The sequence below is a fragment of the Drosophila melanogaster genome, chromosome 3R, assembly GCF_000001215.4.
Source record: "Drosophila melanogaster chromosome 3R".
Taxonomy (NCBI): Eukaryota; Metazoa; Arthropoda; class Insecta; order Diptera; family Drosophilidae; genus Drosophila; species Drosophila melanogaster.
Genome location: NT_033777.3, coordinates 21,557,397 through 21,838,610, shown reverse-complemented (window position 1 = coordinate 21,838,610; position 281,214 = coordinate 21,557,397). Strand labels below are relative to the sequence as shown.

The 281,214-nt window shown below is 41.4% G+C and overlaps 23 protein-coding genes, 7 long non-coding RNA genes, 5 other non-coding genes and 2 pseudogenes across 58 annotated transcripts, besides 4 other annotated features; 22 read left to right on the top strand and 15 right to left on the bottom strand.

Moving 5' to 3' along the window:
- Positions 1-4,597: 4,597 nt before the first annotated feature.
- On the bottom strand, positions 4,598-6,108 carry Gr93a (Gustatory receptor 93a; the record flags this gene model as incomplete). The annotated part of the gene is made up of 2 exons (NM_079718.3): positions 4,848-6,108; positions 4,598-4,786 (listed from the first exon to the last, which is right to left on the bottom strand). Exons 1-2 carry the CDS (start codon positions 5,916-5,918, stop codon positions 4,598-4,600), a joined length of 1,260 nt encoding a protein of 419 aa, NP_524442.2. The 5' UTR covers positions 5,919-6,108.
- Positions 6,109-14,524: 8,416 nt separating this feature from the next.
- On the bottom strand, positions 14,525-14,919 carry lncRNA:CR45632 (long non-coding RNA:CR45632). Its single transcript, NR_125226.1, has one exon. It is a non-coding gene; the product is annotated as a long non-coding RNA:CR45632 (long non-coding RNA).
- A 1,017-nt stretch (positions 14,920-15,936) lies between these two features.
- Positions 15,937-55,211, top strand: CASK. 8 transcript variants are annotated; one of them, NM_001170210.2, is made up of 19 exons: positions 15,937-16,128; positions 17,588-17,964; positions 18,845-18,957; positions 19,488-19,593; positions 19,662-19,739; positions 20,102-20,459; positions 20,526-20,793; positions 21,161-21,510; positions 46,465-46,650; positions 46,718-46,882; positions 47,012-47,080; positions 48,851-48,949; positions 49,024-49,162; positions 49,684-49,737; positions 50,509-50,628; positions 50,703-50,825; positions 51,331-51,438; positions 51,506-51,681; positions 51,749-55,211. In NM_001170210.2, the coding sequence occupies exons 2-19, from the start codon at positions 17,906-17,908 to the stop codon at positions 51,926-51,928; spliced, it is 2,751 nt and encodes a 916-aa protein (NP_001163681.1). In that variant the 5' UTR covers positions 15,937-16,128; positions 17,588-17,905; the 3' UTR covers positions 51,929-55,211. The 8 variants fall into 8 exon arrangements, with proteins under 8 accessions (NP_001163681.1, NP_001262811.1, NP_524441.2 ...); NM_001275882.1 differs by lacking the exon at positions 49,684-49,737 and having other exon boundaries at positions 51,749-52,849; NM_079717.5 differs by lacking the exon at positions 49,684-49,737 and having other exon boundaries at positions 51,749-52,686.
- On the top strand, positions 39,940-40,097 carry mir-4969 (mir-4969 stem loop). Its single transcript, NR_048457.1, has one exon. It is a non-coding gene; the product is annotated as a mir-4969 precursor RNA (primary transcript).
- Positions 40,280-40,384, top strand: mir-999 (mir-999 stem loop). Its single transcript, NR_048455.1, has one exon. It is a non-coding gene; the product is annotated as a mir-999 precursor RNA (primary transcript).
- lncRNA:CRG (CASK regulatory gene) lies at positions 52,403-55,071 on the top strand. Its single transcript, NR_125225.1, has one exon. It is a non-coding gene; the product is annotated as a CASK regulatory gene (long non-coding RNA).
- An 863-nt stretch (positions 55,212-56,074) lies between the features above and the next one.
- Positions 56,075-60,497, top strand: tsl (torso-like). 3 transcript variants are annotated; one of them, NM_001275881.1, is made up of 4 exons: positions 56,075-56,623; positions 56,706-56,893; positions 58,828-59,059; positions 59,408-60,497. In NM_001275881.1, the coding sequence occupies exons 3-4, from the start codon at positions 58,850-58,852 to the stop codon at positions 60,257-60,259; spliced, it is 1,062 nt and encodes a 353-aa protein (NP_001262810.1). In that variant the 5' UTR covers positions 56,075-56,623; positions 56,706-56,893; positions 58,828-58,849; the 3' UTR covers positions 60,260-60,497. The 3 variants fall into 3 exon arrangements, with proteins under 3 accessions (NP_001262810.1, NP_732660.1, NP_524440.2); NM_169969.2 differs by lacking the exon at positions 56,706-56,893 and having other exon boundaries at positions 56,075-56,127; NM_079716.3 differs by lacking the exon at positions 56,706-56,893.
- A 266-nt stretch (positions 60,498-60,763) lies between these two features.
- On the top strand, positions 60,764-61,408 carry Polr1H (RNA polymerase I subunit H). The gene is made up of 3 exons (NM_079715.3): positions 60,764-60,962; positions 61,014-61,233; positions 61,298-61,408. The coding sequence occupies exons 1-3, from the start codon at positions 60,845-60,847 to the stop codon at positions 61,320-61,322; spliced, it is 363 nt and encodes a 120-aa protein (NP_524439.1). The 5' UTR covers positions 60,764-60,844; the 3' UTR covers positions 61,323-61,408.
- On the bottom strand, positions 61,398-62,473 carry CG6800 (uncharacterized protein; the record flags this gene model as incomplete). Its single annotated transcript, NM_142727.1, has 4 exons — positions 61,398-61,569; positions 61,622-61,772; positions 61,835-62,219; positions 62,273-62,473. The coding sequence occupies 4 exons, from the start codon at positions 62,471-62,473 to the stop codon at positions 61,398-61,400; spliced, it is 909 nt and encodes a 302-aa protein (NP_650984.1).
- Positions 62,474-62,770: 297 nt separating this feature from the next.
- Positions 62,771-68,278, top strand: GABA-B-R2 (metabotropic GABA-B receptor subtype 2). 3 transcript variants are annotated; one of them, NM_169968.1, is made up of 13 exons: positions 62,771-62,870; positions 63,264-63,526; positions 63,703-64,184; positions 64,246-64,426; positions 64,482-64,700; positions 64,756-65,051; positions 65,112-65,475; positions 65,538-65,648; positions 65,715-65,939; positions 66,364-66,709; positions 66,775-66,877; positions 66,935-67,401; positions 67,463-68,278. In NM_169968.1, the coding sequence occupies exons 2-13, from the start codon at positions 63,278-63,280 to the stop codon at positions 68,080-68,082; spliced, it is 3,663 nt and encodes a 1,220-aa protein (NP_732658.1). In that variant the 5' UTR covers positions 62,771-62,870; positions 63,264-63,277; the 3' UTR covers positions 68,083-68,278. The 3 variants fall into 3 exon arrangements, with proteins under 3 accessions (NP_732658.1, NP_524438.1, NP_001287456.1); NM_079714.2 differs by having other exon boundaries at positions 66,772-66,877; NM_001300527.1 differs by having other exon boundaries at positions 65,715-65,951.
- Positions 68,279-68,331: 53 nt separating this feature from the next.
- On the bottom strand, positions 68,332-69,093 carry Burs (Bursicon). The gene is made up of 3 exons (NM_142726.2): positions 68,931-69,093; positions 68,742-68,866; positions 68,332-68,683 (listed from the first exon to the last, which is right to left on the bottom strand). Exons 1-3 carry the CDS (start codon positions 69,058-69,060, stop codon positions 68,417-68,419), a joined length of 522 nt encoding a protein of 173 aa, NP_650983.1. The 5' UTR covers positions 69,061-69,093; the 3' UTR covers positions 68,332-68,416.
- Positions 69,094-69,309: 216 nt separating this feature from the next.
- Positions 69,310-79,847, bottom strand: CG42335 (uncharacterized protein). The gene is given in 7 exon segments (NM_169967.3): positions 69,310-69,611; positions 69,691-70,094; positions 77,434-78,148; positions 78,272-78,519; positions 78,576-78,762; positions 78,851-79,147; positions 79,215-79,847. Coding segments are annotated over 7 exon segments (2,776 nt in total). The 5' UTR covers positions 79,838-79,847.
- Positions 70,100-77,434: a mobile genetic element.
- Positions 79,848-80,852: 1,005 nt separating the features above from the next.
- Positions 80,853-84,287, bottom strand: CG31198 (uncharacterized protein). Its single transcript, NM_169966.2, has 5 exons — positions 84,206-84,287; positions 83,354-84,050; positions 82,493-83,209; positions 81,318-82,433; positions 80,853-81,259 (listed from the first exon to the last, which is right to left on the bottom strand). The coding sequence occupies exons 2-5, from the start codon at positions 84,040-84,042 to the stop codon at positions 80,959-80,961; spliced, it is 2,823 nt and encodes a 940-aa protein (NP_732654.1). The 5' UTR covers positions 84,043-84,050; positions 84,206-84,287; the 3' UTR covers positions 80,853-80,958.
- Positions 84,288-85,373: 1,086 nt separating this feature from the next.
- Positions 85,374-88,758, bottom strand: CG31233 (uncharacterized protein). Of its 2 annotated transcripts, none has more exons than NM_001316609.1 (4): positions 87,927-88,758; positions 87,241-87,718; positions 86,944-87,182; positions 85,374-86,883 (listed from the first exon to the last, which is right to left on the bottom strand). In NM_001316609.1, exons 1-4 carry the CDS (start codon positions 88,619-88,621, stop codon positions 85,437-85,439), a joined length of 2,859 nt encoding a protein of 952 aa, NP_001303538.1. In that variant the 5' UTR covers positions 88,622-88,758; the 3' UTR covers positions 85,374-85,436. The 2 variants fall into 2 exon arrangements, with proteins under 2 accessions (NP_001303538.1, NP_732653.2); NM_169965.2 differs by having other exon boundaries at positions 87,927-88,644.
- An 849-nt stretch (positions 88,759-89,607) lies between these two features.
- Positions 89,608-93,345, bottom strand: CG31343 (uncharacterized protein). The gene is made up of 5 exons (NM_169964.3): positions 92,756-93,345; positions 92,270-92,425; positions 91,424-92,137; positions 89,994-91,221; positions 89,608-89,923 (listed from the first exon to the last, which is right to left on the bottom strand). The coding sequence occupies exons 1-5, from the start codon at positions 93,304-93,306 to the stop codon at positions 89,687-89,689; spliced, it is 2,886 nt and encodes a 961-aa protein (NP_732652.1). The 5' UTR covers positions 93,307-93,345; the 3' UTR covers positions 89,608-89,686.
- An 834-nt stretch (positions 93,346-94,179) lies between these two features.
- Positions 94,180-98,506, bottom strand: CG5849 (uncharacterized protein). Of its 2 annotated transcripts, none has more exons than NM_001170208.2 (6): positions 97,968-98,506; positions 96,786-96,944; positions 96,252-96,726; positions 95,945-96,183; positions 94,624-95,890; positions 94,180-94,563 (listed from the first exon to the last, which is right to left on the bottom strand). In NM_001170208.2, coding segments are annotated over exons 1-5 (1,350 nt in total). In that variant the 5' UTR covers positions 98,444-98,506; the 3' UTR covers positions 94,180-94,563; positions 94,624-95,889. The 2 variants fall into 2 exon arrangements, with proteins under 2 accessions (NP_001163679.1, NP_650979.1); NM_142722.1 differs by having other exon boundaries at positions 94,624-95,869.
- Positions 98,507-99,500: 994 nt separating this feature from the next.
- Positions 99,501-100,266, top strand: CG34034 (uncharacterized protein). The gene is made up of 3 exons (NM_001170207.1): positions 99,501-99,610; positions 99,673-99,915; positions 99,983-100,266. The coding sequence occupies exons 1-3, from the start codon at positions 99,512-99,514 to the stop codon at positions 100,046-100,048; spliced, it is 408 nt and encodes a 135-aa protein (NP_001163678.1). The 5' UTR covers positions 99,501-99,511; the 3' UTR covers positions 100,049-100,266.
- Positions 100,267-100,931: 665 nt separating this feature from the next.
- CR46423 lies at positions 100,932-101,114 on the top strand (annotated as a pseudogene).
- Positions 101,115-101,246: 132 nt separating this feature from the next.
- On the top strand, positions 101,247-101,678 carry CG42870 (uncharacterized protein). Its single transcript, NM_001202336.2, has 2 exons — positions 101,247-101,425; positions 101,490-101,678. Exons 1-2 carry the CDS (start codon positions 101,255-101,257, stop codon positions 101,601-101,603), a joined length of 285 nt encoding a protein of 94 aa, NP_001189265.2. The 5' UTR covers positions 101,247-101,254; the 3' UTR covers positions 101,604-101,678.
- Positions 101,679-101,761: 83 nt separating this feature from the next.
- Positions 101,762-102,098, top strand: CG42869 (uncharacterized protein). Its single transcript, NM_001202335.2, has 2 exons — positions 101,762-101,924; positions 101,979-102,098. The coding sequence occupies exons 1-2, from the start codon at positions 101,787-101,789 to the stop codon at positions 102,039-102,041; spliced, it is 201 nt and encodes a 66-aa protein (NP_001189264.2). The 5' UTR covers positions 101,762-101,786; the 3' UTR covers positions 102,042-102,098.
- Positions 102,099-102,314: 216 nt separating this feature from the next.
- Sfp93F (Seminal fluid protein 93F) lies at positions 102,315-102,702 on the top strand. The gene is made up of 2 exons (NM_001170206.2): positions 102,315-102,421; positions 102,481-102,702. Exons 1-2 carry the CDS (start codon positions 102,344-102,346, stop codon positions 102,562-102,564), a joined length of 162 nt encoding a protein of 53 aa, NP_001163677.1. The 5' UTR covers positions 102,315-102,343; the 3' UTR covers positions 102,565-102,702.
- A 6,013-nt stretch (positions 102,703-108,715) lies between these two features.
- Positions 108,716-109,109, top strand: CR43096 (annotated as a pseudogene).
- A 6,267-nt stretch (positions 109,110-115,376) lies between these two features.
- Positions 115,377-117,644, bottom strand: lncRNA:CR44096 (long non-coding RNA:CR44096). 2 transcript variants are annotated; one of them, NR_074042.1, is made up of 2 exons: positions 117,585-117,644; positions 115,377-115,862 (listed from the first exon to the last, which is right to left on the bottom strand). It is a non-coding gene; the product is annotated as a long non-coding RNA:CR44096 (long non-coding RNA). The 2 variants fall into 2 exon arrangements; NR_125224.1 differs by having other exon boundaries at positions 115,377-115,848.
- A 1,306-nt stretch (positions 117,645-118,950) lies between these two features.
- On the top strand, positions 118,951-166,308 carry CG31176 (uncharacterized protein). The gene is made up of 3 exons (NM_169963.2): positions 118,951-120,292; positions 164,891-165,305; positions 165,555-166,308. Exons 1-2 carry the CDS (start codon positions 119,271-119,273, stop codon positions 165,249-165,251), a joined length of 1,383 nt encoding a protein of 460 aa, NP_732650.1. The 5' UTR covers positions 118,951-119,270; the 3' UTR covers positions 165,252-165,305; positions 165,555-166,308.
- Positions 166,309-166,860: 552 nt separating this feature from the next.
- On the top strand, positions 166,861-172,049 carry PolA1 (DNA polymerase alpha subunit 1). The gene is made up of 6 exons (NM_080488.3): positions 166,861-166,981; positions 167,040-167,234; positions 167,288-168,306; positions 168,372-170,932; positions 170,993-171,471; positions 171,801-172,049. The coding sequence occupies exons 1-6, from the start codon at positions 166,966-166,968 to the stop codon at positions 171,995-171,997; spliced, it is 4,467 nt and encodes a 1,488-aa protein (NP_536736.2). The 5' UTR covers positions 166,861-166,965; the 3' UTR covers positions 171,998-172,049.
- Jhbp16 (Juvenile hormone binding protein 16) lies at positions 171,935-174,222 on the bottom strand. Its single transcript, NM_142719.2, has 4 exons — positions 173,975-174,222; positions 172,823-173,069; positions 172,475-172,772; positions 171,935-172,358 (listed from the first exon to the last, which is right to left on the bottom strand). Exons 2-4 carry the CDS (start codon positions 173,031-173,033, stop codon positions 172,085-172,087), a joined length of 783 nt encoding a protein of 260 aa, NP_650976.1. The 5' UTR covers positions 173,034-173,069; positions 173,975-174,222; the 3' UTR covers positions 171,935-172,084.
- Positions 174,223-175,638: 1,416 nt separating this feature from the next.
- Archease lies at positions 175,639-177,425 on the top strand. The gene is made up of 3 exons (NM_142718.2): positions 175,639-175,801; positions 175,868-175,892; positions 176,392-177,425. The coding sequence occupies exons 1-3, from the start codon at positions 175,747-175,749 to the stop codon at positions 176,780-176,782; spliced, it is 471 nt and encodes a 156-aa protein (NP_650975.1). The 5' UTR covers positions 175,639-175,746; the 3' UTR covers positions 176,783-177,425.
- Positions 177,426-177,739: 314 nt separating this feature from the next.
- E2f1 (E2F transcription factor 1) lies at positions 177,740-218,307 on the top strand. Of its 6 annotated transcripts, none has more exons than NM_001300526.1 (8): positions 177,740-178,395; positions 193,068-193,095; positions 211,761-211,919; positions 211,987-212,587; positions 212,718-213,446; positions 214,526-214,772; positions 214,960-215,799; positions 216,915-218,307. In NM_001300526.1, exons 4-8 carry the CDS (start codon positions 212,114-212,116, stop codon positions 217,040-217,042), a joined length of 2,418 nt encoding a protein of 805 aa, NP_001287455.1. In that variant the 5' UTR covers positions 177,740-178,395; positions 193,068-193,095; positions 211,761-211,919; positions 211,987-212,113; the 3' UTR covers positions 217,043-218,307. The 6 variants fall into 6 exon arrangements, with proteins under 6 accessions (NP_001287455.1, NP_732646.1, NP_732647.1 ...); NM_169961.3 differs by having other exon boundaries at positions 178,179-178,395; positions 216,915-217,243; NM_001300525.1 differs by lacking the exons at positions 177,740-178,395; positions 193,068-193,095 and adding exons at positions 205,538-205,687; positions 214,319-214,366 and having other exon boundaries at positions 211,761-212,587.
- lncRNA:CR46057 (long non-coding RNA:CR46057) lies at positions 192,008-192,310 on the bottom strand. Its single transcript, NR_133433.1, has one exon. It is a non-coding gene; the product is annotated as a long non-coding RNA:CR46057 (long non-coding RNA).
- lncRNA:CR46056 (long non-coding RNA:CR46056) lies at positions 199,523-199,959 on the bottom strand. The gene has a single exon (NR_133432.1). It is a non-coding gene; the product is annotated as a long non-coding RNA:CR46056 (long non-coding RNA).
- asRNA:CR46055 (antisense RNA:CR46055) lies at positions 205,289-205,906 on the bottom strand. Its single transcript, NR_133431.1, has 2 exons — positions 205,769-205,906; positions 205,289-205,682 (listed from the first exon to the last, which is right to left on the bottom strand).
- On the top strand, positions 216,040-216,114 carry mir-11 (mir-11 stem loop). The gene has a single exon (NR_048453.1). It is a non-coding gene; the product is annotated as a mir-11 precursor RNA (primary transcript).
- On the top strand, positions 216,590-216,732 carry mir-998 (mir-998 stem loop). The gene has a single exon (NR_048451.1). It is a non-coding gene; the product is annotated as a mir-998 precursor RNA (primary transcript).
- Positions 218,308-219,289: 982 nt separating the features above from the next.
- Positions 219,290-268,363, top strand: InR (Insulin-like receptor). 4 transcript variants are annotated; one of them, NM_001144621.3, is made up of 13 exons: positions 219,290-219,589; positions 235,038-235,591; positions 250,602-250,658; positions 257,923-259,141; positions 259,239-259,814; positions 259,882-260,051; positions 260,111-260,399; positions 260,465-260,827; positions 260,902-261,326; positions 261,429-261,543; positions 261,607-262,260; positions 262,319-262,623; positions 262,695-268,363. In NM_001144621.3, exons 4-13 carry the CDS (start codon positions 258,130-258,132, stop codon positions 265,218-265,220), a joined length of 6,435 nt encoding a protein of 2,144 aa, NP_001138093.1. In that variant the 5' UTR covers positions 219,290-219,589; positions 235,038-235,591; positions 250,602-250,658; positions 257,923-258,129; the 3' UTR covers positions 265,221-268,363. The 4 variants fall into 4 exon arrangements, with proteins under 4 accessions (NP_001138093.1, NP_524436.2, NP_001138094.1 ...); NM_079712.6 differs by having other exon boundaries at positions 219,575-219,884; NM_001144622.2 differs by lacking the exons at positions 219,290-219,589; positions 235,038-235,591 and adding an exon at positions 246,490-246,644.
- Positions 222,871-223,591, top strand: lncRNA:CR44034 (long non-coding RNA:CR44034). 2 transcript variants are annotated; one of them, NR_074040.1, is made up of 2 exons: positions 222,871-222,944; positions 223,048-223,591. It is a non-coding gene; the product is annotated as a long non-coding RNA:CR44034 (long non-coding RNA). The 2 variants fall into 2 exon arrangements; NR_074041.1 differs by having other exon boundaries at positions 222,871-223,591.
- Positions 226,976-229,547: a mobile genetic element.
- Positions 228,567-228,712: a mobile genetic element.
- On the bottom strand, positions 243,759-246,261 carry lncRNA:Irar (Insulin receptor-associated lncRNA). Its single transcript, NR_074039.1, has 2 exons — positions 246,035-246,261; positions 243,759-244,899 (listed from the first exon to the last, which is right to left on the bottom strand). It is a non-coding gene; the product is annotated as an insulin receptor-associated lncRNA (long non-coding RNA).
- Positions 268,364-269,461: 1,098 nt separating the features above from the next.
- CG15498 (uncharacterized protein) lies at positions 269,462-271,092 on the top strand. The gene is made up of 4 exons (NM_142717.2): positions 269,462-269,639; positions 269,761-270,279; positions 270,338-270,439; positions 270,753-271,092. Exons 1-4 carry the CDS (start codon positions 269,583-269,585, stop codon positions 270,918-270,920), a joined length of 846 nt encoding a protein of 281 aa, NP_650974.1. The 5' UTR covers positions 269,462-269,582; the 3' UTR covers positions 270,921-271,092.
- A 7,097-nt stretch (positions 271,093-278,189) lies between these two features.
- Positions 278,190-278,240: a mobile genetic element.
- Between the last annotated feature and the right edge of the window lie 2,974 nt (positions 278,241-281,214).

The following is a 281,214-nucleotide window of genomic DNA, read 5'->3' as shown; positions in this document are numbered from 1 at the left end:
GTATGTGATTAAAGATTGTCGAGAAATATTTAAGCTCACAACTTGTAAGTTTCGAATGCAACACATTTGGCTATATCGTATCATATCATACTTGTACGAGATTTCTTCGAGTGTAGTGACTTGGACAGACGCACAGATGCCACTGCGCCTGTGCGAGTTGATATGCTGAGCAAATATATCGCCGTCAGCTAAAATAATGGTCATCGACAGCAGCAGCACACAGCAGAAAGAGCCAGCGGAGTTGTTGTCTTGGGCAAGGTTGCGGATGATTTGGAGTTTTGGAATGGGCATGGTTTCTGGATGTATGTAGGTATAGTCGCTGGTGTGGGGCACAGGGGATAGGGGAAGCAGGCCACTCCACACGGTAGTCAAGTTTAGACACCTTAAGTACACAGGAAAGCGTCATTTATGCGCTCGTTTTCCAAAACGACAAGCACTGGGCGTGGCAAAAGGGGCAGCTTGCCGCTGGGCAGGAGGGGGGGGGGGGTGTGTGTGTGCTAGCCGATTAATTACACGGCCAGGAGATCAGTTTAAAACACAGCCAAATTATGGATATCCGCAGCTGCAACGGATTGCTGCCGTTGCACTGCAGCAAGGTCAAATCGGAGCTAGTTGGCTGGACCAAACGGCTAATGCTGCATGTTGCACGCTGCACATGGCATGTTGCATGTTGCCCTGCAACACAGATCGATTTCAATCAACACTCACCACTCCCTGCGCGCAGCCACAACTTACTTTCAAGCCTTGCAAACACAAACAACAAAAAGTACAGTCCACAAAGATCGACAACAACAACAGCAGCAGCAGCAGCAGCTGCAGCAGCAACATCTACAGCAAGCACAGCAGCAACGTCTTGGGGGCAGAGCGAGAGGGGGCGATGTTTCGTTTGGCTTTGGCTAGCTTTTTGATTTGGCCGAGACGTGTGGCAAGCCCAGCGCTCAAGCTCAAAACTGGTTTGTGATTTCAGATTTGGGAGTTGCAAAAAGAAAAAAGCAAAAAGTTCAACAACTGCCAGCCGAGCTGCGCTGCTGCTGATGTTGTTGATCTCGTGCTGCCGCTGCTGTGTTGTTGCTGCTGTTGCTGCTGCTGTGTTGTTGCTGCTCCTGCTGTGTTGTTGTTGCTGCTGCTGCTGTGTTGTTGCTGCTGCTGTGTTGTTGCTCTCGAGTCAATGCAAAGACAAGTAGCCGAGAGACACGACAAACGAGCGAATGTTGCGTAAATTACACGAAAGAATAAGACAAACACGAAGCTTGAAAAAGCACTAAACAACGGACAACAAATGGGAAAGCACACTGAGAAAATTAAACCACCAAAAAGGGTATAATTTTTTGTGAATTTGTGAAAGGTGCTTCTAAGTATATATGATAACATTTGTTAAATAAAAAGCAGTAAATTAAGAAATGACTTATCTTAAACATTAAATACATCTGTTTAATTTGAGAAGTTAAAGGTGTTTCTTTTGTGCAGAAGCTAAAAAAGAGGTAAAGTTGCTAAAAATAAAAATATAATACATTAACTTCCGAAGCCCACAAATCAATATTCTTTTACGATCTACTCCTAGACGACCTCAATTATTAAATGGCCAAGTTTGCCAACAGATCGCTCAACCATTTCAAATATCACCGTCTCTTTCTAATTGGCATCTCCCTCTCTTTCTACCGTCTATGCTCTTTCTAACACTATTGTGTGGATTCCATTTGCCATTAAGTGCGTAAATTGTGAGAAAGTGGGTCAGACACACACCGAATTTCGAATTTCGGTTCATCGAACACACAAATAACGTGATGTCAGAATGTGTGCGTGTTGGAATTGCTACCCCCGATCAAAGCCAACCCCCCCCCCCTCTTCCATCAGAAATGACGCATTCGAATACGCCACCGATCGCGTATAGGGTATTATTTTCGGTACTCCTTGTGGGTCGCTCGCGGGGAAATTATTTTATCTGTATGTTGCAACGTTTGCAACTGTGGTTAATGCAGGCGATAGATAAGATAGCGAAACATCGATTTCGCTTGACCTCGTTCAATGTGCCCACTCTTGAAATATTTAAATTGTTTTCAGAACTAATGATGATGTAGTAACAAAGATAAACAATCGGTCTTTTAGTCGATAGTGCAATCGGTCTTTAAGTCATCAGATTAAACTTAAGTACTTTTGTAAATAAAAAACGGACGCGGAAATATATCTATAAGAATTGTAAAGTTCAAACATTTCTTAACATTTTTGTAATTCTTGTAAGTCAGCAAAGAAACCTCTTGTAATGAGCCAAGAATAAATAAGACCAGTTTTAATTTATGTGACAGTTTATATAACCATCTGCGTAGAGCATTCACGAATTCGGGGAACTTTATTCTCTGCGGTTGAGCAACTTGTTGTTTGTTGGCTTTGTAGGTTTTTAGGCCAAAACGGGTATTTGGCATTTGCTGTTTTCGGTGTGTGTGTGTGTGTGTGTGTGTGTGTGTACGATCTCAAAAGTATAGTACGGGGCCAGTCGTGGTCACTCCCCCGCAACTCTGTCCCGATATATCTCTATCTTCGAGATACAAAAACACAACCTACATATGTTTTTTTCTTCGCGATCGTATTCTTATTATTTTATTTTTTTTTTTTTGGGGCCCCCCTCCTCCTGACAAATGAAGTTGTTATTTTGTGTTTATGTCACGTTTATGAACACACGATCTCTTTCTATTGCCTCCCCCCTTCCCCAACCACTCACGATAACGTTTCGTTTGTTGATTGCGATTGTGGTTTCTATTTTGTTTCTGTCGATTCGTAAGTGAAAGTATGTGGAACATGACGTAGCTGCCGTTCGGCTTCTGCGGCGGCTTCTGTGGATTCTACAAAGGTCAAAGTGTTTGCCGCCGCCGTGTTTGCTCACCAGCCCACTTGATAAGACCCCCAGGCAGCCCAAGGTCTGTCAGTGAGAAGAATGCTAGATGTTATACCCTAATGGCATACCGATTACTTGATTTACTAGGATCTAAACGATAATATAATCTTCTGAAACGAACACAATCAAATATGTATTAGTTAAGATTATTAGTATACTAACCTTGGTTAGATTTGATTTTGAGTATACAAAGAATATGAACATAAAGTACAATCATGTTAGTTTCACATAATTTGATGGGTATCGGTTAGTTCTTACTTACTCTCTGTGTTGACTGTGTTGCTAGTTACATGTGTACAAATGCTCAAAGACAACAAAATGGGTGGCAGAAATGGGGGTAAATTAGGTGGTACATGCAACCGCGACTTATTGGCGGCGGCATCTTTCAACTGGCGGCGGCATCCCGACAATGCCGCAGCTCCCGCTCCCAGCTCCCAGCTACCATCACCCAGCTGGGTCTCCAAGGTGCCAGTCGTTGGTGCACCATTCCAATAGCAATTCTCGACTAAATCGCAGTGGCGGTGCTGTAGCTTTCGAACTAATTACATTGCAAAATACCTGAAATGTTGCGAACGGCAGGAAATCAGCGAAACGGGAACGCTACCTACTCCTCACTTTTCTGGAATATATGGGTGTGTTGTGGGATCCGGTGATCAGATCAGAGCTCCGCTGGCCGGAAATATGCATGGCTTGGCCGGAGCTTTTGGCCAGGTTCGGTTGCCTGGCTCCAAATGCGAACGCGCGAAAAAAAAGCGAAAAATTTGAATGTGCTCTCGTCAGTGTCAGGGATTGAAAGATCCCCTCCTCCAAGCTGGCACATACATATTGTAGCTACCTCACCCCGCGCCCCAAAAAAAAACAACAGAAACCCAGGTCGTGTGCAGCGAAGCAGAGAGCTCGGAAATTAATTCAGTTGCAGGCAAAGGCGCGTACTTCTGCCGTTGGGTTTGCTTTGTTTCCATTTCGCCACCGTCGCACTCACGGGTCAGTTGGGAACGAAATCCCGGGTCAGATGCCTCATCCTATAACCCCTCAGCGCACACATACATATATATTCATATACATATATTTTCCGAGCATATATATAATAGGCGTGACAAGCGCGTTACGCTCCGTTGAGGCCAAAAATAATCAAAGACTTGAGTCGAGACGATTGCGATGACGATCAAGTGATGGAATAAAGATCGGGGGTGGTAGGGGGCGTACACTGATGGGAATGTGATTGTAAAATATATTTCATATTGTATATATTCATATATGATAAGTGCATGTATCGATTCCATTAAAGTTGCTAAGAAAATTTATTCCCAAACTTCAAATTTCTTTATTAAGGATGTCGATTTTTTTCCAGTGTAGTGGGAGTAATAGACGTAAGACTTAAGTAGCGGGAGTACGGGAGTTGGGGAAGTTATGATAATTACACCGTTTCAGTTTTGTTGTTGCTCATTCCCATTTCTTTAATTTTTTGTTGGACGTTTAACAAGTTCATCGCGGAGGCAGTCCGAAAATTGTATCAGAATGTCTTGTGGCATGGGACATAATGAACGATAATGAACTCAGGGCGGTTCAGGTGAACTTCTCTGCTGGAGCTTGAGGTTAAGATACAGATACAGAGTCCATACAGCGAGAGTGTCGAGAAAACTTAGAAAAATACCTAACATATCTATTGACAATTCACATTCAAAGTTAAACAGAACTGTAAGTAGCTTAATCAAAACGATTTTTAATGTCCTCGGACGCCTCAAAGCCACCTGTAATGCCGAACTGAATAAGGATAAACAGGTACGATATTATGGCAGACAGAATGAGAAGAATGAACTCATTATTTAGATGGAAAAATCCCAATACTTTGATCTCCAGTCGTTGGGTTTGCAGCTGACCGAGAAATGTTTCAACCTGGGCAAGTTAATATGATTAAAATGTGTAATTAGCAAATGACAAACAATAGCAAACTCACACTCTTATCCCATCGCTCATCCATATCGCTGCAAACGATATCCAAAGGCAATTTCTTTGGCACTTCTGACTGCCTCACCGTATAATCCGCACACATCATGAGCAATACTAGATTAGCCAACTTAACAAAAGCCATCACAATGGACACAAAGACCACTTCGTCGTCGTTCAGAAAATGCAGAATATATTGATATAGCATTAGGCAAATATTTATAAAGTTTAGGTAGATATAGAAGAGGATCTGCCATTGTAGAATTCGACGGAATGAGTTTGTGACGTGGTAGAGTTCGCTGTAGATAGCGGCACACTCGTCCAACTCATCGGCAAAATCGCACAGGAGTTGCATTCTACGATACTTAGTCATACGATATCTTTCGTCCTGCGACTCTATGGGTTCCATTCGCTTCAGCATGGCAATGATATTGTTGGCCATATGTTCGTACAGTATTCCGGATACCAAAAATCCCAGGAAGCAGGCATCGAGGACACAGAGCGTACCAAGCCACATGTAGATGCCAAAGCCAGTGCCCACCATTTGACTGATATCATCGAAGTGTGAGTTTTCAAAAAGAGGTATTATTTCGTGGAAACAACCGCACAAAGTGAAGAACAACTTTAGCAAAAAGAAAACCACAAATTTCGTTGGGAACAGGTGCCGCAGACGCGTAGTCAAGCATATCCTTTGGTAAAGCGCTAAATATCTATTCAACACCTCTCGGAATTGGTTCTCGCCCCTTGCCTGGATCACAAACGATATGACTGCCAAAATGGACACCGACATGGACTGGGCCAAAGCAAGGACATCAGCATAGCTCTCCAATCGTTTGCCTATTACGGCTGAGGTCAACATTGGCCATAATCCGGCGTATATCATAACCACAATGCAGCGCCACAGGATGTGCAGGAAGCGATTTCTGCTGCCCTGTTTGGTCGCCTTCAGCTGCAGCTTATCCCTGTCCAAGCTGGAGGAGAGCACCAGAAGACCACGGGCACAACGATATAGCCACAAGAGCAACAATCGCGACCAGCTCTCCGCTCGTTTCCCGGTCATAGCCGAGCTGGAACTGAACATGCAGCCTGGCTAATGACATGTCCATGTCCTGGCGTCCAGGGGATTGCGATAAGGAGCTGAAGCTATCGGCCCTGCTGTTGATTTTATTAATTGAATGTGTGGATATCGTGAATATGTGGATATCGGCAATTGCCATTCACGCTCCGCTGAGTGCCTCGCTGACTGATTGGCCCCAAGAACTCGACTCGACTCGACTCTCTGGTCTCGGAACTCGGCAATCGATGATGATAGACAGGCCAGCCCTTGGTCTCATACCCATGTCCATGCCCAGGCCCAGATCCACTTGGGAACTTGGACACTTGGACAGGCCTTCAGGCACACTGGCACCCAGCAGATGGTGCTCGAGAAATAAAACCATCATCGGCACAACAAAAAATGGGCGTAAATTGATATTTATGCCCGTGTCAATAAAGTTGTTTTGGGTTGATGGACTTCTGAAATCGGCCGATATTCTCATTGGACTTTTGTAACGAGGTGAATGGACGAATGAGTGGGAAAACCTATTCCTAGGAAACTACTCAAACCATTTGTGGAAAGAAACTTCCATCGAAATAGAAAACTGCTCAAACCATTTGTGGAAAGAAACTTCCATCGAAATACTTTGAATTATTCCAATGAAAAATATTTCATTTAACAAATGAGGATTTTAATAAACTTTGTCGTTTTTTTGAATGTTGTTATACTTGTATGTTATTGCTTGTATTTATCAACCAAAAATCGAGTGGACAATCGATATCTTAAGTATCTTGTTACTTAGAGCTATTAGTTAATTACTCATTATCATCGAGTGTTAGCACCTAATTACCTGAGTACACAAGTTAAATGTTGATTAGCCAACAAAGTTCTATTTATTCTACAATTAATTTGCAAACATAATAATAATAATCTAAACAGAGCAGCATTATATTACTCAGTTAATATTTAAAAGTATTTTTATGAGTTTGTGTATGTAAACAAGTATCGCCATTAAATTTGTTAAATTTACTTATAATTGAAATTCAGTGATTCGAAATCGCTTCAGTTTGCGAACCATAAGCCTCAATGTGTTCAATGTTCATTTGATTTTTCCGCAATGCTTCAATGCAAACTTCAGTTCAACTTTAATTCACTCATGGGCAATTATTAAGGCGATGACTTCTCGTTGCAAGTTCCTTTGCTGCTTAAATGGAAATTTGATGAGTGGGAGTAGTAGTAGATGGAGCAGTGCTCTCACTCCCATACCCATTCCCATTCCCACTCCCACTGCCATTTTCCATTTTCCATTTTCAGCCCCCTCCACACACCCAATTTGATTGCAAGTTGCCAAACACGTTTGCCGGGCATTAGAATAGCTCCACTCCGAAGTCAACGAACTCGCAGCTGTACGAGTTGGTTTCCAATACCCCAGCCAGTCAGCCAGTTAGCCAGAAGAACCCAAGAAGGAAGTCGTGAGCCTCGGGACCCTCTCTGCTGGCAACTGGCAATAGAAAAACAACGGAGTCAACAGCCTTCGGCAAATCCAGTTGCAAGTTCCGAGTGGAGCTAGATGTTGCATACAGCAAAGCACCGGCAACATCGGCGATCAGCAACCAGCAACTGGCGACTGGCAACAGGTCTAGTCCTGGTCGGATCGACAGCCACCATTAACTTTAACAACCGGCGAGGAGCTGCCGCAGCAACTCTCGGCTCGAAATGGGCGTGCAACAAGCCTGTGCCCCCAATAACTGGTTTTCCTAGATAGATATAGACAGATAACACCGGCTAGAAAGTCGCTGCCCAAGCCGCGGCTCCAAGTCCCCAGGTCGCCAAGCTGCAACAGCAACATCAGCGGGAGCAGCATCCTGCAACCAGTTTACGTACAGTTCGCGTCCGTGTTATTACAGTCCCCAAGTACATGGAGTAATTGCATGGACCATGGAGCAGGCCTGACCCTAGCTTTAGACTCCAGCCCAGTCAGTCTTCAGTCTTCGGTCTTCAGTCGACAGTACCCAGTTCCCGTGATGACCGAGATGGTGATGGGGATCGCTTTTAGGATGGGGCTGCACCGGAACAAATCCAAATTGATTTACTGGCTGTAAAAATGTAAAACTAAAAGCTAAATGAATTAGCCACACCACGTAATAAAAGATCTTGTTAGGTATTTAGGAACCCGAATTTTCAAAAATAATGCATTCGAGGTGTATTTCAGGAAATTGAAGTTGTAATTTATTGTATGTAGAGAGAAAATACTAATGCATATATGTATATTGTATTATTGTGGAATTTATTATAATAATATTATAAATTATATAATATTAGATACACATATATCAAAAGTATCTTCACCTAAGGAGAATACATAGTGGAGAAATGTATCTGGAGCATAATTAAGTCAAAGCTTTCCTTTTTTATATTTATGTTCAATTAAATTTGGTTTTTTTTTCTCAGTGTGGTTTTATAGTATAATGCTAGAGCTGCTGCATCTGTGCATCGGGCAATGAACCGATGGAAAGACAATAGGAGCAGTGCCAAGCCCAGATCTCGGACAGAGGCCAATCTATAGCTTTGGATGCCTATGCTCCAGCTTCAGCTTCAGCTTCCATGCTGCTCCTCTTGTGTTGTTTTGCTAAATTGGAAATAATTGCCCCAAGGCAGGCAGCGGCAGAATTGCACGTGTGCACTTTCCAGGGGCGGTGGCAAATCATAAGGGATTTTGTTTTAAACAATCCATTTATTATAAAGAAATTGAAGTTTGTTATCATATCATATCATATTTATCGTTGGTAAATTCTCAAACCTTAGAATCACTGTAATAAGTAGGCTTGAAGATTTGAAGAGAGCCCTACCCCCACAACACATTGTCTGTCCCCTTTTAACCACTGCCGTCCTTGTCATTTGTTGTTGCTTTCGCTGCTGTTATCATTGTCATCGGTATTTGTAGTTGTTGTTGTCGCTATGCTATGACATAAAGTAATCGAAAAGAGCACAACAAAAAAAAAATCAGGCAGGCGAGCTGAGTCTGCGCAAAAGCAAATACACACGGTACGCGATGAGTAGAAAATAAAGCGGAGAGGAGAGTCGCGAAAAATAATAATAACAATAAAGTCGAGTACTGCAAAATAAAAACGTACAGGGGGGGAAAGGTTCAACGACATTGCGAGATTAGAGAGCATTCACATGCGACTACGCAACAGCAGCAACAATGCCAGCGACAACAACAACCACAGGGCGGAGAGAGTTGATACCATATGCACATTTAAATATTTAAGTGACGGAGAGAGCAAAAGAGAGAAGAACGAATAAATAACGAAACAACGACAACGCATAGAGCACGAAAAAAACAACAAAAAAAAGAGCATCACATGGATTTTTATGTTGATGTTCGATGGGCGGCGGCCGGCGGCTTAGGCTGGGGCAGAGGGTGCGACGGTGAAGCAAGGACAGGGGGGCGGGGGGCAGAAGGGGATGGGGCGAGTCAGGGACAGGAACATCAACAACAACAAAAAGGGACTCCAAAACAGAGACACCGACAGGAAAATGTTTTTCATTGTCTATGCCCGTTGAAGAAAAACTAAATGCAGCCAGATGGAGCCAAAGTTGGATCGTGCAGTGCACTGGAAAAAACTGTACGAGAATCTAGATATTTAAATGTTTAAAACCAACATATAGCATGCATAATTCAATTTAATTATAGCTTAATAAATTTATTGATTAATTCTTTCTTATTCTTATCTTTTAATTAAGGCCCCTTAAAATGTCTAAAAAATGGTTTTATTTAAATGAAGATCGTTGAACTGTGCTTGTTAGTTGGAAATATAAAACCTGGATGATGAGTTGCAGTGCAGGAGTTGGAGTCGCTGCAGTTGCGGGAGACATGCCCCATGCGTTTGCATAAGCAGCAGCAACAAAGACAGAAATAGAAAAGCGCTGAAAGTGAGGGAGGGGTGCATAAATGGTGGCCATGCAGATGCAGTTCCCGCACCCTCCCATCGCAGAACGCCACCCCCTTTGACTTCCACCCATTTTGGCGTGTGTTGCACAAAATGCCTCACTTGGATGCGTCGCTATTTCCAGCTACAAACAGATACAGCTCCACATAAAGATCCCGATCCCGATCCAGATGCAACCCCTGCATAGTTGACAGAAGGAAGGGCTAGAAGTCGGCCGCATTTGCTTACACTCAATTTGGATATTTAATTACGAGTGCGGATGGGGAATCTTTGGGGCCCATCAGTCGCCTGGTGGTCGTCAATAAAAAATGTTGAAAGTCAGATGGGGCACACTCGTAGAACCGACTAATGCATACCTTATATACAGCGAGCATTGATGGAACTAGTTATTTACTTATTTGCATATCAGCTCTATCTTTAAAACCAAATTGACCAAGCAGTAGGATTTTGTTAACATATTTTATTACCTTACAAGCATATTACTACTAGCATAAATTCGCCCAACTATAGCATACCTCTTTCCCAAAACCAAGATACCCTTTTCAATCGAAACGAGAAAGGGTTTGGGGGACAGAGAGGCTGTTCGATTTGATTAGGTTTTCAAAATTCGATTCTCCAGCGGCAACGGAATTTATTTGTTTTGCCGCCTGTGTGAGAAAATAAACATGAAGCATCCCCGGTATCAGACGAGTCTTGGCCATAAACTCCGGAAAAATAGTGGTGATAAGGGGGTGGGCAAAGGGGTTCGATGTGGGGAACCTGATCCCTGGGACTTTCTTTCTTTCCAACCATCCATGCGTTTGTCTCGCCTTTGTTTGTTATCACTTGAAGTTTGAGCAGTTTTTACGAATTGATTAAGGCGGCATTTGTTTACGTGCAACAGGTAAACAGTGAGAGAAATGGGGAAGACAAAGAGAGAATCGGCTAAGAACAGTGGAAGGGGAAAAGAAGGGGTTCCGGAGTTGATCAGACAGGGGAGAGAAGCGGGGCGAGTTTAAATGCTTTTACAGTTGAATTGCAAGCATGTTCGGAACGGCAGTTTTCGTACCTGGTACTTGCACATTTCACGGGGTATATTGTATTTCAGCAGACTGACATCTGGTTTGCTTTTTTTTCTATATGTAAGATCATGTATTTGTATGGTATAGATGCGATTTACCTTGATAAAGTATCTTAAAGTTTGGATAGTATATTACATATATTAAGTATGAGCTGTTACCAACATTTCAGATAGAAACTACCCACTATCTGCAATGAGTATCTTATAGTCTTATATGGGTACAGTTTGGATCTTTCGGATTTTTTTGTGAAATGTTCTGAATGTTACTTGACGATTTCGGAATCGTCTACTTCTCCGCTCCAGCTGGATTCAGATCGTTTGGGTTCTGTGCTGATTAACCAAACCATGACGGATAACTGACGCGGCCAGCACACCTGACAATTTGTTAATGAGAGCAACATCAGCAAGTCTCAAAGGCGGCAGGAAGCCAAGCGATAAAACCAAACCAAACCAAGTCAAAAAAGAAGCGAGAATGATCCAAAAAAAAAAACGAGCAGGAAAGCAAAGCAAGCGCAACGGATGACGGATGTCCTGCAGCGGAGTAATGGCCAAAACGAGTCAGAACAAAACGGAGCTCAGAGCATAACTAACTGCAGTAAAAATGTAAATAATGCAAAACATCTTCTCACCGCGTTTCGCTGTGCCGCACTTTTCAGGCTTCCCCACAATTCCCTATATCTTTTTTCATTCGATTTTTATAACTTGACAAACCCCTCGTTTTCCGCCGGAAGGGAACTTGTTCCATGGGAAATTAAATGCAAGTACTAAGCGGTAGGAACAGCAAAAATAACAAATCATGTGAGAGAGATCAGCAGAGCTTTCTAATTGCGATGACAGTCAGAACGATCAGCAGCAGCAGCTGTGAGATACAAGATACGCGACGATACCAGATACAAAATGTATAGACGGATGGATGGATAGCTGTCCAGGTCGCAACATATGGACGCAGAAACTGAGATGACCTTTTTTCCAATAATAAATGGATATGCATATATATATCCCTCCCTATAGCGTCTGCTGGTGTGTGCACTCCCTCCCCCCGCCCAACCCATTTGTAGTGAAATTTAATCAAGCGTTTAATGCCGAGGTGGAACGTCCAGGGAACATAATACACAGGCCATGAGGAGTGATCGTAAGGGAGGGGTGGATACACTCAGAGAAAGGGTCCTTTTCGATAATGGGGATTTGAATAATATTTATATAATAGTATGTACATACTTTTTAGCCTATCCAAAATTTCTCTATTAATATATGCACTCTATTATAAGCTTATAAAAGTATTCGCTCTTTTGTGGTTGTAACATTTCATTACTAGTTTATTTTAATATTTAATTTTTGTCGTTTGATACCATCTATTAACTATTATTGTAAATATTTAGCCAGTCAATTACGAAGCTGACGTGACTAATATTTGTTTGCTAATAAAGTGTTAACAACTTGGTAACACATATCGAAATTGAAGAGAGATTATCTTGTCATTGTATTTTAAATAACCATCTGTTTTTACTAACGGATTTTAATATATCCATTGAGATAAGACTACATAGTATTTGCACTATTTTTTGCAGTGCATTTAGGGTGGATGAGGGGCTTGGCCCGAGCGAGGGCGTTTTTAGTGATGCTGAACCGGGTTCTACTGGGTCGGGTTTTCTGAGTGCTTGATGTGCCTGTCATATGTCAGTTCGTCTCTTCTTCTTCTTCTTCGTCTTCTTCTTTTTTTTTGTCCTCTCACCTACGACGCTGGTTAATGACATTTTGCAGTTAATTGCTGCCGCTGTTGCCGCTGTTGCCGCTTTTGCTGCCATATGGGCCATGGTCATGGTTTGAGCCCTGCTCGGGATCGAATCCGAGAGATCGGGAGCCCAGCGTTTAGGTCTGGTAAACGAATATGCGTCTGTGCGATGCATTTCCAGGCAATGTAATTTGACTACATTAACTGAATATGCCGTAACATGATCAGGCGAAAAGAGAAAGGCCCAAAGTGGCGGGAATGAGGGAGGGTCTCGACCTCTAATGATGCTGTGTCAGTGCGCAATCCATCCATCCATCAGACCATCAGTGCCAAGTACAGTTTCAGTCGGGTAAACAAGTAATGGAGTGTTTAGATACAAATATCTTAAAAATTTGCTAGAATATATTTAGTTCATGCTTGAACCTATTTTCAATCATTATTACAAACAAATCTTATAGAAGAGAATAATGCAAATGCGTGCTTGTTATCGGGTTATTTATCATTTACGATAATGTGTACATTTACTAAAGGGCTTAGCAATAAATTCCTTCTAAGAAATAAATACATATATGTACCATAGCTTGTCCATAAAGTGTGGCTATCTTTTGATTGTCCCAATATAAATACATACTGTCAATATTTGATCACAATTCCTTGTTTATTTATTTACAAGTCAAATAAAAGATATGCATTAAATAGCGCCGATGACGAAATTAGTCACAATTGAATACAATATAATCGTTGGGAATTTAACATGCTCAAATCTGACATTTTCGATGGGTTCGCCTATCAACTGTCATTATCGGATCATTTGGATGTCACGCTACCATTGTTAAGGATCCGCTTCCCCTGCCTTTCTTATCTTTTTGGCGCGCACCTTTCCCCGTCGGCCAGCAGGTATGTAATATCCTAGAGACAACAGCGAACAGGAATCAGATCCAAGTAGGCAGGTACAACAAGCCTTAGCGGAGCTGGTCGAGAAAGAGGGGTGGGGGGAAAATCCTGGGCGAGGGACGTAGGCGTAGGACGTGGAACGTAGGAGGCAGCAAACCCGTTTTTATAATGTCAATTCGAATCCTACACGTTCATGTCCATCCACACGCATTAAGCGCGACAGTCGCAAGTCCAAATGATGACGATCACCGGCGACAGAGAACGACAGAGAACGAGGATCGGCGACGGGAAAGAGACGGGGCTATCGCCACAGAAAGAGACGGCGAATGGAGCGAGGATATGCGGGGCAAGAAACAAGGAACTGGCAGCAACTGGGAAAGGTAACCGCGATGGGGATGGGGATGAGTCGATCGTTGGCGTTGAATTTGATTTTGATTTCACCTGAGTGGCTGAGCCTTTTTCCCTGCCCTTTTGTTGTTCTCCTTTTATCGAGTCGAGTATTTTTGTTTTCCGATTTTTTCCTTCTGCTCTGCTTACCGTGTTCCTTTTGGTGTTTTTGTTTTTTTTTTTTATTGTCAACCAACGCAGCAAACAAATGCAAAGCAACGACCTACGACTTCTCACCGTGAGTTGTGTATTATATCTCCGCTTTGTGCTTTTTTTTTATTAGGGTACAGTGGTAATTGGATAATATTTTTATATATATATATTTTTCAAGATTCGCGTTTTAAATAAAAAAACAAAATTTTTTTTTCTTTTCTATATATTTTAGCTGGCTGATACAAGTAGGTAAAACCACTTAAGAATGAGGAAGGTGTGTACTTTTTAGTTTATACCCAAACTATTTGATTGATCTCACAAATTATGAAAGAAGTTGTATAAATTAAAAAAAAAATTAATTACTTTTTTATTATTTCTGAATATTTCATAGTGCGTATAATTTAATTGGCTGCTATTTTACAATCGAAAGGTGGACATTAGTGGGTGACCACTGTTGTTATTGCTGATCATTAACACTTGTTGTTTTTGCTGCTCATCTCGAAATGGTTGTTGGTGCTTATCCTTTTCGACTATATCCCCCGTAGTAATATGGCCATATTGAGTTCATTTTCATCAGGTCTTTCTTCATTTGGCTGATGGTTTTGTGTTTGTTGCTCCCTTATTGGCTTGTTGTTTCTCTTGCATCTTATCTGTGTGTTGTTGTCGTTGGGCGTTTGGCGGTGATTGTTGTTGTTGTTGCTGTTCGAGGTTTTGTAATTGATGATGTTTATGTTTGAGTATTGGCCCCCGTCACCAGCCCCTTCCAACTGATTTAAAGATTACGCACCTACGGTTTTTATTTTTTATTTTCGAGGAGTGCGTGTGGGTTTTCCTCGTCTTCGGTTGAGGGACTCCTGTGTGTGTGCCTGGCATATTAATGCCAAGATCTTAATTTATTCTAATGGGTTTATCAAATGCTGTGGGGTAATAATAATAATAATAGATAAAGTTGAATGGCGCGAAAGAGAAGTAATGTAAATAATATGGTAATATTCAATGAGCTGTGAACGAGCCTGGCGATAAAGTAAGTTGATAAAGGTTCTGTAGTGAAAATCCCTGTATTAACACACTGGTGGCTTAGTCCAGTTAAATAAATCGTGAATCATTTTTGAAGGGGAAAATGTTTACTTTCAAGTTGATGAATGGTAATTGGCATCGTATTGCCGATAAAACTGGAAAGTGTTCGAAATTCGTATGTGCAATATTCCACAATAGCTTTATGCACTTGCTTGCGTACCGCATAAATATTTACCTCCATTTGACTTCACTCAAGCGGAAACAATTCAGTGTGCAATGAATTATCTTACTTTCGAGTAAATTTATTAAGCATGCAGTGGGTATTTATCAAAGGAAAACAACTGCCTTTTGCTGATAAGTCAAGCAAATAAAAGCATATGCAAAATGCTACCGAAGAGAAAGGAGCAGGAAAATATAATTTACTTTTTCTTTAACAAAATTAAAGTTTTAATAGTATTTATTTTCAATTTCGATAAAACATCTGTGTCGTTATGAATGACTATATTCTTAACAATATTCCAAAATTATACTTTCTCGTCCCCAAAACTTTTTTTCAAAAACTTCCGCGCAAATTTTAACAGACCAAATAAAGTTAATAACAAAATGACAGAAAAGCTTAGATACCAACGGGTTTCTGGTATTTTTCCAGTATAACCAGTTGCTTGATTCAAACAAACTTTCTTGAATTAAAACTTTGATTAACGAAGTAAGTTGCTGCAGTACCACCCTTAAATTTATTTTAAAAACAATATTTTTAATGAACACAGGTTGGTATCAATTTTCAATGGGAGAGCCGTGAACCGACTCCAAGTTCCGAACCAATCCAGCAATGCACCTGCAGCCCTGGAATTCTAGTTCGCGGCGAACCGGTTCAGTTGCAACCAGTTCTTCGCCAATCAATTCCTCACGGGCCGTGTTTGTTTTAAGTTAAAATTAGTAAATTACCCAATGCAATCAGCTTGCCAGGCGATTCGTGCTGCGCACCTAGACAATCGAGTGCTAATGCGATTCGCTAAAATGCCAAAAACCAGCGGCCGTTGAAGAATCGCTGCCAAATCGGTGGGTTTTCGTACATAAAACTATATGCGAATTGTTCGTGCCAGTGTGTGTTCGTGTGTGTGTGTGTGTGTGTGGTGTGAGTGTGGCCCCCTCTATGTGTGGCCGATAAAGGGGGCGGTGTCGTTGATAAGGGGGCGTGGAACATGAGCAATGCAAATCCTTTAGACAAAGAATCAATTTGCCAATTGTGCGACACTCGAGAGTCTCAAAAAGTCCTAAAAGCAGGGCCAAATGCACACACATAGTCAGTGAGTGAGTGTATGTGGGTGTGGGTGGGTGCGTTAGTGAGGTGGGCGGTAAGGTCGTGTGGAAAGTGTCAAGGCATTTTACAACAGCGGCACACGAGCAAGGTAAAACCCTCGAGCCCGAATACTAAAACCGAGCCAAAAACACCGCGCCCCATGCGCAGCTCTGCATTAAACATGACTACCAGAAAGTCCTTCGCGGGGATTCCCCGCAAATGCTCCGTCCTGCTCTCGCAGTCGCAACTCAGTTCTCCACATTTCGTGTGTGCATCGTAAATTGTTGCACATTTAAATATTCATGCAGCCCGGGCAGAAAGCATAGCTTATATTTTTTACGATTACAATTTTGGTGCTTTACACGAATTTCCCACGGCGCCGGCGCACTTTACATCCATGCTCGCCATCTTTCTCGCACTCCTTCGCTCTCTTTCACACTCTCTCGCTCTCTGGCTTTCTCCTTTCGGATTTTTGGAGTGCCATCAAAGTTTTGAAAAGTATGTTCAAGTGCTGGACCAAAAGGCATAATAATAGTATGGCCAAGACAAAGGTAGCGCCTCCCATCCACCCTCCCCCCCTGCGAACTTTCCCCGCGAACATCCTTGGAACGAGACCCTCGAAAAGGACACATTCTGCAGGTCCTGCTGGCTTGTTTACCTTTTCAGCTGGCCATCATTTCCGTTGCAAAATTCACAACGCCCACTGTGCGGGGATACTTCCTTCCTACCATTGGCACTTTCGACAGCATTTTGTGCATTTGTGGTGTGTGCCGCCTGTAATTGATTGGGGTTTACACCTGATATGAGTGTGATTGACATATCAAACAAGTTTCGGCCAGGCCAGTCTCATTTCCGTTGCGACACCATTAACAGTGGTCCCTCGAAAAGTGTTCCCATCACACAAGTGTCAACACGCCAGCCCAACTTTATAGTGGCATTTTCAATTTGATTGATTCAGATAGCATTATAAACTTAACTTAGTTTGTAAGTAAGATTACAAAATATTTAGGAAATTATTAGCAAATTTTCTTGATTAAAATCTGTGTATAATTTTTCACAAATGTAAACAAATTTGTTTATATTTGCGTCATCTGCTTGACAGAATTCTCGCAAAGCTTCTTGACAGTTTCTTAATTAGACGCCAAATAAATCTGATTAGCGGCCTTCAACTAATGGAAAAACTCACCTTCACCATTTTCACTTGTTATATTTTTCCAGCGCAAAATGCATTCTTAACATCAGCAGCTACGAAAACAGCAACAGCATTAGCGGCAACAACGAATCAACGACACCAATAACAATACCATTAACAACAAATCATCAGAAGAAACCGAAGGAAAACGCTCAAAGTTTTGGAGTTGCTCACTGGCCGCTTAGTTTTTTGTTTATTTTTTATGTTCGTTTTTGGAGGGCAGTAGGCGACGACGGGCAAAGGAAGCGGGAGAAGGAAAAGCGACGGACACGAAAAACAGGACACAACTCATCAATATTCGAAAAAGCAATTGAGTCGAGGCATCAATTCATCAATTATTCAAAATGACCGAAGACGAAATTCTCTTTGACGACGTCTACGAGCTGTGCGAGGTCATTGGCAAGTAAGTTAGCGCCCCACCGGCTATATCTTTAGCCGATTCTGCTGCTGACAGCTGGCATCCATGGCCATTATCTCATTATGTATTATGTATCCGCCCCGTATGCCCATCCCACCCACCCAGAAGCCGTAAATCATGCAACTATTGGCCTGGGACGAAGCCAGCTCCCCTCTATAAAAAACTTTCCCAAACGCCCAACTTTTGCATTATTCAAAAATGTATGACCAAACATTTTCTGTGCTAGTTACTTTTGCTGTGATCATCATAGTTTAGCCAGAAGTTCATTCACAAAGCTGTCAATGTTATTAAGTTGAACTTTGTTTAATTTCGTTGGAAAAATATTTTTCACTGATGTTGAAAATGTTCCATTAACACACTTCTAAAGTTTATTGAAAATGAAGTGTGAGTCACTAAATAGCACGTTTTTTAATTTTTTGCAATTTATAATCTATAAACTATAAGCAAAATGACGACCTTGAATCGCAATAGTTTTCCAAATTCAGCTTGGTGACATAGTTCAATAAAAATTAATCACGCTCATAAAACAAGATGATAGGAAATCGTTGCTTGACTTTAAATGAGTTATTGAATAGGAATTTGTAAGAAAATTAAAATTTATTTGTAAAATAATCATCAGTAATGTTATGGCAAGCTTTTGTATTAAAACCCCACGTTTGTAACTACAAAGAGAATACATAGTTGATTAAATTTCCTCTTTCTCAAGTATCTTGTTTGCTTTTAGACGCTCGGAAAATATAAATATTTTGCTTTTGTCGAAGCAAGATAAAATTTTATTCGCTCCCATTTAGACACAATCAACTTTCAATTGAAGTTTAATCCGAATTTACTTTATTCCCCCCCCATCCGGGATTGTTTCTTACAGAGGACCTTTCTCCATCGTAAGGCGATGCATACACAGGGAGTCCAATCAGCAGTTTGCCGTCAAAATCGTTGATGTGGCCAAGTTCACAGCGAGTCCTGGACTGAGCACAGCGGGTGAGGATTATATACACAATACACCTATATATATATGTATACACTCCGCTTTTATTTTTGACGGCACAATGAGACGACCTTGTTCGATTTGGCCCCGGGCTACCGATTCCTGACTCCTCCAGAGCGCTGTGTGAATAAATTATAATTAAGCTGCTCAATTATTCAAAATTATGCCGCTGCCACACGTGTAGCACGCCCCCAGGGCTGCCCGTTTGCCAGCCCAAGACGCCAATTAAAAAGAAATTGCTCAAGTGCAAGGGCGCCAGGACCTGAGCCTGAATCAGGACATGGACACGAACCCGGACGTGGATGTGAATGTGGACGAGGAGCAGCCATCCGACCATTGACTAAATGATACATGGCAGGCACATAAGTCAGCGCTAAGTCCATTAGTGCCACTGCCAGCTGGTGTAGTGGGTGGTACTCCCCACGTGCCCCATTCCAATGTCAACTAATTGCCGCTGTTGGCCCCAACCTCGTTCAATCTGAACTCACGCCCCCATTCTCTGCATATTTTTTTCTTTTTGCAGATCTGAAGCGCGAGGCCACAATATGTCACATGTTAAAGCATCCGCACATTGTAGAGCTGCTGGAGACGTACAGTTCCGAGGGAATGCTCTACATGGTCTTCGAGTTGTAAGTTGTCAGGTTCGGTGGTGTCCTTGTGCCCATCGCTAATGTCCTTTCGCTTTGCACTCTTGCAGCATGGAGGGCTCCGACTTGTGCTTCGAGGTTGTGCGGCGTGCTGTTGCCGGTTTTGTCTACAGCGAGGCGGTTGCTTGGTGAGAATCGGGCAGAATTGCCACAATGCCACAATCTGCGTTTGTTTTGGCCCAAAAGGGAGTAAATTATTAATTATAATTAATTAAAAGACGTGCCCGGCAGTAATTTGATTTGAGCAAACCCAATTTAGTTGTCTATTCGAGAGATTAACATTCAAGATAATTTATATGAGTAATTAAACGTGTGCTATTTAAACACAAGTAACGAGTAATGGAATAAATCAAATTAAACGATGCTACTTCTATTTTATACTTATATATGGCTTCTGTATATAAGTATTCCCAATTAAGTAGACGCCCAAAACAAGCGCAAATTAAATTAAATGAGAAACACTAAATATTAACCCCTTCCTCTTTTCTAGTCACTATATGCGACAAATCCTGGAGGCACTGCGCTATTGTCACGAGAACGACATCCTGCACAGGGATGTTCGTCCCGCCTGCGCTCTCCTCGCCACCGTCGACAACTCGGCGCCGGTGAAACTTGGCGGCTTCGGATCGGCCATTCAGTTGCCCGGCACCCGGGAAACCATAGAAACACACGGACGGGTAGGATGTCCGCATTATATGGCGCCAGAGGTGGTGACCAGGCGGCTTTACGGCAAAGGCTGCGATGTGTGGGGTGCCGGAGTGATGCTGCACGTCCTGCTCTCGGGCAGATTGCCCTTCCTGGGATCCGGAGTGAGGTTGCAGCAGTCAGTAGCTCGCGGTCGGTTATCGGTAGGTGGATTCACGAATTTCAAGCTTTTAAAGATAATATTTAATTGATAAACAATTTCTTTTTAGTTTGAAGCACCGGAGTGGAAATCAATCTCGGCGAACGCCAAGGACTTAGTCATGAAAATGCTGGCCGCCAATCCACATCACAGACTCTCCATAACCGAGGTGCTGGATCATCCATGGATACGGGATCGGGACAAACTACAGCGCACTCACCTAGCGGACACGGTGGAGGAATTGAAACGCTACAATGCCCGGCGCAAGCTAAAGGGTGCTGTTCAGGCCATCGCAGGAGGCACCAACATGGATCCACTATACGCCACCGATGCGGACAGTTAGTATTTATTTGTAAAGTCCCATATTTGCTTCAAACCAATCGGAATTTACTCATTTTACTTCGGTCACTGAATCGTACAGTTTTTAGTATCTATAGAAATTCTATACTGCATTAAATTCCTTCTCGTTTGCTCTTGGCTCTCGTGAAATTCTATAAATTCGATGTTGCAAATTGTTTTCAATTCTGCCTTATATATTCGAAGTTTAACTGCAAAACAAATAATCACATCAATTTATTTAATGTGTGAAGCTGAATATTCAATTTGGTTATAAAACTGCAGACGTCATCATGCAATAAGCCTATAGATTATACACATTCAATTATGTCGGAATCTGTTCATATGTTTCATTGACTTTCTTTGCAGTGCCCATAACCGGCGCCACGGACGAATGGGCCGACGAGGAGGCGGGCATTGAGGCAGTGCAGCGCATCTTGGACTGTCTGGATGACATATATTCGCTGCAGGACGCACACGTTGACGCCGATGTGCTGCGGGATATGCTGCGCGACAACAGGCTGCACCAGTTTCTGCAGCTGTTCGACAGGATCGCGGCGACAGTGGTGACCAGCAATGGTAGAGCACCGGCTGCCGAGGCCGTAGGCCGATGTCGCGATGTCCTGGAGCAGCTCTCATCGACGTCCGGCGGCAACTCACTGGGCGGCAAGTATGCCAAGGAGGAGCTGATGCGGCTACTGGCCGCCCCCCACATGCAGGTGAGTGGGAAGCTGGGATGACAAGGAGCGCCCTGCGTATCTTGTTTACTCTTACTCTGTTGGGCATTTTGTGGCAAGCTGTATTTTGCAATAATCTGGCAATCACCGGGCTTTCTGGTTCTCTTTGTTCGCCTCTGTGGTCATATCAATCTGTGGTCCACTCGAGCCGCCCAATTCGCTTTGGCTTAAGCTTAAACAAATTTGAAATGTATTTAGTGCGGGCAAACACGGCGGCGATGAAGTAAGAGCCTGGATCTCAGCCATCATTCGCAGGACTCGCTCGCACACAGAGTCACTAATCCTTTGCTTAAACAGAGACTCATGCCAACGGCGTTCAGTGCTGTACATGCACATAAATACACTACGGCAAATAATTGTATATAAATAAAATATATTGAATGCATACAGCAGATCTTATATCAGGCACAGCAAGGGTGGTAAAAACTACGAGTTTAAAGCCTTCAATTCCAAGCTGCTGTAGAGAATGTTTTATTATGAACTTATGTCTGCAGAAGGAATTTTAAGATTGTTATTTTGAAATACATATTTTTTTAAGTGTACACACATATAGCAGCTAATGCAACCAAATACAAACAGTTTAATCAGAATAAACCGAAATGAATTTCGGACGTAGTCAGGCCACAACAACAGCTAAAGAGCAACATCAGCAGCAGAAGGAGAATCAGCATCAGAAACGCCAGCAGCATCAAAAAGGAGCAAGGGAAACAGGAGCTTGGGTAACAACATCCGCACCCTTCTGGCTCCCGGGCTCAGTTCCCATTTTCCCGCCCGAGGGCTTTCTGCGCTGAAAAGTATGCTACGAGTACATGGCTCAAGTGCCATCGTTGTTCCGACTACGTCGGCATATGGCCATCCGCCTTCACTCCTTCAATCCCTCACTGCTCCACTCTCCCACTTCACTGCGGCAGCTGCGAAAGGGGCACAAAAACATTTAACGATAGCGAAACAAAAAATAAATAAGCAAAAAAACGGACAGGGGTTTACTTTTTGTTTCGACGAAACCTTAAATATCCTTACGGCCCGACCATAAAAGATTATTACAAGTTCTGTGGGGACTTTGGAATTCAATTGCTGCATTATTGGATACTAGTAATATGGCTAATGGATGCTGTAATGCCTGACAAACTGGTTGCATAAGCAGAGCTTGGGGAATACTAAGCAACTAAAGATGTGTTTAAACGTAACAAAGCAATATGGAACAAGAGATCCTTGAATTGACTGGGTAACCTGAACTGTTTCAATAGAATTTGCGATCATTTCTTCTCATTGAAAAAGTCCCGTAAGGCAATAAGCTCATTTTACCCCATTTGAGCATGACCATTTTCGTGCAGTTCCCGCACAAACAAGCAGATACAATCTCTAAAAGCAGTGAAATAACAATGATTAGTCAGGCAAACATAACTATGTATTTTCCATTCAAATGCAGGTATTTCCTGGATAAAACCCTTTGTACCAACTTAGTCCGCAGATGAAGTGCAACCATCAAAGTGAGCTTTAATGTGGCCCAGTCAAAGAACTTGAAAAGGACAACTCTGAGTAGTGTTTATGTGCGCAAGGATTCATCCTGCCGAGTATCCAATTATTTGCCAGACTCGGCCTAAGCTCCTCATTGGTTTACCCCCGCCATTTTAGCCGTGTCTTCCTGTTCCACGGTATAAGGACTGCCTCCCATCCAGAAATCGTTGGATGGTCTAGCTGTTTCGTTGGGCGTCTGGGTTTCTGTGGGCGAGCGGCACTGCTTGTGTGTGATACGGACGCAATGCTATAACATAACTCGGTGCGATCCACTGTCGTTAATTGCTCCTTGAAGCAGACTACACTTTTTGTGCCGACTGCTGTGTGCTGCTGCTCCTACTGATTTTCCTCCTTTTATTTATTTTTGCGCCTCTCGTGCTTCGGACTCGGCTATATCCGTCCGTCCGTCCGTCTGTCTGTCCTTCCGCCTGTTTGTCTGTCTTTTTTGTGTGTGACGCAAGCCCAGTCTCATTTTCATAAATCCGAGCAATCTGGAAAAAAAAGAAAAGGAAAAAACGAGCCCAAAGAATGAAAGAATAGTGGGCAAAAAAAAAATATGAACAACTGCAGGAAAACGCAGGCCAACGATGAAAGCAATGAACGAATGTGTTAATGCTATATACACAGCTCAGCGGGCGGCGTCGAAGGGGGTGGCGGGTTGTAGGGGGCTGTAGGGGGTTGTAGGGGTGTGATGCCCCACGGGGATGGGGGATGCTGGAATGCTGTCCAGGGCTGCAGTGCCACCAACGATGCCAATGTCCAAGTGAAAGCTGCAAAAGCTGCGGCTCTCTCTATCATCTCTCCGTCTCTCTCACCATCTGCAAATTGCAGCAAACTGCACTTTTGGTCTCTCTTTCTTCGAATCTCGCCATCTCTTTCGTCTTGACCCAGTGGGTGGTGGCAGTAATGGCAAAGGTACATTCGTTACTTTGACATTTGTAACCATATATCGTTGGGATCAAAGTGCTTTCAAAGGCTTCACTTTGACCTTTTATAGTTGCATATTTGTAATATATATACAATATTTTAAATGAAAAAGTATAGGAAATCAAAAACAAAAGTGATTTAATATAAGCTAAATTGCTTTCTAGCTAAAAACAGAATTAATCATACGATATATGATGCTCATAGATGCTTTATGATTAGAATATATGGTACTTATATGGTATTAGGTTCTATGCTGCGGTACTAAAACTAGCAGGGCCAGTACCTAACCGCAGAGTCAGTTGAAAAATTCCACGGCCATATGCCATCACTGTTGGCCAAGTTGCAACAACGGAGCACTCGTGATTGACTTAAACAAAAAGCGCGCACCCGAGATTTTAGTTTAGTTTGCGGCGCAGTCGCCGCTGGGGAACGTCGGCGGATTTATTCGCCTCGGATTTATTTGCCACTTGCCCGCTGATGTGTGAAAATGGCGCCTAACGAGGCGCCACACCACACACCCCCTCTCCGGAGAATTGTGGCCGAACACCTTCGTCAAGTTGTGCCGCTCAGTTGAGAGTTGGAGTTCTGGCGTTTCGCGGCGATTGAGTTTGAGTTCTAGTTCGAGCCGTGAGTCTATTTCTCAAGAGGATGCACCCCCCGTCATCCCGCTTGACCCAATTAACAGGACGCTTACCCGGACCCGGCTGAAAGCCCCGGAGTGTGTATGTGTCTCTGTGTGTGTGTGTGTGTGTGCGTTCGTGAGTGTGCCAATTACGCGCGCGAGTTTCCGCCGTAACCTCCGTCACGAAAAAAGCCAAATAAACAAAAAAAAAAAAAACCAAGAAAATAATAGAAGGAAAGCAGGCAGGAGCAGCAGGCGACAGCCCACGTGTTTGGCGGCAAAATCCACATGGGAGCAATTGACAAAATGGCAACCGCCAGCCGGATACGGATAGGGATACGGATCCGGGATCCCAGGGACTGGGCTGCTCCCTGGCGCTGGGGACGCGCCGTTGCCCTGCTCATAAATTGGCAGCACAAGAAAATACTGCAGCCCCGCCTGTCAACCGCCCATAACTCAATTTAAATTCAAATGTGTTGTGCCAGCCAGCAGCAACCAGAGAAGCAGAGTACGCACCAAAAAAAAAAAAAAAAAAAAAAAAAAACCACCACCAAAATAGAGAAGAAGAAACTTCAATGTCTTGTCAAGGCACACAAATAATCAAATTATAAATTGATAAAAGCCACCAAGTTTTCGGTGGCGGTCGGTGCCTTTATTATCTGAATGGAGCCGGGCGAGGATGTGTGCTGCTGTTGCCGCTGCTGCGAAAATCTATCCGCGGCAACGGACAACACCACCTGCCTGGAGCACCAGTATCCGTTGCAGCCCAACCAGGAGCACCTCGAGATTATCCAGTGGATCGGTCTGGAGACCGCCGAACTGCTGCCCGCATATATAACGCGCTACTACAACAATCTGCACCATCAGGTAAATCGGCTTGTTAAGCGAAAAGCAATGGCGATATCATCGCAGGGGATTATTAATATATATATATAAGTACATATATTTTTATATATGTATATGTATAGTAATAGTTATGGTTATGCATGCGGCAGGAGTGGGTGGTGGGCAATGCACAGTGGAGTTGGCCTTTCATTTGAGTTGCGGCCAAAGTTTGATTAAATTTTGTTTACTGTTTTTGTGCGGTCTGCAAGTGAAAATGCCCGCTGAAATGGGTGGGGAAAAACTAGGAGAACACCACCCGCATGATGCGTTGGAAAACTGACGATTATGGGGGAGCTGGGCTGCTAGACCACTTAATTACTTTTCAATTTAAATCAAATTAATGTAATGTGGCGATTTGGGCGAATATGTGCAGTTGTGTGCGTTTGGTTACTATTACGCCATCGTTTGACCAATCAACTATTAACTTGAAAAGTCTGCTAGTTAATTTGAACTTAAAAGAAAGCAGACGAAGATAAATTACATATATAAATTGGCAATAGCAAGATGTTTATTAAACTATAAATAATCGCGGCACCTTTGAATATATCGATTTAAATTTATTGGCAATGCTTGCATAACTAAACACCAAACTAATTAAATCCAAGTGCATTAATTAACGTTCAATGATTTATGCCGGATGTTATAATTACATATTTCAAATTACGTTTGGCGTGTGTATGTGTAAACAAATAAATTTTATAACGACAATGACTAATTCCAACAAAACGTTATTTCCGAATACAAAACGGATTCAATAAAAAATTGATTAGAGCTTATTATGAATTCAGATGGAAAATTTTGTTTTCACTTTTATTTTTTTTACGTTTCAATAAACTTATGCGCTTCACTTAAGCGATGAAAGCAACAATGTGAGTGCTGATCCCATTGGGTGCAAAGTTTCTGCTCTAGCAACAGTATTAAACGTGCCACATTGAGATCTAGCAACTCTCATCCTTAAGTAAGACTTCAAGGAACATAAAACGCTTCGTTTCGCCAGCCTTTGTTTATTGTCCTTTCCCCAGTGGACACTCATTGAATATTGGCCAATTGCAGTGGCAAAATCAATTTGCCAAATGGCCAACGAATTTGCATTTTTGTGTGCCACACACACACACACACACATCCTATCCCATTTTGGCTCGATTTCTGGGATGCCATCAGCATTATTACAACGGTCGTTTTACCTTTGACTTGATTCTGATTTGCACGGAATACGGATACGGATATACACAGAAGGCACTATTACGGATGTCTGTCTGTATGTGTGCGGTGTTTGTGCACGTGTTCATCTCTTCCCCCAGTGTGCGATGGTGTGTGTGTGTGTGTGTGGGTTAGTTGACAACTAAACGTGTCAACGAGGCTAAGCAAGCAAACTGTCAGGAGCAATAGTTACAGGACCAGATGTAGGTAGGATGTCCTGCCCTCCACTTTACCTGCCCCACTGACACATTAGGGTTACTCTTTTGGCTGCACAACACACATAAATGTCGCAAGCCACGCCCCCAAGCCCCCCAAACCGTTGGTAGCCCTCAAAATTGCAGCTCTGTAACTGCCATCATCCTTGTTATTGTTATTGCCATTGTTGCTGCTGTGTTGCAGCCAAATTTGTTGCCACTTCGATGAGATGACAAATTCGTGCCAAATTGCTTTCACTCTTTTCATGCACTGAAACAAAAAGTGAGCGAAAGTTAGATCGATTTTTAAAATACATATACTTATTACTTGGTAATTTTCAACTTTCATTCAAAGTGCATTAGATTCCTAAGTAGTATTTCAAATGCTGAATCAGAAGTGTGTTTTGTGTGTGATAAATGCTGCTAGTAGGACTGTCGAGTGCACCTGGTACCCTTTTTGGACGCTTTTAGCCCTCGGCATTTCCATTTTCCATTGGCGTGTTGCTGGCAGCGCAACACAAAACGTTGGCGACAGCAGCAAGTTAATAGTTTATGGCCAGGATGCGATTACACGGGCTCCATTTTTCGAATGGGCCTTGACCTACACTGCCTGTGCTGGAACCTTGGGCCCAAATGAATTTGGACCGAAAATCACTCGACATAACATAACGCTGGGCGATGGATGGGTGGTGGTGGCTTTTCCGAGGTGCAATCTGTCGGATAGTCAGAGATAGTGGGTGGTGCTTTATTTTGCATTAATTAAAATCCCGTTATGCAGCGCGTTAAGCTCGCATGATGATGGCTGCTGTTCGTTCTTGTCCTTGCGAATCAATCGATTGTCTGAATTGCTTTCTTTGCACTGTGAGGCTGAAAAGATACCGCTGCAGCACTCAAATGCCCTGCAAAAAGAATCGTATTGTGATTTTCATCATTAGTTTAGCAGTGCAGACAAAAGCTGACATTATTAATTTTTAAGTACATCTTGTTGCCCTTTCGGTTCCAATGATCCCAGCAGCGTTTAGTTAAGTGGACAAATATTTCAAGGCTATCAAATGTCTTATTAAAATTGAAATGACTTTCGGAAAACATAAGGTAGGCAGAGCTGGCAGTACAGTCAATGTATTTAGCTGCCATGGAAACAATTGTCCTGGCAGGGTATTCCCATTTTCAATCTGCAAGCACAGGTCTCCGTCTCCGTTCTTGTCCCTTCCCCCACATACTGTCCCCCATCTTCGACCCCACACAGTCGGTTGGCCTGCTATTCACAACAAGCGCTCCATAAATATTTGCTGTGCCTCAGCACAGATTCATAACTCATAAAGGGGCTGTCTCTCCGACTGTCTGTCCATTTGTCCCCCCCCCCTGCTACCCCACTCGTCCTGCCATTCTGCGTCCTTTCTCTGTGTTTGCCTGGCCCCAATGGATAGCTGGGGCCTTACCACATGTAATTAGGTTGCGGTTTTCCACCTTCTGCCGCTTCTGCCACTGCTGCGTCTTCCTCTTTTGGCAATGAATCCTTTTGCCACACGCCCGCATCCTCTTTGGCAAGTGTCTGAGTGTCTTGGTGATTGTGTGCCAGGATTCTAGGGTGAGCCGCTATCGGAGGTAATTAGGAACACTGTACACATTGCTCTTCCTATGCGCCACCGAAATATAGTCGAATATTACTCACCATTTTCGTACGCATCACGTTTTAATACACGGTAAAATCTGAATTCACCATGTCATGTCTAAAAACTTTAATTAAAGAAAGCTCGCCAAGTTTTCACACCAACAAAATTCAATTAAAACTTTATATTTTAAAATATCTAGTGACTTTCAGAAGAATTTGCGCAATTTTTATAACCGTCACATTATGCAAAAAAAAAAAAAAAAAAAAACAATTTCGGCATTCTTATATTCATTAAAATCAATTTGAACCTGAAAAAATATTACGAATACGACACATAAGTCAGGTTTTTACATACAAAAAAAGGACAACACTGCGTATGAGTGATAAACTTTGAAAGCAAGTGCTGTTATGAGTTTTTTATGACTTACTTACACCAAAAGTGCTGTTTTTATAACCTTAAATTACACTCGAAAGCCCGGGTCCACCCTGCTGTTCACAATACACCTATTTTGGCCAAGTTTTTTGGCCACCGCTCGCTCACCAATCTGCAGCTGCAGCGTCCTGATGAAACGCTGATGCTGCTGCTGCTGCTGCTGCTGATGATGATGATGATGATGATGATGCAGGAACGGATGATGTTGATGCTGATGATGACGCCAGCGTTGACGTTGGCAATGATTGGGTTAACGACTACGTGGCGCAGACATTGTGCCATAAATTACGAATATTTGCACGCTTGCCACGTTGTGCGTTAGCCGAAAAGGCGGTGGCAGAGCACACTGGCCTAGCTGGCCAATTAGTGTGCTCTAAAACGATGGCAGCCATTTTAGATAGGCTTTTAATTAAGATTTGAAGCATGATTTTAAGCATGAAGCAACTTCGAGGACCCACGTTGCGTATTAGCAATATATTTTAATTTCGTCGGAAATGTTTTTAAAAATGGTTTTAAAAAACAATGTACTATAACTGAAATATTTATACTTAGGGAAATTACCTCTGAATTAGTTTCCATTTTGAATTCCACCAAAATTACAATTATAAACGATACTTAAATGGCTTTAGACCACTGTGCAGCAGCAAAATCGTCTGCGATTGCCAATGAGTGAGGAATGTGGCTGCCAGACAGAGACCACTACTGCGCATGTCCGCAGCTGCAGTTGGCGTCGTCGTCGGCTTCGCTGCCAGCATCCTGCATCCCACAACAGATTCAGCAAGCAGCACAGAAGTCAGGCCACCAAGTCAGCGAACACTAGTTGTCGCGCTCGCACACAGGAAATTGATTGGGGGCAGCGGGCTGCATTCAGCTGAAAGTCAAAAAGAGAGAGGGAGAGCAAGGCCAGGCCAGGAGAGCAAGGACAAGCAGTGCGGAGCAAAAGAGAGCGACAGCAAGGACAGGACAGAGAGCTTCAACTGGATGCTGACAGGATTCGAGGATTCAGTCTATAATTGTGCACCTTGCTGACTGGTTCTGTGCCAGTTTAACGCGAGCCCTTGCCTGGACAGCACGGGTATACAGTAGCAGCAGCATCCGCAGCAGCAGTAGCCGCAGCAGCAGCATCAGCAAGCAGCGCCCGCAGCACCACACACACGCACAACGGCTGCACACGAAAAAAAACGCACACACGCACACACTCCAGTGAGTTGCCATACGGCGCAGCGAAATGCAAAAAACTAGGAAAATCACAAAAGAAAAAGTCGAGAAAAACGGAAGACAGCGAGCAAACTAAAGTTTTGGAAAGCCGAAAAAAAGCGATAGAAACTTTTTAATTGCAAGCAGTGCAAACTTTCGTTATCCAACAAAGTTGCGCGCAAAAAAATGTGGGCAACATAAAAAGTGTAAAGGCAAACGCATTGATTTTCACACGGAAAATTCTCACACAGATTTTCACAAGAGTGGAAAAAATAAGTGTGCGTGGTCGTTTTGGCGACTTTTTTCGCAGCCTCTCTGGTTTCCTGCGAATTTTTTTCATACTGTCCGATCCGGTCAGCTTCTGGCCTTCTTTGGCCCCCCGCTCCCTCTCTGAGCTCTTGGTGTGTATGTGTGGGAGTTTCTGATTTCTCTCTTTCGAGAGAGGCAGGTCCCGCTAACGCTCTCTTGGAGAAGCAACAACCGCAACAAGGATAAGGCAGCGACGCCAGCAGAGAAACCATTTCGACCGCATTGCCAAATCGATTTGCTAGAAACGATTATCAATGATTTCACGAACGCGCCACCAAAATTCATTCCTCAATTGAATTAAATGAATCGCATTTCGCCTACGTTTATCTGTGTGCGTGATTTTCCGTGTCTGTGCGTGTGTGTGTGTGCTGATGTCTGCGGTGTAAATCAAATGAAATCGGTGCTGAACAAAAACTAATCAAAATCAATTTATTCCGAAACAAAACTACAGCCAGTGCAAGCAAAAAAAGCTAAATAAATTAAAACAATAAAGAACAAAAAATATGTACTCCTTAATTCATTAAAGCAGAAAAACCCCTGAAAACACACAACGAGTTAGATACGCACAACAACAACATTTCGTTGCAGTAAGTACTAACATAAAAAAAGAGCGTAGAACACCTTAACGAAAATCCACCCACCACCCACGCACCTGCAAACTTGGAATTCCTCAACAAACTGAAGTTCGCTTCACTTCACTTTGCCACTCAGCACAGCCCCGCCCCCGTTTCACCATCCCCTCGCCATCCTATGCCATTTCCGTTTGCCTTATCAAAAATGTGTATATATACACAAAGACTGGGAAAAGCGGGGAAAAAGGGGAGAAGCCAAAGAGAAGCTGCAAGAGAATTCAAACTACAGTGGTCGCGTTGAAATTAGAATTTTCATTTACTCCATCGCAGTACTTCTGCTCGAGTCGAAGATCCTAGATTTGAATATTTACCTGCGACGGCAGGTTGGTTTATTTTGATTGAAAACCGAGTTTAAGATGGGCCAATATTATCATAGAAAACATATGCTATCAGCTTAATGCTGTTGAGAGGATGAAGCGAAATCGCTGCTTGTTTGCTCTTGAATACTGAAATGACTTCATCCTGTTAAAGACTGTTTTTAGCAACAAATAAACAATGAAATATTTGATACCCCCAGCTAGTTTTCCAATGATTTGCGGTCTTAATTGAATTGATTGGTAAATAAAAATATTCAAGGAGCACTCGAATCACTACCAATTAGAGGTAAACTGATGAAGCGACCACTGTGCTTGAAAATTCGTGAGATTTTTATTTGCCCTGTTTTTCCTTTTCATTTTTTCCGTTTCCACTTGGCACCGCAGCTTTTTGCCAGCGAGTAGCAAGTGCAGCTCAGTAGTTTAGACGAAGTCCTCCATTTCCCCACAGGTCCTTGGTCCTCAGAATCCAGATAGACTGGTAAAACTCACTCAACTTAGTTTTTATTTTGTCTTGTTTTTTTTTTTTTGTTTTTCTGGTCTGCTCGTTTTGCTTTCTTTCATACTTTGCTGCTTTCTCTCTCAGTGTTTCTGCCATACTTTCTTTGTTGGTTTTTGAATCTTTTATGAATTGAATTTGGTTGTTTTGAACGCGTATGTTCCGCTGCAAAGTTCCAGCTTCCACGGCAACGCGGCTTCCACGTCCTTGGCTGACTTCCTGCCCCGCAGGATAAAGAGAAAGCCAAAGCCAAAAGCCAGAAGAAAAGCAGGACGACCAGAAGCCAGGACGAGACTGGCACGTTCCCATTCAATTATGGGCGGCATGTGGCACATTAGCATTCAGCGGAAGCTGCGCCAAAAGCAAACATTTCAACGCCTCCCGGTTCGTGGGTTCCCTCTTTTATTATGCGAATATTATTTAAGCATTCACAATTCCGTTTTAATTTAATTCGATGCCAGCGATGGCAGACTTTCGGCAGTCAGTGTGTTTGGAATTTGTTGAAAACTATTTAGCATAAATAGTCTCCGCCTGCGGTACCGATAGTCGCCTGGGAATTGCCTGGCAATGGAGTCCTTGGGAGTCCTCTTTATCTCCTCAGCCCTCCTCTTCCGTCTTTATTAGCGCATATAATTTCCCGAGTTCCATGTTTTCTCCACTCCTCTCGATTTTTTTTTTTTGTATTTTAGCTTTTTTTTTTTGCTTCACAGTCTTGTTGTCCTCCCCTGCCGCCGTTTTTATTTTTATTTTTAAGGCTTTTTCCCCAAACGATTGCCTTTTGGAACCGTTTAGATAAAACGCCCCGTTCCGCCTTCGCCTGCCAGCCCACCAAGTTCTGTTTCGCTTTCCCCCTGGGACAACACAGGTTTTTATATTGTAAATTTTTATTTTTATCTCTGAGGCATATAAAATACACATTTTCAGTTGCCTAGACAGTGAGTTTAATTAAAACGAGGCGAGGAATAGAAAACTGTCTACACAGAAACAATGCATAGTTATAGGGCCTAAAAACAAAAGGGCACATGGATTAAATCTTGAATATATGTGTATGAAAATAGACAATACCTTTGATATAATCAACTAAACAGATGAATGTAAATGATGCTAAAATCGTAGGAACTTTAGACTTTCCACAAGTATCTGTACATTGGCTATTGCGAAACGATTTTGTAGGCCTTTTCATTTTCAAATCGATTTTCCCCCAGTGCATATTACGCTCCATTTGGTTCCCATCTGTTTCGTTGATTGCTTTCGGGGTTGGAGATTTCGATGGAAGGTGGATGCGAGGTTGCCTATCGTTTCACTAATTTCAATTGTACAGGTGTGTGTCTAAGGGATTAAATATTTAATTTATTTGTATTAAATGCGAAAACAAGCGTTTCTGGAAAGGCTCTCAGCGGCGTGCAACATTAAATTAAAATTCCTTAAGCCCGAAATTCCTTTTCCCGCTGTGCTGAGTTTGTATATAGTTAACACCCCTTGAATCCCCACACACACACACCCACACTTCGCAAGTCGAATAAATTTCGTTAAATTTTGAGCTTTTCAACGATTTTCCTTTGCAGAAATCGCATGCTAGAAAATTTGAAAATATAAAAGCTAAACCAAAAAACCAAAACAAAATCAATTCAAAATTAAATTCAAAAAGTTGCATCAAATTAAAACACACACACATCTATATAGAGAACTCAATAATAAAGCAAGATTAAAACCAAGTTAAACCCCAAATACAACAAATTAATTACAATTGTGATGAACAAGTTAATTGCATCAATTGCAGCACATAAAAACTAAAGCATTAAAAATAGCCTAAATCGAACAAAAGTATATATTTGCTGCCCAGGCAGGCTCAATTAAAAAGGATACAATAATTTATTGCCACATCAACTCAGCGTCGTGGGATGCAGATGCGAATGCACATACAGATGCAGATGCACATTGGATATTGGACGAATCGGACACATTATATTACCAGTGATAGCAACAGAATTTACATAACCATTAATGAATAATAGACAACAGTAATAAGCAAGCCCCAACAAAAACCCCGACAAACCAAATTGTTGTAGACTATAAAGCATCGCCCAGTTTCTTGTTGTTGATTAATCATAATTAAATAGAAGTTGTTGTTGGAAAAGCTGTGATCGCAGAAGGGAGTCTACGCGGATGACACACATGACAAAGCAAAAACCATTGTTAACAAACCGAAACAATACAGAGAGTTAAAACCATAAACCTGTAAGCAATGCTTGTTGGCCCAAACGCTGAACACAGTGAGAACAGCATAAGCCACATCAGCACACTGACACTGGCACTGGCAGCTCCTGGCCTAAACCACATATCAAGAGGCTAGAACGTGCTGCGCAGCGCAGGGGGGAGCAAACCAAGAAATCCCCCAAAGGACACAACATTTACCCGCGCCACTCGTCGTCACCGCCCCCGCATCGCCTGCAATGCTCTGGTAGCCAAGACAGTTTTACGGTGGATCACTACTGCGCCGGCGGCGACCCACAAGCAGCGGCGGCATCTGGACCTGGAGCGGCTGGATCTGGAGCGGGCGGCGGGCCATCGCAGCAGGCGGGTCAATGGTCCAATGCGGCGATCGGCGGCGGCGTGACCTCTTGCGGCGGCGGCGTCGGTGGCGGAATAGTGCCCCAATCCCACCATCCCATTGGCATGTGCCAGCATCATGGGCTGACATCACAGTCGTTGATGTCCGGTGGCTCGCACATATCCCTGCTGGGCAGCAGCGGCAGCAGCGGTATGAGCGGCAGCGGCGTCGGCAGCAGCGGTCAGAGTGTCCCGCAATGTCCCGCCGCTGTGGCAGCCGCGGATGCCGCAATGATGGGCTCCAATGCCGGCGGCCATTGCCGCAGCCTGAGCGGCCTGAGCTCGATCAGCATACCGCCGCCGCCGCCGGCGCTCTTCAATCCGTGCAGCTCGGCGCTGTCGCTGCAGCAGGCGGCGGTAACCAGGTGGGGACCGCGCACCTCCTGCCCGGTCCACAGTCCGTTTCGTGTGCGCGTGCCGAACGGCTCCATCTGCTCCGGACACCAGGTGAGATGAGGCGTCTCTGATCGTGATGTAAATGTACATGTATTTTATCCGAGGGCTGGTCATATATCGGCCATATAAAACCCCCAATCAGTCGCTAAAATCCGTTGACTAATTCAGCTTGCCACAATATGATTATTGCGCTTTTCAGTTTGCCATCTAGAAATTGTACATATTAATTGTATCTGATATGTAGCTTTAGTTGCCCAACTAATCGCATCTTGACTTATGTCTCTTTGTTTCTTCTCTTTTCTCTTCCCAAAATGGCTTGCTCACTCACTTTTCTCGGACCGTCAGGTAAGCAAATCTAAGCGGAAACTCAGCATTTTGGCAGTACTGCGAAATGTGTCAACGACATGTAAGATTATTTTCATTTGGCCAGCCCAAAAAGACCAAAAAAGAAAAAAAAAAACGCACACAAAGATCAGGAAAATACGCATACCGCATATGCACACTTACACGAAACAGACCGCACAGGACAACGTGGGGGGTTTCATGGGTTGTTGACTGTTTGCCTAAACAGAAAACACATTGTGGTCATTGAGAGCTATCGTCTTTGAGATGATGTCTTTTATTTTTGTGAATTGATTTCATAAATAAGTGCCCTGAATCCTCTTAAAATTATTTATCCTGTACACTGCAAGGATACTTTGCACAAATCCTATTAAGTGCAGTAGTTCGCTTTGCTAAAGTAAATACAAGTATTAAATAGATTTCCCTAAATCCTAGAAGACTGACACATATGTATTTAAGTAAATTGAATTTTAAGTCAAAGTGTTGTCAAAGCTATTAGATAAGTTATCAGTATGCATGTATGTATGCCCACGATTTTCTTTGGAGAAAAACAAGTTGCTTGGCTAGCATTATGTATTTTATACAAGGAGCTTTAAGTTGAATGGTGCAGTAAACCCAAAGAAGCTGGCCACTTAAAAGCTTTCTACAGTATCATAAAATGGGCACCTCGCTTTATATTACAATTCTTGGTAAGAGATAATCCGAACACAAAAGGAACATCCATAGCAACTCTCGCTGGGCCCTCGGCTCACATAGTTTCGCAAATTATAAAGAGCTCGATTCACATGATTGCCCAAGCGGTGACCCGGTTACCTTTTTTTTTTCTGCGCCTGGGTTAGGGTCCTTCCAGGTCCTTTTGCGCTGGGCTTGGGGTTTTTGGGCCTTGGTTTTGGCTTTGGCTTTGGGTCGCTTTTCCTAAATCAGCGACAGGCGCAGGTTTTTGCTTGACTGCGCCGGGCATAAAACAGGGCCAGGAATAAACTATGATGTGGCAACAGAAACTAGAACAGCGACAGGGGATCGACTATCAGAAATCCCGGCCTTTTGTGACAATTGCCATTTAACGTTGTTTTCCTTTGGCTTGCTTTTCTTTTGGGCCCTTTCGCTGCTCGCTCTACCTCTACGTTTTCCTTTTCCCGCACCCCCCCGGTATCAAATTGAATGTCACTAATGCAATTAGTTCACACAAAATAATTCTCTTCCACTCGATTATAGAGCATAATATGCTCGTTGTCATTTATTATGAGAAGCCAAGCGAAACACGCACAAGGAGCACAGTTACGGAGCGAATCATATGCAAAGTGGGTTGCCTGAATGAATGTCGAGGGGCGGGCTTTTCCAAAGGTTCCACTGGCTCGGCAGGTTCCGAAGGTCGCTGCGACACAGGACCATTACGCCTTTCAATTTTTGCGCTAGGGCAAAATTTACATAAATATTACACAAGAACAGGCCACTGAATGTGGGTTGGTTGGCTGCCGGAGTAGGGCGGTTTCCAAAAAGGGCATGAGGCATAGCAAATAGGCTCGTTACGCTGCCGGCAGGCTGACGGTTCTGAAAGATCATCCCGCCAAGGGCGACCAGCAAAAGGTGTGGTCACCAACGCCTCAAATTGAGTTCCAACTTTTTTAAAAAGGGAATTTTACAGCGCACTAACTATAAAAGGAACGAACTCAGCACTGCATAAAGCTTAGGCAGAGTCTTAAACTCTGGCAATGGAGTTGGCCAAAAGTTGGGCACTCTTAAAAAGGCAAAGCCTTAAGACCTTCAAAAAGTTTTCCTGCGTGGGTGAAACGAACAAGATTCTTTGATAATTTTGGTCATTTAATATGGGTAGTTCACTTGCCATTGTCCTGACAACCTATCAAAGGTAAATGGGGCTCAACAATACGCAAAGTTTCAAACTTTTTAAAAGATTTCGTCAAAAATTGTGATTAATCAAATTGATTACGAACTTAAGTTTGAGGTCTGTAAAGGAAAACGTGGCTAAAAGAGGAATATATTCTCTTCTTTCCATTTTCAAAACCTTTATAACATAACTAAAATTTCACGACTTATATCTATGGAAATATATCTTTCTCATTAGCCGCCAGAAAGCCCTTAAGTCAAAACCATTTCTTTTGATTAACTCCCTTGAGGTGTGCCCGTAAACATATTGTTGGTATTTTATCTAAAGTATCCGACAAATGATTTCAAAAATGTCTCTCATCGCGAACATTAGCCGCCTAAGTACCTCAAATTTGATGCCACAATGCATGAGAGAATTTGTAATTTTCATGGAGAGGGAGAGAGGGAAGGGGGCTGATTGTGGAGATTCGAGACTAACTAACTTACACCTGCCTGATGGTGGCCGTCACAGTGTGTGGCACATGCCACATGCCGCACATACCCCGACCACCCACAACACGCACACATTCACGAAAGTGTTGTCGTACATTTAGCATTCCCTCTGGCAAGCATACAAAAACTTTTATCTTGATAGAAGGACTTGAGTAACGCTTTTTTTCGGGCTACCGGCCCCAAAAAAAAAACTGCCAAAGAAGAATAGAATGCGAAGACAGGGCAAGGAAATGGAAAGGAAAATGAACGGACGAAAACTGCCTAACTGACAAAGTGACTGGGGGACTGGTGGACCGAAGGACCAGCCAACCCACTGACTGACTGAAGCCTTGACACTCTTCATTTGTGAATGCGTTAATTGCGCCCGAGGATGTTTGTATGCGAGCATTAGAGTGGATCTTAAGTGCGTGTCCAATTTTCGGCACACTTTTCGGCCTTCTATAAGTTGGCTTAAAGTTTTGAACGAAATGTAGGCTAGAACTCCAAATAAAAAAAAAAATTTTATAGACTGACTTATGAGTCGTATTAGTAATTTAGAACAAGAAAGTATACATTTCTTACACGCTTAACCCATATTTTACATAAATTTCAAAATGTTATTTAATTTCAAAAGCCTCATTAAAATTCCATCCAATTTGTTAAATGGATTACGTGTCGTATGAGTAATTTTTTGAAAATTCGTTTTTCAAAGCCCCAAAATTTGAAATTAAATTTGGTTAGAAAATGTTAATTGTATAGGTAATGCGAGTTAAATTGTCAAACTCTGCCATATGTTGGTCCACCCTACAAAGGACGTGTGTGTTTGCCCCTGATGAGCATGCTGCTGGCGATGATGATGATGAACAAGCACAATGGCCTGAAACAAGCAGTTAGAGCCTGTAAGAACAACAACAACGGCGATTACAAGCAGCAAGTGTGTACATTATTTTGCAATTTAACAATCCACACCCCGCGCAGGACTACACACCCCCTGTTTTCAAGGCAAGCATAAAACAACAACTTGAGGAAAAGAAAACAAAGAAAAAGTTATAGGGAATGGTGGCGGGGGTGGGGGGAAAGGGAAAGCAAGGAGAGGGGATAAAGAAAGTATGAAAAAAGTAAAGAAATAATTAGTTTACTTGTTACGAAAGTGAGTTATCGCCCTTTGTGCCGCTGCAGCCGTTGCGGCGTTGTTTGCCTAGTTGAAATTGAATAAACAAATTTTACATGCCGCACACACACGCGCACGCATAAGCGCATGATGTACAAACACGCACACATAGACGATCTGTCGAGTGTGCAAAAATAATAATGTGTGTTCGCACACACTCACACTTACACCCCCACTTACACACTTAGAACAGCTCAGCAAAGAAAGAGGAGACATGGCGGCTATAAAATTACATTTACATATGCAGATCTGCATGTGAGTGTCCTGTTGCGTGGGTGTGCCTGTGTGTGTGTGTATGCGTGCTAAGAAGAAAGTGTTGCCTACCTAACGGCGTCATTAGTCACACGAATACAATGAAAGCGAGTGAGAAATGGCACACTTACAGAAACGTTTTTCCTCAATGGCATAGGTAAATGGAGATGTCTTAAATCGGCATAATTCCATGCTCACAACAAAATGCATTGTCTGATTTACATAGCATATACATATATTTTCCAAAAGCACGCACAAAATGTTTTTGAGTCCAAGGACATTTTCCATTTCGTTCATATCGCCAGTTGTTAAGCTTCTTACTTTGATTGCAAAGTATTATCATTTTTAAAATGTACAAATCAAAGAGTATCTTTAATTTCTTTTCACAAAAAACCAGAAACAAATGAAAATCGAATGCAAACCGTAGCACACGCAGTACCATCTTTTTAAAAGTCATTCAAAGCTTTTGAATTCACTTGGTAATCCAATTTTTCAATTCAATACCATTACATACAGATTTATTAAGGTAGAAAAACCTTTCTGCGAAATTAAAACAGATTGGGGGAAAAATCGAAAGCTGACCCGCTGAAAACATACGGCACTCCGACAGGAAAAAGCCCATATTTAATATGCAGAAGCCATATTTTTTTTTTTTGAGTGTGTGGCAGAAATGATGGAGAAAGACAGATGGGAGGGAAAATTGGGAGGTGGCAAGGTGAAAGCGATGACAATATGTTTCGCCCACGGGAAGGAGACCCCGTTTTCCTTTGCACCGCTGATAGATGCCGACGATAAATGCATAATATGCACGCACACACAGGAAATTTGTGGTTGTTTGCCGCTGCCTCAGTTGCTGCCAGTTGGCAGTTGGCAAAAACCAAAACACGACACCAAAAACCGACAACGAAAAACCTTTTGTTATGAAAATATCAATAAATACATATATATATATATATATATACACACATATATATATGTTTTTGTATGGATTTTTCGGCGTGGCGGTAAATTGAATGATGAGTGGGAGGATGTCGCTGCCATTGTTTGGTTGATAAGGGAGCCTGGCGCACTATTACCTGGCTCTCTGAAACGAGAGCCCACCTGTCAATCAATACCACCCCGCCGATGCGACATCATCATAATAATCATCGCCTTTGCCATCGTCATCGACGCCATCGTCCTCATTATTATCGTCATAGTCATCGTCAAACATCACCGGCTGCTCGGGTAAAGGACATTGTCTGTCAATAATAATGCCAGCTAATAGGCAGGAAGTGTTAGCCGCCGCCGCCGCCGACGCTGTAGCCGATGAACGGAGAAGAAAGGATGCCGCTCAATTACCCCGACATAGTCATACGGTGAATGTTGTGTATTGGAGACCAATGTTAACTGTAAGACTGTGTCTCGGTGGTTGCCAGCCCAGCCACACAGCCCAGTATCAACTATACGGATCGCTTCCCTTCGCATCGCATCGCATCGCTTTGAATCCTATCGCATCGCAGCCAAAACCGGATGTATATGGTATGTGGAAGTGAAGACGGCCGGACCGCAACAATAAGTTCGGCCAGGTGATAAGTTACCGATAGCACAACTCGGCTGGCAAGTTTCATGGACTAACTCCACGGAAAGCTGGGAAACTGCTGCTTATCGTTGAATGCGCGACACGCAACAGACAGGCTAGCCCGCAAATGTGCTGGGTCCTTTGAGATGGAAATTCGGTAGCTCGGGGAATCCTGGGAGCTCTGGGAGCTCACTTGAGCCCCGGGATGTGAGTTGTGAGCCAGACCTGACAGCTTGACAGCCGACTGGTGCACGCAGAAATACAGACACACACACACACACACACACAGCCATCAGCTCCAACTTTAAAAAGCTTTTATTCCGAGCTCTCACCCATACCGAGTGCTCTTCAAGTTCAAGGGTGTATAGGGTTTTGAGTGGAGAACATAATAGGCCCAATTCACTTCATTTTGCCCAAAATCAATGATTTACCTTTGCAAATAGTTGGGTGATTTTTTTTTTTTGTATTTATTAGCAAAGAGCAATTATCTTGCTGATTGGATAGCTTTATTTTCGAAATTCACTGTGACAGCAGGTCGTTTTCATTTTTAAAAAACAAACACGAACACAATGTCACGTGTTTATTTTTTGATTTTCACATTATTCGTTAGGTCACATAGCATTTTTTTTTAGATTTTCGCTTTTGATTTCAATTGTCAAGTATTGCGTTTTATATTATTTTTGGGCAATTAGCTTGATACAAAATTTAATTAATTTTTTTGAGTAAACATTTGGATTTCGTCTTTATTTGTTGGGCACTCACAAAATGGATTTCCAAAGTATTTTTTAAATGGTATCGTTAATTCGAGAAGTGAACGCCCACCTGTTTTAAAGTGGAGAGGTGGCAATGAGCTGGGATTAATTAAGCCAGAGAAGATTCATTTGGCGGTCGGCTCACATATGGGGTGCACTTAATCTTTGCCACGACCTCGGGCGTTGTTGTCGCTGCTCCAAACCCGATAAGGTGCCAAATGTGGTGAACTATCCTAGCGGGCTTCGCCACAAAATGGGATTAACAACTGAAAGCTCGTACGACCTGGGAAACCTGGGAGCTGGGGGCTCGATGCTCGGTAGGTTTGGGTATCTGCCACTGGCGAGTGCCCATGGAACTAATTAAAATTCGGCATTAATCCAGATGATTCAGCTGTCAACGGCTGCTGCCCACCTCTGGCTGCTCCGCGTGCTGTCTGTTTTTTCTGCCCACCTCCAAAATCCCCGAAATGGATGCGGAAGCCATTCGCAGTCGCGCGTACGTGTGTAATTGACGTGTGGCCTGGAATATTAAAGAGAGAAGAATCCTAGAGTATCGCCACCCCTCTTTCGGAAGGGAAAAAAAATTGTTATATATATCCTGCTTTCTCGCATTCCCCAAACCATCCTGGCCATGCTGTGTAATTATTAAAACCAACAAATAACGTTCGTGTGGTCGGTCCTAGGCTCACCCACAATTGGTGGATGGGTGGTTTTCGGTCGGTGGTTGCTGGTCCGTTGGTTAGTGGCTTAGCATAAAGCTGGAAAAATGACCAGCTCCCTGGATGGACTGGCCCACCAACAAACGACCTGACTCAGCTGCAGTTGATGGATAATTGGCGGAAAAATAGCTAAAAGTGTAAAACAAAGCTGAGAAATATGATTACTCAAAGCATTAAGTATTTTTAATATCATACCTTAAGAGCTGCAGCTATTCACTGTTTACCTTTAGATTGTTTGCTTGTTTGTTTGTTTTGAACAGTCACTTGAATGTCTTGTTAATTTTCCTTTAAAATATTAAATAGAAAAGGATATGCCAGAATTGGAGTGTGCTTCGTTATAAATCCTAAGTGTCATGAACATACAATTAGTACGCTGAAGTTGCGAGTCAATTACACGACTTCGCTTAAAATAGCTTCTGTATTAACAACTCGAACCTTTGAGTTTACTTATTCAGAGCTCAAGATTTTGTTTGCCAAAGTTAGTTTTATGTCAAAGACTTGTGCAAAATTTATGGACAACTTTGCCGTTTGAATTATTGAAAAGCCAGTGCTCCGCACTTAGGTTCTTAGTCGAAAATAGCGCAAAGTGAGAGTGAAACCTAGTTGTTTGCGACTAATAAAAGTTGTCGTTGCTTTTGGCTATGGTTGGAGATTTTTTTTATATCCCGGCTGCCGTCCAGTTTCCGGTGGAGTTCACCTCTGATGTGCCTGCTGCCTCAGCAGCAAACAAACAAAGCTCTGGGCTTTTTCCAGCACGGGATGGGGTTATACTGATTGTTTAGGGCAGGACCTCGGAGAAGCGGGCAAGTGGGGAAATGGGGAAACTCGGGACCTCGGCAAAACTTTAACAAGCGCTTAAGTATTAATCATGGAAATCAGAGGCAGCTGTGGGCCACTCCCACTCCCCACTCTCCATGCCACTCCCACTTCTTTGTGGGTGTGTGGTTAGTGTGTGTGGGCCAAAAGTTTGCCACGTTGGCTATCAATGTCACAGAAACGGAGCGCCTAATGAGGCATTAAACTTAACTGCTCAACTTTGCGCCTGTCAAGCGCTTATTAAATTTACCGTTTTATTGGTCCACCAACTTGGTGTTAAATATGGACCAACCAACCTAGCCCCCACCCGCCTGCCTTTTCAGTGGTCAGTGGGCGTGGCCATGGTCGTTGTAGAGGGGAGGGAGGAGGCTATGCTGGCCCTTAAGTGAAATCAGATTACGTTGTTTATCGTTCAGCGCCGACTTGGTTTTTAGCTAACCAGGCGTGTGTCCTTCTCGGGATTTCCTCCATTTCCCAAGGAAACATGCCTCGTCCTTCTGCCAGCTGCCAGCTGCCAGCTGCCGCATTTAAATAGTTGCCAAGTTCAGCAAATTTTATTCGATGTAGTTAATTTTGCTGCTTGGCAAAAGGAAATTGTATTACCCATTCATTTAGTCAAATTCCGTTGCGGCTGCTGATGGTTTGGTAGGCGTGGTTGTCTTCCAGGGTGTTTCTAACTCCCATTAATGGGTAGTTGGAAGTTCTGGCGTAATTGGATTGCAAACTTCTGCCAAAACGAGCAAATACAATAAATTGCAGACAGACAAGTATGGAATGAGATTTGATTCTGCTTGGAAAATAAGATCTGAGCGAATCCTAAAGGGCTTGTTCCATTGAACATTGAGAATTTTACGGCATTTTGCTCGAAGACTTTATGAAAGCAACGATTCTATTTTCATTTTCAAAGATCTTATCTAGTTGTGGGTTTAAATAAAGTGCTCTAAAAATGGGAATTCAACTTTTATTTTCGTAATTTGTTTTGGCATTCGGTAAACATCTTTTAATTTTCCCATTCAAAGATTTGTACAATCCTGTACCTCAACAGCATTCATACCAACCCCATCGAATAGGGTTACTTATACCCATTTGAAACAGTTCGAAATTGAATGAAATCGGTTGGCATGTTTACGGCGGGATCAAAAGACCATCTGAAGGATGCTCGATGGAGGTATTTCCATTTCCCAATCGCAAATCAAGGCGCACTAAATTTGATATCCTACCCCCCGGAAAATGATTCGTTCGAATCCAACACGTCGAAATTATTGAATTGATGTTTCCCGATAAGCCTAAACTCGATTACCACCTGTCAATCCCCGAACCATCAGCCCCAACACTTAACCCGAAAGAGTCCCCCCCACCCCGACGAATCCCCCCAAATCATTCTCGTATCCTTGTTTACACAGCTAACTGAGTTTTTGGGGATTCCCCTGCTGCGCGATGGGTTCCCAAGTATTATGAAATATTTATGCACACGCCATTGCGGATATTCACTCAAAAGTGCTGAGTGCCAAGTCCTCAGTGTAGACTCCTCCAATAGTGCACTACGCTGGTAAAGCGGAAAAGCAACCGAAATAGAGAGAGAAAGAGAGAGTGAGGGAGAGCGATATATGTGTATATTTTCCATGCAGTCTTCGTAACAAGAGCGCGATATCCTTCGCAAGAGAGGAGCTGCTCAGTTAAGTTTTGCGGTCGATGTCGGCAGCGATGTCTGTGGCGGAAATGAAACGTGCTTTCTGTCTAAGTATGTGTATTTGTGTTGGTCTGGGGGCTTAGATGTGTGGGTGAACTGGTGTAGGTATATTCGAATGAATGCGTGTGTATGTGCCTGTGTTTGTGTGCGTGGGTCTGCTACGTGCCCGTGTTTGTGGCATTGAGTAATCATCAGCGTTGAAAATTGCGTTTTTTATGGGGCCAGTGCCAGTTCCAGTGGATTGGGGATGAATGGTTCTAGGGGATGAACCTGATGTGGTAGTTAAAGGGGGGGCTAAGATACGATGGCCAGGTGGTTGGTGGGGTGGCAAGGTGTCGGGGCAGCGGGAAAAAGTGCTGGCGGTGCGTTAGATGTACTTAGCATATATATGTAAATGTACACTCGCATAAAGATGGCAAACATTAACTTAGGGTTTTCTCAGGCTTACCGTTCAGACATAAATATTTCTCAAGCAGCAAGAGTTAATCCCTTTAAGGATTTGAATTAAATTAGTCTAATGGTACCTAATACAAGTCGTAAGTCCCTGATTAAAGAATCCTTTTTTTTAGCGACTTAAACTTTTCAAATGGAAACTCTAAAGATACATAAATGTTACATAAATGGTAGTATTGATACATCGTGTAACCAATTTAAGTTTAAGCGATATCAACTCATAAAATATTAAGCCAATCTGTAATTGAGATCTGGTTTCCAACTTTTACTGCTCACATAATATTCAAATATTTCCTTCGCTGCTGGATGCTGTTTTGATCAGTGTAAATTTGAGTACCGAGCACATCGTTCTTTTCGCTGTGCGTGCGTCCCTGCTGTGCGTCTGTGTGCGTGCGAGTGGCACAAGTGTCACGGCATGGCATCGCAGTAAAATCCTTTTTTATGGCCTAGCCCAATGCCTCAGATTCTGATTCAGCTTCAGCAACAGCAGCATCGCCAGCTTCAGCTTCAGGATCTGGTCTGCTCCTTTTTCTGACATTCCTCCGCCAGGATGTGGGGCAGGATAGAGGGCAAGGGCAAGAAAAATTAATTTCGCAACATATTCAAAGCGTTATTAAACATAATTTATTAAAACCGAAATTGTATCAAGTCGGGCCAAGTCGAGTTGTACGATGGTTGCGGCGGAGGAGCTTGCCATAAATTGTTGAGATTTTTGTCGTTGCCCGGTTATCCCTGGTTATCCATGGGGTCACGGGGTCATGTGCGTGCCCTCGTTTGTGGCTGTCGCCGCTTTTAACGGCTTTTCGGAAATGGGTGTTTCATCCTCTAGATGCCATGGGTTTTTTATCCAGCTCGTTTGTGTTGTTCTCCGTGCTCTTTCCCCCCAAAACTGTGCGGCTGAGCAACAAATGTCGCACAGTTAATGTTGTAAACAAGTTGTGCCGTGCGGTCGGGAGTCCCCCATTTGGGCGTTATGATGTATGTGGCAGGCGTGGCAAATCGGAAATTTAATTTCCCAGCCAAACGAGCCCTTCCACATGGCCAGGACGAAGCTCATAACGGCCAGCTTAATTGCCTGCCATAATTTAGGCTAACCCTAAACCGAAGCTTGCACCACGATGAGCGGGTTTCATATGTCTAGCATGTGTTTAAATCAAAATTATTTCCCTTTCAACCCATTTACCGGGTTCCGGGTCCAAAAAAGGATGAACTCATGCCATAATGCAATATCCATGCAAAAACGTTTGAATTTTCTCATCCTTAATAGTTTTATTATGCCATAAATAATGGCAATAAGAAATAGCTACTTTCCGTCACCACATTATCTAAACAGAGCATAATATAAAACTATTCGTTTAAATGGAAAATGGGTTCGTTTTTAAAGCTTATTAAAAGGCATTTTAATCCCGTCTGCATTAAGAGGAAAAGAGAATAATTTTCCGTCTAGTTGTGCAACTGCACTAACCCAAACTATGAAGTCCCATATAACCTGGTTACCTGTGTTTCCTTTTTGCAGGCTCTGCTCCATAGCCACGATGTGGTGGCCCGGGATGTCTACGGGGAGGAGGCGCTGCGCGTCACCCCGCCCCCGATGGTGCCCTACCTCAATGGCGACGAGCTGGACAACGTCGAGGGCGGCGAACTGCAGCATGTGACCCGGGTGCGACTGGTGCAGTTTCAGAAGAACACGGACGAGCCCATGGTAAGCTGAATGTGCCTACGGGGAGTTGCGCTGGCCATGGGACTAAACGAATCTAATCCCTTTGCAGGGCATCACGCTGAAGATGACCGAGGACGGGCGGTGCATTGTGGCCAGGATTATGCACGGCGGGATGATTCATCGCCAGGCCACGCTGCACGTGGGCGACGAGATACGGGAGATCAACGGCCAGCCGGTGCAGCACCAGTCGGTTGGCCAATTGCAACGAATGCTGGTGAGCCCGCCAATCAATCGTCCACTTTCCACTTTCACTTGCTCTTCCTCATCCCATTACGCCCAAATCCTGTTCTGTCTTTGTTCACGCGCTAATTGAATGTGTCCCATTTTAATCCTTCTATTGCAGCGCGAGGCACGCGGTTCTGTTACCTTCAAGATAGTTCCTTCGTACCGCAGCGCTCCGCCCCCCTGCGAGGTAAGTCATCTAGTTGGAATACTGCCCACTCTTAGTGTATATACATAATTAGTGTAATTTAAGAATTCATCGTACTAATCATACAAGAAACTGTAAACTAGTCATGGCAATACCTTCTCATTGCGTTTCAGTTATGTGTTCCGTTCGTCATTTGTACTTTGTTACTATTTAGACTACAGAAAATATCTTAAAACAATAAAGAGTTATTTAAATTTTAAGCAAAGTAGCGATTTAGCCGCTTAAAATGAATTGCATTGTTCGAAAGGCTTACACTTTTCCCATCGAATAAGAAAGGCTATAGGTGTAGGTTGCGTATTAACTTCGCATAATTAAATCCTTTATGAAAAGCTCCTTCGGCTTGGGCATTTAGTTCTGAGATGCGATGAAGCGGAATGCACGTATTGTTTGTCAATTTGGAGAAATCAAAATATCAAAAGGGATTAATTAGAGAGAATTGCAATGGGCGCCCCGCTTCTCTCCCCAAAAATAAAGCAACGCGGCCCCAGAAACACAACCAATTCGGTCGAGTGCATTATGCACATTATAATGTAAAGAGGTAGTATTGTAAATCGTACGGATGAGCCATATACAATACATTATGTATGAGTTAGCCTGAGTAAACGAACCGTTCGCGGTGCATTTGTAGTTGTAGCTATAATCCATTATGCAATTATTTCGCAGTGCATTAACACAACTCCACACTTCTCTATCTCTCAATCTGCTCCTTTCCACCGACCTTTCTCCAACTTCCCCCTCCCCCATTCTCTATTTCCCACTCATGCCACCATGCAGCTTTTCAGGATCAGACCCGCTCCGGTGCTTGTAAGTATCACGCTCCCCACAATAGACACGAAATCACGCACACACCACACACACCCCACACACCACCCACAAAACACAAAGCACGGGCCACGCACAGGGCCCCACACACCCACTCGAGATTACTTTTAGTCGAAAACACCCATTGATACCCCCCCCCCCCCCATAACCGAGGCATCCCGGTAGATGTGCATATTCATTAACCCACAGACAAGTCAAAAGGCACAACTCACACAAGAGCCGTAAATTTGTCTAATTTATGTTCATCACTTAGTCAACAACAACGATACGGCAAGCGGGTTTTGGATGCCCTGTTTGGGGATATGTATGTGCTGTGATTATGAACCGAAGTTTTGTTCTAAACAGTTGCCACTTGACGGCATTTTAATTTGCAAAAAGTTACATGTTGGCACTTGATTTCATTTCAAATATTTTCGCAGACCATTATTTCATAAACTGTTTCGTACAATCAAATAGTTTGAAATTTGTGTGCAACTATTTAAATTGCAACATTCTAAATGAACCAAACTTATCCAACTATAAAGCCAGTTTATATGCCATCAACATAATCTGCCCGAGCCTTCTTATATGTATAGAGTTTGGCATTATAATTTTCAATTCGTAAGGGCATCTAACATTGTGAGACATCTGCTTGCCAGATTGTTGTTTGTGTCTTTGTTGCTACCGATTTTGTTGCTGTGGCTGCTGCTCGGCTGCTTTTGACATGCAAATGAGTTTTGCATGTAATTCGCAAACCGAATGCCAAAGCCATTTCGCTGAGGCAGCCGCAACACAGTTGCAGTTGCTGAGTAAAAGTAGCTGAAATGGCAGAAAACAGTGAGCAGAAATGGTAATGGAAAACCGAATCATCGACCTGCAAGCAACTATTTGCAAATTTAAACTCGCCTCGTGCTCATCTGGTACATTTTCTATCTCCTTTTGCATTCGCAGATATTCGTGCGCGCCCAATTCGATTATAATCCGCTGGATGATGAGCTTATACCCTGCGCCCAGGCGGGCATATCGTTCCAAGTGGGCGATATACTGCAGGTAGGAAGGATGGCACTCACTACTTTAAAGTATTTTCCGATAATAATCGCGTAATTACTGCGATCTTGTTGCAGATTATTAGCAAGGACGATCATCACTGGTGGCAGGCGCGACTGGACACGGTGGGCGGATCGGCCGGACTGATACCGTCGCCGGAGCTGCAGGAGTGGCGGATCGCCTGCCAGACGGTCGACAAGACCAAGCAGGAGCAGGGTGAGTGACCGCGACGATCCTGGCCAGCGGCAGGCGTCTCGAAATCAAACTATCCGTGTTCTCTATGTGTAATTGGATGCTCGATATAATCAAACAATCGAATGCTATATGAATAATTGTACTTATATTGGAAGTGTATGACGAACTCGTAGTTAACCGAAAAGGGAAAGCGCTCTCTCTTTATGTATCTCTCTATCACACACATGTACCCACCCAGAAACACATACGCGCCACCCACAGAAGACAGCCACATCTGTACACTAACACTTACAGAGAGTTGCATGCCCCAAAAAGTAGTCGAAGGAAAACCTTTTCAAATTTACCAACCGAAATGGGGAAAGCCCCTCCCGCTGCCAAATTTCTACTTGAAAACTCAGACCCAAAAATCCTAAGTCCCAAAGACACCGACATATGCACACCTGTACAAAACTCTAATACCTAGTTTGCTAACCATGAATCTCGCATCTCGAACCAAGCCAAAGAATTTCTATAAACTATGTATGTATGATAATATAATGCAGGAGAACCGGGTGCTGGATGTTCCGCTCACGCAGATGGGTGTGATGGATCAGCAGGTAGTTACCATATAACCAAAAACCACCACACACCACCACACCACAAAAATCAAACGAATCTCCGAATGGAGAGCTGCCCAAAATCGTTTTGTTATGCCACAAAAACCAGACAACACAAACAAACTACTACTCGTTCTATACAACAACAGAATATCTATCGATAGCCATTTTGTATTAAGAATTACCCCCACACCCACGCCCGTTACCAGTCAACCACCCAACCACCCGACTGCCCGAAAATTGTAGCTTATGTAGACGGCACCACCGACCCACCCAGTTCCAGATCCAAGGAATCGCGTAGAAGCGCCCCTCATGCTCACGATCGCCATCTGAAACAGTAGATGCACCTCAGTCATCGTTGTTTATAAACCCATAGTATTGAACTACCCGCTTACAATCCTCAAAAAGTAATACCCCACCAAAAAACTTTAATGATCCTAAAATACATTAACACATGTTCACAACACTGCACGTTAGGCTGGCTGAAAGAACACCGCATATCCAATTTGAAGAAGTTCTAGTTCAGGAAGGGTAAAAAGGACCAAGGGATGGAATTAATATAAAATTAGTATATCATCCAAAATGATATCATGATCTCATCTATCATAACTAAGCAAAATCGTGCTTGCTTCATGCTCGAACTTATCCAATGCCTGATGTACAGCATGTTTTATGCCTGCTCTATAAGCATGCTGCTCTCAACTTACCCAGCTCTATCGTCCATCTAATGAAACAATTCAATAACATTTGATTCTCCATTATAACCAACAGTTAACTGCTCCATCTTCGGGCGCAAGAAGAAGCAATGCCGGGACAAATATCTGGCCAAGCACAATGCCATCTTCGACACGCTCGATGTGGTCACGTACGAGGAGGTTGTCAAGGTGCCAGGTGGGTTTCATTGAGCTTCCTGCTCCCGGCCACAGGTGAACTTTTGTTTATCCATGTCCTTCCTGTGCTTTCAGTTGGCGACCCGAACTTTCAGCGCAAAACGTTGGTGCTCTTGGGTGCTCATGGGGTGGGCAGGCGGCACATTAAGAACACCTTGATATCGAAGTACCCCGACAAGTACGCCTATCCCATACCACGTAAGTTTCTACATTCTAGTTTCTTATTCTAGGTGGAAAAAAATTCACATTCAACAGGCTCTCTTAAACACAAATTTGGCTTACTAATATTATCAAGATTTATCAGGCCATTTTCCACGCAAATATGATACGGCTCAATTGGTCGACTTAATGGAGCAGAAATCGATGTATTCATCTCCATTCTGTGCCATAAAATAGAATCACCATAAATTTCTAGCTTTGGATAAAACCTTGTTTTTCCAACATACATTTAGGTGGTGTTATTTTCTGCTCACTCCGATTTTAAAACATAAAGATGTTTATGCAAATGTAATGTAGTTAATGGGTTGATAATAATATAAATTTATTTGCACTTCACTAGTAATTTGTAGTTTATACCGAAATAGTTTTTAAATTATTGAAAATGTTGCTTGCCAAATGCAAAAGGTAATAGTTTCGGCAGTCACAGAGTGGGAGATGCGTTCAGTCCAAGTATTATAACTATAACCCTTACAATTTATTTTAGATACAACGAGACCTGCCAAACCCGAGGAGGAGAACGGACGCAGCTATTACTTTGTCTCGCACGATGAAATGATGGCGGACATCGGTGCGAATGAGTACTTGGAATACGGTAACGAACTCAGTCACATGCCACATCCCCATGAAAATCACATAAATATCCGTTTAAATCCTTGCAGGCACCCACGAGGATGCCATGTACGGCACCAAGTTGGACACCATCCGACGGATTCACACCGAGGGCAAGATGGCCATATTGGATGTGGAGCCGCAGGCACTAAAAATACTCCGCACCGCCGAGTTCACGCCCTATGTCGTGTTTATAGCGGCGCCCTCACTGCAGAACATAGCAGATGTGAGTAGATCCTTATAGATAGACCAAAGTCGAAGCCATCTAATTGCTTTCCTTTGACCCGCGGCAGTACGACGGCAGCCTGGAGCGACTGGCCAAGGAGTCGGAGATGCTGCGCCAGCTATACGGTCACTTCTTCGATCTGACGATTGTGAACAACGATATTAGCGAGACGATTGCCACGCTGGAGACGGCCATCGACCGGGTGCATACCACCCCGCAGTGGGTGCCCGTATCCTGGCTGTACTGACAAGACAGCGAACTGGAATGCCCCGACTGCCTCGAGGGCTGTGAATGCGAGTGGGAAGCCTACACACAGGCCTCCAACGTAGCCCTATACTGAGGCACAGATGCAGATGCGCACGACGATGCAGATACACGCCACATCACCACACCACACACACCATTAAAGTATTACCAAGGCACAAGCAACAGCAACTGAAGAAGCAACACAGCAACCACTACGAGAGATGACAGTCAGGACTGGAGGATAGAAGGCGCCTGGCGCCGAGCTATATAATTTAAGAATAAATGGGTATTATGGGAACTGCGGTCGCAACGCAATGACAAAAGTGTGTGTTAAACGACAAACAACCATTTGTATTTGCCTCTTATTTGTTTTCTGTTTTAACAGTATGTTTATTTTGTATTAATTTTAATCGATTGTATTTGCCATTCCATGCTCAATGTGTTATATTTTACGATTATTGTTTTGTTGTATTTGTTTTATTCAGCATTTAGTCAAAACAGCATTAAACGCTTATGTAAATCTTGCACTTGTTAGTGTCTAAGTTAAATGGAGTTAGACAAATCGAAACTGAAGCACTCCAAATTGTTTTTACCTAATGATTATTTCCGGTAAGAGTCTTGTGTGCAGGTAGGGCGTCGAACGAGTTAGTAAATTATAGAAAAACTACGTAATTAAATATAATTAAACATAGACACAAGGAGACACAACAGCAAAAAGAACACGAAGAACAGAAAAAATAAACAAATTACGATGTGAGCAATTTCAAGTGTTTCAAGCCAAGTAAGAACTAATTAATAACATATGGAAAATCAACTGAAGACAGTGGTGACGCAAAGTGCACGTTTTAAATGCAATAAAAAGGAAGGTAACAGAAAAACAAAAAATAAAATTAATTCAGATCACAACACTTACACACGGAGGAAAAAGAAAAAAAAAACATATAAAACCAAAATACCAAATTGTTGACGTTTAATTGAATTCCATGAGAAATGAGTAAGCCACAAAAAAAATGCAATAAAACATAATAAAACAAAAAATACATAATAATAATTGCAGCCGCGTTTAATTCAAGCAAAAGCAAAGTAAACAAATGGAAAAAACATAGAGTGAGCACAAAACACACATACTAACTGCAATTACGAATTAAAATAATTAGCGAAAGGATGAGGAGATTGCAGGTCAACGCAAAACAGGCAGATAAACGTATAAATATATATGACAAAAACAAAATGAAAGTAGGAAATTCAGAAAATATGTATACACAACACATATATATATTTTTCGAACAACTCAAACTCAGGTTGGATACATTGAAAATCAGTCAAGTTCAATAAGAATAATATAGCGGAGCGCTTCCTTTTAACCCACAGCCAAAAACGAGAACTCAACAAGGAGACCCAAAACCGAATCGAATCGAATAAGATCCTAAGTCGCTTTGCATTGAATTGAATTGAATTGAATTAATCGTAAACCCACTGGCCCAGTAACCACCCAAGCAAGCAGCAGCTTCAAATTTTCGAGATACTTTACAATGACACCGACAAACTGTCTTAGCAATGAAGAAACCTGGCATTTTTTTTAGTGCAGCTTCATGATCAGCAACCAGCGCTCAGTATTTCCGCTTTTTCCCTCACTGTAGCCCCCACATGGGAGATATTCAGTTTCGAAAGAAAATTGGTAATTTTGAATTAGCTTCCCTAACATAGAGCTTCTGAGATGGACGAAACAGAAACAGAATTTAGACTACGTCTACGAAGTTCACAAGCAATCACATACTACATGTAGTTGATGAGTCCCAAGAACACGTAGTTACTTTGGGTTAGGATCGGATCGAAGATATGTCACAAACACTGGAGATCGAACTTAGTAGTTAACCAACACACATTTGTATACACGTGCCACACAATTCTCTAGCTGTCCCTCAAAACAATTTAAGCCTGAGCTTATATTCGAGCCCAACCACACGACCCACTTGAATTTCCCAACCGCACACCACACAAGTTGAAGAACATACTTATATCCAGAACAATTCTATGGTTTCAAAATGGTTGAACAATTTTGCATAGAGTATTATCGTTAGACGCTGGGCTATAACTTTTCGGTTCTGAGCGTGGATGAAGATGAGATGAAGATAGCAGCGATGAAGTTAAGGAGAGGCAATGCAAATCATAGAAGTATCCCAAAAAAGAAGAACAACCGAACCTACCCGAAAAACTGAAGAACTAACTACCTACCCACAACCACAAATGCAGCCAAGTGGCCAAATTAACTAAGTATTATACCTTAAAGCGAACGATAGATTGAACGAACGGACGAGACGAGATGAGATGAGATGAGATCAGATAGGAGGAGGAACCTTATAGATGACACGGCTTGAGATAGATGTATGTACATTTTGAAGCTCCCCCAACCAGGCTAAGTGTGCCAGAAAACACCAAAAATCGATGAAATGATTAGGAAAAGAATGCTCAAATCAAAATCTTATATTTTACGGTATTACAATGATTAGGAACGATTGAAATGAATTGGAAATGGGGGGTAAAAAAAGAAAACGATACCGACAGAGAGTATCCTGAGATTGAGCTAGGATTTCGAATGATTCGTTTCGTACTTTTACTTGATCCTTTTTTCTTAGCCGATGCGAGCAGATTGTAGCTGTACTCTAAGAATAATTTCACACTAAGATTAAGTAAAAATTTATTGTTGATATTACATAAAAAAAAAAGAAAAGGAAGACGCAGAAGTGAGATGAACACGGTCGCGTAAACCAAATGAATTAGAATTTTTCTCTAATTTCATAAGTCAATGATCATTATGATGATGATATGATACCGAGGGTAACGATGGTAAAGATGAGTTGAAAATGCTTATGATCTCCAATGTCAATATGTGTAGATTGACGCGATTTGAGCTAATTGAGTGAATTGTTATTATAATAATAAATGAAGTGAAATGAATGGATCGGCAGATCGATCGATCGTTTGGGGCGCAGAAGGCCGCGGTGTTAGTAAATATCATTTAAAATAAATGATAAAAATGTCATTATATATACATAGTTTAAACATGGGATTAATAATAATAAATTAAATGAAAAAGAACCGAAGAAACTGGAATGAGAATTAAATAAAAACGAGTAAACACTGAAATACCGAATTTTAAATACATAAGTTTTGAATCATGCATGCTGCAAAGACAAAGCAAAACCCACACAGAAACCGAAACAAAAGTAATAAAATGAACTTCTATATATGAAAAGAGAAAAATATACGAGAGATACAATTTCAACCAGCTTTTGCAATACTTTTCGGAAGCCCTTCCCCCAACGCCTCTTCCAAAAGAAAGACCCCCCCCCATATCAGCAGCAAAAAAAGACTTCAAATCAGAACCTTTTCATTTCTTAGAAGCCAGCAGCGAATTTTGCAGAAATTCCCAATGGCCATTGGAAGTCAAGGCAAATGCGACAAAGCGGATGCCCTGCAGCCATGGCTCTTTGAGCAACAGATACAGATACAGATACATTTGTATCTTGAGCTTCTAATTGAAACATTACACTCGAACTTCAAACGTTGTCGCCCAACACTTTGAGTTGACCCAAATTTGTTAGCATGTTTTCAAGGTAATGCGAATTTGATACTTTCGTTTTCGTTTTTATTTTTCGGCTTACTTTTGGTCTCATTATTAGTTTTTTTTTTGCACAAGTAGTACCAAAAGTTTTTGATTACTGGCCGCCCAGTTCTATGGGAATCTTGCGCAAGTCTGGCCCGGGTAAACTGCAATCATTTCAATCTGCCTCGATTCGGCAGCCCTCCGACTCCCCGCGCCATTGAAGAAAACTGGAAGTTGAACGACGTGCTCGGAAATATTAATAAGCGGAAAAGCTGTCCCCCCAAACGGCAGATGTCAACAATAGATATTTGTGCCAGGCCATTAGCATTAGCCATAGCCACTACCGTTGGAGGAGTAGAACTTCTGCTGGCTGCCAGTCATTGAACTGCAACTGCTGCCAGTTGCTCGGTTGGATCAGACGACACGACGCACAGCAGCAACATGTTGCTGTCGTAGCGCAACATATATTGTTGCTGCTGCTGTAGCTGCTTGAACGGATCGGCTTGTTCTCTCCGGCGATCGAGTTTTTGGTAGCCAGTTTCAGTTAGGTTTTGAGTCTTCGCGCTTGAAGGTGTGCTGCTCGCGTTTTGAGTGTAAGTGCTGCCGCAAATTCCGGCTTATAATTGCAATTGAAGGCACGTCGTCGCTCGTTTTAGTGTGTTTTAAGTCTGTTTTAGTGTTTGCCGTTCAGGGTACTTGACGACTGCCTGTGTGTGTGTGTGTGTACGTTGTTGGTTGTTGAAATCTGCGCAAACGCATGTAATTCGAACCACAGCGATCTATTCATAGATCCGTCTTATCACTTGAGGGCGCCAACCAAGCCGCCGACCTCTGACCCACAAAGCGTTAAAAATCGGAGTCTTAACGATGCTAATGCCAGCCATAAAGCCAGCCAACCAGCCTTGTGCAATGGCCCCCGGTATCAGAGCGATAAGGCTAACCAGTGGCGAGCCACAACTCTAGACCTGCGGATTTGTGTCGACTGGCATATAGAATTAGCCGGAGCTTCAAGCTTCTGCCGAAAATAAAACAAGCCGCTTCTGGCCGATGGTTACGTCAATTTCGATTCGCGTTCGAGTTCTCGTGCAGGTAAATAATACTACCACAAAAGTGGCAAAAGCAGCAGCACCTCAGCAGCAGTCAAGACAACTTTTGTTTAACACCGCTCAAGGAAACAACGCACACGGACCAAGCATAAAATTAAGCGCGATATAAACTGCAGACCTTATGCCCCACGTCTGTGCCCTTCGCCCGGGGTTTACTCCAGACTACTACCACAAAAGAGCTCATGAAATGCGCATAAAGAATCTCCAATTGACTGGGCCGCGGACAACCACGGTGGGAAGCACTGAGAGAAATGTATGCAGGTTTTTTAGGATGTCCAAGAAAAATACACATTATAAAATCTTATTGGATAAATATAGGCCAAATAACAAATCTAATAACGATTTAAATCTGATAAAAGCATAAACAATTGGAATAAGATTCCAAATAGCTCAAAAGAGGAGTTAAGAGCTGACTGATTCTTCTCTTATTCAGTTCTAGTCCTAGATAGCCACACTCTTTTCTCCCAGTGCACAGGGAGTCACAGTTGAACGAGTTGATTTTTAGTTGCCTTTGCTTTGGAGTCCGAGTGCGCGCATTGAATTTTTGATTTAATTCGTCTTCTTCATCTCGAACTCCGGTTCGCGGCTTCTTTTTTTTTTTGGGGTCTTTTGCACAAGGTTATGCGTCCGCTATTGTCAATACCCCCACCGACAAAACTAACTATCATTAAGTCACATAACACATGCCTTTCAAGCGGATCTCAAATTTTGAACCTCAAGTTTGGCAATTGTGCGACAGTTTGATTTTCTGGGTCTCGCGATGGAGAACTAAGCTCATTTGGGCATTAGTTGTTTGCCAGAAGTTGGAAGCCTTCGAAATCGTATTCTATGCCGAGTCAGAATGTTTAAATCCGTAGAGTGATTGCAATCTGTGAGGTTCATCTGTAAGGTCAAGACAGCTGATTGCAGCATTTAGCAAATATTCATGTGTTTATAAAATGTGCAAACAAATATTTCCTGGAATCGCGCCCATGGGCAGTAATATATGTACTATAGGCAAGTATAGACAAGATGCAGTAGTCAAATGTCTCTTTTTCTTTGTTCCATTCACGGCTAGTTTCATTCAGTCACTCTTCCTGCTGTTTTTTGTTTAGTTTTTGCTGCTGGACAAGTTTAGCGACGCCTACATTTTATGGTTCACGTAAATGGTTAACATTTGAGTCTCATCATGGCTGCGTTTGTGTTTTTTTTTTGTCTGGTGCTGCGCTTCAGTGCGTCGGGTCGACAGGTGTGACTCACAAACGTGGCTAACACCCGGCTAACCTCTGTGTTTTTGGCCCATCAAACACGTCGCTCGTTCTGTGATAACGGCTCGAATTAAAAGCTGCCTCGCCAAGCTGTTAGAATGTGTGTATATGTCTGGCTTGGGCCAATTTGTTTGGCTTCCTTGCCGGCCATAATGCTTGGACAGAAAAAAAAAAAAAAAAAAACAAAAACGGCATAACCGGTCCTCTGAAGTGTAGTGGGCCAACTATAGGAAAACGGTTACGAGGCATGCAAAATGTTTTTAGGAAATAATTTGCAAGTCAAAGCGACAGCCGAACCAATTTTGATGGCTATACTTTGTAGCTGCTTTTACGGCCACAGAGCCTGCGGCTAATTGCATCCACTTAAGGTGATCAGAGTGGAGCTACGCAGAGCTCCAGCTCATCATCACCACCAGCTGGTGGCCTCTACCCAAGTCGACTTGGTCGGTTCAAGTTCAGCGCCACTGAAGGTTCATGGCCAATTAGAGCGCGCTTATATTATCGCCCGTTTATGGAGTGGAAAACAAACACGGCGGCCCTGCAATTATTGCTGTTTAGTTAACCCCACTGTATCGCAACTACTGCACTGGCTATAAAATATAAACAAACCACCGAAGTAGCTTGCTGTAAAACTTTCCGGTTTTAGTCTAAGTGAGTAATGAGTTCGGATGGTATAGCGCTGTTTGTACTTGCTTGTCATCAATATGCACATTGCAATCAAGAGTTATCTAGTCACTTGAATAAATTATTGTGGGATAGATATGCCTCATTATTGTTAAATTGCGAATTTTATAAGAGATCGGAATAGGTTGCGTTTGTTTCAATCAATAATATTTTATAGCAAGGGATTATATGGATATGGAATATGGAAACGTTTGCCTAATTCAAGTGTAATCGCTTTAAATTTGCAATATAATATTTCTATTATAATCCTCTATAGATCTAACCTTGAATGCTGAGCGATGCGGTCGTGGCCTGGCCTTTTCTGGCTGCTGACCCTGGCGCTCCTGGCGGATGGAGGTCGTCGCGAGTCCCAGCTCCGGATCGGCAAGGCCATCAATATATTCCTGCGCTATGGCTACCTGGGAATCTCCATGCGTGTGATACCGCTCAATGACAACTCGGAGCCGGATCGCTGGGTGTTTAAGGAGCCCACCAAAAACATCTATAGGGTAAGGGACTTAAGGCAGAGTTAAGCTTACATTTAATAAATTAAATGGCGTTGATGAACTCGGAATTGTTTGTATTAACCTTTAACCACAATCACCATAATTATTTGGAGTATAATCAAAATTTTAAAATAGGGTTTAAAGTTGTTATCACTTAAAACTATTTTTAGTTGTAATTATATTGTTCACTTCCGCCACGTTTGTCGTTAGAATGAGCGCTTATTATATTTGTTTGATCAGATTTAGGAAAACGATCATTATATACGATTATTCAAGTATGTCACTTGATATTTATTACCTGATAATTGAGCTGACTAGACAATTAGATAATTAATGATTTTTTTCTTTCAGAATCTGAGTGGCCTGGCGGAGAGTCATGAAGACACCACGCCCGGAATCTTTCATGGAGACTTTCACATGGAGTTCTGCGAGAATCGGAGGCAACTGTTCCAGGCCTACTTCCGTGACTTTTCCATTGAGCGAATGGACAAACCGTGGGAGGCATTTACTGGCGGATGGTTTCCGGATAATGCGGCCAAGAAGCTGGGCATCAATACATCTTTCATCCAAGGCGATTACTCGTATGTTTTGGTGAGGGTGGTGCGCTTCAGGGAAACGGGGCGTCTTAACGCTGAGATTCCGGTGCACCAACCCTTGGAGCCGGATGTGCGATCGAGAATGGATCAACTGCAAATCGGAAATATAACTTCCGCAGTGCGATTTATGGAAGATGTGGGCACCCACTACGTAAACTCATACACCACCGGCAATTCGCTGTATCAGGTGTTTGTGTACAGCAGGAAGAACTACAGCATGATCAAGGAGCGAATCAAGAGTAAAGGTCTGAACGGACTGTCCAAGTTGGATCTTTACAACTACTTTGCGCCCTGGTTTGCCGCCCATCTGGGCCAGATTCGATCGGCTAGTGCCAATGCTACAGTGGAAAGATGGGCGAGAAGGAAGCTGCAGTACGAGTACTATGTGGTCAAGTATGTGACCCTGCTGAAACTGCACGGTAATAGTACTCTACTGCGATCCCTGGACTCGCTGCTCGGCAACGATGCCATACTGCAGTTGGACCTCAAGTCGCTGAAGCCCATCTTCCGGGAGGAGCCGGAAAAGGAGAGCTGGTACCACGAGGTTCTCGACAACAATGTGAAGCTCTGGGAGCTTAACATGCCGCAGAGTCATCCCACCCGATAGCTGCATTTTAAATATATATATACTGTGCGATATGTGGCAGCCAAGGATCAATAGTTCCTAGATGCTTAGTTGTAGTTAGGAACCTCTAGTGCGTAGTTAATGTTCTGCCTGTGATAGTTTTAGGTAGTTTAATTGGAACACAGTACACATCCGACTTGCATTTCAGCTAACTAGACCGTAAGATCGCCTTATTGATGTAATAGTTTTGTAAACTTTAATACAAAGTAAAGATAAAAGTAAAAATCTTACTGTTTTCATAACTTGATATTGGCTATTAAAATCTAACTGTTTTCATTACGTAATATTGGCTATGAATATCAAATACTATTTTGAAAGTTTATTTTGAATAATTGATTTTGATTAAGAACCGGTAATCGAAACGGGTAAACGGCTCTACCCGTTTCATCAAGGCTTTCAACCAGACTTATTCTAGTTTTCCACCCTTACGTATTTAGTATATGAATCAAGTATATTTTTAATACCGTGTGGTATATTTCAAACGGTTCAGTTACGCTCATACTGAAATCCGAAATAGCACGTGCGGTTTTTGTATTTTGATTTTGATTTTGGGTGATATATACTGGCATGGATATTTTTTCCAATTGTCCGGGCTTTTGCCCCTCCTGCGGCTCCATTCTGCCCGAGCTTCAAGTCAAGGGCAATGTGATTTGCTACAACTGCAAGAAGGAGTTTCAGCCAGATGGTAAATCCAGAAATTACAACTTTGTTTAATTTATTTAACACTTAAAAATAGTTTACAGCGGCGAGAAGTCCGAGTTTACCATACACTTCAACACCTACGATCCCAGCAAGGTGTTCAACAGGACGAAAAGGGAGTCGGAATCGGACGCGGATGGCCCCGTTGTGGAGAGGAAGTGTCCCAAGTGCAACCACGACAAGATGTCCTATGCCACCCTGCAGCTTCGATCGGCGGACGAAGGCCAGACGGTGTTCTTTACCTGCCTTAAGTGCAAGTAGGTGTCCTGATAAACATATTCCTTCACTTCCACAACTAATCACACACATTCTACCTTGCAGATTCAAAGAATCCGAAAACTCTTAGTTGCTAGCAATGTCCGTGTAAATAGTCCTAGATTAATGAAAATAATCATGCTCGACGGCCTGAGAAATATAGAATTTACCAATTATAATACCTAACCGGTGTCAAACTTGAAGCAGAACCCACCTCGCTGGCCTTGAGTCGGTTTTTGGGATTGTAGACCACCAGATTCGAGACCAGATTGATTTCCACCGCATGTGTGCAGCTGGGAAACAAGTTGTCCCAGTGAATGCCCACGGAGTTGGGAAACCTACGTCAAGAATATTACGGATTAAGTAATCATAGACGGTAAGAATGCCTACCGTATCTTGCTGTAATCCGGCAGAGAAGTCAGCTCTGGCCACTGATTCAGACGTGGGCTGCCCAGAGTGCGAATGATGATGGCTAATTGCTCGATGTCGGTGGTTCCCGCAAACAGGGGCACTCCGCGTAGCATCTCCGCCACAACACAACCTGGATAGCAATAATGTCAGCCATAAGGATATATGTAAACCCATCAAAGAGTCATGGCTAACCTGCCGCCCACATATCCACTCCGGTTCCATACTTCTGGCTGCCAAATAGAATCTCTGGCGCTCGATACCACCGGGTTGAGACCTGAGGCGAATAAAGGCGCGACTCGTCTTCAGGGAAGTACAGACGGGCCAGTCCGAAATCGGCAATCTTAAGCATATCTGTATCGCTGATAAGCAGATTGGCGGGTTTAATATCCCGGTGCATGAGACCCGCTTCATGCAGATATGCAATCCCCTTGAACATTTGGTGTGCAAACTTACGCACCTGCTGGCGGCTCAGGGGATTAACCTCGCTCTTGAGGCGGTTGTACAGAGTGTCCGGCTGGTATTCCAGCACCAAGGAGAGACCAGTTAGGTCAGGATATATATCAATGATGTCCAGAATCTACAATTAGTTACATAATTAACAAATGGAAAATAGATATATGGTATACCTACATATTCAGACTTGCAAAGCTGCAGGGTCTTGATTTCCCTCAAAGTATTTAGGGCTATGTTTCCGAACTTGTTCTTAAGGGCCACCTTCTTGATGGCCACCTCCTTGTTGCGCTGCAGATCGATGGCCTTAAACACGCAGCCATGGACGCCTTCGCCGATTTTCTCAAGCATTTTATAGCGGCTGGGCGCATAGTCCTCCATTATGGTTACTCACAATTTTCAATTTGGTAATTTTCCGAGCAGTTATCTACTTCGTTTTTCGACCCCAGTAGTCCATGGCAACGGGCACAACAATTGCCGGAGTACCAGCTGATGGGACCACCTGTTGCAGGATGTTTACAAGCGCAGTGGGTTTATGGTAATTACGGGGGTTGGAAAGCCTAGGCCAAGGCGGAGCAGTGACAGCTTTCGGTTTAAGGACATGCGCACTTCCTGCCTCGAATTCCTCCTGTCAGACAAATGTCAAGTCAGGGGGATACATAATTTTTCGGACCCTCGCACTGCAAAAGTTCTTCGTTGGCTGAGATTTGATGTAAAATAAGTGTTTCAAATGGCATCGGTAGTGAAATAAAAGCCAGTTCTGGGACTAAGCAAGCTGGTAGGTTCCTAAAAACATGTACACATAAGATTTAAGAGGATGCAACACCTGGAAGATACTCCTTCGCGTTAACGAGCATACTAAATAATGCACGAATCCTTTAGATCATTAAATTGCTTTATAATTACTAAACGTGCCAGCATTGCTGCAGCAATTTGAAGCAATTTTGCTGGCCTGGACTGGCCTTAGCCTTGCTCCACCTGTCCTGTAAAATTGCATGCGAGTGCCAGCAAACACAGGTAGAACGTAGAAAATAATACACACCCACTGGGCGCAGCCTTGCCTCGGCAGCCTTGGCTCACCCGAAACCAACCACTGCCATTCACCACCCACAACTTGGCTCCAAGTTCACGTCCTCGATATGCGCTATTCACATTTAGAATCGTTTTACAGCCCACGCGGTCAACATGTTCCGGCCAAGTTGGTTTCCATTCGCCAGCCTGCTGTTCCTGCTCCTTTGGAGCACCGCCTGTGGCAGGACAGCCAAGAGATCGGACGTCTACATAGCGGGATTCTTCCCGTACGGGGATGGCGTGGAAAACTCCTACACCGGTCGGGGCGTTATGCCCAGTGTAAAGCTCGCCTTGGGTCACGTTAATGAGCATGGAAAGATACTGGCCAACTACAGGCTGCACATGTGGTGGAACGACACTCAGGTGAGTTAGGGTTTAGCTTGAAGATTTCATTAAGTGAATCTCTGATGATGGACTTGTGGTTTTTAAAGTTCAATTAGGTATTTTTTTTAATGTTCATTGGTTCATATTGTAATATCACACCTTTACCTATGCATATTTCCATATATTCTGGAATGTAATTTTGGTTTCCTTTCCAGTGCAATGCTGCTGTGGGCGTAAAGTCCTTCTTCGATATGATGCATTCGGGTCCCAATAAAGTGATGCTCTTCGGCGCTGCGTGCACCCATGTGACCGATCCCATAGCCAAGGCCAGCAAGCACTGGCACCTCACCCAGCTCAGCTACGCGGACACCCATCCCATGTTCACCAAGGATGCGTTTCCGAATTTCTTTCGCGTGGTACCCTCGGAGAATGCCTTTAATGCGCCGCGACTGGCCTTGCTGAAGGAGTTCAATTGGACCAGAGTGGGCACTGTCTACCAGAATGAGCCACGCTATTCGCTGCCCCACAATCACATGGTGGCTGACCTGGATGCCATGGAGGTCGAGGTGGTGGAAACGCAGAGCTTCGTCAACGATGTGGCTGAATCATTGAAGAAACTGCGCGAGAAGGACGTGAGGATCATTCTGGGCAACTTTAACGAGCACTTTGCACGCAAGGCATTCTGTGAGGCTTATAAGTGAGTTGGATATACTAACTTAAGTCTCAATTTAAAATTATTGCAATAAACTCCCTTCCAGATTGGATATGTATGGCAGAGCCTATCAATGGCTGATCATGGCTACCTATTCCACGGATTGGTGGAATGTCACGCAGGACAGCGAGTGCAGTGTGGAGGAGATCGCTACAGCCTTGGAAGGTGCCATTCTAGTGGATCTTTTGCCCTTGTCCACCAGTGGTGACATCACAGTGGCTGGCATTGTTAGTACCAGTAAAGTCTATTAAAATTCTTGTAATAAATTTCATATTTTACTAGACTGCTGATGAGTATCTTGTGGAGTACGACAGACTGCGAGGCACTGAATATTCCCGCTTTCATGGCTATACCTACGATGGTATCTGGGCAGCTGCCCTGGCCATTCAGTATGTGGCCGAAAAGCGAGAGGATCTGCTAACACATTTTGATTATCGCGTGAAGGACTGGGAGAGTGTCTTCCTTGAGGCTCTACGTAATACATCCTTCGAGGGTGTGACGGTAGATAGATAAACAATCCAGTTTTTGCAGTTAAAACATATTTTACATTCTCAAGGGACCCGTGCGTTTCTACAACAACGAGCGCAAGGCCAACATCCTGATCAATCAGTTTCAGCTGGGACAAATGGAAAAGATCGGGGAATACCACTCACAGAAGTCACACTTGGATTTAAGCTTGGGAAAACCAGTCAAATGGGTGGGGAAAACTCCTCCCAAGGATCGCACTTTGATCTACATCGAGCACAGTCAGGTCAATCCAACCATATATATTGTATCGGCTAGTGCTTCGGTCATTGGAGTGATTATTGCCACAGTTTTTCTGGCCTTTAACATTAAGTATCGCAATCAAAGGTGAGCTTAACAATGCTATATTAAACAATTTCGTTTAATAAAATATTGATGTTTTTATAGATACATCAAGATGTCCAGTCCCCATTTGAACAATCTGATCATTGTGGGCTGTATGATGACCTATTTGAGCATCATTTTCCTGGGTCTCGATACCACATTAAGTAGTGTGGCAGCTTTTCCCTATATCTGCACAGCTCGAGCCTGGATCTTGATGGCTGGATTCAGTCTCAGTTTTGGAGCCATGTTCTCGAAGACGTGGCGGGTGCATTCGATATTCACCGATCTGAAGCTCAATAAGAAGGTGATCAAGGACTATCAATTGTTTATGGTTGTGGGCGTGCTTTTGGCCATTGATATAGCCATTATAACCACCTGGCAGATTGCCGATCCCTTTTACCGCGAAACTAAACAGTTGGAACCCTTGGTGAGTGCATTGATAGAACATATTTGAAGTGAAAAATCTAAAATGATTATTATTAACTACAGCATCACGAGAATATTGATGATGTCTTGGTGATCCCCGAAAACGAGTACTGCCAGTCTGAGCACATGACCATATTCGTTAGCATTATTTATGCCTACAAGGGACTGTTGTTGGTGAGTATATAATAAACATTAATTTGTAAGATATCATTATAATAAAGCAATAATTTTTTTCAATAGGTTTTTGGCGCCTTTTTGGCCTGGGAAACTCGACATGTTTCTATACCGGCTCTGAACGATTCCAAGCATATTGGTTTCTCCGTTTATAACGTGTTCATCACTTGTCTGGCCGGAGCGGCTATATCCCTGGTGCTATCGGATCGAAAGGATTTAGTTTTTGTCTTACTCTCGTTTTTTATCATTTTTTGTACGACAGCCACTTTGTGTTTGGTGTTCGTACCGAAAGTAAGACTGGTAGTAAGGAAGTTTTGTAGTTTTTGTAGCTGTTATATGTTACATATAATAATCGTGTAATATGAATGTTGTTTGTCGGCGGTAATAGGCCGATCAGTTGTGGTTAGAGCTTCTTAACTGATCGTACTTTACCGCCAGCTGAGCTGATCTTTCGTCTAGCGTTGATACACCTTGATACAGAAACAACATGTACTCGAAAACAGATCTTAAAATGCTATATAACACTACAGACTAACTATAAACTTGAACTATATAGAACCCACTAAGAGCAGCAGCAAGGTTGTAGGCAAATCCCACTTCCTTGCTGTTGGAATATCTTTAACTATCCTATATTACTGTCCGTAGAGTTGATCCTTCCTAGATGTTGACCGCGTAGTATAATCTTTGGTTAATATTCATGCGAATCGTTTTGCAGTTGGTGGAGCTGAAGCGGAATCCCCAGGGCGTGGTGGACAAACGCGTTAGGGCCACGTTGAGACCCATGTCCAAAAACGGACGCCGGGATTCCTCGGTGTGCGAACTGGAGCAACGATTGCGAGATGTAAAGAACACAAACTGCCGATTCCGAAAGGCGCTGATGGAGAAGGAGAACGAGCTGCAGGCCTTAATCCGCAAGCTGGGACCCGAGGCACGCAAATGGATCGATGGGGTGACCTGCACAGGTGGCTCCAACGTCGGTAGCGAACTGGAGCCCATACTGAACGATGACATTGTTAGGCTCTCAGCTCCACCGGTGCGTCGAGAGATGCCCAGCACCACAGGTGAGTGGCTAAGGAGGGGGATTTCGTAGATATGTTCATGCATTGCAACCCGTTTGTCATAGAAGTTACCGAGATGACGTCCGTGGATAGTGTGACCTCGACTCATGTGGAGATGGATAACTCCTTTGTGTCGGTGCAGTCTACAGTGATGGCGCCATCGCTTCCTCCGTAAGTTCTTAAATTTTGGTCTTAAATACACTCTAATCTATGGATATTCTCCAACAGCAAAAAGAAAAAGCAATCGATTGTAGAGCACCACTCGCATGCCCCTGCTCCAACTATGATGCAGCCCATCCAGCAGCAACTGCAGCAGCACTTACAGCAACATCAGCAGATGCAGCAGCAGCACCTGCAGCAGCAGCAACACCAGCAGATGCAACAGCAACAGCAGCAGCAGCAGCATCATCATCGCCATCTGGAGAAGAGAAACTCGGTGTCCGCTCAGACCGATGATAATATAGGCAGCATCACCAGTACGGCGGGCAAGCGGAGCGGAGGAGACTGCTCCAGCATGCGGGAGAGGCGTCAATCGACCGCCTCCAGGCACTACGACAGTGGCAGCCAGACGCCCACCGCCCGGCCAAAGTACAGCAGCTCGCACCGGAACTCCTCCACCAACATCTCCACATCGCAATCGGAGTTGAGCAACATGTGTCCACACTCAAAGCCCAGTACTCCGGCTGTGATTAAGAGTAAGTTTTCTGCGCGTCTCTTATAATACTATAATACTATCGATTTTCTAATCGAAAATAGCTCCCACTGCCTCCGACCATCGCCGCACCAGCATGGGCTCCGCTCTGAAGTCCAATTTCGTGGTTTCACAGAGTGACCTCTGGGACACGCACACGCTGTCGCACGCCAAGCAGCGCCAGTCGCCGCGGAACTACGCCAGTCCGCAGCGCTGTGCGGAACATCATGGCGGCCACGGGATGACCTATGACCCGAACACCACCTCGCCCATCCAGCGGTCCGTCTCCGAGAAGAACCGCAACAAACATCGGCCAAAACCGCAAAAGGGCACCGTTTGCCAGAGCGAGACGGACAGCGAACGGGAACGAGATCCGCCGCCCAACAGTCAGCCGTGCGTCCAGCCGCGTAAGGTCAGCCGGAGCTCTAACATCCAGCACGCCGCCCACCACCACAGTTCGCCCAATGTGGCGCCCGATAAGCAGCGGAGCAGGCAGCGCGGCAAGCAGGATAGCAGCATCTACGGCGCCAGCAGCGAGACGGAACTGCTCGAGGGCGAGACGGCAATTTTGCCCATCTTCCGGAAACTCCTCACCGAGAAGAGTCCCAACTATCGGGGCCGCAGTGCCGTGGGCCAGAGCTGTCCGAATATATCCATCAAATGCGATATCGTCGAGTACTTGTAGGCGGCGCGAGTCATATGCATTATGCCGTAGTTAAACTCCTATTGTTAGATCCAGTTGCAGTGTAAAGATTATCTTTGTTTTCTTTGGAGTTACGCATCTACATACATACCCTGTGAAGCAGGACACACACCATTTAGTGAACTAGTAGCAATGACATGAGATAGTTGGGAAATAAATTACAATTTAAAATAATCATATATCTGCTGATGTTTCCCTTTCACTGGCATGAGCTTTCAGAGGCACATTTTTCACTGTGTACAAGCAGAAACGGCAACTCTAATTTATTTTAATGAGCAAATGGGCATGGGTATGAGTGCTAAACTGATGGGGGAATCTATTGCAGAGCAATGCGCCGGAAGTGATTGTTGAGTGGACCCTCGTCCGAATAGCCGGCAATTTCCTGTGGTATGATGCCAGACTCCTCAATGGAAGTGCATGGCCGACACATGCACTCCAATGGCGCCTTGGTCAGGACCTTCTTGAATTTACGCTCGCCGGGCTTCACTTTGGGACAGAATAGCGAGACGGCTGCCTCCCGCTCACCAGACTCCTGGCAGCACATGCAGGAACGCTCCATTTGCCAGATCTTACTGCCCGAAACCTAAAGTCATCAGATTATATCAAATTATAATTTATATTTCAAGTATATCAACACCCACCTGGATATAACTGGCACAGCGACCCACGCAGGCGAACGAGGGAATCGGCTTGGGCACACATCCAGGATACTGGAGCACATGGATGACGGGCGTCACCTGACAATCGTCGCCAAGATGCGTAATATCTGGATGGTAAATGGAATCCATTAGAGCGAATAATATGATATTATCAAATGCCTTATCAAATACCATTATCCGTGGCGGCCACAGAGCTATCCGGCTGTGCCGTGCAGAGTTTCAGAATGCTGACCAGGACGCAGTAGAGCAGGATCAGGACGAAGACCTTGTTGTTCTCGTGGCGGAGCAGGTGGCGCAGCATCTCGTCGGCCCGACTGCGAGTGTCCTTTCACGTGGAATGGAAAACGCCACTTGCAGCCGCCGGGCTTTTATAGACCAACTTGGCCAGCGGATGCCGCTCTAATGGCCGCTCGACAGCGTAAATTATGGCCTAATAAAGCAAGGGCCGTCCAAACCTTTTTGCCTAGTAATTGCGTACACGAAAAGGGCATTTCTCCCGCGGCGCACGACCACGGCAATCTCTTTATTTCCCTCACAACTTATTGGCTAATCAGGGCCAGGCCAACATGCTGCCCACTGCTAAAAGCAGAACCACCACCAAGGAAGTGGCTCCCAGGCAGGAGCTACCATTTCTGTCCGCCAGATATTTTACTAAGCCTTCCAAATGGGTTTCCGCCCAGTTAAGGTTTTTTTCCACAGTGACCAGGGACTTGGAGAGCAGCTCTTCCGATTCACCGAAGAACTGGTGATTGCTGTAGTAGAATTCCTTGAGCAACTGCTGTTGCTCCCGGGTGGTGAAGTACTCCGCCATGTCATTGATCACCTCGGCCGTGTCCCGACCAACTCTGGAAGCTGAAAAGCGACAAGGTTAAGTGTTCAATAAACAATCAAACCACACTCTCAGATGATCAAATTATGAAAAATAACTCACTTATACGCTAATTCCATAATGTTTTCGGTAATCATTTCGAAAATTGCCTGAACCAAGTCAGGATTCTCCTCGTACATACGGGCGATACCAATTTTCTTTTGTTCAACACTTTCCGTACCAGAGATGATCATCTTGTGGTAATGGGTTTCGTAGTCTCTCGTGCAGCTGATTGCAGCCCAGAGCATATTCTTTTCGCTAGTGCGATTTTCCAAATAATACTGACCCCACAACATGGTGTATGAGTTGTAATCGGCACCACTGGCGGCACAATAGAACGTTTCCCGGTAATCCGGCGATGGTACTTCATGACCTGTTACGAACTGAACGTTAACCTTTGGCCTGCAATTGCTGGCCTGGTATCTGCACAGCCATTTGATCAGTTTGTTGCGATTGGCCACATCCAGCGGAGTGTAGTATATACGAACATAATAACAATAATAATAACAATAATAATAATAATATTAATAATAATTATAATATGAATCATAATAATAAGTCGACTAATAAGTAAACTTAGGACCACCCTAATTCCTTAGGGTCACCCTAGTAGATCTTTAGATACACCCTAATACTAAATATGCGAATTCAGCATGTACGCCTTTAGGGGTCGCACTCGACTCCCATTGGTTATCGAGTATGAACTACATACTTACATATTGCAGAATTTGCTAGTGTCAGCACTTGGCTGTCACAAGAGATCTGCCTGTAGACCACACTAAGATCAGTTATAAATCAGGAATAGATCTGGAATGTACGCTCGCTTAATAAAAACCAAATAAAGATAAAATGACCAACTGCGTTTTGAGACTTTATTAACTACATCAGAAGTATTGGAATTCTAATTAACTACATGGCGACCGTGACAAAGGATCGTTATAAGTTGTAGCAGAAGCTAAAGGAAACCGCTTGTGATAATTTTCAACTTCGATGCTCATCCACCAAGACGGCGGCAATTATGAAGAAAAAAGCGATCTGAGTGAGTAGAGTGTCAGTGTGATGGGAAAAAACAGGGGCGGAGTTCGACATAATATAAAAAAGAGAATAGCGCACATAAAGTGGCTATTATATACGAACACTCCACCACCCCAATGGTCGAAAGCTCAAAAACTACAAGCTGAGCTAGACCACTGTGTCGAATATCTCAAGAAAAAAATCCCCACCACACGCGCTCACTCAGAAAATCAAATAAAATCGTTAACAATTAACAAAACTCCAACTCCCAATCCGAAAAGCCTGCCTGTTTTCAAGAAAAGATGCCCGAACGACTGCGAGGGACCACTGTTCACACCGCATTGTGAACATACGTGCAGACATTGCAGCTCCACCACATAACCCCTAAATGAGGAAATCATCATCAACGTGGTGAGCAGCCCGCTCATTACGTCATCGAGGGAGTGTCAGCGTGCCAACCCCGGCGACGTCCAGCTGACGCAAGGAGGGTCAGAGTGAAGCAAATAGGAGCTGAAAAATAAAATATTTTTTTTTGTTGCCCTGCGTGGCACACCACCCTCGATGCACTGCGCTGCATATTAATATTACACAAAATATTGTAACATTGAGCGGAACTTTTTCTGCCCGATGAGAAGAATGGCCCGTAAAGCCATACACCAACTAGGTAGGAAAATGTAACTATATTGAACAAAAAAAAAAAAAAATCAAAACAACATATTTTTAAAGTAAAATAAACCAAAACCCAAAAATAAAACAAAAAAAAATAAAAATATACAAAAATGGGTTGGTTTGGATCTGACGATAGTCAGACAAAAGATAATACGGCCAATGTGGTCAATAACTTAAAAATAGTCGACCATACAGATGACATTCAGTCACTGTGGTTACTCCTTTTGATCATGACGATCGTAACAGTCGCTCAGTTTATATTAACGCTATATGTTAAGCATAACAAGATAATAAAGAGGCGTTATATAGGCAAAGCAGAGAATAGTTTGGATAAAATTTAAAAAAAAAAAAAAAAAAACATCCAAAATGTATTTTGAATTAAGATGATCTAAAATTTTTATTTTTAATATCAGAAAACTAGAATGAAAAAAAAAAAAAGATTATTGAAGAAACCTATTTGAGAGAGGCCAAAATTTATAAAGTTCGATTGCATAGATAAATCCATAGTATTCTTTAAATGGACTGGCAAGAAATACAAAACGAGCTTAAAGAAATTAAAACAACTTTTGACAAGTCTTATAAATGCATGACACCAAATAGAGAAGTGCAACAAGACACTCTCAACAAGCATGCGCAGATATTGGTAAGATGCTTTAATGGAGCACGCCAATTAATTTACAGAGAAAGGAAAAGATTAACAAAAAATCATTTATCACAAGCAGTAAAATTGCTAAACAGGTTCCGTGAGAACTTGTTAAACGTCAAGTACAGACACAACTTAAATATTACAATCCCAACGATTTTAAGCACACCTATAGTGGCTGAGATCGGTGAGGATATCGAAAGTGTAGGAGAATCAGAAATAGAAATAAAAGAAGAGGATCTCCACGATCTTGCAATTCCAGCGGTAATAACATTACCCGAATTACTTGAAGAAGAACTTTCAGATTCAAATACAGGAATAAGAATACAGGAAACGGACAAAATGACAGACTCTGCCGCAACAGCAAGGGAATATGTGCGACAAATTTCGTCCACAATACCTGAGTTTGACGGCAAAAAGTTAAACTTGAATAGATTCCTCACGGCTCTCCGGCTAATAGATCTGACAAAAGGAGATCAGGAGATGCTAGCGGTTGAGGTAATCAAGACAAAGATACTTGGTCCATTATCACACAAAGTTGAAAATGAAAAGACCATTATCGGTATAATAAATCTATTAAAAGCATCAGTTAAAGGCGAATCGCCCGATGTCATCAAAGCAAAAATACTTAGTACACAACAGCGCGGCAAAACTGCAGCGCAATATACCACGGAGATAGAAAACCTACGTGGGTTGCTCGAAGCAGCCTATATAGATGATGGTTTAGATTCCAACAATGCAGACAAATTCGCTACAAAGGAAGCCATATCTGCAATGACCAAGAACTGTGGGCACGATAAGCTCAAAACCATATTGGAAGCTGGAAATTTCAACACGATGAATAGCGTGATTGAAAAATACATACACTGCAGTACAGAAATGACCGGCAATTCAAATAGTGTATTATTCTATAATAATAGAGGACACTATCGAGGTAATAATTACCGAGGAAATTACCAAAACAGAGGTAATGGCCGAGGAAATTATAACTCCTACAATAACAACTATAGAGGCAGAGGTGGTTACCATGGTGGAAACAGAGGACGAGGTGGTAACCAAAATTATAATAGAGGTGGAGGTTACTCAAGAGGTAACCAAAACCATAACTATAAAACAAGTCATGCCCACAATGTCCGAAACATACAATCGGAAAACGAACATACCCCCTTGAGCGACAATCTACAATAAAATTATACAAAATTAATCTCAATTTAAGCATTTTTATACGATTGAAGAATATGAGTACCAATTCATGGGTAACTCTTTTAATAGATACAGGTGCAGAAATTTCCCTGCTTAAATGCAGAAACAATAATCTTAACGATTTAAATCCAAAAAATACAACAAATATATCAGGAATAGGGCAAGGGACAATTCAGTCTCTAGGTACACTACATTTAGAAATGTGTATTGCTAATGCAGCAATACCATATGAATTCCATATCGTACCTGACAATTTTCCTATACCAGGGGATGGTATAATTGGCTTGGATTTCATTAAGAAATACAATTGTATTTTGGAATTCCACGACCAAGAAGATTGGTTCACTTTGAGGCCCAAAAATTTCAGGAACATAAACATTCCTATTATACATTCACTAGATAATGAAATAATTTTGCCAGCTAGATCAGAAGTGATTCGAAAGATTCAACTAACATCTACTGACACACATGTCCTCATCCCCAACCAGGAATTACAACCTGGCATAATAATCGCAAGTGCACTCGTAAACACTCAGAACGTCTTGATTCGAATTATTAATACAACTGAAAAAGACGCTATAGTTAGTAGCGCAAATATAAAAAGCGAATCATTGGATGATTATGATGTATACAACGCAAATATAGAAAATAGTGCACAAAGAACTTCAGAAGTATTAAAACTTCTTAAATTTCCATCGTTATTCAAAAGCGATTTAACAAAATTATGCACCGAATATAGCGATATTTTTGGTCTTGAAACAGAAACCATATCAGCTAATAATTTTTACAAGCAAAAATTGAGATTAAATGACAAAACTCCAGTCTATATCAAAAACTATAGAATGCCAGAAAGTCAAAAACCAGAAATTCAAAGGCAAGTTGACAAATTAATAAAAGATGGCATTGTCGAACCATCTATTTCAGAATATAATAGCCCTCTTCTCTTGGTACCCAAGAAATCACTGCCTAACTCGGAGGAAAAGAGATGGCGATTAGTAGTCGATTATCGCCAAATAAACAAGAAACTGCTAGCAGATAAATTCCCACTTCCAAGAATAGAAGATATTCTTGATCAATTAGGCCGAGCAAAATATTTCTCGTGCCTAGACCTGATGTCAGGATTCCATCAAATAGAATTAGACGAAAGGTCAAGAAATATAACATCATTCTCAACTTCAACGGGAGCATACCGCTACACGCGATTACCATTTGGTTTAAAAATAGCCCCAAATTCTTTCCAAAGAATGATGACCCTTGCATTTTCAGGTTTAACGCCTTCGCAAGCATTTCTGTATATGGATGATTTAGTAGTCATAGGCTGTTCTGAAAAGCACATGCTTAAAAATCTAACCGACGTTTTCAAATTATGTAGGCAACATAATTTAAAATTACATCCAGAAAAATGCACTTTCTTTATGAAAGAGGTTACTTATTTAGGTCACAAGTGTACTGACAAAGGTATATTGCCAGATGACTCTAAATATGAGGTAATAAAGAACTACCCCAAACCAGTAAACGCAGACGAAGCTAGACGCTTCGTGGCATTTTGCAATTATTACAGAAGATTTATTAAGAACTTTTCTGAGAAATCACGCCACTTAACGAGGCTTTGTAAAAAGAATGTTCCATTTGAATGGACAAGCGAATGCAATGATGCATTCGAATATCTCAAAAGGGAATTAATGAAACCAACACTCCTTCAGTACCCAGATTTCAGCAAACAATTTTGCATAACCACAGATGCTAGTAAACAAGCATGTGGAGCGGTACTATCTCAAGACCATAACGGTCAACAGCTACCAGTGGCATACGCTTCAAGAAGCTTTACAAAAGGCGAAAGTAATAAGTCCACTACAGAGCAGGAGCTAGCAGCTATTCACTGGGCAATAAATCACTTCAGACCATACGTATATGGTAGACATTTCTTAGTACAAAGTGACCATAGGCCACTATCATATCTTTTTTCAATGAGAAACCCCAGTTCAAAATTAACCAGAATGAGACTAGACTTGGAGGAGTTTGAATTCACAGTAGAATATCTCAAGGGGAAAGATAATCATGTCGCAGACGCATTGTCCCGAATAACAATCGGAGAACTTAAAGCAATAAATAGACAGATACTAAAGGTAACAACAAGATCAACAACAAGACAGAAAAATACCTGCGCAGGTGAAAAATTGCATGAACCAAATGAGAAAGAAAATATAAAAATGCCCAATATCTATCAGGTAATCAATAACATTGATGCCAAAAAATATGTTATACTCAAAATAGACAAGCATAAGTGTTTGTTGAAAAGAGGAAAACAAATTATAACACGTTTTGATATGACTAATTTTTATTCTAATGAAATAATCGATTTAGATCAATTCTTTCAAAGGCTTAATGAAGAAGCAAGAATAAATAGCATCATTCAAACACAATTGTCACCAAGTGAACAAATCTTCGAATTTGTCACTATAAAGAATTTTAAAGAAAAGGGCAATAAAATACTAAAAAATTTAAAAATAGCGCTATTAAACAAGGTGACTAAGATAGATAAAAATGATAAGGTTCAAATAAAAGCAATACTGTCTAAATATCATGATGATCCATCAGAAGGAGGCCATTCAGGAATTTCTAGAACCCTGAGGAAAATAAAAAACTATTATTATTGGCCACAAATGACAAAGGCAATAAGTAAATATGTTAAAACATGTTTAAAATGTCAACAAGCCAAGACTACAAAACATACTAAAACACCGTTGACAATAACAGAAACGCCAGCAACAGCATTTGATAAAGTTTTGATAGATACCATTGGTCCACTGCCAAGATCAGAAAACGGAAATGAGTATGCTGTTACTATCATTTGCGATTTAACAAAATATTTGGTAACGGTACCAATTCCAAATAAAAGTGCAAAATCAGTTGCTAAGGCTATATTCGAAAATTTTATTCTAAAGTACGGTCCAATGAAAACAATCATAACGGACATGGGAACGGAATATAAAAACCAAATTATAGACGACCTATGCAAATATATGAAGATAAAAAACATTACTTCAACAGCACACCATCACCAGACATTAGGAACAATAGAACGAAGTCACAGAACTTTCAACGAGTATGTTCGCTCATATATATCTGTTGACAAAACCGATTGGGATATATGGATACAATATTTTACTTATTGTTTCAACACAACACCATCGGTAGTTCATGAATATTGTCCATATGAATTAGTATTTGGAAGATTACCAAGACAGTTCATAGATTTTAACAGGATAGACAGAATAGATCCTATTTACAACATGGATGACTATTCAAAAGAAGTTAAGCTACGATTAGAAATAGCATATAGAAGAGCTAAAAATATGTTAGACAAGGCAAAAGCCGATAGAAAGATAAAATATGATAGAAATATTAGTAACTTTGAATTAAAGATAGGAGATAAGATATTACTTAAAAACGAAACGGGTCATAAACTTGACAATAATTATTTAGGACCATATTTAGTTTCAGAAATAGGAGATAATGACAACATTACAATTATAGGAAATAAAAATAAAAAACAGATAGTCCATAAAGATAGGTTAAAAATTTTTAATTCATAATACATTTTGTTTGGTTGGCCAACCACAAATAAAAAAAAAAAAAACCACAAATAAAATAAAAACCAATAAAAACATTATAATACAAAACTTTTACTTTGCAAAATATAATGAAAATATATATATTTTTTTTAATATCTCTTTAATCATTCATTTCAAATATTAATGTACATTTAAAAAAAAAATTATTATATACTTGAAAATAACTTCATGTTATTACGTTATTTTTCAAAAGGAGGGAGATGTAGTATATACGAACATAATAACAATAATAATAACAATAATAATAATAATATTAATAATAATTATAATATGAATCATAATAATAAGTCGACTAATAAGTAAACTTAGGACCACCCTAATTCCTTAGGGTCACCCTAGTAGATCTTTAGATACACCCTAATACTAAATATGCGAATTCAGCATGTACGCCTTTAGGGGTCGCACTCGACTCCCATTGGTTATCGAGTATGAACTACATACTTACATATTGCAGAATTTGCTAGTGTCAGCACTTGGCTGTCACAAGAGATCTGCCTGTAGACCACACTAAGATCAGTTATAAATCAGGAATAGATCTGGAATGTACGCTCGCTTAATAAAAACCAAATAAAGATAAAATGACCAACTGCGTTTTGAGACTTTATTAACTACATCAGAAGTATTGGAATTCTAATTAACTACAGGAGTATCCTGGGCGTTCCAGCCAACTCCTAGTTTTTCAAAAACAGCTGCTGTGATGCTGGAAAGATATATCCGGAAGTCGGGCAGCTGTTCAGGTGTCAATCGCTTTGCCACCGTATTCAAGTTCTCATAGACGGCATACCAGGGCACGTACTCCACCTCCTTCGCCAGGTATTCCAGGAACCTGAATACATCAGCATAATCCACATATTGAGCTTGCGCGAAATTGAAGAGATCATCAATAATTTGAGCACGGTTCTCAACCGGTATTCCACTGTGATTCGTTGCCGAGATGGCTAACAGAAGACCTTCCCTTAAAGTGTCGTCATAGAACACTCGTTGGTAGTTCGACTGCCTCAGGTTAAATAAAATCCAATCAATTGGACTGGTAAAATCCAGCCACAGAACGTTAACTGTTTTGTGTAGGTATTTATATGGCGTAAGGTTGTAGAAATCGCGTTCCAGATTAGTGGTGAAAGTTATTGGTACTGTGTATTTCAGTGTAGCATTACTGCCATCGTCTTTGTTAAGGAGGAATCGCGACTGCTCCACAGTAACGACCTTGTTACCCTGTAAAGCCTTTACAATTATCATGGGATAACCAACCTGCTCGGTGTAATCGGTAAGAAAGTCAACCAGATCCACATCCTGATTCTTTGGCCAATGCTCGAAGAGATGGTAAAATAAGTTATAAGGTACTGTATTGGTCAAGTGGCTGGAAAAAGAATGATAATTGTATAATTCCCTTATCAAAATTAAGAACCTCTTCACTAAATATAGGTTATGACACCTTCAAGATAAATGTTTTCGCCTCTAACCAAAAATATACCTTACTTACTATTGCTGCAGGTAACTCCTGATGGCTGTGTCAAAGTTTTCGGCTCCCATGAGATTTCGCCACATCCTTACAATGCAAGCTCCCTTGGCATAGGCGATCCCGCTGAACTTGTAGGCAATCTGGGAGGGTGTTTGAATCTCCGACTCCGGACTTGTCATGGGTTGAGTGCCGTTCTGGGCATCCGTTCCAAATATCAGCTGCATTTGGCGCACCACAAACTGCTCGTCCAAGTGATAATCTGGATAGAGCTGAATCGATTATGTAACAATACTGGCAAAAATATGTATTCGAATTCTCATCCTACCTGATGAGCCATGAAGTACTCGTAGTAGCGGGCAAAGGCCTCATTGAGCCAAAAGTAGCTCCACCAGGAGAAGGTCACGCTATCCCCGAACCACATGTGTGAGGTCTCATGGGCGATGATGCGTATGGCGAACTCCTTATCCGACCAATCATCCGAGTATCCAGGTTCCTGTATAAGGACATCGTCGCTTTAAAGTAACAACAAAACATAATGAAATCATATTCTATATTTTACTTTCGTTTATATGTATATTTGGCAATACTTTTCGTACTCACCTGTAGATTATGAGGCCCCAGTTTTCCATGCCGTTGTGCGGGAACCTGGGCGAACTGGCATACTGCAGCACATCGTTGCCCAGTTCAGCATATGGACTCTGGAACAACTCCCCGTATGCTGAAACCACCTGCTGACCCACATGGTAGCTGAACTCTGTGTTATCATAAAACTCCGGACGAGTGAGCACTGCGAACTCACTCTCATTTCCACGTGCAGAATAATTGGCCACCATGAAGGCCAGCAGATATGTGGACATTACAGGGGTCTCCTTGAAGTGATCGACAAAACGATCTTGGCTGAAATCATGGAAAAACGGTGATTAGTTAACATTATTTATTTTATATTATATAAAGTGTAATGTACCTTAAAGCTTTAGTTTCTTTTAGCTTGGTGTTGGCAATCGACTGATACCCGTTGGGCCGAACAATCTGCAGTTGGAACTGTGCCTTCAGGGCGGGCTCATCGAAGCAGGGCAGGACCAAACGGGCGTTGATGCGCTGCATCTGGGTGAGAGCCAACCACCTGGTCACATTGGTATCCCTCTCCACATAGCTGGCGGAGAAGAAGCCGGCCATATCCGTTCGTATGTGCCCGGTGTACTTGAACCCGAGCGTATAATTTTTGCCTGGCTGCGCGGCCTCCGTCAGCGGAACTCTCACCTGTTGGGTGGCGGCCTCATAAATCAACCTGCTGATATCGATGGCCTCCACCTGCGCACCTGCCGCATCCAAAAGCCAACATTCCGTAATGTCGAGCGTATCAGCGTGTAGAATGATTTGTTGCACCTCCAAAGTTCCGACCACCCGCAAGGTAATGCTCACTTCGCCATCGAAAATAGTGGGCTCGACTGAGTTCCGCAAAACACCGATGGTCAGGTTGTAGTGCGATGGTACGACGCTACCTTCCAGTCGATAATCAGCGGCATTCGTGACACAGATCAGCAGTGAACAAAGTAGCCAAAAGGCCCGAAATATCGAACTGCTCATGGCGACCGAAACTCGATTACTGGAGCGTTGGATTCGGACACACTCTTGTAGATCGCCGGAATCAGAATCAGAAAATCAAATAAAAGTCCCCCCCGCAAAACAGGTGTCGTTCGCAGGTGATTAGATAGCGGAATATTCAACAATAATACAAGATGTCGTCACACTTCTCTCACTGAAATATTCTTATCAGCGTGCCATTGGGCATTTATTAAATGCTAAATGGAATGCCAATTATCATTTTAATTGCCAACGACAGCTGCTTAATGAGTTTTAGTCAGGAAAGCTATTGGTGTTTTGAAAATTATTTTTAAAAGATAATATTGTACATTCTCCTTAAAATATTTGTCATACCATTATTAGTGATTTGTATAGATTAAACTCTAAAAAAAAGTCCCTCTGCTATCCATTCACCATTATGGTGGAAAGTCCAATGCGGCACTCAATACTACAATTGATAAGATGCGATAAGGATTATGTTTTCGATTGGGTTCCACGAAAAGTGAATCAACTTAGTTAGCCAGAATAGGTGGTAAGATCGATATCTGCAAGACAATATTGTAAAAGAGCTAGCAATAAAGATAGTAATTTATTACTTATGTCGGTCAGTTTAAGTTTCAGCGATATTCCTTGTCTTTTTTTTTAATTGCATCAAAATTAAAGCACACAAATTAAAAAAAAAAACCCTAATGGCTTAATATGGTTTGATTTATTACGCGCCAGACTTAAATTAATGGCTAATACAATCTAATAAAAAATAAATAAAACACCTTTTCGCCGGAAATTTCGGTAAAACTTAAAAAAAAATCGTTTATTGCCCTTCAACAAATTTATGGCCAAATAGTGATCGATTGAACCGTAGTTTTATAAAATCCCCTCAAGATCCCGAACTGAATCACCCGGCAATATTGTCGCTAATCAGATTGTAAATTAATTGTCGCCATGGGTGTCATTTAAGCCCATTTCATGATCGATTTTGCTAGCACGAGTAATAATAAACTAAAACAGCGGCTTATCTACAAAAAGGTGTTACTTTATTGGGTGCTCTTGCGTACAAATACTTTATGGCCTAAGGAGCACTCGTGACTCGATCGCACCTGACTCCAGTAGGAGCTAATCCCTGCTTAGTTACGCAGCATGGTGACCAGGGCCACCATCAAAAGGCTGATGGCGCTGAAGGCGTTGACCATGGCGCTTCCACTACGATAGTTGGCCAGATAGCTGCGGAAAACGCCCAGCTTGGCCGTAGCCCACTCCAAGTTCTCCTTAACGGTTGCCTCGGCGGCGGTCAAAGTGGCCTGCGAGCTGCCGAACTTGGCGCCATTAGCCTTGTTGAAGTTCTCCAGATCAGTTAACTGCTGATTTGTGGTGAAACGGGCGGCGATATTGGAAATCACCGTGGCCACAGCGGAGTAGCCGCCCATGCTGCAGAAAGAAGTGAATTATAAAATGCAAGCCAAACCAAATAATAGGATATACTTACGCCTCAGCCAATTCCTCGTATTTCTGAGTGACCAGTGCAAACACCGGACTGACATTCTCGTTGTTCTCCGTGTAGAGAGTGGCCAGCACGGATGACTTGTCCTGTCGTCGAATCTCATCGCTGATGATCAGATCGAACACCTTCTCGATTAGAGACTGGGTCTTGACGCAACCGAATGAGTTCTGCAGCAGGGTCTCCTCGGTGGCCACGGTCTCGTTCTTGAACTTGTTGTAAAGAGCCTGGAACTCGGCCTCACCACCTTCACGCAGACCCACGCAGTAGACAGTGGCGCGTATGTTCTTGGGCACGGTGGCCAACGATTGGAAGTAGCCCTGGGCCTGGCTGATGCAATCGGAGCTGCCATAGCGACAGGCCCAGGAGAGGATCTTAGTGCGTAGGTAAATGTCCAAGGCTGTATCATTCGATGCTTCATTGAAGCCCAGCTGATTGTAGGCCTTGTTGGTCAGGGTCTGGATATAGTAATTGAAATCGGCCGTGTCGTTTCCGAGGCGGATAGTCAAGTAGTTGAAGCCGTTGAAGGCGGATGTCCAGGGGATGTAGTTGGTCTCCGTCTGCAAATACTCGATCACATCCAAGGTAAGGTTGTAGGTAACATATCCAGCCCTGGCCAGATTGAACAGATCATCCACGATCTGGGCGCGATTGTTCTCGTGAATTCCTCCCCAGTTGGCTGTGATCAGAGCGTGGTGGATGGCATGCCAATTGTCGTCGGAGTAGGTGACACGGTAATATCCGGTCTGCTGAATATTGACCACAATCCATTTTATTGTTGAGTTGAATTGAACCGTCGTAGTTACGTTGGGTTTCAGAATAAACTTTGGCGTGGTGTTCAAAAAGTTATTTGTCTCACTGGTAGTGTAGGAAATGGGCACAGTATATTTCAAAGATGAGTCGGATCCATCGCTCTCCTTCAGCAGGAAACGCTTCTGCGTGAAGCTGACCTGACTGTTGCCAACAGTTACATTGATCAGTGGATAGCCCACCTGCTCGGTGAAGCTCTTGAATATATCTTTGGAGCTTTCATTGTAACTGGAGTTGGGCCAATTGGCTTGCCAGGCTCCCAAGAGATATTCAGGCAAAGACGACTGATACTCGCTGTAAGCAAGAAAAACCCTTGAAATACAAGTCACATATTTAATTTCCCCACTACTCACTATTTCTTCAGGTATTCCTGCAGGGACTTCTGGAATTGTTGCTCGCCCATGGTGTGCTTGATCATACGGATGAAGGTGGCTCCCTTGTTGTAGGAGATGCTGTTAAACATGCGGCTCAGATGGGCGGGCGTGTAGGTGTTCTCATCGCTCAGCGGATTGGTGGCATTGGTCGAGTCCATGGCCATGACCGACTGCACCTGGTCAACCACAAACTGCTTCTCCAGCTCCCATTTGTCCTCGACCATGGCGGTGCCGAAGTATTGGAAATAGCGAGCGAATCCCTCGTTAAGCCAGGTGTAGCTCCACCACTTGCAGGTGACCAGATCGCCGAACCACATGTGCGCCTGTTCGTGAGCCACCACGGCGGCAATGGACTGGCGGGAGGCCAAGGTAGTAGCCGACTCGTCCACCAGCAGGGAACGCTCCCTGTAGGTCAACAGACCCCAGTTCTCCATTGCTCCGGCCGAGAAATCCGGAATGGCGGCCATATCCATCTTGTCGTTGCCCATAGAGTAGTAGTCCTTATCCAGGTACTGGCCCATCTCCTCCAAAATCTGGATACCCACATTGTAGGGGTACTGGGTCTGAGCATAGTACTCGGGACGTGCGTAAACTCCGAAATCGTCATCCTTACGGGCCACGAACTCGGAAATTATGAAAGCCAGCAGATAGGTGGACATTTTGGGCGTCGTCTTGTACACGTCCGAGAAAATACCTCTAATAATTGGGTGAAATAAAACATAATATTCAGATCAAGAAATAACAACTTTCTCGTTAATCGATTAAATTCTCACTAGATAGTTGAATTTCTTAACCAATGGAAGGCTTACAGATTAACAATAAAGTGGTGGAAGTTCTTACTCTTCAGTGCTGGGATACGATGAGATCAGACGGGTGTTACTGACCGAGTTGAAGGTCCTGTGTCGCTTCAGCGTGACATCGAAGGTGGCCTTGAACTGGGGCTCATCAAAGCTGGGGAAGGCGCGACGAGCGTGATGGGTTTGGAATTGGGTGGATCCCAGCCACTTGGTAACATTGTTATCGTCCACATAGGAGCTGCGATAGAAACCGTGCATATCGTCCTCCATCAGACCGGTGTACACGAAATGCAGTATATATGTCGTATTGGCGGTCAAAGCAGTTGACGCCGTCAGCTTTACAATATCCGTATCATAGTTCGTTGTATTGGTGGCACTAATTTGGATGACCGTAGGATTGGCCACTTCGGTGGTTGGCTTTTGCCAGTATTCCCTGACCGAATATGTGAGGTTTTTCGAGTGCAGATAGATGTCGTTGGTGGTCTGGTTGGAAATCACCTCGATCCAAACCTCGCCATCGAAGGTGAACCTCTTGTTGCCATCGGTCTCCAGCAAATAGGGACGCAGCGTAATGTTGTAGTTAACCGGCGTGATGTGCTCGGCCAGGCGGTATTCATTTAGCTCGGTGGCGAGCGTCGCCGGCGGCTGGACATCCACAGACAGTTGCCGAGTTCCTGCCGAGGCCAAGGACACACAGGCCACCAGGAGAACAGCCACTCGCGGGGCAAACATTCTTCCTACTAATGAAATATCAAAAGGGATACAAATTAAAAACTTAATTAATCGCATCGCTAGTACGTGTCTAGTAATTTAAAGTTTTTTTTTTCACTTTTATAAGGATTGTTCCAATTTTACTTGAAAAATCCCCATTTATATAAGCACTTATTAAACTCACTTTTCAAGGGTTCGATCGCGAACCTCGGACTAGAATTAGTATTTCGCACGCCACTCGGCCAGCGATTCGATTCGAAAACTAAGTGAGTTTTGGCTTTGGGCCCGGTATATATGGTGAATGTAAACCATTTTGCGACTTTGCTAGTATCAGCGGCTTATCTGCAAACTTTAACGTTTTATTTCGGCCCAGATAAAGTTCGCCTGGTCTATAGATTAAGCTGCGATAGCGATAAGGGGTCGTGATTTACACACTCCGCCATTGGCTACCAATCCAAGCTGACAATATTTTTTTGAAGATTGCCAGACGATGGCATAACATTTGCTGTCCGTTGCACTGCTTCTTTGAGACTTTATGGTGCATTGCACCCAATCTTATCGAGCGTGATTTGCAGTCTTCCAAAGGGGAAAGCTTTTAACTGCCAAGTTGTTGCTAATGTTGGTTGATTACAAGATACTTCGTAAATAATGAAACAAACATGAATAGGTTTGTCTGAATTTTTTATATGAGCATCCAAAGAATTGTCGGTCCGTACATTTTACCTTGTATTCGTTTGGATTAACTAACGCTATCGCAAAATGGCTTATCAACATATGAACCACATTATGTTAAGTGTATTGTACTCTTAAAGGAACTTCTTCCTGCTATGAAGCATTTAATGAGTATTATTGATTGATTAGTGGCCAAAGCAAATCAAAAATTGACGGCAAACGCTTATTTACGGCACAATAGAGTATCAAAGCTATTGAAAAAACACATTTGTCAAGCATATGAATGATAAACAAGAAAATATATCTGCACACCGCCCCCAGTAGTTTGTTAAATTTGCAAAAACCGCCGATTATAAAACTGTATCCACCAAGTTATTAAAGTCATAAAAACCCCTCAAGAAATTTCAGTCTTTGTTTAATTCCTTTTATTATATTTATATTCGACCATTTGTGAAACTAAAGGCTAACATGATTTCGTTCACACTTATGAAATTAGTTGCCAAGGCTGATTACCCATGTATTTATGGCTCAACTGTGGTCGTAAGAACAGAGTTTTTTACTTTTCAAAAGAGGAAATTTATGAAATACTCACGCTTATCTGACCACTTCGATCTGGCAATTCACGACCATAAACCTATGAAGGGAATTGTAAATTCCCAGCAAAAGCAAACAATAGTTTTAGGAAATTAATGGAATTTATTGGGCGCACAATGGAAATCTATAACTAACTTAGGATCTACGTTTTAGAATAGCTTGGCGGCCAGAAGGCAGGCAAGGATTGCCAAAATGGAGGCGTTCAGGGCGGAGCTGCCGCTGCGGAATCCGGCGACCCAGGTCATCAGGGGATCCCTGTTGGAAGCCAGCCACGCGTAGTTGGCATTCACGTTGCTATCCACGCTATCCTGCAGAGTGCTGGGCACATACTCAGAACCCTTGACAGTGTCCACCAACTCTTGCAAGGCATCCTTCTGCTTGTCGTTGACGGTATAGGCGGAAATACCCACAATGTCGCTGTACAGAGGATTTACGCCACCAAAGCCGGAATTTAGCTGACCATACTTTTCCCAGTTCTTCTGCAGGAACTCAATGGCGACCAGCAGACCCACCTCGCCGCGGGAGTAGACCGGACTCAGCACCGTGATCCTTTCCTGATCCCTCAAACCCTCTGGCTCAATGCTGCTGTACACGAACTTCTCTAGCTGGGCAGTGTTCTGGGAGCAGCCCAGGGCGGAGATCAGAAGACGACGCTCGGCCTGATCGGTGGAGTTCAGCAGCTTGTTGAACACAAAGTCAAAGGTTTTGTCATCGGCCTGCTTCAGGCCGTTGCAGTACACCTGCGACTGTAGATTCGGCTCGATCTTAGTTCCCTCCTCCACGAGAGCCGTCAACTTGGCCGTGGTCTCCGTCAGACAATTCTCCAGACCCGCCAGACAAGCAAGGTTAATTAGCACATTGCGGGTGAATGGTACCAAATGGTGGTCACCTTTGTTATCATTCACTCCGAACTTGTCGAACTGCAGGCTCACCAGTTCACGGACGTAGAACTGGAAGTTGCCATAATCCGCATCTCCGCTCAGGTAGCGGTTGAGCAGGGTAATCACTGTGTTGGTAGCGGACCAGGGAGAGTACTGATCCTCCTGGGGCAAGTAGGTCAACAGCTCCAGCAAAGTGGCATGGGGCACACGGCCACTGGTTGCAAAGCGGTACAAGTCGTTAATCAACTGGGCTCGGTTCCTAGGATCGATCTTGTGGGGACGAGTGATCAATGCGCTGGTGATCAGTTGATAGTTTTGGGCATCATAGAGCACGCGGTAGTAACCAGTGGATTTTTTGTTCAGAATCAACCAGTTGGTCTGGTCCAAGTCGGAATAGATGGTAATCTCGGATTGGTTAAGCAGATAATGAGTAGCCTCGGTGTTGCGGAAGTCGGGATTTTTCGATTCGGCGTAGTTAATGGGCACATACCACAACTTGTCATTCGTATAGTCCTTATCGTTGGTGTACACCGACTGCTTAACTGTGAAGCTTCCGTTGTCGTAGTTACGAGTCACGGTCAGTAAAGGAACTCCTCCCTGGTTTGTCCAGCTACCCATCATATCGGGCACGGTTGCTTTCACTTCATAGTTCTCCTCCACGGCAGCCTTGGCAATGGCCTCGAAAAGCTTGCTGGGATTGGCAGCAGTGAATTGACTGGTTAGAATAAAAATTCGATATTAGACATTGATGTAGGCTCCAAAACTTGAAACCTACTTGTCGACCAGATAGTTGTGTAGGCCGCGTTGGAAAACGGTGTTAGTCAGGGCATGGCGCCACATGTCAAGAACGGATCCGGCCTTAGCATACGAAACGGAGTCATAGAGCAGGGCAATCTCCGAGGGCTTCTGGACAAAGTGGCTCATGGGGCGGGCATTAGCGCTGGCATCATTCACCAGAGCGCTCTGGTACGATCCAGCGTGGAAGGTCTGGAAAATGTCCCACTCGGGATAGGCCTGTAATCGAAATTACAAATTAGATAAATAATCGAGAGTTTTTCGATAATAAACCTACCAAGTCCACAGCCAAGTTCTCGAAAAGGGTGGCGAAACCTTCCTTTAGCCAAAGGAAGCTCCACCATTCGATGGCCACCAGATCACCAAACCACATGTGGGCATCCTCGTGCGCCTCAATGGTAGCTATGTTGGTCTGCGTGCTGGTGGTTGAGTTTTCCGTGTTGTACAACAGGTACTCCTCACGGTACGTGGCCAGACCCCAGTTCTCCATGGCACCGGCGGCAAAGTCCGGGATACCAGCCTGATCTAGCTTGGGCAGGGCGAAGGGAACATCAAAGTAGCCGGACAGACGCTTCTCCACCAGCATTCCGGTGGTTAGAGCCCACTCCTGCTCATGTTCGGTTCCATTGCGGGAGAAGACGCGCTGTGGCAAGCCATTTAGCTCACCCTCCGAGAAGACAAACTCGGACACAATAAAGGCGACCAGGTAGGATGGCATATTTACGGTCTTTTGGAAGACGGTGACTCCAGAGGTGCTATAAAAAATAACAATTAATTTATGCATCCATTAAAGACATTGTGCTTGTAAAGCACTGATTACACCGTATCTTTGTCATTAAATTATGGCGAGAAAGACAAAGTGGCATACTTTAATAATTATAAAGATTTTAAAGTTGAGAAACCAAAACGATTTAAAAATAATACACTTGAACTTAACTATGTTATGGAAAAGAAATCACCAACCTGCTCGAATCGACTGGCATATTGCTGATGGCATTGTAGCTTGGATCGTGCTTAATGGTGATAGTGAACTCCGCCCTCTTCGAGGGTTCATCGTAGCAGGGGAAGGCGTGCCGTGCGTCAGTGGACTCAAACTGGGTGGTGGCCAGATACTTGGTGTTCCCCTCCTCATCCGTATATGTGGATAGGTAGAATCCTCCGTTGTCTGTGCGCAGATGTCCCTGGTAGTTGATTGTCAGAATCCATGTGGTGTCTTCGGGGAAAGTCAGTCCCGTCTTGCTGAAGGTAAGAAACTCGCGCTCTGCTTCATATTCGTATACCAATTCCTGGGCCACGGCTTCAGTGACTCCCTGCTGAATAATGGAGGCTGTAAAGTTCTCCAGCTGGCGGGCGTGGACCACAATTTTTGTGGTGGTGTTCAAAACGCTTAAGGTGATGGCCACGGTACCATTGAACACGGTGTCTCCCGTGTGCACATTTGTGCTCAAGGACACGGCATAATGACTCGGGATCGTATCGTAGGGCAGACGGTAGTTATCCTCGTCGGCGAGAGGAACCACCAATCGCTGCATGGGATTCTCCAGATGTTGCAGGTGATCAAGGATCGGATATTGGCGAACCACAGCCGCCTGGGTGGCGGAAATGGCCAGCAAAAGGACCAAGAATACTGACATGCCCCCGACCTGAACGCAACTCATGGCGAAAAACGCGGAAAGACTAAACTGCCAAAGTTCGGGGAGCCACTTTTAAGCGAGGCAGTCCATCTTATCTGGGAGCAGACATAAAGATTACCCCAATCTTGTTACCCAGAATGACCGTTACCAGCCAAGAACTGTGGTATAAACTCCATTGGGTAGTAAATCAAGTATGGTACTAGCCTTTGATGAATTTGTATTTTCTGCAGGGTTAGTAACAATCACGTCTAAGATAATGTCGAATAAGTGTGGGCATTTCAAGATAGACGCCCTGATAAAAATCTCAAGTGCACTGACCTTGATCTGATTGTTTAGCTGATTATAAAAGAATTGTTTCTCTCACCTCTAAAAATTATTTAACACTATTACTATAATTAATGAAAAGGAATGACAGCATATTATCTAATTATGAAAACAGCAATAATTTCTATACGAAACAAGATCTTGAACAATAATAATTGAAACTGAAGTTCTCGTGTACTTATCATATGTGCTGATATGATAGCGAAATATACACGCCTGTTAACTATTATGGTATAATAGACTGTTCAAGTTCGCTCTTGAGATAAGAAAAGGCCCATTAATCCATACGGAATTACTAAGCAATATGTGCGATACTATGCAACAGCTAGACATCTTCTAATAAATGGTAAAACCATTGAAATTGATTAAGAAACTGAAAACCATAAAATGGCTTATTGTTCTTGAAAGTTGCCAATCACAATCTGATATGATCACGTGAACTTCATAAACCATTCAGGCCATTGTAAATATCCACTTGATAATCGAATTTCGTACTAAGCTCAACTATCAGTGCTTTATCGATGCCATTCCTAGAATCGCGATTAGATTGACCAATGCAAATGTGTGTCAACCAAGCTATAAACCGATCAGTTAAGTTTCCCAACCGCGGAACTTTGAACTTTTCTCACCAGGGGACTCCATTCAGCCCGAAAATTCCACAGTATAATCAGTTCTATTTTCGATCTATGATGAGCACACAATCTTTATTGTTGATTTACGTCACTTTACTGAATTTATGTTTAATACTTGACCACGTGAGTTATCTTAATATAGCCTGAATAGCAACAGAGCCATCGCACTGACCAGGATCGTGGTGATGGATGAGGTCAGAGAGGGACTGCCGTTCTCTTTTAAGGAATCCTCGATCCAGTTGAGCACTGGATCACGATTAACTTCCAACCAAGCGAAGTTGGATGTGATTCTGGAGTCAATGGTGGTGCTCAGATCATCATTGATATAACTCGGTCCATCAGCCTCCACAACATCCACCAAAGCGTTAAGCTGTCATATAATTAATAAATAGTAAATTAAAAGTCTGCTTTGAATTATAAATTAAAAAAAAAAAACGTACCCTCGTCTTTTGCTTCTCACTGACCACATAGGTGGCAATGCCACGCAGGGCAGCATCCAGGGGCTTTGCAGAGTCTGAAAGGTTGGCATATGCCTCCCAGTTGCTCTCCAGGAATTCCAAACTAGCGGTAAGACCGATTTCACTGCGGGAATAGGCCGAGTTTAGAAGGGAAGTGCGCTCCGAGTAGCTCAAGCTATTGTTGGTGTCCAGGGATAGTCTCAAGAAATCAAGCAGCTGGCTCGTACTTCCAGAGCAGCCCAACGAGGAGATGAACAGGCTGCGATCGGTGGAATCTGAGGAACTGAGCAAATCGGACTGCACTCTGCTATAGATTTCATTGGTAGTCGATCGGAGACCAGCACAGTAGGCTTGAGTCTTTAGAGTGGCCTCAATGGCTGTGCCATTGTATAGGTACTCGGATAATTTATTGGCCGACTGGTTATAGCAATCATCGGATCCCACCTGGCAGGCCAAGCTGACCAGCACGATGCGCAGATAGTTGTTCAGATAATGCTCGCCGGGAATCTCGTTTACACCGATTTTATCGAAGATGGGATCGATCAGGCGCTTCACGAAATCTTGGAAGTTGTAGTAAGAATCATCGCCACGCAAGTAACGATCGTAGACGGTCAGAATAGTGTTGGCAGTGGACCAAGGAGCATACTGCTGCTCATTAGTCAGGTAACCCAGCAGCTCCAGCAGGATGCTGTGGCTCAGGCGATCGGTGCTGACAAAGATGTACGTATCGTACAGCAGTTGTGCCCTGTTACGAGGATGGAACCTCCAGGGCTGAGACTTCAGAGCTGCCGTAATTAGACCATAGTTCTGCGTATCGTACAGGGTGCGGTAATAGCCGGAGTTCTGGATATTCACGATTATCCAGTCATCGCTGGAAGCCTCGACATCTGAGATCACGGTCTCCGTCACATTTAGCAAGTAATGTGTGGCGCTCGTGTCACGATAATCGTACTTGTTGGCAGTGGCAAAGTTAAGTGGCACATACCAAGTTGCGCTATTTGTATCAGTTTTGTTCGCCACATAACGCTTCTGGGTGATCGTTATAGTGCCGGCATTGTAATTACGGGTCACTGTGAGCAGGGGATAACCAGCCTGGTGGGACCAGCTACTGAAGATGTCGTCCACACTGGCGGGCAGCGTAAAGCCCAGCTCGTCGGCCGATTCCTGGAAGGACGCAAATAGATCCCATTCGTCGCAAGATGTATATTGGCTGAGCGAAACAAAATAATTCCAATGTGAGATTACTGTTCAAATTAAAATGAGGGCTCTTAAGCCCAGTATATACGAGTATATCATAAAGTTAGCTTTTTAAGTTCTTGAAATATTTTAGATCTTTTGATTAATCAAAATTCTATACTCTATACATTAGAAGTTCATATATTAGGTCATTTAAGTAATGGCTTGGTACTCACTTCTTGGTCAGGTATTTGTTCAATCCAGTGCGGAATACCTTGTCCGTCCAAGCGTTCTTGAACATGTACAGAACACTGGCGGGCTTGGCGTACGAGAAGGTGTTATACCTGTTGGAGATCTCCGATGGTGTCTGAACGTAGTGCGTCATGGGAACGGCCGAGGCCAGGGCGTCGTTAAGCAGAGCGCTGTTGTAGTCGTTCACGTGGAAGATCTGATAGGTGTCCCACAGTGGGAAAGCAATGTCGTTCGATTCGTACGAGAAGAGAGTAGCAAAGCCCTCCTTGAGCCACAGATAGGTCCACCATTTGATAGATACCAAATCGCCGAACCACATGTGCGCGTACTCGTGTCCAATAATATTGGCAATGTTCGTCTTCAGGTTGATCGTGGAGTTCTGCTTGTTCCACCACATGTACTGCTCACGATAGGTGGCCAGACCCCAGTTCTCCATGGCACCGGCAGAGAAGTCCGGTATTCCAGCTTGATCTAGCTTGGGCAGGGCGAAGGGAACCCCAAAGTAGCTAGCCAGACTGGACTCCACAAGCAATCCGGACCAAAGGGCCCATTCCTGCTGATCCTGCTTTCCCTTGCGCGAGAAAACCCGCTGGCGGATGCCATTCAGTTCTCCGGTGGTGGACTCAAAATCGGAGACGATGAAGGCCACCAGGTAGGTGGACATCTTTGGCGTCGTCTGGAAAGCAGTGACTCCCGAGCTGGAAGGCGAAACCGTCAGTATGTTAGCATTTCTTACATGAAAAGTATCGATTGCAATTGTATCTAGCATTGTCAACACTGCGAATGAGTAATGTTTCCTCTATGCTTGTATATATATTCGTAAATCATACCTGGTGGCAGCGGTGTTTACTGGCATATTGCTGATGGCAGTGTAGGAGGGATCATGGTGGATGGTAATCGTAAAGTTAGCTCTACGGGCAGGCTCATCGTAACAGGGAAACGCGTGACGGGCGTTTGTGCTCTCGAATTGCGTGGTGGCCAAGAAGCTGAAAGAAATTGTTATATACATTAACGACTCAGTTAAACCGATAATTAATCTTTATTTGGTAAGCGCGTATCATCGTACTAATAACAGATTATAAAGATAAGCCAAATTGTGTCTCTTGATAAGAAATGAAACTAGCCGCAAGTACTCAATCAGGTACAATTGTAATTAATAGCACGATAAGCTTTTGTACTTTTGCAATTTATTCCCTCATCCATTAGAAGGCTAACCTAAGTATAATTTTCTATAAAGGTAAAAGGGTAAAGGCTGTGCAAGCTCATAATAAAATAATGGTATTATTTTGTATAGTCTTCGTAAAATATCAACTTACTGCTGTTCGCCATCATCGTCCGTATAACTGGAGATATAGAAACCGCCCATATCAGATCGGTGGATGCCAGTGTAGTTGATGGTGATGGTCCAGTTGGTGTTGGCTCCAAATGCCTCACCAGCGGTGGTCTGCGTAAGGACGAGGAATTCGCGCTGCAACTCGGGGGTTACAGTGAGTGGAATTGCCGTGGGCGTGGCCACATCCCGGCTGATAATCGTCGCTTCAAAATTCGACGTCTGGCGATAGTGAAGCGTAATATTCGATGTCTCGTTCAAAACCCGGATATCGATATTGACGGTGCCATTGAATTCGGTATCGCCATTATGGACATTGGTCCAGAGTTCCACGTTGTAGGACTCCGGTTCCGTTGTATTTGGCAGTCGGTAATTGCCGGCACTATTATCATCCACGCGGGAGGTGGCAAAGAGGGCTGCTCCCTTGGTCTCCAGCTGTCCATCGTCCAGGGATAAGGGAAGGATCAGGCGCGCCTGTAGGCTGCACACTGCCAGGAGCAGGATCAGCGAAAACGAGTTAAGCAGCCACCGTGCCATGTTGGCTGCTCGGTAAAAGACACTTTGTTATTGAGCGGCCGCCGCTTGAACACGGCATTTTTATGGACTTGGCCATATCTAATCCTCAACATCGATCGCCATAAAGATTGTTGCGCAATTCTCGATAAAACGTGGCAAAGCCACGGTTATTGGCCCAGAGTGCACTGGGACAAGTCAAATGTGAAGTATGATTGGGCTGTAAAACAATTAGTCTACGAGAGTTTTGAAGATGGTACTCTATAGTGTAAAAAATCCCCTCGGTAACATTTTAATTATTCAGTAGCGTAACGCTTATCAAAATAAAGCAGGATAACATTACTTTTTTGTTAATCAAATTCCTATTATTAGTTTCATCATTAGGAGCAGTAAATTTTTGAATTATGGCTTCGTCTGGGACGACTAAGTATTTGAAAGTACGAAAAAATGCAAGTTGTTATAGTGCTATAATCAAAACAGTCATAAATACTCGTGAAAAACGCTAATAAGTATCAATTAATTTTACGAGGTGCTACATTTTAAATATATCAAATTTGTATGCTTTAATATTCAGTAATCATTGTACAAAAACTAACAAACTTAAGTAATGGCTTTGTTCAGTTTTGTATATTTTTATACGACTTATTGAATGTCCAAAATTGTTATAAATTTTTCAAATTGCTTTTTAATGGCCAGAAATACCCAGAAATAATTACTAGTCTTTGCGTAAAAAAGTTATAGTCATTTGATCGGGTTTTTATTATCGATGACTTTTGTGTTTTATACTTGCTTATCAATTCCCCACGGAGGCGTTTCAGACAAATCGATAACGTCTGTAGTTAATTTAGAATGTGTTGAAAAGCTCTTGGCTGTTGAATGAATTGACTCGATTGTTTTGTTTTGAAAAAAATTAATTTATTCGTAATTAAGCCTGTACTTATGTGATACCTAGTTAGACCAAATGTCTGGTCACCTATACATATCTACTATTCGTAACGCACTGCGCAACACCCTAGTCGCCTCCTTTAGGACTCCTTGAGGACGACTTGACCCATTGGCCGCGCTGAGGGAGGCGGACAAAAGGGCATCACTTCTGCTGGTCGCCTGAGGAAGCTCATTGAGCAGCCATTTGTGGATCTGCTGCTCGAACTTGTCCTGGAAATTTTCGGTGATTTTCATCTTTTTGCCCACCAGCGGAGAATCGACCTCGATCAGCGTTTGGTTCGTATTAAGACCCTCCTGCATCATGTGGTTCGCAATTGTCTGGCGTAGCCTCTCAAACTGAAAAGAGATATGTGTGAACAAAACGAGTAGGATATGAAATAGATATAAACTCATTACATGTGATCTCTGATGTCTGGGCACAAATCCAGCGAGCTGTTTAAAGTGCTCTAAAAAGTTTGGTGCTCGACAGAGCACCTTGTAGTTGCGCTCGATATACTGCCAGATGACCGGACGAGAGGCCAGATTCGACTTGTATATGTAGAGGAGATACATCAAATCTTCGAATTCGGAAAGGACCATATGGGTGGAGTTTTCACCCATCAGACCTTCCAGATAGTATAACAGATGCCGATGACTCTGCGTGCACCGGAGGGCATATATAATGTCATCATAGTATACCGAAGCTCGATCTATTTCCTGCATCATATCAATTATCCTTTGGAAGTCCTGATCGCTTAGATACCGAACTCCCATGCATAACACGGAATCGATTATGGCATGGTAGTCTGATCCATCTTTAAAATAAATTTTATCGATTATATGCTCCTTAGCCAGGCGACGTGTGTATTCCAGGCACTCGGGAAGATCCGCAGAGCAGGCGATTTCTAGAATCCCACGGAACATCCCATCTTCAGCTAAATTTACACCTTGTTCCACGTAAACTCGTCGAAAAGTCGGGCCAACCAGGCGGCGTACAAACTCATTGAAGAGGCTCTGGGAGGAGGTGCCATGCAAGTTTCGTGTTAGACACTCTATCGTATCTTGCAACTGATTCCAAGTCAGCACATCCTCCTCAAGCTCAAGGTACTTTAGCAACTCGAACACTACTTCCACTTGCTCGATTTCATTATGTTCGATCAGGGGACCCAGATCTCGAAAGAGACCAAGTCGATTTATTGGATGGATGACCGAGTGATTCGTCTGCAGCTGCCTGGCAATGGCCATTAGATTATCTGTATCGTAGCGGACGAGATAGAAACCGGTGTGCTGCTTATTCACCATTATCCAATCCCTGCCGCTGACATGGATATTCAGATCCTCCAGTGATACCGTATACTGTGGTTGGGGTGGCATAAACATATCCACTTGGGTGTCCTCGAAGTTGGGCGACTGTGTGGTGGCAAAATTTATTGGTATCCACCATAGCTCATCCTTCATGTGAACTGATCGCTGGGTAAACGTGATGGTGTTGTTCTCGTAGTTCCGAGTGACCACCAAAATGGGCAACCATTCGCTATGCGTCCACGAGAGCATAATCTCCCTTATCCGGGACGCCCATGGCTGATGCGAAAAGTACTCGTCATCCTGGAGCTCCGAATGCAGGGCATCGAAGAGGTTCAGCTCATTGGCCACGCTATAACGACTGGGCGAAAGAGCAGAGCACCTTGACCCATGAATTCCAATTGACCAGTTCGAGAGGTGATTTTCAAAAACTTACTATTTCTCCAGAAAGTGACTGATACCACGCACGAAGAGCTTCTGACGAAAGGCGTGATGAAACATCTTGATCACGCATGCACCTCGCTTATAGGAGATAATGTCGAATACACCCATGATGTCCTTTTCACCCTCGACGTAATGGGACATTGGATGGACATCAAAGAAGCTGTTGTAGCTGTATGCACTATCTGCCTCATGGGTCATAAACATGTCCATCATTTTGTCATTGGGGTATATCTGAAAGGAAACGGGAAAGTTGTATGAAAAAGGAAAGTAACCTATTATAACCATTATTCGTTACTAACCAAATCAGTTATCACATAGCTAAAATAAGTGGCGAATCCCTCATTCATCCAAGTGTATGTCCACCACTCCGGGGACACCAAGTTGCCGAACCACTGGTGTGCGATCTCGTGGTTCTGGGTGATCAAGTCCAACTTTCGTTTCTGTCCATCCGACGAAATGTTTTTAAGCAAGTTAACGTCCTTATAAGTGATTAGACCCCAGTTCTCCATGGCTGCTCCATAGTTCTTCTTAAGCGCCACGTGATCCAGTTTTGGCAAAGGATAGGAAACCCCGAAGTAGTCCTCGAGTGCAGCCACTGTTCGCACAGCATTTTTCAGTGCAACTTGACCTTTTTCCTTGGAAGTTGGCGAGGTATAGATGCTTTGAGTGATCCCACGATAAGTCTCAGATATGCTTCCAAAATCGGAGATGACAAAAGCCACAAGGTAGGTTGAAATCGGTGGGGTTGTGTGAAATGAAGTGGTTTTCAAGTCACTACAAATATATATAAGAGGTTAATATTTATGGAAAAATATATAAGCATATGAACTTACCCGTGAGCTAGTACTTCCTTCACTGGCATATTGGATATGGCGGAATGACTACTACCGTGGGTAATTTTAATGCTAAAGTTTGACTTAAAGCCCGGCTCATCGTAGCAGGGAAATATTAGACGACCATATGTTGGCTCACATTGCGTGGCGGCTACGTATCTGTAAGATTAAAATTGAATTGGGTCAATGGGTCTGCGAGTAAAATGAAATCATAACATGAATAGAAATTATAGCATACGTCCAAGTACTATAGTACGTGTTGCCAAGAGTAATTAGCGTCTGCTGTCCGGATAGAAATTATAATTAAAACAAAATCGCTTCAGTCCAAAATTCCCAATCCCATTTTCAGATCATTGAACGCTTAACAAAAAAAAAAAAACCAGTCACAGCCTGCGGCTGCCGGAATGATCGATCACATGGAGAACCTGCTCTCACTTCCACGGAACAATCGAGGCTCGTTATTTTCAACCGAAAGTCGTGGGTCATGCGAATATGTTGCTCAATCTGAATCAAAACAAATCCAGGCGCTCTAAAACACATACTGCCGTATCAAACACTGTCGGTTTATGTTGTCGTTTCACTATCAACCGCGCACTGATAAGATGCGACTCCTTATTGCTGACACAGTCATTCCCCTTTATAAAGAATCCCCCCATTGAGAAAGCCCATTGCGCACATCGTCACCCAGGTGACGCGTCCGGATCAACCGACTTTGCCATATGGTGCGATGAACATCTACCATATGAATACATACATATATGTACGTCTGATAGCGATAAAGTCCCAGAGCGTTGTCTACGCCAGCGAAGTAATTAAAAAGCAATACCAAACAAATGAAAATAATAACAAAATAAAAGTAAGAGCGTAAGCAAAGCGAAATCCCCGGCACCAAATGCACGCCGGATCTATCTGCGTGTTATGTAAGATTGGCTCACTCATAATCGGAATAAGCGCGTGCTTACTACTGGCTCTTTCTTTCAATAGAATAGTGTATTTAAAAAGTTTATAAGCGGGGATAAGATATCCAGCTTTCCTAAAGGTTATCGCGCTTTATGATAAGCATAATCTGGTAGTTCTAAAAAAAAGGAGGTAGCGACACACAAGAAAAGATATTTTCTAATTTTAACAAAGTCAACTTGAGGATTTTTCTTTTTTTGTTGCTACGAAAGATAAAACACTTACACGGTGTGGTTGTTCTCCTCATCCCGATAATCCATGTAGTAAAGTCCGGCGGGACGCGATGCCATAATAGCCGTGTAGAGAATCTCCAGACGATATTGTTGCCCCTCCTCGAAGGCCTGGTAATTTTCGATTGGGTGAATGATGAGCAAAGCAGCAGTGGGATGCAGTGTATGTGTTAGATCGTCCACGATCTCGGATCCTTCGGCCATCAACCGGTGAACAGTAATCTGAATATCGGTTAAGTTTTTGGCGTGCAGCACTATCTCGTTCGTCGATTGCCGGATGGCTACGTCAATGGTGGCATTTCCGCTAAAGAGCAGTTGGCCCTTGTGAATATCACTGGATATGTGCAGTTGGTAGAACAGCGGATAGGTGGCGTTGGGCAGTCGCAAGGATCGCTCCCTTTCACCCATGGATCCGCTGACCAGCAGGCCCAGGGTCACCAACACTACCACTCCCGACGGCGGCGTAATCATGGTGATACGAAAATCGTGAATCGAATCGAAAACTGTTCGCGCCCTGGCAACCGCAACTCAACTGAGCGACGGCGACGAGCATACCGGCGGTTATAGCTAAAGCCTCACCATACCCGATTAGATAAGCGGGAAGACTGATCGATCGATGGGAACCTTGTATAAGAGAATACTCACATATACTCCCATATACTCATACTCGTTGGTGGGCAAACAACTCGATTCGCTTGGAGTGAGTCGAGCACACTCGAGGGAGCGGCATTGAGCAGGTCACGGTGCGGTCCTTGGCACACTAACAACACACAACCCCAATGCGGGCTTTCCACCAAAACGCACTCTTTCTCTACAGCAGGTGGTGGCACACATCCCCAGGGGTATACTCGTACCATCCTGAGAGGACAGCCCCAATCAACCCTTAAGTGTGTTTAGAGCAAGATCACCACTTTCTTGCAGTGCAGCAATATTTCAATAAATTACTTTCGTTTTCATAATTATATGAAATTTAAAATGGTTTAAGAATCTTTGTTTATTTTTTATTGCTAGAGACTGCTTTTAAGTATACTTATGACTAAGACTTACCCTCTAGGGTGTTTAGAGAAGGATCACCAGTTTCTTGCAGTGCAACAGTATTTCATTATATTACTTTCATTTTCAATACAGCTATTATTAATGATTATTAGTAAAATGTAGACATGGAGAGTTTAATTGCTTTTTAGAATGGTTCTAAGTGTTACTGATTGAGACCAACCTATTTCTGAAATCCGAAATGATTAACCTACTATCAAGAGTACCCCTAATATAAACGGATAACTTAGCACTTTTTACAGTAAATATTACAATAATTAATATATAATATATATATTCCACCTCCGTGCCTACGCATATTTCGTACTCTCATTAGTACTGGACTCATAAAAAATAAACTGGAATGCATATTAGACGGTATCTGGTAGTCACAATACCGCTGTTTTCGTTGTCTCTTCGTTTCGTTCTCGCAAAATCGAGATCCCTTATATGTGGCGATCTAAATGCAGATTGAGTCAGTTGAGGCTTCACTTTGCCAGCGAGAAGATGTCGTCGATTTCTACGATCATTGGATTGTGTCTTTTGTTCTTTATGCTGAGCAATGTGGATGCTTATGGGCAAAAATGTAGTCCAGTCTTTGGAAATGTAAGTTTTGTGTATGAATCCTAGATCCTAGATACATATTACGGATATTTTCTAAATTCCAGTGCAACATGCATACAGATTGCTGCAGCGGAAAATGCTTAACCTACGGCTCACGTTGTGGCTATCCTGCGCACCGTCTTAAAGAAACATATTTGAGTGCCAGTGAATTTCAGAGTATCAAAAAACAACGGGCACATTCAAACAATGATGAGGTGAAAGTTATTGGTCTACCTAGTGAGTCAGAACCATCGAATGTTTTTTTTAAGATTGATTCGGCAGCAAAATGCCACAATGTTGGTGAACCCGTAAGTTTACCTCCTTATCAATTTGAGAAACTTTCACCGCCAATATTCGTATGTACTTGTTTTTCAGTGCTCCCGGGGTGAAGAATGCTGTAATTTGAGATGTCACTCATATATGCACAGATGTGTCACCTAAAGTAATTCATAGCAATGAGGAAACGTGACAGACAGCTAATTACCAAAATAATTCAGATTCACTTAGGGCGCGGCCCTTAATATATTCATTGGAAATAATGTTACAACAGCTCTACATTCTGTTCCGTAATTAATGGTTATAGAAATAAAGGTTTATCCATGCTGAAAACTTGTATATAGTTTTGTCACAATATCACAATAAATAAATAAACCATACATACTCATTGTTTTGCTTAATCTTGAACTGTCAGTAAGCGATTTACAATAGATAGCTACATTGCGGGACATTTGAAGATGGCAAAAATTCCCAGTACTGAACTGATAAATGGTTTTATTTCCATAATAATTAAGGTTAGTTAAGGTTAAGTTGTGGCTGTTGTGGCCAAGGCTGTTCATATCATGGGAAATCTTGGTTTTTATAATAAAAAGATACACTATAGAATATATGTACAGATTAGGCAGAATAGTTATGCTTTTTATTGGCAGGAAAACTATTCAGTTTCTTTTCTGTTTATCTATTCAAAGGAAGAAATATTTCTTTAACAATTAGAACAGAAAATTTACAGATATGAAAAACACTTAAAGTAACCTTAACCTACTTAAGCTCAGAACAAATAATTCAGAGGGCACACCTCAACGGTACTTAAACGCTGATTATTCAACATAGGTCACGTTATTCTACCCATATCTCGTTCTATATCTATATATATGTGTATCGTAACTGATGCGTTGACATTAAATATTGACATTGGCAATTCCCAATTATCTCGGACGTCTTGACCCAAATGTAACCCGACTTCTTGACTTGGGCAAACAGAGGAGCATGTCCAACAATTCCAATTGATAATTGCGTCTAGGTCGGATGGGCAATAATTGTGGAGTTTAAACCACTGCAGCAGCAGCTTAATCCTCTCAACCAGGATGAGGTTACCATGTTCACCAACATGTTTCTCAGCCTGTTTCGCGGAGTAGCCGACTATCGAAACATGGTGGCTGCCGATTCAGTGCAGAGTGTTTGGCAGAGTCCGCCAGTTGTTGACTTTAGTCACCGACTCTTTGCCAGCTAGAAACTTTGTTATTTAATCCGAAACTGTTATGGTCAAACAAGCTGTAATTACATTGCCGATAACGACGCTCTGTTTTTTAATTATTGGCGGTGGAATGGTATAAAAGAGTTCTGCAAAACCAAGAGAATTTAAAATTGAAAATGAAGCTTAGTATTGCATTTAATATTGTGATTCGGATGCTTTTGGGCATGGCCATCGCTTTTCCCACTCATCAGTTCGTGCCACACATACCTTATGGCATGGATGACTTTTACCCGTTTCTTGCCAGAAATTCCACCGATGTGCTGCCGTTGTCTACAAATCTAACTCAAGTAATTAATAGAACTTTATTTAAATTTCATGATTCCTTGTTTAATTAAGTATTTATGCCACTAGATTGAACGACTAGGATGGGCCGATAAATGTGTGCAGTTTAGAAATAAGTGCACATTAGCAGAGCATTGTTGCAGTCTTAGATGCCTGAAACGTATTTATCGATGCATTACCTAAGCTGTATATCGAAGATTGTCTCCTAAAAGTATTTTATAATAAAAATATGTTATTTAAATAAAAATCTTTTACTTGATGAGCACTGTTGACTTGTCTAATAAAATTAAACCGTAGAACGTTCTATATTAATAGCTACGTGCCATTTAAAAACGACACTTAACTTTAAACTTTTCCAGCACGAAGATGTTGATAGCCCGACTGGCGTTTTTAGTCTCTATTCTGGGCATTGTGGTTGGGTTCCAGAAACTGGACTCCACTTCCAGTCCCACGACTACCAGCACTATGAGGTCTGCCCCTTATTGTCAGCCAAGTGGAGGATATGTAAGTCCCCCAATATTTAATAAGTCATTTAAATTATGTATATTTGATCCATAGTGTCGGATGCATATGGATTGCTGTTCGCGAATGTGCATTCAAGTGTCAGCAGAGTGTCGCTAGAATAAATTGAATACCTTATGCTTGGAGTTTGATATATTAAAACGATTTAATAGAGTGGTAATATTAATTTTTAAGTGTTCATAAAAATGTTGTGCTTGTGGCTTTTTAAATTGTGCATTCTAAAAAAAAAGTGTTAGAGCTCTGCCAAGATTTAATGAGCACTTCGTCTGCTTATTCATAACGTTGCCTAGCAATAGTAACCATTTTTCTATTGCCTGCCCTTCTTTACTGACACCCTTCATACATATGCTAAATACAAAAGGCAAAAGCATCAGTTTAGTTTTAGCTTTGGAAACGTAAAGATGTTGATTGCCCGACTTGGATTCTTGTTGTGCTCATTGGGCCTTGCAACTGCCATATGTCAACCGAATGGGCAAAGTGTAAGTTCCCAATATACTAGATACCTATGCCATTTCATTAATGATGTTTTAACAACCAGTGTAAGTCGCATGCGGATTGCTGCTCCACGATGTGCCTGACCCAACTGGGTCAGTGTTCACCCAAAAGGGGAGATCAGTGGTAATTACTTGCCGTTTGTCTTGGGCCACTAATCAGAAACTTTTGTTGCATCACCTCATATTGCCAGCTCATACCCTTTCATCTGTTTACACATTCATTCGACTGGCAATAATAATAAAGCAGTGCCGCATCAACTGACAGTGTGAAGTGAAGTGTTTGAAGCTGCTTGTGTTTGCCAGCGTTTACTCTTACCAGCAAACAATACTTCCGCCCACAAACGCAGCGAGACATCTGAGCAATTAGCATTAAGCAGACAATGCGACAATTTGCATTGACAGACGATGGCGATGGGTGTTTATAGTATGAGTTCGTATGGTATGGGATTTGTGGTGAATGGTGGAAGCGAGTGTCTCCGAGAGAGATCCTTTTTCCCCTTTCGTGCACACAAAGGGCACACAATAAGTTTAGACAGCGATTCTTTGGCTTTCATGGCGCGTGTTAGCCGCTTCTTTTGTTGTTGTCACGCCTCGACTTTCCATACACATACATATATACATATGTACGAGTGCTGCAGTTGGATCAACAATGGCCGAAAAGACCCATTAAAATATGGCCAACTGAAGCTGGCATATATTTTTTATGGCCGCCCCCCCGAAAGTATGCCACATAAAACTGCAGTATAGGTGACCCTTTTCACGCGATCTTAAACGACCATTAACCGCAATTTGCCGATTTTATGTGTTATTTTGTCCCCTCAAAAATTGATTATTTTTGCAAATTTATTATATAGTTCGTTTGGCGCACGTGCCAAATCCACTAGGATCTACATGGAAATCGCATTCATAGTTGAGTGTTTCTGGTTGCATCGAATATTTATATAAGCAATTTCTTTCGGTTTTTGCATTTGAAATTCCTTGTTTCCCAACATGAGGTTATTATTTGGCACTTACTGGCGCTGCCGTATTCTGTTTTTCTTACCCAACCCAAAAAAGGAAGACATCAAAATGTACTTCACTGTTTTATAAATATTGTTCGAATTTATTTCATTATTAAAGGTAGTTTGTTTTATTCCTTTGTGGGTAAAATAATATATTATTTAGTTGTTTCATGTGTACGCGATTTTTTAATTTAACTAATTTAATACAGACTAATTATCCAAGCCTAATTACTGCGGCCTAATGTGATTTGGATTGGAATATGGATGGCCAAATACGATCTCATTTTGTTGCATTGGACATTAGAGTTCCTATGGCTTTTAGGGACTTGGCGCACATTCTTGATGCGAATTTTATTTCATGACCAGCAAACACGTTGGCAGTTGCAAGTGGCAAGCAGGCAGCAGCTGGATGCAAGTTGGCCTAGTGTTTTCCCACCGACTCCATTTTCCCCGGTGCACTGCCTCGGTATGTTTTCTATTCATTGCCACACTTAAACTGACATTAGTCGCCAGCTCGAGGTAGCTGACTTCCTCTAATGCACAAATAATTGCAGAAGATGCTTCTGATGCGGCAGTGTTGCAGTGTCAGGTAGCCGGGAATTCCGGGCAGAGCATCTCTTCCAGCTGATTGCTCAATCTCAATGAAATATGATTAAATAAATAATTGTTGCTTTAATTTAGTTTGGCTCAGCGCAGTGGGAAATGGCCGAGGGTTTCGGTTGCTAATGGAGCCACCATGACTTAACGGCATTTTGTCCGTAATCCATGCCGCTTTTGGTCTTTGGCCATTTGGCATTCCTTTTTTCGCGATTATTTCGCATTTTCCTCTTTTCCTTAAACCAGCACAGTACATGCTCAATTTGACCAATAAATAATGTGGTTAGAAGGTAAGGTAATGAGGAAGATGAATTCTTCAGGACCTTTATAAGCTGAAGGGCTATAAGCTGAAATAAAAGATGTTGATGCAAGACCCCAGAAGGAAACAAACTAATGCTTGGAAATATATTTAAAAAATTGGCGTATAAAAACAATTAAATTAAGGGAATCAACATTTTAAAAATGGTAAAAAAGACAATTTAAAAAATGGTAAAAAAGACAATTCAAAAAATAATAAAAAAAAGACATTTTAAAAAATGGTAAAAAAGAGATTTTAAAAAATGGTAAAAAAGACATTTTCGTGGAAATATATTAGCAAATTTAAATTCATTTCTATAGCATTGTTTAATATTGAAAATCGAGTTTCTTGGCTACTTCGTAATAAATGTACACTCTTCTTCCATTTGAGAAATCGATAATAAAGAAAATAATCCCAGACTTAATCCCCAAGAAGCGGAAACTTTCGGTTTCGGTTTCGGCTTGGGTGAAATTGCATTTCCAAAATAAAAGTCGAAAACCCTCATCCCATCTTTGTTTACATTCCACATAGCAACATCTTCGGACAAAGCGAGGGAGAACTTTCCCAGTCGGGGTAAAAGTAGCAGCCAGATTGATTGGCTTAAAGCCGCTACGACTAAATGACCAACAAACACCGGCCGCTAAATGATCATTAAGGTGCGTAAAACGAAACCGAACTGGACCGAGTTGTATTTACTTTTTCGGCATTGGTCAACATTAGACATTTTGTCCTAATTACACAGACGACAGACACAGACCGTGTGGCAAAGAGTTGGCTAAGACTGTGGATCGGAGGCACTGGCTTAGAGCTTCATCGGCTTGATTGGCGACGTACATATGTGCAACTTCACTTTCCATTTAATCTCGTTTTGGTGGCGCGGTGCGGTTCAGTGTGGTGCAACACAGTTGGTGCCGCACAATTTGTCCCGTGGAAATCGAAAGCCGATTTTCATGTCAATATTTTTGTTTAATAAACTGGCCGACTCGAGCGGTCTGCGCATGCGGAAAATATGCAAATTACCATCGACGGGCATCATACGCTGCCCCCCAGGCGATGCGACGCAACAAATGTGCACTGGGAGGAAAATAATGAACTTTTCAGTTAACTAATGCTGGATTTGAAATTGGCTCGTTTCAAAATAGAAAATTAACTAATACCCAGTAGATATAGATAGATAGATTCCTTGCTTTATATTAATTTAGCATTTATAAAAATGTAACTAATTCTGTTTTCTTAGTGTATTGATGCTGGTGCAGGGGCACAAAAAAAAAAGATTCAGATACACCGCCTGCGAAGTTGCGTTGACCGATTGAACGAAAGTGCAGGCAGCAAAAGATACGGGATGAAAGATGAAAGTTGTCCGCAAGTAGAATGACGATGCTGAAAGTGCAAGTGGCTAGGCGGATCGATCGAATCGATGTAAGACGCTTACGGTTATGGAGACATCAGATTGGTGCAGGTGTCAACTCAGGTTGCACGAGTGGTTTCCCTTTTGGAAGATTCATCTTTCCAACTGGCAGAACTTGGAGTTGAAAGATGAGTGCGTGAATTGAATGGTGAATGTTGTGACTTATTTAAAGCCAATTAAAATAAATAAACTAATCTGGTAACTTCCCTAACATTTATTTAATCGACTTGAATAAAAGGTTAGGCTTTATATAAGCATTTAAATCCTGAAAATGTTTAAATGCTGGTCCCACAACCGGCCAACTTTCCCAATTTAAAGCTCGGGATTTTACCGGTCAGCAAATTAGTCGAGCCTTTTTTATCCCCTTTCCCCTGCCAGACATTTGTCAATGGTTTTTTTTCCATTTCGCCGGAACTTGTGTACAATTTGCCACAGCACCGCCAAACAAAACTCGTACAGCGATTTTCCTTCGCATTGGCCATGGTAATTAATCAAACTGCTGCCATCCGCCGAAAAGCGTTTGAATCGATGGCTAAACGCAAAAATTCGTTGAAAGCCGAAAATGTGCATCGACCGCTCTTAAAACTGGCAGCCACCGACCGAACAATTCAAAGAGCCAGGACAAGTTGTGGTGATAGCCAGAAAGTTGGCTCAAAATTTATATCAATCGAATGTCGTTGGCCGGGATCGTTAAGATACTCGTTTGATCCTCAAATAGCTGAATATGCTAAGCATCTCAGGCTGGAGGAAGAATCAAGGCAAAACCAACAAAATCATCGAATGCCATTAGTAACTTGGTCAGAAACTTGCAACAATGTTGTCAGCCAGCCATGAAAGTGCACTGGAAAAAAGATCGCTTGGCAAAAGATATAAAAATTACTACCTACTACATTTACAATAAATCAAACACATTGGCAAGCTATAAAAGCACATTACGTCTTCCAATTGAATTTATAGTAAATTACATCTAATATAGTTTAATGGGGATAATAAATAGTTTTTATAAGGCAAGCAATTCATGACTAATTAACAACAGAAGTTTCATCTTCATTATTTTTTTTTTAATTTGGCATGCTCCTCTTATCCTCTACAGAATTTCTGTCAGTGTATGTGCATTTGCCTTGGTGCCGTAGGTGATAAGAAATAATTGAAAAGATTGTCGGGCATTTGAATCAATTGAATGTGCCCACAGAGCTGGAAGAAGAAGAGCCGCGAAGGGCCATAATTAGGCGATTTGCGATTGCGTGTGATTGCATTTGTATTCGTGGACAAGTACCAGAGTGCAAATGTTTATGTTATGACAATTGTCGACCGACCACACAAGAAAGGGGGCTGCAACTCGAAGATCCCGAGATGGGCGGTGGGGGTCCAGTGCCAGCCAAACTGTGCGCTGCCCACTGTCATTAAGGTTGCGCCACTTGCTTTCTTTTCGCTGAGCTTGCAGTTTTGCTTCAGATTCCCACCCATCCACTCCACTGTCCTCTCACCTTGCCTTAATTGTTTTGTTGCACTCGGCGGGCGCGAGAGGCAACTTTCTATTTGCGCATTTTCACAGGGAAAAATATTTAATTTTCCTTCTTTTCGGACTGGAAACCACGGTAAATGCTTGCTTTTTATTGAAGATGCGACTTGCGACAGCGCTGGAAACGATAATATTTATTTTCCTCCTCATTTCAAATGGAAATTTTCAAATGTTGATGTGTCACAGCTGCCAGCTTTGTGTCGCTGAGAACCCACTAACCTGAATATTGAATTAACCATGTTATTTTCGTTTAATAACAACATTCTGGGTATACGAGCATATTAAATAAATGCCTTGGTATTAGAACCATACCAGCATTAAAATTAAATTGGTATCATAATTAGAAATTAATGATACATATATTACCCTTATCTCAAGATACTTCTGCGTTGGTTTCACTTTAAATTTTACAACACAATAGGAGTTGTAGTTGGTGTGAATAAACTTATAAAAAGAATAAGCTCTTTTCGATTAATAATTTTTTTTTCATATTCTTTTGAAAGCTTCTAAAAGTATAATGAAAATGATCCAAAAGGTTAAGTTATAAAAACCCAAGTTATCTCAAAAAAACTCGATGAAATCTGTGAAAGCTTTTTGTTTCCAGTCGCAAATAAAAAGAGATTGTTTTGTTTGTTTAGTAATTTCGATATTTAAACGCATTTTTAACATTCGTTAGAGTTATCCCCTTGTTTAATAGCTGTCTGCAGTGGAGCGAGTTTTCGCTGCCTTAATTATGCGTTTCATATGGGCATCGGTATTGGTCAGCGACGAACCTTTTTATGTGCAAACTTTGGCGCGTTTTATGGGCCGCTCATTAGAACCCGAACAGGGCCAACAAACACAATCGGGCCCAAATGCGTAGGCCAGAAATTAATAGGAAAGGGGTTTGGACGCTGTGTGCCGCTCCTTTATGACGTTAAGATTGGGATGTCGACAACGATGGCTGAATAGGGTTGGTAAGGACTACACTGCGACGAATATTTGCTTGTCAAATTTGAATTATCGGGTGTTTGTCAATTTACATTCTTATGACTGGTACTTTCGAAAACTATACATTTATTAAGAAAAAATGAATGTATTATTGTTTGAATTATAACATTTCCACGAGTGCTTAATAAAAAGTAAAATGTGCCCTAACGTATAATTTTTTCCGTGTGTAACGTCAGGCGGTGAAAAAGGCAACGATGCGGACTGGGACGCGGTGCACTCGGCTCATTATAATGGGCGGCACTTTATTTAAATGCGCACACGGCACATCATTAACAAGGCAAATGCTATGCGATGCCGGCTCAGTTCTACTCAGATCAGTTCCCTTCCCCAACTCCGGTCCGTCCGTGGAGCTCAGCGCGAGGTCCAGAAGGATGTACATGAATGCGTCTCTATTAGCGAGCGCGGACCGCACGCACTCGCGGGGGAAGCGGGGAGTGCAGTGGATTTCATAATATCTCAATTGATGAGAGGGGTCCATCAAGCTCCTTGGCACAGTGGTTAGATAGCCTACAACAACTGAACGAAAAGTAGAGAACACTTCAGGCTTAAAAATGAAAATAAATTCATTTTTTAAATTCATTTTTCGACATAGTAAAAAAAAACATTATTATAATTAATTTGCAGAAGTGCTTAATTTGCGTACTTCTGGCCATCCCACATTCTCCGACTCACCAGAGCCCAATTTGAATAGACTCTTTGGTTATATTGGTGGCATTGTCAATGAAGGAATAAGGCTTCACTACCAATATGACGAAGGACCTTGCAGTGGCGGTGAAGGACAATCTGCTGGCCTACCACCAAGCGTTGCAGTATCCAAATATGATATCATAGATTTAAAAGCTGGTGCAAAAAGTTGAAATGGGGCTTCTCCTTCACACATTATAACGAGTAACTGGTTAGAAGCAACAAATGTCAAATGATTTTCAAAAGCTAAAGATATTTAAAAATTACTTCTTTAATTAATCAACTATTGCTTTAAAAATGTCTCAATCATATTTTTAAAAGTTTAAATAAGGCATGTGAGTGATCCATCGAAAGTTTTTTATTGTTTAATGTGGTTAAGTTTTTTAATATAAAAAGATGCTTTGCGGTTTTTTAAACCAAGCTTAGGGCTTGACTTGGAATTCATTCAGATTTCCTTTGGCTGGCAACCAACGTGACGTCGAGTGGCGCCTTAATTGGTTTCCTAGAATTCGCGGTGCGCCCTTCTACTCGATGAACGCTTCACTTACCCCGCTGCACCCCATCTCCCTACCGCCCCCTCAAGCTCCCATGTGCGTTTGCCTATTATTTGTTCTCTGTTGTTCTTGGCTTTGATTCCTCTTCGGCCGTCTGCTGCCCGCTAATTAAGGTCGTCATTGCTGACCAGCGACTTGGTCTTGGATATTGGTGCGTTTGCAAATTACTCCGCAATTCCGCCAGCAAATACCGGTGGATGGTTGGAGGGAAGGGAACCACAGTGGTAAGATGGGGTTGGTTCCACGCAGTAATTGCTTCCACGGCTCGCTTGCCACAATTTCCAATGCGTCCTAAACTGCAAGTGAATTTAGCTAATAATATGCAAAGAAAGCGTTTCCGATCCGATATTTTCCTTTAACCAATGTCTAACGATATAACAACAAAAGGTAACAGGTATCTGATAGTCGAAAAGTCCGGGGTTGGTGTTCACCCTTTGTTTTAAAATTAACTTCATTTTATATCGGATAAGAAATGAATCTGTTCGTTCTCTTCGTATTTTGTGGCAAATCATCGCATTAAAAAGCTGCACACGAACCAATAGACAAATTAAACCCCCATTAAGACATCAATTTTTCTTTCGCATATCGTTTTGTTTTGACCCCCGTGGACGGATCAATCAATCAATCAAAGCGCATCCACCAAAAACCCCAATATATGACAGTGGTTCCGCTTATCCTTGACACAAAATCGATACCAAGAAAAAAATCGCATCAAATATTTATGCGTAATTATTATAGGCAGCTAAGCTCACATATCCCCCTTCGCCAGCCAATTCAAGCAGCCCACAAACATTTACCAAATCATAAAGGCAAAATATGATTTTGCGTTTGGTTTAATTGCTGTTCGGTCTTGTTAGCTGATTTATTTTGGCCAACCTTCGTCCCACGAATCAATGGAGGGTGGGAGGCAATTTGTCAGTAGACTTGTTTTATTGTTTATGTTTCCAACCTTAATTACGCGCGTGTATCTGTCAGATGCCCAAACCAATCTCTTTACAATGGTAAAAGCTTCAGGCCGAAAAAAGTAAAACAAAAGCAATAACAGGTAGACAAAAAATTCAAGCAAATAGGCCAAACAATTTGCATTGGATGGGGAAAATAAATGCAAATCGCATTCACTAAAGCTAAGATACTAATGTTTCTTAAATTTTATTTTTTTTAATTCCAAAAAAAATATATATTTTGTCTATTTCAAAGACTTTATATTGAAATGTTTGAGGGGGAACCTAACACCTAGATCAGGTTGCCTTTCTTGTTTGCTAACAACTTGGCTTTCAGCGTTCGCCAAGCGGACTTATACGCAGATATGCCCAGGGGATCGATCGCTTATTTGGAGTCGGGCCACATAATTTGTACAGAAATTATTAGCACTTTATTATTTTTTCGGTGGTAACGCCTCTTTCTTGTACGCATTAGCACTAAATTCAAAGGCAGACTCAAGGAAGCACACTAGCCAGAGCTTTCACCTCTCGTTTTGAGATATTACTTTAATTAACATGCGGCCAAAAGGATTCAAAATCAATACAATAAATAGAGATCTTAATTAACAATTTAAATACCAAAACATGTCTTCCAAGCTAATATATGGTTAAACTAAAAGTGGTTTTCAATGAAAGATGATAACTTCGGTATAGAAACTATGGTAAATCTCTTGAAGGATTTATTGGGGATTTTTATAACTTGATATTTACGAATTAATTCATTTTCCTGCTGCATTTATACTTTTAAATGCATCTACTCCGAGTTGAGGAAGCATTTGTGGACATTTGTCATCGTTGATTTCCGCCAACTGGTGTCCCCTCTTCCTGCTCATCAGTGTCATCAGCATTACCGTCACATAACGATCGTGTCCAACTCTTCCATACTCGTTGACCGCCCAAATTATTCGGTTGACCCCGAGGCACCTCCTGAAGATAGCTCGAGTGGCTAAATGGCTGAGCAGCGGGAAAACCGAAAACAGCACCAGCTGACCGATTGTGAACCCTGTGGTGGTTGGGCAGACATCTTCACCTCTTGTCGACTTTCCACGCTTCCCATTTCCATCTCCGTCTCCGTCTCCATTTCCCATTTCCATTTCACTTTCTTTTGGCACGACGAGAGATGCCGCCAAGATGCTTCCTCGCAGCATCGCGCAATTAACATTCAGCTCCGGCTGGTGAAATCCCTGCCAAGTATACGAGTAATGAGGAAACAAATGTTGTCAAATGCGTTGGCGGTTGGGCGCTCGATAAGCAAAGCCGCAGATGGAAAAACTGCAGCTGTGCGGAAAGTCATTGCTCCCAAGTCTTGGCGTTCGCCAGTCGCTCTTGAATGCGCTTCCCAGGCCCACCTCATCCCCGCCAATTAATGAAGTTCAAGCCCCCAGACTGGTGGGGCTTAGTGTCAAGGCGGGCTGTTGGCTGAAACCTGATTTAACCACCAGTTGATTTTCAATCAATTTATTGACCCACGAAAATGAAAGCGGTCAGTATGTTGAGATCAGAGTATGTTTTCCGAAGCAGCACTTGTTTGGTGGATTGTTAGGATTGCATTGGAAAAGTAGTTAAAAAGTATATAGCGGAAATGAATAATGTACAATTTAACAGACATTCCTTAAAGTATTATAATCTCTCTAAATTTTAAAAATTCCAAAAATCAAAACTGACATCAAAGCTAGCTCTTTTGGCATAAAAAGCCATCGATCAAAGCGAAAGTTACAATATTGTTTTAAATTATTTTTTTCTAAGGCAGAAACGTAATATATTTGTTCTACTTTTGCGGCGCTTTATCCATGTTTAAATTTGGCGTTAGAATTAGAATTAGGATTGGCTCACTAGATCGTCGTTTATAGCAGTTGTCAATTGCCTTAGATCGCTCAACTAAATGGCAGCTACGTGCCGCAATTTGCGGTATGTGTGTGGCTTTGAGAACCGTCTGTTCCCACAGCGGACTTAAAAAGCTGATGTTATAAAAATAAGAAATGCACAGACAGAGTTGCTAGCGATGCTTTAAACCGAGCAGACGCCGATGTAGATTAGAAAAGAAAAGCGCAGCATAATAAGCAATAAATGCAAGTCTTAGACTCATTTCGAACGTGTTAAAATGATACTGCGAGTGGCCCCGGAAGCCAGGGCCAAACAATGGAAGTTACTAAAAAGAAACATTGTTTACACGCCATATGCGAGTTTTCCGACTTGAAAATGCCCGAGCATATCATGCCTCAACCATCTTATCGGTTATATGAGATGCTGTTTAAATGCATTAATTTAAATCGTGTTTAAAATCAACTAGTCCTTAAATTTATTTCAAGATTTTATATTATTAAAGTAACATGGAAATTAATATTATTACTTCTTTATATTTTTATATTTACTTATATATATAAATATATATATTTTTACTTATTTATATTATTAAAATATCAGGGAAATTAATATTATTACTTCTTGGTAAATATAAAATATATCATGTATTATGAGATGCCAATGTAAATAAATAAGCCGTTGCAACCCTATAAGTGAAGCAATCATAATTTCAAAGTAAATTCTATCGTTTATTTAAACCTTAGAGGTAGATGGTATGAGGTTCTCACTCTTGCTCCCTGCTAATTTCTTGGCTTTCTTGGAAAGCGCTAATCAAAAGTGTAATGCCCAGCGAAGGGAACGAGTATGAAAGGCAAACAGCAAACTGAAAATCGACAGGCAGCAGCATACCGAAAAATGAAAATCTGCAAACGGCAACTGGCAGCCGGCAACCGGCAACACTGGCAACTTGCAACATTCAGCCTGCCACTGCCACTGCTATCGCGAGATGAGGCGAGCTCAACAATTATTATGCAGCAGCAAAAATCCACTCGAGGCGTTGCCCGCAGCCAAGTCGCTGCCAAGTGATTCTAATGATGCTTCTAATGATATAGTCAAAAGCGAAGCGCAACTTCCAGCAGTTGCAGGTTGCAGGTTGCTGGCTGGCTGGCTGCCTGCTTGCTGCTGGTTGCAACTTCCCAGTTGCCGCATGTGGCCCGCGTCTGATTTTCTGGCATGGCGCTTCCACCGCCGCGGCGAGGGGCACAGAGTTGCGGCACCAATTGCATTCGGTTAGCCATTTGGGGGAACCGCAGTCCGCCTTTAACCCTTGGGTTCCCCATGGTGAGATTTCCTGAGTGCAAAGCTGGGATTAACGGGAACCTTGGCAATATCATCCAGATCAATTGACACCGAAGAAGAGAAGATTTTTGAACTCATACGAAACTTAAATGGTGCAATTCAGGGAATCTTATTAAAGCTTAAGACCATTGGAACTGAAATAAAATTAACCATTTTGGCAATATGGATATAAATATCTTGTATATATTTTACAACACCCAGAACTCAAAAAAAAAAAGAGTCGGTTGTGCTCTGGGTACGCAGTGGTATTAATCATTCTCATAAGAAGAAACCTTCTTGATTTTGAGACAAAAACTATCTCAATGTTGATATTTTCAGACGGATTTTCAACGTAAGAATGGTTCGATCTCGATCTGAATATGCTGAGCATCATTTGATCCTGGCTAGACTTTGAGCCCGAAAATCTCGAACGTTTTTTCACAGAGTTTTATTATATGTATAAAGTATAAATTCACAATTTTAACAAGAATGTGTTATGTATTAAATATTTTTTCAATAGCACAGTGAGGCACCCCTTTACCAACTATTGGGTTAACGAAAATGTTCTAATGCCCCCTACCCTTTTCGGCTGCTCCTTGCTTCCTCGGCGCGCGTCATACTTTTCCGCTTTAATTTTGCGTTAATCTTGGCTTGCACCTGTTGGACGGTCTGGTCTTGCGTCCGCTTCTCGGTGGGATGGACCCCCCTTCCCCTTCCCGACTCCTGCTCCGTCTTTTCTGGCTGGGAAACCCCCTCTTCCGTTTTGCCGCACATCGTTCTGGGAGCAATGGCGATGCCGTTGTTCAATTTTGCGTGCCGTTGCCGCCTCTGTTATTTTAACAATCTGCCATTTAAGCGTAAAAAATGTTGCCTCGTTTCGTGCCGTTTTTCCTTTTGGTTCTTTTTTTGTGTCTCCGGCTTGGATTCAGTATTTTTTTCGGGCTATTTGGTTTGGCAATCATGGCCCGATGGCGCTGCGTTCTCCATTCTGCATTCTGCGTTTGCTTTTTGGTTTCAGGCTCTTTTTTTCTTTTTTTTTTTTTTTTGGTCTTATGGGCGGCGGCATTGCGTTAGTTGAACCTTTTTCGGGCAAAACACATTTGAGAGTTGGCTGGGAGACAGACAGGTTGGACGGCATCTAGGTGGATTAGCCCAGACTTTGATTGGGAAATTCTTCGCGTCCGCCTACAGGGTTTTGTCAAATGGGTAAATAGGAAGTTATTTGGAGTTTTAATTTACTTTCACTCCAGCACATAGTTAATTGAATTTTTCCTAGATTTCTGTTTTCCAGAGACTTCGTACCCAAGGGCTTATGTTTTGCTATATTTTGATGAAGGCCATCCACTTATGACAGCCGCGGTTGGTCGTTCATCACTCATCCATGGCCAACGGCAAGGTAATCCAGGATTGCCATCCCAATGCCAACTCAATCTCAACTGGTCAGGCTGGTTGATACTCTGGGTCTTGGAACTCCTGCAACGATGTGCTGATTTGCTGTTATGTTGCAAATCGAATGTAATAGCAGGTTACAAAAACAAGTCACAAGTTTTTTGTACACAATATATTTATAAAAATTGAAAAATTTGTATTCACCTTCAATACAAAATGATAATTATATTCATATGTGTAAGTCTGAATAATTAGCGGTTCAATAAAGAGTCCCACACTAAGTAATAAAATATAACAAAATAGCTATTCAGATAAAATAATAAAACTAATAACTAAAAATTAATTACACTATTTGCAAAAACCTAACAATAATAATAACAATAATTCACGCAGCTCCAAGAACATTGGGAACAAAATTCGGGAGCCCGGGCTGCAGAAATAAGAGGAGCAGTATCTGCATGGCGAAGCCAAGAAGCAACATCAGCTACTAGTAGCAACAACAGCAAACTGCGGCAATTGCGTAAATGATGTTCTAATACAACATCAATTACAATGGCAAGCGGCCATGGCCGAAACGGTAATTATGTAGTCAGCCTCCAAGTTGCGTTTCAGCCGGGTCCCCAACTCGCCCCCAGCTCCTCCTTGTGCTCCTCAGTAAGCTCCTCTTGCGGCATTCACGCCTTGTTGTGGCTAGCCTCGTCCTCATCCGCATGCTGCTCCTCTTCGCCTGCTCCATCCTCTGATGTTCTCCAGTTGTGTAGCTGTTATCGTTGTCGCTGAACCGGCTGGTCCGGCCAGCACGTCCCTGCACTCAACGTCGCCAGTGTTGATGCCATAGCAGAGGTGCACTGGAAAAGCGGATCTATATAAAAGATTATGAGTTTACGGGCAAATCCTCAGATGTATTCTACAGATAGCCTGCATATAGCAGCACAAGTTCAAGCGCACCAATGTTTACCTATTTTTAAAAGTTACAATAATATATGAATATAATTTAACACAAATAAAGTTAGAAGGCCAAACAAGAATAATTAAAACTAGAACTAGAATGTCTGTATTATTATAATCTAACGCAGATGAGATATTAAGTGCTACCCAATTTTGTAATTATAAAGAATTATAAAGTTAATAAACGTAAACACAAAATATTTGTAAAAAAGTGTTTCTTAAAAACAATATAAGAAAAGTAAAAAGAAAGGCACAACAATGGCGTAGTCCCTTTGCTGGGCAGAGTCGTGTAGTCTTTTTCGCTATTTCTCTGTGGATTTCAAAACAAACTTCATGCAACATGCTGCCGTTGTGCTGTGCAGAAGTATCAGCAGAAGCAGCAGCAACAACAACCGTTTTACGCATGCGTGAGGCTACGGGGCCTGTTGCACCTGCTCAGCCCCCCTACCACGCCCCCTTGTCGAGCAACAACTGCATCAGCTGACTGCCGCACGGCTTCAATATAAGTTTTAATTGTGGAAATTATGTGACATATGCTGCTGTTGTTGTCGTTGTGGCCGTTGCTTCTGTGAGGATCGGGAAGTCCGGGGGTCCGCCGACGTCAGTCATAACTGGCAAGGTTGTAATTAAACTGGTGCTGAGACCACCACCCCCTCAGTGCGACTCCCCAACCACTCCCCCTTCACCGATCCCATGCCCATACACTGGCACTAACTCTTCTTGTGGCGCGTTCGTTGCCGCCCATCAGATGAAATTGTTTGGAATGGGGAGACAGCGTTTTGTGGGTTTTTCTCGGGCTGGTTGTAAACATTTTACGGTTGTTTATTGCCGCCAATTGATGTATGGGTGGATGGATGTTGCATGGTCGACGATACGTTGGTACAAATGTGAGCAGATGATAGAGGAGTCAATCGAATGGGGCACTTGATCGATATGGGGGCTATGATGGGTGGGCTTCGCCTTGACTTACGTGGAAATTCAATTTAGGCAGTTAGAAATTAATTGTTCGAATATACCCCACATGCTGCACATAAATCCTATCTACATATATTCTATCTTTTTGATTTACTCAAATAGTTAATTGAAGATACAAGTGACCAAACAATAAATATTATTGCATATTTAAAATGTTAAATGGTTAGTTCCCCGAAGATTTTGTCAATTGCCGATTTCCAGAGGTCAAGTACATATTTACAAGTCAGCAGCTTCGTGGCCATAACTAATCTAAGCCAACTTCCGTGCGAAACCCATATAATTACACTATTTTGGATGGTTATGGATTTTGCCTTCGTTGTGGTCTTACGTCCGAGAACCACTCTAACTGCACTTTGATTGATTGATTGCCCCTGGAACCAAGGAGTTGTTGACTTTCGAGCGTGTTTATGGCTGCGCCTGAGTCTTGAACCCATATGAACCCACCACAAGCCAACCGCAAACACCACCACCAACTCCGTCCGCTCCACCCACCGGGTTATATGAACGCGGGCTGAGTATTATGGAGTGTTTGGGAATCGGAGCTCGTTGCCTAACCATAACGGTAATGGTGGACCAACAACCGGAGCGGCCCAAAACTTTGGGTCACCTCCGCCGAGTGGCAGTCGGAGATGGGGATCTCTTATAATAAAAATCAAAATACCGTCACGTAAACCGATAACAAGGCACAAGACCCGGCGTCTGTGGCGGAATCGCAGTTACTGCCAAAACGCAATTAAGACCGACATTTTTATGGTGTTCAAACTATAAAATTCATATAATTAAATTGCAGTTATAACTATAACAGCAGCAACAAGAGCCACACCAGCCACGCTAACAGCAGCTACATGCAACACCAACATCTAGCGAAACTATCATAAAGCTCGGATCAAATCGCTGCCGAGAGTGAATAATTTCCTAAATGAGAGCATAACGTGAAAAGCGAAAATCAATGGAATGACGCTGAGAACAGCCACAAAAATTATGTACGATCATTGGGCGTTATCGAAAATTTAAAAGAAAAGCAAGAGCAAGATCACGAAGCAGCTAAATCTGTTGTCCATGAATTGGATTAGGATTGCGGAAGGATCTGTGCCGCCAAGTGATTATTACAATAATTTTTCGAACAATATATAGTCAATAGGCGTAAGTTTTTAAAATATATTCAATAGGAGTTAATTCATATGGTTCATACAGTCAGTTAGGCATATTGCAAAAATTAAAAAAATATATAAAAAGGAAATTACAAAAGACATTGCTCAAAATTCAATCGAATCTAAGCAACAAAATAAGCAAAATACTTCCTATCGCCACCCTCCCACAAATATTTATGCTGTTGTTGTACAGGTGCAGCAGGTGTCGAAAGCTCCTTGCTCTTTTGCTCTCAGCACAGCGAGCTTTTCAAGCCTTCGTTTTGTTTTTGTTTGCTTCGCTCCCTCTCTCGGCTTGTGCCGGTTGTTGTTTTTGCTCTTGCTTTGGAGTTGGTATTTTCATTGATAAATCCCAGTGGAGCCGAAAACAAAATCACAGTCGCTTCTAAAATATATGGCATGGTGGTTTTAAAGTTTTACCGAATATCGGAAAAATATAGATATATATCTGGGAGATATTGAATGTGTAGTGTCAATTAAAAGATTTTCACAATCGTATTTACTAAAACAACAGCTTTGATAAAACACTTAAAAAATATTGTAAATTGATAACATTTTCGTGCAAAGCAAATGTGAACAGGAAAAAGCATTTTTAGGATGATGTCTCGACACTTCCGTGTTTATATTTTCCTGTCTTTCTTCATTTTACTTTGTTATTCTGTGATGATCTTTCTCACTTGGAAGTTTCGCGAATAACATTTGGCAAACAGCTGAGCGATGTTACTCTCTCTCTCTCTCAGGCACTTTTTAAATGTAACAGGTGCACCGCAACAAGTGTCGATCGAAGCTTTTGCTCTTTCCGTTGGTAAATGTTAACGAATGTTACTTAACATGGCGATAACAGAGCGAACCAAGTTAATTCCGTTTCCGACTCGCACTCCACAGTCGATAAAAAGCTTTCGTGCGAGACAGACGTGTATAACGCAGTAGCTATTTTTTATTCGAACCAAAACCAAAATCCAAACCAACTGCAAACTGCAACTTTGGCGCGACTTTTCGCGAAGTGAACGAGCTGAAAGCCAAGCGAAATTAAATGTGAAAAACAAGTGTGCATGGCAGGCGGCAGAGAAAGAGAGAAATAAGGTGCATATGTGCAGCAAGTGTAACGATACCCAATACCCGGGCTAAAGCTGTAGAAAAAATAATAAAAAAACACAAAAGAAACAACAACAAATAATACCCCTTAGTGGCCAGCAGCCATGTCTACGAAACTGGAGCAGCAGCACTCGAAGCCCATTCTGAGTCCAACTCGATCCCTGGACGAAGGTTTCGAAAGTGATCCGGATCGGGTTTCCACCGATTCGGAGCATCAGACAAGTGGAACCACTAGCACCAGCACTTGCAACAACAGCAATGCAGCAAATACGGTCAGCAACAACAATGCCAGTAAGCTCGCGCAGCTTAGTTCGGCGGCTACTGGGGGCGCCACTAAGACGACGTCCGGAGCAAATGCATCCAGCCCCTCAATGGTGAACTCCGTCAGGGGCGCACTCACTTTGGCCGCCCCCCAGCTGCAGAGGCGGGAGTTCTTTGCCAAGGATCAGGGGAAACTAAGGCATCAGGCACCCCCGCAACAGCCACGCCTCCAGTACCAAAAACAACGACAGCCCCTCGTTCCAAGTGCCGCCTCCAGTGTCCACAATCACCGGTTGACCGCGTCGATGCAGCAGGGATCTTCGGGATTGGGCAATAGTAGCCTGGGAACCGGAACTGGCACTGCTAACTACCGGCGCGGACGTCGGCTCCACGTGAATCCACCTCGAACCGGCATTAGATCCCATTCGGTGGACGCCATTTCGCGGCACAATCGCCACGGCTACGATCCAAGTAGCCTGATCCTGAAGCACGACGGAAATGGCAATATAAGCAGCAGCAATGCCGGTGCCACCGCCACCCGCATGCTGAACTACAAGTCGCCTGGCGGAGGCACTGCAGCCGGAGCACCGGCAGCCGGACAGGCCCTACTCGTCCAACCGATTTCTAGTGCCACCCTATCTCCACTGGTGGCAGCGGGCGTGGTCGATGTGGTCGAGGGCGGTGGCTCCTCGCCGGTCATCGCCTCGGCCACCCACAGCCTGTATACCTTCTATCCGGCGGAGGGGAATCTCCAGGTGTGGCAGACGGAGTGCGGCGATCTCACCTACAAGTCCTCCCGAAATATGCATCAACTACACAAGGCACCCGTGTGCTGGACGCAGTCCATTCCCAGGCAGGCCAGAAGGTGAGTGATCAGATATGGTTAATATAAAAGAAATAATTAGGACAAGTGAGAACGTTTTCTGAGTGTTTCTAGATATTTATTAAAAACCAAAATCCATAAAATAAAAGGAGGAGTTATTTCAGTAAATATAACTTAACTAGAGCTCAATATATTCCACAATATTTGTTAAAACTGAAACATCGACTTTTGTGCCTTCCTTTAAAATTAATCATTGCCTGCTCTCATGAAGAGAGAGCAAACCATAGCATTTAAGTAGTATTTTTAGTTAGACGAGCTTCGCTTAAGTCTAGAGCTCAATAAATCGTTCAAAATGTAAGCTAATTAGTTAATGGTTCGGTTTTATTTTTGGCCAAAAATGAAGTCAAATGCCATTTCATCTATAGCGCTCGGCCAGAGTGAAAGTCTTTTCAACAGCATCGGCAGCAGCAGCAACAAACAGGCCAAGATATACAGAGACAGACAGAGAGAGAGAGAGAGATAAGATATTGGGGGAGAAAGAGAAAAATGGCCGGGGCAGACACATGTGTCATTTAACTTGGCCGCGGGGCAGGTTGCAATGTTGCAAGTTGCTCTGTGGCAATTAAAATGCCTTCGGAGACTAAAACTGCTTCACATTGATTACCCTCAGCTCCGTCCCTTGGCACATTGTTAAATTTGCCTTTACATAACTTAACATTGCCCGGGGTTCGCCCGAAATGTGTGTGACCCCAAATTAAACGCAAATTGCAGTCCAAAATTCAGGCACATAAAGTTTGCCAATTTCGCGCTTAACATTTCCAAAAGACATTTTAGGTTTTTGCTTAAATTTGGGTTGGGTTTCGGTTTATTTCGTTCGCTTGAAGTCTGTTACAATTTTTGCCCACAAAATGTGTCTGAAATATTTAATAGCTCTGGCAATCGTTTAACTTTTATGACTTTGCACAGATGTAGAAACGTCGAGGTGAAGGGGCGTGTCATTGGCTAGAAATGGCTAAATTGTTCCATTTTGCCTATATCCGAGAAAAGCCATAGTTTAATATAAGTATCCAAAAGTATCTCATTTAAATTGGAAAATCAAATAGGCTATTTCTTAATTTATTTTTTTTCTTGTGTTTTTGTTGGAAAGAGTGCATTTTAGTTTACTATAAAATTGTCTAAATTTAACTAGGACACTAAAAAGATAGCAAGAGAATTGTATTAATATTGTACTCTACTTCATCCTTCATGTGGATTTTTGACATAACTATTTGGTGTGGTTAATAATTAATAGTAAATCATTCAAAGTTGACTTGCTTGTTTTAAACCCAATTTCCAATACGAGCTCTTTTACTTTACAAGTAATGGTCATAATTAAAGAAGTTATAAAACTGATTTAAGACGAAAACGTATTTTGCTGACTTCTGTACTTTCTTTCCTTTTGATATTAATACATAAGTAATAGGCTGATTATTTATTTTTTGCCAAATGGGAAATATTTTGAATTTACTTTCAAATTTCGTGTAACGCCTAAACGGTTTTTGATGTACAAATATCCGTCTCAGTTTCATTTGGGGCTTTCATTGCATAAGCACACGCAAATATGTTTATTAAAAGCCTTTTACTTTGACTAAAAGCCGCCCACTTCAGTGCCGCAACTATCTGCCCCAATAGTTGGGACAGCCGCTAAAAAATTGCAAACATTTCAATCAGCAGGAGCAGACATGCAAAGTGTATCAAAAGCGAAAGAAAAATGGCAGCCGACTGCAGCAGAAATGTTGATAAGACCTCCAAGGGGCATTCAACGGAAATGTGTGCAATCAATCAAAAGGCTTAGGCAACGAACTTGATTAGTTCAACGCACTATAAGTTGGTTTTGCCTTTTGGAATTTGTTGTGTTAGCGATTGTAATGCTTTCGCAGTTTTCTCTATTACGTATGTTGTCGTTGTCGATTCGAGCTGAGGTTCGATTGATATCGCACTCGAAAACACAACTCACATCTCTGTTGCAAATCAAATTGCATGATGCGCAAATATTTCGGCTTCGACGACTCCTCCAACACCACAAGAAACAATAAAAGTAAAAGTTTTTTATTTCGCTTAGGCAAATTTATTTACATACTTTTGGGTAAATTTTGCTCACCTCTGGGTCTTTTTCACAATGTGTCATTCCCTTGTACACTTTTGCTTTTCATGAGACATTAGTTGTCGCTTGTTTTTTTCTCTTTTTCATGGATGCTGTGTGGAGATGGACGATGTGTAGGTGTCCAAGATGCGAACATTTGAAAGTGTTTTTTATTTAGCTGTTTTTTTTTTTAACTCTTTGATGGGGTGTTGCTGAAGATATGATGTTTTTCGGCGTGCGAAAGTTTTTTTTGGCTGATGAGCATGGAGTAGCGCTGTTTGATGTCTGCCCGATAGTGCCAAACTTCCGCTTTATGCATATTATGGGAAATTACTAACATGTATTTGCATCCGAAACAAGTTGGCTTTGCAAATGGTGTTTGCATGCATGAAGGCATTTACAAATTGAACTTTGATTTTGATCGGAAATTGGTTTTTAATGGTAATTCATTAGAAATTTTAAATTACTATAGATAACTTTTTTTGAACCCATTTTTATCTTATCTTAAATTATGATTATAGATTATTAAATATACAACGCGAGGAAAGACAATGCCTGTGGGCCATGTTATAATGCATATAAATATCATGGATAGAACCAGTAATATTGCTGCCCTTGCCAAGGCTCCGTTTTTTATGAAAATCTTTAATGATGACATTAAGGAGCCAATAAGTTTGTCACTTAGCCATTGGTATTTGCCACTTGGGTCTTGATTCGATAAACAAATGCCGCTAATTGCTCCTCATCAGCCAATCGGGAGATATCTAACCATAATTGCTCACTATTTGCCATGCCGGAGGTGAGGGCCAAAGTTTCTTTCTGATTGCTGTTTGCCAATCACTTTGCCTTGCTGCTAGATAATAAACTTGTTGCTCGGCATTCACTTTGATTGCTCATCATTGTGCTCATCACCAGCGCCGAAATCATCGGCAAATATGGTGCCTAATTAAAAGAAATAAAAGCTTAAATAGAACCAATGGCGATCTTCCGTATTTGACTTTTGAGCTTACTGCTTCTCCGTTTTGCTTGGTGATTTTTTGGCAAAGTAAATACAAATACGAAATTCGTCTCTCAATATTTGTGGCGCAGCTTGGCGATTTGAGCTGTGGGCCTAAAAATAGATCAAGTATTGTAGGAAGAGTCTCAAGGGGCAGCCAAATGAGACACGCAAACTGTTTTTTTTTTTTTTGGATTTACATAATGCTGAAACGGGGATTGTTGAGTCTATCTGCTAAATTGTTGTGTTGACTTTAAGCCAAACGCTGTCACACAAACACGAATGACTTAAGCAACGAACTTGTCATTTATGCAATAGGATAACTCGGTGTGATTCATTTTCTTGGCTGATCTCTTAAAGGCTTTTCAAGCATTTTCAATGTCAAATTGCTTTGGGTAATTGCTTTTTTAAAATACTCATTTTTGTTGGCACCCACACTTGACAGCGCTGAAACACTTTCAATTTCGAAGCTTTGACGTCTGTTTTAGCACCATTTTTGGCCGAGTCATCAAGACAAAAGAACTATTAAATGGGGATCACAATTCTGTGGAAACTTTAACTTGAGTGCCCCCACCACACTTCCACCCGCTCGACTCTGTCAATGACATCAGACACTGTTGAAAATGAATAACCCAAACAAAAACCGAAATTAAAGCAGCCGGAAATGCAGCGCAAAAACTTCCCAAGCTCCGCTAGGGTTTCCCGCTCAACTTCTGTTACATTTTTGCCATTTAGCATTTGCCACATTTGTAATTATGCGAAAATGAAAACCGTCCGACCCGGTGAGTCACAGTCACCACCACCGGTGTCAGTTGTCGACACCTGCGACCGCTTTGGGTCACGGGCCAACCATGTGAACCCACATGTGAAGAGTCGGCGAGAGTCGGGTTCAGTTCAAATGTTCAGCAGGGTCGGTAGCGAGCCAAATTGTAAAATGCAATAAAATTCGTGTGCTCTATGGCTGCGGCTTTTGTTTGAGTGCGAGTCATGGTAATTATCTCTGGCATATGGACAAATGAATTTTTCTACTACCCCGCACGGTGTGTAGTGCATTTTTTTCGAGGCTCAGGCAAGGGAAAGTCATCAATGTATTAAAATCGCCAACTGTGACTCTGGGGTTGAAATGGATCCATGGGAATTCAGAAACAATATATAGTTAGTCATTACCGACTAAGTAAACAGTAATTTAAATTATTATATTCCATTTGTTGCCTTGGTTGTCTATATAATCATAATTAAACCATTTAAATTTCATCAACACATAAATAAGTTAAATAAAAAAAAAACGGGTTGGAGAAAGATGCTCTCAAGATACAAAATTCACTGCCACCAATAGAAGCAAGCCCAAGAAAACCGCAGAAACCTCACTTTTAATTTGAAAAACAAAATGCAATTTAAGCGAGGCCAACGATTTTGATGAACCGCTTAGATGTTGGGCCCGAAGAAAAGCCACAAGGAATCGAGATCCGGGCGAAAACTAGAGAACTTGGCAAATAAATACAATTTTAGCACCTTTTGCTCCAAATTCCACTCGGATAGTTCCGTTAGACGGTTCGGGTATCAATTGTTATTATTATTAATTAGAAAAATATTTTGCTGCCAAGCCATCGCCGAATCCCAGGCCTAGCCGTCCCAGAACCCAGCCTAGCCCAACCCAAGTCCAAACATCGCCTGACTACAGTTATCGGTGCAGAGGCATCAAACCACTGGGAGCTGCAGCCCACAGCCAGGCGAAGAGTTACATATTTGGTCCAGAGTTTTGATTGGAACTCCTAGTTGCCCTGACATGCGAGCCCCGCCGCTTCGTGTCAGCAAATTAGAGAAATATTTTGTTCGTTCAGTAATTGGCAATTGATCCAGAGATCCCCCGGAACGCTCCGGAATGGAACCAGAAACGAAGCTTTACAAATTGCCGCGAAGCTCGTGGAGCACACGCCCCGAAAAATACGTTGGCGAAATCAATAAACGTCTCATAAATTATGGTCACCGATTCCAGTTTCTGGCTTTTGGCGTTTTGAGCGGAGAATATCCGTAGGAAATTTGCATTTTCAAATTTCATAATTAGCATGACAAAGAGCTGGTCAACCACAAAACATTTGGCTACAAAACTATATTTAGAAATTTATGGTCAGCGAGATTCTTTTAATTTTCGCTTTCAGTTAAGAAAAACACTAAAAACATTTAAATTCAATAAAATTATGCAAGCTGCTGCTAGGAAATCAAGTATACAATTTTCAAAACATGCTAACAAATTTATAAAATTAACTCATTTACTAATCACACGTGTGACTGAAATTGTAATACAAATGTCTAGGCATTTGGATAGTAATATAAATGACAACAAATTTGGAAACTTTCCTTTTGCTAATTGCCTGAGTGCTGTTTTTTCGACGTTTTTTCTAAATTCTTATATATGGATATTTTTCTAGCCATGGACTTAATTACATAAATTCACAAAATATGTTAATTAGAGACTTGCAGAAAACTTTGAATTTTGTTTTATTTTGTCATTTCTTTGTGGGTAGTAAAAAGTAAAAGCAGGCAAATTTCGAATACGCCATAAAAATGAGAGAATTTTATTAATTCTAAGTCAAAAAATACTTTCTTTATTTAAATAAAATCAGAAGCAGTCATTAAAAATATCAAGAACTGATTACATCAACGACTTGGCTTCCAGTTAACTTAACAGCCCATTGGACTTAAGATAAGATCAGGAACGATTCTAGGTTTTTTATAGCAATCACAACTATTTGAGAGCTTAGCACTTTCAGTAAAAATAATTACAGGCATCGGGCCACTTCATTGAACCAAGCGAGTTAGCGAAATCGAGGAACAAAGAAATATAAAATAATCGTAAAAGAACAAACGAGCAGCAAGTTAAATAAAATTGTTACCCAAATGTACCTTTATTTTTTATTGATTTGGAGTGCGTGACAAAAATAATGAAAACACGAAAAAGGCGAACAAAGGGAAATAAATGCTGAAAACTATAAATTAGAGAGGAAACAGTCTCCAGATTCTGGACACCATTTTATGGTTGGTGCTGATTACGCAATGAGAACCAGCGAAAAGAATGAAAGATGGGAAATTTCATCTTACAACTAATTTATGTAAACGGAAATACCAAAACAGAGTCTGAAATTTGAAAGTTAGCCAAGTTCCTTGACTCGCCGACTGGCCGATCCCCTTTTTAGACGAGTGCGTAGATCGGCTTAATTGCTTACCAGCACTCAAAACTCAAATTTGTTTTTGTGTGCCTCCGTTTTTTTTTTTTTTCACACGCTTGCGCTCCTCAAGAAGTTCTTTATAAAGTTGTTCGCCTCAGATTACTATAAACAATTCTAATTCAATTTCGGTGGCCCGGTCTTTGTTTACTTGGCTTTTGATGGATACGTTTTTGGGGTCTTTTGGCCAGAGAGTGGCAAGAGTTTTTGTTGTCATGCAAATGAGCCAAGTGACAGGCCAAATGAGTCTTGTTTGCTTTCGAGTGGGTGTAATGCTCATCAGCAGTTTACGTTCCTTTTGTTTTCGTTTTGCCTAATTGATTTGGCGATTTAATTGGACATACTTTGATCTCTGGATTAGTGAATATAGAAAGACATGTGATTAATGAGCTACATAATAAAGTACGGTTTAGAAGTAAAAATATGAACTAACAAAGTATAGAAGTTATACAAATTTTCTCTTCTATTCAAATATTCCATTTTATGTGAGCCACTGAGACTTTTTAATTTTTCTAGCCTATCAAGTATTCGCCATCAACGTTAAGAAAGTACCCAAACCTTATATAGAGTCACAGTCGGCGATAAGAGAGCTCCAGCCATGTAACCCGTGTGCCTCATTTGTCTTGGAGCGGTTGTGGTTGCCGCTGGAGATGTTGCTCCTAGTGCTGTTGCATACACCCTCACAGAAATGCACTGACAACGGGGACGGCATATTTTCAACACCTGCCTTGCCTCGACTTTGCCCGTCAACCTTTGTGCCACTTTGCCAGTTCCCAAAACTCACTTTTGTGTCATTGCAGCAGTTGCTGCGCTGATGCCACGCTGATGCTGCTGCTGTTGTTGTTCCTCTGGGAGATAAGCGCCAAAACTATTTGCCAGCAAATGGTGTCGTTGTCTCAGCTGCTGGGGATCTGAACCTCGGAACCTCGGGTACCTGGGGGCCTCGGAGGAAGTGGGGCGGGGATGTCGGTGCGCTGGGGAAGTCTGCCTGCATGCATTAGAGCAAGTTGCTGGCAGTCAACAAATTAACTTGGCCAAGGAGAAGGAGAAGACGCCAGGCAGGCAAAGGTAGACGCATCACTGGCTTTTCAGTTCCCCCAGGCCCCCAGCCACCTCCTTGCCACCCCTTGTTGTGACTGCAAATATGCGAACTGCGCATCTTATTAAGAAAGAAAGTACTTTCTGTCAGGCAGCTGTTGTTCGTTGCCGCTGACTGTTTTCTACTATATACACTACCTAGATATGAGTATCTTTTATCATACACTTTCCTGCTTAACCAAGCACAATCAGTTCTGCCAAATATACAAGTGGGGATAGTTAAGTGAATTTATAGATTTGACCAAAAGTAATAAACTTATCTGGTTTTTAATATATACCATTTTGATGCTTTGGAATATTTCATGTCTAATTAACTAGAATTAGCTAGGAAAGTTATGCATAGCCAGTATTGTTTTGAACCTATTTTGCTAATTTTGAATCTATTATACATGAGTTTTAATATTTTTATATAAATCTGCTTAAAAATATCTTCAATTAGGTACCAATCTTAAATATTTGGGGCACTAAAAGTGTATTTGAAATTCATCTTTGGCCATTTTTCGGAATTTTTTCTATTATCATCCATACAGTATAGCGTTTTTTCATTCAGTTTGCATTTTCAAGTGCCGTGCGAACTTCAACTTGATGTCTCGTTGTTGCCGAGCCACACAAGATGACTTCCCCAGCCACAAACCAAGTCGGAGTTGCAGTCTTATTACACATACCCAGCCTAGAGCCCAACTGGTCGGACTTGTTTACTGGGGTTTCCATTCGGAGATTTTCTATCATAATTCCAAATGCATTTAAATTGGCCCGAAAAAAAAACGCTAAGAAACCACCAGGTTGCCCAACAAGATTTATTTGTACTTTTTCGCCTGTTGACTTAATTGCCGCTAATGCAATTAAACACAAATATTTTTCTTTTCGCTGTATTTAGTTTGTCACAGAGCGTAAATATTTTTTGTTTAGGTAATGTTTTTTGCTTTGCTTATTTCCTTAATTAAATTAATTGCAAATAATAGTGAAGTTATGTTGAGCATGTGAATGGAATTTTCAGACATACCAAACAAAAAAATTAGTGAAAATATGCGATAAATATTTGGATAGTGGTAATAAATTTAATGTTTGTATGTTTAATAACTTTGGACTTACAGAATATGAATGCCTAATGTGGTAAAACTAAACAAAAACACTAACAAAGTTTGGAATTCAGTTTTAAATTTATATTCGTTATCTCTAATAATGGGATAGTTACTAGAGTTCGAACCTGTAACTTCAGATTCAAAACACTATTTATAAAGAAAGCTTAACTAGGAACGATAAAGCTAATCCCGGAAAAGTTCTTACAAAGTTATGATTCGTTTTATGTTTTCCTCAACTCGTTAGAGAGTTATATAACCCGGCAGCAATCATAATGGTTAGGCATATACTGACCACACTCAATCCCCGAGCACCGTTCCAGACCCTAAACAAGATGATCGGATAAAAGAAAATAGTATACGAGTTCACTTTCCTATCCACGAATCCCGACTTGATGTTAATGATGGCCGGGTGGTGATGTAATTTGGTCTGCGCTCCTAATTAAGTCACGCAAAACTTAAGCTAATTTGCAGCTTTAGTTCTTCTTTGGCCACTACATACTTCTAATTGGCCTCAGACTCGAAGCGATTATGTAAACAAGGAAGTAAGCGACTTGAGTGCGTAAACAAAAACTTTTACTTGGCTGCGGGCGCTATTCGTTGGCTTCCATTCGACATAAAACGACGGAAACTGGCCAGAAGCAGAGCCAAATTGAAAGTGGGCGGGAATTGCGGGCTGAAACTGGGCCCAAACTAAATTTTTGAATAGGCTTTCTGATCACTTGCCAGCCACCTAATTGAAAACGAAAGCGCAAATAGGTAGCTGGAAAATGAAAAGTGCAAATGGTAAGTAAAATACCATTGACAGCCATCGATAATCGAATGGCAACAATGAAAACCCTTAGCGTCGACACTTTTCCTTCGCTTTTCTTTGCGCCGAACACACTCTTGATTTCCGCATCGTCGCCCTGTCCGCTTTTCATTTCGATTTTCCTTACGTTTTCCATGCTCATTGGAGCGCCGCCGAGGTGAAGGGAAGTTTTTCGAATGGAAATGCCTGATTTTGTGTCGGAGTGTTGACCACGTTTAATTAACAAGAGAAGTGCAGAAAACAAAACCGAAATGAAGTCAACTCAAATGCATTCCGTTTAATTTAGCCGACCCCATTTTTCTTGTATTGTAAAGCTGATTTTATTTATTTACATGTTTTCCGTCGGCCATAAAAGTTATAATTTGACTGATTTCCAAAAACTATACATATTAAGTTCATCATGCCACTTTACTTACCTAACCTTGAAAAAGAAACATTTCAATGCAGAAGTTTAGTATCCAAGTGTCTTGTTTTACTTTCATTTGATGTAATGCGAGAAGAAAATGCATTATAATTTAAACCCCGAGTACTCTCTCTTTCATTGGTGATCTTGGCGATCGCCGCGGCAACAACGATAATTTCCTGTTGGAGAAAAATTGCAAGTCTGCTAATTTGTTGTAGATAAACGACGCAAAAATAATATACAATTAATTGCTATTCCAGCTCGGACTTGAAGTCGCAGCTCGGATTCAAGTTGGCGGTCAGATACAGATGCAATGGCCGATGGAGCCAAATACATTGCTCTGGTATCCCATGATCAACCGCCGGCAGCTTCAGCTCCCCGCTGTCTTTAGCTGACAGATCGAACCCTTCGGTGGGGCGATGGGCAACGCCCACACGCAACGATTCTTCGATGGCAATTTGGAGTTTGGGGCGCTCTGATCGGCAAATTATGAAGTGCCAAGGAAGCCATTTAAACGATTTAATGGCACCCTGCGTTTCTCCGCGTTTCCCAATGATCGTAAATAAACAGAACGTGGAACGTTGAACAGAAAGCAGAGCAAAAGTATAAGTAGAAGTAGCTGTCCCCCATTTGGACCTTCCTCTCCGATGATGAAGCCCTCCTGGTGGTCGGTTGGATTAATTCTACATTGGTCGTGGACTGCTAGTTTTGCTGGGCGAAATGCGAATGGATGAAATGAATTCATTGGCTTGAGATACGTCAGTGTGAGATTCGGTGAAGATCAGCAGGAGACGCACCTGAAGATTCCATTCATGCGGTTTTTACTCTTGATTCATGGTTTATTACCATTTACTCACATAGCTCCCTGCTGCTTGTAAATTATGTTATTCAATTCAAGACGCTTGTAGACAACAATAATTTATTTTTGAAACAAAACTTTTAGCCTAATGATGGCTGAGGCGATAATCAAGGTTTTTTAACATTTTAAAAATTAATATTGTTTACTTTAATCTTGCTTTTTGATATGCTTTATAAAATCTTTTAGTTTCCTAACATGTTAGTTGAATGTATCAAATTTTATAGCTTAAAATCTTATTTGAGCATTAAATTTCCATTGCATGGCTGACTAACTAACCCCATTAGAATGTATCTTTGTCTGCTAGATTTCAAACACAATTTAAACTCATTTACAAGCCGCAAACGAATTTCACCCAACAACTGCTCCAATGTGCAGTACCAGGCATCAGACAAAGGCAAAGATAAAAGTAAAACCAAATTGTTACCCTCGGTTCATCCATCGCACTGCAGATTTGCAACAATGTCGGCTTGTAGCGGAAGTTGTAGAAGTATCTTATAGTTTGCGGCGATCTAAGTGTGTTTGTAGTGCGCCTTTCTGGCAAATGATTTGGGAGATGAACTTGAAGCTCGGTTGAGATTGTGACTCGTGGCTACGTCGTCATCATTTGATTAATTTTTTTCTTTGTTGGAAAGTTTTCTTCATTTCATTTGTTTTGTTTGGGTTAATTTTTTTTTTATCTGTCTGCAGCGAAGTGAAATCTTCGGCTGGGCTGTGTTTCTCAAATTCCGATTCCAATACCATATTCCAACCTAAGAAATTCAATTTTCCACAGCTCTCGGATCGGCTAGGGTCTTCAAATTCAGCTCCAACTCCGATTCCGATTCAGACCGCATGCCAAATCAATTGTGTTTCCTAATAATCACAATAATTCGTTATTTCTTTTGTATTTCAATTTCGGAGTGCGTCGTCGTCTTTTTCCCCAGGCATCTATCTTTAGCTTCGAAGATTGTCAAGTGCTGGGCACGTACTATCAGATACTCTTGGCTTTCTTTTCATTTTCATCTTTTTCTCCCCAGTACGCGTACTGGACTTTTTCTCCACGCTTGACCAAGTCGCTAATTACGCAAGCACATAGTTACCCGAGGCCCTGGAATCGAAATGAAAGCATCAATCCTATCCAGCAGATACAAGATGCTCGCTGCCAGATTCGTTTACATCCAACTCGTTTAGCACTCAATACGGTCTTCCTATGCATATTAGTTATTAGTCCCGTCATAATTGAATTAACACCAGTTTCGGACCCGACTTTTCAGTCTTGACTCGAAAATTTTGTATCTCGCCAGCCGTTGTCCACGATCTCGATCTGTTTCTTTTTCCGCGGATGACGCACGATGTTTGGCTGTGGCCCAAGTGCCATTCAAGTGCTAAAAACTTGCGAAAAATTGTTGAATAAATAACTTAAGTTTAAATACAATATTTGTTTAATTACGTACGGGCCTACTGCTGTGCTCACTTATATTTAGATAAAATTTTGCATAAACTCTCACCTACCACCACCGTTTCAAAACTGATGTCAAAAGTACTATGTGTATACCTATATCTTATATTTTATTTATTAAATTTAATAAAAAAAAAGCAGCGTAATAAAACTGCTATCAAAGCTAAACCACAATTACCAAATTGGCCTAGTGGCAATATCAATTTGTATAATAAATGTTACAGGTTGCCCCAGCTAACTCATCCATTTATCCATGCATCATTATGACTTACCTAAGCATCCAGCATATATATGATGATAGCCCCAATTTAACTAACCGTTTAACGATCTTGCACATTTCCCCAACTCGTCGAAGCCCCATTTTCGGCGGTTTGTATCTCTACCAGTAGTGGGCTACACTTGAGGGGGCGCCACTCGAATGCACGCAGTCTGATTACACCAGATTTTCGTTATTTTCGTTAGTGGCGGCACAGCAACGGCTTTAGCGGGAAATTGAAAAACAGCTGGATAACAACATCAACAAAACGGAGCCATAGCCAAAGCCAAAATCCAGCAAACGAACGCGACGCTTCAACGCTCGTCAAACACTTCAATTACGAATTCAATTTGTTGCTCATTAAGCCGCTGAAATGTTTATCAACATTTTCGGCTGCTACTTTTCGGCTGTTACTTTTGTTGTTATGCAATTGGCACGCGCTAAGGTCCACAAGCAAAAGCCAGCATTTTATGTTTTTGGATTATTGTTTGCTCAAGCTATTTCATGAGCAATACTACAATATTATTGCTTTTATTTTTGCTAGAAGCTCGGTAGGAAATCCAGTTGATAAATCAATTTAATATCTAATTATTTCCAATCTATTAAACATGGTATTTTAGCTTGAGCATAAGACAAGAAACTAATCATGTACATAAAATTAAAGAAAATATCTATTTTTATAAACAAATTTAAGAGATCATCCGTTCGGGATCCCAAAATTTGCCTATGCAATACACAATTCTTCACTACTCCATAATCCAGGGTATCAGCTAAATGGCTTCTTCTAACTTAGCCCTTTCTTTATTGTTTCACCGAGGCTCCGTTAAATTTTGTGTGTGTGTGGAGATTGCATTTCCTTCACGTTACGTGTTGAGGTTGAGGGCACTTGAAGAGAAGTTTTACGATCACGATGATCATCACGCTGGCAATGATGACGATAGTGTAAAGGCTTTGCCATTGCCCTTTACTGTGTGTTGTATAACAGGGTAAAAGTTGCAGTGCCCCCCACCAGGAAACCACCTCCCGCTTCCACCTGCCCCTCACCCTTACTCTTACCAAAATGAGACTTTTCCGGAGACCATTGCAGCCACGACTTAGGACTTCAGACTTCACATTGTGTGTTTCTCACGCACTTTAACACCATTTAGTTGATAACAATCGCAGAAACGTTGCGCGCCGCTTTTTCATTGCCGCCCATCGCCATCTCCCTCCGCGTGCAACGCCACTTGCCACTTGCCACCGCCTTAACTCAACTGCAAGCCGAAGATGCCGTTTGGCTTTCCCAAATAAAAAAAAACACGAGAAAAGGCCCCAGACATAAAAAATGTACGCCGCGATAAGCAAAGTCCACTTACAAACGGACCTGAACCTGAACCTGTGCACCCAACTGGTTGGCGGCCAAAAATAAAAAACGGAAAAGATGAATAAAAAAAAAAACGCCAGGGAAAAAAGAAATGCACGTACCAAAAAAAATAGCAGGAAAAAGTACACATCGAAGGAGAAAGTAAACGTTAACGAAGCTGCCGCAAAACGTTGAAATGTTGCAAAGAAAGCAGTCGACGCCGACAAAAAGGCTGAAAAGAAATATTCCTCATCTTTTTCTCTCTTTTTGGGCAAGTATCTGAAGTTTTTGGGTTTCGGCGAATGATGAGCTTGTGTTGAATTTGGTAATTTTCAGAGAAAAATGCGAAAATCAAAGTAACCTGATAAGAGTACTAGAAAAGTGGACAACCTTTCTAATACAGATTAGAATCCACAGCAACTAATTTCATGATATATTTTTTTAATGCTTAATGAAATTGGCGAATCATTCCGTTTAAAGTGTACATTTATGTACTATAACAAAATTAGAAAATCATATTAAAATCAGTGCGTTTTAAGTCCTAGAGATACTATATTTTATTCAATCCCTGCATTTCCATTTAAAGCATCGAATAATGTAGATAAGCGAACCCTTATTAAACTAATTGAACGAACAATTTCCGTCACATCATAAAACGGATCTTCACTGTATGTGAAATTTGCTGGCAAGTTTTCCCAGCCTAAACGATGAACTTCCGTTCGGTATGTAAATTTTATAAATTTTTCTGAACTCCAACAGATCCAGATCTACCCCTTTCGTTCGTTTAACTCCATACAACTGTTACTGAAATTCCTGGCAAATGTGCTATGAAATCAATAAAGTATTCGAAGCATTTGAGGCAGCAGCTGGTGATGCTGCTGCTGATTTTGCCGATGCTGCAGCATTCGCCGTTTCGACCACTTTGTAGCTGCCACTTGTTGCACCTTTCTCCTTTGCTCTGGCCCCGCAATTCGATACGAGCCGGTCGATGATAAATTTCTGCAACCATAACGGCCACATTCGAGTATGTGCCGCTATATATGCGATAGACTACACTCAAAAAAAGTATATTTCATTAAGTGAAGAGGGTTATGAGATTGTCAGAAAATGTATATTCTGATTACAAAGCGATAGACCAAGAAATGAAGGTGGATACGAGAAGCCGAAATTTATATATGTACACTTGCAGATATTATAGAAAAAATTTATATTTTAAAATAATATTCCGAATCCCATCCATCGTATCTTTAAACAAATTTTTCACAGTGTACCAACCCCCACTTCACCTGCCCAACCAACAACTTATGCGCATAATTTTGACTTGATTTCATTTTTCTCGCATGCGATTTTTATGTTTTTTCTTCTATTCGTTTCGTCCAATTTGAAATTGAAATTCAAATGTGAATGCACCTGAATCAATGTAGGAATGGGGGATCAACGATCGATGGCCCAAGTTAGCCGCTGACCAGCTGGATATTTATTACCTCACAGCGAATGCAAATTTCCCTGAACTCCCCCTCGTTGTATTCCCTAGCTTCTGGGGAGAAAGAAAAGCTACCGGCGCGAAATTATGAAAATTTCCGCCGAGTTTATCGACCTCAGCTAAGGTTGAGTTTCGAACGATCGACACAAGAAACTAGAGAAACACGGGGAACATGGAAGTTCATATGTATAGTAGCAGCAGACCCCCATCAGAAACCAGTCCAAAAATCCATTGACAAGGTCACTTCCGTCACATGCCGCCAAACCGTGTCGTGGGTGGGTATTCACCTTTTTTGCCAGCCTTAATTGTTTGTCAAGGCGCTTTCGGCCGGGCTCCGAACTGGGTCAAGACACGCGCAGACTGGCATCCAATTGAGAGGTAATGTGGCGGGGAGAGGACACCACATTGACCCTACTTGGGATGATACAGATACAGATACGGCAGATACTTTTTGAAGTCTAGCTAACTGGAACATTTAGCTCGACTGCCTTGAGACCTTGCTAACGTTTGGCTAATGTTCGGCGGCAATTGACAGGTGCCTTGAATTATATTTTTTCCCACTTAATGCGCCACTATGACAGCGCTCCAGTTAAGTGTAATAACGTGTGACTGTTCGGGGTTTATTAACTGGATTACCGTACTAACTGTGCTAAACTAGCAGATTACAATAGATCTCAACGGGATTATTAGGGTTAGGACTACAAATTTGGCTTAGTTTTAAAAAATTTTATTTTATACGTAGCTACGAAGTTAAATTTATCATGTACTCATTTGATTCTTTTCTATTACAGGTATGTACAACAGCTCTTAAATGTTCCTAAAATTCAAAGATCGGTAAGAGACATACAAATCCATATGAGATAAGGGCAACACTGATTCGTATTTTTCTGTAAATATTACAAGTATCTTGATAAGAAGACCTCAGTTTTAAGCCTTGGAAAATCAAAAAAATCCAAAAAGAAATGACAGTTTTTAATTACAAGCAATTAGTAGACACAATTGTATCTGCAAGATACAAAGTTCATGACTTCATTTTCCTTTTTTTTTTTTGCGTTCTCTTTTGTTTGCAGACATTGTTTTTTGATACTTTTACTGTCGATTCTGTTGAGGTCTGAACAAACTTTTGGGGGGAAGAAAACCCTTTTAATTACAGACATTTACCTTAGAGAGAGAGGGAGAGAGAGTAAAAGATAGAGACATATAATTAAAATTGGCAACTGCGGTATATAGAAATCAAGAGTTTTTTGTATTTCTCCTCATTGAAAATCTTTGACGCGGATGTACAGAGCCATCACACTGAACAATTACAAGACGACGTCTTTATAAGTACACCTAAAATATTCAGGAAAGAAGCTCAGAAGAGAAATACCATAATAAATAAAACTTTCTCAAGTGCCGGCAGTCGATCAATTGAAACGCTCGACCGAGCAAAACGATTCAATGAAATAATTACAAAGCCAACCGCAAGACACATAGATACAGATGCCCATCCCCGCACTCCATTGCCCCCCGCCGTCACCAACACTTTGCCACTCGATGTCGCACTAGCAATTTGGAAAGTAAAAGTCGTACTGTCAACGTTTTTTTTTTTTTTTTGTCTGCGAGGTCCAACCTTCCTTCCATTCAATTGAAATCTCTGCCATAAACGATGAATTGATTTTTTTTCGTATATTCCGTGTACTTTTTTTTGCTGCATGCGGATGAGTTGGCTGAGTGTTTGGGCTGGTGTGTCATGTAATCAAAAATCACTCGCACGGATCAGTCGATCAATTACTTTGCTCAATCATGCAGTCATCTGCGAAGACTGACATCTGAGGAAGGGACTCTGCCGGGACTGACAAACGAGTGGAGCACTCGAGAGCTTTGGTAATAGATCTCTGCACTAGGAGGTTTCGTAATGGTTCAGAAACTATTTAAATTCATACTTGTAATTACGAATGCCTCGGATTTCTTTCGTTTTATTGTGAGGGAGTAAGTTATTATAGAAAAATAGGCCAAATTACTAATACTAATACTAATTATTATACAGAATGCTCTTGTAATTTACAAGTCATCAGCTTGTTTTTTTAGTCTTGAAGCACAGACAACTGCTAGTTCTCAAAATTATGTTTATAAATAAAAAATTACAAACAAAAAAGCATTTAGTTATAAAATACTTTTCGGTTGCTCTTCACATCTAAGTAAATGCAATTTTTATGAATATCTTGAGTTTATCGTTTTCGAGCCAATCGAATGCGATTATCAAAAGCAATTAATTGGCAATTAATTTTTGGCCGAGCTTGTGCTCGAAATCTGCAACCTGAAGCGTGGTACTCCCTGCTGAGATCAGTGGGTGTGTGTGTGCTGTGTATGGTGCCGAGAAGTATCTTGAAGGTTCGGTCAGCCACTCAAGAGGGTTCACTTTCTTCTTTCCCTCTTTCAAAGAAACTTTTGATGTGTGTGTGGTAATAAAAAGTGATGAGTGGCACCCGCAATCCACTTCCAGCCGCGTCTCGCCCCCCTTTCATCAACATCATCATCTCCATCCCGTTGGCATCAGCATCGCAGTCGCCGTGTGGCAAACACTTTCATTTGCCGTTGACAGAAGTCGTCAAGTGGTCAAGTGGTGGCACTATGGTAAATTTAAAGGGGGGATTGGGCAGAAAACTTGTTGCTGCCTCGTTTGTTTGTTCATCAACGTCATCATCAGCGTCAGAGTCGCTGTATCCAAAATGCTTGAATCGCCGCCGAGACACGAAGAAGAAATTTCACTTTCAAAACTCACAATAATTCCGGGGGGTATCCATATATTTATGGCGCGGGTGCAGCCAGGAAACGCCAACTTGTAAGCATAATTGTGTGGCAATTGTATTGAATTTGCATGCCTCGTTTCCATCCATTGGCGATTCGAAAATTGATGCTGATCTCGGTCTCTGTGGCTCTTTTGGTGATTTGTCGACAACATTTTTGCCGCTTAATTGGATTGTGGACGGATCTCTTTGTAGCTTTGTGGTAATCATAATACTTTATTTAAGTTTAATAATTGGCTGAGGCTTTTGTTTTCAGTCGATAATCGGAAAAGAGTGATCTCGCAGAGCAGAGAAAATAAATTAGGATGCTGATTTCCTGTTCACAATTGCCTTCGGTTTTCTCTTCAATTTGTGATTTTTCCTAGACGATAAGATTTTGATCGCCGAACAAATTGGTTGGATTTGCATAGTGAAGTTGGTAGGCAGTCTTTGTAATTAGTTTATATTCACAATTTAACTAATCCAAAATTAAATCCCAAACATTCAGTAAATGTATCTTAGCAATCAAGTTGTAACTAAAAAAATTAAAGCTGGAAGAAGTAGAATAAGTCGTAATAACTAAAGTCAATTTTCTAAATGAAAACTAATCAGAATAAATTATTCCCGAAGTTGAATATTCAATCAGTATTTAACACTTTCCCCTTGGCAACAAGACTAAATACATTTAACATTTATCATTTATCACCTTGATGTCATGACATAGGAGGTCGTTGCGAGTTTCTATGATCATAGTATTAATTATCCAGTCTGATTTGTATCTTTTCTATGCGATCTTAGTAGTGTCCCGTCAAATTTCCTCTCCAATTCGGGGCCACTATTCGCTGGCACTTTCCTTTCAGATCCCTTTTTTCCCCATTCCCCAAACGGGCCATAAACAATTTAAGGTTTTTAGCAGCTTTTGCTTTTACTCGAGTCGTGCGCGAAACCGTGAACCATTTTATCCCCCGAATGAATGACTGCCTGAAAGACTGACAGACTGCCAGCGATGGACTGGGACGCTCTGCTGGAAAATTACATAGTTTTTCCCCTAGTTTCTGTTCGGTTTTTGGTTTCGTTTCGTTTCGTTATTGTTGCCTTTCAAGTGAAACAAATAGAACATAACTTTTGCTTTCACCTTTTTCAAGGGGAGCCTCCTCCACAACAACAACGTCAGCAGCCACTCAACGACAATTCCGGGCAAAAATCTCCAGCTTTTTTTCTTCTCGTTTCCATCCATTATTTGCTGTTGCTGTTGTTGTTGTTGAAGGTGTATGCCAAAAGCGGACAGCGATGTTCGTTGGTAATTGCGTTGGCCTGCACGTGTACAAATTTAATGAGTATTAAATAAAAAATAAAATAAATAAATTGAATTCCACTTGATTCAGCTCATTAATCAATGTTAAAATATAACTTATTCAGTTGCGATGAATCTAAACATTTAAATGTTTAAACCTACATATATGCAAACATAAGTTCTGATTATGTCTGTTCTGATTATATTGATCTTATTTCAAACTTTATTTAATATTGTGCTTCGTAAGTGCCCCTTGTTTTTCTCTCTGCACCACAACAATGGATGGAGGCGGAGTTGTTGTTGGCGGCTGAAGTTGCTGAAGTTTCTGTTGTGGCTGCTGCTGCCGTTGAAGTTGCGTTGGCGTCTGGCGCTCAATTTGCATGCCAACAGCAGCCAAGCGAAGAGCTCGGAGGGACGCGAGGAGGGGGCGAAACAATTTGTTATTTGCCTTTTGCGGCTCGCGTTTTCTGCCATTTCAATTTTCGCAGGGGACAGGTGGCAGATGGAAAGGTGGGTTGGTGGGCTGGTGGAAGATGGGTGCTGATCTGGGCCCCAGAGACCGAGCTAACCCAGTGACCAAATGAACCACATTCTGCCAGCCCTGCAACTGGGAACTACCTAGATGTGTCTGCGGCTGCTTAGATATTCTGAGCGCGGCTGCAGTTGAAACTCGCGCGCGCATCCAAATAGATTTGGAATGCTCGACGCATGGCAAATGGCAAATGGCAAATGTTTGGGATCCCAATCCAAGAAAGTTTCTTTTGCTTCTCGGGCAGACTTTCGAAAAGAGAAGATTTGCTAATTTCGCTTGGGCAAGGGAATTTACGAGCTGTGCCAAAGCGCCTGACAGCTTGGAAAGTGCTGAGAAGGGCCAAAAAATTGGAAACTAGAAACCGCAGAGCTCCACATGTGATTTCGCACAAAACGCATCTCAATGTCGCCTTAATTAGGCAAAAGAAAATGATAATGCCATCGAGTCTCACGAAATACAAGTCAAAGGGGTTTTTCGATCGATAGGCCAGCCTGGGGTTAACCTTTGCCCAATCTTCGTGCAGGCCATGTAAAGGTTAGAGGTCAAATGTAATGAGGCAGATCGCGCACTCACATGTGAACTCTTTTTCTCTACATCCCCTGCAAGGGGCAAGTGGTTAACTGTTTGTTGCAACCGGTTATTAAGTCGCTCGGTTTGTTTACCTTTGCCATAAGTGGATTTATTTTTGGAGCCCTAATAAATTTTAATAGACGCGCGATTATAAAACAAAATTTGACAACCAATAAAATGCATAATATTTGCATTTATAATTTATGGCAACCCCATTAACATGATTAAAGTGTAATTTGAGCTTGGAAATGCGTTTCCTATCGAAAACCTTCCTAAAACAAGGGGCTTTGTATAACCACTCACTCATTAAAGCATTGGCCCACTTTAGCTACTTATATTTACTCGCATGTCGTAACAACGCCACTATGCAAAAGTAGGATAATTTCGGTTTAAACTTATATGCCACAATGTATGGCAAACAACCTCATCATCGCCACCATCTTCAACCATGTCAAACAATTATTCGAAAAAAACACTAATCTTATGCGAAATGTGAAGGTTAAAGCCAAAATCTAGCGATGGCAACTTTTGACTGATTCGCCGTTTTAACTAATTTTTAATTTACGTATTTATATCGAGAGCTTCAATTTACAGCATTTTTTTTGCTGTCGTTGATTTTTATTTTCGAAATGCAAACACGTTTCCAGATCGAAGCGAGCGGAAACTAGTTTCAGTACAATCTGCTTTAGGCTTTTCGGGCAACTTGGCTTAACCTTAGGCAATTTATTACAGCCAGTTTGATGTTTTCTATACAAGTTTATGCAGATCTTTTAGTTCAAGCTGCCCATTGATATCGAGCTGCCTTTAAATATTTATGAAATAGATTTTATGGTCAATACTTTGTCCACTCAACATTTGGAGACTTCTTTAATGGCTAAGTGAATGATTTGTGGGCAGCTAAATTGAAATGATTTTATTTTTATAAAGCAAAGAGGTGAGAATTAAAATAATGACCCAGTAAATTAAGTTAATGCACAGTAATTAATACCATTTTGATCACAGATTGGTCAATAATTAGTTGATTTGCTTTGAAGTATGAACGATATTTGATATTGATATTTTGAAATTTCTTACTTATGAGATACCCGCTTATTTTTCAAAAAGTAAGGATCCTCATGCAAAACTTTCTCCTTTATTCATCTAAATATAGCCCATAACTGATTTCTTTACATTATTCACCGTTACAACATCCGTCTTCACATGATGAGCTGTCAATATATAAATGCCCTAACAAAATGGCATAAAAAAATTATATAATTTAACACAGCCGGCTACAAAATCTCATTAAATGCACTAAAATGATTCGATTTACTTACTTTTTTTGTCGGCTGAAGTCATAAATTTGTTGCTCATTAAATCGCTGTTTAATGGGTTTTAGCACGCGGCCACTCACGTAATCGCAAATGACAAAAAACGTTTCGACAAAAGAGTTAACTAAAACTATCTTAAGTCGCAGCTCAACGAACTGTGACGAGACGGGCATAAAGGAAAATGAGTTTAAAACCTCCTCGGCTTCGCATCAACCTATATGTTTTATGTTTTATGGACATTGAAGAGCGTTTCAAATTTGTGCAGTAGCGCGACTTGAACTTTAATTAAGATCTTTGCTTTTCCCTTGAACCGTAATTAAAAACTGTTCACTTCAGTTCATACATAATTTCTGATGATTTCTTAATTAAATGATGTAAGCTGCGGGGAAAGTCAGGGAATATGTCAATTGAGCGGCGGCAGATTACCCCGTGACCCAAATTAAAAAATTAATTAAAGTGAACGCCCCAGCATGGTCTTGCCTCCTTTATTTTTCTCTTCATTCCTGGCCACTGGTCCACACCCACCCAAATTTTACAAACTAACCGACTAACAATTGACCAGCTTTTTCCCCTTTCCATTCCGTTATTGGGTCTGGTCGATAGACTAGTGCATGGGTTGGTCCCTGACCACAAACGTGGAGCGTTCCACGATCCCCAATCCTCGAACCCTGCCAGAACACAGCGCTGCCCCGGCAGTTATAATAATATTAAGCATACGCCACCTACAACAGCAGAAAAGCGAAGAAAAATTGCAGCTCGAATCTGCCCGGGCCCTGGGTCAACTCCCCTGTACCGTAGCCAAGCCGCAGCTCCTGCGCCAAAAAAGCAAGGCCCAAATAAAAATAAATAATAACAATATTTTTCAAACAACAAAAGAAATCAACAGGAGGAAAAGAGCGCCCAGAGCAGATAGCCAAGCTAACCGAAAAACCAAACCCATTTTAACCGTTAAGCACATTTGACTAAATCTGCTACACATGGGCGGCATCCGCATTGCGGGGGATCCAGCGACAGTGGCGTCCGCACAAGGGGGTCGTTAGTGGGTGTCCCTCCCAAGAGTAGGCGATCGCTGCAGGAAATGTGCTGGAGAACATCGGAATGAACTGGAATCGTTTGGATTGGCGGGATTTCAGTCGGCTCCCCTCTATCTTCTTTTTTTTCGGCGATAGCAGATCGCGGTACTAACAGCTAAAGATAACGAGAATAAGACAGGCTTAGGGTATTAACTAGAGCCGCTTATTAAATACTCTTGTTAGAAATAATTAAATAGTTACTAAAATTAAAAAAGAAAATTAGAAAATATAATTTTATTATGTTTTGAGTTTTTAATAATTTTTTAAGTGCGGGATTGGTAACTGAAAACTTTGCTTCTTCATTTTGAACACACGAAGTCTGTCAATTTTATTTTGTTAAGAATCAACTATTTCTTAAACTTGATTGCCTTTAGTATTGAACTATTTGACAAAGAGATCAAACATCATCTCAGTCTTGTATTTGTCAACCAGCTTTCGACATATCTGGGAAACCAAATTCAATGGCATCTCCATTTGTGGGTTAGGGCATGCCGAAAGGTAGCCACTTGTTGCAACAGGAAGCTGAAAGAGCCAGCCCACATGCACAGCACAATCGCACACACTCATTCACATAGAGGCATACACACACCGGCTGGCGGATCGAGTGAAAACAGTTAAGACAACAGCAACAACTGAAAAACTGCAAAACTGCGAACTGCCAACTGGCAACAGGAAGACCTTAAACTTGGCCTCAAACGTCAGTGGCAGCGGCAACGTCGTGAAGCCAGTACACAATAACAAATCCAACAACAACGGCTACAACAAAATAAAAACAACTGCAACTGCTGCACAGTCAAACACACAATTCAATTTTATTTCATTTACTTTGTTGTTGGCTGCGGTTGCCATTCGCCAAAGAGCCTGACTGTGGGGCTTTTGGCCCAGCCTCAGCCTGGTGCATTTGCTATTGCCATTTCTGTGTGTGGGCTGCAGCTGCCCCGCCCCCCGGCTCGTTTGGATGGCTCGAATCGTTTGGATCGCTTCCCCCTCTCCAATCCACCCCGCTCTGCGCCACTCCGCTCTGGTTCATTGCAGTCCGCTCCTCGAGCGCCAGCAGCTCATGAATGGGAAGTCGTCGCAGCTTCTAACTTATTTTCCTGCCTCCAGTTGTTGCGCTTTTTTGCGCTTTTTTGCGCTTTTTTTGGTACGAGTATCTACTTATTTTTTGTTTTTGTGAATTGGCGTAAAAATGTTGTGAGAACAAATGGTTGTTAACTTTTGCACATATTTTTGTTAGCTTTTTGTCGTTCTTTTTTCTATCTCTTTGTTTTGTTGATTTTTGTCTCTGGCCGTTGTTGTTGTTGTTGGCGCGTTAAATTGCGTTTAACTGTTAAGCTTTCCGCTGCCCCTGCTGTAAGTTCGTTGCCTAAGTCTTTCGTTTTGCGCGCGATTTTTATTGCCCATACGAAGTCAGTTTTATTTTATTTTATTTTCGTTTGCTCTCTTGTCGCTTATGAAATCCTGGCGTTGTTGTAATAATAATCATAAGTAAATATGTGACTTGAGTTGAATGACTAACTGACTGAGTGCAATTGTGTGTGCGTATGTCTGAGCCACGAAGTTGGCGTAATATGCCGTTAGTCGAAAGACTACGAGTGGTTCCGCTCAGTTTCTTACTTTATATTTTAGTGTTTATTGTTTTGGGTAGGGCGACAATTCCAGTTAACGAAGGTTAGCCGAAAATATGTTAAATACGTTGATTGCCATTTATTGCTTGGCCTGGGAATTTTATGTTACCCTCCCAATGACTGGGCTTGTGAAATATTAAATATAGTTTAAATTATTTGTTTAAATTGTACATATACCAATTTTTTGAATTTCTATTCTTTTCAATTATTTAATTCTTGTTTTATATATCAATATTCATTGATATATTCATCACATTTCTATGATTGCATTTATATGATATATGGATTTATTAAAAAGCATAACAATAACACAGCTTTCTACCTTGTTTGACACATTGTCACCTCTGCTGTTCACACTCAAATTTCAATACCACATAAATAAAAGCGAAAACGAACACCATTCATCGTGTACATAAATAACTACCACCCCATAACCTTGAAAAAATCACTTTAAAAACCAACAGGTCAAGTTGCCCAACCAAAAAAATTTAAATATTATGACATTCAAAATGAGGAAACTAAATTCCATTCATTAGGAAGAGCAGACAACACCCAGCGAATTAAAGAAGAAACAATCAGAATTGATTGTAGAATGTTAACTTTTGCTCATTTCTGTTTGTTAAGAAATCGTTAAATATATTCGAATGGTGTAAGATGAACGTCGCCGAGTTGAGCAAATAAAGTAGAATAAAACACACAGAAACTGGCCTTTCATATGCAAAAGAAACCCATTTACTATTGCGAACAAAACGAGTTGGGTTTAGTTGGCTGGGCTGGAACCAGATCTGTGAAGGTCAGCTCGTTTAGCACCTCTCCCCGAGCTTGGGACCATCTTCTATAGACAAGATGGGGCCGGAGGAATAAAATGAAGTGGGACGGAATAAAATTAAATCAAAGTGCTGCCTCCACTTTGCTGGGTTGACAATTTTAATTGCGTGCCAAGTGCGGCGCTCATAAATCATTGGTGGTTGTGGTAGTAGAAATTTTTACGGCTTTTTCGGGTATCTCTTGCAATTAGCCGCTGAACTAGCGTTTAATTTATATTATTAGGTGGCTTTTACAGTTATGCGCCAACTGATTTGTGACTGTCTCCTTTCCTTTCCTCACCCAAGACTCATGGCCATTGTCAGCATTCAGCATTCAGCATGAGGCATCCAACATCTGCATCAGCGTCATCCTCTCCTCATCGTTCGTGGTGTTATTTTCCGGAGTAGGTTAATAGTGCCAAAACGTTGCAGCAACAACTACAATAAATGGCTGCTGCAATGACTGCTGCATCAATAATCGGTGCCTCATTTATTTTTCTCTTTTCACCATTTTCCCTGGCTTTGTTTTTCGTCTGTGGCACCGTCAGTTGCACCCTTTCATTCTGGACAGAGTCATGGAATAACATTATTATCCCGAATTTTCCGACGCCCTCCCTCTTGAACTTGGTCCATCCCCCAGAGAAAAATCCCATTTCCAAAGTGCTAGGAATATTTATGCAGCATTATTATTTATTTTATTGACAGGCAGACAGACAGAAAGATTTTCCCTTGACTTTCCGTACTCTCACCAAAAGATGTAGAACTCTGATTTGTGTGTATTTACTACAGTGCCTTGCTAAAGTCGATTTGTTAGCTTATATATCACAAGCTAATGTTGCATAAGCTTAATTTTTTTAATATGAATTAGTTTAACAAATTCATTAGTATGCGGTTTTGTTTGCAACCCTTTGAACATATTGTCATACAGTTTATCACGCTAATTAGATTGCGTACAAAATTAATCAAATAAATAAGGGACAGAGTCTACGGAATTCGATTCGATTCTGATTTACTCTAGCCAATGACAGTCACCCATCCCAGGCAAATTGACTTCGATCCCCAGCTGGATGGATGCTTTGACTGCTCCGACAGCCCTGAATGCTGCTCCTACTGCTCCTGCTGCTGCCAAGTGGCAATAATTTCCTGACTTGCCCAAAAGTCGCGGAGTGCAGAGAAGAGAGTACCGAATGAAAACCTTTTACTTTGCGCTAATAAATTGCCATTAAACGACTTTGGAAGGCATTGCCACAATTGTTGCACCATAATTTCCCATCAAATTTTTCACACTCGTTTCGTTGGTTGGTTTTTGGCGCTGCGAGTGTTCGCGATAATCAAATATTTGACCTCTGTCGCAAATAAATTCCCAATGCAATCGCGGGCCAAGCCAGGCCAGGAATCGAATCTAGTTGGCCAGAGCGGAGTTGGGTTGAAAACGTGAAAGCGCATTGCCGGTTTGCCGGCATCCGTTGGATGCAGAACGCCGAACGCTGAACGTTGAACGCTGGCTGGCAAAACGTCGACGTTGCGTGTTAAACACAATTCAAAGTCTATAATTATTGTACAATTGCCAGCAGAACCAACAGGCCCAGTCAGGCTTGGCTTGGCTCTGGCCAGCTCCGAACTCCTGCTGCCGACCAAGTCGGAGGCTGGGATTGGGATTTGGTTTTGAATTGGGATTGGCGATTTTGGATGGAGACCGAAGTTGGAGCTGCAGTTGGGACACCAGCAGGCAGCATTGAACATGAAAATTGTAGCGTGTAAGTTGCAGTGAGCAGGGAAGCAGAAGAGCCGAGCATTCCAAACACACATTCTAATTCCACATTCGCCTCGACTTTGGGTTTGACACACTGCTGCCAGCAACTGACTGTGTGCCAGAGATGCGTTCGTGACACGGAATTCAAATTTTCTAAAATAATCCTATATACAAAAGGCATTCATTCGGATTTGGTTAGGTTATATACATAATATACATAACATATACATATACTTGAAACTGCTATTTCCCCATGCCCATTTCTATTCTGTCTTCAATTCCTAATGCGCTCCACACGTGACCACCACCAACGGCGGCAGATGTTTATCTGAGTGAATCTGCAGCATATGCGCTTGAGAAGCGCACTCCTCAGCTGCTGGCTCTGCTTCTGCTTTTAACAGTTAACTTTGCTCTGGCTTCGGATCTTTTGACTTGCAATTAATGCACCAGACCTTACTGTGTTTGCAGCTATTGTTGCATTTCTGGTGGCATTACCTTTGAGTTGCAGTTTCGGGGAAGCGGAAGCGTTGCCCACGCCCACTTGTCAGTTGCCCAAATGCAGGGGGGCAAGAGGGTTTTTGGGGGCTTGAGGCGGCTGTAGTGGGAGTGAGAGTGGGCGGTGGTGGCATTGGGGGGTGTTCTGTGAGCCAAGCACACCGTCAGCCATCCAATAGCGCAGCCCGCCCCCACGCACACACACACACACACACACACACATGGTTAAGAACGGGGGAAGATAGCCGGTGATCTGCGGCGGAGATGGCGGCAATAGTTGAAAGTCTAATTGTAAACTGTTGTTCGCAGTTTCCTAACTGTTGCTTGTTAGGCGCTTGTTTATTAACAATTTAGCACGGAGAATTCACTGGCAGCGCAGAACCTGAGCATCGGGTGGGAGGCGAAAATTGGGCGGTTGGAGGTGAGAGAGATCTTATTGTGGGCGTTACTTATCTCTCCGACCGGGACCACCGAAAAATTTATGCCCGACGCCGGAGCGAACTCTCCTCACATACTCGTAAAGTTCGTCAGTTTATGCACTGACCGCCTGACCTTCCTTGCCCCTTCCAGCACCCCATAAATGAGTCCGCCCTCCCCCCACCACCCACTGCCACATGCTTCGCCACGATCATAACTGTCACTATGTTCGAGGCATGAAAATGGGGCGTGTTGGGTGGCTCGGACTGTTTCTGGTGATGGAAGTTACGGGGGAGTGGATTAGATCACTGAGATCTGCAGGATGTGGGCATCGATGTGGGCGGGGAGGGCGTCACTGACGGTGTTGCAAATGGTTTTTGGGCATGGGTGAACGTAACGGAGGTTAACACATTATGATTTGGCTGCTATGGAGGGGAGCTTTTCCGTGGAAAATATGAAAGCATGTGTGAATTATTTAAGTGCTTCTCAGAAGCAATAACTTTGCCCATTTGGTTTGGGCATTTCGAATAATTGATAGAAAAATCTAGTTATTAAACTTGATTACTTCGTTATTTCGATAGGAACGTCAAAATTAACTAATTGGGATAAGCATTAATTTAAATTAGAATTTAACCATCTAAAATATACGAAATTGATAGCTTCTATAAGAATATTTTATGATCGAATTATATTTAATGGAATCCCAAGAACTGTAAAGTCTACCAATAGACTTAACCATGTCTACTCCTAGCCATTTCTCAAATGCAACTTACCTCAGTGATCTTTTTCCCAGCCAACTCAGTCGAACTCATTGCAACTCCCTTTTCTTCTCGTTTCAGGTAAGCTTTTGAAATCTCCCTGCACGCCTTATTGGGTTATGTAAGTTGGGCCAACTACACAACTAAGTTAAACTAATGCAAATAATTGGACAGATCGGCGCGGACCAACGCCCTAGCCATAGAGCTTGGTGAAAACTGAAAAACACAAAATTATAGCGAAAATCGTAACAATGGGGCACTGACCGTTGCACCCAATTTCGATTCGAAATGTAAACGATTTTCATTTTAGTAGACCGCTGCAGTGCGCTTGCATAAGTTTTGTGTGCGCAATTCAGGCTAAATAAGCCAGCGGAATAATAACGGCCAGCATGGGTTAATGATGCGACATGTTAGCCAACGACAACACAGGCAACCAGAGCAAACGAGACGAAAAAATGCGTCACGCTTACCGTTAGCATGCCAAGGAAAATCGTTCGGCAAAGGGGTGGAAAATGGGTTGGGGTAAGGCGGGAAAAAGTGGGAGCCTGGGCTGCCACAGCGAACGCACACGTATGGCAAGCCCCCTCCTTGGGGGGTCCAAATGCCAGCCTGGTAGCATCCCATCCCATCATGCATTTCCACTCTCCCACGGATCGGCTTGGATTTTCCGCGGTCATTTCCCCGCCGCCCAGCATGTGGTGCGCTCCCTTTTTTGGCAAATTTGGTGCAGTGGCAGCAAAGCAGAGCGGCAGCGCCTTTCACAAAATCTAATCAGCAGGGGAGGTGTGTGATGAGGAGTATGCAATCCAAAAGGGGGGAGTGGTGCAAAAGGAAACGATCAGAGCAATTTACTCAAGCGCAAAATTAGCAACGAAAAAATGCGGGGAACTAAGTTAGCCTAGCAGCATCGTAAATACCCTGTAGTTAGCAATAAACATTTTTATGCTAAGTACGAATATGACGATACCGAATGCAAAAACTGCATTTCACCTCACCATTGGAATAGGGTAACCATTCGATACCTTTGGAAGTACTCCAAAAGTTTCATCAAGATGTAACCTGAGTTGCAAAACCTAACTAAAATTATTAAAATATACCATTAAATTCGGTTAATCGTTACAAAGTCCTTGCTGTAGCTGTAGTACCCTAAGCTACTAAGTTCAAAAACAAAGCTAAGTCTGTGCAAAAACTGGCTGCTCGACTTGACCGAAGCCGACAGTGGGCGTTGTGCCGCAAAGAGAGCGGTTCGAGGGGCGGGAAATGGATAAAAGTCATCCAACATGGAAATCTTGTTACGCTCGCATCCATCTCATTTTTCAGCTGGCCAATTCTAATCTCGAATTCCTCTGTGCGTGTGAGTTTTCCCCAAGAAAATGGCAAAGACCTGGTGTGTGGTGAGGAGGGGAGATATCCGCTTGCATGAGTAAATTTGATGCCATCTGTGTACAATTAGCTGTCAATATTGCGCATGCGCCACTTATGCAAAAGAAGGCGCCGAACTGCGTGGAGGCAGCTATAAGACGATCGGTAATGGTAGTCAGGGAAAAGAGCAAAGCAAACAAAACCGACTGGCGACTGACTCATTTGCCCAAAAGATTTTGCAACACGCAATATAAAGTCTACAACAACACACGCAACTTTGGCTGACCGAGCACAGTGGGTCGAATTGGGAATGTCAAGACCTGCATAAATAAATCCAAGGAATGACAATACTAATGGGAATTCTACGAATTTAGCTAAATTCAGTGAAGTGTTTATATTTTCATAGCTCACGGTTGATTAAATTTCTTAAGTAAGGTATGTTCAAAATAAATAGTAAGTAAAACCACTGTTCTCGCTGGCCAGACATCATTAACCACCTCAAATCGTCACCTCTTATACCCCCTCAACAAAGCCAAATTTATGCCTATTGGCTCACATGTATAGACATGATGGCAAGTGCAGCTCGAGTGTCGGACATTTTGCATAAAGACCCCACAGACATCCATAATATATATGGTTATATAGGCACGACGGCTCAGAAAAGATTAGGCGGAGCTACTAAATAAGTTTTTGAGTCGCTTGCTCCACATTTGGCGCGTTGGGCAATTCGAGAGGTGAATGAAAATCCCGAGGCAACGGCACTCGATGTGTGACATATATTCACTCGGAGCTATGGCCGTGCACACTCAAACAGTAATGAAAACAATCTATACGACATTAGTTCACATATGCCAAACCCCTGTGATTAAAGTTTATATTCCTCTGCGCAAAAGAACAGGTGGTTTGCCACAGGCATAGGCACAAAAGCGCGTGAGTCACAGTATTTTGTTGTTGTCATAGGTTTTTATATCTTACAACAATCGATGGACAATGGGGCGTTCCCATTCACCTCGGTTGCAAGTTGCAACTGTTACGGTCGCCAAAATTCGTGCAGCCTATGTGCCCCAGCAAGTGGCACGCGTTAGGCCAAAGTGAACGTGGCCCAAACAAGGCCCAAGTCCGTTTTCTCGGAAACCTCTCGAAGGCATTTCTCTCGGCTCTAAATGAAGGTAAATCAATGTAAAGTGTGTCAGCAGTGTGTGAGCGTGTGGCAACTAAATATGGCATGGCTGACAATCGAAGTTCTTATAGATAAGGTCAGTAAGTCGACTTCGCTCCAGATATAGATAGAATTTGTTATATTTAAAAATAAGCCAAACAATTAAAAATGTAATATATGAAACTAGCATATTCATATAGTCAAATTTCTTAGTTGTAACGCAACTGAAAAGAACTTTTAATAGAATCCCTGAAATTGCGTTATCTTGAGGTTTAATGCCAAGAATTTAATAAGTAGTGACTAAACTCATTATTAGCGAAAGGTTCTGGTATAAAAAGTCGATTATCCGTTTTTAGAGACTTCCCAATTCCAAGAAATATCAGAGATCCCAATCTCTGCCGAGACCTTAATGAGAACAAAAGAGTTCTTGAAAAGCCAGGAAAAGCCAAATGGCCCCCACCTCTGGCCCGGCAATTTTCCAATTCACCGCCTTGACAAGAACACTGCCAAAGAGCACTCCGCCTCCGCGCTGCATGCCCCACCGAGATTTACAGTTGGGCGGTCTGATGAGTGGCAAATGTCTTAGCCCGGGTGGTCCGCCGAGTATCTTAAGTATCTCCGGCAAATTGTATGATCATAACTCAATAGCCGGGCCTCATTAGGGCCTCAAAAAAAAAACCAAAAAAAAATAGAAAAACGCCAAGAACTCCACTGAACTGAACCGCAGACAGATCGCTCGAAGGAGTGAAGTGGCAAAGTTCCCTCGATGGCTGCGTCGTGTGCAACAGTAGCCTCAATTTGTTGAGCTTCCCCCGCAGCAGACACACACATGCCCGGTGGTATATTTGAAACATTCTAACTAATAGCCAAAACATTGTTGAGTTTCCACTCATAAAATGGATCACAATTTGCCTCGTTTTGGGGCAGGTGGAGGAACCCGGGGCTCCCAAAACAGAACCCAAACCGAAATCGCTGCCCACGAAACTCGCGTCACCGCCGATGGTCACGTCAAGCCGTGCGCGTAATGAGCGTTAAATTTGTGGCCCGCTTTCCATCGGCCACCTTCTGCCAGTTGTTTTTACTGATTTCTGTAGGGGGTTCTTTTTTGGGCAACTTCTAATCACCACAGAACACGCTTCATTATTGGTTAAATTAGTCACAAAACGGTTTCCGAAGATGAGCTTTAATTATTGCAAAAACCACATAAAGAACGGGCGATCACAGCTCGACGAATCAGTGCCCTGGGATTACTTCCAAAGTATTATCATACAATTTGGCATTAAAACTAGTTTTTTTTAGCTCTAGAGGATCCTATGATTCCGTATGAATTTAAGCTAACATTTCTAAAAGATGTTTAATAAGTGGCTTCATCTTAATCTATCAAAATATTCCTGAGAAAAAGCTCATTTAACGTTTATTTTGCGGTTTGATCTGCCTGGCTTGATTTTGTGGGGAATGTGGGTCAGAATAAATTATTAATGAAGTGAATTATAATGCTTCAATTGCAGGCCTGGACTCACTTTGGCTCAACTCCAGTTTAGTTTTCCCAAGCCTTTCACTGCCTATCAATAAATTTCCGTCTGCGATGGCAGGCGGCGATAAAGACAAACGGCCTGCCAATATGAATTAGCTAAGCGAATTGGCCATTTGGCAACTTGGTAAACAACTTCCAGGAGAGAGCATCCCTCGGCCCCGTCCACTCCCCTCTTAGTATCATCATTATCATTAGCACAAGTTTGCGCCCAAGTAAAATGCTTCTTGGGCAGGGGGGGGATTAGGAAGGGGCTGGCTAAAAACTGTAGCAGTTGATAAATGTTAATGTTGATAGCAATTTACTTTACAAGATTGGAATTCTGAATACACTTTAAATTATAAGCTATTCAGCTTTAAAGATTTAGGACAAATAATTATAAAATTTAAAACCGTGGATTTTTTTTTAAATTTTTTTAACGCGAGTAAATGTTCTTGCGATTAAGTTCTATTAACATTAGGTTACCAGTTTGGAATTTAATTCACATTTTCTAACCTAAAACTTGTGTTGTATTGGGTTTTAAGATTTTAGAATATTTTATATAAATATTGAATGGAAGTAATGAAAGTAGTGTGTTTACTAAATATCGGTTGTATATAATTTAGTAAACCATATTCAATTGATTATATTCTGTTTGGACTAAACCAACATCATGTTGCCCAGAACTTGTTAAGAAGTTAGTGTATCCCGTTGAAATGGGCAATTGGCTTCCTGGCTAGCTGGAAAGGTTAGCAAAGTTCAGCGGCTATGCAGCGAAATTCCATTCATTGGCCATTGGAGAAAGAGAAAGACATGGAGGCTGGGAAGCTGGAGGAGCACGGAGAAGAAGGAGTACGAAGAGGTGGGGGAGGAGAAGGAGGGTCTCATTGACGATGTTGTCGTCTCGTCTGCGACTAAAACCGTGGCTTGTGCTTTGGCTTTTCAACACGCTTGGCCAATAAATTGTGGCCAGCACTTGTTGTTACGCTTTTAACGGTACGGATTCGGGTTCGACTTGGAGTTGGAGATGGGAGCTGGAAGCTGGGAGCTGGAGTCGGATTCAGGTTCATGTCCAGCTACGGCTTCAGCCCCTCTCACTTTACATTCCTTTTGGCATTGGCCGTGCGGCTGCTGAATGAGAGTTTGCCCAGATCTATTTTTGCTTAACAACAAAATATTTCTCTTGTACAAATTTTTTACAGGAAACTGAAACTGCTTAACCATTAAAGGCTGCCTCTGAATTCCAAAAACCAACCAGCCAAAAAAAAAAAAAAAGAGAAACATTTTGCTGCTTGTTTTTTGTTTTTGCTGGCAACAATAGATTTGGCTCATTCGATTAGTCTTGATTTAGCCGGGAAGGGGTTGGGCTGGATCAAAAGATTTAGTTTTCAGCTTTTCCATGGAATTTCCGCTCCATTCGTGAGGCTTCTTCTGCTGGCCGGGTCTTTTCTCTGGCGGTTCTCTGCCATTTTTCCCATTTCGATAGCATCGCATTGTCATGGTCAGCTACCGGGGGAATAAGTTGTAATTTTTTCTACTATTTTATTGGGTCCAATCGGAATTTGTCAAATCATCAGGTGGCGCGTAAGAAGAGGGCACAGTGATTTGCATAAACCTTTTCAGCAGAACCAGTCAGTAACCAGATAGGTACCTACATATGTGCCCTGGGCTTTTGTGGGCTATTAGCCTAGAAAGCACAGATCTTCTGGCCATTCAGCAGCCAACATACATCGTCTTCATCCGTCCGTCCGCATTGATGATGTTCATCTTTTTTGGCAGCTTTGAGCCTCGGTTTGTTCGGCTAATTGCCCCGATTGGCCCTCGCCCCGCGGGCCAAGCAACTTTGTGCTAATCACTTTAGCATTTGCAACTGCTTTTTGACCCGCTTTTCCACTGCCATCGCATCACAGTTGGCAACCGTTTTGTTTATTTGTAATTATTTTTGTTTATTTCTTGTTGGTTGCTTGCTAGGTCTGCAAGCAAGTAACATTTACAGTTTTAGAGGCGTTGCGTGTGGATAATGATGGGTGATCTATGCAAGTATCCGAATGTGAATTTAGATTGCCTAATAGTCACGCCACAACTTCTGGCAATCAGAATCTTAAATTTGACTTCTGGCACACATTTCTCTCTCGGCTCTTCGATTGGTATTATTAGATATGCAAATTAAATCTATTTGTAGTAATGAAAGGGTTTCAAATTAACGCCAACTTAAACGAATATTTATCTGATCAACTCTCTAATGGTTTCATTTAGATATTATATTTTTCACAATTAAGATAATTCTCGTCAGTATGTAAGAGTCATAGCTCCATCAAAATCTAAATATATTACATTTTGCACTCAGCTCACTATAATAAATCTAGACTCTCAGTCTGGCATATTTTAATAAATTGCGCAAAAGGTGAGCAGGTAAACAAATATTAATGTCGGCTTTCAAATTGAATCACATCAGCTAGTATTGTGTAAAAATGAGTCAACATTGGTGGTGATTCAATCGACTTTAAAATTAACTCTATTGCATTATTTATTTAGCCTTAAAATCATTTCCTCATAGCATTTTCAATACAATGATAAATTATATTTTTCAAATCTAGCTTTATTATCGTTTGAAACTACTAGTTATCTACTTATTAATTTAGATTTGCATTTTTATTATGATCTCCAAAACATGATTTTGTTTTAAGTTTGAAATCTAATACAGCCGTATTTCGATTTAACTATGAACATACCAGACTTTCACTGGAAAAATCTTATTAGGCTGTACTTATATCAACTATTTCAACAATTCGAATCTTGATGCCCATTTTTGGGTCGTAAAATGTATCTATAGTTCGGAAATTGTATGCATACGACCATGGCTATAAAGTGAGCAAATATTTTTCCAGCAAACTATCACTTTAACTTCTTTATTGTGGGGTTTCCACACCTTCAAGACGTAGTTATTTATGTTTAGCCAACTTTAAAAAAATTTGTTTTTGGATGTACATTGACAACTATGCAAGTCTGTCTTTACCACAACACCTGTACTTGGACTAACCCTGACTTTACTCTTCATTGCACTTTTGGCATTGAGTTGTTGCCGTTGCCGTATTTGTTGTTATTGCCACTGCCGACGACGAGTTGCAAGTTGTGTCTATAAAAAAAAAAAAAGAAACCTGCAACTTGGTCAAAGTGTCGCCCTGACATGTTTTTGCAAAAGACGCTTGGTAGGAGGAAGGCGAGGAGCAAGAAAAAAACACTTTCCGTCTTAACGCAGAGCTAAAAACCACAAAGTGTCTTTGGGAAAGGCAGTCAGTCGGAATCGCAGAATCGGAGACTCGGGGACTCGGAGTCAGTCCATGACATGTTTGGACTTTCTGAGCAGGAAGCCAACCAACGGCAAGTGGCATTGTGTCTCCTCTGTCGCGTTGTCGTTTGTGCCACAGGTTGCACCTATGCACTACCGTGTGCACCTAGGCAACTTCTTGGGTTGCACTGCAAGAAAGTCTTAATGCCATTTATGAAAACTAAGTCCTATAAAAAGCAAGGTTTACCACAACTTTAGTTATACTAAACCACAACTAACCGTGTAACACTTAGTTATTACGAATTGGTTATAATTTACAACTTGAACATTACAAATCAAAGATTTTAGAATTTCTTTCTGTGTAAAGGCGGTCTGCGGCAAGGGTAGACAAGTACACTTGAGTGCCTCTGCAGAAATGTTTTTGAGGGCATCGCAACATACTGGTCGCAGTCTGGGTCTAACCCATCTGCAGTTTGTTTTCATAGCCTTTTCTCCGAGATCTCAGTTGGTCAAGTGGGTAGCAGAATTGAGTCAGCGTGACAAACAATAATAACTCCCATATTCGGCTGGGAAGCCCCATAAAAGTTGCCAACTAACCTTCCAAGTGGGACACACTTTTATGACTGTCCCTCGCAGCTAATTTCATGCAAATTATCCATCTGTATGGATAAACTCTTTTGTGGGCGCTGTACACTTGCATAATTAAAGTTTCGACAAAAGTTCCCAAACAAATTGGAGCAATTTCGGTTGCTAGATCTGCTTGTAATACACGCTCCCAAGGCACAAAAACAAAACTATTTGGTTATTCCTCCTTTTTTCGTTCACATTGCGAAACCTCAACTTGAAATGATAAACGAGAGGGACACGCCCCGCTAACGAGTTACAAGCGGCGGAACAGAGTTAGTTTTGCTATTTCTTTGTGAAACATTTAAACAATTGTCTTGTTGGGTGTCTCTAATTGATAGTGTCGTGATTTGGCTTGTGCTGCAGTCGGAATCTAGTTTGCTTCACTTGAAAAGTAGCCAAAAGAGACGGGAGTTAATAAATAAAGGCGTTGCCGCTGTTGGGAAATGCAAACAAAAGTTTATAAATTATAATTGGAATCGGGCGATTTTCTCAACGAGCAAATAACACTATGCCAATTTATTCACACTAATTACCATTTACAGAATCTTTGAAAAAGTTACTCAAGCTCAGGCTGACTAATTTAATAAACACATATTATTCCAAGGTTTATTAGAAGATCCAATAGGGTTTATAAATTAAAGTAAGCTATTTAGTTATCACATTAAAGAAGATAAGAAGTACTCAATTTAACAGCATGTGTTAGGTAATCAGGTGCGGATAGATGCAAATATCGACCATTGCCACAGCAGTCAAACATTCATTCTTGCCTTAATTGATCATAACTCAATGGAGTCGGCAATAAAACGCTTAATATTTGCTTATAAAATGCCAAGAGGCTAATAAAAAAAGCCCACACCCACACAATGTGGCAAGCCGATGATCAGTCAACGCAAACGGAAAAAGTTGTAAAAATGGTTAAAGGGGTTACTGCTTCCCTCGTAAACAATGCAGAAAATGTCATCAGGCATAAATGTTAATTGATTTTTATAGACTTTTGATTTCACCACGATTTTCCATTAGATATGAGAAGAGCTTCCTTATGTTTCGACTTCCGCATGAGCATATAACTATTGACAACTATTTTTTATCCACCCTATCCACATCTAAATCATTTAATGCTGCTTGTCAGCTCCTTTGTTGAACTTTCAATTTCGCTGCCGCATATTTATTTGTTATTTTCTTTCCTTGTTCAAATATAATTATGAGCAAAGTGCCTTAAAAACTTTTACTTCTTCCGCTTACGTTTGACGTGCGAGATGCAACTGTCCAGATATCCATATATTCAGCACAAAACTGGAAACACTCGAGAATGGTGCGATCAACTCGACTGCATCTCAAAATTGCTTTCAATGTTGAATGTACCGGGTTTTTATTTTATTCGGGCTGTGGGACTGAGACTTTATTTTGAAAGGTGTTAACCACTTGCGGAAGTTGTTATGATGCACTCTTCGATGCTTTTTAATAGCAGTTAGCTGACGTAAAAAAAGTATTTTTAACTACGCGCTGTTCAATCACTGCCACAGGAAAGACTCTTCATAATCGCTCTGGAAATTATGTGCTGCAGAAAGGCCTTGACTTATATGATTCGATCTTAAGTTTTTATTGACTCATACAACTGTAATTTTGAAATCTTGAGCTATAGCTTTTAGATTTTAAAGTTACCTTTTTTGAAATTTAGAGTTTATACGGTTTGGGTAATAAACTTTTAATTGGGCTAGTACATCAATTGTAATTATCACATGTTGTACTGAAAAACTCCAGCATTTTAGCATAAATCTATTACAATCTCTCTGATGACCTCTCCATTAGGTATCGGTAATCTGCTTTAAAAGGCTTCTCTCGCACTTATCTTTAATTTGGGTTAATCTATGCCCCAAAAGAACCGTCCATAAAAGCCTGAATAGACGTTTCCACTCGCCCGTCGCTTACCTAATCAACTTTTTTGCTCGACAAAGAAATCCTGCCCCATCTTGGGTCGCTTATCTATGCATCTTCAGGCACTGAACAGTAGCCAACTGCCCGAGCTGAAGCATAGGCACTATGAAGACAAGACTCTTTCGCCGGCGAAGCCTTTTAACGGCATCTAGCACCTGGAAAATTGCCAGCGCTTTGGGGTCAGTAATTAATTCACATCAACCTGCTCTACGACGCCACGGATCCCGACTTTTGGACAATTGGCCAATTCATGCGCTTTAATTACTTCATAAAAGAGCTACGTTGCTGCCTTTGACGCTGGGTGCCCTTAGCTTTAAAGAGTACACTTGCACAAAAAATGTGTGATGTAATATGGAACTTATGAGTCATGATTTCTAATTTAAAAAATTACATATTATAAGAGTTACTTTTCCAGCAATAAATTGAATACAATGGGATTAGCTTCGTAGCATACAAAGGTAGAAATATAAATGAGATGGTAAACCTAATGAGGAACAGTATTTTCAAACTAAAATGTACATTTTTTGTTTAAATTTTAAAACATTTTTTATGTAATATTAGCATTCATATTTATCAGTGTAGGAACTAACTGTTTCCCTTGCTTACAGGCGTTGCTCTTTGAATTTTTGCGCGCCTTTTGTGTTTCCTTTTTTACTGCGCTTTGATCGCTGCTTTTGGTTGTTGTAGGGTAGTTAGTTTTTGTTTTTTTGCTGGTCTTCTGTAATGCTAACTTTAAGGTTTTGTAGACGTTTTCTGGGATTTTGTTTTGCTCGCCAGGCTATTTTTTGATTCACAATTGTGGGCAATCACAATGGTTTAAGTGCTTACTTTTCAAGGTTCGATCAACTTGTTTGCCGAGCAGCAAAGAGAGTGAAAAACGGTATATGAGTAACTCACTCACTATTTCTCTTGCCCAGCAATTGGAGTGTAAAACGAGATAAAGTGCTGTCCACGCTTCAATTCCGCAGCACTACGAACAGTGCATTATTTTGCTAGTGTTAATCACTCACTTATCACTTTGCACCAACAACGCCTTTGAGCACCTGGAAACTTTGTTTTTTCAAATTTATTAAGATGAAGCGCGATTTTAGTAGCTTTCTCTACGTATAATTCGTTACTCATAGCTTTATTGTTGCATGGAAATGTTGCTGTTTCCCCATTTTAAATTAAGATCTTATTGTAATTATAAATTTATTCGATATTTATGTCATAAGTGATCTATGTGTAGTAGAGCAGTTCTATTTAAGTAATTTAAACAAAAGACTTAAGCAACAAACTTGAATATGGTATCTACTTTCCACCATGATAACTTAAATTTAAAGATGTTCAATTCCTTTCATATAAATTTAATAGCGAAAAAAAAAGTAAAAAGCTGGAAGAAATTTTCAGAATCAAACAAGACAAAGCGAAAAAAGTGGAAAACAGAATAGAACAGAACAGAAACTGCTGTCTGGCGAAACAATTTGTAAATTGCTTCCGACAGCAAATTCAATAATAACAACAGCGGCGGCAGCCACTGCGGCAACTGCTGGCAACTAATAGTAACTTTCAATCATTCATCATCGATTTCAATAAACAATTTCAATGGTCTGGGCGGAGAGACGCACAATAGACGAGGCAGTGTGGGGATTACTCGCACTCGCCTCGAACTCGAAAGAGCTTTGAACGTGTGAAAGATTTACCTCACCTCATGTTGCTCCTGCCCTTCGGCCTCCGGGATTCTTCTATGCCTTCACTTCTTCGGGGCGATGACTGGCTGAACAATCAGAGATCCATTTGGGCTTTATGATGCCCATCTTCTATTCCTTCGGCCACTGTAATTGGAAATTCTCGCCGCTTACAAGATGCGAAGTCGCAAATGGATATTTGACGAGTCAGCACGAATGTATTTTGCCACATGCAACCTTGACATTTCACGTCGCCCCAAGTGATCGTTTTTCGCAAAATAAAAGGGAGAACGCCCATGCTGAATATTAGAATATTTCGAGACGCGATCGAAACGTGTTTCGATTCGATGCGACTAACTGCGGTAATCGGTTGGAAATGTCAAAAGTCGAGCCAAATGATGCGATACATATTTTTATATAGACATTACTTATGATCGAGCGGCAGAACAACAGTCAGCGGTCCAAAAGAACCAGTCGATGCTAATAACAAGTCGGCTAAAGTATGCCAAATAAATTATATTACCAAATAAGCAGGCCCAATCGAAATTGAAGTGAAGCGAAATTTTGTTTGCTTCCTCTGAAGCTTAAATGACTTTAACATGTGGTTTCCAGTTTTTTAATGGTAACTTTTATTTCAGTTTAAAGCTTTAAAAGTCAATTTAAAACATTTTACGTAATTTTTCCTATATTTGCTAATACGCCTTCAATTAGCCAAGCTTAAGGCTTTAACTAATTAAATATCTCATTTAAACTGCAATAAGATAAATAAAACAGTTACTATGCATTTTACATACGCGAATATGTGTACGTCAAGCCTAGCGTCTGTCAAACTGTAAGTGCACCATATTAAAACAAGGCGAAAGCCTCTAGAAATTTCTCCATAGAATATGTGCGACTTGCGACACTTTCCATACCAACTTCCTCCGACTGTGCCAGAATATTCTTTTGCCGTATGCTAAACAAAAGACTCAGGCAACGAACTGGAGGCCGGCACTTGCCTCACTTCGCGTTCTGCATCGCCTTCGGCTGTTGCGGATAATTGTGGCATAAAAATTGCTTTTCATTTGCCCCAAAATAAAGCAATTGTTGGATCGAATGGTTAGAGGGGCAGGGAGAGGGGAGGAAAGCATATTTATAGTATTTCTGGTTCGAAAATGTGTAAATTGAACAAGTTTATTTTTCCGGTTTTTCGATTCAATGAAGCTTGGTGTTTATTAATTTAAAAATTCAATGGTATCTGAAGACATAATTATATTTTATATTGAATGTTATAACATATGTAAAATTACAATATATGTTTATGTTAGGTAATTTATTTTATATACATAAATTGTTAATTTAAAACATTTATTGATATTATCTGTCGTGCCCGTGAGTTCTTAGATTGCTATATTATACTGCTGCAGTTTTGCCCACTTCCGCCTATAAACTTGTGTTTCCCCTCTTCGTTCGAAGCTTTACGTTATTTATGGCTAAGCGCTGCTTTTATTTGGATTTATTATGCAATTTGCTTGCTTTTTGTTCTTCTATTGATTCAGTTTGATGGTTTTATGTCGAGAGCATTTGACAAATTGTTATGCCAGACATTTGCCTAATGCTTAGCATCGACGCAGCGGATTGTTGGCAGTCTTGTGAGTACTTGGCCAGAGAAACTTGTTTGGCCATTTGTCAAAAGTTTGACAACTTCGTGACATCAAAATTGAAATATTTGTTCAGATGCACCGCTGCTGGGTGATTGCCACATCAAATTAACTGCCAATCGGTATCAATTTCATTGATCTGGCAATTAAATTGCCTCAGCCAAAAATCACACAATTGCCTGGCCAAAGCCGAAATCGCCTTGTGCTTCCCTTTCGATTGGTTTAAAATTTATGCGCTTGCTGAACTTGAGCACAGTCACCAAGCTGCATATATAAAAATTAAATGGGGAAGCAGACAATCATCTTGGGCAAGCCGAAATCAGCTATGATTTATTAATTTAACCGGTCTGATCCCCATCAAACCACTTCCTCCTCTCCCACTCCGCTTTTAAAAGACAGGCTATGAGAATTGGGTCAGAATTAGCAACTCTTTAAGCCAATTTGGATGCGTTTGGGGTGGAAGCTGCTTGGAAACTAAGTTATGGGATTAGACAAGTGCTGACGGGCACAAAGATATCTAAAAGAATGCGTCATGGTGAACAAAATGTACAAAAGATTTTGATCTTCATAGAAATGAATATATTAGCTAAAATGAAATATAAATCACCGGATGAAGAGTGTCATTGAAAATAATACACGAAAATGTTTTTTAGAGAGATTTTTTTCCGAAATTTCTACATTTTTGCAGCGAAAATATCATTTAAAAAATACCTAAAATATTAATTAGCATTTTCTAAGAGCGCTGGCTCACTAATTAAAATTCCTCAGTTTCAAATGGCATCAAAATGCATTCCCACTGCAACAACTTTGGAGCCCATTTTTTGTACTTTCCCCTGACATTGCTACAAATACCTAAAAAATGAAAATACCTCAAAGCAAAAACACAACGAAAAAACCCCCTTCAACTGTAAATTGTGTGAAAAATGGCAAGCAATTTTCTCACACACTTGCAGATACAGACAGTCGTCATATGTTGATGGGCCAGACAATATGAAGATGTTTATAATATTATAATTAATTATGATTTTCTGAATGCTTCAAGCCTCAAAGTCGAAGCAAAGTTCAATGCCAAAGCGAAAACAAACACAGACCAAAACAAAAGCCACCGACCAAAATACATTTTGAATGCAACTCCCTGCTTAATTATATACACATAAACCGCAGTCTAAGCTAAATAAAAAAAAAAAACAAGAACAATGGCCACAGAAAAGATGAACAAAATTGTAAAACGAAACCCGAAGATAATTCACACGGTTGGAGCACTTGAGCAAAGGGCATGATAAAGCGAGCAATGAAACCAATAAAATCCTCTGAAAGCTTAGCAAACAAATTTAATGAATGTAATTAAGATGTTGAGATTCGAGTGCGATCTGACCCACATAGATATTTTCCATAGCAGCTGATCGAAACCGTCCTAAAGCCGATAAATCAAATAGCAGGTACTTAAAATCAAACGTAGGCCTTAGGAACTAAGGCGATTAACCAGCCACAATGTCATTCAAAGCCTGACTTTATTAGGAAGTTCAAACACAAGGCAGTTTTATGCTAATTCGGACTAGTTACGCTCTAAGTACAGAAGTTGCACTCCAAATGCACTGTAAGAGCAAGCGTGCCTGAGATTGACATCAAGCAAGCGAATTATATTGCCAAAATAATTGCCACAATTAACTCAACAATGCCGAATGCCGAATCTATCGTACAAAGGCCAGTAAATATCCAAGCCAACAGTCATTAAGCCAAAAAGCAAGCGGCAATTATATCTTAATGCCTGCAAAATAAATACTCTTACCAAAAAAGGGTTTGTTCTAAATGAAAGACTGTTAAAATCATTTAGATTTGGTTCATGGCCTTTATTTAAAAATGTCTTTCCTCATACCTATTTGTTTCTTAAATTAAAGGGAAAAAACAATTTTTCCATTTCCATGCTGAAATAACACTTTAACCAAATAACTTTCGTTGCTGATTCATGGGATCGTTCGTGCGTCTTTAGTGTGTGGAAAAATAACCAATAAATTTGTTATACAATTGTGTAAATATTTGCTTCTCATGAACCCAATTACAGAGATCCCTTCAAAACCAGATGAACCACGCCACTTCAATCACAAGTGGAAGTTACCCATTTTTTGGGTTTCGGCTCCAATTTCGGCTTACAGTGGATATACCCCTCTCAGTGTTTGAGCACTGGGATCTCCTTACTGGCGTATTGATGTCTCATCTGGCATTCATTTTTCATCACAATTTATTTACCCAACCATTTCAGTTCGCCGCTGAACAATTATCTCGAAAAAAATCGAGGCTGCTGAGTGTAAACTCATTTGCATATATATTTTTGCACGACAGCACAAATAATGTGAGCCTTATAAATATATAGATATATGTATATATAAATAAACTAAAGTAGCCCAAAGCGAGCTTGTCTCATAAACAAATTGATTAGCGTCTTTAGCGTTGCACCAAGAGCAGCCCCAAACCAACAAAGCCCACTTGGCACACAAATAAACGCTGATGGATCATGAATAAATTGCTGCGATTTGATAGCGCAAAATGGCTGTTGCCAACCACTGGGATCCCAGATCTGGGCATCATCCTTCCAAAGAGTTCGCAGTTGTGTGCGACCTAATGGGACACACCTCTGTATATGGGGTAATCTCTTCACACCCGGCACGTGTACGGCTAGTTTCAGCTATAAGAAAAATAAATCAATTAGCGTGCTGAGTAATATCAGCGCCCAGCCCTTGCCAATCAACATCTTCCATCCAATCCAGGTGGTGATAACAATAGGGGAATATATTCTGTTGGCACACTTGAGTTGGCATTTTTAGCGGTCGTTCGTTATCATGCAAATTCTCTTGTATGATAATGCAGATTAGTCTAAGTGCCTGAAATTTGCTTTACTCTGAAAAAGTCTAATTTTGAACTTTAATTTGCATTTCAGATACATAACTCCGGCAGCAGCCGCCAATGCAACTGCGACCTCATCAACCTCAGCGTCAGGAGGCGTGGGTGGCACCAACCTGGCGGTTTATCCCACGGCCACCGCCCAGGTTTATCGCTCGAACAACGGCCTGGATGTTCTGGACTGCGCTGGACTGGAGCACCACAACGCGGCCACCACTTCCGGTCACTCAGGCAGCGGCTTCTCCCAGCGCCTCAGGGAACTGGCCGCCTCCGCCGGACTGCTCTCCCTGAAGCCCCGCCAGCCTCTCAAGCCGGTGATCAAGACGCGTGGCTCCCCCGGACCGGAGTTCCCCAAGAAGGTCACCTTTAGTGCCTTTGCCACCGTGCAGGTGGTGTGAAGGGCGTGAACAGTGGGTCTAGCATCTGTTGCATCTGTGCAGGCACAGAGCAAGGTAATAACATTTACTTTTTGTTTTTTAAGTATTTTTAAGAATACTCCAGATCAAGATAATTCTTTGATACAAAATAAACTTTAGAAAAATATGAAATACATTTAAGCAAGCAATGTAATTATACTGGAATAAGAATTGCAACCCACTTTATATTCTGATTTAATATAGTTACATAATAACATAGTATAATATTAAACCAATTGTAAACTGAATTATTCATTGATTCTTTTTCTTCTCTTTTCATTTCAGTATCATCTTGCACTTGTTAACGATTATTTCTTGTTGTTTTTATATTTGTTGCTGTTGTTAAATGTTTAGCCAAAACTATGGAAACCATACACGGAGAAAAATTCCTTAAAACATAAAAAAAAAACATAATAAATTGTTGTGCCATGTCTGTGGCTTGAAATAAAAATGAAAACCATATAGAAATGAATAACACACCCCATAGCTAAAGAAAATACCTCAAGGATCCTAAATAACTGCCCTCCTTTATCTTATTTTATCTGCTTTGCTTAACTGCCCTCCTTTATCTTATTTTATCTGCTTTGCTGTACATTCTGGTAGACTGACATTTTAATATCCTTTCTATAGTTCCTCTCGATCACCCTATCCTAAAACAGTATTTTCCATATTTTCTCATCTTCCGAAATCTTTCCTCACCAACACACCCGAAAATAATTGTAAAATATAACGACTGCAAGTGCAGAAATTCTAAATATTTACTATTAAATTGTAAATATGTACGAATTTTTGCTTATAACAATTAAACAGCAAATATAGTCATAAATATATGTATTCATGTAATATGTAAGTCTGTTTTGTGTATGTGTGTATATATATAAACCATGATTTTGCATTGATAATTATATAGGGTATGAAATCACCTTTCAAATCCACACAAATTTTAATCGAAATTGCTGTATATTGTATTTAAAGTATAATATTATATATATCTTATAAGCCTAATATTATGCATGATAAATAAAATACGATTAAAACCAAACAAACTATTGTCTTTTAATTTGGGAATAAAAACATATGACAAGCACATTAAAAGGGGATCTTCATGGAGCAACTGCTAATGGAAAAGTTTTTCTTTTTGTGATCCACTGCAATTAAAAAGCTGAAGCTCGAAAATGTAAAATCTAAAAGAACGCCCTTTAAATGGTGATCATTGTTCTTTCTTACTTGGTGAATTCATTTCAATTATCAGGTCGGATTTCCCGCCAAAATATAGCAGTCATTTTAAATCGCTGTAACTGTTATGTTAACTATTCGTGTTAACTGTAATCGATCATTTGTGCTTACAGATTAGACGCTAACAGTGCCCAGAGCTAACATAACGCGCTGCCACCTATCGATATATTACCACTCAGAAATTCATAAAATAGAGATGTTACTTAATAATAAAATTGCAATTTGGGATTAAGTTATTGTATGGCTTTTATTTTTTTTAATTTCCTTACATTCTTCCTCTTCTTAACGACACTATCGATATTACATTGCAAAAGTCCGGCAGCGCTTTATGTATCGTAGCTCTGTTATCGATATGTTCCCGCCATTCCCGCTTTGATCATCCTCCAGCCCTGGTCACAAAACAATTTTTGCAAACTGCAGCACAACACGGGGAAATTATTATCAAAGTTAGCCAGTTGCAATGTCTGAATCACCGTGTAAGTTAATAAGATAACTCCCTTAAACATATTTTTTACCGAAATTATAAATTTCCAGCTGAACCGCGCGCTAAGCGCCAGAGAGTAGACAAAAATGGTAGGTTCGCCGCCATGGAGCGACTGCGTCAGCTGAAGGGAACCAAGAACAAATGCAAAGTGGAGGACCAGGTGGACGATGTATACGATGTGGTTGATGAGCGGGAGTACGCGAAGAGGGCGCAGGAAAAGTACGGTGACGATTGGATCGAAGAGGGTAAGTTGGAACTCTGAACTCTATACTTTATAATACTAAATTTTAACTTTTAGATGGTACTGGTTATGCAGAAGATCTTCGGGATTTCTTCGAGGACGAAGATGAGTACTCCGATGGGGAGGAGGATCGGAAGGACTCGAAGAAGAAGAAGGGTGTTGCCCCCAACAGCAAAAAGAGACCACGGGAGAATGAAAAACCAGTAACAGGAAAAGCATCCATCAAGAATCTATTCAGCAATGCAGTGCCCAAAAAGATGGATGTAAAGACCAGTGTGAAAGACGATGATATCCTTGCTGATATTTTGGGCGAAATAAAGGAAGAGCCTGCAGCGACGTCAGAAAAGGCGGAAAAGGTTATAGCCCCAGCGAAAATATCAGTTACGTCGCGTAAATTCGATGCCGCCGCTGCCAAGGAATACATGAATAGTTTTCTAAACAACATCAAAGTTCAGGAGCAGGAACGTAAGAAAGCGGAGGCCAGTAGCGATAACGAGATGCTGGAGCGCATTCTGAAGCCCAAGGCAGCAGTTCCAAACACAAAGGTGGCCTTTTTCTCCAGTCCTACAATCAAAAAAGAGCCCATGCCTGAAAAGACACCTGCAAAAAAAGCCACCGAAGATCCATTCTCCGACAATGAAATGGACTTTAGCTGTCTGGATGACGATGAAAACCAGTTTGATGTGGAGAAGACACAGCAGACCGAGAAGGTTTCCCAAACGAAAACAGCAGCTGAGAAAACATCCCAAAGCAAAGTCGCCGAAAAATCAGCTCCCAAAAAAGAAACAACTGGATCGCCAAAGGAATCGGAATCGGAGGACATTAGTAGGTTGCTGAACAATTGGGAGTCTATATGCCAAATGGACGATGATTTTGAAAAGTCCGTGCTCACCACGGAGCAGGATTCGACAATCTCCTCAGATCAACAGCTTCGGTTCTGGTACTGGGAGGCCTATGAGGATCCAGTAAAAATGCCCGGCGAAGTCTTCCTGTTCGGTCGGACCGCAGATGGAAAGTCCGTCTGTCTGCGTGTACAGAACATCAACCGTGTGCTCTATCTGCTGCCCCGACAATTTGTGAGTATTATTCTACAAATACTTAGTCCTTAGGTGAAGTGTTGTTTCTGAATATATTCTTTTAGCTCTTAGATCCCATTTCGAAGGAGCCCACCAAGCAGAAGGTGACCGTCGCAGACATATACAAGGAGTTCGACAGCGAGGTGGCAAACCAACTGAAGCTCGAGTTCTTTCGATCCCGCAAGGTCACCAAGAGTTTTGCCCATCACGCTATCGGTATTGAAGTTCCGCAATCTTGCGATTACTTGGAGGTTCACTACGATGGAAAGAAACCACTGCCCAATTTGTCGGCTGACAAGAAATACAATTCTATAGCACACATATTCGGCGCCACCACCAATGCACTCGAAAGATTCCTCTTAGATCGGAAAATCAAAGGTCCCTGTTGGCTGCAGGTGACTGGATTCAAGGTGAGCCCAACTCCCATGAGTTGGTGTAACACCGAGGTCACATTGACAGAGCCCAAGAATGTAGAGTTGGTGCAAGATAAGGGAAAGCCAGCGCCACCACCTCCACTTACGCTACTATCGCTTAATGTTCGCACCTCAATGAATCCGAAAACATCGAGAAACGAGATATGCATGATTTCCATGCTGACCCACAATCGTTTCCATATCGACCGCCCTGCTCCACAGCCCGCTTTCAATCGACATATGTGCGCTTTGACTCGCCCGGCGGTGGTTAGTTGGCCTTTAGATTTGAACTTTGAGATGGCAAAATATAAGTCTACCACAGTGCACAAACATGACTCAGAGAGAGCCCTGTTGAGTTGGTTCTTAGCTCAGTACCAGAAAATAGATGCAGATCTCATTGTAACCTTCGATTCCATGGATTGTCAACTAAATGTAATAACCGATCAAATTGTAGCCCTGAAGATTCCCCAATGGTCTCGAATGGGGCGACTGAGGCTGAGCCAATCGTTTGGCAAGCGATTGCTGGAACATTTCGTCGGCAGAATGGTTTGTGATGTAAAGCGATCTGCAGAGGAGTGTATAAGAGCAAGATCCTATGATCTGCAAACGCTATGCAAACAAGTACTGAAGCTTAAGGAATCGGAGAGAATGGAAGTGAATGCCGATGATCTGCTAGAGATGTATGAGAAAGGAGAAAGCATTACCAAGCTCATATCGCTCACCATGCAGGACAATTCATATTTACTAAGGCTGATGTGTGAGCTCAACATCATGCCGTTGGCGCTACAAATCACTAATATCTGCGGCAATACCATGACCAGGACCCTTCAAGGAGGTCGTTCTGAACGAAATGAGTTCTTGTTGCTGCATGCCTTCCACGAGAAGAATTACATAGTGCCGGACAAGAAGCCGGTTTCTAAACGAAGTGGTGCAGGAGATACGGATGCTACGCTTTCAGGTGCAGATGCGACGATGCAAACCAAAAAGAAGGCAGCCTATGCTGGTGGCTTAGTGTTGGAGCCCATGCGTGGTCTCTACGAGAAGTACGTTCTCCTCATGGACTTTAACTCCCTGTACCCCAGTATAATACAGGAGTACAACATATGCTTCACCACCGTCCAACAGCCGGTGGATGCAGATGAGTTGCCCACCCTACCCGACTCGAAAACGGAACCTGGAATCTTACCCCTTCAATTGAAACGCTTGGTGGAGTCGCGAAAAGAGGTGAAAAAGCTAATGGCAGCGCCTGATCTTTCGCCGGAACTCCAGATGCAGTACCACATTCGGCAGATGGCCCTGAAGCTAACTGCGAACTCCATGTATGGTTGCTTGGGTTTCGCCCACTCCCGGTTCTTTGCCCAGCACTTGGCTGCTTTGGTCACCCACAAGGGCAGAGAAATCCTCACGAACACACAACAACTCGTGCAAAAGATGAACTATGACGTTGTTTATGGAGACACAGATTCCCTGATGATAAATACCAACATAACCGACTACGACCAGGTCTACAAGATTGGTCACAATATTAAGCAGAGTGTAAATAAACTATACAAGCAGCTGGAATTGGATATCGATGGAGTATTTGGCTGTTTGCTCTTGCTGAAGAAAAAGAAGTATGCCGCTATCAAGTTGAGCAAGGATTCCAAGGGAAACCTGAGGCGTGAACAGGAGCACAAGGGCCTGGATATAGTACGTCGCGATTGGTCTCAGCTGGCTGTAATGGTGGGAAAAGCCGTTCTCGATGAAGTGCTGTCGGAAAAGCCTTTGGAGGAGAAACTGGATGCAGTGCATGCCCAACTGGAGAAGATCAAAACTCAAATTGCAGAGGGTGTAGTACCGCTGCCACTGTTTGTCATCACCAAACAGTTAACTCGGACTCCCCAGGAATATGCCAATAGTGCTTCATTGCCCCACGTCCAGGTGGCCCTTCGTATGAATCGCGAGCGTAATAGGCGGTACAAAAAGGGCGATATGGTGGACTATGTGATCTGTTTGGATGGGACAACAAATGCTGCCATGCAGCGAGCATACCATTTGGATGAGCTCAAGACCAGTGAGGATAAGAAGCTGCAGCTGGACACGAATTACTACCTGGGACACCAGATCCATCCGGTAGTCACGCGAATGGTGGAGGTGCTGGAGGGAACCGATGCGAGTCGCATCGCCGAGTGTCTGGGCATGGACCCAACCAAGTTCCGTCAGAATGCGCAGAGGTACTTACTATCTTATTACTCCTTACAAACTCTAACCTAACGAATATTTTGGTTATGTAGAACCCAGCGAGAGAACACCGAGCAGTCGGAGGGTGAGTCCCTGCTCAAGACGACTCTGCAGTTGTATCGCCTGTGCGAACCGTTCCGCTTCCAGTGCGTTACCTGTAAGACGGAGCAGCTGATGGCGTCTGCGTACCGACCGGGTCCAAGCAACTCCCACATAGCCGTACTCCAGCAATGCGCTAAGTCCGAGTGCCAAACGGCACCGATTCAGTACCTGGCAAGCGTGCGCAATCAGCTGCAGCTTTCCATGCGGCAGTATGTGCAACGGTTCTATAAAAATTGGCTGGTCTGCGATCACCCGGATTGCAACTTCAACACCCGCACACACTCCTTGAGGAAGAAATCCCACCGCCCGCTGTGCCAAAAGTGCAGGAGCGGCAGCCTGCTGCGTCAGTATACGGAGCGGGACCTGTACAATCAGCTGTGCTACCTGCGATTCATGTTCGACCTCGGCAAGCAAACGCTGCAGCAAAAACGTAAGTAAATACAATGTAGTTATAAGCAGTATCAAAAACTAAAACAATAGTTTGTGTATAAGAACAAAATGAAGAATGTGGAGTACGAGAGAGAAATATCGACACTAAATAACAAGACACATGAAAGGAAAAATCAGTCGAAATATTTTATAGTTCCCGTGATCTCGACGGATTTCAGTAGTTCTTTATGCTTGTATCCTTGAATTCTTAAAAATTGTTGTAGTTTATATATTAGTTCTGACACCTAATACATATATTTCCCTTAAGATTGGTATCATTAAGTTTTACAGCATTTCATATTGAAATTATATTTTGTCCATATTATCAAGCCACCCTCACACCGGAGCTGGAGCAGGCCTATCAACTCCTATACGAAACGGTGGATCAGCAGTTGCAGAGCTCCTCCTACGTGATCATCTCGCTAAGCAAGCTCTTTGCCCGATCCCTGGCTCAGATGTCCCTGCAACCGTCCGTGGCGCAGCCCCAGATCGAAGCAATTCCGAGTGCTTTGGCGGATGTGGTCTAAGTGTTTAATTAACTAGCCTTTGTTATAAGTTCCATTAAAAATACTACAAAAGAGATACAGAGATACAGTATGGTTAACTAGATGAGGTCACGTGGCGAGGAACTTCTCGAGCGGAAAGTGCCGGAAGGACTCGTTGAATATATCCGTAAATGCCGTGCTAACCAACTCGTTAATCATCGGCTTGATGAAGGGCAATCCCAGCTGCCACATGCTGTTGATGACTCCATCGGCCAGTTGGTTGAGGGGCTGTCCCTGCAGCAAGTTCTCAATGTGCAGCTCCATTCCGCCGATGCGGTCCACCTCCACATGGACCTTGATGAGTGAGCCCGGACCGCCGATGCGCCTAACGCTGGTGGTTTGACTGAGGAAGTAAATAAAGTGAGCGATAGGTTGTCATGTAAGCCAAAAGCTATCAACAATACTGGTGTTTGCAACACAGCTTGGGAAATACATATTTCCATGCAACTCGGTGCCCACCTGTAATCGTAGAGGGTGAGGTTCCAGTGGCCTTTTCTGTTCATCTCAGTACCCAGCATCTTGGCGGCGAACTCGTACTCGCCCTCCAGACTTTTGTCGGGGAAATACTGAGTGTAGACGATGCGCTGGTCCTCTGGATCGGCATGGAACTTGGTCACCTCGGATCGCGCCCATCCGTACTCGGATACATTGCGCAATATCAGACGAAAGCTGCCCAGACCCTGTGATTCACCTCGTCGCAGCTCAACGTAGCTACAGTGGTGCGGGTCAAAGGGCTTGATGTTGTAGTCGGGCACACCTGAAAGAGTTGCTCCATGATTGCTCGCCCGTAATCCACATCTCACTCACCTGTTGTGAAGTAGGCCCTTAGGTCGTTAAACACCTGCCGCATGCACTCGTTGAAATCCTCGTCCGACCAGTGGCAACGACCCAGCAAGTGCTTCAGATCCGTATCCACGTCGATTTGGCTGGACGCGTTTGCCAAGTGGTTGGCAAAGAGCGAAATCCCCGCCAGGTAAACCAGAAGGCGAGCACAGTTTGAGAGCGACTGTTGCGACATGCTCGTGGTTTCAGTTTAACAGCAACTGTTTGTCTTCTGTTAATTTCAAAGGTAAATGTACGTTATGTTTTTATTGTCTTTATTGTTTTGAGTAAACTGATTTTGTGGGCGTGAAGAGCAACCGGTGTTTGTTGTTTAAAGTGTCCTTGTCTTTTGCATACAGTTGATCGTCTACTGAGTTGTTATTAGTTAGTTAGTTATTTTTTCTTTTATTGATTTATAAGTAGTTTATGGTGCTTTTTAAGTTCCTTGATTTCAGGTAAATTTCAATAAGTTAGGAATATGAAAGGCATTAGATAGGCATACAAAATTAAGCAAAAAAATGTATCGCTGAAAGTATATGTTAGCCATCGGTTAGTTGTTGAATCTTCATTACTACGAAAAATGTATTTGATTTAGTAATTGTTAAATACTTTTGTATAGAGTTGTAATTTTTCCAAGATAGTAGTTGTACAGTTATCATACGAATTTTATATTTGCATGAAACTTAAAGACTTATTATTATAATTGCCATCGTAAAGACTTCTCCTAGCACCGAAAATAAAAGACACTTCTTTCTCATCGCAAGCTATTCAAACAGCCTCATCTTCATGTAGTTCGTTTTGTAATCTTTTTGTTCGCCGCATGCACTTGACCCCTTTAACTTAAGCTCACCGACTATTACTGGGCTGAGTACTGCAGCAAATAGATAGCGTAAAAAGAAAACTACAAACATGACAAAATCGTGCGTTAGTATGGAAGCATGGTAACAGTGGTAAACGAAAGACTTCAACAAGACACAAACTTGGGGGTGCGAACAACTTTTAAATCCACTTAGAGGCGGCAGCCAGTCATGCAACGCGAGAGCAACAACGTATGATAATATTTGGCAATTCTTCAGTTTAGCGGTTGCATTTGCAACCAAGTTGACCAACGGTCAGTTATTTAACAAAACAAGTTACCTAGCTACTTAGTTTAGTTGAGTTTTCCGAACTCCCGAGCTTTAGTTTCACTTCCAGGCAATTTACTTCTGGTTGTTCCAAATATATAGTGTAGCCAAATATGAAATTCTGGAACTCGTACGCAAAGGCGCGCAAATATTCGAGAATAATAATAGCTTTACAGTTATTTGCGCCGAATACGCGACGTGAATCAGGCGAGCTCCCGTAGCCAACTGAACCACTCGAAGACGTAGGAAACCAGAGAAAAAGAGCTTCCACCAAAAGTGGCAGCAGCAGCCAAATGAGCCATAATAAAAAAAAAACCACAAAAATAGCAGGAAAATGTTTGAAAGCCATAATATGGCCGGGCACAAAATTGAGCTTTGTCAACTCGGCTTAGAGTTTGACACCCCCAAGTCGCGTTTCCTCATGTGCAAAATGAACAAAATTGAACAAAACGGTCGTAAATCACCAGCAGAAATCATTCATAAATTCCTTTAGAAATGCGTAGAATCATTTAATTGACCGAGATGCGCACTAACTGATAACCATTACTTAGCAAGTTATTATTAATATTATTTCATATAATTTTATAGCATGTTTGATAATAATTCATATTAATGTCCCAAAAGGTGAACAAAAAGTAAATACAAAATTCATTTGAAATAATACAAACACTTTAACTATAAAATAACTTTTCATTTCTCTTAACACACTAAATATTTCTTGAACTTTACATCAACGAGTTGAACGACCTTAGAAATAAATATTTCCTTCGCTGTCTATTTCAAACAATAACCCATCACCGCTGGTTGAAAAGTGATCTGAATTTAATGAGGCAATATTTATTAGACAATCCCATGTCCGTCAATGGGTATTATTCAAGTATGAAATCAAGTACTCACAGCCAGCGCTCAAGTTCATGGGATTGAATAAATCAAGCGACGTGATTGACAATCGTAACGATTGACGGCAATGCTGCCGGTAGGCCAGAAGAAGATTTTGTGGACTGTTTCTTTTGGCAAATGAAAATACAAGGTTGCAGCTTCAGTTGTTATGGCTGATTGCGATTTAATGAAAGGACAAGGTCGCTCTTACAGAAATTCAAAACTGGGCTGAAAACATGCGCCAGCACTTTGTAGCACTTTAAGTGCGATAACAAATGGTGGGCATAAACTGGAAATTCTGCTTTAATTTTGCTCAAAATTACTTAATTTTATTACAATCACAGCCTTTAGCACAATTTTATTTCTTTCGTTCTGTAACGTTTTTAGATATATTTTTTTTAACTAAAAGGGCCGTGGGAAGCATTTTGTAAACACTTTATTAAAGGAGGAAGCATTATTTTTATTTTTCTTCTCTTCTGATGTTGGAATCCTTCCCATTTGACATGCATATTTAAATTACAAGTTTTTTAAATTACAAAGTTAAAAATAAATGAAGCCTTTAGGTATTTTTAGATATTTTTAACAATTTCGAATTTAAAAGCTTGATAGAAACTTTTATCTTATAATTCAATCTTTATAATTTATAGTTTACTCTTTATTAAATAAAACCCAAATATTTCTTACAAACAATTTTATACATTTTATTAAAATTTGTATGTTAACATTTCCCGGTTTGAGCTCAGTATTTTCTGTAATTTGTATGTTAACAATTTCTTATTGGAGCTCGGTATATTCCTTTCAGTAGGTATTTTCCCCTGCGCATAGATGGTCACACTAAGCGGTTGCTGGTTTGTTTATAGTTTTTGTCCGCGAATTTTACTTTAACTTTAGCTATAACTAACAATAATGGAGGTGGAATTCAGTAGGGAGAACTTCCTGCTGCCGGAGATGAAGTACGAGTGTGAGTAGTTCTTCGATTTGCAGGAGAATAATCTGTTGCTAAATATTTCATCACATTGCGTTGCAGACCTGGATCACACGGCGGATGTTCAGTGAGTAAGATAACAACAAAAACAACAAGTGTGCCCGTTAGCCATGTGGAGTAGGGTGGTTCGCTATTTGTGAATGAAAAATCCAGATGATCGTATAAACTAGATTCTAATAAGCGCTTTCGTATTAGAATTTGAGATATAGCAAACATTCTGAAAAAGAATTTATTTTAATTTATACATATTTTAAAGCCATTATAATTTTTCATATTTTCCCAAACCTATGTATTATGTTCATAGTTAGGGAATACGGCTTTTTAAACGTCAAATGTATCTGCTTTTTTGAAGATTATATGTAATGCAAGTTTTTTCTGACTTTTATATTATACTACTATCGCTTAAAACAACAAGACTATTATTAAGTAGTAGATCATAAATAATTCTTTTACTACGCCACTAAAAGGCAGCAGTTTTGTATATAAATTATAACTTACGGCTACAATAGACATAATTAATTTACTTAATATAAACGGATGATGTTGGAATCCTTCCCATTTGACAGAATCCACGGATGGGGATCGTCGCTGAAAGAGGCGTTCGAACAGTGCGGAGTGGCCATGTTTGGATATATGACCGAACTGGATTACGTGTCCGTGGAGCAGTGCTTTGAAATCGAAGCGCATGGAGATGATCTGGAGAGCTTACTCTTTCACTTTCTGGACGAGCTGCTGTTCCTGTTCTCTGCCGAACCGTATCTGGTGTGCAAGAAGCTGGAGATCACCAAGTTCGATGTGGAAAACTTCGAGATTTCCTGCCATTGTTACGGGGAACCATTTGAGCTGGGGAAACATCCGCAGGGCACCGAAGTGAAGGCAATCACATACTCGGCCATGCAAATCATTCAGGACGTGGAGGCCAGCAACTACGAGGTGTTCGTGATAATTGACATTTGATCCAGCGGCGATCGCCGGGAATTAAATGTGACTGTTCTGTTTCAACCCCTTTGCCTGTCTCCATTAATCATAAGTGAAATGCCAAAAAACGATATAAAAACCGCTGCATAAGCCCCGAAAAATTTGCAATCTCTCGTGCTGCGACTGCATCCCTTGTCGATGAGGATGACTTATCAAGAAACCACTCGATTGTGCGGCTGCAAATGCAATTAGGACTGGCTTCCTTCTCACCGGTCTGATTCCGGAATCAAGATTTACCCTTTTGCCTTCGAATTTTTTGTGTACTATTCACTTTTTTTTTGCCCACTGCTTTGTGAATTGGCAACGTGTTGAATTCCCAGACAAATGCCGAATTTGTTGTCCTTTCCCAGGCCCCAGTTCAATGCACTTTTTATTCGGCAGCCTTCAGGAGTTGCTGACGCGTTGGGTTGCATTAAAGAATTAAGTTGTACTTCTTTTTGGGGAGTCATGTCGAATAGGGCAGTTAACAATGCAAGTCAAGGCCATAGTTTTAATGTTATGATTGACTTGATTTGTTCGACATAAAGTATAGAGAATGCGGGGCCTAAAAACACAAACATATTTTTTTATCAACAATAATTTAGTTCAATGAATGTAAATCGTAATAAATATCTATACGATTAAGCAATCCCTAATTCTAAATATCAATCCACGACGATATCAACAAATATTAACGCTTTTCAAAAAACCGATTTCCTTTGAATAACGCGCTATTCTCGAATCAGTATTATTCGGATGATTTTCGCGTGAGCCGATGTTATTTAGTGGCCGATGAGCGAAGTCAGCTGGTAACACCGAGCGATTTGTTTTGAAACAGCTGACCGCACCGTCAAAACCCAGAAAGTAAACAACAAAAAAAACATTTGCCGGGCAACGTCGCCCAACATATGGGCCCGTTCTTGTATTTGTGTGGGTGCGTGCGTGCACGAGTATGATGATTTTTCCTTGGAACATCGGGCGAAGAACGGCGAACTGAAAAATATACGCTTTTACAGCTGATTGATATTAAAAAAAAAGCAACGCTGCGGTCGACGAGCCATACGAATGAGCGTGCGAAAGAACAAACAAAGTATGAAGGCAAATAGCCCGCGGACACACACGCACACACAAACGGCCAGTTGGTCGATTCGCTTTTAGCTTTCAGCTTTTCGAGTGCGTCAAAGTTAAAGTGGCTGAAAAACTTGGTAAAAGTACCAATCGCCAAACTGACTACAAGACAACAGTTATTCGCGGTTATATTTGGCGGAAAGTGGGTGGCACACACGTCAGTCGCCCGTACCGCTGTTTGTTGTTGTGTTTGCTGTTGCTTTCCAATTCGCCCCGCCAATTCGCCGCACCGCTCATTCTTTCTGCAGCCACCAATTGTCATGGTGTTAAAGTGAAGAGGAAGCAGCAGCCCGTGAGCACATTGTGCGCTAGTTGTTGCCGTTTTACACCCAGAAATCGCGGAGATATCGCCCTGAAAGCCCAACCAATTGACAGGTGACGATCTCACCTATAATTTGCGATCAAAAACACAAAGCTAACCCAAGGGGAACCTAGTGAAAAACGTGGCCGAAAAATCCATACGAAGGCGGAATGGAAAAAATGTGGTAGGTAGTACTAGAAGTAGAGAATGTGACATGTGTGTGTGTGTGCATGGTTGTGCGTGTGTGTGGGGGGTGCTGCGCTGGGCATTTTCTTTATAACAGCGGGCCGCAAGCGAAACAAAAAACAACTGTTTTTGGGCGTGCGCCCAAAACGCCGGCTAAAAAAGTACATATGCAAAAAATTGCATGCCGGTCCAGCTGACATATCACCTGCATCAAGAATAAGACGTATGATGTGAGTAAAGTGTCGCGGGCGGGGGGAAGAGACAACCAAGGGTGCTGTATGATAATGCGCACTTTATATAATTGCAGCTACCTGCCATCTCTAATGTTTCGTGCTTCTATCTGTATGCGTATATGGGTGTGTGGGTGTGCGGGTGTGCAGGTGGGTGGCAAATGGCTAACGGACTTCTGTCAAATTCCAATTCATGGGATCTCCGCGCTGACGTCACTAAGATTTCATTTGCAAACATTTCAATTTGATTTATCTCAAGTGTAAAGTCGAGTTTTAGACTACAGTGAGCACCCCAAAAGCAAGAAAAAGTGATTGGTTTCAATTGGTTTAAAAATTTCATATGTTCTAAGAATATAAAAATGCCCACATCTCTCTAGATTTCAATCAAAAACTACAGTGCTCTTTCCTAAAAGGTCGCCCAGTACTTAATTGTTAGTAATGTGTAAAAACCCCATATTTTTTTTATGTCAGATATTACTATCGTTTAAATTCATAAATATATTAAGCAACAAATGTAGTATTTTATCCACATTTTTCTGTTTACAAAAGTTTTTATCCACAATTGTCGGTGGCTATAAAAATATAATAGGCAATTTCCAACTCATTTGATTTCTTAGCATCAGTAACTTTATCGTTGCATAAATAAACACAGCGCTGATTAAACAAGAGAGAACGCTTCGAACGTCGAGTCACTCGACTATTAGATACCCCGTTACTTAGCTATTGGAAGAGAGGGGAAGAAATTTCATTTCCCTTAACTGCACTTCAACGATTATAGTATACCCTTTTACTCCACAAGTAACGGGTATAAAACTAGCTTGGTTGTTGATTCATATTACTTCTCTGATAGCCCCAATAAAGTTCAGACTTCTGGCAGACCACTATATTTTTATATTTATATGTTGGCGTGTTGCATTTACCGAGAAATAATGTTTGCCGCTAGGGAATCGAAATCAGTGATTAGATTTCGAATTGGAGCAGCAAAGCTCGTCGAAGCGTTGCCAGACTGTCCACAAGGGATGCTGTGACTGTGCACGCGATCACCTCGCCTCAGATTGGGCCAGAGACTACTGCCAAGGGTGTGGTTTTTATAGTGCCGTAATTGTGATGGAAACACCATCTAAAACCTGGCGCATGATAGCTGCACAACCTTATCGGCGTATCAATTAGCCCAGATATGGAAACACGGAACTTGTTTCGCGCTCGATAAGACCGAGGTTCCAAACTTTCTCCGTCGAAACCAGGCGTAGGAATCACAAGAACTCCAGGGAAGAATTGCAATCGTCTTGGGTCAGCTTTTGGCTTTTGGCGACGTCATAGTTTGATGACCTCCACTCGGCTCGCACACCCAAATACCCCCACCAATACTCGGACACTATGCACGTCCATGTACACACGCTACAACAGGGCAATGGCGAACATCGAAGACGACGCTGTCTCATGGCTTTTGCTCCATCTCCATGTATTGGGCGACGATATTTCTCGAGTCTGCAGTTTTTTTCTTTGCCGACTTTTTATTCATTTTATTTTGTATTTGGTTACTTTGGATTCGCTTGGCCTTCGGGCGCAGACATGGTCTCTTGGTCGGGTCTTTTGTGAACCAGTTGCTCTAAGCGCCTCTGTTGCCTGTTGTTCGCCCCTGTTTGGTATACACATCGTTTTGGACTGCCGTCGTATGCACCAAATCCGATACATCATTACGGAAGCGGTGATTTGTACACTCCGTTTTGTTTTCCCCATGTCGCCAAGGAAATTATGAATCTTTCCATTAGTGAATATGCCGCACCGGCATTTTTGATTTGAGCTCGTTTTTTATCTCTTGCTGCGATGATAAGGCCTTCGAAAATTGTGAAATTTGGGTCATTCTTGGTTTAAATGGAGCAATGATATTTTTTTGAGCATTGTCTTATAGGTGTGCATTTTTAATACTATATACGATTACTCACTTTTCACTTTGGCCTTCAAAAGCATTTGCCCATTTCAACGTGATTAGCTTAATTGCATACAGTTGTGACCTATAACTCATGATCTCAGTTGAGTACGGGTTGCATTTATCTGTCAAAATTGTTATTCGATTACTGATCCAATATTACAGAAATAACTTTTGATAAGCTGTATAAGACTGAAAAAATTTTACTCGTGCTATAAGTGTTTTACATTAATTGATAAGAAATAAGAAATAAGCTAACTTTAAAAATGGATTTACAAGTAACAAACACCGTTCCCAATTTCTGAACCGTCTGGCAACACCGGCATAAAGCTCATTAGGTGGCTTATACAATCAGCTCAAAAAAAATATCACACACATACACTCGCCCCAATATCAAATAAAACGTGTGCACTTGCTCCAAGCAATATATATACAGATTTTGGACAGGCTAATACTTTTCATGATATATTAAACACTCGAATTCCGTTTTTATTACGGACTGACCACTTTGGGTCATCACTAGCCCGCCGATCGTATCGTGTTTGTTTTTATCATGTGCTCCTGCCTTCTTTTTCTTTTTTTATTACTTCGGATGACTGTGTGTGTATTGAGTTGTTGTTGCACTTTTATAACACACCAAAAGGGGGCCACATGAGGAGGCAAGTCTCCATGCCCAAAACACACACACACACACACAGTCGCACACCCGCTGGCATAAAATACTTAAGCGAAACGAGTTAAAAGCGATTTCATTAATATGCTTTTGTTGCCGATTTCCTCCGCTCGTCGTGTTGTTAGTGTGCTGGCCGCTGCTGTGGCTGCTCACTTTTTTATTGTTTTTTAATCTCTGCCCTTGCCCTCTGATACCCTCTGCTTTAATTAGACCGGGAAATTGTTGCTTAGGATATTTCGTGGTCTGTCGTTGCGTACGGGGTCACAATTCATCACTCAAATTGTCAATGGTTTACTGGAAAAAATATAATATAATAATAATATAATACCTTAAAAATGACTACTCACTTCGCGTAAGAAATCTACAGATATGTATATATCAGTTGGTTCTTAAATACTACTATTTAAAAGCAAAGTTTGCATAATATTTCTTTATGTTCAGCAGAAGAGAGGGTATTTCGATTCGTTGTTGCCAACTCGTCTAGCATCTTAATTTTTTCGTGTTCTCTGCTTTGTTGTTGATTTTTTTGTCAGTGCTGTTAGCTGGTTTCTGTTGGGCTTTCGGTTGCCTGGCTATTTTTAAAAATTTTGTGCGAAAGCAACAAAAAAGTCAAATTAAAGAGCGAAGTAAAAGAAAGGAAAAGACGAGGCAACGCGAAGTCGGCGCAGTAGCATCAGCAATTGTTGTTGTTGCTGCTGTTGCTGCGTTGGCCGCATAAAAAATGTGGAATATGGAATTTCTCTGTGCGGCCCCACATTTACCCACACAGACGCACGAGAATCACACACAGATACGCAATCCGAGTCGCGACTTTGAGGCTTTTTGGGAGGAAAGAGAAAGGGATGGGAAGAAGGGGCACATATTCAGATACTTGTGCATCTACTTTTTGTATCCGAATGAATAGATGCGCATCAGTCAAATTAAACTTAATATAATAAATATTTTAAATGTATTTTGTCTGGTTATATTTAAAAGAAAAAGAGATAATAAAACAGCCAGCTTTTATACGTTTATAACTTTTTAAATACTTAAAAAATGCAAAAGAAAGTGTTTAAATATGATTTTTTAATTACTTTTAATAATCTACAAGCAAAATAAAATTATTTATGCGAAGGCATTTAAATACAAAATGAATTTCCGATAAAAGGTACCCGTATAATAGTTACTATATAAATCTGTAGATGCTTAAAACGACTGATTTGGGTTTCTAAAAGTATGCCTTAAAAATAATTCGTCTTCTATTGAAGTATAACTGTCTTTTCTACGCGCGCACTTGACAATTGATGAACTTTTGGTTATAACAATTAAGGACTCCCTAGCTCATCCGCGTATGACAACTCATTTGTTGTTATCCTCAGTCCAATGGGTTCTTTGGGTGACGTCGTCACTTGATGACAGCGACAAAAACGGCAACAGGAACAATCCATTCCCATTCTCGACTCCGGAACCAATTAGGTCAGATTGGCGTCGTGGCAGCTTCTTCATCTCCGCCAAGTCGCTTTTTCCGCTCTCTTTTCGCCAAACATTTCATTCGCCTGCCTCTTCTTTCTCTTCAACTTCAGTTTTTTTTTTTTATGTCACAAAGCAACTTTGCACTTCATTGATAAAATGATTAATCGTTATGATTAATGTGCGGGGGTGTCAACGGGGGGAGCATTCGCATACATAAATGCACTGAACGAATAGTTACCAAACCAATTTAAAACAAGTGACGAGTATAGAAATTAAAAACTTTAAAAGTTATAAATTATTTGTGTATGTTACTTAAATATTTGTATTTTGAGGAGAATAATCTATACCTACTTGATTTTAATTGAATTCTTTCCTCTGTACACATGCTTGAATTTGAGTTTATGTGTGTCACCTAGACGGTGAAGCGTAAGAGCGGATGTTTAAACAATTTATTAGAGGGCACGACATTCCCTTTTGGTGCCTAATGCGGATTTGATAACGAATTTTGGGTTCATCTTAGGTCACATTCGGTTTGGAATAATTTTGCGGATAAATTTTTATAGCATGATGTTTGGAATTTCATGTTCGGCGTTATGAGGAATTGCTAAAAGCAAGTATAATTGAGTTCAAAAAATATTAAACAAGATTAAATATGAAACGGAATCATTTAATATATTGCATTGATCTCATTATGGCCATTTTATACTTTTATTTTCATTAAATGCTATTAATGTAACTGGATAAAAAGAATTATCCAATTTGTAAAGAACAACTTATCCCTCGACTAAAAATTTCATTCGTTTACTCAATCATTTGTATAGATTACAGTTTCACCCAATGATTTATGCTTGATCACCCAAGAATGAAAAATTCCCATGCCGCGATCCTCAAGCCTTGCCACCCTAGACATAAAAAAAGGCTCACCCTAATCATAATTCCGGTCCAATATTTATACGACATGAAAAATGCAACCCTAGATAATTACACGAAATTGATTTGATTTGATTATGCCATAAAGCAGAGCGATCGAGCAGCTGCCCCTGGAAATGCGCTAATTGCCTAATGCATTTGGAATTATGCGGAAGGTAAAAGCATTTCACCCCAGGATCCCAAGAAATCACGAAAGAAACAAGGAACCCACGATCGAGTGAAAGAAAAACTTTGTGAAAATCGATAACGAATGCAATTTATGGGACACGGGGCGATCCTCGAGATACAGCTGCATCGCCCAGGACAAAGAAAGTGTGAGTGAAGGACCTCGGCCATTGAGACAATTGCAAAAGTCGCTGCGAGTAGAAGAAATAGTAGTAGTTCTTCTTTCCAACGGGAAAGCCAGAATGGCAGCTGCGGCATACAAAGGCAAGGTAACTCTGATGACATTTTGCATCATCTCCTGAATGAAAAGGGAAGCGGACATGCATCTTTGGTCCTCCTTCCCAGCCGCAGCCGCAGTCCACCTCCTCCTCCTACTTTTTCGTTTGCCTGTGGGATGATCTTTTATAATCCCCGGCATCCCGGGATCTCTGTGTACGTGCTCATAATTTATGTTCCGGCATCAGCTTCAATAGCACTCAGATACAGATACAGATACACACCTGCTCAGGCTCTTCGTTAGTTGTTCCTCTTCTAGGACAGCTGCTCTGCTTGAATTTGTCGATTTGTTGTTTTATAATTAAGCGCCGTCTTCAAACTGTTAGGGTTCTACTTACTCTAGGCCTTCCGACAATTTGTTCCTTTTGTGTGGAATAACAGGTGGTTTTCTGTACAATCGGGCTAAGGTATCCTCCGCAGTCCTGATATGTGTAATTGCTGTTTAGCACTTCCTTACATTATAATATGTAGGTATGTTCTTTTGCCAAATCGACTGGACAGTACAATCCTTTCTAAAAATATAACAAGTCTAATATAACTTAGAACAAGTTTAATATAAATTCGCTATTTGAGGTTAAAAAGATATATAATAGTATACGTTTAATTTCCACCTGCAATGATTCTTTATGATACTACACGGAGCATACCACCTTTTTGATCAGCAACGGGATTCCAGTTTACCCCCAGTTTTCGTCTTGTCACTAATTTATATTGTCTTGTTTCTGGTTGTTTATGGCCTCCAGCCTAAATCGACACACGTTTCGCATTGGCCGATTAGATTATATGGGCCGTATTATCCACACCCTTGCTGTATGGTATGTACATATATTCCAAGTTCGATCGCACGCACAGTCAGCAGCATCGGCTACCCCCAATCCCCATCCACATCTTCATCCCCCCAACCTCATCCATATGCACATCATCGGCATCGGCCATATCCTTTCCCTCACCTCCGACGCAAAAGTCGCAAAGTTCAAAGTCAAATGGCTATTTTTACTGCTGTGCTGTTGTTTTGGTTCTTTGCTTCTTGGTGTTCTTTTCGCCAGTTTCGATCTTCTCTGAGGATCGCGTTTCAATACTCTTTGAATGGAATAAATCTGGTTTGGTGGAAGAACTTCTGAAAATTCGGAAAATCATATTAGGGATTGTGGTAAAATATTACTAAAATCATGAAAAATAAATTTAAAAAGAAATATCTTTCAATAATCGGTTGTGTTGGCAGCTCTATCTAGGAAAAGTTCCAGTTTAGATCGGAAACTATTCCATTTTAATCTCTTTCCTTGCTGTGAGCCCCTAAGACTCAATAAGTTAAACTTACGTTAGCAATAAAATCGGCCTATTGGTGTCTACTTAGATGGTGAATCCGAAAAAAAACCTTATTATTATAAGACTTATAAGACTAAGGACTAAAGCGATTAAATAAAAAGAGGCTATTATTTTAAGACCATCTCTCCCAGTATGTTGCATACCTTTTTCCCAAATTAGACTTTATGTAGAGTGTGTCAAAAGTTCGGGGCGTTCTTCTCGTATTCCCGTTTTACTTTTTGTTTATTTTCTTGCACTTTCCTCTGCTCCCCACCGTCCGTTTGCTGCGCTTTATATATTTAATTTGCCAGAGAGCCGTTGGCTCTCTTTCGCGTCTTATTCTTGTTCAGCTACTCATCTACTTGCTCCACTCCACTCGTTGTCGCCGTTTGTCGTTTATCTACTTTGCTCTGTAATTGCGGTTTCGCCGCATTTTTGTATAATGGAATTTCGAGTCTGCTGTTCGAGTCCCGATACCCGTACTCCCCATACCTTTTCCACCCGACCCCAACTTCCTTCCTTCAAGGGTTAGTAACTTTGTTTACGATAACAACTACAACTAACCATTCTTATTCGTTGAAATACAACCAGAGAGTTAAAGTAAAGAATTTCTAATCATATAACGAATTTCTACAAGAAGTGGGTTACAAGAACAGACAATTGGATATGTATTTCATAGAAAGGTTAATTTTCATAGAAATCCTTAAAATTTTAGGTCCCAAAATTGAATACTTACGCTACTAAAGGGAGGATCCTTTTTAAATTTTAGTAACCTTAAACTGTTTAAAATAATTATTTTAAGTCAGCAAAATATATTCTTCATTTTTATTAGAAACGTTAGTATAAACGCCCTTTAATCGCTTAAATTTGTACAATATTCGAATTGAAGATGCGGAAAAGTTCTCTTTAAATCGAGTGCACTGTATCATGCTTGTAAAAGACAGCATATTCTATTTTCCTATCTGTTTTCACTTTTCCTCTTTAATTATCGTTCTAAATCACTTTTGGTAGTCGTGTAATTAGTGCGATACTACAAAAAATTAGAATTACCGTCGTAGGGGGTGAGGGTGGGTTCTTTCAACTTCATCAGGCCGTATCCAGAACAATTAAAAATGCATTAGCTTGTCGCCCACCCTTCTTCTCCCCATCTCCTTTTCGGCCACGTTGTTTACGCTGTTTCGTTTGCTGATTAGAGCTAAGAAAAACATTATTTGCCGCATTTGCTGGTGTATTAGAGGTGGAATAAGAAGAAGAGCACAGCTTGCCACAAGCATGCAAAAATGTTCAACGACCACAAAACTGGTTTCGCAATGAGAAAGGGAGGGGTAGATGAGTAAGGGGTGGGCGGAAGCGAAATGGAGCTACACAGGAGGTTGGACAACATGCCACATCATTGTTGTTGTCTGCCCCACTTGGGGTCTCGTTCCACATCTCTCTTTCCCTCTCTATCACCCTCTTACTCTTTCTGTCTCTGCACATGATTAGCGCTACAACAACACCAAACGAGAGAGGAGGAGGAAAACGAATCGTTGCAAATGAAAATAAAATTTACAAATTCCATTCATGAAATTTTGCTGCGTCGACGTCCACGCCAAGCTCCACTTCACACAGGCCCACTAGCACACATACATACATGTGTGGAGCTGAAACTAGCGCGAGAGAAAGAGAGAGCGAGAGAAGCTGAAGATGCAGATTCTGCCTCCTCTCCACCAGTCTTCATCTCGCTGTCCTGCTCTGCTCCCTCTTCCCAACTCACTTCCTTTTGCGTTCGGTGTGCATTTGTCTGCGTGTGGCGCTCGCTCTGCTTTGGCACTTGTGTTGGTGTTGCCATTGCAAATACCCTGTATTTGACGGGGTGTATAGGTGTGAGAATTTTATTATGTATATGATTTCGATATAGAATGAAATATTAAAATAAGTGTTCATGTATATTTATTCAATTTTTTATAGATTCACATAAACTTTATTTAGAATCATTATGAAAACAAATTGGCTCATGAACATGATCAGCTGAAACGAATTTGTAGCATACATTTAGGGGTTTTTAGGGTTTATATTTTTATCTTTTTTATTTTTGTTTTCCTTTTTTAGGCAAACTATTTAAAAAATAATTTTCGTTTTTAACTTGTTTTAGATCAGTAATACATAGCATTTAAATAACTTTTAACAGGGTATCTAATAGTTCAGTTGCGCATCCTTTGATTTGCATTCCAATTCCTTGTTTTTCTATTTGTCGCTCTCGCCGGATGTTTTGTTGTTGCAGCTGATGGGGTTGCTGTTGTTTTTGCTGGCCGGCGGGCTTAGCGTCTGACCGTTTCATCTGCCGGCTTACTTCTTGCTGTGCCACTCCCCCAACCCACCTTCGCCTCTCTATCTCCCTCGCACTCCAGTTCGTCTGGTGGGGTCTTAAGAAGAAGACTGCGTCTGGTTCTCTGATTCTTTATTCCGATTCTGGGTCTGGAGTTGTGGGGCTGGCTGGCTGGCTGCGTGAGTGCAACTTTGTAGTCGCCACCTCCTGCCACTCCCCCAACTGCCTGACACACACCGCCCCACCCCCCTCCTTAACCCCTTTTTGTCGTCTGTCTGGGCAATTACAGGCGAAATACGTTGCGGTTGCAATTTTACACACATTTTTATGCGCTCTGGTTTATTATGCGGGTGATGCAGTGCGCCCCCAACTTTTCGTAACTCCTTTTTCCTCCTTTTTTTTTGCCGCAGCCCATAATGTTCATCCGTTTCCTTTGGCCCGTTGAAAATGCAACTCATATGCTTTGTTATTTTTACACATTTAATGGCTACATTTGTATGTATAAGATAACGAAGGACTAGAAGGATTCCACACGAAAGAATGAAAGTATTTTATAGGACTAAAAGATAGTTATATGAATAAATTCTCAGTTACATGTATAGGGTAACTACAAATTCGAAGAACGAAGGTAGTTGCATATTTAAAAATAATCTACATTATTCACACAAGTTTATTTATTGCTTAAAAAACCAAGTTAAAATGCACATAATGTTCGTTCATTACCCACTATTAAACATTTTATTTTGCACAATATTTGATTTATCATTCATTTGAAATATTTTTGGTATGTTTTATGTTTTTTCTCTGTGCAGAAGTCATTGCAACGTCATCATCTGTCGCTTTATTTCTTGATTTTTTTTGTTGTCGCTGCTCGGCTGGCGTTTATTTATTACAAGAGAGGCGACAGACGTGTCTACCCCTCCAAGACCCCACCATCCCCTTGCATCCGCATGTTGGTCCAGCATGGGGCTCAATTTTCAAACGATTTCAATGGAATTCTGAATGTGAGTGCAAACGAAGGAGTAAAGGATGTTGAGTGGCGGAGAAGCTTCGTCCAAGGGGGCAGGGGGTGAATGTCTAAAGAGCCAGACACGCATCTTTGTCTGCTCCTTGCATCCTTACACAGAACAAAAAATGTAGGGTCTATAATTAATCTGAACTTGTTGTGTTTAAGTGATTCATAAAACACTGTATTTTTGGGGAAAGATTTCATGCTTAAATGTATTATATTTAGAACATTTTAAATAATAGTTTTTATAGGTTATAAATTAATAAATTAATAAGAAAGTAATATTTTTTTTCTGTGCGCTTACAGTTTGCTTAATGGGACAACCTCTTTCCAGACGGCACATATTTTACTGTATCGTTTTTAATCCAGATAAATATTTATTTATAACTATTTATTGAAGTATAGTTAAATATTTTTAAAAGAAATAATTTGGCATATGCCCACAGAAGTTACAACATTCAATATAAATATTATTCCTAGCTAAGATTATTAGATGTTTCAGTGATTTCATTTCGCATAAAAGGTATCTGTATTTCGAATCCCTCCCTTGTATAACTTAATTTCCCACTCCAATGTTTTTTTTACTGTTTTATTTTGTTGTTGTTTTGATTGTAGCCGCCGTTGGCGGTGGTCCCCCTTTTTCCCTTTCCTGGTTAAAATCATCGGCCCCTGATTCTCAGCCCTCTTGTCTCGAATGCTGGTTGTTATGGACGATTGTTGTTGTTGTTTCGGGATGTTGTTTACGTTTTTGTGATGCCCTTTTGGAGTTGGCCGCCCAGCACCAGCGAAAAACATCAACAAAAACAACAGCAGCAACAGCATTCAAAACTGGCGAATGCTATCGCACAGAACTGGTTACGCGATTGGTTACCTTTCATTATATAGCCATTTATCGGTCGTGTGTGTGCAATATATGCAAAGCATACAGTTTGGGCCTTAGATAAGGCCATTCTCCGCGTCCTAACTTAACAAGTGCTGCCATTTTCGGACTTGGCTTCTTTTCCTGGCTTATCCTGCGTCTCATCTTTGGGTTTCCACTCAAGTTTATTGCGGTTTCTGCTTTTGCACTGTCTCTTCCTTCTTGTTTTCCTTTTTTACAGCTATTGTTGCATTTGTCGCATTTCTGTGGTTGCTTTTGATAGCTCGAAACGCTCTATCTAAAATACTCTTTCAATTTTGCATAGTAACAAAAATTTTCATAAATTGGGCAACATTGCGTATGCGTAATATTTCAAAGTATATAAAATATTTGCTTAAGAACAGTGTTTTTTTTTTTGATTTTCAAGTTAGTCCAGCTTTTGCAAGAAAACAAACAATGTATCTGTTCCATAAAATTTAATTCACTTTCGCTTAAAACAAGAGTGTTAAATTATTCGATCGTCAACAGATGCTTGTTTTTCCCAACTCTTGTGCGAATTCCTTTTCCCCAGCAGGACACACGTTTCGAGTGGTGACCGCAAATAAAAAACATCAACAAAAATAATGAATTCCTTCTTTGGGCTTTAACCTCAAATTGGCTTAACTTCATTTATTTCATTGCAATGCAGTCGCCATTGGGGTTGGGGCCACAAACGGGTTAAGATAACAAAAACAGGCGAAATTTTTCACTTTTGCGGTTTGTCGTGGAGGCTTCAGGGAGCGAAGGGGTGGTGGGGCACCCTTTTGGCCAAGTCGCGAGCCACAGTTAATCGCCTGAGCTTCTTGACCAGCTAAGCCTGACAAACTGACACCCTTTGAGGGGCGCAGAGGGGTTCGGGCTTATAAAGATTCTTTACATTGCGCACATATATAAGGATTCTTGGCAGAAACGGCTATAATCCTAGCAAAACGTTAACAGTGGTGGGGACTTCATTGTAAGTCACTATTTAGTGCAGAAGAATGCAAAACACGAAAAAACTTTACCTTAGAGTTAAGATTCTGCTAGGATTTCTATGAATCATGAACTTTAAAAACCTTTCAATATAAATTTAAGCGAAAATAATAAACGAATAATTCCCTTTCTAACTGAATAATACTCTAAATTAAAACTAGATAAACTAGACTTTGTATATATAAACAAAACTGCATATTTATTGGGCTAATATAATATAATTTTTATTCGCTCATCTTCTGGGTTATGTTTGTTTAATGTTGGTATATATATTTCTAAAATAGAACAAGTAGAAATAGAATGGTTTCTTGGGAACAAAGAAATAGTATGTCCGATCAGCAGATGCATAAAAACAACTTTCACTTGTATAGATTTAGGTATATAAGAGTGCTGAAAATAAAAATGAAATTCTGTGGGGCGGTCACGCAGTTTCGGAAGTTTGGGCAAGTGGACGCGCTCGAATCGCAGGGAGTGGAGAAACCTTGGTATCGGGTCTGATCAATATTCCGCAATATAATTTCGTGGCCAGTTGGGGCTGCCACGATCTCGTGGCTTTCGGCAATCCAAGCTCCTCTTGAGCACAGACACAAAATGTTGCAGGAGGCCACTGAAATTACATCAAATTATGCTGAAATGCGAGCTAAATATGCGGCGGCGAATTTCGTTTTCGAGGCTACATAATTCGTTCAACTCTAAAAACTGCAGACCCATTGTGAGCTTATCGCCTGGCCAGCCTCAGCATCTCTACGCGTAGTTTCTCTGGGCTCGCCTGCCTCAGTTTTCGGAGCATGTGCAGCAAGGAGGCACGAATGCCGTGCCACAGAACCGGGACTGTGTATTGGGCATGAAATATTTTTAACGCTCCAATGGTAAAGCGTCAGCGCTCACACAGTCACACGGAATAAATTTTATTGCATTTTAATGTGCCACTGAAATGGGATTTAATTGGCATGGTTGCGGTGCACATCGTGGCAACTACGACTGCACATTGATTCCAATTTGTGTTCACATGTGGAACCCTCGATGCCATGTACCCCACTCGACTTCCACAACTAACCACAAATATGGGTTCTGTTGATAAACCAAATGAGCACCATGGCACTATCTGTCCTCGACAGGCTTTCTTCTTAGTTAGTCTAGCTCTAAACTTGGCAATTTGCGCTTTTGGTGAGCAATGGCTTGACATGTAGAATTTTACTCTGAATACTCGGAAGTTTGTTAAACCACAACTGTCAAAGAAGGAAACTTACTTATCGTTGTTTATATAAACTTACTTTCAAAGTTAACTGAATTGTATTCTTTTTTTTTTTTGTCATTACATGATAAGGAGTTGAGTCATATTTATTTATCATACATAAACACATTAGTCCCTCTAGAATTTTTTCTCCTTTAAGGAACTGTTCATGTTTATAGGGAAACGTCTGTATTTTTTGCCATAACCAATACCTTTTGTTCGGAACCTCGAAGCAACTTGCTTCATCGATCTGGCCGCGATCTGGTCCCACGGTTGACCAAGACTAGACTTTGGACTAGACGCATTCGGCTGGCTGCGCTGGTGAAGATCCGGATCGGGGTCTGGCTGGTGTCTGGTCGGGTTGTGTGGCGCTCCATTGGTCCCTTGGCTTTTGCTGTGGGATGGATTTGCCTTAATTAAATTCATTCTCACAGTGTGTGCAACATGTGGCCGAGTGAAGCGCTGGAAGTTCGGAGTGGCAGTCGCCAGCGGAATGCAGCAGAGGAGTGCTTGGAGTCTTCTGGCCGCAGTCTCCCGCTTCGATTCCTGCCATCTATTGCGTAGTCACTCCTCCTGCTCCTCCTTTTTGGACCGGGGTCTGGTTTTATTTCCTACCTACACTCGCTCGGGCCCTTTAAACTCTTGCGACTTTGGCTGGGCCTCCTGGCCTTAGCCCCCGTTCTTGGTCGTCAGCAGCAAATCAGGTTTCGCCTGCCTCCGCTGACAGACGCATAAATCGCTAAAGTTCTTTAAATGCCAGCCAGCGAGGAGAAGAACTCTTCAGCAAAAAGTTATAAATGTTTCTCATATTTTTAACACCAAAACCAAGGCGATCCAAATCGGGATCTGACAGAGCTTGGATCTCGTTTCTGCTCCTCAAGTTCTCTGTTTGATTTGACAACTTTGTTGGCATTGCCTGTGCGCGCTGTTTGTTCATTTGTGTTTGCCTTCGAACCTTTCCAGGTTTTTTGCTCTAAATCGGAGCAGATAGCTTTAGACCGATTTGTTGATTTAGGTTAGGTAGGGGCCCTGGCCAAAGGAGGGATGTGTTTTCACAGCCTCGCATTCTCGTAGATTGATGTAGAATGAACCTGACAATGCATCCACAAACACATGGTTAGAAGATTTTTATGAAGACTCAACAAGTTGCTAGGGGTTCTTTAAACTGATTTTAGATGTGTGTAGGTACCAGAGAAAATACACAAAAAACGTATATACTTATATACTTCTTCTTATTTTAGCCATACTTAATAATTTAACAGCTCACTTCTCATTATTTTCTTTGCAGATCGCTGTTTTTAATTATTGAGTAATTGGTAAGTGACAATTTAAGTATTACACAAAATGATAGAATATAACAAAACCGAATTGTTAAGAAAAAAAGGCATTAGCTCATTTAGTATATTCGTAACACCAATTTATGTAAATCATAGGAAAACCCATTTCCTCAAATCAGCGATCAAAGACTGAGATTATCTCATGTTCCTATTTGTAGTGCCCCGGACAAATCGTGTGTGTAAACAAATTATTTAAGCTAAATTGTATGCAAATAAAATTTCCTCACTTCGATCTGCACTTAACCCATGGTGAACCGAGTCCGCAAAGGGTTCACTCGTCCCAAGGCACCCGAGTCCACTGAACCGTGGACAAGTCGACAGCCAACAACTTTGAAGGACCACAAACAACCGGGCAAACAAAGCCAGGGAACAAGTTAACCCCGAAACGAAATAAGGCGAAACAAACTCGGCGGACAGACTTGCGGACAAACATCAAAAGACAAACTTGTAAGTCCGCCAGTGGACAAGGATCGTCGGATGGTTATTTCTGTATTTCTGTACCCCGGCAAATGTCACACGGTTCACAGGAACTGGTTATCTCCTCGTTCTCCTAGCTGCATCTAAAGCTTACAAATCAATTTGAATTTTCCCTACTGCGATGATGATTCCACAAAAATGTTTTCACAGATTTGTTTGACATTCACTTGACACGTTGCTGTCGGCCAAATGTATAAATTAAAAAATTTTACTACGGACAAACGGGGGATCGGAGTTAAAATGTTGTCCCGAAACCAAATGCTAATTAATCCCACGGCTTTTCGGGGAGGGACTTAATTCCGCTCCGATGATTTTCACACACGGGCCGTCCGGTTTTCTACCTGGCTCTGATCCGCACCTCAACTCTAACCCGCTCTGATTTCCGATTTTCCGTTTCCATGCATGTAATTGCACATTGCATCCATCAAGGCATCCCTCCCCATTATTTTTTTTTTAGGTAGGCGGCCAACTGTCGCCTTATCCCGGTCTCGCACATAATCTGTATTGATTTCGCACAGTTTCGCCGCTTTCGGGCAAGGATGTTTACCAAGATCTTTAAGGATTTACTTGACACGCGCGACGCATCCTGCAAATGCATGCCCCAGGCAGCCCGATCCCGGCCTCAAAAGAAAAACAACAAGAGCAGCACAAGCATGGAAAATAAAAATAATAGTGACAGCTGTTACACTGCGCCTGCGCAACATACCTCTACAAGGGGACCAACTGATTAGTTGTAACCGGCAATCCTCGCCTCCTCCATTGCAGCACCCCTCTGCCTCCGGCTGGCTCTGCTCTTATTTACAATACCATTTTATTTTTTTTTGACCCCTTTACCCTCGACGAGGGCACAACAGTTTTGCCCAGAAGTTTGACACGTTCGCAGCGAATCATCTGACCTTAGATCAACAGCCTCAGAAGCAGCCTTGTTTTCATTACCCACTGATCCTTCATTTTGGGAAAAAGACTCAGGATACAAGGTTTCAATTTATTTAAAAATCCTCGAATTGCTGGATCATTTGTACAAAAGCAGAATGTTATCTTTCCAAAGATGAGAATACTAAATTGTTGATCTATCGATTAATCGGTCCATTTTAATTTGACAACTAGTACTATCTCGACATACTATTAATTAATATTAATATTACTGAAATTACAGAGGTAATAGTTCTGATGGATTAGTAACCTTCCTTTGGAAGGGTGTTTGCTTATTCGGCTGGCCAGCTGCCCTTGTTTGCTTTACTTATACTTCTGCACTTTTTTTTTTTTGCACACATCGAAATGTGGAATGAAAAGTGGTTCACCCTATTCCCAGTGCTGGCTGGCAAATTCCCGGCTAGGGGTTGCATGCATCTCCCCCTCTCCCGGTGGCTGCTTTAGTTTAGTTTAATTATTGGCTCAGTGCCGTGAGCGGAGCAGCACTCGATTTGCCGGTGTTGCTACTAGTGGTCACCCTCCTCGATGAGAAGGGGACATCGACTTTGCGTGGCTCTGAGGCCCGGCACATGTCAATGCCTACAGTGGACTTTGGGCTCTAACCAGCTCCCTTCGATATTTGCACCCTTGCAGCACACTGGTTCAAAACTGGCGGCTAATCTTAAATGGAAAATTGGGGTTGGTGGTGATCCTCTCCAGTTGATTGGAGGGAAGAGGTATTCCAAGTTTCATACATTTTTCATATAATATTCCAATCGGAATTACCAGAAAGGTATAGAAATTCACGATGAATATTTCTGTATATTTTATCTTTTCTACAAATCACTTTAAAATTTAAATTTCCAAATGCAACACACTGTGCCACAGTGCTGGTTTTTCAGCTACGTTCCCCATTGCACGTCTGCTATTGCAGCAGCAACCACTTTTCGCTTCCTGTTGCAGTTGCAGGAAGCCCTGAAAGAACAACAAACTCGACTGGGAAATGAGGCAGCCGAAAACAGTCGGTCCATTCTAATACTAGATCCTTAAGGCGTAGCCTCACAAGAGAACTGCTGTTGCATTTCGGCAGCAACAATTACAGAATGCAAATAAATGGGGTGAGATGTTATACTTTAACATGCAACATTTACAGAGCAACAAGAAAGGATATACATATGTCTTTAGATGGAGTCGAAGAAACGAATACTCTTAAATGGGATTATAAAATTCATTATTATTTATGAGTGGTGGTAAACAATACTTGTACAGAGAAAAAGCCAGAGAAATTTTTGTTTCTATTCAATTTTATAAATTTTATTTTATTAAGGTTGATTAAAGGTCATCTAAAATAGTCTATTTGATTTAATTATGAGATGTCCTTGGTTTTCATTGGTACGTACATATTTCCGATTCGTGATGCAAGGAAAAGTGTCCTTCATTACCCCAGGGCTTAACAAACCCTCTCTGAAAGCGGGACATACGTAAGTGCCCTACAAGACCCTGCCAAGATGGCAAAAAGCGCGACATTTGCAGGCTGCACCCCACGTCTCACCCCTCGCCCAAGTTCCACCCCTGGTTCGTTCCACTTTCCTACATTCCAGCAGCGGGAACTGTCTGAAGTGGATGGTGGAAAGCGAGGTGCGGAGTGGAAGATGTTGGTTGCTATGAAGGGTGCTCGAACTACTGCTACTTACTACTATATTTTTTTGGTTTTTCCTTTTAAGGGTGCTTCTTCGGGCTGTCTCTTTTGCTCTGCTTCCACACCTCCTTTTGCGCAAGAAAAGCGAACCAGGTGTAAAAGTGCGTACGCATTACCTTTTTGCTGCTCCGCTTCTTTTCCACTCGTTCTTCTCCTTTTCCCCTCGTTCTTCTCAATTTCCACTTCTTCTTATTTTGCCTATATTGTTTGCTTTTGGGACATCTGCCATACCATTTGATTTAGTTTGGATTTGGCTTACTTCCGTTCGGGATTTCATTTTTTCGAGAAAAAAAAGGAGGAAGCTCCCACGCCAGGGATCCACTTGGAGCCCAATACCCCCATTGTCCCTTCCAGGCTAATTGCGCTCTCGTTCTCCTTCATTTGGGCAGTGTCCTTTCCTGATCTTGTCCTGTTTTCCGCTCTTGCTTCGTAGGAAACGCAACAACAAAAGGCGCAAGAGATTTACTGATCGGCAAATTTCCAGGAATTCCGTGAATGGGAAAAACAAAAGCGCAGCGCACACAGAGAGAAAAAGAGAGAGGGAACTCGAGTGGAAAGAGCGGTCTAAGATTCTCTACCTATCTGGTACTTGCACTGAAAGAAATCGTTTACCAAGTTTTCGAATTAAAAAGTATCACTTTGGGTAATCTTGAACAAATAATTAATAAATTTCGCAAATGGCTTTTCAAAAAATGTTGAGTAAAAAAGGTTATTTTAAGTCTTAAAAAGATTTAGCTAGTAACTTCATTATAACTATGAAACCCTATGGCAAAAAGTTCTGAAAGTAAAATTAATTTTTTACTTTAAACTAGAATTTTTAGCTCAGTGCCCTCAACCTGAACCTGAATCTCAACCTGGGACATTTGAGGCCGCCGCTACTCTTATGAATGTACTTGGTACTTGGCCCGAAGGTTTCGGAACAGGCAACGGCAGCTTTTGTTGCCGTACCGCTCCGCGTATCCCCGTCCCGGTCGCACTCCTTGGCCGGCGGCTCCTCTCGTTATTGTTACTTAAAATAGCTGAAATGAACGAAAGCAGAAAACGTGAGGCGAGCATATCCCAAATTTGAAAACCGGTGTAGCCTGAGCCGCAACCTCAGCCTCAGGTTGAGATTCAGGTCCAAGTCCCGGCCCAGACCAGATCTCCTCAGATGAGATCGGCCAAAGGTAGTCCAGGTAGCCACCTCTCTATCTCTTTCGCCTCATTCTTTCTCCTGTCTCTATGTTTAATGATCCCAACTCCAATCGGTTCTTTTTAATGAAAAGTGAGAGGAATCCAGGACTCAACCGCTGGAAGTCATTTTGTGGATAGTAATAGATCAGCAACTGTTGAATAGTCAGATACACAGTTCTCTTACCAATACCAAAACTATCATTTGCAGTTATTTAGCACTGAGAAACTGTGATGCGAGTAAATAATGATTACATACGTATAGGCTTAAAATCTATCTAAACCCAATTAAACGATTTTAAATTCAAATAAACCTAACTTGGTCTTAAGTTGGTAAACATCGTTCTTCATCTATTCAACAGATGTTTGATTAGCCGAAATGGACACCAATTGATCGATGGTATGTTCCAGCACTTTTCGTTGTTTTTCCAACTCGGAGCCCTTTCAGATCCACAAGAACCCCTAGCCATTACAGTTCTTATACGATAATCACCCGACTACGCTGTGCCCTGTAAGGATCGGCCTGACCCCTGAGAGACCCTCTGCCATCTGTAGGAATGTCTGTAAGATCCTTCGCTGCGTTCCCTTTTTCTACTATGCCAACTCCCCTTTTCTTGTTTGTGGCATGCGCTAAGAAGGTTGGTTTGCATTGGTGATTGCTGATTGTGTGTGTCAGCGGTAGTAAAAGCCGTAGAGCGACAGCTGCAAACTATTCTCCTCTTCCTTCCTCGAACGTTCATGCATATATATGTACATCGCAGCAATACGTCAGTCAGACCCTCTGTCAAACCTCATCGAACCCCCTGAGTGCAACACGAGCTCTTCTCTCTCTCTCTCCCCTTTGGTATGGTTCCCTGCTCCTGCTCCTGCTCCTGCTCTGCTCTCCGCTCACCTATCCGCAGTGCAATGTCCTGGGCAGTCTGTACTATCCATCCGTATCCTGGAGGACCTGACAGTTATGGGATGTACAGTAGTGGCTTTGCAGCGCCGTGACATTTATTTTTTCGCGGGGCTTACGTGGCCTCCCAAAGAGGACTTGGGGGAAAATTGGATCCCAGACAGCGACAACTCAATCTCCTGTCTCATATCCTTACATCCGACGACGTCTGCGGTGACTTCGCCCGCTCTCCTTTTTGCAAAATCACCCATAAACTGATTATATTTTAAAAATTGATTGCTCACCCTTTTTGTCGTTTTAGTCCCGTCATATTTGACTAACAAATGTAATAAAAATTGTAATTTTATTGCCGAAAGAATAATTAAATTTTTGCGGAAAGTCTGCGCCCATTCATATATATAAAAACGAATTGACTTAGCTCAGTAGTTATTTATTTCCTTTATTAATTTTAAAACATTTTTTTTTGTTTAACTACTAAGTAGTACCGTACAAGAAAGGCTGGGGTCAGTTTTTAAAGTTTAATTTTAAGATTTTTTAAAGTCTTATGATCTGAAAAATGAAATCGCCGAACTTTGATTGCTAATCTCAGAAGTTAGCGAATATTGAAGACCGCACTTCTGTATAATTTATTTTTTGTGCGCAATCAGAAAGGGGGACGTGTCCTGTTCACTCCCTGTTATTAAGTCAGTACCGATCGTGCGATCTTGTGCGATTTTTGTTCGCCTCTTCTGAAAGTCAGACTTCCGGTTGATTTGGACTTCTTTTGTTGGATTTGCATGACCATAAAGGCGTTATTCCTTCTTGGTCTTCAGTTGGCTTATAGTTGCTCTAAAGTTCTGGCATACTCTGGGGTTCAATGGACCTAGACCTAGGTAAGCAATTAACACCTGTCAACATCATTATCGCAAGAAGAGGCCTTTTTCAGGTCAGACAACTTTTGCTGGTAGTAACTAAGTACGATAAGTAACTCTCACTGGAGATTCCCTCGGTGCTGCCTTCCCTTTCACACACAGTTGCTAACTCCCTCTTGGCACAGAGAAAAATGCAAATATAATATATATATAAATAAAAATATTTACATAATTTTGAAGTTTTTCAGACAATGCACAGATCGCTATCCGTGAATTGAATGTTAATTGAAGGGATTTAATTATCCCTTTATCTTGTTTAAAGAAGCTTGAGTGATATAGAAATACCTGCTTTTGTGCGTACTATTCACTTTAAGTTATTCAGATTCAATTAAGTAGCTTCAATTTTTAGCAGTACGTTCTTTATTTAAGCAAATTAAATATGAGCTATATATATATATATTTGCTGATCTTATAGTTCTCACAAATTGTTGATGTTGACTTCGCGGAAGCACTTTTTTGGAAATATTATTTCTTCCAGTGTCCAGTGCCGTCCATGTTTCCAGCTTCTCGGCTGGTCGCCGTAGTTGGGTCATTTAGTCAATCAAGGATTCGGGAACAAAAGGCGCTGGAAATCCCTGTCCAGACGTCTATTGTTCGATGGCCATGCCACCTCGGAGAAAAGCTCTCCGCACTCCGGATCCCTCTCCCATTTGCTCCTTGGCAAAAGAGGCCTCTCCGATCCGAGTGCATTATCCTCCCTTATGGATTTGTTACCCTGCTGCATTCCAGCTCATGCGCCCCGTTACGAGCTCTCTCTCCGACAGTTTCCCTGGCACTAGCAGTCATGATCCCCTGCAATTGCATTCCTGTTTCGGTTACGGCGGGCTCTCTGCTCTCTCTCCCTTCTGCTTCTTCCTTATTGCCCGGTTTTTCGGAATTTGTTGTGGCAAGAAAGAAGTACGCAACATTTACGAATCGAACGCAGCAGAAAGTGGAAGTGATCAGCGGATCTCCCTGATCTCTGGATCGCATATCGTTATACGCGCGTTGTTTGTTATTGCCTTGTTATTGTCGCTGACAGCATTATTGCAAATAATATCCCAACTCATCCAAGTGAATACAAAATAATGTATCTGCAAGATACGAAAAGTAAACGCCCGCTTGCAAAGTGTTGTGTTTCGTTATAACCCACAAACAAACATCACCACCAATGTTTCGGTTTCCGAGGATATTACTCAAAATGCATAAATCACGGTTGTAATATGAACGCACACAAAATATTATAATACTCAAAAAAAAAAAAAATCAAACACCAAATTTTGTTTCCACCTTGAATCAATCTATGCAATATTCAAAATTCTTTCAAGTTTTCTGTTTGTTATTTTGTTATTAAAAATCTCACGTGTTAAACAACAAGTTTTTCTTCAAAATCTCATTACTGTTTAAGTGTTTCTATTTGAAAAGTTTGTTCAAAATTGTTCTGCAACTTATTACTCCAGTTCTTAAAACTATAATACACTATTCTTATATTATTTAACAAAAGCCAAATTCTTTTAAAGCAAAGTAACGCTTAATTATTTATTATACCCTACTATTACATTTGAATTAAGTTTTTGTAATTACATTAGTATATAACTAAGTTAGTTATAAAATCTTATAAAATTCAATTCGAAATTGCTGCCAAAAAAAACACTTTGGATTATACAAGAAAATTGTTCATCAAGGCTTCAATTGTGTAAGTATAACAAGAGTGAAAAGTAAATATTTTACTTTTTTGGGTTTTACAAATTAGTTTGTTTCTTAAAATCCGACTTTTTTATAAAGATGTTTTTGATAGCCAAACATGGACGTGCTAGAAACTCAAGTTAAGAATCTTTTGTTTTCCGCCCAAGTTTGTTTTATTTCTTACCACCGTCTGTTGGTGCTTCCACTTACATGTAAATGTATAATTAAACATAAATAGGAATTCATTCTGTTGGTAGCAGTCTTATGGCCTAGAGAGCGGTTAACAGATAGACATCAAGAGAGAGGGAAGTTCATTGAACGTGGTTCGGTAGAATCGAGAACCAAACTCAAAACCGAAAAACCGAGTATGTCTAACCATATAAGTCCGGTAGTTTGTTGTATGCGTTTGCAGAGTATCTGTGAGTTTGTTGAGAAATCGTACTCACAGTTAGGGCGGACAGGTAGTCCACTTTAGGTATTCTCTCTCTCTCTCTTTCCCCCGCATGGGGCTCCAGTCGCCGGAGGAAGTGGGCGCAGAGGGGGAGGGCAGCTGGCGGAGTCGCACGTCTCAATGTCGATCGTTGAGCAATGTGATTCGTAATTCGTAGTCACTGTTTTTTTGCTTTTTGTACATTTATGTGCACATGGTGTATGAATAGAGTCAACCGATAGAGGGCATTTGTGGATGGAAAACTTTATTGTCATTCCCTTATTTACCTCGTAAACGAAGGTTTGTTATTGCTCACAAATTAAACCGATCCAGTGAAGTGTATTAATTCAATACAATAATAATAAATAATAGATGGCATGTTAAGCTTTAGGGTTTGTTATCGCCAGACAGTACACAACAATTTCCTTCCATCTATAAATCTGTAAATTGCTCTAGCGTATAATATTAACGCCTGTCAAAATAATTACTCTTAAAATCAAATTTATTTTCAATCTTGTGAAATCGCAAATGAAAACTTTGCGGGTGAAACATTTAAACTGCTTCGAAATGGGAAAGAAAAATAGGAAGACGGGTAAGGTGCTATCGTCTGGGAAACTTCAAGGAGTGCAAAGACTCTTTCACAGCGACACAATCCATTTCGTGGAGAATTCAGGATGTGCCACAAGATGTTCAATAAATGTTCCTTGCAGGCAAACGGCAGAGGTACAGAGAAGAAACTAAGAGCTAGTACACTGCTAAAAGTCTTGTAGCAAGTTCAAAGATTCAATAAAATATTGGAATGAAATAATCAGAGGTGTAGATGGAGTATGCCTTATTGTATTTCTTTAAATTGAAAACTAGATTTAAATTGTAATGAAATTATGTCAACATTTTGTATCTTTAGAGCACAATGAGATACCACAGAGTTTTCTACATTGATCCCTAAAACACTAGTCAGTTCAAATGTAAGATCCTCTGAGTGTATTTTAAAAGCTGATGCCGCTGAATAAAAAAACGCCACCCTGGCTCTGAAATTCTGACTGACATTCTGTCAAACAGGCAGCGACGTCGACGTCTACTTCAACAACGTCTCGTTCCACCTACCGCCCGTTTCCCCCCGCGTCCGTCCTGAGCACCTCCCTCTTTTTGTTTCACTTTTATTTTCAAATTTGAATATTGCGCCGTGGCCGGAGATTCTCAAGTAGTTTTCTTGTTGATTGCATTCCACGCCGGCGTCGTGGTTTCCTCTTGTATTTCCCTGCTCCGCCGGCAACTCTCTTTCATTTCCCATATGTCTGGCTCCTCGTTCGCCAGAGGGGGTGGCGGTGGGGTTGGCATGCTATAGCATATAGTACTATATCCGAATTTTGCACCCCACTGATGGCAAAGGGGTTGCTTTGCTTCTGCGACGGAAGGATGATGAGGAAGGAATTGCAGGGAGCGACGTGTGACGAGACTGTCGAGGAGCCTGATGAATGCCAGGCGCAGCTCTTCCAGGCTCTCAGACTTCAAATGCTGCCGGCCAAATGCGTCTGTGCTGGAAATTAACCGAAAGGATAAATGGCTGAGGGGCAAGTTGATAACTTTTCGAATGTTATCCAGCAAATGTGTACAACTAGTATTAGAGCTGGATTTAATGCAAGAAAATAATGCACAAAATTCTATTCCTAGGCGTTATGTTTCAACGTCAACATTCTCAGAGTTTGACATTTTCCCAGAGTTCAGGTAATGAAAAAAACTGTAGCATACTTTCCAGGGGAACTGAGTGATTATTATGATCACTTGTTTGTTATAGTTATGTTTTAATATTTTATTTTATCTTAGTGGCTTAAAGCTCTTTACAACCTCCCCAGTCATTCGCACCCGTAGCAAAAGTGCCACAAGTGTCTGAGTCAATTTTTGGACTATTGAGTTCATTGATCCAGTCCAAAAGGAGAAACATCTGCTCAAATATGTGCGCAACGCTTGTGCTAGCCACATATCTATGCCACCGCATTGTCTGCCACTACCCCACCCACCCTCTCGCCTCGCCCACCCGCAAGACTTTATGATATGACATACGGGAAAAAATCAAGCAAATTATGGTAAATACGCCTCTGGAAACTCACGCCCGCTTTCGGGTATCTGGAATGGGCAGAAACGGATACACAGATACTCACGAACGGCTGGCAAACACAAAACACAAGAGCACACAAAAACAGAAAAGCAAAAAAAAAAAAGAGCAGGAAAAAAAAGAAGCCAGCACTCGCACACGCATTTCCAGTTAATTAAAAGTATTTATGACACTGCGCACATAAAATGTCTTCCAAAGTACAAAAGTCCACCCAAGGATCGTGGGAAGTTCCCGCTTGCGCTCTTCTATCTGGTAGGCGAAAAAAAAAAACCATCTTGCAGAAAATGGTTGAAAAAAAATCAAGCATAGAGATACTCTAATTGCATATGTGTTGGGCAAGGGATGGGAAGGGGGAAGGGGCAGGCGCAGGGGCCAAAGTTCTTCCTCTCTTTCTGCGTCCGTGAGGGGTGATTCTCGCCCCTCTTCTTCATATTCGTATTCTCATTCTTCTTCTTCTTCTTCTTGTCTGCCGGTCTGGCTTATGGGAAATGTGAAAAAAATCACACTCACGGATCTGTGAGTGTCCTCGCCTCAGCAACCCACCCAAGAGAAACCCAAAGGATAACAGCCTCGAATCCAAAAAAAAAAACTGCCTAAAAAGTTAATAGAAATCGAAAACTGGAAAGGAGATTACATTTCTGGTAGGAGGGGGGGGGGATGTTTCTCAGTTACTGGGCTTGGGATTATGGGAATGGGAAACACTGCGCAGATCGCCTGGCAAGTTGTACTGATTTGCGAGATACATTTGTGCACACAAAACCAGGAATGCAAATGGCAGCGGGCATGAGTTGTAAATATTTAATCAGATTGTTGTTAGAAAAAGTGACATGGTAGCGATTTTGGGATATTTATGAGTACAAACTTTGCATTATTCCAGAATGTATGAGTATTGTTTGTTTAGTAGAAAGTGCTTTTGCACTAAAGTAGATTAATAGTGGAATAACAAATAATATAAGAATGGAAAGTCAAATGTTTGAGCAGGTTTCTTTAATCAGGTCAGTTGCTCAGCAAATAGGTGAATTTTTACACTTCAGTTAGTATTTACTTAATTAAATACTAACTTTTCTCTATAAAGTTGCAAATCTTTAAGGTATATTATATGATTAAGCTGTGAGCTGTGAGATGAGCATACTTGGCTTTAATCTCAGGCATAATTTTTATGATACGTAGAAATTAATAGATTTGTGTGCGACAGTGTCGAGTTATGCGATAGACCCATTTAATGCCTATTTCCGGCCTTAAAAAGTGTACCCCTTGTTGATGGGGCGCTGAAAATCGGCAACGCTGCTGTGCTGCTGCAACTACAACAATGTCGTCACTGCAACGCAATGCAACACTTGGCACACAACTGATAAAGATAAAGAAGATGGTGAAGCGGTTGGTTGAGCGGGAGGGGAAAGGTTCTCTGCCGGCGTCGCTGTTGATGTGGGTGCGGTAACAGCGACGTCGCCACTTCCGTCTGAGCGATTTTTAGCCGATTTGTAGCCGGCAAGCCGAAGAGAGCGAAAAGGGTTGGGGGCCAAAAGCAAAAGCCGCTCTCACCGAACATTCGAGTCTGGCTTCCACATGCCACATGTGAAGAGTAGGAAGCGGCGCCACTCACATTCCACCCTCTTGCGCTTTCGCTTTCCGCCCCCTTCTCCACATTCGTTCTCTCTCGTGCTCAGCTGTTGCCGCTAATTCGCTGCAATTAGCGTGGTTCTCTTAGCTTCAAGCATTAGTTTTTATATCAACAGAATTTTAAAATTAAAAACTTCAAATAAAACTTGGACCAAAGATTTAATTAAAAGCTGATATTAGGTAAAATAATGTAGCATTTAAAAAACAATTCAGGAAGTGATTAACAGCGCTGTTATAGGTATTTAACTTCGCTTATAAATAATTATATTTTTCTTTTAACACTCAAATGTATTTATTCATTGCAAAATATTAATAACCCAAAATATTCGTTCCCTTTTGAATTGACAACCTATCGTAATATCGAATAGCTATCGTTTGATCAGTTTTGTCTCCACTCAATTTACGATCCACTCTCTTCTGCTCTCACTCTCTCGTGCCGCGAGCGCTCAGCTGCTGACGCCTCAAATTCGCCGCTACAAGAGACGCCGTGCGTTTTGTGGCTCGTTGCTTGTTCTGTCGATTCGCCGCGTTCAGTGTTGTTGTCGCGTCGTGACGCTGCTGTTGCCGCTGCCGCCCCCACACACATGTGCGAGCAGAAAACACGTTACGAGGGGAAAATCGACGGAAAAATCCGAAAAAAAATAGAAAAGCTAACTGAAAAGAGTACAAGACTGAGGTATTGATAAGTTAATGTGGTTTAATACACTAATTAAGCGTAAGTGGCCGGTATTAAAAGTGCCATTACGGTGGTGCTTACGTTTTCTCCGTCTGACGTAAGACGACTCCCTCTCTCGCTCTCTCTCTCTATCTCGTGTCTCTCCGATTCTCTTTCTCCGCGTGTGGATTGCGTTTTGCCGGCGACGGCGACTCCAAAAAAGACACGGCACAACACACTTTGTGGCCCAAGTTCAGTTCGCTTTTCGTCGCCAGTCCGCAAAAATGTGAAAATGGAAAACTGAGAGAAAAACCAAAAAGCCGCAAAAGACTGCCTCTGCAAGTAAAAGATTCAAGTCGCTGAGTAGCAATAGCAAATGCTCTAAAAAATCAAGAATAAAATAAAATAAAAGTGCGGGCGTGTAACAATTATGTGATATCTACAACAAATGCTCGAACTGCTGACGTCACGCACAGAATCGTAGAATATATAGAGAATAAAGAAGAGAAACGAAAACGTCGCGTAGTAAAGTTAAAAGTTCCCACACCACCGACGTACTCACACTCGCACACACACAGACTGAGTCAAACGAGTAAGAAGCAGCAGCACATTATACGTGGAATACAAAAAGTAACCGACAGAAAAGGCAAAACGCCCGCAAAAAAATGAAAAATTTGCAAATATGAAACGTGTGTGATATTCAAAAAGAGCAAGAAGAAGCAGGCGGCGGTGGAAAAAAAAGCAGAGCAATTTGTTGTGGTTGCGTGTGATATATAGAAAGCAAGTAAAACCAACAAAAATTCCATTTTTAGGTGCGTATTCAAACAAGACAAAAAAAAAGAAGCAAAGGGAGTTTCCACCTCACCTTTGATGATCAATTAATCATTCAATTTTGGGCTAAGCCCTCTAATAACCTCCAAAACCGATACGGTGAATAGCAGTCATTCGCTCACTCATTCAATCCCCCAACGCTCCAGTTTTCAGAGATAACGAATCGAAAATTCGGAGTCCATCAGTTTTTATTTCTATTTGCCCAAAGTCGGCGGCGATTTCTTTATGGCGCCCCCCAGATTAACATTTTACTAGATGTTAAGACAACAGTGCAGGTAACAGTTTGAAGAACTCGTGGTTTTTCTTCGAAGATATGGACAAAAATACATTTCAAGTTAAAATTAATTGTGTAAAACCGTCCAGCACAATATTAGCCAACTAACTGGCGTTTTTGTGTTGACGTGGATACTGAGGAATGCAAAATTAAAGCTGCACTGCAGTCATAAATATCAACTGAAATGTTCAATAGACATGTAATAATTAGGTAATGTGTTTGTTTTACAAATTAAAGTGATCTAAATGTTTTAAAATCTCAGATCATTTGTCTCTTTAATATTTTCTGTGGTCTTGAATTTGCCGGTTACTTCTACCAGTTTCGTCGGGTTAATTGGACTTGCATCAACAGTTTTCCGCTTTAATCTGTGCATGTACTTGACGACTGCACCACATAGTGTGTACATTATGTGTGGCCCCTGTTATCAGGCCTTGTGAGTACACAATATTCGATTGGCTCTAAATGCGTCATCGCGTAAATGGCCAGGCGAAATGAAGTTTTGTACATTATGTACAAAATTTTGGTGTATGAAACGCAAAGGGGACTTCCCTGGAATTCATTCTGCTTTCCTTGCCGGCATTGATATTCCACACCCACGCAATAATTTTTCCTTTCCCGGGCTTTCATTATGTTTGCAGTTTTCTGTGGGCGAAATATTTTGCGACGCATTTTGTGCGCCTCTCCCTGGACAAAAAGCCGCCTTCTCTTTTACTCGTTCTCTTTTTCTTGACTTGGCCAGTTGGCAATTATTTTTGGCTTTCTCAAACGAAAAAAGCTAAGGCGAGGCTTACAGCCGTTTTATTTTATATTACTATTACCTTATTTCATTTCTGTAAGTGTGCAATTAAGTGGCTGCCTTCTGTCTCGGTCCTTGCGGTTCATAAGAAAGAAGCCAAGTGTGTGTAATTGACCAAATGAAATAAAGATGATAGAGAAAATAAAACCGGCTAGAAAAAAGCATCCATGGGACCAACAACAACAAAAAGATGAAGAGAGATGTTCCATGTGGATTGTGTCTGTGAGTAACAGCTGTTATTCGGATTCAGGCCGGCTTTTACTCTCAGTCTCTTTTCCCTAGCAGCATCCCCCTCCAACACACACACACACCGTGGGAGACTCTCTCTTTCTCTCTCTGGACTGCCGCTTAATACACAAAATTCGTGTTCTTCCTCTTTTTCTGGCTTTTGATTCACTTTTTTCCCTCTATTGCAATTGTTGTTGCTTAACACCTTGCACACTCGCACATTATTTATTTGTATTTATTTCACTTGTCCCTGCCTTTTTACTGCGCATGCAAAATGATGTGCAAAAAGAAAGCGAAACTTTTTATTAGCTCTTGGTATCTGTGTGGGTGTTAGTGAGCATGCATGTACATACATATGTATGTTTTCGTGTGCTTGTGCTTATGCCTGTGTGTGCGTGAGTCTGCATACATAACAACGTATATAATTAATAGCCATGTAAATGCATGATCTTCATAATTAATAACGGTAAATTGGCATGCCAGAGGAATACAGTTATGGCTGCAAATTAAATACCAGCCATTAGTTGCATTCGAATTGGGATTTTAGCTAATATTTTATTAATTAGTGAATTGAGATTTCATGTCTGCAATTGGGCATATTTATTATTCGGGGGCAGACTAAATTTAAGTTATAAAGAGTAAAGATCCGTTAATTTAACAATCTTCACTACACCTTGCGGCCGGTTATTGTTGCTATACTAATTCGAAATTAACACGGAGAACGTGAGAGCAGAGTAGTGGCAGTGAAAAGGTGAAGGGAGGGGAGGCGGCAGCGCTATCAAAAGTCGCATTGCGTGCCCTGAGTCGCTTGGCTGCCTCCCTCCCCCGTCAAACACCCCTCCCCGCCCACTGAAAACCCCCAACGGAATTATTTACTCGGCCACTACATAATGTGTACGTTTTATTTTCTAGCCTTTTCTTTATCAGTCATACAAATGTTGTACGGGCAAAGCAAAAGCAAAGCAAGGAAAAGCTATTCTAGGTTTTATTGTAGCTCCGCTCTGTTGCGCCAATGTTGATTGAAAAACGTAGAGATAGGAAAAAGAGAAGGAAACAATGAAAAATAAAGAAAAACTTGTTATTTCTTTGCCGTGTAGGCCACATTTTCCACGATATTCCACTGGCCGCTTCGTATTTTCATGTTCATTTCCCTGTTTGCATAATGTTATTTTTTCTCTGTTTGCTTCGCTTTGTGCTTCGCCTTCAGCAGTTAGATAAATGTATGCAGAGATGACTGACAAGTGCACTTAGAAGTTGTTATTATAAAGATAAAGATATTTTATCTTCGAAATACATTTTTCAGTGGCTATTGTTTGGAGAAACTTGAAAAGCGTCTAACAAGTTTTGTAGTATAATAAATAGTGATGACAGAATCATGAGTGAGCTTGTTAATTTGTAATTACGTGTACATTTTAACTATCCATTAAATAAAAACGCTGTGTCAAGCTGTGAAGCAATTTCTTACTGTTGATAAGATAGAGATGTCCCCTTCGTAACCCCTGCATAATAATAAAATGTAATGTAATGATGCAATTTTAGGGCCTCAAAAGGCCATCATATCGCATGTATTTGAAGACCCACAAATTGTATAACCCTTTAAAAGTAAGGCTTGATCTTATTCTGCATTTTATTTGTTTGATCTCAAGGCTTGCTAATCCGCCCTCCCTGTTTTTTCTTGTTAAATTGTGTTGTTTGAGTAATTTTATACGTCCCACTGTAATTTTAGATGCAAAATATTTCGAGCTACTTGTTCGCATTTTGCGTGCCGATCAAAAGAAATTTAAATTGGAAATTTCAATCGGCGAGACCTACCTGGTTTTTTTTTGGTACACCTCCCCCACTCTTCCTCTTTCATCGTTCGCCTTTTGTCTGGCCCACATGATTTTAGCATTTCTTTGGGAGGGAGAAAGAGAGAGAGAGTATACGATTTCCATGTATAGGAGTTGAATTACCTGAGCTCATTCGTCTGTAAGCAGATACCGTTTTTTTTTTAGCTTAAACACACATAAACACATTAACACACGCACGAAGAATCAGTGCAAAGCTTTTGGTCAATGTAGAAATGGTAGCGAAAAAGGGAGAGGGATTAAGTTGCCGCCAACGCGACTGCAATTGAGTGGAACAGAGTTAGCGATATAGTGGGAAAGAAAGAGGGAAGAAGTCGGGAACACGGTTTGAGATCTATTTAAATGCTTGCGTATAATGGGATATTATAATATATACTAATTACCAAGATTGCTTACGTATATTCCTACTCTCAGCGAAAGAATAAATATCTAAGATAAGCAGTTTCTGGTTTTAGTTACCTTCAAGTGGGTGAAATTTTAAAAGCGATTTGCGTGCTCCAAGGCCACTGTGCAATGCCAATTTCGATAGTCTGTCTACCTGGCGCGTTTGTCATTCCAATTTTTTTTTTTGCAAATTTCAGCAAATTCCATGCGATATTTTAGCGGTCTCTGGCTCACTTTACTTTATCATTCCCTGGGTGTTTTCTTGCAACTTTTAGAATAATTATCAGCTCGCGGAGTTGTGTTTCTATCTATTTCGCTAAACTCAGACCCGTTGGCTTGACTGTTTGGCTAACAGTTTCTGTTATGCAAATTAACATTGCATGCAGGGCGAGCAGCGCTAATTGCCGTTCTTACCTGCCTGTTGTTGTTTTCAGTCTTCTTTTTACGCTCATTTGAGCTTTTTAATTTGTTGTCGTCTTCCATTCATGCTCGCTTTAGTTGCGAATGGGGCCAGAATTCCCCTAATGAACTTAAAGTCGGGCTTGGTGGACAAGAGGTGACAGGTAGACACACTGCGAAAAACGTTGGTACATATATTTTATTTGATTGCTTTTAAATATTTAAAATATGGATGGCAGTGCGAAAGAAATTTCATATCACATTTAACAAAAATATATTTGATATAATTTTATCTCGATTATATGCCATATACCTTAGTTTCTTACAGTGCTTAGGCTGGTATTTTGCCAAAAGCGGTTAGAGCCAAGCGGCGGCAATAACGTTATTTTCTTCTTTGCCCGATGGTTTTTTCTTGTTCCTATCTTTTGGCTTCTCTTTTGCGTTTGTTGCCTCTGCCTTGTGATTCTTCCACACACATATTGATTGTTTAATATTTTATGCCGAGTTTATTGACATTTTGTGCGCGAACCTAAGCGCGTCTTCCTCTTGGCATCAGAAATAGTTTCGGCATGCTTCAGAGCGGACAGTTTCCCCTTTTCCCTTATTCTAACACTTGAATCCGGTTCGGTCGAGCTTGGCATTTTTGGTTTAACAATAATTTTGTTCCTGTTTTTCAGATTTTTACTTATCATCTGATTTTATGTGGTTAGTTGCCTTTCAAAATCGTAAATAACAGATGTTTTGAATGTCAAAAAATATGTACATGCAGACCACAAAACATTTTTGTGGAAAAAAACTATTTTAATCAATAATAAGAGTACGTTTACGTGTCACAATCTTGCAAGTGCCCATGATTCCTAAGTACATTCATAGAAGGTCGAAAAGATGTGAGAATCTATTACTGAAGCGAAAAGTTTATCAGTCTATTGCAATTTATGTCTGTTATTATGGAAGTTGGCTGGCACGGTTTTGACCATAAAAAAGACGTCGAAAAGTCTCCGTTCTTTACCGGTTTTCCGCTTACCTACTCTCCTTTTCAGTCCTGTTTTTTTTTTTTTTTTTTCTATAGTCGCGAAACTTTTTTCTTTTGGTATTACCTTTCGATTCGTATTTATTTGCATTTCCACATACAAACAATCGCCCGTTCGCTTGTCCGTTGCGCATTTTAATTTGTTGTTGCGCCCGACTGGACAAAAATAAGAGACAGATCAAAAGTTTAATGTGCCAAATGCATAAAATTGCAAGAAAGCAGGTCAATCTAGCTATAAATAAAACACACGCACACACATACAGAACGCATTTAACCTTATCTATTCTTTGTTTGTTCTCTTGCAGATGTGAAGAATCCTTAGGTGCTAATTTAGTTGATAAGCGCAAGCTGCAAAGAGAGGAAGATAGAGAGCGATAAACAGAAACAGGCAGTACAATAAGTCAATCGACTCGAGAGCTGGAAATTCCGACTGGGTGGCAACTTTTCGAAGGCAGTGCTTAAAAGTATGCTACAATATAGTGCCAGCGATTGCCGACTGAGGCGAACCTAACAGAATCGGCATATTTATAGAATATATACAGAAGATATATACACGGAGCAAAGAGAGAGAGAGGAGAGAGAGAGCGGAGAAGAGAGAGGGAGAGAGTAAGAGTCAGGCGGAGAATCGCCGAGGAATCACGATAGAACCGGCAGCGAAATGTCCAAGTTCTTTGTGAATGTTGCCCCCATCAACAACAGCAACAGCAGCAGTAGCCACACAACCACCAGCAGCAACACCCAGCGCCACCAGCAGCACCAACAACACTATGGCGGGAGCGGGACAACCGGCCACACGATGGTGGCCCGCAGACTCAACTACGATCTGCACGGCGGCACCACCAGCATCAACAACAACAACAACATTGTGATCAAGAACGAGTCCGTCGACTTGGACTACGATCACGTCCTGAGCAGCAGCGACAGCAACAGCAACGGCGGCGTGGCAGCCCACCTGCGGGATCATGTCTACATCAGTCTGGACAAGGGGCACAACACGGGGGCAGTGGCAACAGCAGCGGCGGCGGCAACGGCGGGCCACACGCAGCAGCAACTGCAGCAGCAGCACCACCACCAAAATCAGCAGCAACGCAAGGCGACCGGCAAATCCAACGATATCACAAATTATTACAAGGTCAGTTGGAGTTTTATGTGATATATAGCTAATAATACATCAATAACAGAAAATTATTGATATAAAAAAGCAAAGAAAGGAATTCGTTTCAGTAAATAACACTCTTTAATCCTTTTATCCTCCATTTCAGGTCAAACGTCGGCCACACGCCGTCAGCGATGAGATTCACCCGAAGAAGCAGGCCAAGCAGAGCGCCCACCACCAGACGGTGTATCAGAAGCATACGGCTAGCAGTGCGCCCCAGCAGCTCCGGCACAGCCACCACCAGCTGCGCCACGACGCGGATGCCGAACTGGACGAGGATGTGGTGGAGCGGGTGGCCAAGCCGGCATCGCATCACCCCTTTTCGCTGTCGACGCCCCAGCAACAGTTGGCTGCGTCGGTGGCCAGCAGTTCCTCGAGCGGAGATCGCAATCGGGCGGACACCTCGCTGGGAATACTGACCAAAAAGTTTGTGGACCTGCTGCAGGAGTCACCGGATGGCGTGGTGGATCTGAACGAGGCCTCCAATCGATTGCACGTTCAGAAGCGGCGCATCTACGACATTACCAATGTCCTCGAAGGCATTAACATCCTGGAGAAGAAGTCGAAGAACAACATCCAGTGGCGCTGCGGGCAGTCGATGGTCAGCCAGGAGCGTTCCCGTCACATCGAAGCGGATTCGTTGCGGCTGGAGCAACAGGAGAACGAGCTGAACAAGGCCATCGATCTGATGCGCGAGAATCTGGCTGAGATCTCCCAGGAGGTGGAGAACTCCGGCGGCATGGCCTACGTCACGCAGAACGACCTGCTCAACGTGGATCTCTTCAAAGATCAGATCGTTATCGTGATCAAGGCGCCGCCAGAGGCTAAGCTTGTGGTGAGTATTCGATTAGCGACAACCATATAGGCCGTGAAGAAACCAAGAGAGTATTGCTTACTTGTCAACTGACAGTTTTTTTTTTATGCAAGGTGTGAAGAATATTAATTCAAGTGCATTAGCACTTAATCGAAATCTGTCGATCCTACCCATCTTTTATTTCTGTACGAACGGCTCATATCTCTCTGTGCAGTTCTCATATACATTGTCTACGTCAGAGCTTTTCCTAGCTTTTCTCTGCTTTTTTCTAGTAATCGGTGCTTCTTCTTAGCGTCTGCATGCCATTAAACGTGGCGCTTATTTATAGAAGGCCATCGCAACGGCAGACACGACAGGCGAAATGGAATCCCGCCCATCCGTCGTCCCTGCTGGCCACCTTCCATTTGATATCAAGTAAAAATTTGTGGCCTCGTCCGCCGAAGTTCTCCAATCGCCGCTGCTTTTGTTGCTCGGTTTTTCTAGATGCCGCACTATTTATAAAAATATAGCAATGCTTAATGTATCCGCTCGCCTTGAACTGCTAAATGAACTTGCGCTCGCACTATTTTCTGTGCAGACGCGGCAGCATTTGTGCTTATGGATTTCCCCCGATAGTTGAACCTCCAGAGGAGATCCTCATTTGCCACACAGAACTGCCAAAGTTTTGTATATGTTGCAAGCCCGCTGGCAACGCCAATAACCGATTGCCGAAATAACAAGAACGCAAAAGGGGGGCTATAAAAAATTAAATAAAATAAAATAAAAGTAGACGACAGGGGGCGCGAAACAGCGAAAAGCAAAATATCATTTCTAAAAATACGCGTGCGGCAAAAAAAAAAAAACGCTGCTCATTCTGAGGCTCGCTTCATTTGTGTTTCTCTTTTGCTGCCGAGCGGTCGGCGACCGCTTTAAAATTTCAACCGCTCCCCTTCAATTTGAACGTTAGTTTCCCCCATTTGCCATTTATCGGTATTTAATTATTGTATATATTGTATTATTTATTTTATTATTATTTTATTTATTATTGTATATATATTATATATATAGCGACATTTGGAATTTGGTTAGTAATCTGGTTTCGTTTGTGATTTTCTTCTCAGCTGCCCAACACAAAATTGCCGCGCGAGATTTACGTGAAGGCGGAGAATAGCGGGGAGATCAACGTCTTCCTCTGCCATGACACCTCACCGGAAAATTCGCCAATCGCGCCGGGCGCCGGCTACGTTGGAGCACCCGGTGCAGGATGCGTCCGTACGGCCACCTCCACACGACTGCATCCGTTGACCAACCAGCGACTGAACGATCCGCTCTTCAACAATATCGATGCCATGAGCACCAAGGGATTATGTGAGTTAAATGCCGATCAAAGATTTAATATAATAAATATGATGCATTTTTTGGTTTTTTTTTTTTTATAACTTGCCAACTATATGTAAAGCATTTTTAAAGCCAGTAGCAAGTAGGATGTGTTTAATTATGTTTTTCATACCTCTTCAAAGTACATAGTTTAATTAATTTCATTTTCGCATTGCAGTTCAAACGCCCTACCGCTCGGCTCGCAACCTCAGCAAATCGATTGAGGAAGCCGCCAAGCAGTCCCAGCCTGAATATAATAACATTTGTGATATTGCGATGGGCCAGCATCATAATCTGAACCAGCAGCAGCAGCAGCAACAACAACAGTTGCTACAGCAGCCGGAGGAGGACGATGTGGACGTGGAGCTGAACCAGCTGGTTCCGACACTGACGAATCCTGTGGTCCGGACCCATCAGTTCCAGCAGCACCAGCAGCCCTCCATCCAGGAGCTGTTCAGCAGCTTAACAGAATCCTCGCCTCCAACGCCCACCAAGCGGCGTCGGGAGGCAGCAGCCGCAGCAATTGCCGCAGGCAGCTCAACAACAGCAACCACTACGCTTAATAGTCATAACAACAGAAACCACAGCAATCATAGCAACCACAGCAACCATAGCAGCAGCAACAACAGCAAATCCCAACCACCCACAATAGGCTACGGCAGCAGTCAGCGACGCAGCGATGTGCCCATGTATAATTGTGCAATGGAAGGCGCAACCACAACATCTGCAACAGCAGATACGACAGCTGCCACATCGCGATCGGCCGCAGCAAGCTCACTGCAGATGCAATTCGCTGCCGTCGCGGAGAGCAACAACGGCAGTAGCAGCGGCGGTGGTGGCGGCGGCGGCGGCTATGGCAGCATCGCTGGCGCTGGCGCCAACGCTGATCCCCATCAGCCGTACAGCCATGACCGCAACAGCCTGCCGCCCGGCGTGGCTGACTGCGATGCCAACAGCAACAGCAGCAGTGTCACGCTGCAGGGCCTCGATGCTCTCTTCAACGACATTGGCTCGGACTGTAAGTACTTGAGCAGCTAAGCGCCTAAAATAATAGTTGTAACGTATTGGCAAAGGTATACAAAGATGAAAGATACTTTGCAACATGTGTACATATCTTTGCAACCGATCATGCCTGCAACCGCCCGCCGAACATTCATTCATGATCATTTTGCATCCGCCTGTAACTCTTTTTGTAGTAAATATTTAAAGATACGCAGCTAACTGAGGTGCCTACGATGCATTTAGATCTATGTGAGGCGCACTTGTCAAGAACTTTCTCTGTGACCCGCGTGTACTTAAAAGCCGCATCACAGTCTGAGTTCTTGCTGAGTGCGAAATCCTCGAAGCAACATTAAGCGAAATCATGGGTCGATTCCAAAAAAGAACCTATATTTATTTTAAATTTTTCAATTTGTTTAATTTGTTTAATTTTTACAACCTTTCGGCCAACGAGAATCAGTTCAAAATTGCCAATTTGATTTTATTTTCATTTGCGTTTAATCGAATTCCTAACTCAAATGGAAAAAGAGCCAAAAAAAAGCAGGGCAAAATAAATTGAAGTGAAAGTGATATTATAGGCACTTCAACTCCTAAATATATATGTATATGTAAATAAATTTACAAAAAGTAAACCACCCAACCGACAACCCTATATATAACATTTATCATTGTGTTTCATTCACAACTTTTACTTTCACACTGTGCTAACAACGAAACGGTAACCATATACTAATAATATTAAATAATTGTGCATAAATGTATATATGTATATATATCGACATAAAACCCGCCGCCTCGTCAGCAATCGTCCTCGTGTCAAATTCATTTTGGAACTGAATTCTCGTGGGTCTGCACTGACAACACTGACCGCTCCAGGGCAAATTGTTCATTTTGAAATTGAAATTCTGTAGCACCATGAGATTCAGCTCTGGCGTGAATTTCAAACATGCATCCACAACATCTCTCGCTCTATCAGCTCTCAGCTCTCTCTCTCTCTCTCTCCTATTTTATGGTTGTCCAGATGAAATCGTCAAATAACCCAATGTAAAATCATATGCAGCCAGCCCAGCCCCGAACTGCAGAACATTTAGTAATGCCGGAATATTCAGTAATGTGTTGCATTCTTATTTACAGACTTCAGCAACGATATCGCCTTTGTGTCCATCAATCCGCCGGACGACAATGACTATCCGTATGCGCTGAACGCGAACGAGGGCATCGATCGGCTGTTTGACTTCGGTTCGGATGCCTATGGACCCTAAGAGGAGACGTCCACGAACACAATCACAACCACACACACACACACACACACATGTCTACAAAATTGGGATTCTGGGGGTGTTTATAATTTTAAATTATATACAAATGGCAAAAGAAAAAAAAAGATACAAAGCCAGCCAGCAAATTATTAAATTATTTGATTGCAAATACTAGAAGCCACAAAAAATCCAAAAACAAAACACAAAAAAAAGCGAATCAGCAAAACTTAATGAAACTAAGTTGTGTGTACAATTTTAAGCGTAAAAATATATACATTTAAATTTATAACCCAAACTAATTTAAGCGAAACAAAACGAAAACACAAAATCTACTTTACAAAAACTCAGCCTCACGAGAGAAATAGGGAGAAGTCGTAGCAAGAAGAGCCACATTTTATAAGCAAATTTTAATTTTAGCCTTTAAAAGAAAGCAAAAAGAATCAGGAATACTATTTAAACGATTGGATAACACACAAAAAATGCGAATACTTCCCTCTTATCAAACAACTTTTTGGGCTAGAACTGTCTGTAAATTAGTAAAAATAATACCAACACACACACACACACACACACTTATATAATTTTAAATTATAAAACAAAATAGTTGTAAAGCCAATCAACATTAAACAATAAAAAGAAAATCAATTTCAAATTGTAAAATATATCGAAGACATTTCAAATTAATATGGAGCAGTAGTAGAAGAGGAAGAGAACACTCCTGGGCCCCCAACAAGATGGCTTTGGTTCCTGTTTTAGTGACGCATGCAACAGAATCCTCTTCTCTTCATTTGCTTGGATTTATCGATTGATTTTTAATTATAATATTATTAAAGCTATAACTATGTATCATAATTTGTTATTGTTATAAAATTTAAACTGTAAACACACACATGGGCCCAATAGCAGTTTATTCATAGAAGCCAAATCATCCCACAAAACAAACAACCAACCACTTAACAGAGTCAACTACAAGTACATAAATAATTATTTAAACTCTCTCCTAGTAGTTATATATTTAACTAAACGATAGATAAAAGCAACAAACAAATGCAAATCATACAATTGTAAAAAAAAATCAATAAATAAACGAAGGAGAACCGCAACAAGCCGAAACCACTGTATAATTGTACGTTTAATTTTTATAAGAGAAAACACACTTGTTAGGTACTTTTCTTTCTTTCCAAAAACAAACACATGAAAAAAAGAGAAAATAAATATTACAAAAACGAAGGAAACTTTAAAATAAACAAAATAAATTTTTAAAACCGAATGTCTACTGTTTCAATTAAACTGAATATTTAAGTTTTTCAAGCCGAATTTAAATAAGGTGAAGTTTGCCATGGTCACAAGAAGTGTTTTTTGCTAACTTCTTTTTTAACTAAGCAATTTTGAATCATCATTTGAATGTTTTTGGTAAATATTATTTTTTATATTAATTATTTTTAATAAAGTATAAAGACTGTACTGTTTTATGCATCTTTTCAAAGATTTTTTTAAACACCAAGTTGAATTTTAAATATGTGATCCATTCCTTGGATTTTGATCATTTTACCCATGAGTAGTTAGCAGACTTGTCTGCATGTTTTAAAACGCCCGCCAACTGGGAAAGCAGTGCATTTTAATGCGCCCGCCAACTCGGAAAGCAGTAAAACGTAGCACTGCTTGCAATTTACGATATTCAAGTATGGCGCACTATCTTTAAACTTGAAACTTGCGTTTCTAAAAGCCAAACCCCAAAAAGCAGATCCTAGCGAAATATTTAAAATTGGTTTAAATTGGTTTTACAGCAGCTCCTAGTATTTGTAGTTAGTTAGTATTTATCACCTAGGCGGGGAGTTCAAGGAAATGATTATGCTTGATTGCATGGAAAGTAGATGCTCTTGGACAATGATTACATAAAAATATTTCCTATGTCATTAAGAAATCGACACAATAATAGCGCCATTATTTTATTATATTTTCTAAATTTTTCGAAAAAAAAGTGATCCAGAATGTAATATTTGCTAATGACATTATGCTCATATAAAAGTTTTTACAAATGGAATATCCGTTTTTAGTGCGCGAGGATTCAGTATTGGGCTTCATGGCGTGTTGGTAAACGAAGAGCTCTGCTATAGGTGGCGCGCTAGTGTAACAGCCGGCACTAACAGAGTTCTGTAAGCGGTCAAAAGACAGAGTTCGAAAACGACCGAACAGAGTTGGAAAACGCGCTAAACCGAAAATCGCGTATACAACAAGGGTAACGGCTGGCAGTGTTTCACGCGATTTCGAAACGTTGAGATCGTTGCCGCGGTCGCCGTGAATTGGAATTGTGAGTGTGTTCGTCGTGCGGAAAATCATCGCTGTCAAATAGAGGCCACAGTGAATTGCCGATACCTAATACTGTGCAAGGCGAAATTATGTGCCCCAGCATTTCGTGAATGAAAAGTGCGAAAATACAAAATACAGAGCAATAGTGCGAGGTCGGTGGAGTTCGAATTAAAGAAATTCCACGAAATACAAGTGCGGGCGATTCTCGTGTGCTGGCGAGAGTGCGGCTTGTCCGGGTGTGTGAGTAAAATTCACGGTAAATAAATAAATAAAATTTGTGTACACACACATACACACACACACGCGCGCTCTCCTATTATTTATATATACACAGCATGTTGTGAAGTTGCGGCGCAAAAAGAAAGCACGCGAATAAAACATAAGAAAATTTAATTACGCCTGCGTCTGGGAAAGTGCGTCGTTCTATTTTGAAATCGATACCAAAATAAAATACAAATAGAAATAAAAATCAAAAATTAGGTGACACAACAACAACTAGATCAACAATGCACGACAACAAAACCGTTGCAAAGGGGTATGTAACAAAAACAACAAATAATAATAAAATGAATAATAGTAGTGAGAACGTAACTAGGAAAATACTCGTGAAATTACTACGCAGCAGCAATTTATGCCAAGTTGTTTTTGCTCTCCTCCTCCTCCTCTCTCCGCCCGGTTCCTCTTGTTCCTTTTGTTGTTGTTCCATATCTATCATATCTTGGGCTGTTGTTGTTCTTCTTCTTCGCACACCGCTTTACGTCTCCGTTTTGTGAATGAGCGGCGCAGCCAACATTGTTCTCTTTTTCTCTCTCTCTCTGTCTCTCTGTCGTGCGGAGAGCGGCTGCGCGAAGAGAGGCGGAAAAGAAATGAAAGAATTTCGATTGCTGCCGGTTTTTGTTTTATTATTGTTGTTGTTGTTGTGCTGGTTTATTTTTTATTGTTGCACGCATTTTGAAAAGTGGTACAGATAAGTTTTCCATTGCATTAAATTAAGCCAGCACTAAAAGAGTAACTAACATTATTATTAAAAATAGTATTTCATGAAATTACTTAGTACTATTGCTAAAGACTGTCTCCTTATTGTCCTTGGTAAGTTTTAAAATTAATCATACAAGCGTCAATAAGAGCTATTCAATAGAATTTTATTAAATATTTATAGAATTAGTATAAATTATTAAAAAAAACAAAACAATAAACTTCAAAGAAGTGTCTTAGTCGACTTCCATTAAACACCCATACATTTTTCCTTAAAAGGCGCTTTAATATGTATGTTGCTCTCACCCCCTCTTCAGGACCACCTGCAAAACTCAATTTTTTATTTAATATTTCAAAAATAAAATTGAACTCACCTGTTGACTTGTCATGATTTTCAAACCTTTATAATTCTAAAGTTATACTTTGGAAAATGTGTTGTTTTTTAATGTATGGTGGACACCACACTTTCAGCGGTTGTCAAAAAGTCATGACAGTGCTGTTTTTTATTTTATTTTGGAGCTCGTAATTAGAGTGACCAAAATGCTGAGTAAACCAGCCAAATATATCCAGTACAATTTTAAAGCTCTCACTTGCTAAAACAAATCCCAAAAAGTTGATCAAACTATTTGCTCAAACTGTGACCTTATAAATCGGGTTTCTTTTTATCTTTAAGGTATATGTATAAGATATCCATTAAATTTAGTTTAATGGAGACTTTGTAAAAACGTTTGGAGCTTCTACAATGTTTTCATTTTATAAACATTAATTATTTAATGCCAACTTAAGCAGGTTGAGACTTTAATGACTTAAGTTGACATTAAAAGTGGGATATCCCTTTAAAAGAACGAGATAAAGATACACCCACGATTTACGGGCTTTTGATTTTGTGTTGTATCCGCAACGGAAGCAGATCAATAGATCGGGGGTCTGTGGGTGTACTGAAATAGTGATAAATGGGAAGATATTTCCCAAATAACTGGCGTGGAGATATTACGGGTAAGTGGTTTTGTGGGCGGGAAGGTGGAAAATGGGGAAATGTGGGGATGGGTCCGCTTGCTAATTAAAAAGCATAAGCACTAATTGGCGTGCCGCTGCGCTTGTTGTTGCTATTTGCGTTGCCGTTGAACTGCCCACTTGCTGTGCTCTTATTATATTCGCGTTATTATTGTATAATAAGAGAGAAATGCCATAAAAAATTGGGAGGTTGGGTTAAAACAACAGGCAAAACCGAAGTAGAAAAAAAAAACACCAGAGAATTGCGCATTTTTGTATTAATCATGCTATATTTTTGACGAGGCCCGAAGAATGTTGGCCAATGTATTTGTATTTGTGCGTAATTTATTTATTTTTAAATCGAGTTTGCCTGCCTGCTCTCTGTGCATTTGTGTGTGTGTGTGTGTGTGTGCGAGCATAAGTGCGAGTGTGTGTGCGTGCTGCGACAAAAATAAGTCGCCGCAATAACAAATTGCTGAAATAGAACCAAAATAAAGCAGAAGAACAGAAGAGATCTATAGAGGATGAGGCAATGACGGAACCCGGGCCAAGTTTGTTGTTGTTGCGCCTGCTTTTGTTTCTCTGTATTTTTATTATTTTATTTTTGTGCATGTTATTTCTGATATTGGCTTTTTAATGGTGTGGCTAAAAACCGGAAATTGTTTGTCCGGCTATTGTTGATGACGTATGACCATCGAGTTGTTGGCGGCTTTGGCGCATAATTTGGCCACACTAATTAACAGTGCCGAAACGAACAACAAAAACACACATGCCGCCACCAACACGAATGCCTTTTAAAGCGAGAAAAAACAAAAAAAATGCTCTGACCACATGTCTAAACGTAGCTGCGCGCAGGCCAGAAAGAGAGGGCACGATTGCCGAAAGAGAGTGGCCGGTGATAAGCCTGTATGTGTGTGTGTGTGAGCCGAGCGAGACAAACAGACAGGTGTCATTGACCTTTTTCGCTGCGAAACAGCACACACACACACACATTCACACAGCCAAACAATTTTGTGTGCACTTTTTTCAGCTGCGTTTGCTTCTTTTCCCTCTCCACCCTCTGCCCCTTTCGCACTCTTGCCCTGCTGCCGCTGCTGCTTTTTCTCCTTTGTTGTTGCTGCTGCCTTCACTGCTTATGCTGTGAACTGCTTGGCCTTGAACTTAGACGCGCGTCTTCTAATCGCTCCACACTCCCTCCGCTGCCACGCCCACACATGCATGCACGCACTGCGATGTTGTTGTTTTTGTATTTATTAATGGGACCAGGAATGGAGACGATTCGACATAATTAGTATGATAATTGAACGAAATATGTGTTTCAATTCATTCGTTTTATACCTTCCATAGAATTAATTTTCAATTGGTTTTAAAACAAAATTATAGTTTTCTGGTGCAATAGTATTAAATTTTTCTACTAATTTATTTAAGCGACTAGTTCTCAAATACAAGTTACAAATATGTATGCATGTACATGACCGATCACCAAGGTGATTGGGATCTCTCCTTCTTTATTGTTATTATTGCACTGAACAAGCTGTGCGTTTTGGATCATGCCCAAATTGGTATTAATTACGCAAGCCGTGTAGCTGCCATTTGTTTTGCCATTGCGAAATGCAACGTATTTGCAGTGAGTCAACTTGTTTTCGCTGTACCAGCCGCACTTAATTGTGTTTTTATTTGCATTCAACTCGCGGAAAATCGAATGAATCGGAATTGATTGTTCCAAGAAGCGATGCGAGGGCAGCCACAGTGATTCACATGGGGACTCGCATCTCTTAACCGCTCAACCCGCCATCCATACGTCCATCCAACTAGCCATCCATCCATCCGCGGCGCAGACATAGCCACCCACCACCCATCACCCATCATTATAAGCAGCTGCTCCCGAATCTTATCATGGGAAGAGGGTCTAAGGTCCAAGCAAATAATACCCAGCCGCAACAGCCATGGCAATAACAATAGTGCTGGCGACAGCGGGAACAAAAGTAACGCATGGAGCCAGCCCCTCCACGCGCACACTTGGAGCCAACAACACATGACATGGTCGACGTTCGTCAGCCGGTCGTATGACGAGAGTCTCCCCCGATTTCACCTTCCCTTCGGAAGTCTGCAGTCGCCTACGCATGAACCTCGAACATACTTACAAGTGCGGCCATGATAATAGAGATCTGACACATAAATAGTTCTTAATAGTTGGAACTGGAAAGGAAATCGTCGGACAGCTTGGTAATTGTGGAAAATTGTGTGCAAATATTAAATATTGTCTTTGATTTCATTACTACTTGACTTTTTTGTTTTTGTTTCGTTTTTAAAAACTTTCGCTGATCCTTAAGCCAATGAGTCACTGCAGAATTTTAGTATTTTTTCCGCAGCTGTGCACACCCATTTATTTCTCAGTGTGTACAATTATGGTTTTCACTATGTGATTTAAAGAACAGCAATAAGAAATGTATTATAGGAAAACTTAAGTATAATAAACTGCTGGTGCGAATGGCAACTAAAGCTACAGGAAACTTAGGGGGTAAGCTGTTCGACGTGGGTGGGTGGTGGTCGTGGTGGTGGTGGTGGTGTGGTAGTGACGGGCGGTGGACAGGCGATGACGTGGTGTTTATATGGTTACGGGATCTTGTGATCATTTTGTATGGGACCGTCTTCTCGTGAAAGTGTTTATTCGGTATCTCATTCGGCGACACACACACACACACTCCCACACACAGACATCCGATGAGAATACACCCACAAGAATCAACAATTGGCCAATGGCAAGTTGTTTGTTTTGATATTTTGATTCCAGATTATGGGCAATCTCTGCGGATGGTGAGTAAGGATTAAGAGCTTATCAAACTAGTTGTCCGTGATTAGCCATGTTACTCGCATGGAACAAGGCACTGATAATTATATGTGGGAATACATTGTATGACTAATAAAGAACATATTTACGTAAGCTTATGTAGCGATTTATTTAATCTATTAAATTAGTTTTGTAACAGGTATGTTACGTATTTCTGTACAAATGTAATAAATATATCACTTAATTAGCCGCAGATAGGAATTTAGATCTGATCCTACTTTTATGTAAGAACAGCGAATGATTTGTTATCTCCGCCTTTGCAGTAGAATTAAAATTGTTATTTTGACGTTTAATGTTTTGAGGAAATTTATTGGCAACCGCTATAAATTTTTAACGATTAAACAATTTGATAAGTATAAGTCTTTTAAGCTATGTATTTTGATTTCGTCACCAAATTATTTTTAAATATAATCTTCCATCATCCTTTTTTATCTGTACGAAAACCTCTAAAATCTTCCTTAAACCAGATAGTAACTAGACAAAACTGATCTTCTGTGTCAATGTCATGTTTTGTACATATTACGCATGATATTATTGTGGAAAAATAAATTTAGGTTTATGAACTTTTAAGCTTATTTAGGTTTTATGTGTTGTTGCCTATTTTTCACTGTAAATTCTTTTGAAACCGCAAAAAGTATTGTCGAATTCTATCGAATATCTCATGACTTAACGGACTTGATATTACCCTTTCCGTAATTTTAAGATCTTGTTAGTAGCAATATGAGCAACAAAGGTCTGCCCCTTAGTTGTTTTTATTGCCCGTTCTCCTTTTGACAATTTAATACTGTCTCTGTCGCTCAGATATGACTGTCTCGCTCCCACTGCACATTGTTTTTGCTTTTTCGGCATTTCGCTTTGCGCAGTTATTTGTTTTTCTTGTTTTGAAAGATTCCGTTTTCGTATTGACATTCGTTTATTATTTTCCGTTGCCAGCTTTCGAGTGTGTGTTGGTGTAATAAACATCACACGTGGTTGCATTTCTACGCATGCCGTCTCCCTCATGCGCCCACACGCTGCAGGCAACAGAGAGGGTGAGAGAGATCTTCTATTTTGTTTTTGATAAAGTGCGTGCTGCTGTTTGCCTTTTTATGGCGATGTGTGTGTTCGGCGAGTGTACGCGAGTGTGTGCTGTGGCGCTTGGAGCATTTTGCTTGTGTGCTGCTTAGGTCGACGCCGACGTCGCTGCTGGGTGGGTGGCTGCGCTTCGGTTTTGATACCCGTTAGATAACAATGGGTATGTCGTATTCGTTCAAAATGCTGGGTATAAATACGATAATATGGCTGTTCAAAACATATTACTAATGTATGTATGTATTGTGTATTTGTAGATTTAATTATTTAATTTCCTTAATGATTTAGTTAGGCACAATATGTTAAAGGCTGTTTTTTTTTTTTGCTAATCAAGCAATGTCTTGAAATAAACTTTTTTTATTTTTTGTTTGTCCGGGGTTTGCGGGTATCTCAAAGTCGATGCAATCTACCTTAGATTTCTTGCTTGTTTTCGCAGCTTTTGTATTGTATTTATAGTCATTTTCATAAACATTACGAGATAAGCCCGACGCCCGCTCACTTCTCCCTCTTTGTCCCCTCCTTCTGCTTTTCTTGTATTTTTGTGCGTGGGCATTTTGCGTTGCATATCTATTGATTGGCTTTGGATTTGCTGACGGCATTTCGCCTTGCTTTTGTTGTTTAGGTGGTCGTTGTTTTTACTTTTTTTTTATTTCAAGTTAATATGTTGCTCGTCGTTTTGCAAGTGTTTGTTTAGCTTTCTTTTCTAATCGCTGGGGCGTCAACAATGTTGCCGTTATTTTCGTTTGCCTCTTGCCTTAGTTCGTTCTTTCGCCCGTGAATGACCTTCGCCTGTCCCGCTATTTTATTTCGTTCATTCTACGATCGCTGATCTTGGGATTGCAGTTTAAGGATATATCAAATATGGGGTAGAGAATGTTTCCGGATGCATTTAAAATACATGTAGATATGGTTTTAACAAATCCATTTACTTACAGATTTTAAACTAACTAATTTTGCTATTACTTTTGAGAGTTTGGGCTATTCGCACCGCAACCGCTTAACATTCAGAGGTTCGCTTAAATCTTTATTCATGAATAACTTGTGCTCGGCAATTGCCTGTCACTTTGCTTTAATCTCGCACGTTGTCACCTTTACTTGAGTTGCTTGTTTTTGTTGTTTTTCGCATTTCCATTGAAGTGGAAAAATGAGTGAGGCCAGGAAACCTGAAATAAAACTTTATTTCGCCAATGATCTTGAGGCGTAGAGTTTTGCTCATTAAATTTTTACACTACGAACTGGGTTTCTTCCCCTCGGACCCTTTTAGTCATCCTTTTTGTCATCTTGTCTTCTCTTTCTTCTGCGGCGGCGGGCTGCCTGCCTTTCTTATTTTGTACAAAATGATGTGTACCCGGGAAGTTGTTTCCCAAGTGTTTCGTGGAAATTACAGGCCACAACTTCTTGAACTACTTCATCATGTAAATTGTAAACTAAACCCCGACTTCAACTCTCTCCCTTGTTTCGGTTTCTGTTGCCATCCTTATCCCATGCCATATGCCGTCTCTTTCCCTATGTTTGCCTGCCTCAACAACAGCCATCGAGAAGACATTTTTATGATTTTATTTTAACTGTACTCGTAAATTTAGCGATTAGTGGACGCGGTCCGCTTTTCGCTTCTTCTTCTTCTTGTTTGTTGTGCCTCTTCTCGAACACTGCCCCACCTCCTCCTTTGCCTCCTGCTTCTGACCATCTTCTCCACCCTCCTGCACCCCTCTATATACCACAAACTCTCGTTTCGCAGCTCAAAGAAGCTGGGGTCGGAAAAATCGAATTTTTGAAATTTGAAAGCTGGAATCGTTTGCCCATTTTTTGCCCATGTTTGCCCACCAATTAGTTTTTTTTGCCCACGTCCAGTTTTTGAGATATGAATTTTCGAAAAAGTTCGAAAATTTTCGAAAATCAAAAATTTCGCTTTTTTCAAAATTTTTTTTTTTAAATCGCAATAACATCGTTTGCCCACGTTTGCCCACCCTTTAGAATTTTGAAAAAATTTATACTTTAGAAAATATAAGGCTTTTAAGTTTACCTCGGTCTAATCAGAGAGTAAATCGTTTGCCCATCTCTTAAAACCAAATATTATCAACAAAAAAGGTTTGCCCAACCATTATTATTAGTTTTTATCGTTTGCCCACCCTTTAAAAAACCTTTAACAAAAATTTTTTTTCGATTGCCCACATTTAAAATACACCCAATTTCGTTAGCCCACCTCTTTAAAATAAAAATTTCCAAAAAAAACGTTTGCCCACCATTTAAAACTAAATAATTTCGTTTGCCCATCCTTCAAAATTCATTTTTAACGTTTGCCCACCCTTTAAAAATAAATTATTTCGTTTGCCCACCCTTTAAAATTTGTTTTTTTCGTTTGCCCACTCTTAAAACTAAATAATTTCGATTGCCCACCTTTTAAAACTAAATAATTTCGTTTGCCCATCCTTTAAAAATAAATTATTTCGTTTGCCCACCCTTTAAAATTTGTTTTTTTCGTTTGCCCACTCTTAAAACTAAATAATTTCGATTGCCCACCTTTTAAAAGTAAATAATTTCGTTTGCCCATCCTTTAAAATTCATTTTTAACGTTTGCCCACCCTTTAAAAATAAATTATTTCGTTTGCCCACCCTTTAAAATTTGTTTTTTTCGTTTGCCCACTCTTAAAACTAAATAATTTCGATTGCCCACCTTTTAAAACTAAATAATTTCGTTTGCCCATCCTTTAAAATTCATTTTTAACGTTTGCCCACCCTTTAAAAATAAATTATTTCGTTTGCCCACCCTTTAAAATTTGTTTTTTTCGTTTGCCCACTCTTAAAACTAAATAATTTCGATTGCCCACCTTTTAAAACTAAATAATTTCGTTTGCCCATCCTTTAAAATTCATTTTTAACGTTTGCCCACCCTTTAAAAATAAATTATTTCGTTTGCCCACCCTTTAAAATTTGTTTTTTTCGTTTGCCCACTCTTAAAACTAAATAATTTCGATTGCCCACCTTTTAAAACTAAATAATTTCGTTTGCCCATCCTTTAAAATTCATTTTTAACGTTTGCCCACCCTTTAAAAATAAATTATTTCGTTTGCCCACCCTTTAAAATTTGTTTTTTTCGTTTGCCCACTCTTAAAACTAAATAATTTCGATTGCCCACCTTTTAAAACTAAATAATTTCGTTTGCCCATCCTTTAAAATTCATTTTTAACGTTTGCCCACCCTTTAAAAATAAATTATTTCGTTTGCCCACCCTTTAAAAATAAATTATTTCGTTTGCCCATCCTTTAAAATTCATTTTTAACGTTTGCCCACCCTTTAAAAATAAATTATTTCGTTTGCCCACCCTTTGTAAACTGTAAATTACAAGATTGGCAATCGGAACCAATTTTTGGTCTATATAAACCCAGAAACACCTGTGCGTCTGCACGTGTTATGTAGGCAGATCCTAAAACTAGGAAAGTGGCACGTGTTTATATGGTGGGCAATAGAATTTATTTATTCTTAAGATTTTAGGATGGGCAAACGAAATTATTTAGTTTTAAAAGGTGGGCAATCGAAATTATTTAGTTTTAAGAGTGGGCAAACGAAAAAAACAAATTTTAAAGGGTGGGCAAACGAAATAATTTATTTTTAAAGGATGGGCAAACGAAATTATTTAGTTTTAAAAGGTGGGCAATCGAAATTATTTAGTTTTAAGAGTGGGCAAACGAAAAAAACAAATTTTAAAGGGTGGGCAAACGAAATAATTTATTTTTAAAGGGTGGGCAAACGTTAAAAATGAATTTTGAAGGATGGGCAAACGAAATTATTTAGTTTTAAATGGTGGGCAAACGTTTTTTTTGGAAATTTTTATTTTAAAGAGGTGGGCTAACGAAATTGGGTGTATTTTAAATGTGGGCAATCGAAAAAAAATTTTTGTTAAAGGTTTTTTAAAGGGTGGGCAAACGATAAAAACTAATAATAATGGTTGGGCAAACCTTTTTTGTTGATAATATTTGGTTTTAAGAGATGGGCAAACGATTTACTCTCTGATTAGACCGAGGTAAACTTAAAAGCCTTATATTTTCTAAAGTATAAATTTTTTCAAAATTCTAAAGGGTGGGCAAACGTGGGCAAACGATGTTATTGCGATTTAAAAAAAAAATTTTTGAAAAAAGCGAAATTTTTGATTTTCGAAAATTTTCGAACTTTTTCGAAAATTCATATCTCAAAAACTGGACGTGGGCAAAAAAAACTAATTGGTGGGCAAACATGGGCAAAAAATGGGCAAACGATTCCAGCTTTCAAATTTCAAAAATTCGATTTTTCCGACCCCAGCTTCTTTGAGCTTCGTTTCGCGTGCTTCACGCGCCCAGCGCGGCACTCCATATACCACATATCGTGTTTTTATACCCTTTAAAGGAGTTGTATAGAAGTGGTGGAGAGGCCTTTACCATTGATAAAAAATTAATATAATTGCGTTAGATTTATGCTGTTATATTAAATTCTTGGTTTATTTGAGCACTTCTCTTTAGAAGTTCTGTTCTGATACATCCCCTCAACTAATAAAAGCAATATAATAGTGGTCAGAAATACAATATAAAAATAATCTATTCATTTACCTACATGTTTTCTATACCCATAAACGTTTTAATAGCAAAGGGTATTCCCAGCTTCGTGATACAAAAGCCATGCATGCCAGCACTGCTGCTGCGGCTGCTCCTTTTAGCCATTGTCGCTGCTGCCGCCCCTTTAACCGCTCCACAAACAATGCGACTGCGGCACTCCACTCAGCAGACAAACAGACCGTGGGACATGGCCAGCAGGAGGCGGTGGCGGAGAAGGGCCAGAAGAAAGGCCGCCGTCTGGCCAAGAGCGCTCCACTCTTGTCTGGCCGGGTCGGTCGGTCCGCATCCCCCGAGCCTCTGCAAAGTCCCCCCTCTTCTACGGCGGCACCCACTTTGTGTCACTGACTGTCTGCTGATGTTTGCTTTTGCAACATTGTTGCACAAGTTTATTTTTAGACACATTTCCATGATGTTCCGCTTTTTTGTCCGTCTGCCACGCTGACTCTGCACATTGGCCAATGGGCGTTGGATCGGATCGGATCGGATCGGATGGGTATTCTTTCAGTCCCGAATCGCAATCCTTGGAATTACGGCTGCCACAGAAATTTTGCAAAGCCGAGAACTTCGTTTCCCCTAATTGACTGCCCCTAATTGAGTCCAAAATGTCTATAATTAGTTTGCAATCCAGTTTGGAGAACTTTAAAATTGGCAGTCACAGGAAATTCGAAGACGCTTTTATCTATCGACTTATAAATGTACATATTTTTAAAATCTTTAGGTTACAATTTGATTTTTAATTGGCACTTTACTTAAATTTCTATTTTGCCACGTAAAAACTTCCTAAAAAGTAAAATAAAAGCATTTAGTACGGGAATCATTTGTAAAGATTGCGATAGTTTTGACCTAAGAAAAGGTTTAAGAAATCGGTTGTAAACTGGATCTTCGTAATTAAAAGTGTTAAATGTTGTTCCAAGCTCAAGTTACATTAGATAACTCTTCTTTTTCGAAATAATTAAGTTTCACCGAAACTGAACCCAGTGTGCTTTGACTGCATTTTAGTTTCCCCTTTTCTCTGGCTTTTTTTATCGCTGCTACCGCTGCCTTCTTGTTTGTTTCTGTTTCGTAAGGTAATTCATTTTGGCTTTTATTTTTATTTTCCTTATTTTTGGGGGCCCGTTGCCGTTGCTGAAAATTTATGTATTTATAAGCTCCCATACATAGGCGGTGGCTTAAATTTTTAATGGTTTTTTAATTAGGCGGCGCCGTTTGATGATTCGTACTCCTTCGTAGTCGGACCTCTTTTGCAACACACCCCTTTCTCCTTCATTAGCAGCTCATTTACGAAACACGAAGCACTAAACCCACAAAAATTTATTGACTAAAGTTGTCCAACAAAATCCTCTAAATGAAAACTTTGCAGATAATAGTTGAAGATATAATATGAAATATTCCTATTACAAATGGTAATAGTTTTTTCTTTTTATTTTTACTTCATATATTTTTTTGTTTGTGTTCTTAAATACTTTTTACAATACCACTTGTTTGACCCGAGACTTCAATCAAAATTAAGCATTGTAACATTTTGTTGTGGTTGGATAATATGCCTTTGATGTCCCGGTTTAAAGCAGACAGAGTGTAAACACTCGATTACAAATTACAACCACTACGACTGGAAACTACGGACTACAACTGGAACTACGTCCGCAGTTTTACAACTTTACAACCGCATGTGTAGTTTTTTATTGCAACCCATTTGGGCGACGTTGCCGCTTCCGTTTTCTGCCTCCCCCTCTCACTCCTGTTCTTCTTCTCCTCCTCCTGCTGCTTCCTACTTTTCCTCTTCCTTGCCGCTTCCTCTTTGGGCCGTATTACGAGGTGCCTGCTAGTATTTTTTGGTAGTCACTGTACCACATTGCGCCGCAATAACAACAAAACAACAAAAACACCAGCAAAGGGCCAACGACACCGACATTTTCTGCACTCCGTACTCGCGCACACACACATAAAACTCCATCTTCCTCTCTCTTTCGTTTCCTCTCTGTCGCACGGCCACATGCGTTTTTGGGGTGTGAGCGGGACAGTCGTGCGCCTCTTTTTCCATTCATAAGCGACTGCGTTTTGCGCTCGTTGTTGTTGCTGTTGTCTCTCTGCTGGCGCTTGGCAAAAAATATTTTTAAAAAGTTATTTGGCGGCCTCCATCTGTGAGGAAATTTGTTTCGTTTTTTTTATGTATCTTTGAAGTATTTGATGCTCTTTCCTTTTTTTCGTTTGCAGTATTGTTTCTTTCCTTAGTGAGATTGCAAAGTTACCGCCCTTATCACACATACAGCCTCCGGGTTTTTCGCACCGTACGTTTATACGTAAGCCATGTAAATCGTGATTTATTCATACCCAAAACAAACACACAGCGCTTATAAGTGAAATGCAATTCACGAATTCGTGGTGTTTTTACTATAACATTGTTTGTTCAGCTTTCACTGGATAGCAGTTTAGGGTTATCACAAAAAAAAATGAATTTTTAATGTGTTTTAGATGTAAAAATAACAAAAAGAAATTATCTAGAAATTTTTACATTTCATTTACATACGCACGCCATCTGGGAAATGCAATTTATAAATAATAATCATAATAAAATTATTGACAAACAGTTAATTCGTTTGATCTCGTATTCATCGTAAACTTCAATGAGTTCTTAAACTTTACTTGTGCATAAATAGAACGATTTCAAGCTTAAGCTCACCATAAGGACTAAAAATATCCTATTGAAATGTAATTTCAAATATAATTTCAATAGGATATTTAATAGGATATTCATTATTTATATTGAAGTTTGATTGTGCTTTTTGTAGGAAAATATTTTTGCATGGCATGGACGCACTCCTCCTACGCAATTTCCATTCGACCTCATCCCTTTCCACCACCCCCTTATCATTACCAAATTCTCCTTCCTCCTTTTGGCTATCTGCAGACATGCGCTCTCCTAGCTCTCTTACGCTCACTCTCTCTCTCTCTCTTTGTATCCACAGTTTGCGCGCGCTCGGTATGCCTGTCTCTTTCTGTCTGGCCGCCGCCTAACTGCGCTTGCACTTTGTTGTTGTTCTTCGGGTTTTCGTCCTGTCTGCGTGTTTTTATACGCACTGCGCTTTAGCACGTCTATCCGCAAAACAAAAAACGGTTGTGTAAAGGGGGAGAGAGAGAGAGAGAGAGAGCGAAGCATGCAGACGCCGACGCTGTTCGCCTCTCGCTTGCACTCGCGCCGGCCGTTATTAGATTTCAGTTTGTTTTCGTCCCCATTCGCATTCGTTTTCACACATTGCGCTTCGCGTCATTTTTCGGGGTCAACGTCATTTCGAGGGTTGCCGGCGCTCTGCTTCTGCCGGCGTCGGTGCTGCGCTTCTTGCACGCCTGGCGTTTTTTCTTTATTTTCCCTTTTGTTTTTCGTTTTTGTTGTTTGTGTTTTATCTCTCTCGCGTGTGCAAGCGCTCTCCCAGTGTTGCTCTCCCAATTGCTGCTGCAGCACATTTTTAATGCCGGCCTGTGCGAGTGTCTGTGAGTTTTTTGAGTGTGTTGATTTCTTGTCTTGACCAAAATGAATTTTTGGTTAAATATGCGGAATCGCAAGCAGAATAAAGCTAACTCTGAAGCCAATATTTATTCGTTTGTATTTATCCAAAAGTGCACAAGCCAATTTTTTTTTGTTTTACTGTATATTTACGGTTTGACAGAATAATTTGTGGAATGCTTTTGTGCTAATCGTAATTTACATTTTTGGTGAAAAATAGTAGAGTTTTGAAAAATATTGCTGAAATAATTGGAATGAAATAAAAAGAAAGATATAAAAAATAAATTTATTTTATACTAAATTTATCAGCCCAGCTTAGACCTGTGTTTTTTAACAATGTGGAGCTTAAGAGCAATACCCACTGTAATGCTAATAAGATGCATTAATCCGAAATAAAGCATCTAATTTATTTATTTATTTAGCTTTAGTTCAGCAGTTTTCCATTTTTTGCATTTCGCGTGCTGCACACAACACCCCACGTGACCTGTGGAGTGAGGTGGGGAGCGGGCTGCGGTGGAGCGGTAAAGCGAGAGAGACGCTGTATGTCTGGCCCCGTTTGATGGGGCAGGGAAGGCAGGGGGTGGTGAGCGGCAAGCACTCAAGAGGGGCGTGACGGCAGCTTTTTGATGCTTGAACTGCGCTTGTTTTTCTTGCTTTTGTTGTTGTTTCTGGCGCAGACGGTTTTCATGCCCATTAAGTTGTAAAATCAAAGGATGTGTTAGAACAGTACATTTATTTGCAACCATTAAAATTTAAACAATAATAATAGTAATAAAAAAACAAACAAATTTACATACATATAAATACAATTTTAACTTAAATATCAATTCTAGGGAATATCAATTTTAAACACAAAATATAAACCTATATAATATATATGTAATATATACCGAAAAATTATACATTTTGCTAATAGTTTGCATATGTAGAACACTTTGGTAATAGTGAAATTTTTTAAACAGTTATTTACGCAATTATTGAAGTATAACATCTTAAGCCGGCTAAGAAAAGGTATCAAAAATGTCATTTCACTATTCCACACTTCGGTTACGTTGAGTTTTGTTCTTTATTTTTCGGTTGCACTTTATATATTTTATATATGTACTTTAGCTGTTGTTGTTGTTGCTCTTTTAGAAAAAGGCGTGGCCCATGAGTGGCAACCAATATCTTACTATCTTTTTTGCCATTCTTGAGGCGGTGGTGTTGTAATAAAATGTGGTTTATTGTTTGATAAAGTTTTTCCTTAAATTGATAATATATTGTTTATGTTATTTTTTCCGCTTGGCTGGCAAATTTGTTGTTGTGGCACTTCTAATGGATTGGCGCGAAATTTGAACGTTTCAGTGCTGTTGGTCTCTTTGTTTCTGGGTGGGGCCAAATGGATATTGCTGCCAGAATGAGAGTCTAGCATAAAATTATGGATATTCAGGTGGATTAAAGTGGCACGAATGCTATTTCTCTTGGCTTTAAGTGATTCAAAGGAATTTGTTAATTGTATAATGGTTGCACTGCATTTGTTGGTTGTTGGGTTGACTGTACTTTGTTGCAAGTTCGAGTTGGGAGGGGCTTCTTTGGCAAGCACAAGCTGTAAACTGATTGATACCGTTTTTAGCTTAGAAATTGCATTTTGAATATATGTACCTATTTGAAGGCATAAATCTAATTTGAATATTCCGTTCTCACCTAATTTCTCTAATTCTCCCATTTCAGATCGGCGACGACTAAATGCATGATTGAGATCACGTGAAATGATCATCGAGTGCCGCGAAGGTGTGAAAGTAAAAATCATGTGAAAAATGTGAGAAAAAGTGTGGAATGCTATGTGACAACAACCACAAATACTACTTGCAAACAAAAGATCAAGAGAGCAGCGAGGAGAGCAACAACAACATCGAGAGAATCAAGAAAAATGATAACCTAAATAAATCAAATTGCTAGTCAGAAAAAACAAACAAACAAACAACAACAACAACAGAAACCAGGGAACTCAAAGCCACAGAAAGAGAGAGGAAAATTAAGTTATAGAAGTGATCCGAATTCCGATCCCGCGTGCATTTTCTCCCCCAATCTCAACCTCTCTGGTCTACGGGTTTTTCCCGAATTTACAATTTTCGGGTTTTCTCTTGCCACCGAAGAAAGCTTTCGCCACAAGCTGGAAAGAAAGTGCCAAGGCAGCAGTGAAGAAAAATATTATCGAAACGTGTTTGAAATTTATAACAACAAGGAAAAGCGAGGGAAGGTGTCATTCATTGTTCTCGACCAAGGTAAGTTGCATTTCATTTTTTGTTTCCAACGGATTACAGTAAAATAGCTTGGGCTTTACCTTCTTCAAACATTTCAAGTATTGCTAACAAATGTTATTAAACTTTTAGCATATTCTTGTTGAAAGAAAACAAATTTCATTCAAAAATTTGTATTCAAGAGTTACGTAAAATCCACTTGCATATATATAAACGTAAAATTCCATTACGATTTTCCAAGAATTTAAGAGGCAGAAATCGTTTGGAAAGTTCCACTGTAGTTTTGTTTGTCCACATCTATCTCTTTCGTTGTGCTTAATTTGTGTCACATTCCAATGAGGTTGAACCAGAAGGGGACGCTTTGGAATTTTTCCTAAGAAATGTATGCTGTTTTGATTGTCAATGGGGAATTTGTGAGCGAGTAGTGGGCTTCTCCGCCCGAAAGATATTGAAAAAGGGGAGTAGCTCCCCTGGTTCCGGATATATCATCCCCAGCTGCCACATTCACTTTGGTATTTCCGCATGGCCCAGTTTCCAATAACTCGCTTACAATAAATACTGGGTAAAATGGGATGGAGCAAAAACTAAAACGGAGACCGGCCAATGGTGCGGGGTAGTGGGGGGAGGGGAACGCGTGAAAAGTGGGCGGACGGTGGCAGAAGGTGGTGTTAAATGGCCTCTGTTTCTGAATAATGTGTAACAAATAGCGCGTCTGTCGCAACAACAACTGCAATAATAATAACTTGGCAGCCAGCAAAAGCTGTAGCAAGAACAACAACTGCATAAGTGGAGAACATGGGCGGATACAGGGGGTTTAAAGGGGGATTTAGGACCCCCCAACCCACTAAAATCTGAAACAAAATGCTGTCTTGTAAAGCGATGGATGCTACGACCAGTCACTGCTCTTGGTTCGATTTCATATCCTTAACAAATATGTATGCTTCTGAGGAATTGCAATCGTAAATAAGAAGGCGGTTTACGAGAAGGTGTCATTCGTGATTGATTTATTTTCGAAACGTTCCTATGGCACTGTGGCCATATAGCTTCTTACATATATGTATGTTGCTTATAAGTTGGGGTTACTGAGTAGGTTCCGTGGGGGAACACAAATCTCCAACGGACCCGAGAAGTGGGCGGGTGGCAAGTGAAGGAGGCAACCGACCGCATCAGCAGAAGTTGAAGTAGAAGTAGCAGCAGTCGCTCAATTGCACACTCACCGTCTGGGCATTTTCACAGTTTTGGAGCAGACACACTCGCTCACATGGGAACCACTCTAGAGACGACGGTTGACGCCTTGCGGAGTGGAGGCCAGCAGGGAGTGCGGTACGACGGGGATCTATTAGTGTGTGGCACCATGTGGCATGCGGTATGCCAGTGCAATTGCACAAACATTTCTATATTGCTCTAATGTACAATGTATCTCTCCACGCCTCGTGGTTGTCGCCGTCTCATTGTGGCTGTGGTTGGTTTTTCTGCGGTGGAATCGAGTCGGGCCGGAAACAGTTTCAATTGGAAAGGCAACCTGGCCGAAAGATCTGTGCTCTGGTCACTGATAAAGCCATAAGTGGCCTCCATTCATGCGAGTGCAGCTGAAATGCTACAATGAACTCATTTGTGTGAAATGCAATGGAATGGAATAAATGAAAAATGAAAGAAATTGCCATGCATATTCGAAAGTCCAACTAATTACTCAATTGTTTTAAATTTATTTTTAAAATCTACTATTGGTGTGCATACATTCATATTAGGCTATGATAATACTTACTTTATACTTAATCACGTGGGGAGAAATATTTACGAGTCACTTTGGGGAAATCGATTAGCTTTTGCTGCTAGAACAAACCGTTTGCAGTTTATTTCCCTTTATCAAATGTGAAAAATCACTACCCAAGAGCCTTATGCCGGTGGGAATCCCTTTTATTATCAGTTTAGTTCGCCTCCTTCGCCTTTTGGGCGGGAGTTATGTGTGGCAACTGATAATTTTTCCCAGGCTCCCGGGGGAAGACTTTAATGAGTTGAGTAGGGAGCCTCCTCCTACACGGACCCACCAGATCCATTCGCATTCGCACTGTTGCAGTCTGTTGCTTTTTTTTTCGCTCTTCCATTGGGCTCGGTTTGTTTTGTTTCGTTTTGGGACTTTAATGGCCAACTGGTTGCGGTGAGCACGTGTTGCCTGTCAGTCATCCATCCAGCCATCCAGTCAGTCAGTCAGCCAGCCAGCCAGTCAGTCAGAGCCACCCAGACGTTGATTGAGATAGCAGACTGGTTCTGTGAGGAGAACCGGGGGTAAGGGTCCATGAGGGGCGTCTCAGGGTCTCAGAATCTCGGAGGCTCTTCTTTTTTGGGGGCGTGCCCCTCGCTTTGTACCACTCGCCACAGACGCGCACATTCTGTCAGTTGCTCAATTAGACGCACTTCCGCTTTCCCACTCGCATTAGTTCTATATTTATTTCCGTTTTGTGCGTGTGATTGATGGCCGACTGCTGGGCAATGATGTAATCAGAAATTAAAACGGAAATGAATACGAAAAAGTGACGAGAAATGTGGTGGACGTAAATAATGTCGCGAATAAGATTGGGGCAATAGAAACTCATAAGAGTGCTCTTCCCCAATCGCCTAGTTCAATCGCCTTGTACTAAGTGAAAACAGAAGACCGAATTTCCTGTTAGGCATTGGTTTTCTTTCCGCTTTGTTGAACTATTTGTAAGCGAAGTTCAATTAATACGTTTATGATAATTTTAGCGTATATAAATTCAGTTCAGTGGCGCCTTAAAGAGAACTTTTGGTGACCCGAAAAATTTTATTTAATCCTGTTTGGTTTAAACGAATTCAAATTTTCAAAAATGAGAGTTTCATGTGTCAGAAGTGTTTTCAAGACTTGGCTATCCTTTATGAGCGCTAATGTCCGGAGACAGTTAATATGCCGTACCGTTTTCACTTCCCCTCGAGGCACTTTCCCTGACCCTCCCCTTCCAGAATTTTCTTCTTTTTTCCGACATGCTTGTAGTTGTATCCAATAAACTAGTAGCAACAGCTGCAGCCGCAGACGACAATCGCAATGCGAAGGGTGTAAAGTGGTGCTGCCACATTCCAATGTCTGTAGCTGTTTCTCTTCCTTTTTGTTGTCGAGAATGCCGGAGATGAAGAGGAAAACGAAGATGAAGTCGATGAAGCAGCCGCAGCAGCAGCATTAATCGTGGCATCATCTCATCGACACTCTCCATGTAAAAATCACGTTTCATGTTATGTGAACGGCGCGTGAATAAGTCGAAGTCCAGAGTTCGAATCACGAGGGAGAAAGAGACGGCCGCAAGGCAAGCGAAAGAGACGGAGAGAGCAGCAGTCTGCGAATGCGATCGAGCTGAAAATGCAGACTTAATTCGCCGAGAGTGAGAATTTTTTCGTTTTGTCTCGGAATGTGAGCTTTCGCGTCCAGACCTAACCCCAATTCGGTTTAAATTTGAGGAACTTTGTGGCATTGTCATCTGTAATTGCAGATATCGTATTCTTGCTTATGTAATTTATTACTAATAGGCTTAAACGTGCAGTAATGAAACCTTTTCTTAAGTTTTCAAATTTGAAGTCATCTGTTTTTGTCTTACCTTTTGATTGAAAACGATAATAAAATGTGTTAAATTTTTCATTGTAACATAATCATAAACCATGGTGCTTCTTTATTAAATCATAAAATACGAATATGTAAGTTTATTCTCGTAAACCTGTTTTCGTTAAATACCAAGAACCATCAGTGAGAACCATAATATTAAGGCGACTTTGTAACCGATAGGATAATTGAAAGACGGAGCTTGCTGTGCAATTAACACAGCAAACGTTAAATAGTTTGTACTTGATGAGTTATAATGAAAAGATAGGGCCATAAATAAGCATACTCCATCTGTCGTTTAATTTATTTTCATTTTTGTATAAGTAATCGACGGCGGTAACCCCTTCAATGACAATTTGTTGCCGCCTTTCGCTGTCCCAACTCCCGTTCATTAAAACCAAGTTTAATGGCCATCAATTAATTTACAACAAGCTGACAATGGCGGGAAAGAGACGGCACGAGTGTCATACTTTATGTGTGTCATTAGGGTGCATTTTGAGTTATGCACCTAAAAATAAGAGAGCTCAGAAACACAGAAACCGAAAGACTTATGGGTATAAAGCATTTCCGCATTCCACAATGGAGAGTCAGCGAAACAAACAAAAAAGGAAAAACAGAGACGGGCGCATGCGCAACTGTTCCTGAGACAAAGACGGATAGAGGAGTTAGATAGAGAGAGAGAGAGGGAAAGAGAGAGAGTGTGGAGAGGCATAGAGCTAGAGGGAGAGTGTGAGTGCGAGGAAGGGAAAGACCTCGACCCACACTCGTGTGGCGCCCATAAAAACGTCATCGTTGCACATAAAACCCGACAGCAAACAATGCAGCTTGCCATTTGGCTGCCGCCGTAATAGTTTTTTAATTGCTCACAAAAGTCGTCAAAGTTCGTCTCCTCCACCCATATACATAAATGTATATTTACCACAAGCATAACCCGTACAAGGTAAAGTCGGTTGCTCGTTGCTCGTTTGGGCCCATTAATCACTTGGAGTGTAGGGAGGAGGCTGGGGCAAATAACGCCACCAGGTTAAAGCCAGAAAACCGTTAAGCGTATGCAACAAGATCGCCGCTGCCGACGCCGCCGCCTGTCTGCCTCTTGGAGATCTCTTAACATATGCGCATATCATCCAAGACCCCTGCTTTATATATGTACATACGAGTGCTTGTGCAGAGGAAGCAAAGAAACGATCTTGTTATTGACATTGACAATGTCATTGGGAGGCTGTGGGAGGGAGCAGCAGCAGGGAGGGAAAAGCTGTACAATCTGTACCGAAAGCTTGATACCCTACTGTACCGATTTTCACTACGATAACTTTATAACTTCAACTAACGGTAGGGAACAAGATTGACATACATATAATGTAATTTTGACATGGCAAATATACAATAATGAAATATTTATTTAAATTCTCGTAAAACCGCACGACCCACTGAAAGAGCAAACGGTGCAAACGTGTTTGTACCCCTTGTCCTCACCATATTTCTATCGTTTACTCCTCTGGGCGCAAATAAGTGACCCTGCTTAATTTTTAGTCTGACCTTTTAACTTTTACGGTCCATGCAAGGCCATTTCGCCACCTATCACCTGAATGCGAACGAGGGTATGCCAGATGGTGTCATTTTTCAAAAGTTATGTTTGCTTAAAACTTTTCCAACTCGCCTGTGATCTTTAATTTTATAGTGGTTTGCATAGTAACTGCAGTGGATGTATTGTTTGGAGATCGCCGGCGACATTATACGATAATGGGCGACACATGCGCATAATGACCCGGCTGCCGCTGTAGTTGCTATTTTATTTTTTCCTGCCGGCCAGACAAAAAGGGGTAAATTGTGAAACAGCGGGAGGGCGGGAAAATGTGCGGCTGGGAGTTTAGATCGGAATGTTGTTTATTGCATTTTCAGCTAAATGTCGCTGAGACGTTGTCGCCGCCCATTGGAAACATCAGACTCTCAGACACACAGATACAGATACAGATACTATGCATAATGACTGTGATTTTGTTCCACATGCGAGCTTGTGTTTGCTATTGGCATTTGGAAAGTTAGCTGTTCTCTCGGCTGGCCGCTTTTTATAGCCTAGCCCGCAATCTGCAGCCAGCTTTGTGTCATTGTGCCCGTTTCTGGATTTGACATTGCAGCTTTTTGCATTTTCATGCATCCGGGATGTGGTGATGATAGTCTCGATGCTGCTGCTGCTGCTGATGCTGATGATGATGATGATGATGTGATGGCGATTACCATGGCCATTACACACTATATATGCAGTAATGATAATGTCGGTTTCGGGTTCGGGTAGGTGCGTGTGCGCTGGATTCCAATGGACCAGCATTTTTGCGATGCCGTTTTATGATTTATATTTTGGACCTGAACATCTTAAACTTGAAGTTCTACTACCTTATTATTTTATCACCTCATTATCATTCAATCTCATTAGATAATAAAAAGAGTTTGTAAAAAACATATGGATGATATTGTTTTAAAAATAAGCATTTGGCCAAGCTTTAAGCCACCAACTCATGAGTCTTGAGTCTGACAGTTTTCGTTGCCAATCAAGCGGCATTTGCCAAATGTGCAGACACAAAGAAAACGTGGCCCAAATGGTCCCATGACCGAAAATACCAAAATACACGCTCACACCGCAATTCATTGAGTCTGCACTGTACAGATGGGTGTAAGGATGTATATAAAATGCAATTACAATTACAAATTGAAATGCACAACAGATGACGCCGTCGTAGCGACGGGGTCGTCTCAAGATGTTGTACATATAGAATAAATTGTTTTTGTTTTTCTCTTATATTTTTCTTTTGCTGGGCACCACGTCTGACGAAATTCAACGCGGCATAGGTGGGCATGTAGCGGTGGAAGGGGGGTGGCAGCCCACTCATGACGACGACCCACGAGACTCGCAGAAATATAGAAAAGCTATTCTGATTTTGCCTCATTGTCTCGTCGTTGACGTCGCTGCTGTTGTACCACTATTATACCACTTACACTATCTTTAAGGGGTATTAGCAATATTCCGAAAAAAAATTAAGAAACCGGAAACTTATGCTAGACTCATTGAAAAACAATCGCTGATCTGGTTAAACTTCCAATGTATAACAACAAGCTAATAGGTGAAAAATTGGCAAAAGAATGAATGTCGATGTTGAATTTAGTGCTTAGGATATGTATCAACTTGTGTAGTGTTTTTTATTGGTACAATAGACTGTGGTCAATTTGTAAGGGTATTTAGAATTTGCACTGACTTGCCCCTCTTATTTCATGTTGTTTTTCGTTTCGCATTCAACGAAGCGCTAATTTTTTCGCCATCCGACGGCGCTTGAGTGGGCGTCAAACCGCCCACTTTCCACTCCATCTTCCGGCAATCCGAGCCCCTCCGTGAAACTTTCTGTCTCGATGGCGCAGGAAAATGTTTTTAATTACAATCATTAGAATGAAATTGATCGTGAACTGAAACACGAAAATTAAATTAGGGAAAGGCGGACGTGCATAGACCACAAACTGCACCTTTAGAGCACGTCCAAACCTCCGAATTCTCCCCACTGTGATTTCAGTGGGGACCTCATTGGGGGGACGTTGCGTCGGTTGTCTCGTGTTATTTATTTAATAGAAATGCATTTTGCTATTTTTAATTTTCTCTTTCAATTTTACACCCCCGGCGAATGCATGTTAAAAATAAACGAAAATTGAAATTATCTTTTTTTTTTTTTGCATTGCTGGGGGGAAAAAAGTCCTTGGGGGAGTCGACTACGAGAGTTCATTTCGTGAAGGGGAGGAAAACCGTGAAAAGCAGGCCAAAGGTGAAAGGACTTTAAAGGAAAGGAAAGGACTTTTCCATGGCAGAGGAAAAGAAATGCGACGCAGCAAATTTATGTTGTCTTCAACGGAAATTTACAAGATCCGTAGGCTGTTCTCCATTTGGAATTCTTAATTGCTTTGACGTGACTCAGTCCGGATCCAGTCGTATGGAATCTCTCTGAGTCTTCTGACTAATAAGATTCATGAGGTATTTCGATTTGAAAACCACTTTAGGCCGTCATCGATTGATCACAGTTTGGCCGAAATGACATCAGTTTCCACTGACTAAACGCGATTTTAATAACACGTTCCCAAATGAAAAAGATTAATGATGCATGTTGTGGAGAGATTTTTTTTAAAATCTTTGAAAATTAAAAAACTTGAAGAGTGAATTAGTCCAATGTTATGATTCCTCAACGCAATGATTTTTATCTATACACTGTTTTCTTTTATTTTTTCTTGTATTATAATATTTAACCCGCTCCTTTTTAAAACGCGGAAATCCCATATAGGCCTTGTCAAAATGTTGATCATCAACTGTTTGTTTTCTTTGCATAAACAAGTTTGGGCCGTGTAAAAGCACATTTACATTTATTTATTTCGGTGTGAGGGTAGCAGACAACCCTTGTCGGACCCCGAAGGCAACCCCTTGGCAACAACCCGATCCATTCCAATCCGTCCCATCCCATCCCAAATCCAACCCGTCTACACGGATCTTGTGATCTGTCATTACAAGCAGACGAAAGCGAAAAAGCGAAGAGCCTGAGACGAAACTGTGTGTTGTTTACGTTTTATGTAGATTTATTTTTGCCTTGCAACTTAAACGCACAGACATTTAAATTTAGCCGCGGCGATCATCTAATGGCCTCGTCCGTACACAAAAGCTGCCCATCCCGCTCGCACCTCCGCCCGGCGGTACCGGTCACGGCAATCTGATGCTGATGCTGCTTCGCTGTGGCTCGGCGTGGTGTGGATGGTCTGGTGTCTGATCGTCTGCCCTGCACTTTTTACACTCGAAAAATCTTGGTGCTCATTGCTGTAAAATTATTAAGTTCCCCAAATTCGGAGTTTTTCTTTAGCTTCTAACTATTCGTAGTATTTGATGAAATTTGGTTGGTCAAAGGCTCTTATAATTGGATAAAAAATTATATATATTATATTATATGAAGATCCGTATCTGTATCTAGATGTTGGTAGCTCCTAAATCGGATAGATTATTAAAATTACACCGCTTCAATATATTTGAATAAGTCCTTTATACATTTTTTGGGTATTATAAATGTGTTGCCTTAGATATTTGAAGGATGCTTCTTTGCAAGTGCATGGCACACTGTTTTGTCCGTCCGTTAGTTCGCCTGTCCGTCCGTCTGTCCATTGTCTCCGTCTCTATCTCCACCGATGTTCTTCTCTGTCTGCGTGTCACCCGACTGTCTCGCCCAAATGTCATCGCTGCACTAGCTCGCTGCGGCGCTCTTTTCGCGTTGCACTGTTGTTGTGCCCGACGCTTGATGTGGCATAAAAAGTGTGATCGATGTAAATCTGGTGGTTCAGCTGTCGCTAGCATTTGCTTTCCCCGTGCGGATCTTGTGATTATATTTTTATAGGCAAGGATATGTAGTGGAAAAAGGGGTGGGGGGGTGTCAACCCATTGAACCCACCACATTGCGCTCCAGTTCACCACACTCCAGTAGCTCCCTCTCGCTCTAATCTGATTTGTGGAATCAAACAACTGTAAACCCAGGCTTTGGGCTCTTTCTCCGTCCTTTCTCCACCTCCTACTTCCATCGCAGATTCTCCGGATTGTTCGGCTTCTTCTTGCGGTTGGCTTAAAAATGCGTGCGTGTGGCTTTTTTTGTGCGTGATCTTTGTCGCATTGAGCTACTTTACGGATTTGCCTTTGTTATCGATAGGTTCGCCCGTTCAACCCCTAAGATGTTTCGAAAAATATGGGGTACTTTAAAAATATTTGAAACCAATTTAAAATAAGAAATCAGCAACTTGGGGGAAATTAATTAAAATTAATTTTATGTAAAGAGGTGCAATAATTTAGTAATTATAATGACATTACAGTTTTAAGTTTATGCAAATTCATCAATAGTTTTTGTTGATAATCAGAAAATTATTCTGTTGATTGTTTATTTCGATTTTGTTGTTATTACACTAATTGTTGTTTATTTGTGTTTTTACATTTACCAGACACTTCTAGTCGCTTAACTTTTTATTTTTTGCCTATGGTTCGTTTTGTATTTCTATTTCTTATTACGACTTTTGCGCTTTGTTGCTTTTCCCTATTTGTTTATTCAATTCCGCCACTGATACCGGTGTTTTTGTAGTTGTTTGTGCTATTACGTATTGTAAAATTGAAAGCGTCTTCTGTGTTTTTTTTTTTGTGTGCCCGCTGCCTATTTGTTGTCTAATTTATTTCTATTTCTACGCCTATATGGTATGTCCCCAGATTGAAAAACAAATTACCATAAGTGTCGTTTTGTAAGTGTTATGCATTAATTGTAATAGAAATATTGCTGTAACGCTCAAAAGCAAAAGCATCCACACAATTAGGAGATTTCTCCGCAGTAGTTGTGCTCTTCAAACCAGCAAAGTAATCAGTGCTCATCTCCCGAGAGAAAGGAGATGCATTAATTCTTCTTTTTCTTCTACGAGGAAATGCGAGAGTGCGGCTTTGTAGAAATCTTGCGAGAATCTTTTTTTAGTTTAAATCTTAGAAAACTGCAAAATTGATTTTATTATAGAGTTCCTAGAAAGCTTGGCAAACAATTGGATAGTCATAAATATTAAACACTTGACACAGCTTCTGAGAATCGGGTTTTAAGCATAAACATTTACATGGCTTCTGTGAAGTATAGTTTCTTGTAAATGTAAAATGTTGTGTTTTATCAAATAATGAATGGATGACGAATTAAAAATGGTTTTCTCTGTCGGTATAAAACTTCTGTGTTTAAATGTGGAAGAATATCGTTTACCGATTAAAAATAAAGTTATTTTCTTGAGTGGTTTTAAAATATGCACTGTTTTTTTTAATTATTGTTAATTTGTTTTCTTACCCTTTAAGCACATATCTATTTTGTAAAACAATTTTTTGTCTTTGTTTTCCTTTGGTCTTGCTAGTTTAGCTGCGTCTGTCTGTCTGCCTCGTCTCGTCGCGAATCTAGGTGTTTTTGTTGCTAATCTGGTTATTTACTGTACTCTAGTAGTTGCTCTTGTGTCTCTCGTTCTTGTTGTTTTTGCTCGGAACTGAACTGGAGCTTTGAGAATCGAGATTTCAGCTTCGAGAGACCGAGACTGAGACTGGATGGAAATGGAAACTACTGGCACTGTTTGGGCAGCTATTTCGAAACCGCTCTCGTTTCATTGTTGTTTGTATTATTATTACTCGTTTTGCTGTTGTTATTTGGCAGAAGCAAGGAATAAAGGAGAGGAGAAGAAGTAGCAGATGAAGGAAAAACAATATTGTGTCTTGTTTATTGCTTTATTTGCGGCGTTTTGCTCTTGATTAGGTTCTTTTGTGCCTCGCACTTTGCTTATGTAGTTCTCCCCATTCTGCTCCAGTGTGTTGTTATTGTCGCTGTCGTTGTTTTTGCCGCTGGCGCTTTCGCTTGCATGTGTTGGTGAGCGTATCTATGTTTGTAGCATTGGCGCACGGGCGGGCATAAGGTAAATGTGAAAACAATTTAAGCGGAACTTAATAGCTAAACAACCATTATAACTCGGCGGCCTTTTGTTGCTGTCTCTTGGCAATTTTTCAGACGCTTGTAAAAACATATTGCGTTCTATTTTGTGCTCAGGAGGCCTGCTGCGTTTTCTCTCCAAGCGCCTTGTAATACAGTTGACCTTCGGTAAAGGGTATAATTACTTGCAAGCAATTACCAGTTATAATCCATCAAAATCATAGTAAGATAATGCAAGTTAATACTCAAAATGTTTTCGACTTGTTCAAACTGTCCCATAGAAACTTTTCAAGTACAACTGAATTTGGCTAGAAAATGACACTTCTGAATGTTTAGCGGCGCAGTTATCTTTGTTGTTTCGGGGTTTCCCTTTGTTTTCCCTCACTTTTGTTTCGCCATGCACTTTTCCCCCGAGCTCAGACAATTGCGTCGTGCAGCGCGCCTTTTTGGCGCCCCACACAGACAAAGGCGCACGCACACACTCGCAGGCATTTCCGTTACGCTGTCGAAATCAAATCAAATTAATTCATTAAGCCAAATAAATGTTTAATAAATCATAACAAGAAAACAAAACAAAACCGAGAGCTCTGAGCTGTTAGCTGAGGGAGAACTGGCGAGTCGAGGCGCGGAGAAAACTCGAGCGAAAATCAGTCTGGCGCCTATTTTATGAACGGTTCAATAGCAAATGTCAAATTTGACAAGCGGCGAGCAGAAAAAAAACGCGGCAAGCAGGAAAGGAAACAGATGAGGGGGCGCACGAGCGAGAATCTCAACTGATAACATGCAAGAACGAAAATTTGTGGAAGGGGAAGGCGGTGGAAATCTTTTTCGGACGACGACCATAGCTTGTTATTAATTAGCTTGACTCTGTGACTGGCCCGTCAAAGTTGTGATTCAGCTCGAAAGATACAGCGAACAGCCGACAGATGGGAATAGATGAATGGGCTGGCGAAATGGAGGGGGTTTCATGGGTTGTATTGTGGTGTTCCCATTACCTACCGAAAAGGGGAATATTCATTCAACAAAAATGGGGAACATTTGTGGAGTGAGCTCTGGGCGATAAGGCGTCTGATAAGGTGAGCAAATATAGAACTTATTTACTCGCCGTCAATAGGTAAATACGGCAAAACCTCTCTAACCTGGACGTACATCTCAAAATGTACGTCTTGGATATATTGGAATTTAGTTAAATCTGATTCCATTTGAGGTAGTAGTCCACGCTAGCCAAGCTGTACTGTCGGTATGTGTGCCAACTTCAATTTCTGGCGGTCTTCGTGGGGGAAATCGGGGTCCCTGGGTGTGAATGAAATCGAATCCAATAAGTACGCGGACAAATTTACTCTACTCACGCCCGTTATTCCTACGTGCGTGTGTGTGAAATTCATTGATAACTTGAAAATGCCAAATCAAATAACTCACACATTCGCACGGCTACAAGCACACTGGGAAATATCTTGTGCAATGCATTCCAACAAAATAATTGGGCAATGGGGAGCGGAACGTATCATAAATAATAAAAGTGGGCAAATAAAGCGTTAGCCAACCTACATATGTACGTACAAACAAGTAGGAAGACTAAGTAAGGATCGGGAGGGGAAAATCCCCTGTCGAGATTAGGGAGGAAAGCTTATCAAATCGGAATTTATATGAAATGTTATTTCTGTTATTGCCGCTGACAATTATTGTTGTTTACTCACTTGCATACTACACACGCACACCTCGCTCACTCACTCACTCACTGACTTACACACACACTCACTCACACGAATCACGGGCGTCCGTCCGGGCACTTGAAAATGTCATTGCACACAGAGAGAAAAAAAGGCGCGCGCTAAATACTTCATTCACTTGATTCAAGCTGCTTGTCGTTGGCGTTGTTGTTGCTGCTGTTTACGCCACTGCATTCATTCACACATGTGCCGCACGAGAGCAGGAGAGCACGAGACGGAGAGAGAGGCCATGAGATTGGGCGAGCAAGCAGTGCAAGTACCATGGGATCGACAGTTGTTGCTTTTCGCGCCTTTCATTCAATAAAAACACGGCACATACCACACACACACACACACACACACACACACACACACACAGTCACACAATACACTTGTATCCAAACACAGTTGGGGAAAAAGTAATAGTAGTAACGGTTTAACTAAAGTCCCTTAAAGAACAGTCAATATTAAGTTTTGTAATTGTATATCATGCTGTAAATTAAAATCGTCATTTTATGGGATTACTCTTACAAGATAATATAATAAAAAAAAGGTTAAACCGGGATATTATTCTTTTGACAGTTGCTGTTGATTTAACCGCTGTGTATTTAACACTTTGATAAACAACAAAACCACAAAAATGTTGTATAAGCCCCAGTGGATTTTAGCTTGCCACAACCGCAAACTCAATAATAAGAATAAAACCAGACTGGAAAGGATCTTATCTGACCGGAACTGGCCGGCTCAAGGTCTTTATGTACTGACTCTCAATCCAGACGTTTTGATACTATAATTCATAAAATCGTTATTGGAAATGCGATTGCATTTTCCAACGGCTTTATTAACTCAAGATTATGAAAGGCGAGACACATTTCACGCGATTCAATTGAAAGGCAAAACTTGTTTTACTATTCGGTAATTTGAAATGGTTAACTGATCTTAATTAAAGTTAATTACTTACCCGTAATTGTAGGTTGTGGATGATATAAAAATAGCATGAATGAGAAAACAAGTGAAACTATAATTGATTTATAAAATAACAATAAGTAATAACAATATCTTTTTAAGTAGCAAGAGTAATAACAAGAAGTAAGAGTAAAAAAAAGTTACTAGTTACATATATGTAACTGATATAACTTAATGCTCATATGTACATACATATTTACATATTTAAAAAAAATGAATTCGTAATTATTATTATGTATTTATTAATTCTCATAAAAAAATTGGTTAGTCTGGCCAAATCAGTCAAGGCAGAACTAAAATAAATAGCAACAAACGCAAAATGTGCCAAAGTCCAATGAAAGTTCTATGTTGGCCAACCACATACGGTCTTTAACCATGTTTAGTGCCTTTACTAATTAATTGAAACCCTTTAATTGCGATCATGCAGATCAAGTGGCAACATCGTCATCTCCAAACTGAAAATGCTTTGAAAAAAATTATAAAGTAGTACCTTAGTTATTTTGGTTGATCATATTTAAAGGAAATGTGTAGTCTGGATTGATCTTAAAAACGCTGTTTGAGATGCCATCATATCATTATTATGAATTTTAACTTCCTATCAATATTATTTACAAACTTATTCTAATTAGTTGCTAAGTACATATTCAAAACATATTGGTTGTGAAAAAAATGAGTTATAATTAAGTTCTAGTTTTGTTGAAGTACGGTGTGGACTTCGAAACGGGGTCTCTCGTACTCGATCAATCACAACAGCTTAACTTGTTTGTTTTGCCCTTTTGCTAGTTGTGGTGGCTTTTCCGAGAATTCTGCGTAAGCTATTCGTGCAAAAAAAAAAAAAACGAGTGCCTAGCCAAATAAATGTGCCAACCGAACCGGGAAGCAAACATAACAGGAAGTGCCATATAAATTGCTCATTCCGGGTAGTATTGCCGCAAATATTTGCCGTGGACAAACAGGAACTTGAAAATGTAATGAAAGGGATCGTCTGTAATATTTTATCATGAATGTATCTCTAGCTCTACGTAATTGACTCAGATTGCAAGAATGTTGCAAAGGCAGGCACTTGCAAAGCAAACAGTTCACCTGACTTTCTGGATCGGTGGGGGGCTTATAAGAGTAAATATATATCAGTCAGGCCAGTCCTTTAGAGATTATGATATGGGGGGGCGTTATAAATTATTTCTTTAACTATATCACTGCTGTTCCGAACTTAATTTATGCCTAATAGTATTTTTAGCTAACGCAACCTTCTTATTATTTATTTTCAGGTGTTCTGCGTGAAAGGAATTGATAATAATCTCACTACAAAGTGTTCAATCAATGAGGTATGCATACAAGTTTACTTAGAGTTATGCTTAGTTAAAGTAATCAATCGCATTGGCTTGCTGGAAATCTAATTTTAGCCGCTGATTTGTCTGTACGAACTTTGTTCGTATCATTAATTTTAGTGGAACAATTGCACTAGTAATGCCCGCTCTTATCTTGTTATTGTTATTGTGAAATTCAATGCCTGCCGATCGGCTGAATAATAATTCATTGAATAAACACAGTCAGCAGGGGGGGGGGTGGTGAGGGGTGGGTGCGGCACTTGGCACTTGGCACTTGGTACTCGAGAATCGAGCTGGGAATGCAACTGTAAAAATAATAACACCGAGTCAAGGATCGCCCCTAATCATCGTCTTTGATGATATGACAATGACGTGTGCACAGTATGAAGTGTTCCGATAAAAACAAGCGAATGATGAAAGGGGCAGCCCGGAAAATGTGCAATAAACAATGTATTTTGATTCGAACGTGACGGCTTATTGGATTGTCACAAGGCTGTGTGGTACTTTACCGCTCTGGCCATGTGATTGATGACCAAAGTCTGTTTGCTTTGCTCTATCTGCTAGTGAAAGTCACGAGATTTCGTGCCGAGGTAATGGGGGTCTTTTCTGGGATTTAGATTGCCACACGATGGTCGTGTGAAATGAGCACTTTTGAGTATATTATATTTTACAACACTATAGTATTCGTTATTTACAATGAACGACTGCAGTTCTCGTTACTCGTTACTAGTAGATTGCCTAATAATTTAACGTGATGGGAGTTTGTATCAATGTCAGCCCGAAAGCAGTCAGCCATCATAGTCCTCTGTGCTATCGTTATCTTTATCGCTGGCCATCTCCGATTGGCCGTTTCTGACTTGGCTCACGCACCGAGATCGGTATTTTTGGTCTTAATCAGCTGACGTGGTTGTTTTCGTCGGGACTTGTGACTTTTAGTTTTCTGATTCAGCCCCCCTTGCCAATAGTTATTATCGGCACGGTCTGCAAACCAACTGTTTTGTTCGTTTTAAATGGAAACAAAACGGATTCAACTAGCTCCATTTCATTTTGATAATTAATTTATAAATAAATACATTATAATTTTTATTTTTTGACTGAAATTCCCAATATAAATTGTTGATCGGCGGGAGTTTTAAAAATTTACACATATGATTTGATTAGCAATTACCCGTATTTTCGGGGCGATAAAAGTCAGTCATCGCCAAAGCGTGTACGTCATGATCGTGGAATTTCCGTCTCGGTTCCGTCTTGGTTTCCCCAAAACCAAACCAACCCAAACCATCGACCAGGCAGTGGTGTGCTTGGAATGCGGAATGCCCCGAAATATAAAAGCCGTTTACTGCGTGTGCTCACTTATCGGGGCTTATTTCTTGTAGGGCGCACTGGCATTTCATTATTATTTTAACATTTTCGCAGGTGTCTCTTGTAATGGTTTCTTTTGGATCGGCTTCCTTCAATTCGATTGGGTACGTCGACGGGTTTTTTGGGCTAGGCCTCGAATTGTTAGTGTCGATACTGCTGTATGCTTCGTTACGTTTTCTGTTCGCTTTTCGAAGCGGATCTCCCCGTTTTCTCGTTGCGTTTCTATTTCTTGGTATTTCGGCTTTCCTACATTTTTTTTTTGTGTTAATTAAAATTTTATTGGATTTTTTCTTTTTTTTTTTTGTTGGTTGTTTTGTTTGTTTTCGAATTTTTTACGAGTTTATGAATGAACGTGCAAACAAACAAACCGCGCGAGACATTTACCAGAGTTTCGAGGGCTTTTGCTTTTTCCGGGGTGTGAGACTTGGCTTTCTGGTTGACTTGTTCGAACGAGTGTCGTTGAAATGCGCTCAATCAGCAGCAGAAGCATAAATATCAACCGCAGCAAAGGCATTCACTACATAAAAAAAAAAAAAAAATAAAAATAAAAATAAAAAAAAACAGAAATCGAGAGGGAAAATCAATCGGTGGCAAGCCAAGCAATTCAATTGAAATCGAAGTCGTAAATAATTAAAATTAGTTGATTACAGTATTGGCCGTGTTTTTATGATCGCAATCAATAGGAACTCGTTTTTATGATTATGACGATTTAAAGCCACAGCATGAGATTGTATGTTTTTTAATATTTCGTAAAATGCTTCCATGCTTCTCGTTTGCATATGTAACTTTATTGAATATTTCAATTTCGCTTATAATTATTTATGAGTTATTTTGAATGGAAAAGGCGGAAGTCTCTGTAAACCAATATCGTTTTCAAACAATATTGTATTCGAATTCTACTTCATTTTGCTGCTGAACCCCCCTTCTTGTAATTATATATCTGGGTGTAATTCATTTCCATAATTAGAAGTGTTTTATAGCTTCATAGCGACCCTGCCCGCATGTTTCCACCCTTCGTTTTTCAACTCCTGTAAAGCCGATATAAAAAACTTTCCGATTAAAAGCCTCGGAAAACAGATACCGCCTGGTACAACTCCATATACCCCAAAAGAATATGCCATTTTCGTTCGCTTTACGACCTGAGTTCATTTGAAGTTAGCGGCCATTATTCCGGGACAATTGTTTGTCGTAAAAAGTCGGTAGATTGGGGAAACGCATACCAAGCCCAAAACCTCGATTCTCCATAATAGGCTTGTATATAGAAATTAGGAAGTCAGTCAAACGAAATACCGCGGAATAAGATTGGAAAATCCCAACTTGTTTGCGAAAAAAAAAACAAGCGTCAGTGATTACTGAATGAAAGTTATATTTTTGCATATATGTACATAACTCCAGTGAGTTACACGATGTTTCTAAAATTATTAATAATTTCGTTACCTTTAGATAAACATAGAATGGTTCAAATAGATTAAACACCGAAATTGAATAAGATGATATTACGCATATGTTACTGTACTAATGCTTACCCAAAAAACAACATTACTGATGAAATAACTAATAATTATTTCATCACAGCGGGTAAGACTGGCGACACCCACAATTGAATGTTTTAATTGGGCTTAGCTCCGTTCCACACATCTGGGGGCTGGGCAGGCGGCCCTATCTATATGGATAATTATGCCCCCCCGTTAGTAGTCGCATTTAAATGTCATATTTGTTATTTGCAAAAGCTAGTAATAGCGTACCTCTCTTTCGCACCCGGCCACAGTCTGTCCCTTTTTGGCACTTTGTCGTTAGGGGGGGGGGGGGGTACATAGTTATTTATCTCGCGTGAGGCGGCGTCACGTTGCTTATCTGGAACTCGCACCTCGAACACACCGATACTCGCCACAACACACTATTCGCACTGAAATGCGACCATATCAAGCAAAACAACAGCGCAGGCCCACACCAACGGGCTGTGCGATTGTAGGAAGACAACAACTGGGGGACAAAAAAAAAAAAAAAACTATTCAGGTGCTCGAGCTCGAAAGCTTCAGTCACTTTTTTGCTGGTGCTAAAACGATCGTTGCCCAGTGAATTGGTGGATCCCAACTCTGGGCATAAGTTGGCAGATCTGGTGATTAGGGGGTGCCACATGTGACCGGTATGGTAAGTCACGGTGATGCACAGGTTCGATCTCGACGTCACAGAAATTTCCAGAACATAAACTTCTTCTTGCGACATTTAAAGCAGACTATTATGAAATAGTAAAGTCTAAGTTGCTTAAACTTTCTTGCTATGCGTACCGATCCAAATTGCCAAAGTATCTATTAGTATTTATCTCGCCATTTAAATGCTCGTCTAAAAAGCCTTTCAAAAATATTCAATAAAATATGCAAAAGCGCTGGGGAATGGAAACAAGTGGATGCTGTGACAAACCGATAAGATTGAGATATTATGAATGGGAGGCGGCGGCGGCACCTGATGATGACGGTGATCACCATCGGCCAATCGATATCAAGTTGGAATTTCGGTCGGACAAATCAGGTTTTGGAACGTTCATATCTCCCAGTTAGTCTGGCCTGATCTTTGCTTATCATAATGCTGCAATAATTTGATTGTTTTCCACTTTTTCGGTTGCTTTGAAACTTGGTAAACAAAAAAAAAAAAAGAAACTTGACCAAAAGTCGTTGGATTTGGAGCATAAGACATATTTCAATAAGCTAGTTTTTTTTTGTTCTGGTCTCCTTCTTCAGCTTCTTCTTCTTCTTCTTGTTTGTTGTCTTCTGGAGACTGTTGTTATTGTTTTTGTTTGTTATTCTTCGGATTGTTGTCGTTGCCTCTTAACTGGTCTGGCAACTTCGGCCCGGATTGGAATGTTGTTGGCTTTTGGCTTCGGCCGCTCAGTCTCTCTGTTTCTCCGATCTCCGATCTCCGATTCTCCTCTTTACATTCTTCTGTCTTCACTGGCCTTTTTTCTGCCCGTTATTGCGTCAATGCCGGAGTTAATGTTGTTATTGTTATGATTATTATTGTGGTTATTGCTACGCTACTTCTGACTGTCTGTGCTTTTCTGCCAGTGAGTCAGTTTAAGGCAGCACAGACGTACATAGCGATGCATTTCGCCAATTTCTTTCTTGGAAATTCTTGCTTTTATTGTTTTCTCTATTCAGATCAGCATTTTACGCTCTCCGCTCATTAACATGTAGTAAATTCCTCTGAGAGTATATCTTTTTACGACATTCTTGAGGTTTTTAAAGCCAGAGCGAAATGTTGTAAGCCGTTTATGTGCATGCATTTCAAGTGTTCGCGACTCAAGCAGTGCAAGCTCCTAAGCAGTTTTGTGAAGATTTCTGCATGCAGTTCTACCAAATGGATGTTCATCCATAGTTTTGTGATTATGTTTAAAGTTTAGATGTTAGATGAAATAAATTTTATGATAATGATGATTCTTTAGAATCGTTTTGCAAAACTGGACTAACATATTCCCATCTGAATACAGTTCGTTACCAAGTAGTCTTGTCAGTCGCACTTGAAATGCGAAACAAAGGCGTCAACAACAATGAATAGTAAAAACGGGCACAAATGACGGTTAGGCGTGCCAAATGCACCTTTACACTTTTTACGAGGCGCGTGCACGGTGGCGCCCGAGGCGCGTTAAACGAAATTAAACAATAAAACGCTCGCCAGCGTCCGGAGCGGAGCGTTTGCTGTTAATTTCCATGTGTGTAAACGAGTGCTGATAAGCCAAGCCAGCCGAGCCGAGCCAGTTTCGCTTTGGCCTGGCCCTTTCCTTTCCCCTTATCGCGTCATCATCAGCCGCCGTGTTTCCACTTCAGCTTGGCACATCTTTAGTTCAAGACCTAACCGTTTTTGAAGCGGCAAAAGTTTTGAGGGTTTAGTCGGTTCTACTAAGTTGGCTTAGTCATCTTAAGTGTATGATACGTATTATTTATTTTATTTTATATTCACGGGTAGTGTTTAGTGTTATTTCTTCAACATTAAACTGCCGTTTGTTTGTGTCGGAATTTTTTTTTTAAATTTTGCAACTCTATTATTTGTTATGTTTGTATGTATGGTCCATCATCTAGGCCTCCGATCTATGGGCAATGTTGTGTTGTCCGGAAATGTTGCTCACCGGAATTTTCATCTTTTAGTTAGTTAGTTGTTTGGTTGAATTGGACGATAAAAAAAAAGCGGTCAGCGGGATCTGGGTCACCCGAACACACATGCACCTGGCGAAAGTTTGAGAGCCACAGTTTGGGAGTCACCGTGGCTGCTGTGCTCAGAGCGAGAAAGATACATACATACATAGCTCGTCTTTATTAAGTTGTAGTAAGTTTTTTTTCGGTCGAGTCTCTTAACTTTATTTGTATGCTATAACAATAACATTTAAAATATTTTAGCTGAACATGTATTTTATGTATTTATAGCGCGACATTTGCTGGTCGTTTGTATTATATTTTACTGCGCAATAAAAGCAACAATAAGAACAAAAACAAATCAAGCATAATAAACAAGCAGCATTAGTTGAGAGCACACAAACGTGTGCGTGAGAGAGCGAAATCGGAGAGAGGGCGATTTGTTAAATTTTGGCTGTTTTTTTTCTTTGTATTTTTTTTTTTTTTTTTTTTTTTGGCCGACAAGCTAGAAAAATTTGCAAAACAAGAACAAATTGCGTGTGCGGTTTTTTTTATTCGTTTGCCAGTGTTTGTGTTGTACATCTACTACGTTTTCAACTACGCAGCTGAAATTCGCACAACAACAACACGCTCTCTTGCCGCTCCCTCTCACTCTCTCTACCACTTACTCTTTCTCGCATTTCCCCTTTTCTTTTCCTTTGCCACGCAGCCGCATTTTCCTTGCCCCAAGTTACGCCCCAAAATTAGTGGGGCAAAAGCGGAAAGAAGCGGAGATAGTAAATACAAGTCTTTTTGCACAGGTCACCCGTTTGAAAAGGCGTAGGTTTTGATGAATTACAGCGTAGTAAAAATCGCACACACTTGCAATTACTATTTACTACGCTTACAACGCGACTGCGCTGCCAACGTCAAACGACGAATGTCGCGCGTCATTCCAAAATTGAAAAAAGAACACTAGGCACTCGAAAAAATGAACGTCAATGCTAAGCTGAAGAATCGAATCGCTCTCCATATGCTTGCCATTCTTTTATTTGTTCTGCTCTTTTGTCTGTCGCATAAAATTATTTATTTTTTTGTTCTTGCTGTTTTTGTTGCTTAGCAAGCTGGGTTCATTGTGCGGCGAGTGCGAGTGAGATGGGTAGAGTGGATCGTTTGTTCTCAGCTGTTTAGGAAATGTGCTGTTGCTTTCCAGTTAGAACGCTTTGAATTCATTTTTTTTGGCAATTGAATAATTAATATTAAAATTTAAAAAATATTAATAGTAAACATAAAAATATTTGCTAATGAGAAAGGAGTTTGAATAACATAATAGTTTCTGCATTAATAAATCATTTACTTAATTTTCTTTTTCATATAGACATAAGTACATACAATTTTTTTATTACGTGAACTCAAATTTTGCACTTCATGTCATAGAACTGAGTTTTTCCGTGCAGGCGATGCATTAGAACTTTCCGCGAAAAACTGGATGTGCATAGGTCAAGTCGTGTCCAATTTCCGAATACTCCATCTCGTTTCCGTGCTACGTAAACTGAATAGTGTATAGTATATAGACTAGGTGCAATAATTAGGGATTTGAAATGACGAGCGTAAAGCGTTAAAATGAAAATCGCTTTTGTGCGAGAGAGACGGCGGCAGATGGCAGGTAGTTCGACACGTGTGCCGAGCACTTGGCGCCCTTTTTCGCATGGAATTACGTAGGTTGCTGTTCTTCTGTATTGTTTTTCAGCTTGAGAACTGAAAACTAATTTGCACATTCTGCTTTCTCGTTACAGTTGCAACGGCGGAACAAATAGAAGAAAAATTGCATTCCAACTGAAGTGAAATATTTGTTGCGCTTTTCGGCTGCAACAGAGTGTGAGAGCGGGACGAAAGATGATTACCTAGCGGGGGTGAGAGAGACCCAAAAAGCGAAAGCAGAACTCGTGGAAAGCTGAAAATTTGAGGAAACAATTTCATAATACGAATAGAAACACCGCAATATGTTCAATATGCCACGGGGAGTGACAAAAAGTAAATCCAAGCGTGGGAAAATTAAGATGGAAAACGATATGGCAGCAGCAGCAACAACAACAGCCTGCACGCTTGGACACATTTGTGTTTTGTGCCGGCAAGAAATGTTGCTGGATACATGTTGCTGCCGGCAAGCAGTAGAAGCAGTTGACAGCCCCGCAAGCAGTGAAGAAGCGTATAGCAGTAGCAACAGCAGCAGCTGTCAAGCAAGCAGTGAAATCAGTGCGGAGGAGGTCTGGTTTCTCAGTCATGATGATATCGTACTGTGCCGCAGACCAAAATTTGACGAAGTGGAGACGACGGGTAAAAAGAGGGACGTTAAATGCAGCGGGCATCAGTGCAGCAATGAATGCGACGATGGCAGCACGAAAAACAATCGACAACAGCGCGAAAACTTCAATATCTTTAGCAACTGTCACAATATTTTGCGAACATTGCAATCGCTGCTGCTGCTCATGTTCAATTGCGGCATTTTCAACAAGCGACGCAGGCGGCAGCATCAGCAGCAGCATCATCATCATTATCAGCATCATCATCAGCAGCATCATCAGCAGCATCATCAGCGGCAGCAAGCCAATGTTAGTTACACAAAATTCCTATTGCTGCTACAAACACTGGCAGCAGCAACCACAAGACTGAGTTTAAGCCCTAAAAACTACAAACAACAACAACAACTACAGCATAACCAACAGCTGCCACGTGCCACACCGCAACAAAAGCAACAAGAGAAAGATAGGCATAAGTGCTTTCACTACAAGCACAATTACTCTTACTCGCCTGGCATTAGCCTTCTACTCTTTATCCTACTGGCCAACACATTGGCCATCCAAGCGGTCGTGTTGCCAGCACATCAGCAGCACCTGCTGCACAATGATATAGCCGATGGACTGGATAAAACAGCGCTTTCGGTGTCGGGGACGCAATCGCGATGGACAAGGAGCGAATCAAACCCAACAATGCGACTGTCACAAAATGTAAAACGTATGTATTACCTATGATCTACCTTGCAAGTTAAAGGAACATTCCCATTTGCACGAGACTGACAGATACTAATAGCTTTTCCATTAACACCTTATAGCTTGCAAATCCATGGACATCAGGAACATGGTGTCGCACTTCAATCAGCTGGAGAACTGCACGGTCATCGAGGGCTTCCTGCTGATCGATTTGATAAACGACGCCAGCCCTCTGAACAGAAGCTTTCCAAAACTGACCGAGGTCACAGATTATATCATAATCTACCGTGTGACTGGATTGCACTCGCTGTCAAAGATCTTTCCCAATCTGAGCGTCATTAGGGGAAACAAGCTGTTCGACGGATATGCCTTGGTCGTCTACTCGAATTTCGACCTCATGGATTTGGGACTTCACAAGCTACGATCCATAACCAGAGGCGGTGTGCGGATTGAGAAGAATCATAAGCTGTGCTATGATAGGACCATCGATTGGCTGGAAATTCTGGCGGAAAACGAAACCCAACTGGTGGTGCTGACAGAGAACGGCAAGGAGAAGGAGTGCAGGCTTTCCAAGTGCCCGGGGGAGATCAGAATTGAGGAGGGGCACGATACCACGGCTATTGAGGGAGAGCTTAATGCCAGTTGTCAGCTGCACAATAATAGGCGCCTGTGCTGGAACAGCAAACTCTGCCAGACGAGTGAGTTGGCCGGTGTAAAGTTATACCGTTTTCTTATTAACATTTTTCGCGTTTTTTTCTTCTCCAGAATGCCCTGAAAAGTGCAGAAATAACTGCATCGATGAGCACACCTGCTGCAGCCAGGATTGTTTGGGTGGATGCGTGATCGATAAGAATGGGAATGAGAGCTGCATCTCCTGTCGAAATGTGTCTTTCAACAACATCTGTATGGACTCCTGTCCGAAAGGCTATTATCAGGTAACTAATGATTCACTTTTAGTATACAACAAGTAGCTAACTTTCAAACTCTTTTGCAGTTCGACAGCCGCTGCGTAACGGCGAACGAGTGCATCACACTGACAAAGTTTGAAACGAACAGTGTGTATTCCGGTATTCCATACAACGGACAATGTATCACCCACTGTCCAACGGGGTACCAGAAGTCAGAGAACAAGCGCATGTGCGAACCTTGTCCGGGCGGCAAGTGTGACAAGGAGTGCTCCTCCGGTCTTATCGACAGTTTGGAGCGTGCTCGGGAGTTCCACGGCTGCACCATTATAACCGGAACCGAGCCCCTTACCATCAGCATTAAACGTGAAAGCGGCGGTAAGTGTTTTTTGCTGCTCTAAATTAAAGTATAATCTCTATATTAAAACTTCTTGTTTCTTCAGCTCACGTCATGGATGAATTAAAATATGGCCTGGCTGCCGTCCATAAAATTCAGTCGTCCCTAATGGTTCATTTGACCTACGGATTGAAGTCCTTGAAATTCTTTCAATCCCTAACTGAAATTAGCGGCGATCCGCCGATGGACGCGGATAAATATGCTTTGTATGTGCTTGATAATCGCGATCTAGATGAGCTCTGGGGACCCAACCAAACGGTGTTCATTAGGAAGGGCGGCGTCTTCTTTCATTTCAACCCAAAACTATGTGTGTCCACCATTAACCAGTTGCTGCCCATGCTGGCCTCCAAGCCAAAGTTTTTTGAAAAGTCAGATGTGGGCGCAGACTCGAATGGAAACCGCGGATCATGTAAGTAATCTTTAACGAAGATTTTAGTAAAATTTTAAACTTTGTCAGTACTAACCTAAATGAAACATTTCCAGGTGGAACAGCCGTTCTCAATGTCACATTACAATCAGTGGGAGCAAACTCCGCTATGCTGAACGTCACGACAAAAGTTGAAATAGGAGAGCCCCAAAAGCCGAGCAATGCTACAATTGTTTTTAAGGATCCGCGCGCCTTCATCGGTTTCGTGTTTTATCATATGATCGATCCGTACGGGAACTCAACTAAAAGCAGTGACGATCCATGCGATGATCGCTGGAAGGTTAGCTCTCCGGAAAAGAGCGGGGTCATGGTATTAAGCAATTTGATTCCGTACACTAACTACTCCTACTACGTTCGGACCATGGCTATATCCTCGGAATTGACAAACGCGGAGAGCGACGTGAAGAACTTTAGGACGAATCCCGGACGACCGTCAAAGGTTACGGAGGTGGTAGCAACCGCCATTTCAGATTCGAAAATTGTGAGTATGAAATTGTGCAATAGATTAGTTTAGGATTATAAATGATTACTAAATGTCAAGTAATTGTTCACTTTGACTGATCAACATTTATTGCCTTTTCAGAACGTAACATGGAGCTACCTAGATAAGCCTTATGGCGTGCTAACGCGCTATTTTATAAAAGCCAAACTTATAAATCGGCCTACTCGAAACAATAACCGGGATTACTGTACTGAACGTAAGCAACAACATAGCCAAATTGTATCCATAATTAATTAATTTAAATATTTCATCTGTGTAGCTCTCGTCAAGGCCATGGAAAATGACCTGCCAGCCACAACGCCTACCAAGAAAATATCAGATCCTTTAGCAGGCGACTGTAAGTGCGTGGAGGGTTCGAAGAAGACTAGCAGTCAGGAATACGATGATCGTAAAGTTCAAGCGGGCATGGAGTTTGAGAACGCGTTGCAAAACTTTATATTTGTTCCAAACATTCGGAAAAGCAAGAATGGATCGTCTGACAAATCAGACGGAGCGGAAGGTGCAGCTCTCGATTCTAATGCTATTCCAAATGGAGGAGCTACTAACCCTTCACGTAGAAGGAGAGACGTTGCGCTCGAGCCAGAGCTCGACGATGTAGAGGGCAGTGTACTTCTACGCCATGTGCGCTCCATCACAGACGATACCGATGCATTTTTCGAAAAGGACGACGAAAATACCTATAAAGACGAAGAAGACTTGTCCTCCAACAAACAATTCTATGAGGTGTTTGCCAAGGAATTGCCACCAAATCAAACACATTTTGTCTTTGAAAAACTGCGCCACTTCACCCGCTACGCTATCTTCGTGGTAGCCTGTAGAGAAGAAATCCCCAGCGAAAAATTAAGGGACACCAGTTTTAAGAAGTCGCTCTGCAGCGATTATGACACCGTTTTCCAAACTACAAAGAGAAAGAGTAGGTGGACTTGAGAGCGTGTTTACTTTAATTACTAACGATTTGGTTTTACTTATAGAATTTGCCGACATAGTCATGGACCTAAAAGTAGATTTAGAACACGCCAACAACACCGAGTCCCCAGTACGGGTTCGCTGGACGCCACCAGTAGATCCCAACGGAGAAATTGTCACCTATGAAGTGGCCTACAAGTTGCAAAAACCCGATCAAGTGGAAGAAAAGAAGTGCATTCCGGCTGCTGACTTCAACCAGACTGCCGGTTATTTAATAAAGCTCAACGAGGGCCTTTACAGCTTCAGGGTGCGAGCCAATTCAATAGCGGGATACGGCGATTTCACGGAAGTCGAACATATAAAAGTTGAGGTAGGTTGAATAATTTTTATCTGCGAATGATCATTTTTAAATGAATTTTTTTTTTTCATTAAATTCAACAGCCTCCGCCGAGCTATGCTAAGGTCTTTTTCTGGCTACTGGGAATCGGCCTAGCGTTCCTGATCGTTTCCCTGTTCGGCTATGTCTGTTACCTGCACAAGAGGAAGGTTCCCTCTAATGACCTTCATATGAACACAGAGGTGAATCCGTTCTATGCGAGCATGCAATACATCCCAGACGATTGGGAGGTGCTGCGAGAGAACATCATTCAGTTGGCTCCACTAGGCCAGGGATCCTTTGGCATGGTGTATGAGGGTATCCTGAAGTCCTTTCCACCCAATGGCGTGGATCGCGAGTGTGCCATTAAGACTGTCAACGAAAATGCTACGGATCGCGAGCGAACCAATTTCCTGAGCGAGGCGAGCGTCATGAAGGAGTTCGATACGTATCATGTCGTAAGATTGCTCGGTGTTTGCTCCAGGGGTCAGCCGGCTCTGGTGGTCATGGAGCTAATGAAGAAGGGTGATCTTAAGTCCTATTTGCGTGCCCATCGTCCCGAGGAGCGGGATGAGGCCATGATGACGTATCTTAATCGCATCGGAGTGACTGGTAATGTGCAGCCTCCTACTTATGGAAGAATCTACCAGATGGCCATTGAGATTGCGGATGGCATGGCATATTTGGCCGCCAAGAAGTTCGTCCATCGTGATCTTGCAGCTCGAAATTGCATGGTTGCTGATGATTTGACGGTGAAAATTGGTGACTTTGGAATGACCCGTGACATCTATGAGACGGATTACTATCGGAAGGGCACTAAAGGGCTGCTGCCAGTTCGCTGGATGCCACCGGAGAGCTTGCGAGATGGTGTCTACTCTAGTGCCAGTGATGTATTCAGCTTTGGAGTGGTTCTCTGGGAAATGGCCACCTTAGCGGCTCAGCCATACCAGGGACTTTCCAACGAGCAAGTCCTGCGTTACGTCATCGATGGCGGTGTTATGGAGAGGCCGGAAAATTGTCCTGATTTTCTGCATAAACTAATGCAAAGGTGCTGGCATCATAGGTCTTCGGCGAGACCCAGTTTTCTGGATATCATTGCGTATCTCGAACCACAATGCCCCAATTCACAATTTAAGGAAGTATCCTTCTATCACTCAGAGGCAGGTCTGCAGCATCGGGAAAAGGAGCGCAAGGAACGCAATCAGCTAGATGCATTCGCGGCAGTCCCCTTGGATCAAGATCTGCAGGATCGGGAACAGCAGGAGGATGCTACCACACCTTTACGAATGGGCGATTATCAGCAGAACTCCTCGTTGGATCAACCGCCCGAAAGCCCCATCGCCATGGTTGATGATCAGGGTTCTCACTTGCCATTTAGCCTGCCATCCGGATTCATTGCGAGCAGTACTCCTGATGGGCAGACTGTAATGGCTACTGCTTTCCAGAATATTCCAGCAGCGCAAGGTGATATTTCGGCGACTTACGTTGTGCCTGATGCAGACGCTTTGGACGGCGACAGGGGATATGAGATCTACGATCCCAGTCCGAAATGTGCAGAGCTGCCGACGAGCAGAAGTGGCAGTACTGGCGGTGGAAAACTCAGCGGAGAACAACATTTGCTGCCAAGAAAGGGTCGCCAGCCTACCATCATGAGCAGCTCGATGCCAGATGATGTCATCGGTGGGTCCTCACTGCAACCCTCGACTGCGTCAGCAGGCAGTTCTAATGCCAGTTCGCACACAGGACGCCCAAGTCTGAAGAAAACAGTGGCGGATTCGGTTCGCAATAAGGCAAACTTCATTAATCGCCACCTATTTAACCACAAGCGAACGGGCAGCAATGCCAGCCACAAGAGCAATGCCTCCAATGCTCCGAGTACCAGCAGTAACACCAACTTGACAAGTCACCCAGTGGCTATGGGCAATCTTGGAACTATCGAGAGTGGTGGCAGTGGTTCGGCTGGTAGTTATACTGGAACACCCCGCTTCTATACTCCATCAGCGACGCCTGGAGGAGGCAGCGGTATGGCCATTAGCGACAATCCTAACTACAGACTACTAGACGAGTCAATAGCCAGCGAACAGGCCACCATCCTAACGACTAGCAGCCCCAATCCCAACTACGAGATGATGCATCCACCAACCAGTCTGGTCAGTACCAATCCGAACTATATGCCCATGAATGAGACTCCAGTGCAGATGGCGGGTGTGACCATTAGCCATAATCCGAATTACCAGCCCATGCAGGCGCCGTTGAATGCACGCCAAAGCCAAAGTAGCTCCGACGAGGACAACGAGCAGGAGGAGGACGATGAGGATGAGGACGACGACGTGGACGATGAGCATGTGGAGCACATCAAGATGGAGCGCATGCCATTGAGTCGGCCCAGGCAAAGAGCGTTGCCCAGCAAGACGCAGCCGCCTCGCAGTCGCAGCGTCAGCCAAACGAGAAAATCTCCTACGAATCCCAACTCCGGAATCGGAGCGACAGGAGCCGGAAACCGATCCAACTTGCTTAAAGAGAACTGGCTGCGACCGGCGAGTACGCCAAGGCCTCCACCACCCAATGGATTCATCGGAAGGGAGGCGTAATCGTTACGAACTGTAGTTCTGTAGAAAAACATGTAAATAGATGAGGAGAAGCAGCATGGATATAGATAGAGTAGCAAGTCTTTGCCGCAAGCCAAGCTTCTTGGAATTTGACTCTTCTCTATGCCTGCAAATTAGGGTGGAGGAGATGTAGGTCCAAAGATATTTGTATATTTTCAATATGACTGGCTAGCAATCCATTGTAACATTTCTAGCGATGAAGCTTCAAACAAGAAGTTGATTCTTTAGTTAAAATTTTGCATTAATAGAAAATTAAGCACATTGTGTCAGTCTTCGTAAAATAACACACCTTTCCGTAGATGGATGACACCTTTTCTTCTTGGTGTCGAACCAAAATTGTAAATTTTAGATTCATAGAGCCTAATTTTCAATTCTCAATTGTTCGACGATTAGGCAAACGACTATATGGAGTCGAAGATATGGAAACAAAGGCTTAATTTGCTAAGAACGAGCCAAAAAGATTGCTAACCGCCTTCACGATTCTTTGTTCAAGCCATCGAACCACCCTAACCGCGCATGTATAATACCAATAGTTTCGATTAAGCCTATTTATGTTTACGTATTCGTTTAGTATTTACTCTACATTTTTTGTTTGTTTAAATTAATGCACTAGAGCCTCTAACGCAATACAAAACGAGAGCAGAAAACGATAGTGAAAGCAAAAACAGAAAAAAAAAACAGAAGAAACAGAAAACAAGAAAACAAGCAAATAAAAGCAAAACAAGTCCTACATGCAAATAACAAAAGTACAAAAGCCAACAACCAACCAACCTAAGTACCGTTTAAATAGACATACAAATTCTACCAATTATAACTTATAACTCATACCTACTACGTATATTAATTATGATAATTTTTAGTACCTACCAAATCGCTTAGAGCAAGGCGAAAGTAAGTGAGAGAACCGCAGCAAAAAACAGAAATAGATGAACTCTACAACAGCAAACAAGCAATACAAAAACAAAACAGCAACTGTCTTCACTGAGTTAGCTAGCAATAGTTATAATTATCCAAACACCCGAACTACACGTAACTAGGTTTAAATGTTATTCAGCTAATTTTACATGCATGTCGAAGAGCCTTGCAGTTTTAGCGCGTTTTATCCCCTGATTTTTAATTTATATTTACACCTACCATTATGTTAAGCAATTGGTAAGCATTGCTTGATTGTTCATACTTCACTTAAAATATCTTCTATTTTTTTTATTGCGTAATTATAGTATTTATTGATTAGCCGGCGAGAGTTGCGCTCTGCTCTAGGAATACCACTTTCAAACTTGATTCATCACTTTCAAGCGAAAGCAGGGCACAGCAGCCAGTGCATGCGGAAAAACTTTTGTTAAAATTTTTTATTTTTCTAAATCAATTTTTTGGAAGCCAAGCTTCGGAAAATGAGTTTAAGAGAAAGAGGAACCCATAACGTAATTTCAAACTGAGAGCTTAACTAACTAATGCATCATAATTATTGCATACAATCTGCTGTCGTTTTTTATACAACACTCGCTATATACGAAGAAAAAGCATTTTATGTACTAACTATAGATGAAAGCAACACTTAACGAAACAACAACAACAAGAAAGAAAAAAAAAGAAAATCCATAGACTCATATACAACAATTTTCACTAGACCTAAATAATCTGCCATACGCCCCATTAACTCAAATATGAACAAGAAACCGGACGGATTTTGTTTTCTATAATTTAATTATTCAACAATAGCTCATAGACGAAACAATAGACAAATTATATACCATACATACATATATATTTACACATAATTAAGAACTGAACGTGATATGTTTGCTGAGTGTACTATCCTGACAGTTCTCCGATTTCTAGCAAAAGGAACGGAACCCAAAGTTCAATCCCAAAATCCAAAATCCAAACCAAGCACACAACATTCTTTTGAAAATCCGAAGTAAGCAATAGTAACCCACTTTAGCAACAGCAACAACATTTACATTATCGACAACAACTGCAACAAATGGAATTTTTAAACGAAAAACAACTACAACAAAAGTATTCGATATTTGCCTTCGCTCTTTATATTATTATATATTTAACTATACAAACACATATATTTAATGACTAAATGAAAGCAAAGCAAAGCAAAGAAAAGCAAAAACAAACAAAACACGCATGTGCTAGGTCTTTTGTTTTTATTTTATAGATGCAAAGCGAAAACAAGGAAACTAAATATTTAAATGAATTATACAAATTACTTAGATTGTAGTCAGATAGTAAGGAGAAGACGATGAGTCGAGAGATAGGTAGGAATCCTTGAACTAATTTTAGTATATGAATTAAAAACGTAAAACAACTAGTGCTAATTATATAAACAAAACTGGGAAGCAAGCGATATTTACACTGAAAACTGAAGTAAAAACTACTAAAAAAAAAAACAAACAAAACAAATCGAAAAAAAAAAACAAAAACAAAACAATTATGTATATTAATTTAACAATGTAATACGCTATATGCATAACGAAACAATAGATATTCTACACAAACACACATGCACACAGACACCCACACACCCATACACACATTTACATATATTACACACATACACACTAAAAAGACTGAAAGATATAGTTCCTTTTGTTTTTATGTACATAAAAAAATGTGAAAAGAAAAAAGAGAAATTCTAACGAAAATCGTAAACTTAAATCGATGGAAATAAAAGGTGGGAAAACGTAAAAACAATTAATGGAATTATACATTTAACGAGTAAATTAAAATAAAACAACAAAGCAGCAGAGAAGCAGAAAGCGTAACGTAAAATGTATATTTAGTAGTCGAATTAACTAAATTGTTGTAACATAAAGTGGAAATATGAGCGCTTTCGCGACAACGCCAAATATCAACTACTTATATAGCGATATATATTCAGGAAAGTTTGGCTTTGGGTCGCCGCTGCTCCTTGCTGTTTTAATGTATATACACGCGAACATCTATTTAAATAAACAGTACCATTTAAACGAATTATTGTCAACTAAATACACATAAAAATTGTAAACACAACAGAAAAGGATAAAAATGAAAAGCTTCAATATTTTTATTATTTCTAATTAAAGCTAATTGTAAAAGTAATGCTAAGTTAATTGTTTCCTGTTTGTTTAAGCAAAAAAAAATCAACTTATAATAAAAGGAAATACAAATAAAATTCAATACTACAAGTAACAAACAAGTTTTGGTATCACTTATTTTGAAAATGAACAAAGTCTGGACATTTGTTTATGAGTATATGAGAAAGTATATGAAAGGTTAAACTCATTTATTTTGGTTTATTTAATAACTAAATTAAAAATTTTTTTTTTTTAAATATGTATAATAATATAAATTGTTTTTTAAATGGAATGTACTAATAACAGGAACTTTTGGCTAAGTAGAAAGTGAAATTGTTTAAATGCCATTTTCTGTTGACCCCAAAAAGTTCTCAAAACTTTCCCACTAACCTTCAGCAGATTGAAGTGATTGACTGTCTAATTAGCAAGTATTTTCCATCAGTTTCCTGCCATCTCACCAAACCACCTCGCTGGTGTTGGGCCATTGGAGAAGGAATCCTGAAGATTTGGGGATGAGCTGACTGAACTAACCATTCAGCAGGAGAACTGACAAATAATCTAATTAGACGCCAGTGCGATGAGTTTCCACTGTCAAAAGATGAATGCGGGTAATTTCAGAGCCCCACGGAAACTACTCGAAACTCGAGCCACTATATTGGAGATGGGGTGCCGAGTGGGATGGCGACATTGTGTCAAGATGTCAAGGGGAAAGGTAATAAATTGTGGGCTCCAAGTCGTTGGCTCCTCGGCAGCTGGCGGAAAAGCGGACCAAAGATGCCCGCGGCATTTTCAATTTCCGCAGCGGCATTTTTCAATATGAACGGGAATTCCTCGGAGAACGCCTGATGACATGCGCACTCTCGGCCCGTCCCGACATGTAATTAGTTGGATACTTCATTAACCACAGTCGACAATCAACAAATGAGTAATTAACTTGCGCCCGAGACTCGTCGGCTCCTCGGCCGCCTCGTGTGCAGTTAATATTTCATAATTGAGCAATTTATTTTCGCCTCTTTGACAGGATCAAAGATGAAGCCGCCACCAAAGCGGCGCATGCAAATTTTATGCTCGGTTAGTCGCCGGTGGGTAAGGCTATGTGTGTGGCTCTCGTAGCAGGAAACTATCTTTGATCTTTTGAGGGAACATATCGTAGTAGGTGGTTGCCGGGTTGTCACTAGGAAACCAGAGCACACGACAAGCAAACACCACCGGCGACACTGGACGGACTGATTAGGTAACTGGATATGCTCCCAACATCCCAAATAACTACAGAGCAATGTATGGTCCTGGGGTGAAAGTGGGTAACTGGCTGGAAACTGCCTTGTCGGAGGAGGTGAGTGGTCGTGCACTAGTGCACGCTATCGATATTTTCTAGTATCCTGAGAGCTTGTTTGCCACTCAATTGTATGATTCCTTCGATTAGTACTGTAAATGGTTTCCCTATGTGTGGTCAGATGCGTATGAGTGAAATGAAGAAGCGTCGGGAGAGCGGTAACCTGCTGCTGGACAGGACCCGTGCCGTCTACGACCGCTTCTACCAGGGAACAGTGCTGGGTCCGCCGCAGGATGTTCTGGCCTTCGGCGTGGTGGTCCAGATCCGGCCCGTGAAGATCGGTGTCTGCCGCCAACAGGTTTCGGATCAGAACCTGGTGCTTTCGGTGGTAATTACTCAGGAGGGACTGCATCGCAACTGCAAGACCATCAACGAGATGTGTGATCTTACGGTGGCACCTTCGCCGCGTCCCGCGTTGCGCAACAGCTTCAGAATCGTCAGTCCGAACGAGGATGACCGTACCGGTCAGTATCTGGCCTACGGCGAGAAGTTCCGCCTGCAAGCCCTGGAGCCTGCTGATGAGCCTATGTATGTTTTCAGCGGTCCCAAGAGGCTGAACCTCTCGCTTCCCGTGGAGAAGGCGTTCTTTACAACCAAAAACGGCGAGGTTACACTTCCACTCGGCTTAGTGTCCCATAAGGTTTGCACAGCTTTTAATCCTTTAAAATGATTTCTGTGTCTTATTTTGTTTCCCACAGAATTGTGGCCCCTCTGCCCGTGTGCCCACTTCGCACACTCACTTTTTCTGCGCCCACAAGGATCCCGATCTTCGATTCGAAAGCGAAGGCAAGACCATACCAGTAAGTTAATTTCATGTAGTTTTGCAATACGTGTACATTAAAAGTGTAAGCTAGATTGAAATCGATCCAGCCATGTCCGCCTGTCCTTCTGTCCTGATTATAGCATTCTCTCCTGTTATTTATAATAAATAAAACATTTACATTTTATAATTTTACAAATTAGAAAACAGTCGACAAAGAATCTATTTATTAAGTTATAAAATAACTCTTCTTCGATTATTATGATCATCATTTTACCAAACTATTTAAAAGGTACTAACTTTGTAATTCTTATATATTTAATTGAGCTAACTATGCTTTTGTACATTTTTAGGTACACAATCCGCTTGTCATTGTTCACGCGGTTACCAATCGAAATTTGGCTGTGGAGAATGTTTTGGCCAACACCTTGTTTGGCCCCGAGTTCCAGGTGTCCGTGCAGACGTACAAGAATGTGTACAAGCGCGAGACATGGAAGAACCTGTGGAAGTTCACATATTGATATGGGTCGTTCCATAAGTCGGCGTATTTTCAGATTTTTTTTATGTTATATTATATAGTTTCAGTTTGGTTATGGCTCGGTACCTGCTGTGGCATCCAAACGACCCAATCAAATGAGCTGTTGCAAGTTTGCCTGTTTGTTCTCAGCATGTCAAAATAAAAGACTAGACGAGAAGCCGTCGTAAATTCCGTTTGATTGTGGGGCTATGCCAAGAATCCCGGGTGGAAATTTATGTCCCCTCGCAAGTTTCTACTTGGTCAACGAGGCGTGTGAGTGATTTGTTGCGGGGGCAACGCTGGGGAAATGTCAGGAGTTGCGCCACTTTATGCTTGTGATAAATTAATTAAAATTAGACAATAACTACGACGGGAAGAGCCTAATGAGCTGGAGACGATCGACAAGGGCAGCATCTCTATCCGTTGCCCATCTGCAAGCAGATCTTGTAGAACATGTCAGCGCAACAAATTTCAATTAGTTCGCGCTTCACTTATTCGACGGCAGCAGAGCGCTCATAAAAAGAAAGTACCGCCCCCAGACGGCGATGGGAATTGGATGGATGGAGCACATGGTAAAATGTACTGGAAGAAATCCAAAAGAAATTCAAAAACTAGACCTAACGTGAAACAAGGCGGATACACAGGTATTATATTATTATATAGTCACTTAAAAAGGTGCTTAAATGTACAGAAAAGCCAGTTTATACTTTTCGTTTGAATTTAGCGGACTTTAAGACTCAGTGAATTATTTGAGCATTTTATTAATAGAAATATTAATTTTTCTACGCTCTACGAACTCATTTTTATTTCCCGTGTACCATAATTAATTTGAACAACTAAATTCGACGCACAATGTATTACAGTAGAGCCCTGATTGGGATTTTAATTGGCCGCCGAATCGCCACCCAGAGCAACTTTAGTGCCAGGGGCCAGGCCTTTGGGAACATGGCCAAGTAAAGAGCTGCAAATGAAGTCAAAGGTCCCCGACGACGAGTTATTTTCGGCATTTCGCTCCGATTACATGTTTTCTGTCATAGATTAGCCGCGGACCGCCTTCAGTCGCCGCAGAGCACACAATTTCACACTCCCCCGACTTTATTATATTCCGGCATCTGTTGCAGTCAGAGGAGTATCTTTGAGTATTCCGGAGTATCCCGCAGTGTCTCCTCGGGTATTTCGAGTATCTCGAGTGACAAAGTGGTTCGAGGGGAGTATCGTTTTCGAATTCTGGGTGTGTTCTCCGGGCTAAACTGCACATTACTTATGCAGGATGATTTACTGGGACGCGTGACAGATTTACAAGTTGCATTCACTGCATTAATTCATCATAAATACTTGGTGGGGTTCCACAATTTGTGCGGTTTGTTGCGAATGGATGAAAAATGACAAATAGATGCTTCAATTGGGGGATCTTCACACCTTTGGCTGGCTTGTCAGTTTGAGGAAACAATTACCGAATGTCATTTCCTGTCTCTGGCCATGCCTCTAATTGCACTTGATGTGTATTTATAAAACTTTATTCATTTGCAACACATTTTCGCCGTTTTTTGTCCGTCTGGCCGGGGGTAATTATTACGAGGCGCTGACACAAATATTGCTTGCAGGCGAGTCGTGTGCAAGCAAATGTCGGCGGCAAAAATAATTTACACATCTAATTAGGATACTGGTGAATATAATGCTTTTATGACTCTTTAATGCATGCTCTAAATACTGCATTATAACCAGTTTAATCACTTGGCTGCTGCGGAAAATTAGCTTGCCAAATATTTTTTCCTGCCATCATTGCGTACATACTATACTCCCAGAAATGCGTTATAAAAATGTCGACCACTCTGCCAACTGAGCACACTCAAAACACAATAAAAAAAGAAAACGTATTTTGAATATATTGCTTTATAAAACATAGCATCATTTGGCCCTTTCGTCGACCGAAAAACAAACATAGACCGAAAAGACATTGTATCTGCTGGTTGTTCTCGCATTTTTATGTGCCATGAAATTAATTTACGATTACGACAATTTAAATTTTTAAAATCCCACTAAAAGTATGCCAACAAAGCCCTCGAAAGTGTTAAAAAGCAAGTCAGAGAAAGAGGAAGCGGCCACAAATGTGCCCCGGATATTGTTTGTGTATTGGGGGCTGTGGGTCCTGAGAAAAGGGGCTTCTGGGGCCATTGTGTCGCTGTTCAATAGCAAAGTGTTGACTTGAGTTTATGTTTCATATTTTGTCAGAAGTCATTTAATTTCTATAAACAGACAGCCAGCTTGCAGGGGTTGCTACTCCGCCCGACAGGATGATGATGATGATGATGTGGCACTGACATTTATGTGGCATCCACGGAGGCGGAACTCGTTCACGGCTTATTTGGCAGCTCTTTTGAGTCTATTGCGTTTATTGATGTCGCTGCTGCCAACAACAAGTTTTAAGTGGCTGTTACTTTATGAGCTTATTAAGAAGGAAGTGCTTGTGGTGCACCCGATTTTATTGGAATAAAAAAACGGAGCCATAAAATTGTATGTACACATACATATTTATATAGGAAGGAGCTCAGGTGTGTCGGCTGACAAGACTTTTCACTCAGGGCTATGCATACGATTTATAGGGTCTTTAATTTTGGTACAGCACAAGTTCCCTTTCCCATATTTCTTGATTACATCGCATCAAAACTATCCACACAATTGGAAGCCTAATCAAGCATGTACTCTCGCATTCGCATCCATTTCGGGGATTTGGCCAGTGTCTGATTTGAAAATTATTTATTTATGGCAATCAGCAGCGGAGCACGAATGGCATTTGTGTTTCATTTCTCTTAATACAGCTCGTCAAATAAACAAATCATGGTGTTAAGGCAAATGATGGATTGACATCAGCTCGCACACACATGACTGTTTGTGCACTCAGCCAGTAGCCAGCAAGCCAAACATGGCCAACAGAAAATCCGAGGAACTGAAACTGGCCAACCGGCAACAATGGGGCGTTGGCACAGTGGAATCAAAGCGTTACATTTTGAGAAATTACAGTATTACTAATCAAATCTTCCTATTCACTTATATAATGTAAAAAAGATTAAAAAAACTTATCTAATAAATATAAAAATTGTACAGATTTGTGCTGACCATTCATGTTTGTTTATATGTAAATACAAAATGAATTGCATTTTTATTAGTGGTTTGAAATTCAAACTTTTAATATATTAAGATTAGGGTGTAGAATAAAAAGGAAAATTAACTTTTATAAATTGATAAAATAGATTTGGATTTACAAGCCATAAAAATGTTATATGGTGTTTGGCTGTCTTAGTTTTCAGTCTCTTTAGTGATATAAAATATCTCTCTCTTAATTGTTAACTAATGTCAAACTATTTCTCATACATATTGACTCGACTTAGGCAGCTGAAAAGTAAGTTTCTAAGTGTAAAAAAAAAAATGAAATGGTTTCTAGCTTTCATACTGTGCAATGTGTCGAAATTGCAGTAACTGTGGCGTTGGGATGTTTGGTGGCATATGCCGGTTGTTTGTGCCACATCTCCTTTTGTTGCCGCAGTGGCTTTAAAATCCGCACTCCGGTCCCTTGCAGCTTTTTTTTTTTTTTATTTTCATCACTTTTTGTGCTACCTGACTTGGAACAGTAGGCAAGGGGCGGGGGAAAGCACGAAAACATTCATAAAATATGCATTATGCAATCTAAGCTCGTGTGAGCGTTGCTAAATATTTTATGCACATGTATTGTGCCACACACAATCGCACAAAATACGCCAAACATCTGTGTGCGGATGGCCGTATTGTGTAGTTTATGATTTTGTTTTTTCCCTGAATTTATTCATAATCATTAATATATCGCCCGCTGCTACAAAGGCAAATATCGAAATTAGCAGATTCCTGCATGTCGAAAAAATTCCACGCTTCGCCGAAGACAAATGGCTGGAGCCGGGCGGCTAAGAGTCGAAAATCCGAAATAATAAAAACATTAAGGCCATAATAAATACAGTTTTAAATCACATGTGCCGTTTAACACATTGAGCCGAGCGTTTGCTTTCCATTTTTAATGCGCCTTCCGTTGGACTGCGCATAAATTTCAACTTAAATTGCGCGCGCAGGCCAAAAAACCAGAGGCTGACCCCTTTTCCCCTTTTGTTTCGAGTAAGAGTAATCGCCCACCGCCCACTTAACGCCCTGGGTGGCAGCTATCTCTCTCTCTCAGCTTGTCCCGTCTCGCTTCCGCCTCCAAAAAGAATCTTGCCAATTAGCATGTGTGTGCGTTGGATTTAGTGGCCGATACGCCTGGTTTAATTTGATTTGCCCAAGACTTTAATTTCGGCATTTCGAAACTATTAAATTATGTCCAAAATGTCGTTGCTCTTTGATCTGCCTGCCAAATGTCTTTGGGGTCCCAGACCTATATTCCCCGAAGATGTCTTCATATACGCACTTTAAGGTGCATATATCTTTATTACCGCTCGACCATTCGCCTTCTTTGTTCTGGCCCGGTCTCATTTACGGCCTTTTAATGAGAATTATGTGACTTTAATTTATGTCTCAATTTTGCGCATATTAAAATCTTTATTTTGCGCTCTGAGATTGTTTGTTTCAGAATTTCAAACTGCTCAATGATTTCGCTTTTTTGATCATTATATATAATTTGTTATGGCTCAATTCAACTTAAAGAAATATAAAATAACATGCCTTAGAGTCTTCAAAATTCTTATTAAGTATTAGTTCACTACATAGTTGGTTTTTAGTCTCAAGAAAACTATATTTTTTTAGAACATGTATTATTTGATAACTATATATTTCTAGTAATGTATATAGACATTACCTTTATATCATATATATCCTGTCAAAATTCTATAACAATTCTTTATATTTCTATCTCGTGTTGGACTTTAGCTATTTCCCCTTCAATTATTTCTGTAATTGTCCCAGTAAATGATAAAATTCGAAGCGACAAAATATAATTGTTGCTGGTAATGACTGCAGCTTTGAAACTATTTAAATGGCCGGGCCAAGTGCCTGATGCGGACATATTGTCCTGCCAACAGAATAAATATCGTGCCATCCTGCTGGAAAAAACGATCCTGTTCCAAATGGAATGACTTCCACTGCCCCGGATAAGGTCTCATAAACACAGAAAAAATGTGGGCTTAGGTATTAGTTTGTTTGAAAAGAAGAAAAATGAATACATTCAAATATAAATAAAAAATTTAAAATGTATTTATTTATTTAAAGTTTTAATTTTGTATTAAAACAAATATATAGAAGTAAAAAAAATAAAGAAGATTTGTATATTTTTAAAATCTAATGTCACTATTATGTATTGAATGTTTTTTCAACAATCATTACTTATATTAATTCATACAAGTTAAGCATTGGTCCTAGCATTGTGACAGACAAATGCGCCTCCTCTTTTTTTCCGTGTGTGAGACCCATCCTTCGTCCTTTTGCTGTCACACGCACACATACAGTGCCGTTTGGAAATCCACAGCGAGTACAGCAGACTTAATATCTAAAGCAATTTACAGTTATGAAAATAAGAGACACATCCGCAAAACGACAAGCACAGTGCGGCACCGCACGGCAACAGCCACAGCAACAGCAACAAAACCAACAGCAACAAGGAGCCGCGCAAAGGACGAAGGACGATGGAGGGCGAGAAACTTCTGCTAACGAAGTAAGTACCCTGGAGGACACTTAAGCGCGCGACCCCGGCCCAACTGGCGTCGAGCGTCATAATGTCGCCAACATTTTCCGAAATTACACACAAATGACAAAATAAAAGGTGCAAAAAGTCTGCAAAACGACCAACACAGCAGGGAAAAGCCACGCACACACATTTACACTGCCACACAACGCGCTCTCTCGCTCTTCGAGTGACTTCCGTTTGGCGGCCATATTGAATAGATTTGAGTGCCCGCAGATTTCACTCATTGGCTGCATGTTGAGGGGCGTGGCCAGCGATGGGTTTCGCTGAGCGGAAGAGCTAACGATTTTGCACAGCGTCTGCGCTACGAGCGGCCAACTTAAAAGGCAGAGAGAGAGAGAGAGAGAGAGAAAGTGGGTGGCAGGATGGGCGAGTGGGTGGCAGCGCAAAGTTGCGGCTGGCAAAATGAGGGTTAAATCGCGTGCATAATTTAGCAGTTCATTTCATTCATTTGAGTGCAAGTGCTCAGAGATGTGCGCTGCCTAAATGCCTTTCCGCTGCTTTAGCTCCAGCTTCCGTTATCGTTTTCGTTTCCGTTTCCGCTCTGTCTCTCTTTCTCTGCATTTGGGTGTGCGGGTGTATGGGTGAGCGCTGGCGCAGTATCTACCAACGTTTACCGCTACAATGACAAGCATTTATGGCAATTAACACTTTAGCTGTTTATATGCTGATGCCGCTGTTGTGGACACTTAATCGTGTCGGCCATTAGAGGCGGGCGAGTGAGAGAGAGAGAGATCCTCCTAACAAAGAAGAAAAATCAGCCAAATTGTGGTATTCATGCAAATCACGTTTCAGGACTTTCCACTTTCCTGCTACTTTCTCTAGCGGACCATTCCCGTTTGGGCCTTTGCGTTTAGTGCAAATTCAATATCGTGCATAATTAATTTGCAATTAGCACGTTTCTGTTTTTGTTTTCATTCCACCAGCCGCCGCCTCGCGCCACCTGCCCCCGGAAATGGAAATTTTCTAATTACGTGCACAAGCTGAATGCAAACTAGTTTTCCCGCTCCATCCGCTTTTCATCCGGCCGATTGCCCGCCGGCATTTCGAGCGACTGCCCACGTGCTTCGATAGCTCCTGTCCATGTCCACCGCTTATTGCTCAATGCCCACGTCCATGCCCCCTGATGATGGCCTGCGAAATGGGTTGGCATATGAAATGAGCTGCAAATTGATGGAGGAATTAGCGCAGCATATTTAATTTGAGCTGGCAGCACCAACAACTACCACGGAGGTTGGTCCTTGTTTGCAAAGCGAGTGCGGCGGCCAGTGAATGATGATGGGCTAATGGGCTTTTAGGTGCACATTTTTAATGCAGATTAGGTACACATTCGATTAGCCGATGGCAAATAAAAAATCGCAATTTAAGAGTCGATGATAAGATCAATAATTCGTTGCATTTACACCGAATTTAGTGTTCTAATGGGGCTTGAAATGACGATTTGAAGTTGAGCTTTTAAATTTAAATTGTTGCCTACATGGAGTATATATTTTGAATATGTAAAAAAAAAAGTATAAATAAATTGAATCTTGAAGAATATTGTTCAAAAATATTAAAATATATGGCAACTATCTTGAGAGATATATAGTCGAGTTTATGGGCTATCAGATACCTGATATTCAGTTAAAAGTAGTGCGAGAAAGATGCAAGTAGGAAGCCACACAACACAGCGACGGCTATTTATTGCTCATTGACCATTCGCTGAAGGTTTTCTAAAGTTAATATTTACTATCAATTCCGTATATCGACCGAAATCAGCAAAGTAAGAATTTCTAAAGCATTTTTTAAGTTTCGGGATAAGAGGTTTGGTCAGACCAAATGAGCGTTGCAATATTTCGAATCAAACTTACATAAATTAGGCGTCCTAAGCATCGTCCTTTTTCTAAATAAATTTCTAGTTCTTACGTTTCAACGAAGCGTAACAAGTATAATTATTACGGATCAATGCCATTAAACAATTTTTTTTTTAAACTTTAGCGTAAGCTATTAGAAAAGCAATAATTTGAGCTATATAAATAGTTTGATGTTATATATGTAATGTAGAAGAGCAATAATATTTAATGCACTTTTTCGATATAATAACGACTAGGAGCTTGTTATTTCAATAGCTATTTACAACGAAAAAGCCAATTAGTTGAGCTCGAATTTCTGCGCCATAAAACTTTCAAATGACCAGGCGAAATCTAATCCAATGATTTATTAAATGACATAATTATTTGACGGGCAAATTAGATGAGTTTAGGCCCGCCCCTTTTCGCCCAGTATAAGAGATTACCCCGTCTGGCTGACTAATTTATGTATTAACTTTGAACGCTCATTAGTTTAATTAGTCAAACAAATTAACGTGGGGCTTACGGCGAGTGGAGTGCAAACAACAAAATGGCCGAATAAACAGAGCTAGCAATGAAGTGTGCGGGTGGGAGCAGAGGAGCAATGCGAAAGTGGAGGCCATCTCTCTCACACTTCATTAAATATACAAATACAACGGGATAGGGCTTAGGGCAGACGGCTGGCAAAACTAAGGGAAATCCTATAAATAAATTGGCAATAATTTAATTATCGCATAATTATGCAGATGACCGCGCACTTGTGCTTTTAATTGCCTTTTGTCGCGAGGTCAGCGGCTCATATTATCAGCCTATCGATTTTCCGATTTTCCCCATCGCTCTGCTAGCCTTTTATTTGCCTTTTAATTAGTTGTAAATCTTGCACAGCCTGTTGAAAGCCAACGGGAAAAGCAAACAGGAAAAGGGGCGGGCGGCCGCCATTGCATGCACTATTTATTTTAACAAGAGCTGCTCATTTAATACTTATTTTCACTAATTAAATGGAAGAGTAAGTACATCAGATAGTGAGCGAGAGAGGCAGAGAGAGAGCGAGAAAGGGAGACAGCGAGAGTGAGAGGGAGAGAAGGCCACATGCGACAGCAAGAGCAATTTTCCGCTTTTCCGCAGCGCCAAAAGTTTGATGTCTATGTAAACAGCGGCTTTCGTGTGTGCGTCTGGCGAACTGCCAATTTTGCCGGCCCACTCACACACTCACACTTATGCATACATGCACACATACATATGTATGTATATGGACATTCTATAGCGTGTTCCGTATACGTCGGCTGTTTGAGCGCACTTAAATAATGAATAATGACGAGACAAGCAATTAAAATAATTTGCGGTTTTACCGTGCGTATGCGCATCATTTAATTTTGCATGTAAAGAGTTAAGCACTTATTACACAGCGAGAAACGGGCCCAGCCAAAGGATGATGTCCCACTGTCGTGGATGAGCAACCGAGTGTGATAATGCGCTGAGTGCGGAGTATAGTATATACGAGATTCCGCCATCAATGGGCCAATTAAAATGAGTGCCCGACGCTCTGGTGTTGGTGGCCAGCATCTTAAAACTAATTAAAACGAAAAACGGCATAACAAGCTGCTCATTAAGCATCCGAGTTCCCTTCGCCACCCCGATCTGCGGTTAATTATAGAAGGAAGAAGACGAGCCTTGCTAACGAGCGGCGAAGTGAAGCCAGTGGATATATAGAAGCAGTAGCTAACACCCAACATTCCAGCGTTGGAGTTCATTAAGCAGCGCCCGGTGTCCATTTAACGATGTCACTTATACGCCCCATTGTCCCCACAACCAAAAACGAATCAGAAGAAAAACCCCCAGAGCCGAGTGGCCTATCCCCAGTGAACCAGGCATCCAGCTATCCATTCATTCACCCCTCGACCACCCAGCCCGCCCCACTGAAGGCCACTGCTGCGATGCGTATAAACCGCAAATTGGATGCGATATTAAATCGTCTGTGCCAAAGCGCATATAAATTTTTGTTCAATTTTAAAGAATTTTCCGAGAGCGAGCAGGCGCAGGAGTAAGAGAGAAAGAAGCCCGACGAAAGAGAGAGAGAGAGAGTGCGAGCAGAAGAGCACGGCTATAGTGTGGCTGTCCCCCTCGAACGCTTTGAGTTTTACATAGGAAGTGTCAAGGAGAAAAACCACAAGGATGTGTTTTTTTTTCGTTCGAATAATAAAAGAGAAAGAAATCAAAAGCGAAAAGTAAATAAACCAACTAATTAGCAACATAATTACGGCCACGAAAATATTCAAAAATTCAATTAAGCTGAAGAAAGCACAAAGCATTCATGCATAAATGACTAAGAACAAACCAGGCATGCCAAAAGCAAAGCAAACTCAACACACAACTGGCGAAAATATGAAACAGAAAAACATATAGTACAAATAAATAAAAACAAGAACTGAGAGAAATGTGCAAAAAGTTGAGATCCATTTCGCAAGCACCCAACCGCATAAACAAACAAATTTTGCGCTAAATAATTTGACAATTACTCACATCCTCGGGAGGCGAAGGCTGCACGGATGGCTGGACAGCTGGCTGGCTAGCTGCGTGGCTGTATGGCTGGCCTTTGTTTCCATCGGGTGGCTATTACAGTTGAGTGAAGAACTATGTAAAACAGCACTCCGGAATCCTCTCCTCTCCTCTCCTCTCCTCTTCTCACGCGCTCGCATCCTGCCGCTCTGTGGCTTAGACTTGCGACAGACCATTACATTTGCTAACGAGTGGAAGGCAAATTAAATCATTAG

What these genes read in the sequence shown, in the direction of transcription:
- CASK (NM_001170210.2), top strand. Translation starts at nt 17,906, where the DNA reads ATGACCGAAGACGAAATTCTCTTTGACGACGTCTACGAGCTGTGCGAG. An exon ending in TAGCTCGCGGTCGGTTATCG is followed by an intron (nt 20,460 to 20,525) that starts GTAGGTGGATTC and finishes ATTTCTTTTTAG; the next exon opens with TTTGAAGCACCGGAGTGGAA. An exon ending in TGGGTGTGATGGATCAGCAG is followed by an intron (nt 49,738 to 50,508) that starts GTAGTTACCATA and finishes TATAACCAACAG; the next exon opens with TTAACTGCTCCATCTTCGGG.
- tsl (NM_169969.2), top strand. Translation starts at nt 58,850, where the DNA reads ATGCGGTCGTGGCCTGGCCTTTTCTGGCTGCTGACCCTGGCGCTCCTG. An exon ending in CCACCAAAAACATCTATAGG is followed by an intron (nt 59,060 to 59,407) that starts GTAAGGGACTTA and finishes TTTTTCTTTCAG; the next exon opens with AATCTGAGTGGCCTGGCGGA.
- Polr1H (NM_079715.3), top strand. Translation starts at nt 60,845, where the DNA reads ATGGATATTTTTTCCAATTGTCCGGGCTTTTGCCCCTCCTGCGGCTCC. An exon ending in GAAGGAGTTTCAGCCAGATG is followed by an intron (nt 60,963 to 61,013) that starts GTAAATCCAGAA and finishes ACTTAAAAATAG; the next exon opens with TTTACAGCGGCGAGAAGTCC. An exon ending in TTTACCTGCCTTAAGTGCAA is followed by an intron (nt 61,234 to 61,297) that starts GTAGGTGTCCTG and finishes TCTACCTTGCAG; the next exon opens with ATTCAAAGAATCCGAAAACT.
- GABA-B-R2 (NM_001300527.1), top strand. Translation starts at nt 63,278, where the DNA reads ATGTTCCGGCCAAGTTGGTTTCCATTCGCCAGCCTGCTGTTCCTGCTC. An exon ending in TACCGAAAGTAAGACTGGTA is followed by an intron (nt 65,952 to 66,363) that starts GTAAGGAAGTTT and finishes ATCGTTTTGCAG; the next exon opens with TTGGTGGAGCTGAAGCGGAA. An exon ending in ATGGCGCCATCGCTTCCTCC is followed by an intron (nt 66,878 to 66,934) that starts GTAAGTTCTTAA and finishes ATTCTCCAACAG; the next exon opens with CAAAAAGAAAAAGCAATCGA.
- Burs (NM_142726.2), bottom strand. Translation starts at nt 69,060, where the DNA reads ATGCTGCGCCACCTGCTCCGCCACGAGAACAACAAGGTCTTCGTCCTG. An exon ending in TGTGGCCGCCACGGATAATG is followed by an intron (nt 68,867 to 68,930) that starts GTATTTGATAAG and finishes TTTACCATCCAG; the next exon opens with ATATTACGCATCTTGGCGAC. An exon ending in GCTGTGCCAGTTATATCCAG is followed by an intron (nt 68,684 to 68,741) that starts GTGGGTGTTGAT and finishes TGATGACTTTAG; the next exon opens with GTTTCGGGCAGTAAGATCTG.
- CG31198 (NM_169966.2), bottom strand. Translation starts at nt 84,042, where the DNA reads ATGTTTGCCCCGCGAGTGGCTGTTCTCCTGGTGGCCTGTGTGTCCTTG. An exon ending in CAGGAATACCTGAAGAAATA is followed by an intron (nt 82,434 to 82,492) that starts GTGAGTAGTGGG and finishes TCTTGCTTACAG; the next exon opens with CGAGTATCAGTCGTCTTTGC. An exon ending in TACGAGGAATTGGCTGAGGC is followed by an intron (nt 81,260 to 81,317) that starts GTAAGTATATCC and finishes TTCTTTCTGCAG; the next exon opens with CATGGGCGGCTACTCCGCTG.
- CG31233 (NM_001316609.1), bottom strand. Translation starts at nt 88,621, where the DNA reads ATGAGTTGCGTTCAGGTCGGGGGCATGTCAGTATTCTTGGTCCTTTTG. An exon ending in AGAACTTGGCTGTGGACTTG is followed by an intron (nt 87,183 to 87,240) that starts GTAGGTTTATTA and finishes TTTCGATTACAG; the next exon opens with GCCTATCCCGAGTGGGACAT. An exon ending in CACAACTATCTGGTCGACAA is followed by an intron (nt 86,884 to 86,943) that starts GTAGGTTTCAAG and finishes TATTCTAACCAG; the next exon opens with TCAATTCACTGCTGCCAATC.
- CG31343 (NM_169964.3), bottom strand. Translation starts at nt 93,306, where the DNA reads ATGGCACGGTGGCTGCTTAACTCGTTTTCGCTGATCCTGCTCCTGGCA. An exon ending in GACGATGATGGCGAACAGCA is followed by an intron (nt 92,426 to 92,755) that starts GTAAGTTGATAT and finishes AATTTCTTTCAG; the next exon opens with CTTCTTGGCCACCACGCAAT. An exon ending in AACAAATACCTGACCAAGAA is followed by an intron (nt 91,222 to 91,423) that starts GTGAGTACCAAG and finishes TGTTTCGCTCAG; the next exon opens with CCAATATACATCTTGCGACG.
- CG5849 (NM_142722.1), bottom strand. Translation starts at nt 98,443, where the DNA reads ATGATTACGCCGCCGTCGGGAGTGGTAGTGTTGGTGACCCTGGGCCTG. An exon ending in AAGGAAGTACTAGCTCACGG is followed by an intron (nt 96,727 to 96,785) that starts GTAAGTTCATAT and finishes ATATATTTGTAG; the next exon opens with TGACTTGAAAACCACTTCAT. An exon ending in AGTCACTTTCTGGAGAAATA is followed by an intron (nt 95,870 to 95,944) that starts GTAAGTTTTTGA and finishes TCTTTCGCCCAG; the next exon opens with TCGTTATAGCGTGGCCAATG.
- CG34034 (NM_001170207.1), top strand. Translation starts at nt 99,512, where the DNA reads ATGTCGTCGATTTCTACGATCATTGGATTGTGTCTTTTGTTCTTTATG. An exon ending in GTAGTCCAGTCTTTGGAAAT is followed by an intron (nt 99,611 to 99,672) that starts GTAAGTTTTGTG and finishes TCTAAATTCCAG; the next exon opens with TGCAACATGCATACAGATTG. An exon ending in GCCACAATGTTGGTGAACCC is followed by an intron (nt 99,916 to 99,982) that starts GTAAGTTTACCT and finishes CTTGTTTTTCAG; the next exon opens with TGCTCCCGGGGTGAAGAATG.
- CG42870 (NM_001202336.2), top strand. Translation starts at nt 101,255, where the DNA reads ATGAAGCTTAGTATTGCATTTAATATTGTGATTCGGATGCTTTTGGGC. An exon ending in TGTCTACAAATCTAACTCAA is followed by an intron (nt 101,426 to 101,489) that starts GTAATTAATAGA and finishes TTATGCCACTAG; the next exon opens with ATTGAACGACTAGGATGGGC.
- CG42869 (NM_001202335.2), top strand. Translation starts at nt 101,787, where the DNA reads ATGTTGATAGCCCGACTGGCGTTTTTAGTCTCTATTCTGGGCATTGTG. An exon ending in GTCAGCCAAGTGGAGGATAT is followed by an intron (nt 101,925 to 101,978) that starts GTAAGTCCCCCA and finishes TTTGATCCATAG; the next exon opens with TGTCGGATGCATATGGATTG.
- Sfp93F (NM_001170206.2), top strand. Translation starts at nt 102,344, where the DNA reads ATGTTGATTGCCCGACTTGGATTCTTGTTGTGCTCATTGGGCCTTGCA. An exon ending in GTCAACCGAATGGGCAAAGT is followed by an intron (nt 102,422 to 102,480) that starts GTAAGTTCCCAA and finishes TTTAACAACCAG; the next exon opens with TGTAAGTCGCATGCGGATTG.
- CG31176 (NM_169963.2), top strand. Translation starts at nt 119,271, where the DNA reads ATGTCTACGAAACTGGAGCAGCAGCACTCGAAGCCCATTCTGAGTCCA. An exon ending in ATTCCCAGGCAGGCCAGAAG is followed by an intron (nt 120,293 to 164,890) that starts GTGAGTGATCAG and finishes TTTGCATTTCAG; the next exon opens with ATACATAACTCCGGCAGCAG.
- PolA1 (NM_080488.3), top strand. An exon ending in TGACGATTGGATCGAAGAGG is followed by an intron (nt 167,235 to 167,287) that starts GTAAGTTGGAAC and finishes TTTAACTTTTAG; the next exon opens with ATGGTACTGGTTATGCAGAA. An exon ending in ATCTGCTGCCCCGACAATTT is followed by an intron (nt 168,307 to 168,371) that starts GTGAGTATTATT and finishes ATATTCTTTTAG; the next exon opens with CTCTTAGATCCCATTTCGAA.
- Jhbp16 (NM_142719.2), bottom strand. Translation starts at nt 173,033, where the DNA reads ATGTCGCAACAGTCGCTCTCAAACTGTGCTCGCCTTCTGGTTTACCTG. An exon ending in AAGGGCCTACTTCACAACAG is followed by an intron (nt 172,773 to 172,822) that starts GTGAGTGAGATG and finishes CAACTCTTTCAG; the next exon opens with GTGTGCCCGACTACAACATC. An exon ending in CTCACCCTCTACGATTACAG is followed by an intron (nt 172,359 to 172,474) that starts GTGGGCACCGAG and finishes TTACTTCCTCAG; the next exon opens with TCAAACCACCAGCGTTAGGC.
- Archease (NM_142718.2), top strand. Translation starts at nt 175,747, where the DNA reads ATGGAGGTGGAATTCAGTAGGGAGAACTTCCTGCTGCCGGAGATGAAG. An exon ending in GCCGGAGATGAAGTACGAGT is followed by an intron (nt 175,802 to 175,867) that starts GTGAGTAGTTCT and finishes ATTGCGTTGCAG; the next exon opens with ACCTGGATCACACGGCGGAT. An exon ending in GATCACACGGCGGATGTTCA is followed by an intron (nt 175,893 to 176,391) that starts GTGAGTAAGATA and finishes CCCATTTGACAG; the next exon opens with AATCCACGGATGGGGATCGT.
- E2f1 (NM_001300525.1), top strand. Translation starts at nt 212,114, where the DNA reads ATGTCCAAGTTCTTTGTGAATGTTGCCCCCATCAACAACAGCAACAGC. An exon ending in ATATCACAAATTATTACAAG is followed by an intron (nt 212,588 to 212,717) that starts GTCAGTTGGAGT and finishes CCTCCATTTCAG; the next exon opens with GTCAAACGTCGGCCACACGC. An exon ending in CGCTCCCCTTCAATTTGAAC is followed by an intron (nt 214,367 to 214,525) that starts GTTAGTTTCCCC and finishes TTTTCTTCTCAG; the next exon opens with CTGCCCAACACAAAATTGCC.
- InR (NM_001144621.3), top strand. Translation starts at nt 258,130, where the DNA reads ATGTTCAATATGCCACGGGGAGTGACAAAAAGTAAATCCAAGCGTGGG. An exon ending in CAGCAAACTCTGCCAGACGA is followed by an intron (nt 259,815 to 259,881) that starts GTGAGTTGGCCG and finishes TTTCTTCTCCAG; the next exon opens with AATGCCCTGAAAAGTGCAGA. An exon ending in CATTAAACGTGAAAGCGGCG is followed by an intron (nt 260,400 to 260,464) that starts GTAAGTGTTTTT and finishes TTGTTTCTTCAG; the next exon opens with CTCACGTCATGGATGAATTA.
- CG15498 (NM_142717.2), top strand. Translation starts at nt 269,583, where the DNA reads ATGTATGGTCCTGGGGTGAAAGTGGGTAACTGGCTGGAAACTGCCTTG. An exon ending in AAACTGCCTTGTCGGAGGAG is followed by an intron (nt 269,640 to 269,760) that starts GTGAGTGGTCGT and finishes ATGTGTGGTCAG; the next exon opens with ATGCGTATGAGTGAAATGAA. An exon ending in GCGAAGGCAAGACCATACCA is followed by an intron (nt 270,440 to 270,752) that starts GTAAGTTAATTT and finishes GTACATTTTTAG; the next exon opens with GTACACAATCCGCTTGTCAT.